The following is a 288,358-nucleotide window of genomic DNA, read 5'->3' as shown; positions in this document are numbered from 1 at the left end:
TACAACTTTAAATAAACAATTTTACTTAAATGTTAAAAACTAGAGGTGTTAATCTCAGGATCTTGTGATTTCCATATCATTTATGGAAATCAAAATCAAATTATAATATTTGATGATCAATATTTTCAAATATGATGATCTACTTGTGAAGGTCAGGCTTACTAAAATATAAAGGCAGCTATATATTTTAGTTTTTACTCATAAAGTCCTATTTATACTGTGTGAGAAAAATAAAAAATATTGTATAATATAGTGATATTATAATAACAATTTATTTTCTAAATAATCATTAGTCTAACATGATATATTATATTATATTATATTATATTATATTATATTATATTTTATTTTATTTTATTTTATTTTATTTATATATATATATATATATATATATATATATATATATATATATATATATATATATATATATATATATATATATATATATATATATATATATATATATATTATTGTATGATGATGATGATTATTCTATTTTTTATTATTTTATATTAATAATTTGAATTTCTTGCTTGAATGTGCACCCTTGTGTGACCTGGACCCTGCTTTGAAAACCCCCGACATACACTTCAAAAATAATTGAGAGGGTCTAAAGAATGTTGACTGGTGGCATTTGATTGTAGATTAATCTCTATCACCAGCTGCAGAAAAAATCATCATGACAGCAACACAGAGACAATTATTTGTTATCTAGCGCCTCATCTTTAAAGTTGAATGAATCAGCCAAGAAACCTTTGAATCAGGCAGGCCCATTATTCTGCACTTGGAGAGCACTCTTATTAAAGCTGGTGGCTGTTAAATCTCTCAAACACATCCCGACTAAAGCAATCTACAACTTTGTTCTCCTTGCCTTTGAGATATCTGAAGGTCAGGTTTGTTTGACAGATTCCGCTTGCATGGGCATTTGAGAGCCCTACATCCCCCTGTGCACCACTTTTCTGTTGGCTTTGCTAGATTGGGTCATCTGTTTGATCCTGCATTGATATTCAAAGTACCTTTTGAAAGTGAAGGAACACGAGGCCTTCTGCAGCCACCATTTTATCCCCTTAAAGGTGAGATGCTATCAGAGCTTTCATCAGCAGCAGTCGAGCGAGGTCGACTACACGCGTTCACAGGCTCTCAAGGGAACACAGCTCTCATAAAGACATTTTTATAGCATACAGTTTCAGGCTATAAAAGGTTTATGGAAAATAAATAGTCAGAGTTGAGTCTTGAACATGAGACTTGCTGGTGTTGAAAAACTGACTTGAGGAAGGTGACAGCTTAAAGTTTCCCCTTTGAATTGCCACTATCTTGGTTGCATGTTAAGTCTATTAATACAAAACCATAGCATTGATTTCTGTCCCTTTAATACAGAGCACTTATACACTGTGTTGACTGCACTGAATTGATCCTTTTGGGGGTTTCATGAGCATCAACTCATGATATTCTGTGCTAGAGTTCAACATGGTTTAGCAATGTCAAAATATACTTTTACTGAGTTTAAGAATAAACATACTGTGTGCATATATATATATATATATATATATATATATATATATATATATATATATATGTATATATATATATAAATGCATACACATAGGAATACAAATGAGGTATATTGACACATTTGCGATTTTTATATTTTTATATTTTTTTATCATTTAATACACTGCACTTAAAAAAAACAATAAAAATATTTTAGAAATAAATAAATACATAAATAATTAAACAAGCAAACAAATAAATGTTCTATCTATTATTTATTATATGCATTGCTTTAAGCTAAAAAAAAACAATTCAACAGGATGTAAAAGTGCTGTATAGAGACAGAAATCAGTGCTATGACTTTCTGTTAATGAACTTAACATGCAAACAAGATTGACAGCTTGACTGCAAAAAGGGTTGTATTTGATAGGCTTAAGTTCAGTGATATGGAAATAAAACAAGCAATATATTGATTACAATATAGAGTAAGAGAGAACAAAAATAGTACACCAATTAACAACAAAAAAACCTACTTTAATATTTGGGGTGTAACATCAATAATGAAACATTACTTCACTAAATTACCCAGCCAAAGCACCCCCACCCCCCCTAACCCCCCACGTACAGACGTCTGGGTTGACAGCAACAGTCAGGCCACGAAAATCAAAACAAATGAGGAGAACGAGGGAGAGACTGTAAGCGGGGCTACCACACAAACGCTAAACGCTAATTAGTTCCTCTAATAGAAGAGCACAATTTAAGCAATTACCAACCAGGAGACATGCTCATGAATAATCCTGCCAGGGCGGGAGGAGGAGAGTCCTGAAGTCTTTCCTCTTGCTATTCAAAGGAGGTTTAACCTTGTAGAAACAAAAAATTGCCTCAGCTTTATGCTAATACAGTTTTCTCCAGCATTTCCTATATGCAAATATGTAAATTGCATCTATAAATTAAGCGCCTGCACAAGCACAGTAACTATATGCATTTGATGTACCTAAAGAAGATACAGAGCACATATTTTGATGCAAATCTTTTAATGGAGAGTAATGAAGAAAATCACATTTACAATTTGCAAAGATTATAGGCAATGGGAATAAAACCTGCCTTTATAACAGAATAAACACTATGATATTGTATAAACACATCCAGTAAGTGGATAATTACCGCCTCTGTAGCCTCTAACCTAACAAAAATGCTGGAGTTGTTGTTGTGAATTTTTTGTATTTGTAAATTATAGTAGGGGATGTGTTTCACGAGGTGATTATGAGCATGTATATGTTAAACAAACAGACCTCGGTTCAGTTGTTAGTGTTGGCTCCTCATTATGGGTGTAATGAAACAAAGCCTGCTAGTCTTGCTTCAGTGGCACACCAATTGGAAGAGATGTGTCCGAGCCATGTTTCTGTCTGTTGTCTCTAATTAGCGCATTCATTATATACAGGGACCAGAGATAGGCTTCAGGCTTCTATGAAGAGGAGCAATGCATCACAGTCAAAGCACAAACAATACATGTTGGTTCAGCATTTCAACCTGACTGCTTATGCAAAAGATGCAGTTTCCTTAAAATATAATGGAGCATTACTGACAATACAGCTTATATATTTCATAATTACTAATTATTTTATTTAACTTTGATTTGATTTTAAATATTATGTAAGATTAATCAATGCTGTCTGCAATTAGCAAAGTAAAGAACGTAATTAGATTTTTGGATTAGTAACCTATAAGAAGAATCATAGGCCAATGTACACACTGTAATGTTTCAGCAGTGACAACCACATTTAAATGTGGGAGTGTATGGATCCCAATGCTAGTTTTGTGTGTACAGAACAGAAATGGTGGTAACTATAGCAATGTTCAAGTGTCTCATGTGTTTGGTATCCAACAATTTTGACCACAGTAATATTACAGTAACAAAATAGTTATTATGTTCAGCAGTTTAAATGAAACCAATGTCGACCGAGGTATCTCGTTTGGGAGGCTGCTTGGGTTGCCATGTCAACTTATTATAAACGTCTTTAGACTTGGCTCCAGTGTTGAGTACTCGAGACTCGGACTCTGTCTTGGACTCGGTCTCGAGACCGTATTTTAATGGTCTCGGTCTTGTCATGGACTCGTGTGCATTTTGACTCGGTATTGACTCGGACTCGAACATATTAGCAATCGGACTTATGCCCGAGTCCACTCGAGTCCCAATCAAAATATTTCATGATTATTACTGTATGTTAATGTTTATTTAAATTGATGTATGATTGACACATCCAATGACTGGTGATTTTCTTTTGACGTGAGACGTTAGGCCAGCAACACACTGGATGCGTGGCGCAAGCGCCTCAGCTGCGTGGCGTGTCTGTTTTTAATTCGGCTCCCATGTTAATAGGTTAGATCTTGCAGACTGCCTGCGTGAGACGCGCGGAAAACCCGTTCATGTTAGAAATAGAACCGACGCCTATTTTTCACGCGACACGCGTGCATGTTGGAAGCGTTTCCAGACAAAATATACTAGGAAAATATGTTTATATGTCATTTTGTACACAAATACATATTAATTCATGACATTTTGATATTTGAAAGTCTATAGGTTGACATAAATTCAGATATAAATGTAATTTTAAAAATAAATTAATAATGATCGATTTTCAAATATTGCACCTGTCAAACATACTCTATTTTGCCGTCAATACTGTTGACGGTGTCTTATCAGTAGGTGTGTAAAAAAATAAAAAAAATAAATTTGATATTGTTGTCATGAAGACAAGAGCCTGTTTTTTCGGCGCCCTCCCTCTATGTCACCTACAGCCGCAGCAGCGCGCCAAGCGCAGCGTATAGGCACGCTTCTGGTGTGTAAAGACACAGAAAACGCGAAGCAGCCACCACGTTTCTGGCACGCAGTAGAGACGCCACGCAGCCAGTGTGTCACCGGCCTTAAGTTACCCTCCTGTCATCCGCCTGTAGTGATCCCGCTTTCCAGAAAGCCACATTGCTACATTTCTCTCAACTGTGTTATTTTTACAAAGTAGGACAAAATGGTCACAGAAAAAAAAACAAATATTGTTTAATTAAATTATATAATGAATACAGACACAGACTGACTGTCTCAACACTAAACATCTTCCCCTCAAAAACAATGTCTGACAGAATGCATTGAATTTATATGGCATTTGATCCAGCTTTCTTCCCCTGGCACATACACACTTTTGGATGAAATTTTCCTGGACAGTCAGTCGGCTCTTGTGTGTATGCCCTCCGTAACTAAAAAAAACTTCGACTAGTGTGTATTTTACCCTGCATTAAAACCCACCATCCAGGGAAATTAGCATTAGATTATCCGTTGCTGTTTATCACAGAAAGTGATAAAATGGTAACTGTTGTCAGTCCCCGCTTCCTCTGCGCCAGTAGAGAGAGTTTTTAGTTGGGGTGGATTGATCATGAGACCACATCGTGCTCGGGTAGCTGGATGGTCTCCTCACTTATTTTTTTGAAAAGTAATTATGCCCACCTGTAATCTTCACAACATCTAAAGTGCACATAAGTAAACATTCTAACTTAAGGATATTAGCAGTCATTAGTTAAGCTTCGAGGTTAAAAGTTATGTAAAAGCTGTTACAGTTGAACATTTACAGGTATAGTGGTACAGTAATGTTACTTGTACTAGAAGTGTTATGTAGAATTACAATATAGAGTCGTACAGTAATATTATGTGTACTAGAAAGGTTATATGGATGTGTATAGTGGTACAACGATGTTATGTGAAAATGAGCACTTAATATTGACAAGTAACACTTCATAATACTAATAAAATTACCTTTACACCACATACTATGTGGCCCTTTTAACCTTTATTGTTTCCACCAAACATTTGACATACTCTTGAAGATTTCTTTAGGTCTTGTCTCAGACCCAATCTCTCTGGTCTCGGTCTTGACTCGGACTCGACCCTTTCTAAACTCGGTCTTGACTCGGACTCGACCCTTTCTGAACTCGGTCTTGACTCGGACTCGACCCTCTCTGGACTCGATCTGGACTCGGACTCAAATGAGCTGGTCTCGACTACAACACTGCTTGGCTCATATAATGATCCAGTTTATGGAGTTAACAAAGCAGGCAGGAGTTTTGGCGTGTCGCTAGTGTTCAAGATAAAGTGTTTGGATATAAGTTTACTAAGGGCTTGTTCCTAAATGCAGGTTTTTTCTACCAAGATCTGGCAACACAAATGACTCAAGGCATACCTTGCTCCCTTTGATTTCTATACACCACGGATACAGGATAGAGTCACAACTTTCATATGAATCTAAATACATCATTAACATGTTCAGTTTGGTTTCATACACATTGCATAGATTTTCTTTTTTTAATGCAATTGTCACTATTTGAATGTTTTGGGAGTTAATTTGGTTTTTCAATGTGGTTGTCTACCGCCTTAACATCTGCTAATCCAGGCAGTAGCACCCTCTTCTATCTTCACTCTCACAAATCCACTGGTCCATATCATAGAATTTTCTGGTAGCATTGAGGAAGTTGTTATTTTGCTGGTTGCAGAGATTGGAAACTGTGCAGACTGCATGCCTGCTTAGGCCCTTTCCATTCACACCCCATTACTTGCATACCCACACCCCTGCCTGACCACTCTGAACTGCTGCCTGTGTCCTCACATTTGAGGGAACAAACTCACTCATCCAAATGATGGAACCTCTGTGTCCCTAGTAGTGGAACAAACTCCCAGTCTTCACTGTTTGTTAAGCTTTAAACCTCGCAGTATGTCACCACATCCTGATATCAACCAAGTCAACATGAAAAGGGCAGAAGTTAAGCATACTCTAGGGCTTTTTCAGATTGTCAACTTGAGTGAGCTCATTTCTAGAGAGTGCACTGTAGATGTAAAGTAAACATTAATGTAAACCCATTGTTGTTATTAAGGCAAGAAAAGAGACACTGCGTGGCATGCGTCAATGAGAAAACCTGATCACAGCACCATGACATCAGTAGCAGCAATAAGCCTCTGCAAATGTATCCAGACACACTGGGCCCTATCATACATCTGGCGCAATGCGACGCAAGGCAAGTGTGTTTGCTAGTTTCAGTCCAGCGAAGTTCGCATTTTCCCATCCAGCGCCACAGCTGTAATTAGCAAATGCATTTGCGCTCATTTTTGTGGCCATGGGCATGCTGGTCTAAAACAGAGGTGTGTTCAGGCGCATTGCTGTTTTAAGGAGCTGAAAATAGACTGCACCATAGACCAGCTCAAACCTGGTCTAAAGTCTGGCGCAATGTTTTTATTTTGTTATTTAAAGAGAGTACACGCTCCTTATTAAACACAGGGCACGCACAGCAGCATATGAACATGCCAGATATTAAAAATTAAAGGATTGCAATGCATAAGATTTTAACATTTTTAAAGTAGGCTAAAATATATAAAGGCCTACTGTACATGTCATAATGGATAGTCATCGCATGTATCAGAATTTGGTTATCTATTTCCTTGCACACGAGCTCTGTTTCATCTCAGAGGCGTGTTCTGTCTTTGTGCTTGCCAAATTCTGCCGTATAAATAGCAAATCCGTCATGGCACGAGCGCAACTGTCTCTTAAAGGGAATGGAAAATGAGACTCTGATTGGTTTATTGCACATTACACCCAAAAAACACCCATTACTCATTAAGAGAATAGGGACACCCGTTTAGACCATGCACCCGGTCGTGCCAACCATTTTTCTGTCATTAAAATAGCAAAAGTGGATTTGGACATGCCCTGAGTGCACCTTCGCTGGCAATTTACACTTTGCATTAAGATCGTTAAAATAGGGCCCACTATGTGATAATTTATCTTTTTGTAGTTTCAGCAAACTTAATGAGCATTTGTTCATATGGATGGAGGTGCTGTCTTGCATGGCACATTATATATATATATATATATATATATATATATATATATATATATATATATATATATATATATATATATATATATATATATATATATATATATATATATATATATATATATATATATATAAATCCAGATTTGAATCAGTGCTAATGCTTCTACTGTATTTGTGTCAGTGTGGTATGATTTATTCTGGAAATGCATAGAAATAGGGGAGACTGGGGATCATTTCAAGACTTTTGCACTACAGTATGTATCTGAAACTTTGATATTTTCCCACATTTCTCTCCAAATTAAAGTTAGTTTAAAATCAACTACTTTCTAAATGGTTAAACTGATGGTGTTATATTCATTCTTGCTCTTGCCTACCAAAGCTGTGCTATGTTTTCATATCTACTTATGCATACTAAGATATGCTCTGTGCTATATACTTAACGGCAAATTTATGAATTGCTGTAGAGTCCATTCAATATTAGTAACATGAATCATTATGCTCTGGAATAATATATATATATATATATATATATATATATATATATATATATATATATATATATCAATACAATAACATCAGTCAGAAATCATAATCTATCTCAATGTCTATGTTAACATGCTTGGCTGCACATGAATGAACTTTGAAATTCATTTTGTTCCATCACAGTTCACATTTCTCCAGTACCACTTTTCTCCCAGCCCTAAACTTTCTACTGCTCCCAACTTCAGTTCTACATTTCCATTTAAAAATGCAAGTGGCCAGTGGAGCAAGAGATAACGCATCAATCACAGGCTGGCTGGGAGTAAGCCTCCCCTTTCACCTGCCAACCAATGGAATGACAGCTTGCCATCACCCAGCGTCTCCTGAGACTCTGTCTCAGCAAACCTTTCACACAGCGCGAGCCGCCCACAGGGTGACAAATCTTGCATTCCCAGAGCCCTGTGGAGTCTGGCTGATGTACTTGCTGTACCAAAACACTCTTTCTCCCCAAAATGAGATAGATGTTGGAGGGCTGAGAATCCGTTGTAATGAAAAAATGGCGGCTGTTTTGCAATCCATGTAGTTCTGTATTAAACTATTTATGCCTGAACCAAAAATAAAAATAAAAAATAAATAAATCATAAATATAAACCAGTATTGTCACTCTTTATGAATACCTTCATAGAATTAAAAATTATTATTTTGTGTGACTTCCTCAATTACTTCAATTATTTAAAATAATATACTGACCTTTAAAATTTGTAGTAGTTTACTTCATCCATTATATAAATTATTAATATTCATTGGCTTTGCAGGGTTAGTCATTCCAAACATGCATGACTATTTCCTCTGAACAGTTTATACAGTTTATCTTCTTTTGTGTTACACAGAATAAAGAACATTGTACATGTTTGAAATAACCTGAATGTCAATAAATTATTACATTTTTGGTTGAAATGTACCTTTCTTTATTAATAAAATATAATGTACTTAAAATAAATGCATATCCTATCCTTTATTTTTCTATCTTGTGAATGGAATTTGGAAATTAGCACCTAGAAATGTTTTTTTAAGAGATTGTTTTGACAGTAAACAAATGGCAAGCTATCATGGAACAAATAATAATTGCTTGATTTTGCAGTTCTCAGAAAGCTTATTTGACCTTCATACTTGTGAACATGTCCTAACTGACTACATGATGTTATTTACATCTTAGTAAACTACTATGAATAATCATGAGTTCATTATCTAAACATTTTAGTTTTCTCTCCATTTTTAACTGCACTTTCACATTTTGACTAGGTTTTTTCCTTCTTTCTTTTTCCACAATGTGACTAATCTAGCACAACAATGCCACTCTGAGTAAATTCTGCAGAATTTGATAATGCGTTTAGAAGAATCATGACTTTCATATTGGCTTTCCTCCCACCTCTTGCACTGTTTCAGTGTGACAAAATGAAAATGGCTGATTTACATTAATGGTCCTCACAATTTTAGCGCGTGGCCTGCTGTGCGCTCAGTGGGGTTGGCCTGCATGAAAAATCCCTTTATTAAACTGTCACAATTTTTGCTAGAAAAATTATGTCCAGATAAAGACGTAAATAAATGCAAAAACCTTGGATTTATCAGATAATTAATGTGTTTCATACCACACACTGTGCATGAAAGCTCGAGGGGGCTGGTTCCCACAGAGGAAGCATTATAAACCTCGCTCCAGAGATCTGACTGTGTAAAACACAGCTACATTTATGCAAAATATGCTGTCCAAAACACGCGTCCAATTTAACATCTCTGTGACCAATTATAGACCACCTGAACCTTATAAATGCATCCTTTACTTGACCTATCTGACATTTATATGTTGTATTGGTGATTTAAAGCATGTCATCCCTGTTTTATACCATTATTGTTAACATAAGTTCCCTTCTGTCTACTCTTCCAGTGAGCTGTAAATTATCCCTTGGACTAGAATGAAGTCAGAGAAAGCTATGCTAAAGTAATGAGGCTGGCAGAAAGGGATTTGCCCAGAGCAATCGTGAAGAGGTGAGGAAGCTGAGCCCCCTAACAGAGCATCATGCCCAAAGTCTGGATACGACTGCTGAGAAGGGAGGTGAATGAGAATTAGTTTAAGGATGTGTGACTTTTTCCTCTGTCTTTGATGTTTTGTTTAGTTCCCTGTGTCTAGTTAATAAACAGAGATGTTGTGCTCTGGGTTTCGTTGCACTACATTGTGGGAACTCATCAGCAGTGGTGGGAGAGGGGGAATGCAGCGTCTCCATTCAGTTTTCTAATGGGAATTTCTGGGGTCTGAAACTAACATCATTCGTATTATTGAAAACAGCTGATTCAATACGATTAAATCACACTGTATAATATTAGATTAATGGCTGTCGAAAATCCAGATTTGCCAACACAGGAATAAATTACAGCTATATTACATTTTTAAGCAACAATGCACTAAAAACAGAGATGTTTTTCCTTTGTATTTCCTTTGTATTTGCGATCCCCATTCACATGGAATCACCAAACATTGTAAAACACCATATGTTACTGTTTCCAAGATGGCGCCACCGAATCCGGTCGCCATCCAGGTTGCCCCACTTAGAAAGTGTTTTATTTCCTTTTTACCTACTTTTGCTTTCTCTTTTTACACACATAACCTCTGCACTGATCATTTATGACAAAGAAACACTTTCAGACATTGGACACCGCTTCACTGACCTGTTTCAGGACACTTTATTCTACAACCCATCGTGGCCATCTGAGATTCTCCGGAATCGCCGAGATGAACAATGGCCACATGAATAAACACCCGAGGTAACAGATCAAGAAACACAGTGGGAAACGCACTGGGATTCGCAACAGACTGAGAAAAAGAGCTCACAGTCCTCTTCTACTGAGCATTCTGCTCACCAATGTCCAGTCTCTGTCTTCCAACAGGACATTAGGGACTGTAACATCCTTTGTTTGTTGGAAACATGGCTCACGGCCTTGGTCCCGGATGCTGTTGTAACGCCGTCTGAAAACTTCTCTGTTTTACGGATGGACAGGACAGCCGAGGCCGGCAAATCCAAAGTTGGTGGAGTGTGTTTCATGATTAAGAAGAAATGGTGTGACCCCAGGATTATCTCCACTCTGTCACACTACTGCTCGCCTCATCTGGAACATTTATCCATTATCTGCCACCCATTCTATCTCCTCCGGGAGTTTTCATCGATCATTGTTACTGCTGTTTACATCCCTCCACAAGCAGACACCGGTTTGACTTTGTCTGAGCTTCACGATGCGTTCAGCGGCTACATCAACAAACATCCTGACGCTGCTATTATCATTGCTGGGGACTTTAACAAAGCCAACCTCAAGCAAGTTATGCCTAATTTTTATCAACATTTATCCTGTCCAACCAGAGGACTGAATACACTGGATCATTGCTACTGCCTACAAAGCTCGCTCACTACCGGCTTTCTGCAAATCGGACCATGTCGCCATTTTCCTCACACTGGAATATAAACGAGGCTCGTTCAAGATCCCCCGGGGCAGAGGATGGTCCGCCCACTCTGAAGCCATGTCCACAGGTGGCTCTTGATGACGTAGACTGGGACATGTTTTAGGCAAGTTCATCTGACGTCAGCGAAATGCTGAATTCTTCACTCTACAACTGGATTCTTGATTTCCTCACTGGAAGACCTCAAGTGGTGAAAGTAGGCCAGTGCACCTCCAACTCCATCATCCTGAACGTAGCAGCCCCAAAGGGCTGTGTCCTGAGTCCCCTGCTCTACTCTCTCTACACACATGACTGCTTGTCTTCGCACAGCTCCACATCTATAATCAAATTTGCTGATAATACTGTGGTTCTGGGCCTCATTAACCACAATAATGAGACTGCATACTTGGATGAGGTAGAGAAATTAACATCATGGTGCCAGGACAACTGTCTCTCCCTGAATGTGAGAAAAGCTAAAGAACTGATTGTAGACTTCAGGAAGAGACAGCAGCAGTCCTATACTCCTCTTATGATCAGCGGGACCCCTGTGCAGAGGGTGAGCAGCTTCAAGTACCTTGGTGTAAACATCTCTGAGGACCTGACTTGGACTGCACACATTCAAACACAGGTTAATAAAGCCAGACAAAGACTGTACCATCTGCGACAGCTGAGGAAATTCAGGGTCTCACCAGTAATCCTGAAAATTTTCTATTCAGGGGCCATAGAAAGTGTATTGACTCAGTGTATCTCAGTATGGTATGGAAACCGCTCCAGTCAAGACTGCAAAGCCCTGCAGAGAGTTGTGCGCTTAGCTGAGCACATCTCTGGGTCCGATTTCCCCTCTCTGCAGGACATCTACCTCAAAAATCACCAAGGACTCTATCCACCTCAGTAACCATCTTTTCACTTTGCTGCCATCTGGTAAGCGCTTCCGTAGCCTGATGGCAAAAACAGAGAGACTCAGGAGGAGTTTCTCCCCCCAGGCCATCAAAACTCAAAACCAGCCTCTTAATATCTTCATATCGCCCCTTAATATTCACTTTATCAGTAAGATATTCATCATTCTCTACCTCACATTGACATACTGACTGTGTCAACCTGTTTGCACATTTGCCTCTTGTACATCCCTGTGTATCTAATATTTAAGACTACAGTATAATGCACATATGCACATTGTACATCCCTGTGTATCTTAATATTTAAGACTACAGTTTACTCTCATGCACATTATTTTGCGTTCTATATTTAATTCTACAGTATAAATTTTTAATATTTTATTCTTATATTTTTATTGTTTACTTTTATTTCATTCTTTCATATCTATATTTATGTATATTTTCATCTGTGTTGTATTCTTTAATAATTGCACTGTCCATGGAGCATACCTGACTCACATTTCCCTGCTGGTTATATATGCTCTATATAATTGTGTATGTGACGAATAAAAATCTTGAATCTTGAATCTTGAATATTATGCATGCCAGGTCAGTAGTAGGCGGTTAGTAGCATCACAGTTTTTACAAATTTGCCTTTATGTATTTTTGTAGATGATAATGGTTTATTTTACAAAAAACTTGCACTTTGAGACCCGTTTTCAAAAGTTTGTGTTTTCAGGCCCCCATAACATTGTTGTCATGTACTGTAAATAAATGCCCAAAATACATTAAAAAGTCATGTAAACGCCCCCTATAGAAACATTTGAAATTGTACAACTATTTCACAATTTTACTGTTTTTACTGTATTTTTTGTATTAAAAAAATTTATAGCCTTTGTATTTCTTTCTTTATATGTTTTGTTTTCATACAGATGGTTTTCGCTTCAGACAGGTTGATTCTCAATTTCAAGGAACTTTCACAAGCAAAGAAAAGATAAGAGGTGGAAAACCAAGCATTTAAGGAGTAGAAAAAAATAATACCAGCATATAATTGTATGTTGTTCATAATCCAACACCAAAATCAGCCAAAATCCTCTCCAAACACAGCAAGATTATGTGTTTGTCCTCAATACATGAGAATTGGCAGATTGTTGACAGCACGAATGGCAGATTGAACAACATCTCACTGATTTACAACGAATTGTCATCATCTGTAACAACGTTCTTTGATTGCCTTGAGTGACAAGGAAATATGCAAGCACTATGTAACTATGATGTTTGGTTAAATAAAATTGTCAGCTACAATTGGGGTCACCCAATTTACACCACAATAAACAAGCAGTAAAACCATTGAGTGCAGTGAATTTGAGAGAGCAAGTGTCTATATGAGTTGCTTTTGCTTTCAAAACACTTTGTGCACACAATAAAAACATTGTGCTATTTTAGTTTGACAGCTAGAGTTTTAGAGTTAGCCTGAATTATAAGGGCTCAACTAACAAAACTTATCTTGACTTACATATCTGATCTTGTGGTTTACAACTCAACTGCTAAGACTTAACTGAGCTAATAAAAAAAAGCTTGCAAGTGTCACATAAATGTTGAACTGCTGTGGCAGGTATGAAATAATACAATTGTAGATCAAATGTAGATCAAGCCAAGAGCTTTTAACACAGGATGTGTAGAGTAAGGGCTTGTATTAACTCTCCTGGGACGTGTGTCATCATGTTTTGAATGCTTTTAAGAAATGAACTCTTTTCACAGACAGTTTGACATGATAAAATAAACATATAGCACTGTCAGTCTAGAATGAACAATGTACTGGACTATTTTAACTCTTACAGCTCAGCTGTCAGTGTACATATACTTTCATTGTGGCTGTGGTTGGGTTTTATCAAAACGCAGTGAGAGGTCGACTGTATGATCGGTGTTATTGATTAATCTGCACTGATAGTTGATTGCTGGTACTATCAGCTATCAGCAAAAATCCTTGCCGTTGGTTTTTCTGGGTTGCATCCTTTGCCGGGGTGGCTGATATATTATCCAGTACGAGAGTGGCCTCTAGAGACAGAATCACTGATGCCTCGTGCCGTTTGTTTTGACATGTGAGATTGCACACTGCATAGAACAAGACACTTCAGATGTCGATTTATAACAGACAATGAAACTGTCTGTACTGTATGTAGTATACTATATATTGAATGTAATTTGTTTTATTTGACTTTTTTTGCGAACATTGAAAAGATTCGCTTCACATTTGGATGGAACCCCAGCAAATAACTTCACCCTAAGCTGGAGCAGATTGTGTATTGTTTTTGTTTTATCCAGCTGTATTTACTATGTGCAACTCATAACATCAAAGTAAAAGATATAATACAGGCACATCAAAAAAAAAAAAAAAAAAAAAAAAAAAAAGGAATCACTGAGGGGGAAAATGGATCCCACCTTGTGTCAGTATTTTGTTGAACCACATTTTGCTTTAATAACAGCCTTTAGTCTGTTGGAAAATGTCTACTAACTTTCCACATCTAGACTTTGCGATATCTGAACTCTTCTTTGCAGAACTGCTTAAGATCAGTTAAATTTGATGGTGAGTGTTTGTTAAGTCATTCCACAGATTTTGGGCTCCATCATGCAAGGAGATTCACCTTTTTCTCCTTCAACCACTGTGTGCTCAGTTTTGCTGTGTGCTTTGGGTTATTGTCATGTTGGAAGGTAAGCCTTCTTCCCATTAACATCTTTCTTTGAGAACATCTTTCTTTGAGAATACTTTGAAGTATTTTGCCCCATACATTTTTCCTTCTATTCTGACAAGCGCTCCAGTCCCTGCTGCAGAGAAACACCCCATAACAGGATCTTACCACCTCCATGCTTTTCCTGTAGGGATGGTGTTATTTGGGTGGTGAGCTGTATTCGATTCCTACCAGACACATCATTGCGTATTATGGCTAAATAATTAAATTTTAGTCTTATCTGCCTCAGAACCTTCAAGGTGCATTTTGGCAAAGTTCAGTCTTGACTTCATGTGGCCTTTTCTGAGGAGTGGCTTTTTTCTTACAACCCTCCCATAAAAGCAACATTTGTGGAGAGTTTGTGATTTTGACTCTTTGTCATAAATTCCTGTTACTGCTTCAGAGTTGCTCTAGGCCTCTTGGTAGCCTCTCTGACCAGCTTCCTCCTGGCTCTTTCACTAGTTTGGAGTGACGTTTTGATCCAGGGAGGGTCTGTGTTGTACCAAATACCTTCCGCTTCTTACTCATAGACTTCATTGTGCTTCTTGGCATTGATAAAGCCTCTGACATTTTTTTGTATCCATCTCCTGACTTGTGCCTGTCCACAACTTTATCCCTATAGTTGTGGACAGGCACAACTATATATAGCATAATAATTTTATATAGATTTACAGTAGTAGCAACAAATAATATTTTATTATATGATATGATTATTATCATATTCATTATTATGATGATTTCATTATAAACACAGTGGTTATCTCTAAGACTGACGCCCAACAGAATGATATTTACCATCTGACTACCATGTCATTTCAACAAATGGAAAAGTCAGCCATCTATTAATTATCGTGTTGTGCCTTTATATCTAACAGCAGGGGAGCTTTTTAGCCCAAACACCATACTTTTACATTACTGTAAAACTTATTGAAAAACTGTTGCTTTAATCATCTTGAACAAAACTGGGAATCATTAAGATGACCTTTTCTCAAAATATATTCAATCATTTTGCTACTTAAGTCTACTATATATATTTATATATATATATATATATATTAGATCAAGTACATGGAATCAGAATCAATAACATGAAAACACAACATTGCCAGGAGTTATTGCCCGAACTAAATTATTTAATTTAAATTTAATGCCTAAATTATTAAAACTAGAGGCATTTATTAACTTTAAGATTACTTTTTATCATGTAAACTACCTACATACATTATGTTATATGCATGTGTGTGTGGGACAGAGGAGAACACGGCTGTGTCACAGCAAAGTATGCTGCCCATATCATAAAACAAAGTACAACAACAACAAAAAAAAAAAAAACAACATTGTACAATGTTTTTGCTCATTTCATATTTGTTATAATTATAAGGGCATCATTTATCTTTTTTTCAGTTAAATGCACTGTTCTACCTTTACAATAAAAAAATAACGAGCTTAATCATGCTAGGGCATATTTGTAGTTATCAAACAAAACTACGAAACTGCAGAAAAATAGTACAGTATGTGACCCTTTGTCCCTTGAATAAAATCCTGCATTTCTTTTTGTTCATCTCAGAGCAATTTGCTTTCTGTCACTCAGCGGACATGCTCAGAGCTTAATGCTAAATTTTTTGTTTTGTTTTTGTTTTGTTTTTATCACAGCTTCTGAATACATTTCACAAATAACTGCATTTTTAAGCGACACATAGATTGTCATTATCATTTTTTATCTTTGGTTTTTAATTATTCAAAATATGTGTTAGAAAATTATTTTGGGACGGAGTATCTTTTTAATAAATAGAGCTCATGGGTAATAGAGTAGACTCATGTAGAGTGAATATATAAGACAACTACTTCGATTTTTAACATGTTGTGATCGCTGGAGTAAAGCTGGAGACCCGCAAGGCCCTTAAAAATGCATGAGTGTGAAAGAGATTGAAAACAGATTTTTGCTGGAGGCATAAAAAACAAGCATCTTGTCAAATGTGGGAATTCTTCATGCTGTCTGGTTTGAAGGGTGAAATTGATTGATATGTACAGACATTCAAAGCGTCTTTCTTTTCTTAGCTTTTTCCGCCTGTCTGAAACTGACTTTGCATTCATGATGCAAAATGTAGATGTGATATGCATGCATGTTGTCAATGCGAGAGAATAACCTCCAGACGTAATAGTGGACTGGACAGTAAATCTTTTTTTCTGTAAGGTATGTGTTATAAATGTCAGACTGAGCTCTAAATCTTGTTACATTAGACCCTTCTTTCACTAAACGGGTATTCTTAGATGTTATATATAAACTGGACTAACACACTTTTGACAGACAAAATATATTATATTTATGCATGTTTACAGTATATATTTGTTTACAGTAGGCTAATATTGAATATTTAATGTATTTCTATTTATTCTATTTCTATATTTATATTTGTATGTATTTGTGATTTGTAGATTGTGATTTGTCCAAGTGATATTTGTGATTTAAATCTCCCTCGAGGCCATTGTATCCATCACGCAGTGTGTGGGGTCCTGCAGAGTGCATGATTGAGCTCTCCATGGCTCGGGACAGACGGCAAGCCCAGAGCTCCTTTTGTCCCTGAACAGCACACAGGCAGGCAGGACACAGGTTAATGAAAAACACCAGCTTCATCCCTGCAGAGCACCTGCCAGATTGAGTGGGGGACTTATAACAGCACAGGGATAATCTTAAAGTAAAGAATATTTACTGTATTTGTGCTATACGTGCAGTAGACTGGAAATGGGTTAAGAAACTGTATCCAAATGCTGAAACATCCTACAGACGCCTACAGACATGGCTGCTCTTATACCAGAAATTTAAATAAATCTTCCATCAAAGTGTGTGAAATGAACAGTCACAGAGAAAGAGAAAGAGAGAGAGAAACATCTCCCTGAGATGTAATTGTTATTCTAAACAGCAGTGTCAGAAAGAGGTGAGCTCATACTGGGTGAGCGGATTGCTTTGTCTCCCTGAAGGGAGAGAGGAGCACTGGTCTTTCTGAATATCTCCGAATCAAAGTCACTTATTAACCACACAAAATGATCCTCCTCAATGCATCTTTTCAGGGACCTTATCCACTGAATCTCATTTGCAGAGATAACAGTCTTTCATCTTGCATAGCTGATAATAGTTTCTTTCCTTCTCTGGGTAAGTGAAAAAGTTTTTGGAGAAGAGTATGATATTACAAAATACATGATGAAAGAAAAAAGCTTGGAGATTTTTTATTATTATTATATTTTTAATCCCTTTGGTTGCACGAGACATTTACATGGCAGAAGTATTAGTGTTTCCTCAGATCACTATGCACTTTAGAATCTTTAGAAGGGTGATGTTTCTCCATCCTTAGTCTTTAGATGTTCATGGCAATTCGTGAACATGTCTTTTGGTGATTTTTATGATTTCATCTTTTATGCTGATCATCTAAATTAATTTTGGATTAATCTTTATTTATTATATTTTTTTAAACTGACCTTTTAGTCAATCAATTATTAAAAAATAAATGGTTAGAACTTCATTCTGAATTATTGTGAAATCATCATGTAGTATATGCTGTGAAGAGTTACATATGTATGGTATTATTTCACATTTTAATTTCTAACTATTGGCCCTAAAAGAGAATATTTTAAAGTATAATAATATCTACATTAATTAAATATCTAAATAAAAAGCACAACTAAAATGTTGTGCTTTTTAAAAAGAAAAATGGTTTTCTTTTAAATGGATGTAGATATAGGCTACTGATAATCAATAGTTAAAATGAACTTGAATTTAACAATAATAATAATAATAATAATAATAATAATAATGTTATTCAAATAAACAAAATAGAAAAACTAAAATAATAATAAAATATTATTATAAAGAAATATTATTATAAAGAAATATTATCATCCACTTTGGTGAATTTCTCATATCACAACTAAAAATTCTCAAAACTACTTCAGTGTCCACATCATGATAATTTTCTCATGTTTTAGAACAAACTGACAGATATATGGTACATTCATGCAATTGTCATAATCTGTCAAGCACATTTTCTATAACCTTTGCTAGCCAGTTTGAAAGTTTTTTGGCAGCTAGACTGTGTTTATCAATCACTTAACTTAACTGGTCAATACAACGTGGCAGTGAGTCCAAGCTAAGGAAGACTTTCTAAGTGCTGAAATGATCAGTGAAAGACGAATTGGACATACTACCATACTCTGCAAGGCTTGAATCTCCTTAATTATTCACACTGGCCACTGGGATCTGCTGTAAATGTATCATTGTCTGATGTATTGAGCCCTGGAATTGACCGGGATGTTCAAAGGGAATTTTAAAAACACCTACAGTAGCTTAACTGAGATTTGCAACACAAACAAAACAGCAAGCAAGGAAAATAACCAGCTATGAAACTCTCATTATAATGATAAAATATAAGTCTCATTTTACAAACCTTGCCTTGAATTATTAATAGTGTGTTTTAAGTTTTGCAAAGTAAAATCTTTTCACCTTAGACTGGTGAAACAAAGCGAATCCATTGAGACCTGTGTAGGGTTATTCCGAAGAGCGTTTTCCTTGCTAGCCACTGTTTCATGATCACACAACAGCCTTGTAAAGTGGAAGGACATCAAATTGCTTGATGTTCAAAGTTTTTAAATCTTGTTTATGGCTCTAGCGTGACCCTTTGGGCGTTGAAACCGATGGCATGACTCTTTGTCAAGCACACCCCTCTGAGAGATTCTTACATGTGCAATATCTCAGTTTCACTGTCTCCAGGTCAGAGATGCTCAGCCTGGTGAAGAGCGGCGATCAATGGAGGCAGATAACCTCAAATTGCCGGCAGTGTAATCCGACCCCAAGATTTATTTGCTTAATTAGTTGGATCCTCAAATCTACAAGCTCAATAAAAATGCCAAGGCTCCTTATTCTCTCTCTCCCTCTTTTTTCCCCTTTTGTTTTCTTTCACACTTAAGCACACTTAAGCACACTTTGTGCACAACTAGATCATGATAGACTTCCACACTAATTCAATTATTGCTATGTATGAACATATCCTGTAGGCAGAATTTAATAATTCATTTGAAATCAAATAAAAATAATCACAAAAATTTATTTTTCTATATTTGCCAGAAAAACACAGCATTAACTGAATTTGGTTTACTGAATTCCATCACTGATGATTTAAAAAAAAAAAAAATTAAGCACAGTTTTACTGTTATTTTATTATTCGATGGGATGTTATTTTTGATGGCTAAAGAGACGATTGTACGATAGACAGAAAGAATGATGGATGGATGGATATAATACAGTGGGCCATGAGCTTCCTATTCATGAAATGGTAACTGTCCCAGAAACAGGAGGAGTTTTAGGCGCTGGTGTGTATCTGAACCTTGATTCGTTCTGAAATGTTCTTCCATATGATTCGTCACAACTGATGCTACAGTAATTAGACACAAGTGACTGTTGCATAACCTGCTTGGAAGGAACACACTGCTTTTTGCTCATGCCCTGTTGTTAAGGCTCAGTGTGGCAAAACAAAAGAACGCCCACAGAAGCAGCATTAGAAGCTGTTTAGAGCGAGACAAGACCACTGCTGTAGAATTATAGCAGGATGTTACACTGATGGCTAAGCAGCACTGTGCCACACAGAGTGGTTAAAAAAGAACGAGCTGTATTGGCCAGGGTTGGTCTTAATCTGTGTGTTAAAGTGCCTACTGAGATAAATTATTAAGATGACTGTATAGTAAAAATGGAGGAAACATTTCCGACAAGGTCAGTTTATGGGCAGTGGTCAACTACATTAAAGCTTCCCTATGTAGGAAGTGGGGAAACATTTCAAGCAAGTAGGAGGAAAAAGAGCTTTAAAAAAAAGATGATATTCTATATATGGGGAGTATGGATGAAATATAAATGTACTGTCCTACCATACTATGTAGTATATAAGAAGGTATATTTGAATACAGGCAGTTACTGTAGAGTGCAAAATATGATCTTACATTGTCAAAAGTTCAAATGATCTGTTTTAAAATATCTCTTAGATTCACCAAGGCTGCGTTTAGTATTGCAAAATATTATTACAGTTTAAAACAGCTGAAAATGTAAATGTAATTTATTCCTGTGATGCAAAGCTGAATTCAGGGTCACATGAAACTTCAGAAAAAAAATTCTATATGCTGATTTGGTGCTCAAGAAATTTTTCTTCTTTTGCTGAAAACTGCTTCATATTTTGGTGGGAACCATGAAACCTTTTTTTTCCGTATTGTTTTATGAATAGAAAGTTCAAAAGAACAGCATTTATTTTTATAATTTTAGTAACAATGTAGATGTCTTTACTGTCACTTTTGATCAATTTAATGGATCCTTGCTGAATAAAATAAATATGTGCATAGAAAAAACATTTTAACACCAAATAAAGTAGCCAATAAATCATATTTACTTCTGCAACAACGTAAGTGACAGGACGAATTATGATGAATAAACATCTCGAGACAGCAGACTGATTGGTTAAAAGACTCTCTCCAAGCCTTCCATGTGAGCAGGCCAAATGGAGAAGCAACACAGTAAGTGTGTCCCTGAGAGACCAGCATCACTTTTCTCTTATTGTCACACTTTTAGCACAGTCACTGAGCCTGACAGCTGCTATTGATGTCAATTATGATAATTAATTAAATGCTTGAACAGACAGGAATATTCGCCACTTCTCTGTCTCCCATCCTCACTCTTGAAAGTCACTTCAACAGTCGCTTAACACACAAGCCTTAAATTAGCCTATGACAGCTCTTAGATTTTTTTTTCAGTAGTCCACAGATGGCATGACATTAAGCTATATGCATTCTATACCTACTTATTTCTGTTGTGCATAGATGATATTTGACTGTGTCAAAATATTTCAGTTTGTTTCAATTATTGTTCAATTATTGAGTTGTTTGGGATGCTGTTTGAAGAGTTAATGCCACATCAAGTGATATGATCGCTTCGCATGCTTACTTTCAAAATTTTCCCCAGGGACCAGTGTTGGGTATAGTTACTTTGGAAAGTAGTTAGTTAGGTTACAACGTTACCATCAATTAAAAGTAATCAGTTATGATACAGCGTTACCTATTCATAAAAGTAACGCGTTAGAGTACTCATGCGTTACCAAAAATTAAAAGCCGTTTGCAGCGGCTCACACACGACAGACACAGCCCCCGGCACCTTTAAATGCACCTAGATGTCGTGACTCCCGACAATCAATAACGTCAGTCATCCGACTAAATTAACACTGCAGGATAACAATAACAGGAAAGACAGTCAGCAATAGGCTATTCCACATGGCGTTTTATTTATTTATTATCTCAGAACATATTATTAATCAAAATTCGCACCTACCCAGCCCGGGTAGCCTAGGCTACTGTATATTATGAGCACCACAAGATAACTCCTGATTTTTCTTTAACTTTAAATAATGCAGTTATCAAAGTTTGCCACACAGGCAAATGACAAATCGCTTAATAGCCGAACTAATTATTATTAAAGTGTCACTCACAGTCACAAGCCTAAATTCGCTTTAACGCAGTCCTCTTACATTTACTCTTCAAAGTAGTGATTAAAACGTAGCAGAAGAAGATTTTCGAAATGTTTGTCCGACAGTCGATTTCTCCTGGGAGTAAGAACGAGACTCCCGAGGCTGAAAAAAGCCTCTCCACGGGTGCGCTGGAAGGTGGTGGGGTATTGAAGCGCAGAAACACTGTCTTGATCCTGGGGAACTTGTTTAACATATCGATCTCGACACCTGACTTATAATACTCAGACCTGCGACGGCGTCTCCGCTGCTGACGGGTGCAGGTGGCAGTTGCAATCTTGCCGAGAGTTCGAAAAAAAAAAACCCACACACACACACAGGGTCAGGCGCAGGGCACAGACGTATCACAGCCATTGACTTTACGATCACAGAGCTTCGGCTCCGCTGATACTGTACATCCGCAGGTGGCACAGTAGACCTAGGCATACTGTCTGACAAAAAGCAGGCTGCAGTCAGGATTTTCCTTTCCTTAAAATAACGGATTACTTTTTTAAAAAAAAATAACGAAGTTACTGATTACTTACGCACGAAACTAACGCGTTAAGTTACACATTTCAGGAAAAAAAGTAATTAGAGTACTCTAACGCGTTACTTTGTAACGCGTTACCCACAACACTGCCAGGGACAAACCATAATTTAAGCATTAAGTGTAATTAAACAAACTAAATTCATCTAGTCACAAAAGATGCCGTTTTTGACTCATGGTTCCATTATAGGGAGAGAGCATAGCAAATGGTTCAGCATGATAGATGCTGAATGCCATCTTGTTGCTGCAGATTATCCCGTTAAATTACATTCATAACAACTCTTTGTATATTTTTCCAGAGGGCTCAGAGACAATGTGTCCTATTATTCTATTATTGAGTCTGCAGTGCTGTAAATAGTATGTGATGAATCAAAACATGCTGGTGGATGCATCAAGAAAAAAAAAATCACACACTTCATAGCCCCTTCATGAGTTTGGCTATTTTAGTAATTTCTGCGAAGACAAAATGAATACAGTGCAATTCCAGAGAATTGTGCCACAAACTTTCTTGCAATAGTTTCTGAAAGGTACTTTCTGTTCCAGCTTAACAATTACGTGTTTGCACAAAGCAAGGTCCATGAAATAGAAAAAATGAAATAAAAATCTTGACTGACCTTCACAAAGCCTAGACCTGAACATTCAATGATCAGGGACCAACATCAGTGCCTGACCTCACTGATGCTCTTTTGTCTGAACAGGAGCAAATCCCTGCAGTCTTGTTCAAACATCTAGAAGAAAGCGTTACAAGATGAGAGCAAGCTGGGAAAGATTAATGCCCATGGATCTGAAATTATGAGTGTGGTGTTCTGGTGTTCACACACTTACAGCTGTGCTGTGCACTTCATCCATGTTAAACAAAGACAAACATGGAATAACAGCCATCCAAAATTAAATGAAATCTGACTTTGGTGTGTATTCTTACCAGGGGCATAAATTTGGGGTGGGGACAATGAACTTTTTTGAAGGGGCCACAAATAATCCAGCTAAAATTGTACTTGTAAGGATATGTGTACACAGAGGAAAGCCGTACTACTATTCGTGCATCAGGAAGACCGTGCCAAATTAGACCACGTCAAGCTGTTGTGGTCGCGCTGTGACGGCGCTTGTGTAGAAATACTACCCATCACAGTGTTGCCAAGTCCACGGTTTTCCTGTGGGATTGGACTTCTTTTTCACTGTTGCCGCAGACTGAGGCAGTTTTTCATGTCCACGCCGCGGGTTGAAGCGACCCCAATAATATGTATTTTAGTCCCCGAAGCGCGATTTTTATTCGAAAAATGGTTAGTTTGGACTAGTTTCTGTCCCTCGGGATTTACGCCTATGATTCTTACATTTAAATTTAACACTGCATATCTGCCTGGGCTGGTTAATTGATTGAGACATAATGTTATTATTTGTATACATTTGTATAAATATAATTTATAATTTGTAATAATATAATATAATTTATTTAGAAATAATTTTTGTTTATGCTTTCATCAGTTTATTTAGAAATAATTTATATTTTGTAATGTTTGTTTGTAATATTATTAATGCATTGATACATTATTTATAAATTGATTCATTTGTGCATTTATCTATGCCTGCCTTCATTATTATACTTTACTTAGAATTTTTTTTATTCACATTAAATTCTACTTATAAAATTCTAAAATATTTCTTAATAGATTTTGCACATATTTATGCTTTTGCATTAATTAATGTAATCAAAGTCACTTTGGATAAAAGCATCTAACAAATACATAAATGTAAATTCATACAGGGAATATTCAGGCTCTCTGGAATACTATTTGCAGGTTTTGAGCTGACTGGGAAAAATGCCCCAGTTAACCTAAATTCACCCAAAAATATACTTTTTGCATTGGTATTAAACAGAAACTCAGCTGCACACAGCCACTGAACCTCCTGAAAGTTAGATGGTTCCCTAAAGGTCCACCTTGTCCTCATTGTGACGACATCCGCTCCACTTGTTGAATACTGTTATTGATTTAATACTTCTCTGCCAGCCAACGAGGCTCCACCATGTGCCTGCCAACATCAATTCCATAATGAAATTACCTGTGTATTAGTAATGGCTGGTATGGGCCCATCAGTCCCATCGTTCTTGCTAAACGAATAAATGTAAAATCCCCTGAAAACCTTTAATCCTCCTGGTCTGGCTCCAAAGATAAAGAAAAATCCCTACCAGAACTGAAATTAATTAGACAACACACTATTATGGCCATTGGTTGCATTTAAGTAGACAATGTATATGTGTTCAGCTTTTTGCAGACGTAATGCTTAGAATCCAAAGACTTCTTCGTCCTTCAGTGTCTCAATCCACAGCCCTGCGCAGTTTCATCTGCAACATCGTCTAGCTCTGACATGTTACATTAATGGCCCTTTTGAACCTGACAGCATAGTCATGTTGCTTTAAGAACTTCAGTTCTGCAAAAGCATCTGTTCTGACAGCTTTAATTGAATTTTCACCCCAGTTGTCAGTTATACAAGACAACATTGTTAAAATGTCCCACACAGACTCCATTTAGATGCATTCATCGACACCAAAACGAATCGATTATGTTTTAATGATAGTTGGATGAGATTGAATGAGAAAATAAACATACATTCATTATACAGCCAGAAATATATTACACAACACTTTTAAATGCGTCCCGTCATAAAAATAATAAACTAATAATAAACTTCCACATATTGAATATTGAGCCATGAACAACAGCCATATGTGGACCGATTGGTGTTGTTCTGCAAGATTAATACACATCAATACTAATTAATCCTGATCGATGCAACATTATTTTGCCAGCTTTGCGACATGGTCTAAAGGTGATGACATTAATAGACTGCTGTGTCCAGGAGTCTTTAATGGTTTGCAGATTCAGTTCTTCTTGGCTATTCACCTTCATCAGAGGACATAGTTCAGGACTCGAAGAAAAATCAATTGAAAAAATATGAAAGTGAAAATCATTACTTGATGGTATTGTGAATAGTTGCATTGCTTCAGACTCAGACACAAACAGTCATCTGTCTTTTCCTGTCCAAATTTTCTAGTCAAAGTGAATGAGATTTGGTCCTTCCTCCGAGGTCAAACAAAAACCCTGACATGTCACACACTTCTTCTCTCATACAATCAGAAGCAGTGAGCTGAATCAAGATGACTTGCACTCAGATGAAAAGACATGCAAACACTCGACCATGTTCTGGAGTGTTCTGTTTCTCCTTTTTTTCCACAATACACACTCAAATGCACAAAACAAGTATTTCTATATACACTGAAGAGAATGTGGTGTTTGTCCCTTAAGTGACTCTTCACCCTTCAAAAATTAATCTCTATGGGGGGGAAAGGAATTCAATCCATATAAATTGACATATGGACTTCTGTGGCTTATATGTGGCAATTCACTGAACTGAATTTATTGTCAATACAGCTAAACCTTCAAAACATACAGAGCCATTAAGTGGCTAATGAAGGAAAGCTTTTTTTTTAGCTGACAGTGCATGCCATTCATCTGCTGAACAATCTCTGAATCAAGGGGAGTTTTGTTGGCCATTAAATATAAATGTTTTGCATTGTAAGTCAAAATGGAATCTCTCACAAAATGTAAGCTACTGACAATAAGTATGCTGCAGACATTTGAGGTAATGAAAGAAGATGTACTTTCAAAAGCTAAAGTAGTCAGGAATCAATAAGCAGTTGTTCCTCGGTTCTTTTGTGAAGCATTTCAAGGACAAAACTCAAGAACGATCTCAGAATTGTCACTGAACACTTTCAGGCGGAGAGCAACAGAAAACAAAAATAAATCATGGCATGACAGCATGTTTTTGGAGACATGCCTTGCGGTTTTAATATATGATTTTACTAAAAAGGTTTCTAATACAAGTGAATGAAGATAATTCATCAAAATGGCGTTCAGCGATGAGACTCATTAAACTTCCAGTGATTGATGTAAATTGCAATGGAGTGTGTTCCTAAAATGGTTAGTGTCGTTTGTGATATTTTTCCACTATAACCCATATTCTGTGCATTCTTTATGATTAAAGTTGTAGCCCGATGACTTATCCTCATGTAGTTATACCTTATTTATTTTTTGCTAACAGCAAACAAGAAACTTTAATATATGAGAAGCTTGTAGCTTTGCACAAATTCCCCAACATTGAAGTTCACCATCATAACGTGAAAGTGGCATCCATCTCCCTGAGAATCAATCTTAATTCCCTGTATCACAAGAAATGGATTCTATCTTGGGACTAGATGATTGATCGCCTCCATTAACCTCCATAAGATGTTGTTTTCTTTTTCTTTTTTGGCTTACGGCTCTTGCATATGCTCCGCAACTGAATCTTGTGTATAGTTTCCCTCTCAGCAGCTTGTCTTGTCCTGTACAATGGAGAGAAGCGTGTCTCTTCCATCTGCTTGGCTGTGTCGTGTTATCACTGCCAACACTAAAGCTGGAAGAAACCGGCACATGATTAGATCTGCTGCCTTTGTTGTAGTTTCATGCAGACACAGGCGATATGGTCCACACATCTACCACGATTCTCATGGTAAAAATATTTTTCACAATGCTTCATCTTAAGATAAAGTCTGTGAAAATACCACTACAATGAAGACATGGTTCCAAGGTAAAACTGTAAGAATATAGTGTAATACTGTTATGAATGACCTTAATAATATTTACTGGATAAAATAGCAACATGCTTTTTTATACTACCCTTTTTTGCTGAGAAATTGGACATTAGTATTGGTATCGCTGCACCCGTTTATTAGTTAGAATATTTCTAACTCAATATTTTAACTAATTGTAAAAGCTGTATAATGCCTACTGATTAATCAGTGAAATATTTGTTTATTAATCGATTCATCATTCTAATAATAATTAGATTTACACTTATCAAAATTATTTTTGCTGTCATTTGTTGCAGCCCTACTGCACATTATATGTCACTTCTGCAAAGTATCAGAAACATTTAACATGATAACCAAGAGGGCTGAGGCAATAATCAACAAACTTGTTTGTTCAGTGAATCAGTGAAAAATAAATAAATACAATTCACTGATTTACTGTATATGCAATGTGTTTTGTTAGTAGTTTATATTCTTTAAAAAAATTGCTTGATTATGGTTGAACTACATTAAATTATCGTAAAACCTGGAAAGCTAGTAGTTTTCCCAACAATCTTACCCATTAACGTAAGGGAGAATGTGTTGACAAATCAAGAAAGGCACAGTTTTAAGAAGCGAATGAAAAACCACTATGCCATCTGACAGTAGGCTTAATAAATGTCTTTTCTACTTACACTTGGGATTTCAAAGAGAACTACATTATAGGACCCGAAGCTGCAAACTCTCCAGTAATTAAATCTGGATTTGAATCATGTGCAGCCTGGAATAAACTCATACCTGAGCAGCAGATGTGTAAGCACACAGATTCACATTGACAGCTTTGCCCAAGGGGCCGCACACAGGCAATCGAGTGGGAGAGTGTTGCACTTCATGATGCCGTGTTTGCTTAACACCTTTGGAAAATATCAAGCACAGTTCTACAGACGGTCTTAACCACTTCAAAGAGTAAATACAGTAAAGAGGGGGACGTGAGGAAGAAACAAACATGAAGTTTGGTTTTCTCTGATATCTCTTAAAAACTCAATGTAATTTTACTTCTATTTGACAAGGAAGCTTAACATTCCTTCATGAGCATTAAAAAGCAGGTGTTGCCTATGAAGATACACATCTATGCTAATGTGTGATTTTATATTAAAAGCATGCCTCATACATTTTAAGAAACATCTAATATAACACTGCATTGGGCTGAGAACAAGTAAAATCATTTAGTGTATAGAACCTCTAAGTTTTTCGAGTCAAATGATATTACACAAAATTATATATACTGTATAGATATAGATAAAATTGTACTATTTTTTTTATTAATATATATTTGAAACTATTTTATGATCTGTATTAATTAAACATTACTTAAAATCAATTAAAGGTCATTAAAGTGGTAAAACTGTGACATTTAAGGGACCAATATACACAAAATGTATACAGGTTATACAGGTAACATATCCAATACAGGTGCTGATCACATAATAATAATAAAAAGTTGATTTATATAACTATGTTGTATATTATATTAATTCATTACACACAGACTGATGTATTTCAAATGTTTATTTCTTTTAATTTTGATGATTATAACTGACAACTAAGGAAAATCCCAAATTCAGTGTCCCAGAAAATTAGAATATTGTGAAAAGGTTCAATATTGAAGACACCTGGTGCCACACTCTAATCAGCTAATTAATTTAAAACACCTGCAAAGGCCTTTAAATGGTCTCTCAGTCTAGTTCTGTGGGCCACACAATCATGGGGAATACATGCACATGGAGGGCAAGACACAAAAGGTCATTGCAAAAGAGGCTGGCTGTTCACAGAGCTCTTTGTTCAAGCACTTTAATAGAGAGGTGAAGGGAAGGAAAAGATGTGGTAGAAAAAAGTGTACAAGCAATAAGGATAACCGCACCCTGGAAAGGATTGTGAAACAAAACCCATTGAAAAACGGGTTCAACACAGCTTTTAGAGCACTTCATGCTTCCTGCTGCTGACCAACTTTATGGAGATGCAGATTTCATTTCTCAACGGGAATTGGCACCTGCACACAGTGCCAAAGCTACCAGTACCTGGTTTAAGGACCATGGTATCCCAGTTCTTAATTGGCCAGCAAACTCGCTTGACCTTATGCAGTATGCCAGACCCAACAATGCAGAAGAGCTGAAGGTCACTATCAGAGCAACCTGGGCTCTCATAACACCTGAACCATGCCACAGACTGATCGACTCCATGCCATGCTGCATTGCTGCAGTAATTCAGGCAAAAATAGCCACAACTATGTATTAAGTGCTGTACATGCTCATACTTTTCATGTTCATACTTTTCAGTTGGCCATGATTTCTAAAAATCCTTTCTTTGTATTGGTCTTAAGTTGTATTCAAAAAAAAAAAAAAAAAAAAAAAAAAGAGATACTGAATTTGGGATTTTCCTTAGTTGTCAGTTATAATCATCAAAATAAAATAAAAATAATGAAAGTTTCTATTTTTTTATGGAATTACTGAAATAAATCAACTTTTGATGATACTCGAAATATCGAAATAGGTGATAGATGCACCTGTATATCCTGATATATAAGACTGCTTTACTCCAGTTTATATAAGAAAAAAAAAGATTTATTTCTTAGCATGAAAATGTAAGCTCTGGGTAATGCAACAAGCTAGCTAACCTTGTGAATTGTTCCTCATGTATTTGTTTAGTTTTTCCCATTAGATTAGACATCCCAACCCAAATTCAAACACTGAAAACAATTTATGTGATGGTTCAAATGAACAGGACTCAAATGAAAGACACTACTTTATTTAGTTTAAATGTGTATTTAGGCACTGTACTTTAAAGCACTACCATTTAAATATGCAGAATAAAAGAATAAACTAAGAGCAACTGAGTGAAAGAGTGAAAAAAACATCCAATGATTTGCTTATGAAAAGATGCAGAGAACCAGTGAAAATGTGATTTTATCTTGTACTGTATGTGTGGGTCTAAAAGGTCAGGTTGTCCAAGCGGAGACATTTAAGTTCATTAACCAAAATGACCTATAAAACTACATGACATAACTTATTAGAATACACATGAGAAGATAATTTATAACATCACATACTGGCCATATTTTAAGCAACACATATAGGCCTACTAAATAGCAAGAAATACATTATTAATGGTAAGGACTCTTAACCCCTTGTTTATTTAGTGTTCCTAATATTTATGTCCGCCCGACACCCTCGATGAACCCTAATACCCTACAGTACCTCTGTCATAAGACTGCATGTTAACTCTTAAATCCAGTAGTGCTTTGACCAACCCACCCCACCTCAGCCCCCCTTGATTTGCCAGTGTAATTGGTTACTGGAACATTAACCCCAGGTACAAAGTGCAGATCTTTGAGGCTATTAGCAAAGGCCTTTCATAAGACTTTTGGTCTGTTAAGGTTCATATCAAATACATGATAATTGAGCAGCTCCTTTTTTATTTTGTGAAGAGTTCCCAAAGTCTCCTTTCTAAAAAAAAAGACAGCTAAAAGTAAAATTCCCAGAGAGAGTGATTTGAGACCTTTTATGAAATCAATAGCTTTCCACTTGCATCACAAAACTCATACTTCAGTGAACTGCAGGCCAAATCACCAAGGATATCCTTTATCAAAAAAGGATAATACAATGGCAGTGAAAGATAATAATGCCAACAAAGTGGCATTTTACAATGCAACCTGCCAATACTATCCAGCTGATTCACTCCAGATCAGCTCTCTTTGTCTTTGTGTAACCGGCAGAGTAATCGCTGTCTGGTTGAAGTTTGTCCCTCTGCAGCTACGGTTACCCCCTGACGTCACTCAGCTAGCCGTGAGTGGCTAAACAACTCATTTGTGTCTGGCCAGTTGCTATAAAATCGTCTGCCTGTTGAGCTTAGAGATATTCTCTGACGCACGATACGTTTTTAGTCCTGTTGCTGCTTGGGTATGTGGTTCTCCTGTGTCAAAGTGTTTTACTGATTGCCAGACGCTTCCGGGTAATCGCGCTGTGTATTGCTGAAGGTCCTGGGCAAAGCACACACCGGGTAGCTTTACCACAATTTACTAGCATCAAGAAGGTATTATTTGTGTATTTTATTGTTAACTATAATGTGGGTGTCGTTGTTGGGATATATGCTTTTTAATGCACACATTTGCACACAGGTCTGGGGCAAAGTACCCGCCGTGTAGCTGTAACGTTACTGCCAGACGCTTCCGGGTAATCGCGCTGTGTGCTTTTGAAGGTCCTAGAAGGTAAAAAGTTTGTTTATTGTGTTATGAGTAGATCCAGTGTGTTAGGACTAAAAGCTTTTGAACACATGTACAATGAGTCTGATTGTGTTGCCCTGACATATTGTATGACTGTTTTATTGTCAACTTTTAATATAAATGCATTTAATGAATATGCTGTGTGTAGGGTTGTGAAGACCAGCGCAAAGGCCTGTTTTTCCACCGTGTCAGTTCATATGTCAACATTGAGGCAGATTGCTCCTGCTGCTTTGCCTTGCCTGAATTAAGTTTTATATATTTCTTTTCTTTATTGTTTATTTTGCCGTAGCCTCCGTCTACTGCTCTGTCTGACTGATGTGGTATTGGCTGTGCTAGTAGTGTATAGCGTTACATTTCTCTATCCATTTTTCTAGTGATAACTAACTTTGTTCTTTTCCTTGTCTTCCCAGAGTATTAGCGTAGCTGCTCACAAGAGAGGTTCCTGGTTCCGTCCCCACACCCTGCACCACGTATTGTAGTGGTAAATTGCACTTCACAATCTTGTTTGAATCATTGGCTTGTGGTGGTGTGTGTGTGTGTGTGTGCGCGCGTGTGTGTGGATGCATGGGATCGTGGGCTCCAGGTTCCAGAGCACGGGTGGTGAACGTCACGCGTATCTCGGACAGGTAACCTGCCTTGCCAGCGAATCAGTATTTTCTAGTTTAATTGGTAATCATACATTGTCCCCTGTAACAGCTAATGCCAGGTCTAGTCTCTATTAGTAATGTGTCTCTAGGATGACGGTGTGGCTCTTTTAATGATACCATTGTATAATAAAGTTTTGTTACTGTTTTTCTACTGAGAACACGTCTCTGTCTAGTTCATCTTATGTGTACTTCGACGAATCTGCTCGCCTTAAATCAGGTATTTAGCAGTTCAGGTGTAAAGTATATCCTGGTGTGAGAGGCACCAGGTGGCGTAGTCCAGAACCTTTAAAATCTAGATCCGTTCAAAGCACCGAAAGGTCACAAAGTGGCGTAGTCGGCAGGGTTGTTGCACACAGAGACGTGTCTTTTTTTTTTTTTTTTTTTTTTTTTTTTTTTTTCTTTCTCTCTTTTTGTTTTATGTATATTTTGATTTTCAAGGCATAGTAGTCAGCTAAGGGCAAAGCAGCAGTGGGCACGGCGTGGGACCTAAAAGAGCAGTGGGCAGACCACTGACTACCCCACCGCCTCTCTTGTAACGTGGTGTTGGGAACTCAGAAACGAAGACCAGGAGACTCTTGGGTAATCTTCAGCAGGATTCTTTATTGAGAACGCTCTGCGTGGCGCTGCAGTCATCAAGAGGTCTAAATTGTCCTTAAGACATTGTAGATTATATACATTCAAGTGGGAGGGATCCATACAGTAGAGGTGGAGACCATTTTAACAAAGCATGCAAATGCAATCAGGAAGATACCAGACACTGGCATCTTCCCAGCCTTGATCTTATCAGCATAACAGTGTCATTTAAATACAGAGGTGCCTGACAGTATCACGGATACCTTCACATTATCATAGAGACAAAAGGCACAGCTGTGCCTTGAGCTTCAAGGAAGAACACAAAGACAAACGGTTAATGTCTCAGACACTTGATTCTCCTGATTTGAGCTTCTTGGGTGTCAACTTTATTACCCCAAAAAGTCTGCTATTATATTGGAACCTAGATTTAACATTTTCTAAATTTGTAATCCCACAGTCCTCCCGTTGAGAGTTCTAATAACTCTCACATAATACAAATTTAAACTTTCATAAGTCCATTCTATGGCCTATGTTTGTTAACACAAGCCCCATCTTCAGTCATGTAACTTGAAAAGGTTACAGGCACGTTTAACTTATTCTGTGTCTTATACTAGATTTACTTAGGTGTATTTTTAGAACCATAACTGTTGACACATATGGCATGGATGGTAACACGTTGTACAAACTACATGATGACACAGAAAAAAATCATGTAGCATAAGAGTGGAAGTCTTGAAGTCCATGGCATCCGAATAGCTGTGAAGTCTGTTTTCTGTAGTCCATTTCGCATGTTGATTCACTCAGATGACTCTTTGTCCTCATGAAGCTTGTTCATGGATGTCTGAAGTGATGCTTTACACCAGGATGTCACATATGGAAATGACTTCTCATGCACACATACCTGCAACACAAGAAAACAAAGAAACAGCAGACCAGCAGTATTCGTGCATAGACAATTTTAGACTTCTGTTGATCGTATAGTGGTTTAAAGTCTGGTGATCGTATAGGGTTTTTCTCAACCTAGTTTTAAGTAATTGGACACCTATGGACCAGTGAGGTGGGGATAAAACTATGGATAGGGGAAACCTATGAGGAAGTCTTCACCACAGGGTTGGCCCCCGAGGCCTGTTGCACTTCGGTTCTTCCCTGGGCTCCTCACTGGTCTGTGTGTGTCCTAGTCTGTCCCTGTAGTTGTTGTACAAACTTTACTGGGTGACATCTCCATCCTCTAATGAAACATCAGTCATAACAAGACATCATAACCCAAAAAGAATAGGAGTGACTGGAGTGTGCTTTAGTATAGCTTTGAAGGTAGGCTGTGAGTGTACTTAACGTTCGCTCAATGAAAGGAAGTGACAGTAAACATATTTACAAAGGATGTTTCACCTTTGTTGTACATTACTGGCGAAGTTAAGCTCTCACAGCCCTTACAGTTAACACCTGAGCAAGCTGCTCCAACAGTTAGGTGACGTGGGGAGGGGCAGATTCAGTGTGGTAAGTAGACTGAGTAGGAGCTGAGTAAAGCTGTTCATTTCTCTTAATGTCTTCTTGCTTTTTCTACACTCTTTCATCCAGTGTCCAGGTTTACCACAAAAATGACAACTACCCTCCTTCTTAGGACTTCTATGTTTCGGTCGGTTCTCTGTTTTGACCTGAAAAGATGCTGCTGCAATCTTTACTCTGGCTTTGACATCAGAGTTTCTTTCCCAAGTAGCTAAACTGTCTAGATTACTTCGGAGAGTTTTGTTAGACCAAGTTAGATCTAAGAATGGCAAAGCTTTTCTGTACTCAGCTACAAGGCCATCTGACCAGATGCGAACTAATGGTCCCTTGTCCTCTAACACACTTTCAGAATCATCAATTATTCCACTGTAAGTTACTGCTGACTGACAAAATCTTTCAGTGTATTCACTCACAGTTTCAGCCTCCTTCTGTACACAACTAGTGACCTTTGACCAATCCACTTTTGGTCCAACAATATTCTTTAACTCTCTCAGAACTCCCTCTCTCAATTCATCTTTACTGGCATGTTGTAGTTCAGAAGTAACAGCAGACTCAAAACTGTTGAATTCAGATTCAGTTAGAATTTGTGACATCAGCTGTGTGACTTCAGCTAACGACATGTCATAGAGACGCATTTTGCTGATCAATGCTCTTCTGAATTCAGTAAAATTTGTGCGTACAGAGGGTAAGCTCTGGGATAGTCTCTCTATATCTTTAGGTCTTAATGCTTTGGCAGCAGTTTTTACTTGGACAACAGAAGAGTTGGCAGGAACACTTTCAGTTCCTTCAATCCTCTGAGATCTTTTCCTCGCTCCACATACCTTTACTGAATCTACAGTTACATCAGTTACTGACTGGATGGCAACATCTGTTTCAAAGAAAGCTTGTAAATCAGGATAATTGTTATCAGTCTGACTAACTTCTTCCACATCAGTTTTTGCTGCAGCTTTGTTGCGATTCAGTTTCTTAGTCAAAGACGATACTCTAGCTCTGAGCTCTTTGTTCTGTTCCTCTAGTTCTGAGTTACGCTGAGAATGTTGCGTAGCTAGTGCTAAACCAAATTCTCTGTGGCAGCAGATAATGCCTTTCACATTGTTTTTGCGAATACATGATCCTAGTACCTTTTTACATTCTTCAATTGACCATACTTTTTCTGGATCAATACCAAATTTCTTTACCAAATCCAGTCTGACTGACTCTGTCACTATTGAGTCCATGTGCTGTCCTAACAATGATTTGAACTCAATGTCTGTCCATGAAGGAGTAGCTACTCCACCTTTCTTAGTTGTTGGAATCAGCTTAGGATTTCTTCTCAACATTTTGTAATGTCTTTCTGACACAAAAGGACACTTCTAACACAAACTATTAGCACTTAATGCTAAACTTCCCTGTCAGACACAGAGGGTAGCACAATATTAGCATGTGATGCTAATCTTCCCTGCCTAGCAGAGGATTATTTTCATCTCTAAAATATCCTTTTTAGAGGGTAACTTAACACAAACTTCTAGCACTTTACGCTAAACTTCCCTGCCAGACACAGAGGGTAGCAAAATATTAGCATGTGATGCTAATCTTCCCTGCCTAAACAGAGGATTATTTTCATCTCTAAAATATCCTTTTTAGAGGGTAACTTAGTTAACCAAACCCTACAGCTGTCTGTTAACTCTTCTCTGACGGCGCAGAGGCTAACAAATTTGTTCTGGTCTTAAATGTTCTTTTGGATAGAGGTACACTCACCAACCATTGGTTGTAAAGAAAAATTCAGTCTGGAATGAAGTCTGATATTTGTTGAGGTTGCAGTTTCAATCTGGATTCAGGTGAGAAGCTCTATCCGGGTCACGGCACCAAAAACTGTTGGGAACTCAGAAACGAAGACCAGGAGACTCTTGGGTAATCTTCAGCAGGATTCTTTATTGAGAACGCTCTGCGTGGCGCTGCAGTCATCAAGAGGTCTAAATTGTCCTTAAGACATTGTAGATTATATACATTCAAGTGGGAGGGATCCATACAGTAGAGGTGGAGACCATTTTAACAAAGCATGCAAATGCAATCAGGAAGATACCAGACACTGGCATCTTCCCAGCCTTGATCTTATCAGCATAACAGTGTCATTTAAATACAGAGGTGCCTGACAGTATCACGGATACCTTCACATTATCATAGAGACAAAAGGCACAGCTGTGCCTTGAGCTTCAAGGAAGAACACAAAGACAAACGGTTAGTGTCTCAGACACTTGATTCTCCTGATTTGAGCTTCTTGGGTGTCAACTTTATTACCCCAAAAAGTCTGCTATTATATTGGAACCTAGATTTAACATTTTCTAAATTTGTAATCCCACAGTGGGCATTACTCCGCTGCAGCAATGGACGAAGTTGAACAGCTGAGAGAACAGATCCGTCAGCTGCAGGCAGATAATGGCCGCCTGCAGCAGCAGCAACCACCGCCGCCTCAGCCGGACCATTCCGCCAACCCTGCTAACCCTGTGTCCCATGAACGGATGATGTATCTCCCTAGGGAACGGAAGTGTCCTGTATTCCGGGGTAGGGTGGGTATTGACATTGTTGAGTGGGTGGAAGAGGTGGAGGTCTGTGCGCGTACTAGACGTTTGGGTGCACTTGACAAAGCTTACTTTATGTTTGATCATCTGGATGGGGAGGCTAAAGATGAGATTCGCTATAGGCCAAGGGCAGATCGGGAAAACCCGGAAAGAATTGCAAATATTCTCAAAGAACTTTATGGGTGTTCCCAGTCTTATGTTGCCTTACAAGAAAGTTTCTTTTCTAGAAAACAATTAGACGGTGAATCTTTACAAGAATATTCACATGCTCTCTTTTCTCTGATGGATAAAGTTAAACCGGTCTCCCCTGATTCAGTACCCCAGTTTGACATGCTGCTCCGTGACCAGTTTGCAGAGCACGTTATTGACTCGGACCTCCGCAGGGAATTGAAGAGGCTTGTCCGTCAGACCCCGGGGATGTCCATGCTGGAAGTGCGTGCTGCTGCCATCCGGTGGGAGTGTGAGGGCAGGCCCAGTGACTTCAATAGGGGTAGGAGTCATTCAGTTCCCTCTATTTGCGCTATGCAGTACTCCAAGACTCAGCCAAGCAGAGCTTCATCGCCCATTAGTATGGCAAGTTCAGAAATGGCAGAGCTGCGGTCTATGTTGCTGAAGCAACAAGAACAGATCAACCACTTAACTAGTGCCTTAACTACTTTGCAAGGAGTAGCTCGCCCAGCCTATTCCAATCGTCCCTCTCTAGTTAGTCGGCCGTCAACTGTCATTTGTAGGCGATGCTTAAAACCTGGTCACTACGCTCGAGAGTGTAACAATGAGAGAGTAGTAGCTCCTAATCACATCCCCCAGGCCCAAGCTCAGGCTAATGTTGTCTCAGTTTCTCAGTCGGAAAACTAGCTCCCTTCAGCGTGCAGAGCCACACGCTGAGAGGGGATGGTAGCGGCTCTCAGAATCAGAATACTCTTAGTCACCCTGTAACCTCCCTTGTCGCTCAATCCCCGAAGGTAACTGTGAGAGTAGGGGGAGTAGTTGTCAGTTGTCTTTTGGACACAGGGTCTATGGTATCTACCTTGGTAGAGAGTTTCTTTGTGCAACATTTCAAGGATAAACTTCAACAGTGTAATTGGTTGCAGCTTCGGGCTGCAAATGGTCTAGACATACCCTATATCGGGTATGCTGAGCTAACGGTTGAAGTATTAGGGAAGGTAATCCCCCAAAGAGGTTGGCTAGTGGTTAAAGATCCCCCAGGTCAGCTCGCTCCTCCACTTGTGCCGGGTGTGCTTGGGATGAATGTTATTCGAGAATGTTACGCTGAACTGTTTGGCCAACATGGTTCTTCTTTGTTTGATCTCCCACCGGTAGTTCACGCTTCACTTCCGTGGCGGCACGCCTTGCAGCATTGTCATCGGGTCCAGCTCAGCCCTCTTCCACCCAAAATGGGTGTAGCTAAAGTTAGAGGTAGAAGGCCCATTCATATACCAGGGGGCACTGTAAAATTGGTGGCAGCCACTTGCTCTCCTCACTTTTGTGACGCTCCTGCTGTCCTGCTGGAACCGGCTAGCGGCTCTTTACCTAGTGGTCTCCTAGTTTCGCCTGCACTAGTGCACGTAGAACAAGGTACAGCTTTTATCCCTGTAGTCAATGTGGGGTTTACACGTGCTACATTATATCCCCGCCAGTCACTAGGGTCGCTTGTTCATGCAACTGTTGAGGGCCTTCCTGTGGGCATTTCTGAAGACCAACCAGAAATAGAGGCTGTTGTGGCTAGCATGCAGACTCCTGAGGGGGAAGACAGGCCTAAGTCAGTGAGGGAGCAGATACAGGCCCTTGATTTGTCAGTGCTAGGGGAGACTGAGCAAGAACAGATAAGGGCATTCTTGTTAAAACATGAGTCGGTGTTCTCAGCTTTTGAGGGTGACCTTGGCTGTACTAATCTTATATCTCATGATATACCCCTGCTAGACGACCAACCAGTTAGGCAACGTTACAGGCGTCTCCCCCCTTCTGATTATGACTCTGTTAAGGCCCATCTGCGACAGTTACTAGACAGCCAGGTCATACGAGAAAGTAGTAGCCCCTATGCTTCTCCCATTGTGATTGTGCGGAAGAAATGTGGCGGCCTACGTATGTGTGTTGACTACAGACAGCTTAACAGCAGGACCAGAAAGGATGCCTTCCCTCGCATCGAGGAGTCTTTGGATGCCCTATCGGGGGCTCAATGGTTCTCCACGCTGGATCTGGCTAGCGGATATAACCAGGTACCTGTGACCGAACAGGACCGTCCAAAGACGGCCTTTTGCACGCCGTTTGGGTTATTTGAATTTAACCGCATGGCCTTCGGACTGTGTAACGCTCCAAGCACTTTTCAACGGCTGATGGAGAGAATGTTTGGAGCACAGCATTGCCAGTCCCTGTTACTATATCTGGACGATATAATTGTTTTTTCTTCTAGTGTCGAAGATCATATACGCCGTCTGGATCTAGTGTTGAGCCGTCTGAAAGCAAAGCTGGAGAAATGCTGTTTTTTCCAGAAGGAAGTCCAGTACCTGGGCCACCTTGTATCCCGCAAAGGTGTATCCACTGACCCAGCCAAGGTGTCCGCAGTGGCTAAGTGGCCCCGTCCCACCACCGTGTCCGAATTGAGGTCTTTCCTTGGTTTTGCCGGGTATTACAGGCGATTCGTAGAGGGCTTTTCCAAGCTGGCAGCTCCTTTAAACCGCCTGGGGGCAGAGCTTGGCGGTACTAAGACCCGGAAGGGCAAAGGGCCACGGCTTGATGGAGTGTGGACAGATGTCTGTGAGAACAGCTTCCAGGCCTTGAAGCAGAGGCTGGTGAGTGCCCCCACTTTGGCGTTTGCTGATTTTAACTTGCCCTTTATTCTGGAGGTCGATGCCAGCCACATTGGTCTCGGAGCAGTGCTCTCTCAGGAGCAGCAAAGAAAGATCCGGCCAATTGCTTACGCTAGTCGTAGTCTCAGTCCAGCAGAAAAAAACTACAGTTCCATGAAGCTGGAGTTCCTTGGAATGAAGTGGGCCATGACCGACAAGTTCCGGGAGTATCTGTGGGGCCAACAGTGCACTGTTTGGACGGACAATAATCCCTTAAGCCACCTGGGGACTGCCAAGCTGGGAGCGACTGAACAGCGGTGGGAGGCCGAGCTTGCTGCTTTCAATTATACCATCCGTTATAGGCCTGGGCGTACCAACAGGAATGCAGATGCCCTCTCCCGACAACCTGTAGGACTACTGGGACAGACCACAGAGTCCTCCACACTAGGGACAGCCATACCAGTCCTTGTACAACAAACGACCAGATGTCAAGATCCACCACTGGCAATCCAGATGGCTGTTTCGGCCTTCCCCTCCCGCACCCTCGAGGAATTAAGAAGGCTACAAGCAGCGGACCCCACTATTGGAGCCTTCCTGCCGTTCTGGCTGACACAGGGACCGCCCGACCCGACGGTGCGTAGGAAATTGCCGGGCTCTACCCGTGTGCTGCTGCAACAATGGGACCGTGTTGTGGGAGCCGATGGACTGCTCTACCGCCGAACATTCCGTCCAGATGGGGGCGAAGAGGTGCGTCAGCTCTTGTTGCCTGCATGCCTAAAGGAGGAAGTCCTACAGCAGCTCCACAACGATCATGGCCACCAGGGGGTTGAACGTACCACAGAGCTGATAAGACTGCGGTGCTATTGGCCCGGAATGGGGGAAGATATAAAGCAGTGGTGTCAGAACTGTGAGCGGTGTACCCTTGCGAAGTCTTCGCAATTCCGACCCCATGCACCCATGGGGCACCTCCTGGCATCGCGTCCAAACCAGATATTGGCTGTGGATTTCACCTTCTTGGAGCCTGCGATGGATGGTAGGGAACAAGTGTTGATCATGACTGATGTTTTTACTAAATTCACACAGGCCGTGCCCACCAGGGATCAGAAGGCAACAACGGTGGCCAACGTGCTCATCCGGGAGTGGTTCTTTCGTTTTGGAGTCCCAGCTCGCCTGCACTCTGATCAGGGACGCAGCTTCGAGAATGCCATTATCTATCAATTGTGTGCCCTGTACGGGATCCAGAAGACCCGGACCACCCCTTATCATCCTCAGGGCAACGGCCAGTGTGAGCGTTTCAACCGCACGATGCACGATCTGCTCCGTACTTTGCCCATGGATTTGAAGCGCCGCTGGCCAGAGCACCTACCCCAATTAGTGTTTAGTTACAACACTGCTGCCCATCAGACAACTGGCGACTCACCATATTACCTGATGTTCGGGCAAGACCCCCAGTTACCGGTGGACTTCCTGCTTGGCAGGGTACAAGAGCCTGGACCTGGGCATGTGTGTGAATGGGTCCGAGAGCACCAGCGGCGCCTAAATGTGGCCTTCCAGAATGCCAGGGAGCGGATGCAGGCTGCTGCTTCCAAGAGAAAAGAACGGCATGACCAGAAAATCCGGAGTGAGCCACTGGCAGAAGGTCAGCATGTCTACATCAGAGACCATACAACGAGGGGCCGGTCGAAGATCCAAGATGCCTGGGGCGCCACAATACATCAGGTCATCCGTGCACCCCCACTTGGTGGGGTGGTATATTCTGTGGCTCCAGCACGGGACCTAAGCAAAGTACGACAAGTACATCGAACCATGCTAAAGCCTGTCCACTTGGACCAGGACCCACAAACATCCAACAGGCCTGTGGAACTGCAGGAGGAAACAAGCCAGCCAGCAGATGGTGACACCCCTGGCCAATGGGTTCTTGTCCGCTCTCGGAAAGAGGGTCCACCTATCCAGCTTGCCACCACTCTTCCAGTGGATGTCCCCATGCTGGCTTTGCCCGACTCCCAGCAGGTCGCCCCCATCACAGACGGGACACCAGCTGGCTCAGTGGCACCCCGGAGAACAGCTCGGACTACTGCAGGAAGACATGCCAACCCACACCATCTCCCAGTGCCAGTGGTGAGTAGGGCAGATGGGGCTACTAACTCTCAAGTACTTGGGTCTAGCAGTAAAGTGACAACCGTTTTCCGTCCTTGGTATTAGGTTACCCCCCTTGCATTTTGTTTATTCTTTTTATTAAAGGAAGGTAGAGTTATGATCTATTGAGCTTATCGGCGAGACGCCGATAACAAATCGGGGGGGTAAAGTGTAACCGGCAGAGTAATCGCTGTCTGGTTGAAGTTTGTCCCTCTGCAGCTACGGTTACCCCCTGACGTCACTCAGCTAGCCGTGAGTGGCTAAACAACTCATTTGTGTCTGGCCAGTTGCTATAAAATCGTCTGCCTGTTGAGCTTAGAGATATTCTCTGACGCACGATACGTTTTTAGTCCTGTTGCTGCTTGGGTATGTGGTTCTCCTGTGTCAAAGTGTTTTACTGATTGCCAGACGCTTCCGGGTAATCGCGCTGTGTATTGCTGAAGGTCCTGGGCAAAGCACACACCGGGTAGCTTTACCACAATTTACTAGCATCAAGAAGGTATTATTTGTGTATTTTATTGTTAACTATAATGTGGGTGTCGTTGTTGGGATATATGCTTTTTAATGCACACATTTGCACACAGGTCTGGGGCAAAGTACCCGCCGTGTAGCTGTAACGTTACTGCCAGACGCTTCCGGGTAATCGCGCTGTGTGCTTTTGAAGGTCCTAGAAGGTAAAAAGTTTGTTTATTGTGTTATGAGTAGATCCAGTGTGTTAGGACTAAAAGCTTTTGAACACATGTACAATGAGTCTGATTGTGTTGCCCTGACATATTGTATGACTGTTTTATTGTCAACTTTTAATATAAATGCATGTAATGAATATGCTGTGTGTAGGGTTGTGAAGACCAGCGCAAAGGCCTGTTTTTCCACCGTGTCAGTTCATATGTCAACATTGAGGCAGATTGCTCCTGCTGCTTTGCCTTGCCTGAATTAAGTTTTATATATTTCTTTTCTTTATTGTTTATTTTGCCGTAGCCTCCGTCTACTGCTCTGTCTGACTGATGTGGTATTGGCTGTGCTAGTAGTGTATAGCGTTACATTTCTCTATCCATTTTTCTAGTGATAACTAACTTGTTCTTTTCCTTGTCTTCCCAGAGTATTAGCGTAGCTGCTCACAAGAGAGGTTCCTGGTTCCGTCCCCACACCCTGCACCACGTATTGTAGTGGTAAATTGCACTTCACAATCTTGTTTGAATCATTGGCTTGTGGTGGTGTGTGTGTGTGTGTGTGTGTGTGTGTGCGCGCGTGTGTGTGGATGCATGGGATCGTGGGCTCCAGGTTCCAGAGCACGGGTGGTGAACGTCACGCGTATCTCGGACAGGTAACCTGCCTTGCCAGCGAATCAGTATTTTCTAGTTTAATTGGTAATCATACATTGTCCCCTGTAACAGCTAATGCCAGGTCTAGTCTCTATTAGTAATGTGTCTCTAGGATGACGGTGTGGCTCTTTTAATGATACCATTGTATAATAAAGTTTTGTTACTGTTTTTCTACTGAGAACACGTCTCTGTCTAGTTCATCTTATGTGTACTTCGACGAATCTGCTCGCCTTAAATCAGGTATTTAGCAGTTCAGGTGTAAAGTATATCCTGGTGTGAGAGGCACCAGGTGGCGTAGTCCAGAACCTTTAAAATCTAGATCCGTTCAAAGCACCGAAAGGTCACATTTGCTCACTGATAAACAACAAAACCAATAACTTACGCTTAATGTTGTGAAACTGACACATCTACTACAGCATGTTTCCCTGGGTTTTTTGTTTGTTTTTGCAGAGAGCTCACTGTGTCAGAGAGATCAAGTAACTTTTGTGGTTCACTGTCATTAGTCATTTTATGGCATTTCATTTCAATTCAAAATATTTTGCTGTAAGATAATTGCTTAATGGAAACAAATTACGGCGATTTTCTTTTAGTCAATTCACATTACAGATTCACCTGGGAATGTACTGTAGCACATGTTTAGTTGGGTTTTATTCGGCTGTAATGAAGGCAAAAGATGTACATGTGAACAGAAAGAGAGAGAAAAAAATTATATATATATATATATATATATATATATATATATATATATATATATATATATATATATATATATATATATATATATATATATACATACATGTTTCACTATGCATCTACTCAACAAATAACGCCTACCGCAAGCTTATCAAACAAGTACAACATCACACCTATCAGAACCATAAAACCATTTAACCACACAGCTGAGAGCATCACACGTCCTCAGAAAAGAGAAATAAATGTTATTGGGCTTTGATGCATAGGTATTCAAGGTTTTTGCACAGCCAAGTGTAAAAAAAGTAGGAGATGAAAAATGTATAGCACTACATCATTAAAAGGTGAAACCTTTAAAACCATTAAAACCTCCACTTTGAATGAAACCAGTTCATTTCGATGCCCCTGGTATTGCAGGGTAGCATGAATAATCCTTTTGTCTAATAGCTTGGACAATTCACATACAATTTTAATCCAGTAAGTGATAAAAAAAAATAAAACGTTTAAAGTAACAAGTAAGGTTTGAATATGGCCAGATTATTTGTCTGCAGGTCTTGTATTTTGAGCTGCAATGTTTTGATAGAGTTCTTGGAAGCAACAGACAGACTATGTCTATTCTTTATGAGATCACATCCATTATTTACTCAGGTGTGTCTTTTGAATTGAGAGCTGTATACTCTTTAGACATTCAATCATATAAAATGTCTAAAATAATATTTAATAACAGCTTCTCCTCCATAAGAATGCTTATTTCTTGCTCCAAATAATTTTATTTAATTCTGGATTTGACTGTCAAGCAAAAACCCTAGCACAGCTTTAAAAAAGATTACACGTAATAATATAATATCCCCTGATATGTTGTTGGAAAACATTGTTATATTTTTCCCTTTTAAAACTTGAGACAACAGAGTTGTTGCTAAGTGAAAGTAAAGTACCGGTAAAAAAAAGATATATTTCAGCACAGGAGAACTACTGGCATCAATTTTTCTAACTTGGATATGTTTACTTGTTCTTCTCCATCAGCACTATCCATTATCACCACCCAAACAGTAATCAATCTGTACTCAAAAGCAACAGAATCCAGTTTGGGTCAGAGTTTAAGACGTTTACTTTAGTGTACACTAGGTTCTGTTATCTATCTGCTTTATTTTTCAGTGCGGAAGTGAGCCGTTTTCTGTGAATGTGCAAGACTTCATGGTACATGGTAAACAGTAAAACTGTATGCACTACAATCCAGTGTGTTCAAAATTAGCTGGAAGCGGATGAGACCGGAAGCCAGACACATCAAATTTACAAATGGCTACATTAACTTTTTGGAGAACTGACTGACTGAAGCATTGTTTTTCAGAAAAACAAGTATGTCAACTTAGCATGTTTCTTAAATATCTGCCAACATATTATGGTATTTTTATGCTTTAGTAGAGTCAAAAACTTACATAGAGCACCTTTAAGTGAAATAAGAAACTGGTTTCCAAGCAGTGAACTTTCATGTTTTGCCTTCTGCCTCTGCTTGCTTATGAAAAATAGTATTTTATTTAGTTTTCCTCCGTACAACTTGCTAACATTAGTGATAGACAGAAATCTCAGATGACGTGCCTACTTCTCCTATCATTCTCGAGCCTTCAGTTTGACCTAACCTGGCTGTAGATTTGCGATAACAAAAGCCTCCTCACAGTTTACTAGTCATAATGATTTCAGAAGAGTTTAGGATAAATCAAATATAACAATTTATTATTAGTCAGGTAAAATTGTATCATGTCAGTTACATAAAGAAACAATTAGAATCCAATTTAGAAAGGACAGTGCAATTGTGAATCACATTGTAATCGCTTGGCAACCTTGCTCCTGCACAGACACTGTAGCCATATAGGGAACTACCAAGTGATCCACGCAGGAGACAAACAAATTTAACATAGTCACACATGTAACTATTATCCTAATTTAAGACACATGGTCTTAAATGCATAGCAAAGCACTCAGGTGTTTTAGAGAATAAACTTAACTAGACAATGTGTGCAGATAGTAGCACAAACAACTGTACAATGTGCTCTATGGGCACAATGTGTTTAACACAATTACATTTTTGAATAAATAATAGTATACCTGACTTTAGAAAGATTAAATTTATGCATTTAGCCGACGTTTTTATCCAAAGCGACTTACAGTGCATCCAGGCTATCTGTTTTTACCTATCATGTGTTCCCGGGCAATCAAACTTTTTTTTCTATACACAAAAGGCCTATTTCTCCTGGTTTTCACTGTATAGGGCAAATGGCAGACAGTGTGTATGGCGTTGAGTGATTTGTGGATCGAGTGGTCCATGGGCAGGAGTATGTTATGTACAATGAATACAAGTGTATTTTGAGAGAAATAGGCCTTTTGTGTACATAGAAAAAGTCTTAGATCTTTGAGTTCAGCTCATGAAAAACGGGAGTAAAAACAAAAGTGTTGCATTTATAATTTTGTTCAGTGTATATTAAAAATATTAACAAACCTAAAAATCCAAATTGTATTATACATTTCAAAATGGTACAAAGGTCCACTATACTAAAGATGTTTGTGAGATAAAAGATGAAAGATGAAAACAATTCTGCAAGCTTTTTTATATTTCACCCACAGGTGGCCATAGAAAGGTCAAAGTTCTGAGGTGCATCTTTTAAAATACCAGTGGATACTTTTTTATGTTATAACAGCACGCCTTTTTTTTTCAGCTGTCAGTGTCACCCTGAGTCTCGTAGATGACGCAGTCACGTGGATGGTACCTGTCCATGATTGACAAAATAAGACATGGTGTCTCAAGCAGCAAAACCTTGACTCAAAGCTAATGCGTTTTCTGGGAAGCTATTGATCTAAGCCTCCAGATGCTCCAGGAGCGCCCCGCTTGCCTGCTACTCTGACAAAAGATGCGCACCTGTGTGATTGAGCACCCCATTGAGCACATAAAACATTTAGCCTGGGCCCCGTTACATGCCGGATTCACTCCAGCATCTTCAGCCTCTTCCGCTTACTTTTCACAATTGTATACCAATAAATATCCCACTGGTGAAACTGATCAAAAGGCCTTTGATGCCTCGGTCACATTCATTCACATGCGCTTAGCCTCGAATGTTTTTTTTTTTTTTTTTTTCAAGAATTGAAGGCATATTGCTTTACCATACAATTTGAGGCAAAGTATTTCTGAATAGAAGAGCAAATGTATTTTGCAAAGTAAATTTTTTGTGCCAGCATGGCTTACCAAAGACCTGGCGTTCATGACTGCAGCACAATAAACTAATTGTGAGTTCCTTTAACTTTCCCTTTGTCCTTAAATAAAGTTTTCTGCTTTTTACTTCACTTAACGATACTCCCGTTCCCACTGAAGCCCTTTGTAAATATGTTAAACATGAGTGGCATAGCTTGATTTCTTTTTTTCATTTGTTAAACGATCACAAAGGAAATGCATTGTGTGGAACTTTCTCTCCCAATTGGCTGTGGCAAAATGGCATTTTTTTTTTTGCTCTGCTGAGCACTAATCCTACAGTAAGATAAGGCATATTATAGTAAGTACAGCTGGCCCAGTTGTGTTTGTACTCCCAAGACTTTGCCAAGGATTTATGAGAGTGGGCTTAAAAACATCGCCCTCTCTGCGAGCTGCCAGACAATAGGCTTTTAAAAAAAAAGTCCAAATTGCTAATTAATACGATATTTATGCCAAGGAATCATACATTCAGAGAACATTGCAAGTAGATGATTAGGCTAAGAACAAACACAATAAACGTACTAAGTCTCACACATTTGAATTATATATATGGATTATATAACTGCCCCTGTATATTGCAATAATGTCAATGGATAAATGTGTAGGGTCCGCTGCTCCAAGCAATATAAAAAACTGCAACTGCAATTTAAAGCAAAGAGAAAAAAAAAAGCTTTTTAAAGGTATTTGAAAAGCTAAACAACTAAATTATAAGACTGTGTACTTAAATTAATTAACAGTGATTTAGGCCAAGAACAGTTTTTTGAACAAAATGTATTTTAAATATGCTTAATATACAGTATGTTGAAAACTGTAGAGCTTAATGAAAGATAAATTGTATATATAGTGTCAAAATTACTAGTTTAACACATGCATACTTTTTTTTCAGTTTAACACGTTAAAGATATTTAACGCAAATAACGCTGGGCGGGGCTAGGGTTGGTGATCCAATGAACAACTGCTTCTTCAATCTCTTTTTTGAAGAATTGCATTTATTTAGATGCAGAACGACCACATGAAACAGTAGACTTTTCAGACAAAACTCTAACTTCGCTAGTCAAATGAGTGCGGAAAAAGGTACAGGCAACAAGGGAGCTGTGGTCAGATGAGATGTTCTCAGGCCATATTACAGTAAAAACAGGTTTCCCTGTCCTGTCAGCTGTTATACTGTGTTCACAGCATATGTCATAGTTATGAGCATGCAATGTCATAGTTATGTTGTCAGTTAAATCCTGAAGTTACCAAAAAGGTGATTTAAGCTGCCTTAAATCTGTGCATGCAAGTTTGTGAGCCACATTTAAGAACATGTCCTGGAGCACCCCAGCATTGTCTCCCTCATCGAACACACACAATTCAACTCGTCAGCTCATTAGTAGAGACTTTAAGACCTCAAGTAGATCAGAAAAGCTAAAGAGTTGTGAGAAAATATGTGTGTCAGAGTATATCAAATGCCAAGATTTATTACAAAATGTACCTCAAAGGGCAATAAAATACATATACAATCTTAAATATACTGCCATTTTTATTTATACTCTACCTAGGACGCAATTGTTACCGATGGACACCGTTTAATGACATATAGGTCCATCTCAATAAATTAGAATGTTGTGGAAAATTGTATTTATTTCAGTAATTAAACTCAAATTGTGAAACTCATGTATTAATTAAATTCAATGCACACAGACTGAAGTAGTTTAAGCCTTTGGTTCTTTTAATTGTAATGATTTTTGCTCACATAAAAAAAAAAAAAAAAAACATTCTGCATCACCTCTCCCCTCCAGAAGGAAGGCACAGAAACATCCATTAGTAAGATTGTTTTCCTGCATCACCCGCAATCCACAGAGTAGCAAGTTGCTCCAAGACTGAAGACTCGAAGGGCCTTTGCTGCACACATCAACCAGAAATTAGATTTCTTCCTTTTTCATTTCACTATAGCTTCTTTTTGTATTGTTGTTCCCTTGTCTTTCTTATTTGTTCTCAGCATTTTGCTTCCGTTTCAAGGAGACATTATGTCATTCATTTGTTAATGCTGTCACATAAGTTGCAGACGTGATGTAAAAAAAGGGACACCTGCAAGACGCTGTTATCTGGAGAGAAACCGGGCGACTTTTCAGCATATATTAACCAAAGCAGTTTTTAAATCACTTCTACCATTTGCAAAGTCCTTGGAGCATGTCATTAAATTAAAATCAGTGACAGACCTGCAACAATGGGACTCAATAATTGCGATATGAATTGAGTGATGCATTATAAATATGTATCAACTTTTGCAGCAAGCAATTATGCAAAACAGAGGTCCTACAACACAAGCAGCATCTCACACAGGTGGTCATTCCATATTGCGGGTGACCCAGGATGCCAGATCTTCAACAAGACTCTTCTTTATAGGTTGCATCTCACAAGGACCCTCTCATAATGGTGTAATTTACCCATTAATGACACATGCTGTCCCTCGTCACTGACTGCGCACTGTCATTAATAAGGACATTTGCATTTGGTGGAAGTCTGCCAGTCGTGGCTCTCCGCCATGTTTGCTGAAAGAGTCTTTTCAAATCGCAGACTGAAATACACAGCAGACTCTCGCGTACCCACATCCTGCATGTAGGAAAGTACAGCACGTAGACTGCAGATGTTCTCCACTGTGAAATGAATTGTGATACTGGATGTTTTTTTAATGAATATCGCACAATACATCATCTGTACTGGTTATTGAAAAGTCCACTATGTAGCAATGGTTTCTAAAGTGCCCAACCATCTTGACAGGCTCTATTTTACTGAATTATGCAGATTCACATTCGTCGTTTTGTTATTGTTATGTAACGACTGTACGATTTCAACCATTTCAAGAGGGAGAGTGCGTCAAGCACACAGCACTTACAGATGGCAGGTATTTAAAGAGGCACTCTCCTTTCGCAGCTCATTTACTTTGTGCTTTAATTTTCAGAAAGCTGGAAATGCACAAGACATTCAAATGAAAGCACCTCTAAGTGGAGAATAAAACAAACATGCTTTCACAGGCAATTAGCTCTGCCAAAACTTTAGCGTAATCTTATTACCAATGAAATCTACCGAGATGTCATTTTGACACATTTTCACAAAAGACGAAGGCTACTGTAATTTCCCCTCGTCAAATCACCCACACTTGCCTTGAAAGCTGTTCATTAATCAGTGTCTCTCTCTTACATATTAACGTTTGTTTAGCATACTATCAAGCACTGTTGCATTTATAGTGTTTTTAAAAGTATTTCCAGTGAAATTGGTGCGGGTTATTTTCAGTTCATTCTGGATGGAGGCTTTTTTGCGCAAAATTATTAAGTAAGAATCTATATGTGTAAAGCATTTACCACAGAATAAAAATTAGCTACTTAGTGGGTCTGTATAGGAAGATTGTTCCCAGCATACACAGAACGTTCCCTTAATTTTAGCATATGGTTCCAATTTAGCTTGTAATGGGAACCAAATAATTTTGTTCTAAAAAAGTAGGCTCTTATTTTGTAACCATAAATTAACCTTACCAAATTGTTACAGAGCTGTTCACTTTAGACGTTCTACTAACTTTTAAATTTGCATTTACATGTGAACTTACAGTCAGATATTCAACAGTATCTTTGCAACTACGTCAACAAAACCCTAACCTAACAGTCTATTAATACTCTTATGTGAATGAGTAGAATGTGGATTAAAGTGGACTATCTAAATAAATGTAATAAATGTTTATATTAGGTTTATATTACTGTATCGATACACGGACAGGGATGGAATGTAGTGATGCACTGAATTCTCGGCATGTGAAAATGATTGGCCGACAATGGCATTTTCAGTTTTCGGCCGAAAGAGAAAAACATACCAAAAATACGAGAAGAAACTATAGGCTACATTTCACAGTTTGGCACAGTTCAGATGGCACGTTTTGTTCTCCTTAACACCATTTGACGGCCCACTCAATATTTCGCTCTATGAATGTGTGTACCGCTAATGCTCACCAGAAAAGCAGTCCGCTCAAACGTGAAATGTCTATGCAGTATGCTCCGTATAAGCTCCGTATAAGCTCAGATCAATGAAGCCTACGACAATGCGGTTCCAAAAGAAATACTAAACTTGAGCTAATTGAAAGAAAGCAAGTTCAAAATTGTCAGACCAGTTGAGTCCAAGATGTGGTAATAACATAGCATAATGGGTAATTAACAAGCAAAGTCCATTAATTTTTGACCATAGCACAATACTTGAGTAATGAATGAAGTGACAATGCTAAATGATAATGAGTATAATGTACATTTGTAGTCTGGTTGGTTTTCAAACCTTACTGATGGGGCTGTGCCATACATAAGAAAGAAAAAAAAGGGTTGGAAATGCTGGTCTAGAATAACAAAAGTAAAAGCTACCTACCATTTTAATTAAATTTTTCATCACTCTTTTGATGAGATAAGGGTGTGATGTGCTAACTCTAGGAGGATTCTTACACTCCTTGAATACAAGAACCACCTCGTTAGTTTGAAAAATCAGTTCTTGTGATTTGTGTCTTATAAGTCACTTTGAACAATGAGAAACATGGAAGTATACATCTGGTGTGGAATACATTACAGAAAAGGTTCAATATAAATCTCAGGCTGATGCACACACTCTCATATCTACGATCACATTCATTCTTTGTATGAGACTTCAAATTATCATGCTGCTGCTATACTGGCTAATAAATCAGCAGTTTCTGATGTGAAGTTTAAGAATGAGTCTCCTCAGTTAAGTCTTGCTTATATTATCCTTTTTATCTTTTCTCACAGTGGTAAAAGTAGGTTATGTTATTACTGTTCACTGCAAAAGCATTAGGTATTAAGCCACTGATGGGGCCAGGGTACCACTCAGTACCATACAATTCTGTGAGCTTTACTTCTTACTAGAGAATGACAGTTAACCAAGTCTGCTAATGAGAAAGAAAAGGCAAATTTCTATCACTGTGTAGGTCTATTTATCAACAAGACCTCTAAGATGACAAGCTACTGAACCATAGCAACACAAGCATGCAGACTGCACAATATGTTTTTGTGTGTGTAGTGAAGGCCATGCTTTGAAATCCCTCTACTGTAAGGTAGTAAACCCAGCATTTTATACACAGTTATAGTTTTAACTTAATTTAGTTTAACTTAATTCTTTTTAAATATTTTGTTTTGTTATATTTGTACACTTCAATTTTTATTTCAGTTGCCAATGCAATATTTACAATTTCATTTTAATCTTATCATGTAATATTTAAAATATGATTTTTAAGCTTTTCAAATTCAACTAATGGAACTGATTGTTTATTTTTTCATTATTGTTAATTTTATTATTGAAATTGTAACAACAAAAACATGTATTTCATGATACATATATGATTTACACTGGATCATACCATGCTTGCCATTCAACCAAAGAAACTCTGTTAATTTCAATTTAATTAAATGTTATGAAAATAAAACTTTTAATCAGTAATCGCAAACTATGACCTGCAGTGACAATAAATGTTATTTAAAGAGGAAAAAAGACATTACACAGATCTGACCGAAGCTGTTTTCTGTGTTTTGAAGACAAAATAAAGACAGAACAACAACAACAATACTACTACTACTACTACTACTACTGCTACTACTAATAATAATAATAATAATGTTGTTATTTTAAATCAAACAGTTCATACAGAGATATTCATTGAGAGCTAAGAGAAATCAGCCCAGAGGACAGTTTTATTGCTTTATATTTTCTCTTTCAAACTTCAGGAGTGTTTATCAGATATGATTTATTTAAAAATCAGCTTGGCCTCGGATGTTTCCTATTAAATTTCTTTGTCAAGTGAAAAATATGAAATCATAGTTTACATACAATAAGAGTATAGTGCTATAAAATTAAAGTGGCATGCAAAGCTCAAATTTGGGAGGATTCTGATTTTGATAGCAAATTTAAGAAATCCCAGCACAGATTGAAACATTTCTGAGATATCTTCTGAACATCTGGAGATAATTGCGAGATTACTGGAGTGTGTTTATCAGGAAAATAATAGTGAGAAAAAGCATTTAATGCTTTCCCTGCTTTCTTATTAGGCACTTTTCTTTCCTATGAAAGCATGGGATTAAGATCTGTGACAGTCAAAGAATTAGTTGGTCAGAGCAATAAAGACATTTTCACAGTGAAACGCTGGATATTCCCACAGTCTTGTTTTAATAATAATTGACATAATCTACCGAGAAGTTGTGGGTCAATGATGATGTGTGATGATGAGCCACATGCAGCCTGGACCAGTGATACTGTGTGATCCTCTCTGACAGTCTAAGAGTGGCTGCAGCTGTCCTGTGTCACAGCGAGATGCAGGACCAAATCAGACCATGACTGATGGGGCTGAAATGGACTCACTGAAAGGTATCACTGAAAGGTGCCTGAAAATTGGCTGCTAGAGACAGACTTTACTCAGCTGGTGAAGAAAGTGCATCTGCCACTGTGACTTTTGGTAAATGGATGTGAAGGTCTCCATTTTTTGCTCATGGAAAATGATGGTGCCCGGAATGTTTTGATCATGCCAACAACCGGACCATTTACTTCAGGGGCGGCCAGTGGAGTACAAAGCTAAGATTTGGTAGTGTTCGAGCTGTCACCACTGCTCCCCGAACAGGTTGTGTAGCCTCTCTCCAGAACATGAACTTATTCTCAGAAATGAGACTAAACTGGTACACTTCATCAGAAAACATGATTAGTTTCACCCAAGCCCTGCAGAAAAGCATTATTTATCTGAAAAATGTAGCTTTGATATTTGTAGTTCACTTCTACTGCCAAATATTATTGCTTTATTTAGTAATCTACATCTGGCTGAACACACTGATATATATATATATATATCAGGGGTGAGCAGATTCTCCACAGCTTGCTCCAAATAGCCCAAAAAAGTTCTTAACAAATATGCTGGACGATTTTGATTTCCGAGAACAACAGATGGACCTGGCAATATGGTTAACATGGGAAACGTGGTAATATGGATTATGGAAATCTGGACATTTTCTGCAACTTTTCATTTTTGGGTGAACTATTCCTTTAAAATGCATTAAAGGGTTAGTTCACCCAAAAATGAAAATTATGTAATTAATGACTCACCCTCATGTCGTTCCAAACCCGTAAGACCTCCGTTCATCTTCGAAACACAGTTTAAGATATTTTATATTTAGTCCAAGAGATTTCTGTCCCTCCATTGAAAATGTGTGTTTGGTATAATGTCCATGTCCAGAAAGGTATGTCCGGGTCTGTTGTGAATGCGTTCACGACGCTGCTGATGTATGCCACTGCTGATGTGTTTTCTGGTGTGCCAAATATGGGTTTTGATATGATAAAACTGCAAAATCAAGAATAAGCCATATGAGATTTCATGAACATTAAATTTTGAGCAGGAAAACAGAACCTGAAGTCTGTGAAATTCTGGCTCACATTAACTTCCTGGCAACCCATGAAAAAAAAAAGACAGGTTTTTGATCCCTTGTATGATCTCTCCTGTGAGGTGAAAGCAGCCAGGCCTTTATTTGAACTGATATGAAAGAGTGCCTATCTCTGGCCATCTTTCATCCTGTTCTCTACAATCCCATGGCTGAGAGTCCCCTTATGAAAGTTTGTCAATAAAATGCAAAATCTTTCAACCTTGAGTTTTTTCCGTTTCAAAATACATTTAGGGGCCAATTCACTAAACTGTTGTCACTTTTTGGCTTTTCAGTCCAAAAACCTGCAGTATTCACTAAACGCAGGGAATTCAGTTGAACTTTTTGTCAGTGCAAACACATTGCCTATTTCTATTACGTTAAATAACACTATCGCTTTGCATATAGTTCAGTTACCTCCTTTAAGAAAAAATGGAAAGGACTATGGCCATATACGCGGTACAAGCAGCAAAGTTTTAGGAGTGACATATACCCCGCATCCATCATATAAATGTAGCATGCATAAATGCAGAGTTGAAATTGGAGTGACTGACATACTGGTGAGTGCATAATGTAATTAACTGAAAAATATTTGAATTTTTGTATCAAAATATACATATTTTTAAATATGGTTAAAATCTTGGATGGTCTGAGGGTGAGTAAATGAACAGAACATTTTTAATTTTGGGTAAACTATTCATTTAAAGAGTATTATATACTAAAAGACTTTTATTTTATTATTTTGACACACAAATATGCATTTAAGTTAGCCATTAGTCACGCTTTTGCTCATTTTAATCACCTTGTAACTTGCCAGATTAATTTAACGTTCCAAAAATGGTGTTTAGCCATCCTTGACCAAACTAAGATATAACGATGTTCTTATCAAGAGTCCCTGGGAATACTGATCTCTCAGAGTGAATATATATATATATATATATGTATATATATATATATATATATATATATATATATAATTGGTTATAGAATAAATAAAAAATTGCTATTGTTTCCATATTGTTACTGAAAATCATGACAAAAATACTGATTAAATTTTAAGGAAATAATTGTAGCAACATGAGCAATACAGGGTATGCAAAGAGCAGAATCATTCTTCCATTATCAAAGCTCAATAGTAGTATTTTTTCCTATGATGAAAAGATGAGCTTTAGGTATTGCAGCAGGTGGACTGACGGTCACATCTGTGGAGGCCAGAATCATCCTGGGAAGTATCTCACTCCTCCACTGTTTCTGATCAGCACTCCCTGTATCAGATAAGGCCCTCTGGGAGCTCACCGAGAAGCTCTATCATGCTAGAGTGCCCTGAAGCTCAAGTCTTATCTGTTGCTGGACCTGTTGAGAATTGAGTCTTTATCTTGCATCAACACTTTGAAAGATGAGAGCAGAACAGTTGTGCTGTGTATCTGGTGCTCTATGAGTCACAAGAGAGGGCTTTGGAACAGCAGAATGCTATTTTCAGAAGTGCCTGTGGTAAATGTGGACTTTTCTTTCTTTGAGAAAGCCTTCCAAAAATGTGGGCTGGGAGAGAGTCATTCTGCAAGCGGATGATATTGATGGAGCCAGTCAGATGAGCTGTCTTACATCGACTCTTTCCACCTCCAGCTTGCTCTCTTCCATGATTGCACTGTCTTGAATCCCCTTAAAGTCTGCAAAAACATGCTGGTTGGTGGCCATCTGTGGCGATTACCATGTAAACCTGCCCAATCCACTTAAAGCAGCATTGTCGCACTTCTAAGATCAAGAGCTCATTCAAAAAGCGTTCAAAAGCTGAAAATGTACTTCCATAGCCAGAAACCTCTGCTGCTCAGAAGGCCCTACATTTTTTTTTTAATCTTTCAAACCTAATCGATCATTGTAATTTATGGCGGAAGCAAATAAGCGTTCAATTCTGCCAAGTTTTGTTTTAAGATTGCCATTGGTATATCGTTCCCAGAATCACATTGAACACCAAAGTTTGGCTTTGGGGTGGATGAGATTTTTTTATTGGTAGCTTAAGGATGAAGCCAAAGCCAACTGAAATCAATTCGGGGATATTAAGGTCACTGATCAATGTGTCACACTTGATAACTAACAATGGTGTGGAGCTCACACCTGCACAGGCACCGCAGATTAACTCTGTAACGATCCACAACAATACTCTGAAAGAGCAGGAACAGACATTCGATAAGTGCCACAGCGATGTTTCCTCATTAAAAAGCTGTGAATTAAATTGTCAGGTGCAGTGAGGATTTGTCAATAGTATTAAACTAATTCATAAAGTCACGACTCCGTATATCTCCCGGATATTGTTTTCTCATGGTATGTGTGGTTTCATCTTGTGTTTGACGCAGAGGACAATCTGTAACAATAGGTTATGGTCCATGCTGTTCCTGTGACAGAATTTAATCTTTCCACACACCAAGTTCATGTCGTCGCATACTGTTTGGTTATTAAACAGCACAGTTAGCAAACCATGAATTTCTGAAACGCTGCAGGTCTGTGTCTCTCAACTGTCAACTCATTCTATATGAACAACAAAACAATGTGGGTCAAGTAAAACATGGATTTTTATTTTTTTTATTAGATTATTATTATTAGATAAACAGTATATATTATATGTGTGTGCATATATATATACATATATATATATATATATTATATATTGTCAGTTATATAAACTTAGTACAATAAAATATTCTTAATTTCTTTTGGTATAGCCAATAGCAGAAAGCATGTTGTTTTTAACATTTCATAATTTGTATTTTCCTCACCCAGTATAAATAGGGATTTATACATAAACAGTTTGTATACAGCTGTGCTTAAGAACTGGGTTGGAGGGGGATACTGATAACATACAGGGGTCCTTGGCATTATTATTATTATTTTTTAATTAAATAAGGAAGTCCCCTTGCCTTAAAGCTCGAGAACCACTCAATTAAATGAACCATAAAGCTGCTTCACAATCAACTTTACACAAACAGGGAACCCAAAGTAACACATCACAGACACGCAAACTATAAAGTACTCATGCACTCACATGATTTAAGTGTAAAATGTAAGGTTATTTAACAAGCTCTTTGATAAAAAAAAAAAAAAAAAAATTCAGTATTAAAATTATATTAACTGTCTGATCAAGCAGCCTTGTATGATCAAAGTGTTCATCTGGCGTTTTCTGATTGGACGGGTCTAATAGATCTAAGCAGGGGTCCGGTGTCCTATAATCATGAAGCTGATGGCAGGCCTGTCTCTCAGTGAGAGCATTTGGAGACCTGCTGGTAGGAAGCTGAACCCCCAGCCAATCACTGTTAACATGGGCCAGATCCAGCTAGGCAGAATGAAATCTTTATGAACAGAAATAATAGGGCTAAAATACCACAGATTTCACTCTCACTGATCAGCAGCATATGGATTTGATTTTTCTCCCCCTTCTTTTCCTCCCTCCAAAACACATTATTTTCACAAGTCAAAACCTTTCTCAAAGGCTTTCAGACGAAGACGAGATTCAGGTGGTGCTCAACTGGTGATCTACATGAATGTACCTGTAACTGTCATTCTTGCTCAAAACGAAATAAGCATCATTAGATCTGTTTTTCGCTCTGTGCTTATTTCTTAATAATTTTCATCAACTCATTAACTTACCTTTTTCAGATATCTAACATGGTATTATCTTACTCTATGAAAACCACATTTAAAACCTTCTACTTGGATGCAAAATTAAATGGCTGAAATACCAGCATCACTGTACATTGTCAAAAATGCACTTAACAAACACCAAGGATATAATCTAAATGTTTTTTTAAAAAACACAACAGATAAATTATGCAAAACAAAGTTATATAATAGGCCTATCTTAAGTGCACTATACTGCAAATAGTTCACTTAATTGCTTCACTGCTGTGATCCAGACACTTGAATTGGCTCTTTTAAAAAGCTAAAGTGTGCTTGACTACACTATGTGCATGTACATATGATTTATTGCAACTTCAACCTTTTGAGTTTACTGCTGCGATGATCAACAAACAAATATCTTTCCAATTACGTAAATAGCAATGACTTTTGTAAAGAAGTTAAGAAGAATCTATAACAGGCATGATTTGCATAGAGGTGTGTGCACTGAAAACAATGACAATGACTTAATTTAAAAGGTTGCACAATGCTAATTAAATGAATTAGCCTACTAACATGACAAATTCAGAATAGACTGCAAAATGTATATCACTCAGGAACACATGCAAAAACACTTTTATTAAAAGGAGTAATGAATTGCCATTAGTTTTTTATTTTGTACTGTTCTCTTAAAATTTTATTAACTTATCTATTTACTTATAATGTTAAAGAGTTTTACATCAAAAAATCAGAAGTAATACGCTTTCTGTCCTGTCATTTTTGGCGGACTGGCTTCAATATAAGGAGTTTTTAGACTTACGAGAGATTATTGAGTTCTGAAACTGTTAAAGAACTCTAAAAACTGATGTGTTTAAAGTACAGTAACCTCATGTGTCAAAAGATCAAGGGAATTTTGATTGATATTACAAAAGCAACCCCAATTGAGTGACATGTCAACAAATTGTCATCCTCCTATGTGAATAATATACATTATAATTTTACTTACTATACTTGTTATACTATACTTGTTATAATTTTACAATAAACAAAATGTAAGTAATTTGAGTTTTGTTTACACTTCTAGAACAAATTAATATTATTTTAAGTACTCAGTTGGAGGAAAATTTTTCCAAAACTAACATTTACCAGATAAAGAGTTTATAACTAAACATGTTTAGTAGCAATTACTTTGCACCCAAACACCTTGGCAATCCAAGAGCTGGCCTTTGAAAAATGAGGCGAGCAAAGCTGTTTGTGATGTTGCAATTCTATTATGTGTTTATCTCCTAGTGTTGGTGCTCCCAAACATTTGAAACCAGGATGATTTTATTTTGTTCTATGTGTATGTGTATTTTTTTATGTCTGTTTTACTGATATTAGTTTCTTAAGTGCCAACATAAGACTGGAATGTGTTTGTTTGGTTGGATTCGAAGATTTCAGTTGTGTGTGTCTTACATGGGGTCTACAAAGCATTAAAGCACTGAAAATATGACAGATGCCAGACAGTGAAACATCATAGTCAGCGAGGATTAGAACAAAAAAAAAAAAAAAAAAAAAAAAAAAAAAAAATATTCATAATTAAAAAACACATAACAGATCTGCTATGGTGTTTGATAACTACACAATTAGAATTGGATTATGTTGAATGAATTTCCTGCAGGAAGGTTTTCTCACTATAGATAGCCTCAGTGGGAGATCGGTATGATCACTAGCTTCAGCAAGTCGATGTTAAGCAGCAGTCAGCACAAATGCTGACATGAGGAGCGAGATTTTGAAGGTCAAAAACCAGCTAGCCTGAATTTAACACCCTGACCACTGTGGCATCAGAGGGTGATCTTCTAACTGCATTTACGGGTTGAGCAAGCAGTGTAAACATTCAACTTATGAAAGAAAGCTGTGAGTAGAATTACTCAATATACAAATACAAATGTTTGACCAATAGGTTGCATACCAAAGGAAGCTATAGACAATATTAATCAGCAGTTTTTAAATTAATGTTTGGATGTTGTATGACTACTAGACGGTGCTGTCACCAAATTGACATGGCACCATTAACATAAAACAAAACTGCCGTTTTTCCAGCAAAATTCAAAATGGCTATAGAACCAAAAAATTAAACAATCTGAAGATGGTCTCACCAAAATAGATTTGCTGACATCTGAACTCCAAAGTTGAAAGAGCAACATCTGAGCATAATATTTGCCACATAATAACTTCATTTGTGATTACAAAGACAATGCTGCAACAAATTGTTAAAATATCTGGCAAACGCAAAGTGGATAACAGTTTTATGAGAGTTTGAAAGGAGACCATTTTATCTCAAGTACTGTACACTTGTCTTTTCAATTCCAGTCATTCAGATTTCTGCTTCAATAATACACAATGTATCCCATTAGAAGTGGCCTTCTTTGCGACAGGCTGAGCTAAAAATGAATGTTTGTCCTCATCTTTATTTTTCAAGGGTTTGATGAGTGTCCACCCTCTCAAGTTGAAAATACCACAGTAAAAAGTAAATGCAGGCCCTTCCTACTGAGCCAAAGAAATCTAAGAGGTTGAACAGTTACGGATCCTTCCAAAGAGAATGAATAGAATCTTGTTTGGTGCTGGATGGCATTCACGGTCAAGCTTAAGTCCTGGGTATATCAGATAACTCCTCCCATTCTCTCTCCATGCCATTTTGCCACATCATTCTCTGCTCTCTTATCTCTGACAGAGCAGCCCCCCCACCCCACCCCTTCTCCACTATAGCTTTGACCTCCAGTCTGGGCCACAGCTCCTTGAACAGAAGAAAAAACAACAGCAACCTGTCAGACCTGGGAAAGACTAGCACTACCCTTTGTATCTTTTTTGTTTACACCAAGAGGCAAGACAAAGGAAACACTGACACAGATATATATTTAGCATATTTATGTACTCATGACCAAAAAACTAGAAAGCATGCCATCGGCAATGGTGTAGCAGGTTATAAAACACTCATTGAATCATAAATGGTTTATTTTTAGAGAAAATGCTACGAAAATGGTTATACCAACCAAAAATGGGTGATATTTATTCAGGCATTTGGTTTCAACAATACTCATTGAAAGCAGTGCTGAAACAAGACTTCAATGGACTTCATGATGAACAGACAGAACTACTTAGATTCATTTGATGGTTTATGAAAAATTCTAGTGTGACACATTGTCACGCCTAGACAGTCATCCACCTCAGAACAGTTCAGCTTTGCTCCATGATTAGATTTTGTAGATAATATGTCGGCCGAAATAAGTTTTCAGTGAAATCTGTGGTTCTCAATTTGTGGTTCTTGTATGTTTTTTTTTTTTTTTTTTAGTTAAGCATAAAAACACCATAATACATTTGCAGATATGTGAGTTCTGTCCACTGCCAGTTTACCCAATCACATTTCAAAGCCTGAGTTGCCAGTTGGTGGAGAATACAGCATACTGCAGCCAACAAACTCGGACAGAGATCGCATATTTCTACCCGATATAAAAAGCTATATAACCAGAGTCTTTTTAAAACACTGATTAATCATCTCATCAGTTTACCGTGTAATGCCTGTCCCCTTTCACTGTCAGTTGCACTTGCTCCTGTTGCGTGACAACCGGTGCGAGTGTCGAGTCTGAGGAGATGGGGGAGGGAGAAACAATATTTAGAATTTCGACTGCAGTGCCCATTTTAGCTGCTAGCTGTTTTACATATTGCACCTTTAAATGTATGGTTTAAAAATAAAGTGTTATTTTTTTTTAACATTGAATCATGTAAACATTCTGTTACATCAAATACAGAAAATAATGATCATATGACCCCTTTAACTTAAAGTTTCTTACTTTTAGAGAGCACATATCCAAACAGCATTCACTCTGTCATTTAAAGCTGTTTAAAACATGGCATATCCCTTCAGTGTAAACATGTTTGTCCGAGGCAAATTTGAAATTCGGATCCTTTTTTCCCTCTCCTCTGATGTCAGTTCCTCAACACTGAGATGAGACTAAAATGAGGTGTCTGGCTTTACTGGATTCAGCTTTAACAGATGGACATTCCTGCTTTACTGTTATGTGATCCACTGAAAAAAAAACTGTATATGAATACTCAGAGAACTTTATGCAAATTGTCAAAATTCAAAGGCAACACATGTCCTTGCATCCATGTGGAAAGCTTTCTGTTGTCCTTTAATGAAAAAGGTTTAAAACTACTCTAAAAATAGGCTATGGCTTCAACTTCCTGCTGGAATAATTTTTTTTAGCTACTAATTTCGTGATTATTATCTACTACATAATAATTGCAACACCGGGTGCTTTCATTTAAATTAAAGAATAATGGTAGAGCTTCCATATCTTACATGCTAGTAATTATGGATTGGGATTGATAAGATTTGATAAAATTGATTTAAAAATCATTCTATTAACCACTGATGCTAAAATTAGGCACATTTAAACTTGAGTACCTCAAGGGCATTATATGTGGGCAGAGAAGAATTCATATTAATAAAAGTGCAGTATTATGCTAATTAATATGTAAAAGAAAAACTTTAAAGTGTTTTGTGAGAGCACTATAAAACCGCACCAAAAATTCACCCAAGAGGCAAAAAGAACTACCCCCCCCCCCAAAAAAAAAGGTAATATATTTTGAGCAACTGTGCTATTGCTGCTACTACACAAACTAGCTGGCGACTATTTTCAGGCACTGAGTAATATCACTGCACCTGCTCCAACCATGGTACGCCAGCAAAGTTCCTTGATTATTACGTATAGCTCCTGGCCACATAAGCCTAGAAAATCTCACCGTTTCAATTTCTGTCGGTCTTAGTACACAATGTAACTACAGAAGAGTCCAGTTTTAAATAGGAAAAATATCAAACTCTTTGGTCTTTTTCAAGCGAGATGCTAATGGTCTAATCAGAATCAATGATCTATGCTAAGCTAAGCTAAAAATGCTACCGCCAGACCCGCAGATCAGAGAAACTGTAAAACTCAATTGTTTAACTCTAGGGGAGTTGGAACATGGAACATGGAATTTTTTTTATTTTTAAAAACAGTGGAGTGTTCCTTTAAGGTACTAATATGTGTGGTGTACTACAACAATGTCAAGCAAATGTTGGCCCTTTTTTTCTGTGTTGCCTGGATTAGTGTGAGATTTCCCGGCCTGAAATCGTATCACAGTCTGGCCCTTGCCACAATAGTGTTAAAAAGGTATTCACCCTTTCCGTCAGCCTTATTTTTTTAAATACAATCAATAAAAAAACCTGCTGCATGCAGGATGTCAGTCAAGGCCATAGGCAACATACCATGAATGGAAGGGCAAAAAACCTAGAACAAAATGGAAAACAAAGATGAACTTCCTGTGCACAATCATTTAATTACGTGTGAGTATAACATACATTTTCATGTCTGACCAAAATATAATTAGGTGCAGGGTGATTCAGATCTAACTCAGCTGGTATTAAACCCTAAATCAGAACAGCAACAATGGAACTCGAGACGTGACCGCTTTTTCAATGATATAGTTAGTATTTTACCATGTTATCCATTTCATAGTGCAATATCAGACTTTTTAATGACAATTACCATTTCTGACTTAAGGGACTGCAGATATGTACATTCTCTTATGCCAGAGTTTGACAGTGTTAACCATTTAGGTGTAACCTGGGATACGATTGGCTAGGTTTCAGACGAGCCTTAAGGGTTGTAACAGTTTGAGCCCTTGGAGTTGACTCATAAAAAAATTTATGTGGAAGTGATGCTTCACTTAAGTTCGAGCAAGCAGGATTTGGCCCTCTGGAAAAAATAAAAACGTAACAAAATTAGCTAGACGGACTGGCCATGGAAAAAAAAAGAGTGAACAACGAGTAACCTGATTTGATACAAAGACATATGAGTGCATGAGGAGGGTTCTATAAAGTAGAACAATAGAGTGTCTGGAGCCCTGGTATTGTTGATGGTCCCTTTCAGAATTTGCCGAGTTTGTTTTCTACTCAATGCCACCAGTCAAAGTTTGAATGATTCATTGACTGACTCACTGAATGACTCATATGTTTATGTCAAAACCCCAGAGAGCTGTGTGGGTAATTTCACCTCAAAATCACCACCAATTTTCGGTAACTATCTGTATTAACCTGTATTATAATTTTGTGCAAGCAACAATCACAAAACCCATTTGGACCCAAGCACATGCTCACAGTGAGAAAAATTAAATTAAAATAAAAACACCATGAGAGATCTGATTCTCAATCCAGCCACTGATATGTGTAGCATTTTATGAAGAGGGCATGGTTTTCAAAAAACATTCTTTTGTTTATGTATTCTTTTTCGTTTGTATTGATTGAATCACTTCAGTATTCAAATAGGGATTGTTGAGACTGACTAACTATGCTCTAGGCCAGGGATCCTCAATTCTGGACCACAAGATCGACTTTCCTGCAGAGTTTAAATCTAACCCTAGTCAAACACACCTGAGCATGCTAATCAATGTTTTTGGGATCAATAGAAAATCACAGGAAGGTGACTTTGATCAGTGTTGGAGCTAAACTCTGCAGCACATTGGCCCTCCAAATCCCTCCAAAGAGTTTGAAAAAACTTGAGCCATTTTGTAATTTTTTATATACAAATATATTTGTTATTTTATTTTTTGTTTTAAATGTTTTCCATGTAAAAATGATGAGATGTAACTGATAAGATGATAGATTTGAGTTCTAAAGACACACACGCACACACACTCACACCTATTTCCAAAAAGTATTCATGTTTACGCATGATAAAGCAGCTTACGCATAAACACATCTAAGGTTAGCATGGGCTGACCCTAAACTGGAGGAACAAGGAAGAACTTGGTGCGCAATAATGAAGGCTTCTCTAATGCTGTGCTCTGAAGTGGCTTTACCCCTAGCAGGGTGGAATGGAGGGAGATTGTGTTGCTGAATGTGGAGATGACCTTCAGCTCTCTATCTTTTTGAGGATGGATTTTATTGTGTGGGTAATGATAGCCTGGAAAACCATGAAGAAAAATATTATTTATAGGGTGCAAAAGATCAGTGCTGTTATCATGTCAAGTGTACAGGAATCAGTGCACTTTAACATGATGCTTTTTATAATAATATGGTGTTATGAACACCACATGTTGCTCTTTTCATAAAGTTGTTTAGCAGTTTGTCTCTCATGCTTTTAAAAGAATCTATGGTTGTAAACAGGATCCAAAAAGTAAGCGTAAAACCAAAAGATATGGGGAAAACTGTATTGTAACTTTATTACCATAATAAATAATGAAGTGTTAGAATAAAAAAATTTACCCCTTCTCATATAGGTGGTGATTGAAGGTCATACATATAGTTTCCAAAGTATCTTACACCATTTTTTACTGCATTTATATACATGTATGAACTATTGTTTCATCTGACCATGTGACCAGAAATTGCATTTGGAACTGTAATCAAAATAAAATTATTCTAATCTTCTGTATGATGGGCTTTTTAATTTCACTACTCTGAAATATGACATTCTCAGATGCAGACTGGTGGACAGTCAAACCTCAATGACAGGATTATGAGATTAAAGCGGGACCTGAGTGATGCTGTTATAACAATACATCCCAAGATCCCCCAGGGTGACAAGCTTAAAGCACATCTCTAATCTCAAACCCTGATGATTTAAGAGTTTGAGATTGAGGATGAGCACCACAAATCAACAAGGTGTGAATGTGTACTTGTGTGTGGGAGAATGATGAGTGTGTTTCATAAGAGGAGATACAGATTCCACTGAGGGAAAGAGAGGGGAAAACTGTGAATTGGATTACTAGGGGAAAGGAGGACTAAATAAGGAAATGAAATTAGGGAAATGAAAAGCCAGCTTCTGTTGCCAACTCGACTTCTGCCGTCACAGTCTCTGTGGACAGTCTACCAACAGCTGGAAGCTCCTGATAAGCAACAAAGCCAGAGAGAGAGAGAGAGAGAGAGAGAGAGAAACGGTAGGTGAGGAAAGTCTATATGATCATTCCAGGTACTTCTGAAGTGTGTGAAGGTAGAATGAACTGAACTTCTCATTTGTACATTGCACAATAATTGTAATCATCTTGTTAAAAAATAACCACTAGCTCATTTTTTTTCTTCTCATCGCATTTACTTTTTACCACTAAGATTATAAACAAGCATTTCCTTGCATTTTGTGTATTCTAAAGCAATATATCAGAAGAAGAAGGTCTAACATATTGAAAAATATAATGAATTATAACCCTTAATTTCCTTTTAGCATTCACCTCGAACATAGCCTTTTTTTTTAAAGTCTTCTGGTCTCCCTCTAAACATGACTTATTTGCCACCAAATTTAAGCTGGAAAGTTTATTCTTGGTTTGCTTATTGACTGTTTTGGATAATTCTTCAAGTCTTAAAAACCACATTAGGCTGATAACATTTAGCATTTTGCCACCGGCCAGAATAATCTGGTAACTCTCTTCATACAACTGGCAGAATAAATAGTAGCCAGTTAATCCTTTTTTTCACTAATAGGCAGCTTTGCAAATGTTTGATACAACTCCCGGCAAACATTTGTCTGTTCCAATGAGAAAAATGTTGGACCAGAATCCTCTGCCATCAGAACCATATTGACAGAATATCTAATGAACCATGAATGGACCTTTTCAGTAAACAAAGATGAATAATGAATAAAGAAACTAAGTAGTTAAGCATGACACTCCAAAGCTACCATCTAATCAAGTTAATTTCTTTTCAATATTAACACATAACATTAACCTGCAAAAAGAATTCAAATTCAAACAATGTAAGCTTGATCTTATTGTCTTTCATTTTACACAACTAGAAAGTAAGGATTAGCTAAATAGAATAACCTGAAGTATTAAAAAGAAAAACCACCACACAAAGGGTCAGTGAGATAATTTCCTTCATCCCTATAGACTCCTAGTTGCATGCAAGTCTTTGAAAATATCAGTCAATGCACACACACACACACACACACACACACAAACACACAAATGCTAGATGTGATTGAAATCTGACAGAAGGTTGTACAGCAGTGTGTTCTGTCTATTTTTAAGATCTGCCATGCAGTTGCGGGGATTAATTCTAACTTCCTTTGGAAATTTTCTTCGAGCACATGTTCAAATAAATCAGGTATAATTTGTTCTGAGAGCCTGACAACAGAAAAAAATTAAAATAAATTAATCTTTATTGTGCAGCATATAACTGAATTAACAATGTTTAGTCTGTTTATAGTGTATTTGAACCAACCAGCAAAGGTGAAGGTTTAATATACTGGTATGAAACAAAGATACAATTTTTATATTTTCTGAATTGCTCAGTTTTTCATTTAAGGTTCTTCTCATCTACTGAGTTATTACGTACTACATTTAAAAGATTTGTGCCCATGGCCATTTACATGTTAGACCTTTGTTCCTGTTTTGTTGTACTTTATCCCCATGTGCTCCCTGTGACCCAGTTTCCTTCTCTCATTTTATTGTCATTCCATTCACCTGTGTTCCTTTAATTTTCCTAATAAGTCTCTTACCTGGGGCATGTTCAAGTTCAAAACGGTGCGCAACGTTTTGCTACGGTTTCCGTGTTGAACGTCATGTTTCCTGGAAACGGCGTGCACCGGTGTGCAACGGGGTTTGAGATGCATTTTCTCTTGTTTGGTGGGTGTGTCAGAACTGCAGTCCAATCAGCAGCAACATGTATATAAAGCACGCGGTATTAAAGTGAACTCGCACAATGGCTTCAAGGAAAATAATGTACAAATGTGTTCGTTGCAGCTCGGTATACGCATCAACTGAGGATATTAGAAGACATGTTTGTCGTAAGTTTTATTGTAAAACTATAGGATATCAACATAATGATGTAGTTGTTTATATTTTTAGCTTCATTAAGTGTATGACATCTGGTATAGAAATAAACAATGGTAATTAAGTGCTTTTCCTAAAAATGAGAAAGAAAATACAGGGTATTAAAACCGTATGAACTACAAATAAAGTCAGTATGTGAGGCTAAATAGATGGCTCCGAAAATTCTCCACAAAGAACACAAAGAATGGCCTTCTCAGCTGCCATAGTTGCAACTCTTGCGTCATCAGAACAGTGTGTTCAACGTACCACCGTTTCTGTTTAAAAAACGTTGTGGAACGTTTTGTCGGGGCTGAACGCAGCCCAGCTCTCAGGCCGTTAGCACCATCACCTGGAGTCTAATTCCCTGCACCTGTCTCTGCCCATCAAGCTCCCTATATCCTTGCACTCTCCTTGCTGTCACATGGTTTGGTTTCAAAGTTGGCTATGGTTCCCTTAACTGTGGTTTTCCACCTGCCAGTTTGCTCCAGTGTCTCTACGTGCCACTGTTCCCCTGGTACTCCCTGGAAAGGAAATTAGACATAGTTACTCAGACAAGCCTTGCTAACTCTTGCTACTCCCTGAATTCTCACCTGGACTCTTTGCCTCGTTTTCTCCTATCTGCATGTGTTCAAATAAACCTGCCTTTGTTTACACTTACCACTGTGTCCCCTTGTACATCTGCTGATAATATGCATCTGTACTATTTATATGCTCGTATTTGAATATTTCATGGAATATAAATCAGTTTTCATTAACAAACCTTTTCATTAACATTCCTTTAACAAACGAATCATAAAAAGTTATACATGTATATAGATTGATAGATATATAGATATAGATATAATTTAATGCATGCATACCTTGAAAAAGAGGGCATGTGAACGTAAATGAAGATCCTTTACAAAACTCACATCATCACAGTTGTGATACACAGTTTTTTACTGTACTGAAAATACTCAAACAACTGTAGAACATATTCAATTTAACGCTGTGCATGCAGATGCAAGAAGTGTATGCTAAAAACACTAAATGGAACTTCAAGTGGCATCATCAATTAAAGTCCCCCTCATATTTTTCCACTCATGTGAATTTAAATTGTTTTTCAGTTTTCATGCCACAGAATTCCCAACAAGCTGTGAAAAATTCAAATCGTTATTTAAAAGCTTGCTTTACTTAAAATCACCTATTAAGCTTTTGGACAATAATTCATACCAGTATGAAACTCTTTAATTAAAACAAAGTTGCGAATTTTCTCCTGCTTTTTATCAGTGTGATCATTTCTAGCCATGCAGAACTAATGTCAAAAAGTTGTTTTCATTATAATAAGCTTTATTATTTTTTTTCTCTACCTTTTTATCTGTGCTTGAGGGCTAGATTATTAAGCACCAGTTACTTTGACTTGTGTTCTTGAATGCGTGTGCGGTTTGCGTGGGTGAGGATGTAACAAAAAGTGATTTGTTATATAGATATGGTTTAATCAGTTATATCAGTCTAATTTGTGATTACATTAATGTTATTTGCATAACACTTTAGATTAGTGAAGTAAATATCACACTGTAAATTATTAGTTTTCACAGTAATATTACTGTATTCTCAACAGTTCCCTACTGTTTAATCTTCATAGTATGTTGATGTTAATTATGTTATGTTCACAGTGTTAATATTACTGCATTCTCAGCAATTTCCTAATGTTTACAATGTTACTGTAGATTTTTAATGCATTTTGGGAAAATATTGGGGGGGGGGGGTTCTTTTCAATACCCATTGTATAACAAAATTAAAACATAAATAACAACAGTATAATGCTGCTCTATGTTTTTACAGTATGCTTAAAAGTACTGTATTTAGTTTTACAGCAATTTTACTGTGGCACAAAAAAAAAAGGCAACTGCTGGATAATTCTCACCAGTAAGTAAGTTATTGTTAATTTCACAGTAAACATTTTCACTGAGATTACAACCAAGTCTCAACTGTAAAAAAATTACAATACAAATGTTGTTCCAATATTCAGGTGGCTAGGCCTACAAAAACCCTTTTACAATAATGCCAGCTAATTAATTAATTTAATTATTTTAAATATTTCACATAAATCAAGTTGTCGATAACAGCAAATTCTCATTCTACACATTTCTTCTGATTCAATGTACTTGTCAAAGAACTTGTCGTATTGATTTTTGATATGAGATATGAGCCTAAAAGACATTAAACCATCTTCGTGAGGCAGTTTTCTATATTCATGAAGAGCCTCCCGCAATTGCTCAGTTACAGTGACATGTCCCACAGTGTTTGTTTCTGTAAATTTCATAGCCAGTGGAAAGCTACTTATGGAGAGGAGAAATCAAAGTTCAAAGCTTGTATTATTTGTTTCTACCGGAGGGAAAAGTGAAACATCTGTGCTGTGAGACAGAAGCAAGAGTGAGCTCTTATTGACTTGTTTTGTCCATCTCAAGGTCACTGTTCAGATGCACAGGCAACAATAAGGATGTTTCTTCCTGGCCCTTGAAAAGTCATACTGGTTGAATCAATGAAGTTGTTCATGAGAATGGAAAGAATGCACTATTTAATTTCCTCTTAATTTTGCTTTATATTATTGTCCATATTTTGTATTACCAAAAAAAGTTCTGTTTACCACTGACACCTTCGGGTATGTTTATGTACAGTTAAAAGTTTTTTTTTTTTTTTTTTTTTTAATACATAGCACAATGAACTCTCTATCAAAACAAAACAAAACAAGCAAAAAAAATATATATATATATAAAAAAATTAAAATTAATCGCCATTTAGTATGAGAATAAAAAATATTCTGATACTAAATCACCAAGGAGGGCACCCAGATATTAAAATAACTGGATGTTTTTTGATACACTCATAATCTCCTCTTTTCAGTAACAAAAATCTATGCTTTAGCCTGCAGCTTTTTATATTTTTGGACCTCTACAGTTTGAGAGTTTTAATTTCATGCACTGCATACTGCAGTCTCAGTTAGAGCTGCTGACAGTCAAAATGATTTGCAATTAGACCATGTACTGTACGCTGTTTTTCATTGTCTAAAGAATCTCTTGACACAACCTACTTAACAGAGGCATTATAGTCACCAGTCCTTGACCAATGCATAGCTGCTACAAATCATATAAATGGAACAAAACAGGAAGGCAAAGCTAAAGGTAACCGATTAAATTAAGTGCAACTTATATTTATATTTTTATTCTCCATAGAAAAAAAAAAGAAAGTTAATCTTGGAAAAAGCTTGGAATTACATGAAGAAGTGTAAATAATGACATGATTTGAACTAGCAATGTAAGAATACAACAATTTCTTTAAGGAATATTTTTCTAAAATAGTGGAGATATGGTGTATATCACACAACAGGCGAAATTTCCCATGATGCACCACTGGCGTAGGCCTATAGCAGGCTGAATATTTGCATGCATAACCTAATCATTTTTCAGACAACTTTTGCACTGTTAACTTCTGCTTCTTTAATGAAGTTCACAATATTCTCCCATGCAGTGACAGGGCCTCACATCACTTGGCACAGCAGACCAATTCATTCATCAGATGTGAGCGTAATGCGCTGCTACTGCTTCTTAATTAGATGTAGCTCATAAATTCTCACAATTAATTGCTCAGTGAGTTCATGGATCTTTTTATTGAGACTTCATGGGAATAAGTATATATAATGGTAATAATTGTCAATATGAATGTATATAAAAAATAGGCAAAAAGGATAGGCACAAAAGCATTTCATTATGGCATGAATGATCACATTAATTAGTGCTAACTGAAGAGACAGTTCTGTTGCACAGGTTCAGCAATGGACGTTATTACAAACAGCAGTTAAAACTGTTCAAAGGTGAACAAAGTTTAATTTAAAAGTAACATTTGCAATGTTTTTTCCTAGCTTATTCTAAAATGAATGGACATTTTCATTGAATCATAAATAATGTATATAATAACATAAACAACTTAACGATTGCTGCTGCACAAGAACTAGTAATTTTAAAAATGTAAACTCACAGCGAAAAGTCAAAATAAAAAGTAAATGTAAATGTAAAAACAAGGAAAAAGTAAATGATATTAAAAAAAAGTTACAAATAAATGTAAAAAAAAAAAAGTTCAAAAGAATGTCAACTTTGAGACATTCATAAATTTTTCACCTTTGTGGGATACAGGAGGATGAAATATTTAATGGCAGAATCAAACCTTCATTCATATTAAACAGTGTTTATTATGTGAATTAATCAAGTCTTAATCTGTCCCAAAGTCTTAGAATAGATGCTTTCTAACTGACATAAATAAGAGAGTTAATAACTTAAATATGCTAATTAAAATCAAAATGAAATGCTTTGTATTGAACAGGATCTTGCACTGCACTAAGACTAATCAAAACACATCAGTCCAACAGTTCCATTCCAGTTTCAATTCAGTCCTTAATTCTGTCATTAAATCTGGTTTGAGCAGAAAATCATTATTCCGTGCATCTGGATATTTTGCATTCTCTGGATACTTAGATTAGATCCTACTAATAAATTCTAAAGTTTGTAAGGAACTAAACTGAACAAGGGCTAAGTTAAATATAGGCAAATTAATTATTGTTTGCTGTGTTGAAAGCTGAAAAACAGCCTATCAGCTTCTTTTTATCTTTTACTTCAGCCTTTCCATGATAAAAAGAAAGTTTACTAACTCCAGAAACACACTTTTTTTGTAGAGTGTTAAGTTATGAAGCTGCTCATACAAGAAGAAGCAGAAGAAATGCCGAGATAGCTTTGAGTAAGATGATACAGAGGCACAGATGATAATAATGGGAATCACAATATACGTGACATCTTTATTAGAGTTCTCAATTTCCCTGGGGCCACAATAAATATGATTCTCAGTGGTCCCTCTTGCTTAATTTGCAGGCAGAGCACTTCGGAGTCTAAGTCACAAAGAAGCACTATAAAACAAAGATGCAGAGCTGCCTTAGGAAATGAAAGGACAATGCAGAAATCACAGAAATGTGTGCAGTATATCTGCAACTCTTTGCTTTATCCCGTAAGAAATCAAGCATTCTTTTATTCGGACATTATTGTGCATTGGAGTGTACCGCTGAAAATGAATTATCCACGACCTTAATTGTCCCCCTGCTGGATTGATATGCATATGAAACTGCTGAGCCCACTAGACGATTAAGTCCTACAAGGGCGTACATTTACCCCCTAGTGTATTTGAAAGCTTGTCAGGCAGTAATTCTATATTGCTTTGCAAATTAAAAGATCTGATTAGGTATGGAGTTTTTAATTAGAATGCCTTAAAATGCGATCATGACATTTTGGATTGGCTGCTCAAATACATAAAAGCAAAAAATACAAAAAAAAATCCTGAGGCTAGCTGGTATATTATAACTTGCAATAACTATTAAATGCTGGGCTTCCTCAATGAAAATACATTTACCAAAATGAGGGTTTTATAGGGAGCACTATTCTTGGAACCTTCTTCTTGAGTAGCCCAACTACCGACTAAAAAATAAATAAATAAAAAAATTTCAAAAACCAAATAATGGTACAGCAGTACAACCACTTTGATGATAATAAAATGTGTATAGACAGTTGCGCACCATCCAGTTTTGGTTTGACTGCATTCCTGAATTTGATTAAAAAATGTAATTGAATTAAATTGAACTTTAAGGTAAGTTAAGGTACTAAAAAAGATGCCAAACTGAAAAACAAACCAGTTTTTAAATTCTTAATTTGGCTCAACCCTGATAGACTTCGTGAACAGAATTTAGAATCAAGCACATTAAATAGTTTCTAGCATAAATGCTTTTAATATTGGCTAACAATTCATAAATATTGACTGACAATCCATCCTGCTTCCTCCATTCCAGGAAATTATTCATTTTATTTGCTTTCACAGATCAATCCCATTTGCAATATTTGTATAAATTATTGTGATATAATCCAACGCATTCTCATGACCAATTTGTATAAATCGTGCTAATTGGTACAAATTTGTGTGACCTCACTCGTACGATTTTATATGATTTGTCTAATCCCCAGTGCCGGTTAGGTTTAGGGGCGGGGTTAGTTGTAGGTCATTCTTACAAATTCATACAAGTTGTGCAACTCGTAAAATACATACGATTCGTATGAATTTGTACGAGTGTGGTAGTACGAATTAGCCACCTTGTAAAATTTGTGTGGACTGCCGTGAGATCGGGTTGTGTAATCAGGCGCACTATATCAAGTGAGCCAAAATGGAGCATTTTAATTTTTTCGAAATAGCAGTAATTTAGGTGTTACAACTTCTCTCATTTGCATAGGTTGTGTGGTGGTTACAATGGAAGGAATATTACCAAGGGCATGTGGTCCTGCAAGAAGCTTTCATTACAAGTATCGCACTCAGACAGCCGGCTGCCCATTCTTTGCATGAAAACCAGTCATTATACTCAGAAAGTGTGTTTGTGAATGTGTGTGAAAGAGAGATAGTGAGAGTGGGACCCATCAGACTCAAAGAAATTTTCATCTGTGGCCATTCTGACTGCATACTGTCCACATTTATCTGTTGATGTCAAGCGATTTTGATAACAGTGCTCCTGGATAGACCACACTAATTGAAGTGCAAACAATACAGGTAGGAGAGACTCGGGCAAGATTAGCCATTTTTTACTTATGTGGACCTCAAGACAAGGGAAAGTAATTTCAGGATGTTTCTTATTTTAAATGATCAGAATGTGTTTATGACAAAAGGATGTGAAACCATAGCTTCTTATGTTCCCATGGCTCATTGGGAAGTCGTGGCCTAATGGTTAGAGGGTTGGACTCCCAATCGAAGGGTTGTGAGTTCTAGTCTCGGGCCGGACGGAATTGTGGGTGGGGGTAGTGCATGAACAGCTCTCTCTCCACCTTCAATACCACGACTTAGGTGCCCTTGAGCAAGGCATTGAACCCCCAACTGCTCCCCGGGCGCCGCAGCATAAATGGCTGCCCACTGCTCCGGGTGTGTGTTCACAGAGTGTGTGTGTGTGTTCACTGCTCTGTGTGTGTGCATTTCGGATGGGTTAAATGCAGAGCACAAATTCTGAGTATGGGTCACCATACTTGGCTGAATGTCACTTCACTTCACTTCAATTTGCCCCAGTTTAGGGGTAAGTTGAAGAGAGTCAGTGGGTAAGATGCAGAGATGCTCACAAGTCTCTGAGCTAGAGTCCAAGTCAAGTCTCAAGTCTCTGAGCTAGAGTCCAAGTCAAGTCTCAAGTCTCTGAGCTAGAGTCCAAGTCAAGTCTCAAGTCTCTGAGCTAGAGTCCAAGTCAAGTCTCAAGTCTCTGAGCTAGAGTCCAAGTCAAGTCTCAAGTCTCTTAGCTAGAGTCCAAGTCAAGTCTCAAGTCTCTGAGCTAGAGTCCAAGTCAAGTCTCAAGTCTCTTTATTATATTAAGTCTCTGGTTATAATAAATGTTGCATCACGTACAGCGACCCATCCAAGCTGCTTAGAACACTGCATAGGTATATATAAGGAATTCAAAGTATGTAATATGTTATTATGACAACTCTATCTATTAGCATACAATATCAACTTTGATTTTGGTATATAATCAGTGTAAACAGGCTATTGCAACATGACAAAAACACCAAGAATGCTTTACTTTTAAGTTAATATCTGTATTTTGCATTTATGGATTCAGTAATGGCCTTCTGTCTGTCCTGGCTGTATAGCTGCACACCTCTTGTCTGGCTTAAGAAGGAACAAAGCTACGCTGACTTATGTTTTCATACAATACCTACTCACAAATAAACATCAAAAACAAAGCCGGCTGCAATGAATTTCTGTGCAAAACAGCTTTTACTACAAACACTTCCACACAAGAACATTGTTATCACACAAGAACATTTTGATAGAGAACCAAAAATATTTAAAGTAGATAAAATTAGAATAAATAAAATGGAAATGTCTACATACTATTACTACTGTAAACTTTGCAAATAGGACATCAGCCCCTTCAAGTCAATGAACAATAACAAAGTGGGCTGCAATGAATATCTGTGCAAAACGTCATGGCTCCGCTCCTACCCAATGACAGGCACTCAGGTTTTTTTCCACTGGAGTACTCACGTGAAGGATGCGTGCACAACTAATAACTAATATCATCACGCTATAAAGGGTTGGCCTGCGCTGGGTGCGCCCCTCCCCCTATAACTGTTCTGTCTCGCGGAGGAGCTCATTTGTGTGCATCTGTGTGAAACACGCGCTCTGAAACACGCATAGGAAAAAAGAACGACAGAAAGAACGGCTCCCCTCCAGCCATGACTCGGCTCCCATCGTTCATGTTTATGAGCCGTTCAAAAGAATCGGTTCGTTCGCGAACGTCACAACTCTAACAGCGAGCTCATCTGACGTTTACTAAAAATTAACATTGTTCACGAGTCCCGGAGCTCGAGTCCGAGTCGAGTCTGAAGTCTTTCGAGGACGAGTCTCAAGTCGAGTCTGAAGTCACTGTTTGTGCGACTTAAGTCGCACTCGAGTCCGAGTCTCAAACTCGAGTCCCCATCTCTGGTAAGATGCACCATCTGGGTGTAAAATGAAACAGGTTCAAACCCAAAGATAACTTGAACATCACAAAATGTACTATATAATGTTTACATTTCAATATTTAATTGTTTGCATTTCTGAATAAATATGATGAACAGCAAAGGTGTAACCTTCCCAAAATCAGACAGGTTTGCGGAGTAAAATTAAATAAAAACTGAATTAGAATGTCACTGAAACTACTAAACACTTTAGTCAAAATATTGTTGGCATGGTAGCTTTTTTTGCAATGTGTAACAGGCCATTAGGAACTACAGGTGGAAAAATATATATGATTGTAATGTAATAAAAGCATCTGGTTCTAATTTAGAGAAGGATTTGGTGCACTTGTACACTCTCTTTATCAAATAAACTACAAATAATATGGATGGCTCAATTTACCCAACTCTCTACATTGAATTAATTAATAGCAATGTCACACATTTTTACTGTAAGGTCACATTAAAGTTGCCAAGATACAGGGTGTGGGTCAACTTACCCCACTTCCCCCTATACTCTCTTGTCGTGCTAAGATTCACAGAGGCTATTTTAGGTGTCAGTGAGATTAGAATGCATCTAGTTGTCACTGCAGAACTCAGGTTGTTTGCATCAAGACAAATGCCAGCAATAAATAATGAAATGTCACAGCAGACAGCATTAGCAATGGGCCAAAAAAATAAAAAACCCTCATAGGAATTAACTTCTCTGTATCAGCTCCTGCATCGTCTTACACACCATTACATTAGATTGCATCACAAACAAAATCACGGTGACATCTATCCAAACCCATTGACCCATTACGGAAAATCGTGGTGCTATCACGATCCCATTAACTCCATTTGCACAAAACCACTCGATAACATCACTCAGTAGGATTCAAAATAAAGATTAGCATGGGAATTAGTCTCATTTGCTTAAAATGCTGACACACATCTGACACAGGTACAGCCGGATCTTTTGAGACAGGATGAGTAGTGAGATGGACCTAATGTGTTTATTATTATGCTAGAGGAAAGGAACTCTGGGGACAGGAAATAAATCTTCCTTTTCTCAGCTTCAGTTTCAGGGCTTTGCTTTAAAGGTCATTTTCCCTGAAGCTGATGCCGATTTATAGATTGAAGTGAGGTGGAGGTTTTATAAACTAAAGATACAGCACAGATAAAATATTAAAAACGTTGAAAGTTTGCCGCACAGCTTAGCTATCAGTTACACATAGCTTCCACCTATTCTTCCTTTTAAGTGAAAAGTGATTTACTGAAAATCTTTTCCTTGTAAAGCGACAAGGAAGTCACGCAAAGCATGGGATAGCATTACTCATGAATTCTAGGTTGAATTTTCAGTCGCAGAATAATCATGGACTGAATTGTACAGCTGGTAGCTATTTAACATATTAGGTTTTGCCTGTGTTTTGCTGAAACCTGTATTAAACTTATATAAAAGTATTAAAAGAGCTAAGCATTCAATAAACATCCCATTTCCCATCATACTAAATACAGTAGTTCTAAGCATACTGGCAACAAGACTATCATATGTTTCAATTTGACAAGAACGATGTAACGTTTTACATTTGATGAGATGTTAATTATGTTAATAATAAATCAATACTGTCCAGAATAAAGCAAAGTTTTAAGTAACAGTCTCACGTGTGCAGAGCATGCGTAGTAGTTTTGCTTTGTATGAAAATCTGGTCGAAAAGCTGGGAGGTTTTTAAAGGGAATTATACAGATAATTGAATGAATTCATTATATTAATGTATTTCTGAAGGTTTTGTCTTCAGAAAAGATTTTATGTCATTTTGTTTTCATCTTCACTATGGAATACCTAATAAAGAAATGTTTTTAATCACAATGATGCTTCGTCCACGGAGGTTACGGAAATAGCTCTAATTCTGCTGTTCCATAAGCGCCACCTAGTGTCAGATAGTGGATTTACGGAGAGCTACATTTACATTTACTCATAAATTTTGACCGGTTGATGAAAAACAAGCTCATGTGGATTCTACACAAACGATTCAGATGAGGTCTCTAGAATTATTTATGGAGCAGACAAAACACATATAATAATTTATTAATCTACTATCATTTTGACTTAACCCTTTACTTTATTTAAAGGCTGAAATGTGAGGTTTACCCTTTTATAAAACTTTTTCAAAGCTTTGTTTAAACATTTTATTTGTTGTTTGTTAATTTTAAATATAAAAGGTGATGAAATGATTTATGTGTCAGTACTTTTTGAACATGAATGCTAGTTGTTCTGTGGCTAACTTAGCGAACTGTAGACTACATTGTGACCTAGACACAAAGGTGAACTCGATGTAAAAAGCCAGCTGCTACAATGCAGAATATGTAAACATTTTACTGACTGAGACTGCTGGTTCCAGGTTTGGTTATTTTTGCAGACCAAATTACTATCCAAATTTAATATCAAAGCAGAGATGCATGCTATCGAGTACAGTATGAGGAACATTTCATACAGGATCTGCTACACAGATAAAACAAACAAACAAAAATAAAAGTCATGTTTATGATGAAGAGCAATCCTGTAGCTTAAACAGTAAGATGCTAACAAGGTCATGGCTTTGCATTAACTGATAAAATAAATACCCTGGAAACAATGTAAGACACTCTGGATAAAAGTGTCTGCCAAATGCATAGACACGTAGACATACTGTAACCCAATGTCAAATGTGTGTCCACCTCTAAAAACCTGATTCATACTGATGTAATTTTCTTCTTGTTTTAAGCATAAACCTGACCAAATAGAATCAAATATTTACAGTTATAACAGCTTCTTTTCCAAAGGATGTTGGAACATGGACGCATGGACTATTCAGACATAAGTGGGGTGAGGGAGATCATGCTCACATGATGGTGATGATGGGGTCTGACTCACAGGATCAGCTCTTCTGTAAAATCAGGCCTTTGTGCAGGCCAAACATGCTCTTCCACAAGTGTCAGTAAACAGTTTCTAGATGGACTCTGCTTTGTGCCACGGCCATGCCAGAATATGAAAGGACCCTGTGCAAAAGTTATGAGAACACAATTCTCTACAATGCAAATATGCTATAACATTAATTTTTGTCCTCACAGCCTGTTAATCTTTGGGTCAAACCTCATTAACCTTATTATTTTACCCAATTTTTCTTGCTAAAACAACTTGCTAACAAGAAGAAAATATGATTTTGCTTTCTATAATATAAGAGGTTTTCTTAAAATGAAAACAGAAAAATAATAGCCTAAATCAATTGATTAAATTAATAAATAATAGGGCTGGGTTTTGACACAAATTTAACAAGATATTAATTTAACAAAATTTAATTTAGATTTTGATTAAATTCTGATTTCAATTTGATTCAATATCATTTATTTTGGATATTTATTGGGTACAGGACGAAAAAACATTTTTCTCTCAACTAATAAATATACCTGAGAGTCAATAATATGTTTGAAATTTGTTGATTTGTGTGCAAACACTTACAGCGTTGAGTTCATCGTCACCAAATATGTTTTTCTTTGGTAAATGTGACGTTACGTGACACATTGTTTACAAACTATTGTAGATTTTGTGCTTTTGAAAAACCGATTGATCGATTACATGACACTTCTTTTAATATATCTTTGGATGTTCATTCATAGTTATTTCACGATTAACAGGTATTAAAGAGGAGGAGATGATTAGTTCAAGCTGCCTCTTATAACTGAGGCGCTACTGTCTGTTACTCCACATTAAACAGCGCCAAAACAGCATTTAATATTTGAATATTGTAGTAAAATGGACAAATTCTGCAATCTGATAGTTTTTTCATATAAAGTCATAAATAACAAAGTTTATTGCAATATATTGGATAGATGGCATGCTACGATGTTTCTATTAATCTGACAGGCTAGACTAACGAATTCTTGGGATTTAAAAATTGAAAGTGAGAATCAAATAAAATCTAGAAATCAATATTTTTTTCCCCTTAAATAATATACAATTAAATCAAACTAACAAAAAATAAATAAATAAATACATTAATATTTTTTTTAGGAATACAGTGAGTAGATTATCTAAGCTGTGTTCTACAGTGTATAGTTGGACAAAAGTTATTATAACCTACTTAGAAGGAAATAAGGAAGGAAATCTATAATGCCTGATCATCATGATTTTTGTGCCAGTCTGTGGCACAGGCTCAAGAGCAAGGGGTGTAAAAAACACAATTTTAGTGACATCAAAGGGAAGATCAGACATGTACACAGACTAAGCATCCATATATTTTCTGTACATATAACTAGAGATCATAATACATATAGAGAATTATACAGCTGATGCCTAATAAACTTCACATAAAAACGCATAAGCAATCTGTCCACTAGAGTTGGTTTTCTCTAAATTATGATAAAGACTAGTGAAGGATAAGTTGAATAGAGAGGATCTCATCTAATAGAAAGGCTGTTACAAGTTTTTGGCAATACACAGACAACATTGGTAAAAAGCCAAATAAATAAATAAAAAACATGAACCTGTGAACTTCCACATCTGCCTTCCCCAGCTCAATCACTGCACTTGAAAATGATCAAAACAACTGTGAGCAGTTTTGGAGAGAATAGTGAGAAGTCTGAAGGTTCTAAGAAGGTTGAAAGCTGTATTAAAGGTAAATGGTGGGAAAACATTTTGCAGATCATTCTCAGATACAAAGCCAAAGACCTCAACGTGAGATGAAGTTGTTACCTCACAAAAGCCTTTTTTTCCTGTGACGTCATCAGCAGTTGGTGGAACTGTCCTCCCACCTGCCCTCAACATCACAATGCACTCATCAACACCTTTGTTTCTAGAGTAGGCAAATGCAGGTGCACAGAATGCTTGACATTAATTTCAAAAGGTACATAACATTATAAACTACTCGCGTCTAGATTGGATTGCAAAACAAAAATGCACATTTCCAGAGATATGAGGAAACATTTGACGCATCACAAATGCCTTGATAACTTTTAAACTGGCTGATGTAATTCCAATCTGGCTCATTACATGGAATGGGTGTATCTGAGCATTACTGAGATTATTTTAATTTTTATATTTTCATTAGCTTCTTTAGTTGAATGATCTAATTATAGACTTGTTTTTATTTTAAGTTAACAGTAGTATATCTATTGTTGATGGTATAAACTGAACAGCTTTGGCCTGAATAGATTTATTTTATAGTCAATAAAAAAGAGCTTTTAAAATGTCAGACATAATGGCTGATTCATTACAGGGAAAATATTATAAATAAATAAATAAACATCACAAAAATGCAAGACCTTTGTGGCACCCACTTATAAGGGTCTAGCATAATAAGTAGTAATTATTTTAATTACATTTTCATTTGCCTGTTTATTTGTGTACTTGTTTGTTTTTGGGCAAGTAAAGTTCAATTTTGTAAACTTAAAGGGGGGGGGGATGCTCGTTTTCACTCAATATCCTGTTAATCTTGAGTACATATAGAGTAGTACTGCATCCTTCATAAATCCAAAAAGTCTTTAGTTTTATTATATTCATAAGAGAAAGATAGTCTGTACCGATTTTTCCCGGAAAAACACGACCGGCTGGAGGCGTGACGTGTGGGCGGAGCTAAAGAATCACAAGCGCGCTTTTGCGTTGAGAGCGTGTGGAAGCTGTGACATTACCGTGATGGAAAAACCATCATACAAAACAAACCATGGCTTACAGTCAGATTCAGCCGTTTATTTATGATCCAGAGGCTGAAACTGAACGAAAGCAGCAACGACTCGCTCCGAGCGGGGCTCGAACCTGGGTCTCTGGCATGGGAGGGGACGCACTAACAAGGAGGCAGAGATATTTGAAGCAGTTTTACTCCACACCTGCGGTTCCAACACACGATAGTGACCCTTTTTCCTTGGGATTGCATCATCCTTAAGAAATAAACAATACGCAAATCCGTCGTCAAACTGGGCCTTGTGAACAAGCATCTTCGAAATGCAGGGAACAAACACAAACACTTGCACAACTCCGTTGATGCTCTGTAAAAATAAACTCCATCTACTGGTCCCTTAATGCTGTTTTTTTTTTTGGTAATCTGTGCAGGGTTGTCTTGCCCTGGCAACCAAAAACACACTTCTTTTGTGACTTTTCGCGACGCTCTCGCTCTGATCAGTGAAATGTCTGTGCTGCTCAGCCTCGCTGTACGGGAGCGCGCGCTCTTCCGGCAGAAGTGCCTTAGGACCCATATAAGGAAATTCCGCTCCATCTAACGTCACACAGAGCCATACTCGAAAAAAACTTTCCTAAACTTGTGACAAACCGGAAGGAGTATTTTGGGAACAAAAATACTCCTTCAAACGTACAACTTATTTTTTGAAACTTTGTCCATGTTTAGCATGGGAATCCACCTCTTTAACAGTGTATAAAAAAACTCAGTATGCATGAAATAGCATTTCACCCCCCCCCCCCCCCCTTATCATTACAACAAACTAAACAGGTCTGATCTGAATTATTTTCTATAATATTTCTGAATTATATATTTATTGCCAAAAACATCCACTGAATTAGCTATCATTGAACACTAATGGATGGATGAAGCCCACAGACAAGAAGAATTCTTTACATGGAGCGTGGTGTGAAGAGAGAGCGAGAGCTCCGTTTTATTGATTATTTGGGGGTAGATGATGTGTGTGAGAGGCATGAAATGTAATAAGTGAATGAGAGGGAGACAATGAAAGCCACATTTTACGAAGAGGCGTTCATTCCACAGTCTGGCAGGGATTTGAATAGAGCTTGATGATTAGAGATGAGAGGATTTCTGATGTTTGTGAAAGCCATTATAACCCAAAGATCGAATGAGCTGAGCGCTCAATGCACGCTCAGTCCTCCTTCCATCTCTCAGGATTTTAAGCACTCCTCAGAGAACAAGCCTCTGGTATCTTCACAGCAAAGACAGGATAGGGGAGGAGGTATGGTAGAATGGCATCTGTGTGTGGGGGTGTGAGTGTGAGCGCAAGAATTCATTGGTTTTCAATGAGCGGGTGAACAGAAAAGAGCAGATAAAGAAGAGTCTGGTTCCTATTTTGTACTTGTAATCAAATAGTTATTCTCTACATGGGGTCGGGGGGGCAGCAAAGATGGATATTTACATCATCTTCCATACACACATATATGATAATACATACTTTACAAGTACATTTAAAGTTATAATTGAATATAGTTTGTTTACTAAAACACTTTAATGAATTTCGCCCACTGCATGCATTCTGTTAGCATCTGATTGACTTAAGTGAGCATGGAAATCTAGTGAGACTCCAAAAATTGTGCTGAATGCAATTTGCATGGGGCCATTTCTCATCTTGCAGTCTTATTTTTGTGAAACTGTACAGCATTAATCACTGTGATCCACACATCTGAATCAGCTCTCTAAAACACCAAAACTGCACCTGTCTACATCATTCTTTGGGATACAGGCTCAGTTACAGGTAATTTTGATTTATTACTTCCATCATGGGCGTCGGAAGCAACAAAAATGTGGGTGGGTCCAACATAGTTTAAATGCAACTGTTATTCAATGCTGCAACAAATACTGCATGATTCCTTTAAAAGCAACAGGCACAATATTCAGTTCATATCTGCAGATATGCAACAACGCTTTGTTTATCATGTGAGATTTGAAGAAGCAGCAGCGTGGAAGTCAAGGCTGTAGCTAAAATGCGGAATGGGTGCCATGATCAATAGAAAACACATTGTGTAGACAATTAATATTCAGTCATTTTAGCGATTTGACTGCATTGAGTTTTGTTTTCTACTTTATAGTAGACTCAAACTGAATAACAACACTACTGTCATAAATAAAGCTGCTTATTGCTGAATTGGTTTCATGATTATTTAACTTTCTACAGTTATAAAAAATAGAACCAACAACTGAAGCTGAATAATGACATTATTGTCTTTTTAAAGTTACTTAACAGCAGAATTAAAATTTGTCTAATTTTTGAAGTTTGCATCAATAATTCTCCTACTTTTCTGTTTAACACTGTGAAGCTGCTTTGAAACAATCTGTATGTAAGTGTTATAAAAATAAAAATAATCCTTCATTGAATTCAACCTATCTGTCCTAAATAAGAAGCTTTTGGATAATTATTTATTAATGTTTTTTTTTTTTTTTTTTAGCCAAACAGCACTCTTGGAATACCCCAAAACAAGCAATCATAGGCTTTTTACTGACTCATCTACATAACATGACTATTCTAAAAAAAAAAAGGTAGGCAGATGAAGGTAGTGGAACTTCTCCAGGAAGTACATCACTGAAAATGACAAAATTCCCTCATGCTGCAGATAAAAGCGACAGAGGGCCACAGGGATGTTGCCGCAAAACCCAGGCCCCCAACTCTCCGGGAACCGTTCTTCACGCTAGTCTTCACTAAAGGCATTATTTTCCTAGCATATGAACCAGACAAATTCAACAGCACCCAAAAAAGCTTGATGAATTTAAACAAACATGCTCAAACCTTTCTGGAGATTGAGAAGGCACATGTAGTTGTAGTTGTTACAGTTGTAACAAAGAAAAACAAAGCAATTTGATTATGTTCCACAAGTAATCAGACCACCCAAAGGGCCCCTCTTTAGAATTCAGCATTCATGCAAATGTCTGTATTTTCCCTTGGTGCTCGTATTAGAAAAAAAAACAACAACCAAAGGCAGCGCAATTACGTAACACATATTTCTGTTTGTCATCCAAACCGGGAAGCATAAACAAGAAATGTTGAAATGTACTTCTAGCAAAGGCTGTGACATGGTCATCTTAGTACATCTCTTTCATTGAGCCCTGTGAAGCATTCAACCGTGGCCTTCGGGGGCAGTTTTCATCTTTTAATGTACTTTCAGCATTGCCTTCACATACATTTTCATATTTTTCAATTTTAAGTCACCAGCGTTGGGTGACAGATGCTCCAGGTGCATTTCCATATTCATTTAGCTGTCTAATATGGTATGATATATCTTTTAACAGGCTGTTGAAGGGGTACCAGTCATACAATAAAAAATTTAACATTTGTTTTTAAATATTACAGAAAATGGATGTGAATTGATAAGTAAGTATGCTGTTCCCTAGCAGCCTACAAGTCCTCAAAGGAAGAAGCCTGAATTTGACCTTTGCAAAAGTGCTACCGTTGTTTGTTCCAAGTCTGGTAATCCATCCAGATACATTATTCAAAACTCACCTATATTCATATTAAACATACTGTATGTGCTGACAGTGTGATTTTCTCTCAGTGTGACTTCTAAGATGAAGTCTGATGATCTAGGATCCCTTCATAAGCCTATATGTATGCAAATGCCTTATGACACCTTGTCAGCACTTTTAAATGACTCGTTCCATACTGGGGATGTAACGACACTAACAGTTCAGCAATGTTATGTTTGTCTGTACCAATTTTGATACCACAGAAAAAACAAATATGCTTCTGAATACACACCTACATTTAAAAAGTTAAATATGAATATTTATATTCAACATTTTTAACAAAAATATTCAAATGATATTTAATAAATTAGCATTTTACACATTTTTATTTTATATTTCAATATTAAGCCACTGTTGAGGAGGTCACTCCTCAGCCAAAACTGATCACATTAAATCACAATAAATCACAATAAATCACAATAAAGATCACAATAAAGCCCTAATATATATATATATATATATATATATATATATATATATATATATATATATATATATATATATATATATATTCATGTTCAAAATCTGTCAGTAGGTTAGTTGTGTATAGGTGCAGTGTTTATGTGTAGCATTTGTATAGTTAGTATTTTTTAATGTATAGGTAAACATTTATACATAGTATATAAGTCCAAATCTGTCAGTAGGTTAATTTTGTATAGGTTTATACTGTTTTATTAAATTATTTTGTGTCTGTAATTATGTAGCACCGTGGTCCTGTGAGGGCCGACATTTCGTTCCACTGTATGTCCACACATGTAGCGTATGTCCACAGATGAGTTTCTGTTCGATGTTGGAAGAGCAACATTTTTAGAGTTTAACTCCACGCACGCCAAAGAGCTGCGGTATCTCGGTCTGCTCCAGAGGCCTACACCATCACTGACCCCCACTACTACGACTCACACACAGTGGAGGCACCACAAGTGGCGTGAGAAGTCTGCTGCCATCAGGGAGGAGACTGAGGAGTTTCAGGCCAGGACCAGCAGACTAAAGGACAGTTTCATTCATCAGGCTGTCAGGAAGCGGAATTTTTTATGTCTTTATTTGTACATTTATATAGTCAAATTTTTATTTTTAATCTGTACTTATCTGTATTTTATGCTCTACTGTTAATGCTATCTGTATGCACCTAGGGTCTGAGAGTAACTCAATTTCAATTCTCTGTATATATGTAGTGTAGATGTGGAAGAATTGACAATAGAGCAGACTTTGACTTTTTGACCTTATATATATACATGTGTGTGTGTGTGTGTGTGTATAATGTGTGTATGTGTGTGTGTGATAGTTTTACTAATAACAACACAATGGGCTGAAATGATGTACTGTTTACAAATATATCATTGTTGAAACATGTCCTACTTCCTGCCAAAGGAACTATGAGACTTTCAGTCTCAATCCAACAAACTAATCTGTATTGTCATTACAGTATTATGAGACATGGACTGCCCAGGATCCACGGGGAGAAAGAACAGTGCTGAAGTCTGTATTAACACCATAAATAACATCTAGGTCTGGGCATATTGTGCCACACTCCCTGGGCTCTTCTTTATTGCAGCCCCATTTTACAACTGTGAAATGTCTGAGAAAACACAAGAAAATGGTGGCAGCCTCTGGCAGGGAAAACTTAACTTCCTGTCTCCTTCTTCCCCACTGGCCTTGGGCCAGTAATCACTGTGACTGAAACATTACAGGCTGATCAACTCTGTCATTTCATTCCCAGTCTTCACGGCCCTGGGGTCCAGGGCATCAGACCAGCACCTGAAGCCTCGGAGCATCCGGGATGCTGCTGAACATTCTGTTTATCTTGGTTTGATGAAATGCACAATGCACAACCACTAACACTACAAATATAGATTGAATTGTGAAGGCTGTTTCTAGGCAACTGCTGCACTACCACCAGATATTGGAAGTAGCACTTGAATTGGTGAATGGCAGTTAAGCATGATGACTTACTGTGCTAATCATAAACAAATACAATTTGTTTTCACCCAGGCACTTAAAGGCTTTTGTCATAATTGTAACTGTTGACATGAATATGTACGAGAGAAAAAAAAAAGAGTAATTGTTCCAGGTACAGTATACAAGTTAATATCAGGCTAGTCAGCCATGTGCAAAATCTATCCACGAGGTCCTAGAACAACTAACATGGCCTGCTGTTTCCAAATGTTAATATTTCAGTCAGAGAATCTCACGCCTTGCATGACATGCCAAAGAGGGAGGAAAAGGAATAAGTATCCTTCATAACCCTTATTTATTTAGAGACTGTAAATCAGTTTCATGTGATTGGATTAGCAGATTTTGGAAGAGAAAGCTGGTTATGTAGTCTTAATGGGCTATTTCATTTTCATCCTGTTTTCTGACAACAGGGGGAAAAAAATCTATAAAATCAGTTTTGATAATTTTGCTGCATTAAAATAGCAATAGGCAATACAATTAATGGCAATGCAATTGCAAATCATCTAGCAATATTTAGTAACTTTGAGCAGACTTTAACTTTATACACAAATGATGTTCTGTTAGAGCAAGCAATGATTTGACATTCTTGCCTTTTATTCTGTTGGATGGCAGAAAATTCTTTCAATTCTGCATGCTGCTGTGGGAAACCTTCAAGCCTGATGACAGGCAGATCAGTGCTTAATTTATTTCAATACTATAAATCCTTAATCCACTCCAGCCTAAAGCCTCAAATTTAATAAAGTAGATGGACGCATTGTTCTAATTGAAAATAAAGCATGATTATTAATTAGCAGAGACATGATTTGTTACAGTACTACAATGGTAAAGATTAATGTGCTAACAGACACATCTGACATGCTGGTATATAGAAATGAATGTATCTGTATTCATTAAGATATATCTTAATGAATGTACTGCTAGAATAGATTAAACTAAACTAATTATTTGCATTCTTTCCTTTATAATTGAATCAAATTAATCTTTTTATGCATTTTAATTTCCAAACATTCATAAGATTTACTTTTGGCACAGTTTTTAAGATATAAATAATTCACTCATTTAGTCTAAATTTTGATTACCACATAAAGAAAACAAAATCATTAAAACCAGGTGAATGGGGACCTAAAGCCTTGAACTTCTAATGTGCACATCTTAGCAAAAGTTCTTATTGCCTGAACGGGGCAGTGGGGTTGGTCCAAATTCAGATCTGGTCAACCAATATTAATAGTTGAAAATAGCCACAAAAAAAAAACAAAAAAAACAACGTACAGTACAGCAAAAGATACGTTTTCTACTCATGTTAAAATACTATTTAAAACCTTCATTGGCCCATGGCCGAGCTGTCATGCACATGCTCTATGTTAAGCTGTTCACTGCATTATGCTGAAATGAACTGCATAAATGCCTTTATGCCTCATAACTCAAATAGTTCCTTCAGAGCTATTTTGATCATACCAATGAAATTAGATGATTCTGGCATTTATCTCTGAATGAATGCATTAAAGTTAATTTCCGTTTTTTTCCCCAATGATTGCAGAATCCTGGCTTTGCAAACAGCTTCACAGAGAAATAATAATAATAAAAAATGCTGCAAAGAGTTTCTTAGGTTTCTCGTTAAATTCATTTTAGGAACAGAATGTTCATTAAATATTCAAGGTTTTCAGTTGCACATGTTTAGATCTGTTTAATTACTTTGAGAAAACAGCAGCTTAACAAAAACCCTGTAATTGGTTATTATTTTATTATTGCGAATAAAAACAGTATATGGAAAGATAAAGAGACTTCTGTCACATATCATGAACTTTTAACATAACAAAATTAAACAGCACAGTGGTTTTGAAGATTATGATTTTATATATATATATATATATATATATATATATATATATATATATATATATATATATATATATATATATATATATATATATTTACTGCACTTGTTCTCCATCACTGGTCATGCTGAGTGTCTGTATGGAGTACCTTGCAGTCAGTGTGTGTAGAAAAGTCCTCTTGTGGATGCTGCTGTTTACTCTGACAGACTCAAACAGCTTTCGAGCCCCTCTTGCATCTCTCATCCCCAGTTTTTTATTTTTATTTCTCTCTCTCTCTCTCTCTCTCTCTCTATCTCCTCTCCTTAGCACCACACCATTTGACTATCTGTCAAGAGCTATACTTTATTGCCCATTACATAATCCACAGACCTTGGAGAGGCCATAAGTCAAGTTATGAGCCTAAAAATGCCTCAAATTCCTTGCACAATAGCATGGAATGGTTCATATTTATGGTAAACAGTGATGTACCATGTAGAAATAGCTGTAAATTATACTTATAGCTTTAAACTTGGTTTAGTTCTAGCATGCTCCTGTAATGAATGCACAAACAAACAGAGAGATCCAGTTGCAGTGTTTTAATAAGGGTAATCCAAAAATAAATATCCAAACAGGCAAAAGGTCAATAACAGAAAGGACATAAACCAGTGGTGAATCAGACAAAGGTTTGTGGAAAATGTAGTTCCTGCAGTGGGGTGACAATAAGGGGAAGTGAGACCACTAGTGTTTTTGAAGCAGACGAACTTACAGTTTTTGGAATCAGCAGCGGAGCCGTGGGATGAGGCGTGTAAGAAATTAGTCCTACATTCAAAACTGCTGAATGTCTTGAAATACAATATCCAAACAATGTCTAGAGGTGTAGTAACCGTAGTATAAGCGGAATAATTATTATAAAATTATAAGAATTATTACAATCTAATATACACACGAGGTGTAACAGCAACAACACATTATGTTCGAATACTTTAGAATATTATTAAAAATTCTAATTCTTCTTTGAACTTAAATATCTGAATTTGCTTTTAAATAAATGTTTGGTTTCCAAATAGCTGTGCACTTTCACATATGGTTCAGACTTAAATTAGACAGAAATATGCAGAGCTCTTTACCTGCTGGATTCATCCAATTATCTCCAAGAGAATCCCTGCTTTTGAAGTGTGGATTAAAATTGATCCATTTTCCTCTAAAGGGCATTTGCAACGTTAAAGCCAACCATCTCAGACAGCCAGCAAGGACTTTCATTATTAGCCGATGATATTATTTTTTTTCCTTGTGTATATGTTGATAATGTTCTGGGCGAATTCACCTTTTGATCGTGTCTGGGACCGTTTGGGCAGTCACAAGCAGACAGCTTTGATCCCACCACTGAGTCTAACAAAAGTAGATAAAAATAGTGCTTTCAAATTCCGCTTTTATGACTGGCTTTACAACTGCTCAGACTGATCGTAAATATCATGAGATAATATTCTTATTTAAAATACACTCATTTGTCAGAGAAAAACAGTTATTACACACAAAACAAATGACAGCAGTAAATGGCAACTGCAGTGCCTACTATGTGTTCAGAAACACAACCATTTGCCATTTGTATTTGACCAAATACAAATTCACCCATAAGTTTAGGTCAAACATCTCTAGTAGGGCTGCACAATTAATTGAATATCTAATCGCGATTAGTGCTTGTGTTATCACTCTAAAGGTGCACTAAGCAATATTTAAAAAACGCTTTTGACCACAGTGTCGGACCGAGTCCCAAAACATACAGGTACTCCCTGCCAATCACCAGTAAGGGGCGTATCCAATGTTCCCTCTAAGCAGTCACAAACATGCATAAGAATAATATGCCATGCACAGGACACATGCAAAAAAAAACTGAGTTGGGAAAGCCATTTGATTGACTTCTATTAAATGCTAAATAATTGCAATGCTCAGGCAAACCACTAGGGTTGATTTTGTTATAGAGCAGGGATCCTCAAATGTGGCCCACGAGATCCACTTTCCTGCAGAGTTTAGCTCTAACCCTAATCAAACACACCTGAGCATGCTAATCAGTGTCTTCAGGATCATTAGAAAATCACAGGTAGGTGAGTTTGATCAAGGTGAGAGCTAAACTCTGCAGTGCATTGGACCTCCAGGACAAGATTTGAGGAAACCTGCTATAGAGTAAGAAACGGTAAATGCAGTTTACAGGTTTCATAGAAAAAGAATGAAGTGCACAAAATGAGTCGCTGCAGAAATCGAGTACTTAAATGGTTGTGGACGAAATAGCTCAACACAAGAGCCAATGCAAATGTAATGACATGTAAAATAAATGTCATCATGTTTAAAAAAAGAGTGGCTTGATTTAAGTGGTGGAAATAGTGGAGGATGAGCACAGAATAGTAACAAAACTCAAGAGATATTTACAGTCAATATCTGCTTCATTCAAAATGTGCATTATTTAGTTACATCAAGCATCAAGCCAAATTAAAACACTTATTTGTGTGTGAACTGTAAAGGACTGTTATAAAGAACGTTTTGCTCAAGTGGCCGTAATTTCCGCCCAATAGAAAAATGATTTGCTCAGCAAAAAAAATTAAAAAATGTGAACATTGGACTTGTCTAGAAATGATATTTCATGCAAACCCTAATCTCTTGTGGTTGTCCATGAAAGAAGTTATTTCTCATTCATACAGGAAGGAAAGCATGCAGCTAGATCTAATCCATTTATCATGCCCATAGCCCTCATAGAAATATGGTTTCCTTCACAATATGAATAGCACTGTATAATATTCTCCTCCCTTAAAATAACACCACCAGTAACCTTACTAGTCTATAACAGACTGATTTGAGTTTAACACACTACAGTGTATGAGTTAAAAATAAAAGCAATCCAATTATTATCAAATAAGCTAACTATATATATATATATATATATATATATATATATATATATATGTATATATATGTATGTATGTATGTATGTATGTACAATTCTGTTCTTGGGACATTTAGTACATTTTTCAAATCTAAAATATCACAATTTGTCACTTTTAAGATCTTAAGTGTAGCAATATATCATCACCCATGGATGACTACTTGACAACTGCAATATCTACAAGGTTCTTCAGACTATTTTCTGTCACATTATGAATTTCCTGTCTTTCAGATTTATGGAAAGAGCCACATTTGTAAATAATTACCAATAAATGCATGGTTTTGCCTACTGATTATTGTGTAACTCTTTATGCTGTCAAGTTATAAATGGTTACAATTATTTGTCAGTGCAGACACTGAGCTACATCAGCACAGATCATGAATCATGACCTATGAATGAAACTAGAGTTCGTGAAACTGGGCAGTCATGACTTCTGCACTGCTAACAACCTTGTCTTTATGAGTTTTCAAATTACTTGGTAGGATGAGGCATATTTGGATGATGATTTGGAAAAGAAAATGTGATTAAATTTCAAAGCTCTCCTCACACAAACCTATCGCTTATGGTTTCAGAAGATTTGTGAATGTTTATGCTTTTGTCATTTTTTGTAATTGCTTTTCATTATATAAAAAGGCACAGCTTAAACATTCTGCAAAACATTTTTTTTTCCTTTTTCTTTTTAATAAAAAAAATATATATATAAATATATATATATATATATATATATATATATATATATATAGGTTTAAAATTTTATAGGAACAACATAAGGGTGAGTAAATTAGCCTTTAGTAATGCATCCTCCAAAAATGACATATTTGAATAATTGGTGTTGCATGAAAAAAGTAACTAGAATGACGTTTCCTTATGAGAGAGTGTTGATGATTCAGTTACTGTGCAACACACAGTGATGAATCACATCAGAATAATAATAAGCATTTTTCAGCAACATGCACTGAGCAGTGATCACTTATAAAGCAATAGCATTCAAACGATCACAGAGGAGCTTGTCTTCTTTGAAAACTAAAAACATGGTTCTTTCTTACAAGTTGCACATTTTTTGCAAATAAAGGGTTGATTACGACAACTCCAACCTCCAGGCATCTTTTTGTAGATGTAAAAATGAGCTAGATATGGACAGACTCACATTCAGTGCTTCACAGATAAAACCCTAGGGCAAAAATAAAAACAAAAAATATGTTAATATAAAGGGTACACGTGCAATCGGCCTCAGAGATCTTGGACATGAAGAGTAAACATAGAACATACCTGTGAAAGTGTTTTGTTCTCACTTGCACCTCTTAGTATCGGCCTGATCAGAAGCTGGAGTAGCAGGTGTGCCCGACTGATTTTAGAGTACCCAGCGGCAGAACTGACAGAGACGGATTCAGTGTGGCCCGAGCGTGGAATTGCTTTTCCATTCCCCGGAACCACTGTAGGAAATGTCTATACCAATGGCCCAATCACTTGCAGCTAAAGCCTCAGTGGCTCTTGAACCAGCACCGAAACCTGAAGAGAGAGAACGGAAATAAAAGTGTTCTTCAGATTAATAAACTCTGGCTAACTGCTAGTATAACTGAAGACTAAAAGCTCTAGTCATCAAAATGCTCTCTCCATCTCATGACGTTTCCGTATAGATTATATTATATTATTTTTCAGAACAGTGATTTCCAACAAACATTTATCTGTTTTTTGTGTGTGTGTGTGTGTGTGTGTGTGTATTCCAAGTCAGAATTTATTTTATCTTGTGAAATTTTGTTCATGATCTTTAGGTGTTATGTTACATAATCTGCCAATGTTCTGTAACCTGCAAATATGCATTATTTGAATGGTTTCTACCAAGTGACAGATGAAATTCCTGCAAAATGTAGGCTTTGAATGAATGCATAGACACAAAAGATATTGTAAGTGTTTTCTACTTTTCAAACCATATCGATTGTGCTATTATAAATGTGCATGATTATATGGTTTTAAATCATTGGGTTTTTATACTGTCTGCTCTATGTGACCCAATCAGAACAGAAATACAACCCATTATGGGCTTGTGACCTACAAGTTAAAGAAAACTGCATTAAAAAACCCTGTCCTACTCTTGCTTTCTTGGTTTTGTTTGTTTCACCTTTGTGCAGCAGCTGAGTTTATTACAAAGCTTAATTATGGCATCTAGGGGAGCCGGTGATGGGAGTTGAATCATTTATGTTGTGCGAGAGGTCACCGGGTCCAAATTTTGCACAAGTCACCAATTATTTTAAGGCTGAGTTTAAAGGCATAGAAGTAAACAAGAAAAACAACATAAAGGGTCTACCAAGTTGGTAAAAAAATAAAAAATAAGTATTTTATTTTGGATTTATTGCGCTTCTGTACTTACAAGTGTAACATGTACAGCTTAAAAACACTTACTTCATTACCGAAAACACTGTCATGACATCTGAGTACAAAGATTCTGTACCAGGTATCTTTTTCAGCAAGTAATATGGACTACATTTACACGTACAAAAAAAAAAACAACAAAAAAAAAACAACAACAACAAAAAAAAACTGTTAGCTCCTACACAATCTAGTTTGTGTTTTGATTTGACTTGATACTTTTTTTTTTTTTTTTTTTGGGTAATCTATCCATTTAAAGAAAACTGGGAAAAGAAATCAAGTTTTTCAACATACAACCCAATGTCTTCTGACATGAGAGATATTGATTAGCCAAAATGGAGGCACCCCAGAGACCCAGATGGTAGCTAAGCTATCTCGCAGATTTCATGGCATGCCTTTGCTTCATTCTTCGGTCCACATGACTGACTGCTTAATAGATGCAAAGCTGAAAATCATCCCTCTTGTCTTTTGCTTGTCTCTTCAAAGTCTCAGCTCTGTCATCCCATTTATTTCTCCAGGATTGTCTGTCAGCCTCTTCAGATGTAAGGCTTCTGATGGCTATGTGGTTCTTTTGTGTTTAAATGAAAATTTTTTTTTGACTTAAGTAATAGACAACCCCTTGACAGTGTTTCCTGTTCTCATCCACTGACTCCTACCTAAAAGTCTACAAGCCAAACCAATGTTCGGAAAGTAATGCACACCGAATCCCTTTGAACAGGTGTTTAAATTTCATATTTTAAGAAAATTATTAATGATTGGCAGCCAGAGGTAATAATGAATTCAAATCATTTTTAAAATCTAAATTAAATAAATAAATAAAATGTTAAAATCTTTTAAAATTCACTGTTTGCACTGGTATATACTGCATATTTTGGCACATGTAGAAGGTCATCCGGCTAGGAAAGATGACTGTCGCAATAATGAATATATCGAAACACATCAATTAAAAGAGCCAACATGTATGTTTTCCAACAACATTCTCATGTTAGATTATGAGCCCAGGACACTGATTTTCATTGCATGATACGGTATTACCGACTTGTCACTTTAAGGTTTGTCATTTGCTCTTGCAGGAGAGTTTTGGTGCAGAATAGCACTGATGGCGAGAGATAGAGAGGAGGATTATCACTCTTTCCACCATCCCCAACCGCTGTGAGGCCAAATCCACTTTAAATGAGGTGACCTTCCTCCTCCTACACAAGGGAGCATAGTTAGAAGGAGGTACAGGAAGAAGAGTGATGAAGTGAAGCAAAAAAAAACAAGTATAAATTATTCCTCTAATCCTGTCTGACAAGAGTCTCTGTAGGCATGTTACAAAGCAGCTCCTCTATTTAGTGAAACCTGAAAAAAATAGAATATTAAGAAGTTCATGTCAGAGAGCACCGACTCCTTATTTAGCCCATATTTCTACCCTCATACACACACACACACACCATTCCACACCAGCATCAGGCTCTGTCAGTCAACCATTTCAATCTTCAACAGGAGTTCAAACCAAAGGGAAGGACATGCTGTTCCTTGCCTCTAAAAAGGAAAGTAATGCCATAGGTCACCAGGAGGTGCTAAACCGTGTCTCCACAGGTACTGGTGCCCAACTTTGACAGGCTTGGACCAATTTGCCAGGAGTCAGTCACGCTGGCAGACAGTACAGCCAGAATTGTATTGAACATGGCGTGAAAAAGCAAAGCATTGTGGGGTAGGGAGCACCAGGAGCACTCCAGCCCTATGAGACGCTCCTTTATGTCACCCTCGGGGCTCAGCAGACCTCTTTCATTCTGTGTGAGCTAGTTAGAGGCTGGGGATGTCCTTCTGAATGGGGCTCAGTCTGAGGTCCTCAGAGAAGCTCTCAGCTGAGAGTCATTAGAAGTTTTGGTGAACTGCATTCTAACCGTAAGAGGATCTGATGACCTAAAAATGACTTTACAATACTTTACTGTGGTATTTTACCCACTGCTCAAAAAAAAGAAAAACAGAAAAAAAAACATATGATATATAATATAAACATGAAATATATAATATATAATTATTACATTATAAGATATGTAATAAAGAAAATAATTCCAATTTAAGATTGATTTTTCTGAAAATAAATCATAATATCACATGCATTTTGTTAATTACTCTTTTAATGGTTTTAATGGTGTTTAGATTCTATCGGATATATTTATATATATATATATTTTTTTTAAGTGTGAGTTTTGTATGGATGATTAACCCCTGTGATAGAAATAGAATTGTGTTTAAGGGATGAACCTTCTGCTCATTGCATATATTATCTTTATTTAATTTCTTTATTAGTGCAGAGCTTAATTTGAGTGTAAACATTGTAATGCACACATAGCAGGGTAACATAAAAGTAATCTTATTTTGCAAAAAATTAAACAGATTTCTGTTTATGATATTGGCTAACACCACCTATATTATTGGCAAGCAAGTTATATGCTTATCAGAAACAATCATTCTGTCCTATTAGCGCAGATAAATCATTTTTAAAGCTTTGCAAACCTTCTGGTCAATTTCTGGTTGAACAAAGCAACACACAAAGCATTATTTCACAGTAATGGGGGTGTTTGAATACAAGCCGGATCTGTTATGCTTTAATCAATACAGAGCAAAGACTGTATAATTTGACATTTGTTCTGTTGTTCAGCACCATCTTATTCCATATGAATTGACCTTTTTATAGACTTATCTTGGCTCATGCCCAGGGTGCAGGAAGTTCACCATGATCATTATGTTGTTGGAAAGCACTTGCTTCAGTCCATGTACATCACTGGTGATATATCTAACTAACATTAGACAATCTGCTGTGCTTCCTGATAATGACACAAAGGTCCCAGATTTTGCATTGAGTGAATTTAGAGCACATAGGAGTCTAACATCATAAACATACAAAATGTAGTAGTTATGCATGTTACATAACATTACAAAATAAGTGTGTTTGTCTTTTTTTTTTCTTAGATTGTCCTATTATGAACTAATACAATTTGTGACTCCGTTTCTCTACTGATAATTTCTTATCAGGAAGTGTATGTTGATTTTGAGTAATATCATGCTAGCACTCAATAATAAAAAAAAAAGTTCTAAATATTCTAAATAATAATAATTATTTTGATCATCAGTCATTGATATCTAGTTGGAAAACTAAACCCATGTACACTTGCAGTACATATCAGAAATATTTTAAAGATGTTTCTGAAAGAAGAAGAAACAAAATTATTGTTAAATATTCTAACTATTTATACATAATATATTATCTTAATAAATGTTACATTCTGTAATGGAACCCCCCCACCCCCCACCCCCCATTATTAGATGAAATAAACCTCTTGGTAAAAAACAATAAGAGCTAAACTTTAAATGAAACATCATAAAAGCACAAATACTTAAAGTAATAACTAAACATGAAAAAGGTAAAGAAGACTGTATTAATAAAAATGACTAAATATTCATATGGTATATTTCAGGCCATCTGGAAATATTTCCATTATTTCAGGCCATCTGGAAACATTTGCATTGTTTCAAAGGTTTTCATAAGGGATGCCCTTTAAGCACATCATCCATTCTTTCCTGAAAAAAAAAACAAGTACATTTTTGCATTAATAGTGAAAACCTCACTTGATAAACAGAGCAGCATATCTCACACAGATAAGCTGAGGAGAAACAGATGGTGTGGACCTGTGCCTCATACAGTGTGCCATCGCTCTGTAACAGGTTCTGGAGATTCGCTGGGTGGAGGGAAGACAAAGAAATGGAGGTATGGAACTCATCCGTGTGTCCACTGCACCTGGCTATCTGCCTCCAAGCTATGTGTACTCTATCCTAGGTACTGAACTGGAACAACAGGCTGCTCAGCCACCTCCAGGAAGCCTTGCATGTACAAACCAGACGAGATAAGAGGGCATATTTGGACAGCAATAGGATTTGTCAACTAGGAATGTCCAAAACCAGGCCATCTGGCTGGGGTCTCTTCTACCCACTTTACAAGGCACCGAACCGAAGCACCTAGAAGGGTCCCCCCTGCTCTACATAGTAATGGGAATAGATAATGTCTGAAAAGCCAACATTTGTTGGGAAGAGTGTGTGATATACATAGCAAACCTACAATTTGCATAGAGAAATCACACTTCAAAGCCCAGAGGAGAGCACTGGCACTTACATCTGAGAGTTTATGAACCACAACACGAAAACAGAGATGGGATAAAGATGGGAGAGACTGAGTGTCCACAGTATGACCTCTCCAAGGACAGAAGATTAGCTGATCAGAAGAATGCCTGAAGATCCTCAAAGAGGGACAAAGTTGCAAGGGAAATGAAAAGCTGAAGAATTCTTTTGGGATTGAAATTTATTTGAATGTACATGTATGTAAAAAAAAAAAAAAGGGAAAATATTGGCAAAAGAAAAGTAAAATTAACCCACTAAAGGTATTGTAAATGCTAAAACGATCATGTCCAAATGTGGGTTCATGCTTTACCCATGTGAAAACATAACATACGGGCCAAAAGGGGCAATATTTTAAATTTTAAAATGATCATGTTATTTAGTGCATAGTTTAATAAAAGCAGTATTTATCCGGTTCAAAAACAATAAAGGTTATTAATGGATGAATCTAACGTTTTTAAAGTTCAAGCGCCAGAGGTATTATAAATGCTATAAAAGCGCTAAGGGCATGTTAGAAATGCTATCTGACTCATGAATATGAATTAGGTGACATTCAGCCATATTCAGATTATCACCCACCAACTGCACTTGCATCGGTTTAATAAACTGTCAGTCAGTAGAGTGCTGCAGCGATGATTTGTAGACAAAAGCCTGGAAACAAGTTCGCATGTTAGCACTTCCGGTTCCATCGTCTTAAAAGTCAATGTTTTTTTTTTTTTAATGGGTTTTTGATTAAGTGCCTTGAATAAGGTCTGAAATAAGGTGAAATAATTTTAAAATTCATTTATGAAATGAATTAATCAATTAGTTGCAAACTAATAACTACACTTTTTAATTAAAGACTGAAAGAATTGTCGCAAGCCTAATGGTGGTGATATTGAAGTCATGCAACCATGATGTAAACATGGTGTGTTTGTTTATAGCCTACATTTAGCTATTTACTTCTGCCAACTGTATTTAGGCTTGTATTCACAAATCCCTGGCTTGTTCCTAAAAACCTACAAAGGTTTGAACTGAGTTACTGTCATGCCACTGAAAAATGTAGTTAGTTGCATTGCTACTTTTAGCTGGTCACTCCTCAACAATGGCGAGAACACACTGCAGTTCACTATATGCACAATGACAGAGGAGGTCTTGTCCTCTAATTAATCTAGCATGTCTTTAAGCTCCAACACTGGATCACTTTGCAGGCCTGTTGAATAATTCACATCTCCTCTTCGAGCAACTGTATGTCATGAAAGTATGCGGTCTGCTCCTCACATCCACGGCAGGAAATGGGGAGAATACAAAAAAGGAGTAACTGAGAGAGCTAGGGTGGGCGTGAGAGAGATTGAGTAGGCCTACAAAAATAGACATTATAGAGATAGAAAGTGATAAGAACTACCAGACTGAGAAAGCGAAAGGAGGGAAGGACAAAAAAGGCAGACATACTGTGGTCTAAAAGGGCAGCGAGAATCTAATGAATCAGCAGAGACTGCGAGTCCATCCCACAAGAGCAGATCTGGCTGACAAAGCAAAAGGATATGAAATGTCAGTCCGGTCACAGTCTTCTGTTCATGTTCCATTCAGGATGTGCCCAAGAACAATCAGAGCCCTCACTTCTCTCCCAGACTCCACATGATTATGGACTGTCTGCCTGGTAATGGGTTTTCAACAATTGCACAGTGCAGTGTACCCTGTAGCAAATGCCATGACTTCTTATAAACAGTGTTTACAATAAGCAAGGGATCATATGAAGCCAGCCGGTCATTCTCACAAAATTTACACAGATAGGTCACCAAACAAATAAAGCTGTGAACATGAAATATTGATTTGAACTGAAATCACTTTTTAATCTTACCTGTATATTATAAAACTACCACAAATAAATTGTCCATTGTAACGTACAAAATAATTGGCCATGCAACAGGAAGGAATACTGCAAATATATTCCTTTAATGTGGCTCAGTGGTAGAGCATTGTGTTAGCAGTGCAAAAGGTTGTGGGTTTGATTCCCAGGGAACACGTTAGGTTAAAAAAAAAAAGAAATGTGTAGCCTGAATGCACTGTAATTTGCTTGGATAAGCATCTGCTTATTTAATATTTCAGTCATTATTGCTACAAATGGTATGGGAGACACGAGATGGTTCCAGCTGAGTTTGTTTGTTTGAGTGGTTAAGATTAAAATATAATCATGTACAAAAGTGTTTTCTTTGATTGCAAGTTTGTTAATACTGGGCCCTGATATATAATGTTGCAATGGATGACCAATCAGAATCAAGTATCCCATAATAAAATGTTCTCAACATTGCTTAACTTAAATTAGAACTTCTTTTTAACAATATGTACTCAAAATTAACAAAAAATAAAAATGTGAAAACATCCATCCATCCATCCATCATCTTCCGCTTATCCGGGGCCGGGTCGCGGGGGCAACAGTCTAAGCAGAGACGCCCAGACTTCCCTCTCCCTAGCCACTTCCTCCAGCTCTTCCGGGGGGACCCCGAGGCGTTCCCAGGCCAGCCGGGAGACATAGTCCCTCCAGCGTGTCCTAGGTCTTCCCCGGGGCCTCCTCCCGGTGAGACGTGCCTGGAACACCTCCCTGGGAAGGCGTCCAGGAGGCATCCGAAATAGATGCCCGAGCCACCTCAGCTGGCTCCTCTCGATGTGGAGGAGCAACGGCTCTACTCTGAGCTCCTCCCGAGTGACCGAGCTTCTCACCCTATCTCTAAGGGAGCGCCCAGCCACCCGACGGAGAAAGCTCATTTCGGCCGCCTGTATCCGGGATCTTGTCCTTTCGGTCATGACCCACAGCTCATGACCATAGGTGAGAGTAGGAACGTAGATTGACCGGTAAATCGAGAGCTTTGCCTTACAGCTCAGCTCCTTCTTCACCACGACAGACCGGTACAGCGACCGCATTACTGCAGAAGCTGCACCGATCCGTCTGTCAATCTCACGTTCCATCCTTCCCTCACTCGTGAACAAGACTCCAAGATACCTGAACTCCTCCACTTGAGGCAGGAACTCTCCACCAACCTGAAGTGGGCAATCCACCCTTTTCCGACTGAGAACCATGGCCTCGGACTTGGAGGTGCTGATTCTCATCCCAGCCGATTCACACTCGGCTGCAAACCGTCCCAATGCACACTGAAGGTCCTGGTCTGAGGATGCCAACACGACAACATCATCCGCAAAAAGCAGCGACGAAATCGTATGGTCCCCAAACCGGACACTCTCCGGCCCTTGGCTGCGCCTAGAAATTCTGTCCATAAAAATTATGAACAGAACCGGTGACAAAGGGCAGACCTGCCGGAGTCCAACATGCACCGGGAACAGGTCTGACTTACTGCCGGGAATGCGAACCAAGCTCTTGCTCCGGTCGTACAGGGACCGAACAGCCCTAAGTAGGGAGCCGCCGACCCCATACTCCCGGAGCACCCTCCACAGGATGTCGCGATGTGAAAACAGAATATTGTTTAATTGGCTAACATTAGCTACTGCAGTTATCGATAATAAAAGCAGGGGAGACACCATGATCAAGAAGGCGGTTCACCCAGGGCGAAGCTTGTCCATTGCACTCCGGCCATGCTGATCCTTGCGAATTCCCCAAATGTGGGAATCTCGACTGCGTAATTTATGGTAGTAGGGGACTGCGTTCCCGCTCTCCCCTGAGATATTTTTTTTTATTTTTTTTTTATTATTATTATTTTTTTTTATTTAAGGGAAGTCGTGGCGGGAGTGCGTGTACATTGCTCTCTTCACCCTCAATACCACGACTTAGGTGCCCTTGAGCATGGCACCAAACCCCCAACTACTCCATGGGTGCTGCAGCATAAATGGCTGCCCACTGCTCTGGGTGTGTGTTCAGTGTGCGTGTGCACTTCGGATGGGTTAAATGCAGAGCACGAATTCTGAGTATGTCACTTTCACTTTTAAAACAGATTTACAGAAATTCACAGTGAATGCAGAAATTTATAGTGCATTTTAAAAGTAAATAAAAGTAATTGTATTAAACGTGAATTTTGAAGTAGAAAAATCTGATTTAGTATTTTCTTATCAAGCCATTAATTTGTTTTATCAACAACTTAATTTTTTTTTTACAGTGTAGTTAATTTTATATTCTTTACATTATTCAATATTACATACATAATACACAACTTAATATGTAGTATGTATGTAGAAATGAACATTAACAAGATTAAAAAAAAATTCTAAAAGTATGGTTCATTACGTCATGATACCCAGTGCATTTACTAACAAATTAAAGGGGTCATATGATGTTGCTAAAAATTATTTAGGTGTATTTGGTGTAATTAAATGTGTTTAAGGTAAAAAAAGAAAAAAAAGTATTTTCCAAATACTGTACATTATTGTTTCTCTGCTATGCCCTGACTTCTGAAACGCATTGATTTTTACAAGGCTCATCGGTCTGAAAAGTGAGGTGTACTCTGATTGGCCAGCTATCCAGTGCATTGTGATTGGCCAAATACCTCAAGGGTATGACAGAAATGTTACGGCCCTAAAAATATTTTGATGTCCTGTCCAGCCGGATCAATGAAACATATACCTAAAACCCATTATAAACGTGATATAAACATGATTTCTAGTCGTGTCCTCTTCTGGAAGGCCAAACAAAGTAGTTCTGCTTTCTCAGTGAAACAGCGGCACACACCGTGGCCTTGAGTGAGCATAGGCTGGAGGCCTAGAGTGAGCTGAGGCCGGCTTGAGTGAGCAGAGGCTTAAGAACCGCGTGGCCGGCAGATTCTACGAAGGAGCGTACCTTTGTCTTGCGGCAAATAAATGTAACGCCCCCGGGCTGGACACCGCTTTATCCACGGTGAAAGCCGATCCGGTGATCCACAGTGCAAAGTGGGTGTATTTCCTCAGTGAACAGCACGGATCAGCTCCAGGCAAGACAAAGTGGATATCGTCCTCTTTTGGAAGGCCAAACCATGTAGTTTCACTTTCACAGTGAAATACAAAGCATCTATATGACATGGAGGCGGCAGCAACAACAATACTACAATGAGAATAAAAGGTACGCCTTCTTTCTTTGCGTGAAAATCTGGGCGGCGTTATGCAAATCTTCCCACATAGTGACGTAGAGATGTGGGGGCATGTTTAATCTCTTTGGATTTGAGACTTTAGTCTTTGCAACTTTACAGATCTTCTTTATGCACCAAGAGCTTGTAACACCCCATAGGAAAATGAAAAATTTTAATTACATCATATGACCCCTTCAAACAATGTTGTAAAGTGTTACCTAAAAAAAAACATGAGAGGTTAAATAAACACTCCAATAGTAGTTACAGTTTTGGAACATTTTATTGTTGTCTGAACCCCCGTCCCACCCCAACCCTCAGTTCCCCAAGAGATATATGCCTCTGTGTCCTCTTCCCATCCCACAAACACATGGTCAAAAACACAGTTCTTTTTCAGTTCATTCAGTATCATACAGAAACACTCGGAAGGAAACAAATAAACAAACAAAACGCATAAAAAAACAAAATCAACAAGGACCTGGCTCAGCAGTTGACAAGATTGGCTAAAGTCCTTCCTTTCTCATAGTGACACCCTAGGGATAGTTATGCGGTATTAGCATAGGTTAGCATGGCTACCATTAGAAGCTGGCTAATGTCTTTGGAATGAGCATGAAAAGAAAAATACACAATCATTGGAGGGTTTTAAAGTGACTGAATGGGCCTTCTAAAGGGACAACTTTGGAATGGCTTATAGAGATCGTCCTCAGCAGACTGAGCATTTGTCAGATCTTTTGGCGGCATATTTAGGAAACAGGTCTTATACAGTACATTCAACTCTTTCTGTCACTTTTTAATTGTTAAATCTGGCTGAACAAACTTTGTTCACATACTATTCAAAGAACACAAATATACATCTATATGTACACATACTTTCCACTTAAAATCTGAGTGTCCAGGCATTTTCCAAGAAAGTCCAAAGGGGGATTCGGTGAAGAAAGTCACAACACTTTGTAATCTGATCAATCAGTATTTTCTCTGGCTCCCTTATAGAAACTCTTTCTCCAAAAATGAAAATTCTGTCATCATATTGTCCCAAATCTCAAAATGATTTGAAATAAAAATGTATCAGTTTGGAACAGTAAATAATGGCAGATTTCTCATTTTTGAGAGAGCGGCCCCTAACTACACTAGCTTGTTAACACCATCAGTCATCTGATGCGGTCAGTGTGGACTGAGGCGTCATTCTGCCTCAGTCTGAGATGGTTTATGCAGATTAATGTAATCAATGGGAAAATGCCTCTGTGATTTGCCAACTTGGCATCTTGCTGATATGGCAATTTCACAGTTGGGGGCCATAACAATTTGAAAGATGTGTGTTTGAGTAATACAGATGTGGATATTCTGACTATTTTATTTAGTTCTTTTAGTTTAAACTACTGTAATCAATGGTGGTAAACACAGTTTGGTATTTTTAATCACTGAACTCTTGGCTGTCAGTTCTTTCTTAAAGAAATCACTTTTTTTTCTCTTTGCAGCCAACAGCTGTAAGAAAGTTCTTTGACTTAAGAAAATGTTGAATTACACCATCAGAAAGAACATTTTACAGTAGAGTATATAAGCTGTTTTTAATTCATTTTCTATGGAACACTCTTTGGTAACTCTGTTACCAATCTTTGAGAATATTAAAGCAAGTTTAAAAGCAAGATATTTTGATGATTTGATTTTACAATGTGGCAAAAAAAAAGGCAACTGACTTCTGAGGTGTGAAAGGCCAGAGAGAAATTTGACTAGCTAACATAAAAAAAACCCATCATAGGACACCACAGTACCATATTCATGAATTGCACACTTGACAATCAGATGATAAAGCATTGTGTATCCAGGCTATTAAAATGGCAAATAAAACCCATCACGTACTGCAATGCAACAGAAATGGACTGTGAATATGTAAACATAAAGGGATGCTTTGAAAGATCTCGAGCCCAGGATTCAGCTGTACACTCAAAGCTGCACAATTATTAAACAAATCCACTGAAAGAACACGAGTCAGTCCGATAAATAGTTACAAGTGAAAAGAAGAAGATTGGCGGTGTTCCTTCTGGTCCCTTTCTCCTCACTTCTGACAGTTTGGCCTCCGTTCCCATTTCGCAGCGCCGTTGTAAAAGGACTATTAACTGCGCTCTCTCAAAACCACTGAGTGAAAGGATAAAGGTCAGGGTGTAATCCACCGCAAGCTTTAGAATGCCATCATGTCTCCCCCAATGTACTTCCTTTGCTTTAAGCACACAGGCCACTGTTAGCACTTGAGACTTCCACCTTAAGACATAAGAGATTTCCAGCAGACGTTAAGTATATATACACAAGTGAGAGGAAAAAGACGACAGTTACAGCAAGATAGGAAATCCACAATGGGGCAACGTGGCCACCCAATTCTCCTGTCAATCTCCTCTTGAGAAATATGGCACCATATATAGTAATAAACTCTGCCTCTGATGATACAAGAACCAATCCTCAGAGAAAAGTACCCATGAGGGAGACATGTATCGGTAAAAGTTGGTAAAACAGCATTTCCTTTTGCGTTGAAGAGGCATTGGCTTCTTGATAGGCGATTGATGGAAAGCTCTGCTGGTTGAATCTGTGTGTTGTGTGGATGTCAGCATTTGTGCATGCATTTGTGTGTTTGTCCTTTTAGTGCTTTTTAAGGGGCATGGCAGGTGCCCGACTCCGTTGTAAGAGCCACGGTAAAGATGCCCAACTCTCAACTCCACTGCGCTGCACATACAGAAGACTTCTCCAAGTGATGTTTATCTTTGCTCTTCAGTCCAGCCAGCCAGCCAGAGAGAAACAGGCAGGTGTAAAATAAAGCTGCCATTTTTTGAAATGGCCCACTATCTCAAGCAAAGATAAACCAAACACACCACACCAAGCCAGGCTCTGGAATCGCTCCCAGGTCTGAGGAAAAAATGCTGAAAATATCCTAAATTAAAAAACAGCCATGGCACAGAAGGGTGTAACATATTTAGGTGTTTGGGGCAAAAAGGCAGAAAACTTTACTTTGCTTCTTCCTTCGGCTTTATGATCTGGGTAAGACGACAGAAAGAAGGGAAGCAGAGGTGATTAGGGGGTGTGAGAGCGAGCCTGTCGGTGGTCCTGCTCCATGCAGTGAGGTCAGCATGATGGGAATGGGGGGGGGGGTCCGCTATCTGACCTCCAAGCAGTCCAAATAATCCAGAACCAGCTCATAACAGAAACGATACTGCTCCTGCACCACAGAAAGAGAAATGAAAGAATTAATGCAATAATTTCGATTCATTCATAAGCTTTTTCTAGATAAGCCCTGGTCTACAGTACGGATTGTAGCAAAACCGATGCTTTTGCCATTTAACTCAAAGGCAAGACTTCCTCTTGAGATTCCTCTCATTTGTTTTGCAACCAACAGTCTCTTTATTCTTTCTCTAAATAGTGTGTTCTGTTTTAGTGTGACTTCACTGGCAATCGATTTTTGTACCCACCAGTGTCTCCACCATGTTGGGCTTAGCATTACGAAGGGTTTTGACGGCATAGAAGACATCCACCATGTTCTGGTACTGGATCATCTCCATCAGGATGTTGCTGGAACAGTACATTCCGCTGCGGCCACCGCCGTTCCTAGACAGACAAGAATACAAGAAACCCGGCTGTCATGAGTAAAGAAGAGACACTGAGGATAGTGGAGAAACGGATCTGGCTGTGCTGCATACTGATATTTAGTCTACACCAGAAATCTCTCATATACAGTTAATATGAAACCAGCCTGCACCAGAGGCATAAAGAGCTTTTTGAAGATCCGCAGAGCTCTTCTGCTATGTATGCGTACGTTACGACGGCGGCAGCTAGATGAGACAATGGTGAGATAATCAATCACAGTCAGTGCTTTGGCAGCTCTGGTTTAGCACTGAGAAAGGCCTGTGCTGTTCTGTATTAAAGCATAATTGATTTCATCTCCATAATCTCTTCTCTCTGCCTGCGGTTGGTAACACTGTGTGACAGTTTTGAGTGATGTGTTTCTGGGCGGCGATGGGAAACAAATTTGTGCCTGGGGTTCCAGATGAGGTGGCTTAGTGGGCAGGAGGGGAAACGAAGCCAAACGAAGCCATGGGGGAAGTCAAGTGTGCGGTTAAAAGGATGATGACCATGTTAACACAGGGTATAAGTCCCTGTTTAGAAAATTATTTTATCTGAGAGCTATTTTGTTTGTTTAATTATTCATGTCAGAATATTGTTCATGATTTGTTTGCAAAGGTACACTGAAATATATTATGCATATATTTTCTCTTATCCGGCTCACTGGCAAACAGAGATAGGGGTCACAGCACACACAGATAAGACTGTGTGAAGACAAGGATTAATTGTGCCGTTCAAGGGCACAATGGCCATCACCCAGGCCATAGCAAGGAGCTTCAACAATATACAATGCAGGAACGTCACCTAATGGTCAACACGCATTTTGCCATTCAGTGTAACTGCTCTTTGATTAGCTAATTTATTTCTGCTCTTCAGTGTTAATACAATGCTTTTATCTTTTCCTTTTTCTCTTTGATTTGGGCTGTACTTTATTGGCTTATTATTCAGTTTTAGCTGTTTATGTAGAAGTTTATGGCAGGGTTGTGCATCATTCAAAACTGAAATATTGCCCTTTATTTAATCAAATTTAAACTACCATTCCAAAGTGTGGCGTCTGTTGGGGTCTTTGTTTGTTGTCTGTTTTTAACATGTTTTTAAGTCTCATGTTCATCAAGGTTGCATTTATTTAATCAAAAATACAGTATTATTGTGATAATATTATTGCGAAATATGATTCCAATTAATATTAGTTTTCTATTTTAATATACTTTAAAATGTCATTTATTCTGGTGGTGGAAAAGCTTTATTTTCATCAGCCATTACTACAGTCTTCAGTGTCACATGATCCTTCAGAAATCATTCTAACAGGTTGATTTATTCATATTTAGTTGGAACCTGGAATCCCTTTTTTGGGGGGGGGTTTATTCATAATTTTATTTAAAGATATTTATATATTTATTTCAAAATATTTGATATTTATTTATATCAAATATTTATCTCGAAATATGTTTTAACTATCACTTTTTTTAATCAGTTCAACATATCTTTGCTGAAAAGAAGTACTGACCTCAAAACTTTGAACAAATATCCCCACCCAAATATCTAACCCTGAATTTCTGAATAGTAGTGTAAATTCTATTAAATTCCACTTCCTGTAGTTCCAATTTGACTTATTTTCAAATATATTCTAAAATAACAAAATCTCCAATAGGAATGTGTTTGGAAACTCTTTGGACTCATGGATCTTCCAGTACTTGTATTACTGATGAATAATGCCAGTGCACCTGCTAGACCAGACATACATCTCGCCATGCAAGTATAAAAAAATGATCTGTAACTGTTTGCATCAGTTGCTTGGGGAAACATCAATCAATGACACACTGCAGAGGACACATTGTGGAAGTAAAAGATGTAGTTAAGCACAGCAGGACTGCATCATTAAGCTGATTTTTTTTAAAAATCATCTGTCTGTATCTGATTAGCAGTCCATAGAGCTTATGAAAGATTACAATATACAGTTGCAGGAGTGTATTACCATGCAGCAGAAATCAATAGAAAGAATACCAAATAATCAAACCAAAACATTAACAAAGAAAAATTAGAATACACTTAAAAAAAGCAACTGTTTGTTCAGTTTAGCTAATTAAAATCCGCTAATGCAACAACACTCTTCATCACATTATCACAACCTAATTAATTTGTGCAAATTTAATTTGCAAAATTGAAGTTTTCTTAATCTACAGTATTTGCATTAACACTATGAATCATTTTAATTGGCCATAACTGAATGTACAGATATCCAGATGTAAACCTAAACAGACACAATGGAAATTGATTCTAATAATTCTAACAATACAACTTACAGGCAGTGGACGACAGTACGACCTTCCCCACACTCCCTCTGCCACTTCTGCACGCTGGCCAGCAGGTTGAGGAAGGCCTTTTTGGAGTCAGGCACGTCACGGTACGCAGACCAGCGCAGGAACTGGAACTGGCACACGACCAGCTGACCCTCCTGCAGCTTCACATGGATGAGACAGGAAAAAGGAAAAGCCAAGATCAGTAATGCATCACCAGCTGTGCATTTGGGCTTGTTTATGAATGTGTACAGTAGCGTGGGACTGTTCTCCATGCTGAGGTCTCAGCAGTGCCAAGTCAGCAGTGTTTAGGTTGTGATGAATGAGTGTGTTGGTAAAGGGTTTCACTCGGCTGGGGAAGAAAAACTGTAAAGCTGGCCCTGATCCGCGCCTACTTTGGCTTCAAACACAGGTGGAATTAATATAGAGCCCTGAGGCACACCCTGAAACAGGGTTGGAAGTGAGCGCATTGACCATAGCTGAGCGACACAATTTAAAATGTTATTCTAATTTGTAAACAATTGATAGGACATACAGTGATGCCAGAGGTAGTTAAATTAGGTTGTAGGATGTATTATAAAGTTATATTCAAATTAAATGAATTTTAAATAAAAATGTAGCTGTTTTTACAGATAACAATGCTCAATTAATCTCATTCAGTTCAATCTAAATATGGTCATTCTGAATATGACCCATTGTGCCATCAGTTGTTGCATATGTCGTAACTGATATAAAGAATAAAGGGTGGATCTGAAATTTAAGGGGAAACTTTTCCAGTAAACAACCCTTTTTTAAAACATAATCCAGCAATTACAGAGTTTACGCACCTCACTACCAATTTTAAGTTCCCAGAATGTCCTGGAAACTTTAGTTTTTGTTTCCCAAAGAGGACAATTTAACATTCTCTGCTTATTAGCCTTTTTTTTTAATGTTTAGGTTCCAACGTTCTCGTAACCACTATATTCCAATATCCTTTAGCCTGCTGTACATCAAAAAATTTGACTACAAACCGTGTCTTGTCTTTATCCATGATTTTACCAATCATTAAAATAAGCAAAGCGCATCATCAAACATAATATGGAGGATTAAACTAATATGCCAGATTTAATTTAATTCCATTAACATGTAAGATTTCCTGGATAATCAAAACACATGAATGCCCATCTTTCTAAGCGATTAAAAAAAAACGAGTCTCTACAGAAGACATGCAACAATGCAGAAAGTAAACCATTTAAAAGCAGAAGCGTACAAAAACACTAACACTAACATTCTCCACCACACAATCTAAGCAAAAGAGATGTCACATTTGAATAACACACGCACCCACGATCACATCCACACACCCCCTTAATACCCTCTACAGCGCTGGAAATGCCTCCCCCCACTCAATCGCCTTAGTTTCTAACGTTCCACAGATCTGCTGCCTGCCAAGCATTATAACACTGTGACATCTGTCAAAAAAACATCGGGCAGAGAGTAAAATGCAGGTGTCTATTAGGCAAAGAGCACTGCTATAAAACATTCACAGAGCAAAACAGAACAAAATTAGATCTTACAATTATGACAAGCTAGGGCAAATTGAAAGTGGTAAAAATGACCTTCTGTGGCATACTCATTATGTATGCTTCATATCTGCAGGCTTATAAAAACTTATTTAGGCATCTGTCCTTGTCTGCGAAAGTGCCGCCATATGAAGTGCCATGTGCTGATGGTATGAAAATGGATATTCTGAAATAGCTTTTCCTCTGTTCTTTAATTGCTCTCGTAGCTTTGGCTGACAAATATATTGGGCTGACAAACCCTATTCCAGGGAAAGGCAACTCCGGTCCTGGAGGGCCACTATCGTGCAGAGTTTAGCTTCAGCCCTCATAAAAACTCACCTGCCTGTATCTATCTAGTAATCCCGAAAACACTGATTGCCTTGTTCAGGTGTGTTTAATTAGGGTTGGAGCTAAACTCTGCAGGATAGTGGCCCTCCAGGACCGGAGTTGCCTATCCCTGCCCTATTCATTTAACTCTTTATCTTTTAGTCTATGTAATAGGCCTAAAAATGCTTCCAAAGCTTTTCAAATATTACATAAAATTCAAATTTACTTTTGGAACTAAGCATACAGTTAAAAGGCACAACATAGTGATCACCTGGTCTCATTCAATTCTCCCAGAAAAATGACTTTGGAATCTACTTTGCATTTCTAGAAAGAACATTAAGAGGCTCATTTGCACAGCTGGATTACTTTTTACCTTAAGTGTACCTTTAGAGGCCCAACAGGATCAAGTGAGTAATCTTTATTTTTTGCTCATAAGGGGTATAAGGGTATATTTAGGGTCTGCTAGGGCTACAATGTAATAAGGTAATATGATGAAAACTCCTCATATATTTTAAATCATTGACAGAACTCACTCTTGTCACGTTTTTGACCCGGAAAAGCCGTGTGATGATGTCCTCATCTGCAGACATGGATAGAAACTCCACTTGCATAGGACCATACTGCTGAAGACCTGGTTCAGGCCAGTACTGCACACAAGGCTGGATAGACAGGAGAAAATAGAATTAGATATTATACAAAAGGAGAGAGAGAATGAATGAATGAATATACAATCTCTCTCTCTCTATTTGAATAAAAAACATAATTCAGCAGTAAATGAGTTTCAGACGTTCATGAAGGTGTTTTAACCAATTCTTCATGGAATGTTTAAAGTATCAATAGAGAAGAATAGGGAAGAAAAGGAAATTAATTCTGGAGGGAGCTAGATTCTGGAGGAAATAGGTCTAGAGGGCTCTGCAAGGGAAAAGTGTCTAGACCTGAAAATTGTCTAGACTTAAAAAAAAAAGGCTTCTGAAGAAAGTATATTTTACAGTATAGCTGCTGAACATATGATGATCAAGCAGGACAGTCAGAAGCCAACCTCCCCATTATCTAAAAACCCAAAAGGATTTCAGTCCAAGAATGTGATGTGAAATGAATGAGAGTCACCATTTTTATCATTCAATCGAATGAATATATTGACTCATCTGTATTTGGAATATGTTGCAGCCTTAGAATTCACCATCCATACATATTAAGTGCTGTAGCCTTACTAAACCGAACTGAGCTGAAATTAAACGGGTGGAGACGAAGAGAACTGGCAAGAAAGAGGAAGGACATTAATGACAGCAAAGCAAGTGAGGTGATAAATATTAATACTTATGGACTGCAGAGAGCAATCATGCGAATGAAGAAGAGGGAGAGACATTAATCCACCACAGTGAGAAAAAAGGAGCAGATCGACTGCGAGAGTGACACTGAGTAACTGCCGGCATGTTAGCGCACGTCAGGGTTTTCAGAGAACCGTGATCGAGAAGAGCACCGGAACGCAACTCCACAAACTCAAAGGGAAGCTTTATGTAAATGAGACTTGACTATATGCTTATGAATATAAAACATTTCACAGGGAGATTCACAGAAGCTGGGGACAAAACAGCTTAATCAACTTCAAAGGACATGCAATGAAGCGAATGTAAAAAGGCAAGTTATAAAGATGAAAAGAAGGAACTACCAAAGTCCTCTTGGTCGCTGCATTAAGTGGAGCTTCTAGTGGTTGTACGGATGCTTTCACCTACCCAAGCAGAGTTTGATTGGTTCAGCTGATTCAGCATGACCACAGAGGTGCAGCCGTAGTCAAACACCAGCCTCCAGAAGTCCGAGGTTGTGCCGGGCAGCGGGTGCGGGGTTACAATGAAGGCGGCAGGCCGGTGGAAACTATCCATCAGTGCCGCGTTAATGTAGTTGTTACTCTCTCCCTCAGTGGTGACCAGGAAGGCGAGGGCCCTGTCAGGTGGCAGAACATCCATGCTGCGATTCTTCTCACGGTTTCGTGGTAACAAGGCAATGCTGCACTCCTCCACGTCCAGATGAGGAGTCACAGAGTTTAGCGTCTGAGGGGAAAAAGAAATGGAGGATATGCTAAACAACTGAAATAAGCTTTGGAATTTTTTTTTTCCTTTGCTTGAGGCTTCATTGACAACTTAGATGGGGTCAGTGGGTTTATTATTATCCCTGCCAATATGTTTATTAATGTATCTCTATGACAACAAAAAGTTTTACATTTCAATAATACATTTATAATATAATATAATTACTCATTACAGTTTTTGTTAACTGAAAGAAAAGCTACACAATTAAATAAATAATAAATAATAATAATAATACATAACAAACAAATTTAACTATGACAATTAAAATAAAATAATTATATATAATTATATATATATATATATATATATATATATATATATATATATATATATATATATATATATATATATATATATATATATATATATATATATATATATATATATATATATATATATATATATCTTAAGAGATCAAATATGTTTCTTTCTTTATATATATATATATATATATATATATATATATATATATATATATATATATATATCTTAAGAGATCAAATATGTTTCTTTCTTAAAAAAATGAAAAAGCGAAAGAAAAAAAAAGAAATATGTATTGTCATACATAACGAATACTGTTGCTATAACCTCCTCAAAGTCAGGAAAAATGTTTGCAAATCATACAGACATGATACATGCACTGTTCCCCAAGGAAATCCAAAAGGTAAACAGATTTGCTGTTATTTACTACAGCCAAAGGAACTTGTATCACAACAATTCAACAGAAAGTGTCTACATAAACATCAAAAGTATGTATGTACAAAACCCATTATAATATGCTCCATCAGTATCTAATAACTATAGAAAATATACTGTACACCTTGTAATCCAAATCAGCCTTCCTGTACTTCTGTTTCAAAGACTCAGCAAAAAAAATTGCTTATAATGAATGCATTATAATTCACCTGGAAAGTAAAGTCAGGAAAATGCAATGTAGAGGTAAGTGCAGGAGAGCAAGGGTAGTTCTCCCTGCCTTCCACTGAATCGATAAAACTATTCCCAGCAACACATGTGGAGTGGTACATCTTTTATTAAATAACCTTCACCGGCCTTTCGCTCCCAGGGGATCTATTGCAAAGTGAAACACGGCTGACCACTGCTCCCAATGGACAACAAAATGTGACTGATTCTTGTGTTACACGTTTGCAGTGTATACAAATGAAATAAAGGATTCTAAGTTCTGAAAGTTCCCAACATTCTGACATTTATTACATCTCAGTATTCTCATTGTTACAGTATGTGTGTAGGGGTACAAATGCTATGGAATGGACGCGTGTTGCCGCAAGCATCGCAAAAAAAATGAAAAAACGCTCAAGCAATGAGAAAATATGCCCATATAAGTGGTTCATTTTTAACACGGACCTAAACATTTCTGTCCAACATTAGCTGCAGCATGTTTCACTTTGCAAAGACTGAGTAAGGGAACTGTCTCTAACACTAGGCGCCATGTGGAACATTTCAGGTGACAAGCAATTTGTCTGCCATCACTGAATGTGAAATTGCATCGCAATGTGACAAATCCAAAGCCAATCAGAAAATGTTTCAATGTACAATCACACAGTCATATGGGATTTTACACCAATGAGATCTCACAATCAAGACATTTGGGAGAAATTACGAAATTGTTTTGTATTGTTGACAAACACCTGGAACTCCTCTCGTAGCTGTGACGAGTTGCTCTGGGAATCCACCCTCAGCATCTCTTTGTAAGCCAGGGTGAACTCGTTTACCAGGATGGCTGTCTCCCCACACAGACACGCCTCCAGGATGGCGTCGTGAATGAATATGTACTGCTCCTATACAGAAAGAGATAGCAAAGACATAACTACATATATCCTGCTGTTGACTTCACTATTAGATTCCGTGATAATGTCTTAAAGGGTGAGCAATCTGCTCTGTTATAACTAAATCTAGTTTAACACATTCATTCGAATTTGCTGTTGTGTGCATGAGACAAAGAGATTACTGCATTAATCAGCCAATCACAGTGACAAGGAGGAACTGCTTTCAGTGATTTTTATTTTAAATAATTTTTTGTACCTTATTTTTAACCTGCATTTTTATTTATTTTGTAATATTTGCTTCCATTTACTGTAATTTTCTCAATTGTTTTTTATTTTTTGGAGAAGGCACTGTCTCCCTTACCTCCTCTGAGAAAACACTCGATAGAGTAAAAAAAGCAGAATTTGTTTAACCTCCATGTTTCGATGTAAACAAAATTTGTGGCATGTTTCAAAGTGTACTGCGAGTGAATACATTGCTCTACATAAACACTTGCGAATGGATTAAATTAAAGCATCTGGCAAAAAATGACTAAGGTTTTAAACTGTCAAATGACTGGGATTTACATAATAAAGTTTGGATATGCAAATATTGGAACATCTAAGCAAAGGCACTTGCCTCCGCAGAGCGGACAGATGCAACAGAGATTATTTATTTTTTTGGGTATTAGACACCTATCAATACACGCTTTTCACTAAATTCCAAGGCTAAACATTCTGAATATTCATAGCGACTCCTACAGAGCGTATTACTATGCAAATACAAGAGATCTCATGTAATAAGTCTATAGGGGTAAAGGGAATTATGGGGAAACATGTGAGAGTCTGCACCTCTGTCTGGATCATGTTGATACGGCGAGAGCAGAGAGTCTTCACACAGTTGTAAATGTCCACCACTCCTTCACACTCCGCCATGTCCAGCATTACATCCAGCACAATATAGCAGCCAGTCCTGCCTGCTCCCACACTGAAGAGGAAGAGCGAAAGACGAATAGCAAGATCTTACTTAAATGATAAAATTAGCTTTTTCTTTGAACTTAAGATCAAGCTCTTGAAGTTTTAAGGCAGCTGTCAAAGTCCTATTAGACATGAAAGGATGTGAACATTCAAAGTCCCATGTAACATTTGACTGTAAACACTAACAGAAAGTACCAAAAAGTAATGACATGAGTAAAGTGGTAAAACCAGATTTTTGGACACATATCATGGTCCTATCAGGTTTTTGAACATGTAAAATGATAGTCAGTCCCACTGTATTCATTAAATTACCTTGGGAGTGTAGCAAAAGCACAATTTTCAAGCAAAACATTTCACAAGAAGTTTGTTTGGTTTTACATTATACAGGTGCTGGTCATATAATTAGAATATCATCAGAAAGTTGATTCATTTCACTGATTCCATTTAAAAAGTGAAACTTGTATATTATATTCATTCATTACACACAGACTGATATATTTCAAATGTTTAATTTCTTTAATTTTGATTATTATAACAGACAACTAAGGAAAAGCCCAAATTCAGTATCACAGAAAATTTGAATATTACTTAAGTTAAGACCAATACAAAGAAATAATTTTTTGAAATCTTGGCCAACTGAAAAGTATGAACATGAAAAGTATGAGCATGTACAGCACTCAATACTTAGTTGGGGCTCCTTTTGCCTAAAGTACTGCAGCAATGCGGCGTGGCATGTAGTCTATATATATATACACACAACATTGATAATAATTGATAATAATCTTATTTGAGCAGAAAATCAGCATATTAGAATGATTTCTGAAGGAGTAATAGCTGCAAATGAAGCTTTGCCATTACAGGAATAAATTACATTTTTAAATATATTCTAATAGAAAACAGCTGTTTTAAGTTGTAGTATTATTTCACAGTATCATTGCTTTTTACAGTATTTTTGATCAAATACATTTAGCATTAGAAAGTTTTGTTCATGGACATATTTAGACATTTCTGGTTAAAAAAACATTAGCTGTTATCATATTCTGAAATGCAGCGCTCCATACCTGCAGTGGACCACCACAGGCCCTGCGTCGAGTGGAGTGGAGGATTTGACCCGCCGAATGAAGGCTAACAGACCCGTGGCGTGGTATGGGACTCCATGCTCAGGCCACGATGTAAAGTGAAACTGACACACTTCATGTTTGGCAGAGTATCCCCTCTGAAAGACAAACATGCTCCACACTTCAATTATAATTAATATGTAGCGAATTTAATATAATTTCATTTTAATTACAGGAATACTGAAATATAAGAAATTTGAACCCGAATTGTCCATACATGCATCTTGGATCAATGTGTAAGGACATACCAATAGGCCACGGCTCCAGCAAAGATACGGTTAAGATTTATAAGTAGATAAGTGGCACAATTTTTATTTAATTGTATTACTATTTTTATTTATCAAAGACAAACTGCAACTGGATTGTTTTTTAATATATATTTTTTTCTATTTGCTCAAATAATCTAAGGTACCTCGCTTCTGGAGTTTGTATTCCTCATGACTTGAGACATGAATTAGCAAAAGCGACAGCTGAATAAACACCCAGCTCTGCGGTCCCACTCAGGGGAGGCGTTTTACGTCTACTAGACAGGCCACTAAGAGACTTCCAATTACGCATCCCAATTGGTCGTCTGTTTGAATACACACTAAGAAAGCTTCAGTCGACAGTCTGTCTGATGGTTACTAGAAAAACCTTCCCCACCATTCGCCAAACACACACAAGTACATCATTCAACCCACAGCCCATGTTTGATTGACAGGGCCGTGGCAAGCACAAAACTCACATTAAAGGCTGTCGACAGAACTGTGCCTCCACAGGGCAGCAAAGAGGATGATAAGAGAAGACGGGGGTGAGGTGGAGGAGGCTAAATTGGGCTAATTTCAGCAAACACACCCACATTTAGCCCATTGTATCACAGAGAAGAAGAGATAATGAGAGAAGAGAGAAAGCGATGCTTTAGTTAATGTGCCCGCCATAAAGCGTTCTGAGATGAGGCAGCTCTAATCCTGGAACAGACAGCTCGGTGGGCCTCTGCTAGGTATCAGGCGCATCTCTCCATTTCATTTACAGGGCTGTCACTCTGAATTCTCCCTTACCACACACGCAAAATGGGTGCACGCATACACACAATTCACGTTCTACCCTAATCCTAGCAAAGAAGCAATACATATCAGCAGTGCTGGGTAGATGACTTAAAATTGTGGTTCATTACTAAATACAAATTACATTATGAAACTGTAAGTAATCCACCACATTCCACTTTTTAATTACTTTTAGTTTATCTTTGACCCAACATCATTGATTGGAATAGGATAATATTGCACCAACAACAACATTAAGTGCATTAAACATTAAATTACACCAAGATTTCACAAACTTTTAAATTTTTATGAAGGAACTGCAGGGGGTCTGTTAAAAGCTAATAATTCAATTTAAAAATGTATTTAAAAAAAATCCAAAAAACAACAACCACCAACTTAAAAGATTACACTTTTTAATAAAAAATATATTTTAATATTTTAAAATGTAATATAGTCTAAATAGAAGGATTTCATTTTTGCAATGAGATTACGTAATTCAGATTACATATAACCACTGCATATCAGCACAGCAGCACATAAGGGCAATTATTAAACAGCTGGAAATACTTGATTCTAATTCTAACGATATAAGAAAATTGATTTGACATGGCTGTGATAGTTTCCTGTCTCTCATTTCACTCCACTAGCTCTTTCTTCTTACATAACAAAATGATTTCACCTCAAATCAATAATTCATGTCCATTTATTTATTCGGTACGCAGCCGGGTAATAGGCAAGGCAATGCGGAGTAACGAGACACAAGACCTGCTGATAATGGTAATGACCTGCTGACTGTACATTACTATGTGCATAACAGATCACATCATATCAAATGGCAGAGCAAATCAGACTGCTGTGTAAGAAATAAGAGAATGTTGGAGCTGTGGCTTAGAGGCAGTGTGGTTATCATGTGGGAGATACAGTACAACCCTTCTTTTCCCCATCATTTCCTGTCCTGTCTCTAGAGGAAGAGAAATCATCTCATACCCGCTCCAGGGCAAACGTTCGCACTGTGTACTCCGCCAGCGTTTCAGTCTTCAGCAGCGTGATCTTAATGTCTCCGTACATCTCTGACTCATCTGGCCAATACTTACAGCATTTCACCTGAAAGACAAACCAAAATAAACAAACTCAGGATAGAAAGCATCAGAAGTCCACAGCAGCATGACACTAGCGCTGGGTAATAAGTGCTACAGCATATTTAAAATAATTTTGCTGGGAATATAAAATTAAACATCATGAATATTGAGAAGTTTTCAATGCACAATTTTATGTTTCCAATAAAGCATGTCATTACAATAGTTTCATGATTCTTTCTTGTATGAGTATGAAAGTGTTTTACCGATGTTTTAGCAGGTTCTCTGATTAAAACTTCAGTAACAAAAAATGGTTGATTGATTTTCCTGTAAAACTGTCTGTACATGAGCTGATTAAAAACCTTGGCCAAAAATGTACCTTCATGACATTTTTCATATATTAAAATGTTTAAAATGATGGAGAATATTGGTGCTATCGAAAGAAAAAATATTAAATATAATTATTTGAATAAATTTAATTAAATGTTTGCCTTGATTATTTGTTTCTTAAGACAGTTCAAAGCAAATACATAAATAGAAATGTATATTTCCAAAAATCTGAAAAATCAACAACAACAATAATATATATTCATTTGATATTCTATACTTATTTTTCATTTTAAACCTTCTGGTCTGTGAGTTAAAGCTTTACAGCAATCAAATTATTGAAGTGAAAGAACTCCCTCCTTGTTTACTGTAAACCGGGTTTATTTCCACACGCCTATTACAGTTACACAAACTGTTAGATTTGCTGTCAGACCTAAGCCATCATCCATTTGTCCCTGCTGTTCACAGCTTTTATCATAAAAAGGTTGCATATTTTTCATAACAGAGCCCCAGTTTCATAAGAGGGCAGGGGCGGGGGTGTTAAGAGGACTGTTGGCAGCAGACGCCGTCTCCAAACTGATGCGGGTGTGGAGAGGAAAATGAAAGAGGAAATTATGTCGGAGGAAGAAATAGAGGTGGTTTAAAAAGGCTGGAACAAGTGGGCCACAAAACAAGGGAGCAGAATGCATTACATGAGTGTGGGAATTATGATAATTCAAATCTTACTGTGTTGAGAGCAATGCAGATGTATTTATGTAATTTATTATTGTTATTTACATGATACTCCATGGTACTTTTTGTGCATATAGTAATCGCATATAAAAACATAATTTTCCAAAACTACGGAAGATGAATGGAAAATTATATAAATGTACATATTTCCAAGCACAAGTAAGTGTAACCGACCCACAAATGCACAAACATTTAGAGGCGATGAATGAATGAAATAGGCTGATTTGAATGGTGAGAGTCTTTAGTTTATGGGTTTAGTTTGCAGATGAGGAAGGATCTAGAACATACCCTGCCCACCTCCACTAGCTTGGTGATCATGACGATACTAAAGCAGTTCTCTTGCCAAACCATCCTCCAAAAATCATACACTGTCTCCTGCTTGGGCCCTGCAAACAAACAGACAAACACACACACATATATATATATAGATATAGATATACGCACACACACACACACATTGAATGAATGGCAGCCAGTGCTCCAGACAGTGGGTTTTAATTGACCAAGTGTCATAAGGCAGTTCAGTAATCCAGAGCCTCACACAGAATAATTCAACAGCACACATGTCTGGTGAATGAAACAGTTTTTAACCTCAGCAGGTTGTGGCTCTATGATAGAAAAAGCTAATTTCTCCCATCAAATGAGTCTGCCTAGAAAATCAATTAGGGAGAAATACAGACAAACCACGAACATGTAATGATTTATTTATGGGAGATCTGAAACGATGAGAGAAGAGGGTGACCTTGTTTTAGTAGAGCTGAGAAAGGGGTAGAGGGCGGTTCATGTCTGATGTGTCTCTCAAATGCAAACACACTTTCTGTTGTCATGGTGGAGACATTCCTATGACTTCTATTGTTTGGAAACTGAGGTATAGAAATCTTTTTGCATGCTGAGATTTTAAGAAATACATCATATAGTGTATTCATGAAGCCGATTTCCTAGTAAGGACAGTTGGCTGGCAGCCAAATCTAGGTGATTGAGGTTTATGATCTCTGATCTCACCGTTTTACGGTCTTCGACCACACAGACTGTGCATCATTCAATTTAGAAGACAACTACTTACAAGATAAATAAACAAATGAGCATAAAATATGGTGCCAGATTTACTAAACAGAGCAAATTAATGTGAGAGTGCAATCCCATAAAAGTGTCAATGGGAGAGGAAATGTTTGCAGCTGATCTAATGACAATGCACACACAGTCCAAAGCAATCTACCAAGTGGAGCACAAATTAGCTTCGGCTAGCAAACATGTAGAACTTTAGACTTGCTTTTTTGAGATATTAAATAATGGTGTAAATAAAGTTTTTGGGGCATTAAATAATGGTGCAAATAAAGTAAATTGACTTCCACAAACCTCAGTAAACCACCTTGAATGATTCATTTAACTCCTACAATTGCAAATGCAATAAAGTCGGCTGTAAAAATAACTGTCCAGGCTTTTTAAAAGCTAATTTTACACTGCATGTCTTTTTTTATGCCAAAAGAGGGTTTGCAAGCTGTTAGTAAATCAATCCTATTAAATTTTTCAATTCAAGGATGTCCCTGAATATTCTCACACTGAGAGACACACAATCTGTCTGAGATGAGCCAAGGTCCTGCAGTCTTTGTGCTGGTGGTTTTTGATCTCAGGTAAGAAGACAGCAGGTGGTAATCCTGACTCTGCTGCATCATTTCTATTTGCACTCCTCTGTAATTTCCGGGATCAGAACACATTAGACTCCATCTGAAGGATCTCTGTGTTCTGAAGCTTTCAATCTAACACACACAAACCAAAAGGCTCAGACTGAAGAGAGGAAAGTCTTGGACACTGCCAGACTGAAGCATATAAACACACACACACATCCATCCATCCACAAGTCCTGTCCAGACAAAGATACTCACCCTGAGTGGCAATGAAGTGGTTGGATCGATGATAACCCTAAAAAGAAAGAGAGAGAGAGGTGAAATGCTGTGTAAGCCATTTGTGTCCCATAAACATCACTTACGTGTATCTGCTCTTAATACTCTTCAGAGATCCAAGGTCTTTAGTCATATCAACTTGGTTGGTAAATTAAGTTGGTCTGTGAGTGGAACTGCTTGATAATCTGTGGGTCACTGAGATAAAATAAGGGTCATGTGATCTCATCATGCCGACCTCCACGAGAAGATCTGCTCTATTTAATATTTGTGTGTGTGTGTGTGAGAGAGAGTGTAATGTGGATGTTCATGATTTTAAATTAGGGCCATCAATTGTTCAGAATATTTCATCAATATTAATCCAATTTTTGTTGTAGATAATACGTTTAATGGGGGGAAAAATATGTTAACAGTATTAAACAGTAGCTAGATTTAGGACATTTAATTAATTTCATATGTTAACACAAAAATTTGTGAGTACACCTATAAGCTACAGTCAAGCTACCGCATTTTTTAAAAAATGAAATATTGATCAAATTATATGATAAACATTTTTAAGAGGCTCTAAATTAATATGACGCCAACTCTTGCGTCAACGGCAACTCTAAATAAATAAATAAAAAAAAAAGCAAATGTAAACAAAACCTTACATGAAACCACTAAAATGAGCCATTTAAACTGATTCACTAAAATGAATCTGACCTCCCAACACTACTTGAGAAATCGTAAAGAGAGTATTTAAAAACACACTCTCTTTACAATTACAAACTAAAAAGTAAGGCAAACTGAAAAATGTAGTCAAATCAGTAGTACAGCTAGTAATGTTTGTTAATAAGTCTGAGGCACAAAAACAAATAAACAAACAAAAAGGCACCCTGCTACGAAAGTAATACTCATTTGCCCAGACATAAAACTCATCATGGAGTACATGAGCTCCCTACAAAATTGCTCCATCAGCTCATGTTTGCAATGAACAGGGAGAAGGAAACTCTAGGAATATCTCAAAAAATGCAATTTATTCATCAAAGCTAAGCCTTTTCAAAGAACTACCTGGGGATGCTCCCAAAAACTGGATCTGTTTTCATTAAACAGACAATAGAGACATGTTCTTTATTGTTGCTGAGCATTTGCTGCTCCATTTAGAACACTGCAGACGCCCATTACACTTTTGATTGGGCCAAGCTATTTCCTGCACACTGTACAAACAAACATAGAAACATATACACTGTAGATGGAAAAAGAAATTGTGGGGGATGTTTGTTCCACACAAAGGATTCATCAGTCTATGGGAAATTGGAGAACACAGGGGTAACGGGGGAAAACGCTGGGAAGATAACTGGTCCAAAAGAGCTTTGTCCTGATGATTCAAGTAGTAGCATGATTTACTATTACTTATACCAAGGGTTTTCAAAAATTTTTAATGCCAGTGACCCTCAAAATATGATGATCCCGTTTTCACTGACTCCCTTACTAAAATATAGAGGCAGCTATTTATTTTCATGTATAAAGATTAAATTATACTGTGATAAAAAACGATATAATAAGACAACACTATATTATAAGATGATTCTGTTTTTTTCCTGCCGTGGAGTAACAAATAACAAATAATTGCTAACTTTTATATCAATTTCGCTGATTAAGCAAATTTGTATCTCACAATTATGAGAATTTTTTTTTTTTTGAGGTTTTGAGACAAATATTCGCAATTACCTTTTGTTTTACCTTATATAACTATATAAAAGGTATGTTTTTATCCCATGGTGAGAAACTTACTATATAGATCTCCAAATCTGGCTTTTATTAGTAAGGCAGCCATGGTCAAAGAGCAAAGAGCTGCTGAAGAAAGCTTCGATGGGGGAACACATCTGGTTTTAAAACATCGGGCACTTTTCAACTGGTCAGGATGGGAGACTGACCTTTTACCTGAACACCAGCTTGGACAGGATATGAGACAACAAAGACCAATCAAAGAACAAACTGATATGACATCATTTCGAAACAAAATCAGGCCGAAGCGAAGTTTGTTTCAGCAGTTCGAAACAGATCACCAAAGTGAACTTTCTGGGAGTTCGTTCTGGCTCCTAAACACCTTTGAGCTTCCATTGATCCATGGCAGTTACGCAATCGGTGGGTGTGTTCTGAAACTCCACCTTCTTTGACGTGCAATTTCTTTTTTTTCCACCATTCCACAGAGGTCAGGTGGCAGGAGAACATCTCCAAGTCACTAGCAACATAAATGCCAATATATATTTTTTCCACATCATGCTAAAGTTTTCAGACTATGAGCCATTCACACTTAAAGGACTGATTATGGAAATGGAAAGGTTCTTTTGAATTGCAAACTTGACTCTGAACTGCTGCTAATCAATATTCTTTGGTCTATAATCTGACCAATGGTACCCGTCTCATACCTTCATACATCATCATTGCATCGTTGCATCGCTGTTGTGTTTAGGGCTACACGCGAGAGTGTCATGAGTTATGTTTACATTAATCTACACCCCGCTTCCAGCAGTGCGGGGATGTCGGAATGTTCAGAAACAGTACACCGTCGCTCAGCCTTTTTGATCTCCTTTTGGCCCCCAAACGAAGAACGAAAACAAACTAAATTTAAAGTATATTGGGCCTTTAGGCTAGTTTCACCAACTATCCTACCACAAAAACTAACCTCCTGACCGTTGACCCCTGATGAAAAGGTGAAGAGAAGATTTTTTTTTACCTGAAACTGTGAAAACTACATACCGGTAAGAAATAAGAAACCAAACAGATGGAAGCTGAAATATTTATGCATCCACATTTAGGGAAGAATATAAAGAAGATCTGTGTGACAGAGTCACTTTTCTTCATGTTTAAGTAATCCAAACAGAGGAATGCCACGACACAAAAAGGAGAAGAAAAGAGAGCTATGGGGTGGGGGGATGCAGAGAGAAAGAAAGGAAAGAGCAGTGAAGTACTTACTTCCCTGTTTATCCGAATCTACAGGGTCCAAGAGTCGAAGAGGTGGGGATGGGGGATAGAAAAAGACAAGACAGACTCTAGTTAATGAGAGGCTGAAGAGAGTAAGAGGATTAACAGATCACAGACAGAAAGAGAGAGAATTAGAAGAAGAAAGAAAGAGAAAGACTTGTGTTAGCTAGTTAAGCTCTACGCCAGGGGACAAACACTTAAAATGGAGTCATATATTTTGGATGTGCAGGTGGGCAAATCTTTGCACACTAAATATAAGGTGTGAAGCGTGTAATTTTTGTGTCTTTAGCATCATCAAACAGAAAACATAATTTCTTTCAAAAAGGTTTCCGGGACACTCCTTCCTTCTGTCATTGGTTGGACAAACGGATAGCCCCGCCCCCTAACAAACTCCATTGAGTTGGTGTTGCTACGTGGGGCTGGTTCAAACAACAGAAAGTGCCTTTAAACTACTCAGGGAAATCAACAAACACATGGCTTACAGGCTAGGGAAGTATTTTAACATTGAAAAAATGACACCCTTCTATTTTAAATTACTACATTTATTCATGTGTAAGCTACCATAGTTTCTTGCAAATTCCTTTATTGGGCTGATTCAAGAGCTATTCTAAAGGAAAGGACAGTAATGAAGAGGAGTTAACACATTAAACAACAGTTGCACTCACTTTAATATGTTTCCTAATAGCCTCTACTTACTGCCAAGTTTACCAGAAACAGTACAAAGAAGCATCTTGACTGTTTTTTGCTTTTCCACTATATACTGTATATAACCTCTTTTTAAATTGGCCTATGCTCTGTTTTGCTCCTGTATATTGGTTCATACAAAAATTTCAAGGTATTTGAAGATAATTTGATATTGTGGCCAATCATGACATGTAGAGGAAAAAATAAAAAGACAAAATACTAGTGTTATGGATTTATTGCACTTTGGATTAAATACATCTTTGAAAATAAAAACCTGGATTTGAATTTTCTATGTTATTATAACCTAAATATGCTATATGACAGTTTGAAACAGAAAATAGCGGTTTTCATCTTGCCACTTTCTTGGTGAAGAAAACACTTTTTTACTCCAGATTAATCAAAATAGATCTCTTGCGTTTTGGAACCAAGCTCTTCATATGCCTTTCTCTTCCTGTTTATTTGAAATCACTCGATGCTTCACACGCTTAGAGCCGTCCATTCAAAATTAACCACATAATTCAGAAAATCACTTGCTGTGTCCAAGGCCCAAAATAGTCAAGATGAAGAAATTGCAAGATTTTAGAGTGTGCATCTAGTTTTAAAGTCTCTTTTTATGAATAGTTTATGCAAAAATGAGAATTCTGACATTTTCTAATAATCATTTTGAAAATTCAACTATGTATTTTTCACCAAAGAGAGCCATACAGGTTTGGAACGACATGGGGAGGAAATTATGACAAAGTTTGCCAGTCTTGTCTAACCGGGTGCTCACTGAGTAAGCTGTGAATAGTAGGTTTAAAGAAGGCTGACCATCTTTGCCCACCTGCCTCTTTATTAAAGGGGAAATCAGACACAAAAGGACCCAAACACACTTTGCCACACATGTCAGTAAGCTACGCTTCACATCTGACCATGCTCTAAAATCCTTTGGGAGGTCAGATCCGCCAGCACAGGAATAACAACCTAACAAATTTCACCCACCACAAAAAGGACTGCTAGTGGTCAGAAAAGTTTTCTATCAAAACGGAAATGATGATATGCCATATACAGTATAGCAAGGCTAAAGGACAGTGTCCATAAATATCAAATAAACTCCAAGGGAGCCACATAATAACAGAAACAGTGTGAATGTTTGTGAGTCTTGCTGAAGACAGCATGTGACGGCTGACTTACATCGATGTAATTGGCGTTGATATAGTCGGAGTTGGGATCACCGAGCAGCGGGTGCAATTTCACCCTGTGACGGTCATCTGAAACACCAAAACACATACAGTACATTACAGTAACATTACTTTTGTGCAATAAAAAAGTATTTTTCTATACATCTTTCTATATTTCTTATTATAGGGAATGCCTTATCTTCCACACTAATGTTGTTACTTGATTTCTGGGTGCTAAAACAGCAGAATCAGTACAGTGGGTGCAAATAAACAATGCTATCAGCTGGTGTCATTTATTGTTAATGAATTTTCCCATTTACTTTCAGGCACATGAAAGATTTAAATTATCAGACATTATGAAACTGAATTAAGTTTAAATAATCTATGTAACTGAGAATCAAGTCTAAATCATGATATTCTTTATGATCTTGATATGCATGCAAATACTGAAAAAATAAACTCACAATCCATCAAAGTGTCGTGCCTTCCCTTAGTTTTATCCTTCTTCTTATTGACATCCCAGCCATCAAAGAAGCTCTACAAACATATGATTGAATGTAGAGAGAGGGAAATGAAGAGAGAGAAAAGAGAGAACAGTATTTTTTATAATGATATATATATTTTTAATTATGATATCCTTAAACTTTGTCTGACATGCATTTCATTAAAAAAACAATTCTGACATAAATAGCATTTAGACCAGAGGTTCTGGATTACTTTGGACCCCAAAGAAATGTATTTTTATGATATTAATTAGACAAAATTTAATACAATTCCACTTTCCTTTCCAACACAAATTTTATGTGAATACATTATTTAATATCTGCAGCTGCATATATTACTCAAAACTGCTGAAATTATTAAATTACACAGCGGACACCGGGTAAAGGAAAACAGAATATTCAATATCACAGGAACAGCATCAGGTAAACCAAAAAAAAATTCTAACTGAACAGATTTGCATTTTCATCTTGTTTTAAATTCTCCCAATCCCTGACTAGCAAATCTAGCATTCACTAAAATATAAATGTGAACATAGGCAAAAAAAAAAAAAAATCAACATTAAACTAGGTCTTCAAACTGTAAGAATTTAGACTGCCAATTCAAGTGAATATATATATAAACACACACACACACACACACACACACACACACACACACACACACACACACACACACACACACACACACACACACACACACACACAAACATGAAAGATGCCACTTGATTTATTTTAAGGAAAACAAAAAACATAAAATGTATATGTATATGTCATTTAAGATAATTAATACAGAAGGCAAAAAACACATCAAAACCCCCTATTTTTGCTTATAGGACAGACACAGACTCCTTCTTTTTTTCCACTCTATCTAAACTAAAGATTCTGTCAATAAGAACTGATCAATGGACTGTACTTGGGGTCCGTTGGTATGCTTCTTTTCCGCTTATGAAGCACTAAGACACTGACCTCAAACACACACATACACACACAGTGACACCATGTCCAGGAAAGTGCGTATTGATTTTTCAGTTGAATCTGTTTCACACTTGGGGGGAGAGTTTAATGAGTCCACAAGCTGCGCTCAAGAGAGGCAGGCTAGTGGCAGAGGTCTGATTATGTGGAGGGATGTTTTGTCTCGTAGCTCTGTGGACAACAACAGACAGAGGAGAGTCAACAGTCCACATGAGTGCAGCGCCGAGAGGAGATGCTCAAGCCGCATTCTGAGGAGAGAAAATTAGCCATGGAGGAAGAGAGGGAGGGACAGAGGGAGGGAAAAGAGATTGCAGTGTAGCTCACTCTTTGTGCAGTAATGCTGAAGGGCTGTATGACCTCTACTTTCATCTCAATAACTGCTCCTCTTTAGTCCATGGGGGAGTGATGCGAACCTGTCCGTGAAGAACAGCTCAAACTAACTGCTCTCAGAGTCACAACTGTGATACACAGTGTACAATATATCAAGGTTCACTGCAAACTGCTCATTTATAACATATACTTCATCACTTTACATTATTGTTATTGTTAACTAAAACTAAAAGTGTTTTCATTTCCGGTAATTGAAATAAAGCTTAAATAAAATAAAATATTAGTTAAAAAAAAAAAAAAAAAAATCTGGTAAAAGGACACTAAAAATACTAAAACTTTTTTTATATAATAAAAATAAACCTTCATATTCAAGTATTTCTAAAGTAAAATATAAAAAGAAAAAATGAAAAGAGCACAAAAAATTACTAAACTTAAAATGAAAACTTAAAACTAATAATACAAGCTAATTCTAAATATTAATAAGTAATAATATTACTATATAACTAATAGGGGTGTAACGGTTCACAAAATTCACGGTTCGGTTCGATACGATACACTGATGTCACGGTTCGGTTCGGTTCGGTTCGATACGTTTTAGATACAGCAAAATGTAAAAACATCTCAACTTTTCAGAATGCCGCAAGCGCACCTCGGGTCATGTGACAAGAACCAACCAATCAGCTTCATCCTTTCCCGTAACAACGTTGAGAGCTCAGCCAAGATGAAGGAACAGCTGATCATAGTTGTATATGGATTGCAATTTTGAAATAAATTCAGTAGCAGAGCTACTGCAAGCGATTTTTAGAGCTGCAAATCCATTTATCCTTCGCTGAAATTTCCGCGTCTCATGGAGAGAGCACGTCATTGTTGCTTAGCAAAGACAGACGCCTCATGAGCGCTTCTGCCCGAGCGCTTTGGAAAGGAGGAGAAAGACGTGCTTAGCGTTTTCCATGCGTTTTTAGGCACGATATGTGAACGGCCCCTAAGGCGCTCGCTCACTCAGCACGCGCTGAAGGCTCGTTGCAAAATGTCTAATGCATTTAACAGACCAGAAATATAAGATCCTAAAATAACCAACAGGTCTGGTGTTTGGGTTGGATTCCCTGTAAGTAGTGTCTAAATGCTGCAGGGATAGTTTGCTGCGTGCATGTTTCTCCTTTTTTTCGTCTTTTCCCAGATAGTACTGACGCATATATCCCAGATATTCCCGCTGTTTTTTTTTATTTTTTATTTTATTCCCGCTGGTGTACCCTGTCATGTTGCAGATGCGACATACCGTTGTTTTTTTATCCACCACTCTCTTGCCATCACCATTATAGCTTAAAGGGAATCCAAAGTGCACCCAAACACCAGACCTGTTGGTTATTGGAGGATCTTCTCATTTCTAGTCTGTTAAACGCATTGGCTATTTTGCAACGAGCCTTCAGCGCGTACTGAGTGAGCGAGCGCCTGCTGAGTAGCCTAACATAAACATATAAGATGGTGTTTTTTTCTTCTTCGGGAGTGTCAGGGGCGTTGCCTGTTACGTTGTTTGGGTTATTGGGCTACCTTGTTGAACGCATATCATTATATTTCTTTCTCTCTCTCTCTTTTTTTTTTTCAAATATAATTAATTACTCCAACGAACCGTTCGGTATACATAATGCGTACCGCGTACCGAACCGAAAGCGTCGTACCGAACGGTTCAATACGAATACGCGTATCGTTACACCCCTAATAACTAATACTAAACACTGCCTAGTCAAGGACTCTGATGATAAGATAAATCTCAAATTGAGCTTAATTAGATTTTTTTTTCAGTACCATCACCAAAATTGCTGTAACTGTAAGAGTAATCTGATCTGAATACTCTTAGTGTGTTTAGAACTATTGTGGAAAAAAACAACAACCTTGACAGTAATTGCTTAAAAGTTATTATTTTTCTTTTCTACTCATATTTATTTATTTATTGTGTATTTTAGATGCCATTTGGATCTGGTTACTAACTTTCATGGCCTGATCTCTCTTGTAAAATAGATTTAAATTTCCCTTGCAACAACATGCTTAAAGACAAGTTAACTTATAATAATTAAATCCAACATAATAAACAGTAGAAGCCTTACCGAAGTGGTTTCATATTGAAAATTTTGCCTAAGCACAGCACCATGCTAGAACACTCAACTAAAACCATTTTGAGATAGTGGACGTTTTTAACTAGATCGTTGTTCTCTGGTCATTTTGCACACAAACCTTCAAATCACTTTCTTGATCTAACAAGCTATAATCTCCCAATGTTTGTAAGATAAGTGGCATAATATCTTTGAAATTGATAAAAAGTTGAAATGTGGACCAGACCTTATTTCAAATATCTATGCAAAACCAGGTTGAGTTCAAGTTGGTAGATAATTCCAAAAACCATCTTGCAGCTTTACTTCAGCGGGTCATGACAACAGTGTGAGGATGTCATATTGTTAAGAAACGATAAGAAGTTTGGAATGTGTGTCTGTGCATAAACATGCATCTTTGCATTAATGTGTTTGTGTATTGGGGATTGGATGCAGAGGTCTGTTTTGACAAGGCTTGCAGACGGTGAGTTCTGGAGGCTGGAGATCTCCAAGCCAGACATCTGTTCACACTGACAGGTCCCTCCACTAATGCAATGGCAGCTCCCAGATAGACCACACAGTAAGAAGCACTAAACCCGAAGCATATTCTGACTTCCTTAAATAAATCAGAAAATCTGCTTGAGATTTATATTATTATGACTGAAACCACTTGCTCAAGTGTTTTTTAAAGAAAAAAATAAAATGCAAATCCAGGTGTGCCAAACTGCTATTTAAGCTTTTTTTTCTATTTAAACAACAAGTGGACCTACAAAGAGCAGTTACTTCAATAACTCAGTATTGTAACTCAATGACTGTAAAGCCAACTCAGTCAGTAACTTTCCATGTCTGTAAATAAAATAAAACTAAAACCTACCTCGTACTCCTGTTTAAAGCCGTAACCTTCTGCGGTCTTCATCTGGTTGATGTGTTGCAGGAGGTCAGCCACACGCACTGCTGGGTGAAGCTGACCCGTGTGATAGGGTGATCCTTTACGGCCACACTGGCGTCTAGGCGATCCGCCCAGCAGACTGCTGGACTCATTCATAGAGCTCCGTGGATCACCTTGGTAAAAATGAACAAGCACAAATCAAATGTTTGCATGGATATAAGGATATAAAAGTATAGAAACAGCTATTCCTGAGGCAGCTTCATAACCAATAAACATGTTATAAAAATAACAAAACTCCAAACAAGTATAAGGGGGTTAAATTTGAGAATGATCATCCCCTTGTGGCACTTCATCTTCTGTGGTTATAATTGGTATTCATAAATAAGATCAGGGAGCAATTATGAATTCATGATATGTGTATTCAAATAAATTAACCGTCTGCTAGTCATTTCTCAATGGGAATAGGAAAGAAGAAACCCAGACAGTATATTCCACGCAGTAGACTCTTAAAATGTGGCAAGACAGCTCTGAGACGTGCCATTAAAACTTCATTTTGATCAAGAGATCTCTCTCTTTGAGACATCAACTATTCAGTGCCTGCAGAGTTAGATACCTTTGAAACGGATATTATTAGCATCTTTCAACTTTTATTTTGTATTTTTTTTTTTTGCATGCTCTAATTTCTTCGCGACCATGATGCCTTAAAGGATGAGCTTCTGGTGCAGATCTGAGTTCATTTGCATCTCATAAAGTGGTTATGTTTTTCGAATGTGTGTTCATAAATGCATTTTTAAGTATACTATTCACTAGTATACACACATTTTTCATGGGTTTATATTTATATTGGGATTTATAGGCTAAATTTGAAGGAGTATGAGAAAGTACTACATCAGCAGCACAACATCTTATATTTAGAGCTGCGAAAGAGTGATTACAGAAGGACTGTGGCTTTGATGAAGCTTTCATACTGACTACAAATGAGGACAAATTAATAGGGGGTGACCGAGTGAGTCCCTAAGCTTCACTTTAACTGTGTGCTCAACAAAGTCTTTATCCATTCATTTGTACTTGTTGCCGTCAGCAACTGATACTCTCACTTTTAGCACCTCTGAGTGTAAGGAAACAAATGAAAGAATTCTTAATCAGTATTGGTTTGTATCTATTTTCGGCCTTTTCTATTCAGTTTTAAATTAGAAAATGAATTAAGCTTGAGTTCAAGGGGTTTGTACGCTGGTGTTGTGTCACGTCTTACTGCGAGTGCTGCATGTATGGGTGTCCATAAATGACAAGGCCATCCTCTCGTCCTCCTGCAGAGTGCTCTGGTCAGTGAAACTGCGCTCCATGGAGCCCATCATATTACTCTTCTCCTGCCTGTACGTAATGGGGGTCTTATTCATGTTCACCGGCTTCCTACTGAGGAGACAGAGAGAAACAGGCGAGGAGAGGAGAAGGGGAGGTAGAGAAATGGAACGTGAAGGAAACGAGAGAGAGATGAGGTGAGTTAGGGGAGTTGGTTGAGAGAGAAAGAGAAGATCATCACTCCGCTGCCGCCCCCTCTCTAATAAGCGCACGAAAAAGCCATGAGAAATGATGATGCGCAATGGTGAAGAAGCCACTTACGGATAATAAGAGTATGAGTAGTAATCCCTTCTGGAGAGAGAGAGAAAAGAGAACAAGAAGAAGAAAGGGACGTGAGATGCAAGCACTGGTAGAGCTCTGATTAGAGTGAAAAATGGCAAGCCGTCAGCAGCTTGCATTTGCCACGCAAGTAATGGGACGCATGCAGAAATGCACAAAGCCTCAGCCAGAGCGGGAAATGGCGGCCTAATAAAATACTTCATCGTGTTGCTTTTAACGATTTAAACAAAGTGGCCTGCTGAGAGGGACTTTCATATTCGTGCCTTCACTGCAATTCAGCAGCACAATCTAACCCAATATCTGCTAAACTGTCCAATGAAACGCTTGGAGAACACTTCCATCTGCATTTGTATTACAAACTTCAACTCAATTTTGAGGTGCATTTGGATAAAATGGCTTACATTTTCTGTTTTACACAAAGGCCTGCTATATTTTTTTTCCATTTCAGAGGGAAGGACTCCCATCGCTAGCTAAAGTAAGCATGTTCCTATGACACTTATCGCTGGCTAAATGGCTTTTCTTTTTTTTTTTGTAGACAGAAAATGAAAGAGAGAGGCGAAAAAGGTATGTTCTGATAACTAAAATGCTCAAATGCAAACAAATTGGCCATAGTATTTCAGCTAGAAAAACAGAACCAGAACAAAGTAGCCAAAGGTGGTCAAGCTGGCTTGCTTTTGGTAACTGGTTACAAGATGGATCCCCTCCAGCGTAACCTGGTTTAGTCAATCAGATCCAACCAGGTTGATCAAGAAAGTTCACCAGGTCCTCCACTAAAACTAGCTTTGGATGTGTGATGTATTGGTATCGCAATTTTGTGGTGGAGATTTTCAAATTTTTTTTGACAAAACAGTAAAGTAAATTTTAAATTTCATGAATTTTCGAATTTCGAAATAAAGCAATTGTCATATTGGCCATCATTTTAATATCTGTGTATCCCCAAAACCAGCTACCATCAGACAAGCAGACAAAAGTCTAAAACGGTAGCCTTAAGGAATCATAATGCATGCATGAGAGGAATTCATATTCAGCTCAACAGATGGTGAATGATCTGTTGTTGAAGATGAATCTATGAGATGACCATTGCGTAGGCTCATCTTCAGCGATTGGAGCCGTTTGAGAAACGAGAGGCTTGTGTCTCTCATTTGTCATTGGATCTGATGACCTTTTGAGAACCGTGGGCTAATTATCTCTGAAAGCATACTTTTTCCATCCCAATTATTTGCTCATTTCTGGTTCATGGCGGCAGGGCCTAATTAAGTGAGTAATTGAATTGCATTTCTCTTTAATTAAATATTTCACACTCAGATAATCTCAGAAGATGAAAACCCCTGCCGATGCATGTGAGAATGCAGAGAACACCTGGGTGCATTTTGACTGAGCCGAAAAAAGTCATAAACCACAATGGGTTTAAGTTAGTCATAGTTGAACACACAACAGCCCAGTCTCTCAGGAACAGATTAATTCTCATTTAAAAATCACTTTCACAAGAAATTTTGGAAAATCTACGATAATTTCGAAGCAGTTCTTTGTTTTGAAGCACATTCAGTGACTCCAAAAAGTTTTCGGACACTTAAGTCACACGTTAAAATGCACAAATGTCACTGCACCTAATAAAATATAATAGATTAAAATATAATATAAAAATATAAATTATAATTATTATACTATACTAACAGGTGTGACATAAATGTCTAAATACATTTGCTTCACATTTATGCTTTAAAGCAAAGCATGCTTTGGCTTTCATATTTTTATTCTTACCAGAGGTACTCACCCTTTTTTAATGATTATGATAATGGCCCCCAGTAGCAATATAAGGACCACCAGCCCACCAGCACACACTCCTAGTATGAGCCCCATCTCCTCGGAGCGCTGCGTGACCTCGAGAGCCCGCTGATGGTCTTTACAGGCGGCTGAAGAAAACACAAACATACAAAACATTTGAGAACACCAGCAATTATATATAAACCTATCAACCAACATTAATTAACATATTAACCAGCAAGCAATACAAAAACACACAAATCCAAAGTACTTAGGAGAGGAAAAAGATTCAAATGAAGCCTGATGGAAAAGAAGAGTATCTGGCAACCCTGATGGCTCCTTCAACTGCTCATCATAAGCTGTTTCTCTACTGTACCAAACAGATTGCATGCCTTCTTTGTGGAGCGAGTACCAACTGCACCCGGTCAGCTATTTATCCACGGCACCTGTCTCCACTGTCAGTGTGTGGGCAGGGGTCATTTCACAATCTGAGGCTCCTGGTTATAGTATGACTCTCTGTCACACCACAAAATGAGTCTGTGTGATCCGAGAGAGAGAGAGTAAAGAGAAAGTGTGCATATCCAGTGGAGCCTGAGGCAAACTGCCCTAACCTGGACATAGCAGCTGAGCTATTTATACTCTTTCATACCCATGCTTGTACTTTTTTTTTTTTTTAAAGAGTATGTGTGAAAATCAATGAAATTCTGCTCTTTTCATCAAAACATTGGTGAAAAGGCTGCACCTCTTGGCTTAATGCTTGGAAGGCTAGTCTTCAATGATTAAAATGATAAAATAATGATTAAAAAAATAAAAATATTAAACCCTGAATTGTTCTTTTAATTGCCATTAAAGTAAAATACATGAACATAATCATAGGAACCTGAAAGAAAACGCTAATATTAGAAGAAAATTTCAGACGGCACTTTTGTATCTGAACTATTGATTGATGGATGGATGGATGGATGGATGGATGTATAGATATAATGTTTTATGCTAACATACTTTATATTAAAACTGTAGGAAAAAATTATGGAAGACACATTAAGATGCAAAGTATAATTTACAAACAAGTGGTCCATGACACATACAATCCAGCAGACATTTTCTATGAGGCAGACATTCAGCTGTTACACTATTCAATGATCTGGCAAAGGCAAGCAGGTGTGTTGTCACTCACTGAAAAAAAAAAATGTTTCATTCTTCCAATTAAAAAAATAAGGGGTAATGATTGACATCTATATTTTTTTAACTTGAGCCAATGAAACTTTCAGTGAGTGACATGGCTCCAGGAAACCAGCAAATGGCTATTTAAACTAATAACGGGTTACCTGTCAAAGATGCCATGTCTGCTAAGTCAAATCCACAATAGGAGTCCAACATCTTGTTGAAGAGGCACTAGAGTAATCTTATTCTACATAGTGTTAGCGCTTCCTTAAGGTCTCAGTGGCCTAAAAGTAACGGGGCTCTATGAAAAAAAAGAGTGTGAGCTAAGGCCTAAGGAAAAAGATCTGCTTTAGGGCTCCATGCAAGGCCAAGGCTAAAAATAAGTCATAAGCATGTGGAGGGATGTGGGGCAGCAAGAAAAAGAATTTGCATGGCGCTCTCTGCTCCCTCAACAGCCAAAGGCAATTTCAAAACTTCCCAGTCTTTGTGACAACAAATATTTATTAACAATATTAAATATATATAATTCTTTAGATGTCAACAGTGTATAGATCTGATCTAGATTTATTACATCTACAATTAAATGCTCAATAAAAACCTAATATCCAAAAATGGAGAAAGGAATTAATTTTTTGAAAAAAGCAGAAATCAAAAGCATTAAGTGAATTTCATCTTGCTACATAATTTTTTATTTTGTAAATTTTTTAAAAGGCCTGCCAATGGAAAAATGGAAAACACAAAATGCATTGCTTCTCATGTTAAATTATCTTGTTTTGAGGATGCTCCGATATTTTTTTACTGTTAAACAAAACAAAGAATGATGTATGATATTGTGTCAACATAATAGCTCTTCCGTAACATGCCAGTTACATTTTCCAAACATAAGATATGGAAGTTCATGCATAATTTTCACAATAACAGCTACATCACGAGTTCTTAATGAGGTATTCATTGCATGAAATATAGATGGGGAAACATCCATTAAAGTTGGATGCAAACCTGATCAGGTTTTTATCGTTGTGCTGAGCATCCTTTCAGAATATCAATTAAGCCCAACACAGGCATGAAATTTGTTTCAAGATTAATGTGAGCACCTGCTGAGAACACCAAAAGTGGAAATTAGCACTTGGAGTAACAGCGAAAGTCTATTGTTCTGTGAAGATTGCCAAGGGACTGTTAATTAAACTGTCACTTGTGCAATGAAATGGGAATCATGGCAGCTTAGTTTTGTAAGACTATGTAATTCGGTTGCATTCAGAGCAAATCAGGGTTTCACAGTTTGCTTCTGGACCTTGAATGTTGATACATAGGACAATTACATGGCCAATCAAAATCAACAACCTTGATTATGGATTTTTTTGACAAGCTAGATTCCAATTTATTATATAGACCCTTAATGAGGGATCCTAATACAAGAAGTAAATGTAGTGAAATAGTTTCCTTCTGTTTTGTCTGCTAATTATTTGTAATCATTTTTTTCCTGTTGAGGAAGTCGAGAGAGCTCCATTCTGTTCATCAATATGTTGGCGTGTGAGCCATTATCCGCAATGTGTGCCTGTCTGTGCCCACTGAGCAGATGGGATGACAAAACTGGCCTAAATGTCCACTGCGCCTCTTGGCTTAATGCTTGGAAGGCTAGTCGTCACCCTCATTACTCAGTTTTAAAAAATGCCAGGTCGATTTAACTTGGAGGCTGTGCTAACTAGTGGCAAACGGCGTAGACTACAATACCATCCTTCCCACACTGATCCCTGATGGTGTTTGATAGGAGGCAGTGTCTTTCTTTCTTGACAGGAATCTATGCCTCTCGAACCTTTTCATATTTCTCTGAGGGACCTGACAGGTGGTAGCATGTATTGACAAGCACAGGTGACTCCATCAGTGTTGTTTGATGTGAAGGTCTTTCTCCTGACTGGACAGGGACCCGAAAATTGATCTCCCTCTCCGCCTGCGTGCTGCTGCGTGTCTGCGCCGAGACTGCCTACCCCAGACAAATCTGCTTTGATATAGTCCACTCCCCCACCGCAAGCAACCAAAACAAACATGATGAAAGAGTGACCTGTTCTCCGTTAGTGCCCTTGTCTCCAGAAGAGAAGAAGGGAGGAGAAGGGTAAGGGGGGTGTACAAGGGGGAGAAAAATCTGTGTGTGTCTAGACACAAACTTTCACTGTAAACCAATACACCTCCCAAAGCACAATTTACTTTTACGTAACAACCTGAAAGATGGTGAGATAAACAAACAAAAAGTCTTCACCCATCCATCAAATCTTAACTAACCTCCAGAAGCTTTTATAGCAGACAGTGGAATAAACTAATGGGAGAAAACTTTCAGATGGCATGCATCTCATATCTGCGTCTTAATAAGCTGCCGAAATCACACATGAAACCTGAAACACTTTATAGACACACTTACGTAAAGCTCAGAGTGGCTCTATTGCATTGTATGAAATTATAGACTAACTGTCCAACCCAATTTCCGTTCACACACCACGGGTTTCCTGAAAATGAATGAGCTCTGAAAATGTAACAGTGTGAGTTTGGTTAGTCCTGCTAATGAATAAACACATTCTAATGTAAACAGTCAGGTGATTGGCCTTGTTATTTTAAGGCAGGGCTTCATAGTTCCTACAGCTGCTCCAATAGTTCTATCAATAAAGGCAACAGACTCGTTTAACTTCACAGCAGGACTACAGCTGCCTTGTTTAACATTACAATTTTTTACAATTCAAGTGGTCTATCTCCACCCCTTTTGATGTCTCTGATGTTAAAATCGACACTGACGCACCATCCGCCTGCAGCAAACTGTTAGTTCCTGTGGGATCTCGAGCTAGAATGCATTTCTGAGTTGTGGCCCTCAGGCATGTACATTGTGAATAAGTCAATAGCAAATAAGCTGAAAAACCTACACTTGTGCAGTCAGAATACCAACATTCATCCAATCCACTGCCATTTTTATGTTTTACTGTTTGTGGCCACTCTATCATACTTTAACTTGTTTACAACTCTTTACATTCACTTCATTTTAATGTGGTTATATCAGAATTAAGGGAAAATTAGCATAAATCTGTTGCAACTGTTTTTTTGTTTTTACTGTTTTCCATCTTTCACTGACCTCTAGAATGCAGTCTGGATGTAACCCCATTTTAAAATCCCACTCATAATTACTCATAATCATAATTACCAAATCTATTGTCTATTTTTTACATAAAATATAGTTTCATGGCTGGCAAGAAACGTTATAGTCTGTACATTTTCTAACTTTATGCAAATCCTCAGTATGCTGATTTGGACCTTGCAAAGGTCAATTCACCTCGGCTCTGTCTTTCAAAAAGCATTTTCACGCAAAACTGCATAGTGCTTTCTACAAAGAACATTCTGTAGCATCAGCATTGAATAACTCACCTTTACGGGCAATGCGGATGCAGTTTATCCTTGTTTCCTGTGAGAAAAGAGAACAGAGATGCAGTGTCACGCTGTGTGAAACAGTCAAACGGCAGAAATAAGGCTGTCTGATACCTGATGAGAAGTCAAATGGGCTCACACTGACTTTTGCTGATTCAACAACAGCATGAATGCCAGTAAAAGAGTAAAAATACATTTACAAACAGCACAGTGTCTCACTCACCTACCGAACTTGTATGTATGCGTACTTTTCCCATGTGGCGATAACATACAGGTTTTTAATGTACAGAAAATGGCAGCGGAGGACAAGAGAGACAGGGGGGATGACTTTCAACCAGGAGAGAATTATAAAAAGAAATTAATTTGTTGGAAATCATAGTTGATGTCATACTGGTGTTATGAAAACGACCTCTGTCAAATAGCGCTAATGAGATCCAAGCCCATAATCCAATTCCGGCCTGCCACCTCGACAAGAAGATGCATTATCAAATTAAGATTTACAGATGCTAATTCAGGGATTATGGAGCAATTATGCAAATCTTCCCATCCGGAAAAGGAGTGAGAGGCCTCTGCTTAAACTGTGGCTGAACTTTTTTTTTTATTGAAAATCCATTCCGAACGGCCTTGGCTCCTAAAGCCTGTCATAACCCTAAATCATTTCGAAAAGAGAGGGAAATGGGAAGAGGAAAAATGTAGAGACTGACTCACACTGATGTTTCAGGAAAGGGAAGAGGGACACACATGGATATTTTAGCCCCCCTAAAACATCCACGCTTAAAAATGTCATGTAGGCCAATCCAGGCTTTATAAGAAACTCATCTTTATCTGCTCCAGCAGCTATCATTGAGATGCAAGTGTGCCACTGCTCCCAATACACACTATCCCATGAGAGCATATCACAGGGATAAAACAAACTCTGCCTGTTTTCTCCAAGCACAGAGCCGGTCCTAGATGTCACACCATAAGTCATCGTAGCTCACCATGCGTGTAAGAAAAGACTGACCCCGAATGACAGGCGAGAGACAGCCGGTGGGCTTTGATCAGACAGACGCAGACACAAAGCTTTAAGCTTCCCTGCTCTATTTAATCAAATTTATGGCAACGGTCATGGCAGGAACTGCAAAAGGGGATCTGTCAGCGAACTTAAGCTAAGTAAATGAATTATGAGCACTATAAATATAACAGGCCTAGGGAGGCATGGTAAAGGAACTTATTAGGAAGGTCCTACTTGGTTCAGAGAACAAGGAGGCATGCAAAAAAGAAAGAAAGAGGGGGAAAGCAGGAACATAAGAATTAATGTTATTTTTCCTTCGGAAATAAAGACTCCCAAATCAATTTTGCTACTGTAATGTGAAACAAATAAATCTAGGTAAAAAATTTAGAAACATCATGTCAGTATAAGTTCTAGTGCCTTTATGAACAAAAACAACAACACCAAAACAAACGATGAATTACAGCATAAGTAAAAAATAAAATAAAAAAAATACTGTTTTAAATTAATGATAAATACCACTGAAAGTAGGAACAACAACCAAAAAAAATTGATTTATTAATAATTGATTAATCTGTTTATTAATAAATGAAAGAAATTCATATGTATTCACATACAGATAGATATAATAAATTATATATGTATTATAACATTTACATTTCTTTTTGATTTCTTTTAATTTCAGCTCAATACATTTTGGTAAGAATGATCAGTTCATGATAAAACCAGTTAGAGAGAGAAAGTCACTTTGAAAGTGTCTGGTCAGTCCTATAGGGTTCAGTGTCATAAAGAATCTCAGAGCCAAGTTTTTCTGCGTGTATGAGTGAAAGAGAGCATCTGACAGCTACAGTCTTTTTATTATGCCTCTAATGACTGTTAAGAGGAGGACATCAAAGTAAACAAAGAGCAGAGAAGAGAAAGGAAGTGTCTGTAAACAGCCGAGAATCAAAAGACCTTTTAAGAGCATCTTTATATATTTATCACTGAAAGTAATCAAACAAAGCCCTGACAGCATTCACAGCTCTCTAATGGCTAATTGTCAGAATAATGGCCAAAAATGCTGCAGAGGACTTTCTTGTGCTGCTGCCAAAAGCTTTGAAAACCGTTTACAGCCATAAAGTTGGCCATTAGACAAAGCAAAGTGTATTAGCTTTGTTTATATGCAGTCAAGATAAAACATCTAACAGAACTGTTTAAGCACTCGGTAACAGGGGAGTGCTAAATGCTGGCTCAGTCTCCTGAGCTACGCTCTCTTTAGCTTAGACTGTCAGCCGTTAAGGCAGTTATTGCAGCATAAAATAGAGCTGAATAAAAATGAATATTTAGCTAAAGGTCGGTCAAGTAAATCAGCAGTGCCCAAAGGAGACTGAGCTGTGCGATCGGTTTCCAAGATGTAAGATTTCGAGTAGAGAGAAACCTGAGGGGGAGTCATCATGGCTTGGCTGACAGGTGCATTTCAGTCTGTAAAGCGTGAGAAGCCCTACAGGGTTCGGTGGGGAGGGAGTTTGTGTCTGTACTATAGGTCAACAGAGGCATTTCCCTTAAAGGCCGCCAAAAAACCTAACTGTGTAATAGTGTAGGTAAAGTCAGTCCAAGTTTTGTGCCTCTGAATTGCTGTTCAGAAGAGTGGAAAGAGCCAAGGTGGCTCATACTTTCCTCCAGGTGCTGAGCCAATGAGATAACTTTCTTCTAACATATCTTTTTGAGTATGAGGTTTGCAAGCTGGTGTCAAATCTAAATGGGCCATTAAAAACTATTTTCATTCACACAAGCCTGAAATGAGGTTTAATAGTGCATTATTGAGTACGGCAGGTAACTAATGAGCATGAAACCATAAGGCAAAAGTCAGAGGTTTCCTGTCATGCTCAGGATGAATGTTGGTTTGTGTGAAGTAAAAATTTATGTATTCAATATCCAGGCAGCAGTTTTGGAGAAAACTAACTATAAGCATTGACACTACTAACTTAACAACAGTTTTCAAAAGAATGACAGCAGTTCAAATATTTTTCATAGAATTGCTTTGCTTTTTTTCACATCAATCAACATTCCATAGCCCATAAAGTCTAAACAAATAAGTAATTAAAAGCAGTTTAGCAGAGGGCTGCAACATGACAAAATGTGGAAAAAATGAATGTTTCTTAAGACGCTGTACATTGAAATTACAGCACAAATGAACCTGGACAAACTGATCTCCCATGGGCCTTTACAGACAGCTGGTAGCCACAATAAAACTATATTTTCGACCAATGGAAAATAATCAATCTGATTTAATCAAATGCTTTATTAATCAAGATTTACATTTTGCATCTGACAAATTCTTTTTTCCTATTTAGAAACTTATTTGGCGCCTTTCGGGATCAATTTCTGAGCGGCGAAAGATTCCCATTTCCCCGGCTGTTTTCCAGGCTCTGTTTTGCTTGTGCTGTCAAGCTCATTCTTTCTCCAAGACCCAGCAATTTCTAACAACATAAACTGCCAGCTGATCTATTTTTAATCAGCTGCACCTGTGCCCAATTATTCCTGTGAAATGGTTTATGCCAGCGAGATGTATTCCTTGTTGTTTATCCTGGACGGGGAGCACAGGGGCTGTTTTCCCAATCTGAACAAGACCTGGACACCCAAAGCTTGGTGTGTGCTATTATTAATTTCATACTGGGACTGTGACACACACTATCTTATAGGTTTCAACAGTAGGAGAAGGGGAGAAAAACATCATCCAATAAGAACAAGCAAAGATATCATGTACATCCAGTTAATTGGAGATACTAGTTGCAGGTGATTCTCACTATTTATTCTAGGTCCCTGGTTTTGCTCTTTATCTCCCTCTGTGCAGACTGCAAACAATCAATAGTAGTGTGTAAAATTACATTATTCATTCATTTATCTGACGCTTTTATCCAAAGCGACTTACATTTGCTATATATGTCAGAGGTCGCACACCTCTGGAGCAACTAGGGGATAAGTGTCTTGCTCAGGGACACACTGGTGTCTCACAGTGGATTCGAACCCATGTCTCTCACACCAAAGGCATGTGTCTTATCCACTGCGCCATCAACACCCAAAATACAGTTTCAAAACGGTGTCTAAAATCAGTCGAATTTCCATTACCAAGTTTTCCTTTATGCTTATGATGCAGAAAACCCACACAAGGGTGTCTCAGTAAGTTCCTTAAATTACTAGTAAGTGACCTGCCCCAAGAGCTGGCCATTTATTGGGCTGTCCCACTGAAATGCTCCTAAAATTACTGCTCACAATACTGATAATAATGCTAATAATAAGCAATTAAAGCAATTAAAATTGTTAAATTTAAAAATACTATTTTTTATATAATATTTTTATTCATTAATTAATGCATATTATATCTTTAATATCTAAATTCCATTATGTACATTATTTATTTTGCTTAATTAAAATATTATAAATTATTACCTCTATTTACGATGCTGTTTACGAATACAATTTGTGGTTTAATAAGAAACCTTGTAATCATATCACAAATAACTGAGTAACCAGTGTTCCTTTTTTTGATGAAAAAGGCTTAGTACCTGAATTCGTATTGAAGCCCAATGTATACTGAACTCACAGGCTGTGCATACCATTCTAATGACGAAATGTATACATTCACTTAACGTACATGTAACAACTGAAGCATACTGAGAGTGGAGTGAGACACAGTGCTAGTTTCTGACACTTACGCCTCTAAAGTTGCTCATGGCCTGGAAGTAGATGAGGTAGTTCTTCCTGGGGTCCAGAGGGCTGTTCCAGTAGCCGTTGTAGGTGTGGTTGTCTCCCACAGTAAAAGGAGTAGCCTCAGGCAGGCTGCTGGGGGGAAGTTCGGCTGTATAGTAGTGTGGAGCTCCACGGGCCTGAGCCTCACCGTGAGATGTGGGAATGGGAAAGCAGTCCTGAACACCCAGTTCTCTTTTCACCTTCCTACCAGCTTCCTCCTCCACGACCACTTGATACGTACTGTGGATACATTCACAAATTGATGTATTTAATAAAAAATGTAATAGTAAAGTACTGTTAAAGGAATATTCCAGGTCCAATACAAGATAAGCTCAAATCAACAGCAAAAATCGAGATGCATCTCCTTTACGGAAAAAAAAAATCTGTTATTACGATACAATACAGATACATTAAAGTACAACATACAAAATATTAAAATACGATTTTTAGTAGCATTGAGATACTTTTGTAGTTTCAGTTAATATTTCGAGTTTTTGTATTTCTGTTTTGAGTGTACTTTTAGTTCATATTATAAGAGAAAAGTTGAAACTCGCTGAAATAAAAGTTTCATTGTAATAGAGTTTAATAGTTTTTTTTTTAAGTGCCTCTATAATGCCATTTCTAATATTACCGTTCATGAAGTGTGTAATGTAGCTGTATGTGAATGTAAATGAAAATAAAGAATCACCTAGACGAGTCATTAGTAATTCAAATCCCACTTCCGTGACGACTACACGTCACAGGGTAATACATTTGCATAATGTGCGCCTACGTTCTAAGTTGGCTGGCCGCAAACAACTTGACCCCGCCCACAAACTGCATCTCTAATTTCGGGGAATTCAATGCAGGATTCACAAAAAACTTGCTCTTGAAAGATGGATCAGTATCCTGTTTATTTGGAACAGCTGCTCCACTGAATCACAACCTGTAAGTATGATAAATAATAAATGTTTATAATTTCTATCAAGTGTTCAAAATACGGAACTCTGATAATGGGTGTGTCGTTTCCGTCACCCCTGTACACCGTAGTAACAAAAGTTTTATTTTTATTTATTTTTAATAAAATAGTATAGCCACAGGATGTAACTAATATGTATGTTAACACGTTTTAAGTGTGAGAAAACAAAAATAAACATTAGTAGAAATTATTTGTAGTGGAAAAATTCTTTTAAGACAATAATGGCACTCTGACCTGACTGGGGCTCCTCGGCCTTGTGCTGGACGCAGCAGGACTGTGATGGTGCTTTCTGTCTCACTCAGAGGGGATGGCATGTCTCCATATTCAAACGTGGGTGCTTCAAAGAGAGACAGAACGCAAGAGCAAAAATGTAATAATAGTATCTTCCTAGAACTTTTTAAACCCACTCACTATCAAAAAATAAACTTCTCTAAAACACCGGGCAGAAAACAATGAACGAGAGCTCAGGAATTAAAGAGAAAGCATTAACTTTGTGTCATTTCAAAGTGAGTCAAAGTGAAGTTTATGCTAATTATTAACAGCCAACATAACCAGCTAAACATTTTAATTAGACAAATCTCATGAACAACGGCAACATTGTTGTTTGAAATAAGAGCACCCTAATACATGATGACAACAACCAACACTTCATATGAACTCTACTTGCTTCTCCCTCTGCATGTCTTGAACTCAGGATGTTATTAAAAGCCGTGCATATTGGACAAACAGAGAGGCAACTCATTTAGAAGGATCTGAGTCTGGACTACATCCTTCCCATGAGGTGGTCATGTTGAGCAATAACCCTTTCCTTAATATCAGCAGTCAATTAGAGCTGACAGGCAAAGGCAAACAATCTGCCAGAAATCAATGACTATGTTATTAAAAGTGGGTTTTGGCAAAACTGCAACTACTTGAGTGGACTTCAGTAAATGTGAGGCCTTGGATGGTTTGGAGTGGTTGCAGAGAGAAAATAAAACACATAAACAAAATATAATGCTGGTGTACATGCATAAGATGGACCTGAGAGCACATTTTATACAGTATGCAAGCAAGTATATAACAGGTCATATATGTACATCTATTCTAACAGCCTCTATTGATATTCTGTAACAACTCCAAAGCATCTAAGCTACAAAACTTTCTCTGAGGCTTGGTGTACATACTGAAATGCACAGAAATAAGGTTGTAATGCATCTCTCCGTTTGACTTCTGTACTATTCTCATTGAAAATTCCATTAAAAGTTATATTTTCAGCATTAAGTGAAAAAAAGTATTTTCTCAAATTGCATGAACACCACTAGGGTTTTTTTTTTGTGTGTGTAAAACGTGATGATAATATTGCAGTTAATGATGATACTAATGCAGTTAAACGGGCATATTAAAATTATTAAAACAATAAAAATAATAATGTGCATATTTAAACAATAAAAATTATAAATAATTTTCAAAGTGGTGTCAGAAATGTGGACATTACCATAAACATGGGAATTTTTTTGTTTTGTTTTGTATTACATTATCATTATTGGTGAAGAAAAAAAAAAAAAACTAAAAACTACGGTGCATTTATTTCTCCACTGACAATGTTTTGGCAGATTCAGAAACTGATACAAGGTGACAACCTCGACTGTTAATCGGCCAAGTAGACAGTGTTATCAGGCCAATGCCAATAATCTCAAAACAACCAAATATTAGCAGATTAATTGGCCTTGCTTATCAACACACTATATCCTCTTATTGGATTTTGTGTTTCCATCACAACACGGCCGCCAAAAAACAAATCATTACCATCAGAGAAAAAGCTGTCTTTAACGCACATCACTTTGCATCAGTCCAGCGCTGAGGAATCCTGATTTAGCATCAGTCGTGTCTGGCTGACAGCAGCATATGGTACTGTTTTGTAAGGTGGGCTGGTTTTCGAATGGTGAGGATGACAGTGATGTCAGTTTGTCTCTTTGAGGTGCAGGGAGACGTGTAATGTTCTTGAAGGGCCTGTTGGGTTCTGAACATCTGCTGTGATTCAGTTTCACCATCACTTCCTAAGATCCACTCGGGAATACATAATGGCTCTTAAGCGGCGATATGGGCATACTCGCACACACACACGCTTCAGAGATCAATAGTACACCTGAAGCACAGGATGATGAACCGGAAACTCTGGTGGTGCGCATTTTTCCTTTTCTGTGTTTTCGTTTCACTTTGTTCCTGACTATTGAACCACCAACGTGTATTTCTGTACCTCAGACATCTCTCTAATGATCTGAGGCATTTCAATCAACAGTTAACAGATCTCACCTGCTACATCTGAGGGTGCAAGGAAACATTCACACACATGCAGATACATGTTGCATTTTGAATAATGCAAAATAAAAGCAACTTCTGCGTTTTCAAAATTTTTCTTATGAAACATGATCAGTAAACATTTAAACACACACACACGCCATTCGGATTTGAAGTGGAAGTGCTCTGTTTAACACACAATTGCATATGCACACACTTAAACCTACAAGCCCCGTTAAATAACCTTACAAACCCCTCACCAGAGATGTTGGTGGTGATCTCAGTGAGAGCTGTTTGGCCGAAGCCTTTGGCGGTGCGCGCCCGCACAGAGATCAGGTAGGTGGTGCCAGGATGCAGGTTGGAGAACATATGGTACGTCTCGTTCCTCAGTTTGGAGACAGTGCGCCTCGGGCCTGGAACGTTGATCCCGGGATCTGATGATTCAATGCTCTGGTAGCTGATCTGTAATTGCAAACATTAAAACCATTTACATGAATCATATTTTCATTAAATCACTCTTGTTCTGGAAGCAAAAATACAATGACTCAGTGTGTGGTACTGTAGTTCAGATCAAACAATGCTTTATAAAAGTTTACTAACCCTGAGATCCTTATTCAGAGTGGGTTGAAAATGACTCATATACATATGAAATCAAACATTTATTATACAAACAATACGTGGTAGCCTAACTCACAAATACAAGCAGGAAGCTAGTGGGCATGTTTGACTATCATCTTTACAGAAAAAAGGATGGAATCATATCATAGCACTCTGTTCATGTCTGTGTTGCCTGCCGACATGCAAAGGCTAAAGCCTTCCTTATTATAGAATATCTGTATGATGTATTAAACAATTTCAAGAGTAAAGTAGAATCCACACACCCAATCACATACAGTGTAGATTTAAAGTCAGTGAAACATGACTAAGATCTAAGATCCATATTCTGAAAGGTGAAAAAAAGGAGAAATGTTTCAGCGCTTTCGGTGCCAAAATATTCCGGCTCACCATATACTCTTGATTCATTTCTTCCGTAAAATGTTTCTAGGAACTTTTCTTGGACATTTTGCCTCATACAACACTGAGCAACACGTGATTTGGTGTGAGGATTCTACTTCATACCTGATTTGATTTAGTTTGAATCAATATCAATCCAGTAATTGTTAAAGGGGGGGGGGGGGGGTGAAATGGTATTTCATGCATACTGAGTTTTTTAAACTGTTAAAGAGTTGGATTCCCATGCTAAACATTGAAAAAGTTTCAAAAATTAAGTTGTACGTTTGAAGGAACGAATTTGCATATCGTTTATTTCTTAAGGATAATGCAGGCCCAACCAAAAGGGGTCACGATCGTGTGTTGGAACCGCAGGCGGTGAGTAAAACTGCTTCAAATATCTCTGTGTTGTTAACTTAGCTATCGGCGCGTAAGCACATCAAGTAAACCTCTTGTACACCTTTAAAGAAAAAAAAAAGACGACATAAAGTGGAACTTAGTCATTTTCCAAAACCGCTAAGTGTAACGGAGGCCAGCGAGTAATGCTGTGCAGGTAAACCTCCCCGATCTCAAGATCTCAAGGTCCTTTACTATTTAGTTTGTATATTAATGATCTCCCGCAACAGTGTGAAGGGACTCAAGTACAAATGTATGATGAATCGCAGATGATACTGTGATTTTTACACATGCGAGAACAGCTGAATTAGCAGCTGAGAAGTTAAAATCTGTTATTGAAAGAGTTACACAGTGGCTGGAACAATCATGTCTTAGCTTGAATATTAGTAAAACTAAAGGAATTTTTTCACAAAAACAAAAGTTAAATCTCCTGATGTTGACATATTTATTAATGGTGAAAAGATAGAAATAGTTAATGAATTAAATTATCTTGGTTTAACATTGGACTCTAATCTTAGTTTTAAAAAACATGTAAAGAAAATGGTGAGAAATATTAAATACAACATGGCAAACTTCAGACAAATTAGACATTGTCTTTCTTTTGAGGTAGCTAAGGCTCTGATGCATGCTACAATCTTCTCTCACAAGTCTTATTGTTTGACATGTTGGGGTCAAGCTGGTGAAACTGTTATTAAACCCTTGAAATCTCTATATAAACAGACATTAAAAGTTTTAGATAAAAAACCTAACCATTTTCATTCTTGTAGGATCATAGAGACGTATAATTTTTTTAACTTCGACAATTTTAGACTTTATTCAAGCTTGTGTATGGTTCACAAAATTTTAAACGGTCTGGCTCCTTCTGTATTACGTGACTTTATTCATCCTCGCTGTGAAACGTTTGTGAGATCAACCAGACTATCGCATATGAGTAATTGTGTAGTTCCCTTTCGTCGTTCTGCATTTGGACTATCATCTTTTACAGTGAAAGCCACTAATCAGTGGAATGCCCTACCAGAGGACATAAAAGCCATTTAGCCTCCTTGTTAGAGGAGACCCAGGTTCGAGCCCCGCTCGGAGCGAGTGCGAGGAGTGTCAGAAAGGACCCGGGAGAGAGGGGTTACATAAGCAAATATATACAGTTTCAGTACATAACACATAGAGACGCTGTTGTAGTCGTTGCTGCTGCTGCTCTCGTTCAGTTTCAGCCCCGGGATCTGATTCTGGATCATAAATAAACGGCTGAATCTGACTGTTAGTGATGGTTTGTTTTGGATGATGTTTTTTTTTCCCTCAGGGTAATGTCACAACTTCCAAACGCTCTCAACGCAAAAGCCTACTCGCGCTCGTGATTCTTTAGCTCCGCCCACACGTCACGCCTCCAGCGGCTCGTGTTTTCCGAAAAAAATCGCCACAGACTATTTTTCTCTTATAAATATAATACAACTAAAGACTTTTTGGAGATAAGAAGGATGCAGTACTACTCTATAGGTACTCAAGATTAACAGGAGATTGAGTGAAAATGAGCATTTCACCCCCCCTTTAACAAAATATAATTTTACTTGTGGGATGCACAGTCTCAATTTAAATTTTAATGTAAGGAATTGTGACTCAAAGAAATGAAAATATTTTTAACTAAAAAAATCCTTACAGCAAAAATAAGACAGACAGACAGGTAGACAGACAGAGTGCAGTGCAGCATATATTAATCGAGAGCAGCGTTAGTTCAGTCAGGCCACGGAGGCAAGGCTGTGAACAGCTGATGCGGTCAGCTGTCAAATCACTCCAATCACCACCTCTCTCCTATTAGACACGGGACATATAAATACGTAGCACTACTGCTCGGTAAGTATGCTCAATGGCTCGCAACGCTCCCTCCCTCCCCATTATAACCATGAGCAAATTACTGTGCACCTTTTGGCTGTCGTCTTCTTTGTTTCAGATCACTAAGGCTTCCAAAATCTTAGCTGGTATGGACCTCACTGCTGAGAGACACCCATCTTCATAACCAGGTTACAGGATAGACGTCCCTCTGCCACATCTACATGATTATCACTGTTTGCATTAAAGACTTATTAAAAGTCTTAATTGTTATGTATTTCTAATTTCATGGTTCCAGGGGGTTAATGTTAAAGCTTTTGTATGTTCAATTATTCTGGGAGCAAGAACCCCCATGAGGAACCATACCGCCAAAGATAAATTGTGTTCAATAAACTCAAGTAAACTTGCCAAAGTGGTTCCTGTCTGAAATGTCATTTCCACTCTAAATACCGATTTAACTTCCTGTGGGGTGCTGGCCAATTCAATTTTCACTCCTACTAAATTTATCAGTAAGGACAGAAAGAACACAATAATCAGTACTCTGTTTGGCATAGAGTGTAAGGACCTGACAATCCTTCTGATCACAAGCATGCAGAGCATTAGAGCATTAGTTGGGTGTTTCAGTGCAGTGTGCTTCTGGGATTGAGGAGACATTTGTTGCACCTGTACCCAGCCTCCTTTAAGATATGAGGCAAGGCAGTACCCTGTGTGTGCTCAGAGAAAATTGGACAATGTGCTAATCTGAGTGAAACGAGAGCAAATTCTCCAAGCTCTGCCCACTCTCTTATTCTTTTTCTTTTAATCTCTGTATGCCTGAGAAGATCAGGCTTCTTGAGCCAGAAAATCTGTCCTTGCCTCCACTTTATAGGTCAAGACTGTAAATCCCCTTTAGAAAACATCCTTGAGGTGACTTTGGTAGCTATGGCCTGGGGAGAAAAAGAAACGTGTGTTATCATCGAAAGATAACTCAGTAAGTGCAAATGGTAACGGAGGGGATGCCTGATGGACACACGCGTCGATCTCGTTTCGGGCCATAGCTGATCCGTATGACAGATCCACAAACAAAACCTCCTTTTCTTCTTGAGGTGAGATGGGTGTTTTGGAGCGTGACATAAGCACCGTTCTCACAACTATTTAGTGACTGACTGAGAGCCTGAATCATGAGTGAGAAGAAAGGTGACAATGAAGCAGGCAGTGTGACCAGAGAGAGAGAGAGAGAGAGAGAGAGAGAGGGTGAGATATTCTCACCACCTTTCCATCGAGCAGGCTGAATCTTTGTGCAGTGGATGGAAGAATGAAGAAACAGTTAAAAGGCTTTTATTACACTGTTAGCTATCCTTTTTTTGGGACAAAGGCGTAAGCTTTCAGTTTGCGGTTTTTGGTGTACAAAATTAAACTGTAAAATGATTCTTAGATCCCAGAATTAAATAATAAAATTAACCAAACAGAAAGAGAGACAAAATGATAGAACCATATATAGAACAATAAAAAAACAGATAGAACAATAGATAAATAGAACAATACGGACGGACGGACGGACGGACAGATAGATAGATAGATAGATGGGCTGTATGTGACACTACCTCAGTAATAATTTCTTTCCAAAACTGTTCCAGAAGCTTCTACACCAGCAACTTTCATAAAATATGATGGTGTATTGGCTAAGGCTGAGGGCTGGAGGGTTGCTGATTCAATCCCTTCGAGAACTGAGCCATGAGCAATTATCATTGTGTCCTCGAGCAAAGCAATTAATCCCAGGTAGCTCTGGGACAATAGTCCCAGTTCATGACTATGGCTGTTCTATGGTGACATCATGGCAACTATTTAAATAAAGCAAGATTCTAAAATGTCAGAAAGTGTAGGAGACAGCATATAGAACTTCAGACAGAGACATCTTTCTGTCAGATGGCTGGTGCAGTAGGGACCAATTAGAGGCAGGCAGAGTTCCAGGTCCAAATCATGATTTCATACATACTTTCTGCCTGTCACTGACTTAAGTTGAGAAAGAATAACAACAACAACTCAGCCCTCCCGGCCCACTAGACTGAAACTTTGAATTATACAGGGGTGGAAAACATTGCTTTCCAAGGTCTTCCTAATATAGTACACTGCCAGTCAAGTCTGTGTGTACACGCATGAGGGGGATCATTTGTTAGCAGCACGTTCATAAATTATTTAAGCTCGCAGTTCAATTTTAACACACAGTGGGAAGTTTTGTCTTTCAAGGATTGTGGATCATCGATATTTCACATGGTAAAAACGCTGACTCGTCAGAGCCTACCTCGACAGATTCAGACAGCGTGAGAGAAATGGATATGAGTGTGGTAAAGAGCAAGAAAGCACATACCTCGTACTGCGTTATGAGACCATTGGGCTCCACCGGCTCCTCCCACTTCAAGAAGATCATATCCTCCAGTGGCGTGAAGGTAAGTGACTCTGGAGCAATGCCTCCGGGAACTGTGGGAAACCAAAGAAGCCACTGGTTTTGAATCAAGAAACGTAAGGATCCTACACTGTCAGACTAGTAATTTCATTAGAATTTACTCAAAGTGAGTAATTCTCCAAAGGTCAACTCAAATATCCTCATTACAGCCACTGTAATTATAGAAGTCTTAAGCAAGCCTTTTATGTTGTAAACGTATTACAGAGACTCATCCATTATAACCAATATAATTGATTCAGTACTGTTGACAGGTCAAGTGAATATGTAATTGTGATGAGTGGGGCGGGGCCGAGAGCCGTGCGAATGATTGGGAAATAACCGCACCTGCTCCACTCACCGGTCTCGAGTCCCACGGAGGAGATTGGAAGGATACAAAAGAGGAGCGAAGACAGTGAAGAAATAGAGAAAGGACCAGGCCTGGGGTTTATTTTGTGTTTTAGTTTGGTTTGTGCTGTTGTGCAGTTTTGTGTTTATTTTGTTATTAAAGTTTCATTTAAATGTCCGCCGGTTCCGCCTCCTTCTTCCCGTGATTATGAAGTTTGTACTCCGTTACAGTAATATGGAAGCAAAGAGCTAAAGAGCTGGGAACGTGCGCTCTAGTTTTGATGGAATGTTGGAAATCCTGCTAAAAAGTTTAGTATATTATGTGTTTTGAATGTTGGTTTGTTTGTGTCTCCATCAAGGCTTCCTTAAGGTATAGTCCACTCAAAATTGTATAGTCCACTCAAAAAAAAAAAAAAAGGCTGAAATAAAATAAAATATAAACTACATGAAAACACCTTAGTAACTAACTAAGATAAGTTTAAGTCATCAAATTGAAATACTAAATCTAAAAGTGAAATTAAAATAAATTAGGGTTAAATAATTATAAATATAAAAAACTAATAAAAATCTAAAATAAAACAGCTAAGATTTAAACTAAATTGAAAAGGATTAAATTAATTAAAATAATAATAAATACTATAATAGTATGCAAATAATAGAAAAATAATCAAGGGAAAAAATTTATCATAATAATATCATGAAAATGGTTTACATAACTTATGGCCTATTAGCTTACTGTGATTTGAGTCTTTATTCACAGAACCTTTTGCTGTATGTACTGTAGCTCTGAAATTATATTAGCTCATCTGCATATTCAAATTTGTGACTGGTTACAAAACCAGTGAGTGCCAATGACCTTTGACCTCTTCACACAGCATACTTGAATTAAATGTCAGAGTTACTGTATGGTATAGATTTTCAGTGCATAACAATATACAGTACTACAACTCAGTTTGTTCTGTTTCCTGGATGATGATGAGATCAGATCTCTGTGTGGAGCACTGGCTGCTGTCAGACTCCATGTGCAAACAAAAATTTCACTGGATTATTACATTTAATGGCAAAAAATTGGGGAAATATAAACTGATATTTCCTACTGACACACAACAGCAAAATGTATAAACAACTGACTTTTTTGTTGACCAAATACTAGTGGCCTAAGACTTTTGCACAGCACTGTATACTGTACGTATATATATATATATATATATATATATATATATATATATATATATATATATATATACATACATAAACACACACACACACACACACACACACAGAATAACTGGAAGAGTCATATGAACCAGGCTTGGAATGACATTAGGGAACACAATAAATGAGAACACAATTTTTATTTAACTAGCTAAACTGTATTCACCAGAAAGGCAAAGCTGCTTAATTATCAGTTTGCAAATGCGAACCGCAGAGTTGTTCTGATCAATCAACCACACCGGCATGAAACCAGCTTTGACCAGCCTGGAGCAGTGTGGAAATTCATGCTGGTCTAAGCTGGACTTCTCAGCAGGAGAACAAAGTCTGTGTGACAGATAGAAAGAGCAAAACTTGCAACTGAGGACATGGCTTTTTTTGGCTGGTTAATATTAACACGGGTTCATTAACAGACATAAACGATGGCAGAAAGAATGAGGAGGAAGTGGAAATGGTGCTAGAGAGACAGATGATGCTCTGAGCTCTCACACACTGCAGCAGTAACACATCAGCAGATGTTTTTAAAGCCATTTGTGCTCTGTCACTGAGCCATCCTTGTTAGCTGTCGGGTATGTGCACAGCGTGTATGAGCGGAGTGATAGTTGGTGAGGCAGAGATACCCGGTGGTGAAAATATCATGCTCATTCAGACTCAAAATCGCTGACTCGATCACTTTTTCTTGTGACAGGCCATGAAAGAAAAGAACTGCTGATTGAAGCTTCAGAGGTCTATTGATAATTGAGCACTTTCTCTTCTCCATCTCTTTATCTCTCACACTTCATCATACTTCCTTTCTGGGTGAAATACTAGTGTATCAAATTTTTCCCCCCGAAAAATTATTTTGTCTTTTAACCAGAATTCTTACAGCCTGTGATGACTGGATAGCGCACAGAAATGGGCATAAAAATCTTCCCTGACCTGCTCATGCTTAGCTCCCCAGAGAGAATGATTAAAAATTCATTTAAAATCCATTTGGGAAAGTCTGAGTCTTTTAGATTATGATATTGAACAGATCCAAGAGAAACATCTTTATTCAGAATACTCCACGTGTAAATACTTCAGCCCTATAGGAACAACAACTATAATTTTCTTACTGTATCTATCTGAAAATTCAGATACAGTAAGTTTACTTTAATTGGTAAATGTTTGATTATTTAATGGGAAATAGGCTGAATGATGAATAAGTGAGCTCTTAAATGGATGGGACTTAGACAATTTGGTCTATTACCATTTGTAAATTTTGAAGAAAAAAAAACTTAGTTCTGAGTTGACATTTACAGATTAATATTCATTGAAAGCTCTGCTACTCACTGTCCTCCTCAGTCTGAAACATGACCTCCTTCCCTTCCTTCTTGCCCTCGGTGTTGGTGAGTGCCAGGCGTATTTGGATGGTGTGAAAAGGAGGCAGATCTCTGAGGGTAAAGCGTGAAGTGTTATGCTCCACAGCCAGGCATTCTCTCACTGTGGTGTTGTGCCCACCGCCACCCCCTGCGGTTGTGTAGCGGTAACACAAGGAGACTGAGTACGTGTGGCAGCGGGTCAGGTTGAAGGCCGGTGTCTCCCACTGCAAGGTCAGCTGCCGGGACTGGATCTCCGAGGCTCTAAGACCACGCAGTGCCCGCATGGGCTCTATTGGAATAGAAAAACAGTGAAACATTTTGTTAACATTAGCCAAAAATGCAGGGAATCTGCACAGGGACATCACCAGGTCATAAGACTTCTCGCCTACCCCACCCACCACAGGTAGGAGGCACCACCATGGTCAAAAAGGTTGATGGACCACCTGCTAAAGAGGACAAAACTCATGCCAAATTACATTAATTAATTCCACAGACTGCTGGTTGTACTCTCTCTCCCGTCATTTGCCACCGACCCTGTCGCTAAGCAAATAGAGTATCTGCTTGCACCTCGTCCAGGGGCCACGGGTCCCATGGAAGGACATTCAGTTCTGCCAGTTACCATTAGTGCAAGGTCGTCGCGTTAGGACAACTATTTTTGGCATAACTCATATCATATCTTTCTTATTTACCAGGGGCAGAAAGATCAGCGACCACCTTTGGCGTATGTGATATAAGGAGACAGAGGAAGCTACTGTCTGTAGGGCAAACAGGAACCTTAGTGTTTCTCACAGAGGCACAAAGGCAGCAGTGAGGGTGAACCAAGGACATCCAGCACCACTATCAATGAACACATTTGTCATGGTCCATTTTTAAGACAATCAATGCAGTTTTGTTAAATATATCTCCACATAATATATTGTATTTCTTTGTTCTTTTAATGGGACCTGATGACTAATGGACCCAAGTGGGAAGGTACAATAAAGGGGATGTGAAGTGTGCACTTCCTGTGAAAAGTATGAAGTCACGGCTCAAGTTCTTTATTATTCCTCTTAAACCGATGCTCAGAAGACATGCTCTTAAGAATTACTAAAGGTAAGGTGAGGTAGCTAATGCACAAAGACCATAAGGCCAGCAGGGCTGAATTAGAGGAAGTGTATTTTGTCTTGAAGTCCTTAGAGGAGAACATGTATGGATCGCAGAATACCCATTCAGAACTTCTCCTGCAGAAATGCACTTGTTACATTAAGCTCCTTTAATCCTAAAGTATTTCATACATCAGAGGGCTTTCGCTACATCTCTCTACACATTTCCTTAAGGTCTATACTTAGATTTACATTTCGCTTCATTTGTAGATTTACATTTAGATTAACTTCCAGTGCGACTGGATTTCTTATCAAGAGAAGCACTTAGTCGACCTGAAAATGACACGAATTAAAGATATTCGTTTCCTAAAATACACACTGAATGTCAAAAGGTCCTATTTGGCTCCACAGGAAATACAACTAAAATAGAGTGTTGATCGTCTTAATGGAACTATTGATTGTTAGTTAAAAGCAAACTAATGGGATGCTGTTGGCTGGTGCTGTCTTTAAAACAATCCAAGAGTCTACACTGTGCTCTTTGAGAAGCTCAAAAGGGCCTTTTGTGTCACCCTACTTCCCTTAACCTAGTTTGAAGGCTTTGTCTGGATGCCAAGAGCAGCGCTTCGAAGCGCCCACTCCCTGGCTGCCATTTGAGATGGGACCAAACCCAGAGATAGCAGCCAGGGGCCTGGGGCAGCATGTCAATTCCTCGCGGGCAGCTGGAAGTCCAAACAAGACCAGTTTCTGTCCTATTACTCTAGATAATATTGATACATGAGGTAGTACAGAGAGAACTAAGCTCATTCCTGGTTATACAATGAACTAATGGGCGTGAAGTTCTGGTCGCTGGTCTGTAAAAGGAAAAAGGATGGGAAACATGATTCTGTGATATTTGGGGTAAAATCATTTATATTGAGATCAATGGAAGTTGACTGAATCAAATGTACACAGGAACACTCATATTTTTTTTTTATTACGGGAATAAAAATCATGAAAAAAATAAAATGTTATACAGTATGTTACTCTCATTAAAGACATTAATTAAAGGGCCAGTTTTCCCAGAAATGACTTGCATCACTTGCATAGTCTTACAATATCGTGAAATATTATAACAATAAAAAAAATAAACGTTTTTTTTTTTCTTGGAATGCAATTTAATCGCGTGATTCCTTCACTCTTCAGGTTGCTTCAGAAATAATTCTAACATGTTATGTTGGATTGGTGCTCAATAAACATTTCTAATTACGACTAATGTTGAAAACAATTGAGCTGCTCATTTTTGATAAAATCATGAATCCCCCCTCAGTATTGACAGTATTTCAATTTGACAGTATTTAACAGTAATGACAGTATTTTCAATTTAACTTAACCTAATCTTTTGAAATGTATTTTATCTAGTGACCAATGGCTGTCAAGTTGAATTTAATAAATTTGTGACCCTATTCAGCCATTCCACCCTATTTAGTCAAACTTGATGCTCTGTCTTTTAGTCTTTTGCTCACACAAAGCTCCATTCAGAAAACTTATTTGACATAAAATTATTTTATTGTGCTTCTGTCCCTTTTGGGGCTTGACTGGCACTGATCACTATCAAATTTCAACAGCAGGAAGATGGTCAAAATATCACCTTATTTCATACATGAAGATATTCATGCATACACACAGTGTGGAATGACACAAGTGTGAGCAAATGTTTAGAAAATATACATTTTTGAAATTCTTCTGCAGAACACAAAAGTTATTTTGAAGAATGTTTAACTGTTTTTGTCAATTCAATAAAAGTCAATGGGGTCCAAAACAACATTGGACCCCATCAACTTTTATTGTATGCGTTTCACAGAAGAAAGTCATACAGGTTTGGAATGACACAAGGGTGAGTAAACGGTGACACAATGTGCATCTTTGGGGGCATTGTACCTTTATGTCATTACAATCCAGAGTATAACTCACTCTGATGAACACCTAAAGAGACCCAGTAGCAGGCTGAGGTCCATCTGTGAACCAGTCTATAGCAGAAGTGCAATGCTTTTTCCATTCTTTTATCTTTTTCAACCTTCCTAACCTCGCTCTCCTCAGAGGAGTTACTTCACATCAAGTCCTTCTCCTAATCACAACAATGCCTCATCAAGAACACCTGGCTGTGTTTGGCGGAAGGTCCACCAGTTCCGGCTGTACCCACAGGACTGTGCCTGCTTTCATCATTTTTATGTAGGTCACTACCTAGAGCAGAGCACCAGAATGCAATCTTCAGCTGCAGCCAGAAACAACCTAGTCATCTCATCATTCATTTCACTTGCCTCCAGTTTTTTGGAGGATAAGTCATCCAAGGTCCTGGAAGTATCTAATGCTCTTCCAGTGAAAAAAAAACAAAAAATGAAAATGAGCTGCTAGTAGAGAGAAACCATATAAGGTAAGCCTAACTACACAACCAAATAAACTAATAAGATCTAGTTAGATGCCAGCAAGGGATATATCAACAAGGGAAGATTGTCAGCATCTGGTCTGTATACAGGAGTTAATGGCATCCCTGGATGGAGGCCATTTTGATGGAACCAGAGAAAATGATCACAGCCACCTTTGTAATGGAAGAGGTGGATTCACCTGCAGGATGAAGACAGATGAGCTGACACTACACCTATCCAAAAAGGGGGGGGGGGGGATCAGGGAGAAAACATGACTGGTTGGGGTCTGTGATATTTTGTGGTGACATATGATACCCAAGTAACCAATACTTTCATTGAATGGACCCCAAAAAACAACAACATTATTTTCTGTTTCACAGAGGAAAAAATAAGTAATTTAGGTATGGAACAACAGATTGTCTGTTTATGGATGAACTATAGATCCATCAATTTCATTGAAAGACAACATTTTGAATAAAATCTATTGCAGATTATGTTTCAAAACAAACATCTTGTCCTGCAGCAGCTAAGGCCTTACTTTTGTGACAGAGCTCTCTGGAGATTAATCTGAATATCAAGTCACATGACTGCTAACGCTAACCCCTTTCAACCGTGATTAATAAATCATCACAGCGAACATTTGAGTGTATGCGTGTGTGTGAGCAAGCGCTGTCAAACAAATCAAAACTTCATAGCCTCTGACACAACATGGCGTTCCCACTAGCACACTTCTCCAAGCACTCAATTATATCTTCGACTTCTATTCAGATGACGGCAGAATACACAGGAGATTTGAGCATGAGCGGAGTATGGAAAACCTCATTTTAGTTCCACTTCCACTGATGTGCTTCTATTGAGTCAAAATTACATCTTCAACAGTTCAGCAAATATGACATCAGCTTAAACAGCCCCAATATGCATGTGCAGTGAGGCACCACTGGGAATATGATGTAAATACCCCATTTAAAGAAGAATTTCAATCTAGACAATGTGGAAGAGGAAATGGAAACAGTGGGAAATGTTTAACGTGAGCGTCTGCTCCTCTGTTTCTCTGCCTTTCTTTTAGAGACAAAAGCTGTTAAAGACGTAAACTTGCCTCTACCTGACTCACAGATGAATCTTTCTCGCTCCGACTCTCTCGTCATATCTGCTGATGTATTTTTTTTCCATGCTATGGCATTCTTAATTCTCCTATGTTGCCATGCTCTTCCGCACTCCCTTTTTCACCTGACTACCTCTCTTCGTCTTGCTTGCTGATGAATGGTAGGTGTCTGGTCTCATGCACAATCTGGGACTGGGAATGACTGTATTTGTCATTTTTAAAGGCAGGCTGTGATTTGTGTGATAGCATGCATGTTAGGAAGAGGATGTGATGTAAAGTGGCGACCATTACCATGTAGACCAGGTCTGGGTCAAATTCTCACTCTCGTTTTCACTCAGATAAAAACAGGATCAATCTTCCTAATTACACTCTTTCCAGTACCGAAACAGTGATGCGGCGGAGACACTCATTTGCAGGTAGAACCATGCATTACTGTACCCCTCACTGTTTGTTTTGACAGGCACAAGAAGGCTCCACAGAGGAGATGCCCGCAGTATCGGGTTCAGAAAATGCAAGTTCCAATTAATCATCCACTTTTGCTAAAATTTAGTTGGATATATTAATGAACTGGCATTAAACACTTGACCAACTTCACATGCTGTTTGTTCATTCATGGTTGAAATATATAACAATCTCTTAATTGTTTCATCCTACACAACAATATCATTTCGAGTTATCCATTTTCAATGGACTGATTTCTGGTCACTTACCTGCACATTTGGTTCTGCTGATGAGGGGTGGTCCTGGTGGCCCGGTCCCACCCTCACCCGGCCGGGTGAGCAGCACACTGATATGATACTCTGTATCTGAATCCAGGTGCCAGAGCTTATAGGTAACCATGTTAACTCCAAGGATCTCCGACCAAGGTGCCTGGCTTGCCCGATATTCGATTTCCCGACGGATGATGGGGCCATCACCCAGAATGGAGTTTGTGTTTAGCTGAATGATCAAGTATGTGGAGCCCGCTCTCAACAGCTGGGGCGGAGCAATGGGAGATGGGGGAACTGTGACAGAGATAGAAAGGAGGTGATGGTAAAAATCTATTCAGGTAATGTAGAAAACGTTCATATTTTATCCTTTTCAAGCATCCCCCGGGATAAATATACGAACAACTTTAATGTATTCTAACTTGAATCTCTTTTACCCAGTTTTCAAGCTTATCTTGACATGAAGTGAAAGAACATTTGCAGTTCAAAATTGTACAACTTAAAACACTAGGTTCAATGATTAAAATGCCAATCTGACCATGCACATTACGTCTCCAATAGCTGATTCTTTCAAGACTTTGAGGGAGAGCTATAAGTAAACCAACAGATGTGTAGACTGTGGAAGAACGTTGGATACAAGGTCATGTTATTTAGTGTGAGATTTTTATATATGGCCCCGAGGAACTCAGCAGGCAGCTACACAGTAGCCACAATCACATGGAAAAAAAATCGTACATTTGATTTGCAGGGTATAAAGTTTTTTATATATATATTTAAACCCTGGCTAATGACTAGAACTTCAAAGGGTTATGAGTTATCAAACAATTAGTGAATAAAATCGATTTGGAAGGGTGGAAGCGAGGAGTCAAACGAATGAAAAGATATCAGTGCTGTTTTTTCCTATGGCTAATCTTCGGGTTCAAGGATTAAAATGCCAATCTGACCATGCACATTAAGTCTTCAATAGCTGATTCTTTCAAGTCCTCGAGGGAGAGCTATAAGTAAACCAACAGATGTGTAGACTGGGGAAGAACGTTGGATACAAGGTCATGTTATTTAGTGTGAGATTTTGATATATGGCCCCGAGGAACTCAGCAGGCAGCTACACAGTAGCCACAATAACGTGGAAAAAAGTCTTACATTTGATTTGCAGGGTATAAAGTTTTTTAGATATATATTTAAACCCTGGCTAATGACTAGAACTTCAAAGGGTTTTGAGTTATCAAACAATTAGTGAATAAAATCGATTTGGAAGGGTGGAAGCGAGGAGTGAAACGAATGAAAAGATATAAGTGCTGATTTTTTCCCCATGGCTAATCTTCGGGTCTGCTGTGTCTGCAAGCTTTCTCTCTCAGGGCCAGCTGCAGATGGCAAATATCCAGCTAGGGACAGAGAACGCCTCTTCTGGGAGGAATAAGATGACAGGGAATAATACAACTCATCTTGTCTGTCAGAGAAAGGCTCAGAGAATAATATAAAATCAACTTAGACTCCGCTTTCATATGTGTTAAAAACGGGCCATCTCTGTGATTCTCCCTCTATCCAGCGTTGGTTAAGGCAGATTATTAATTTCACCCTTAGAAAGCTTTAGAGTTCAGAGTCACTGCGAAAAACAGATCTGAACCTTACTGACTGACTGAGAACAATTCTCATTACCCCTTTGGCTCCTCTGCATTAGCCCTGTTGTTATGTAATCTATGGGCCCACTGAGGAACAGTGAGTTGTGAAATGAGTTGATCAAGCTAATTAAAGGACTGATTAGCCTCTTGTTAGTGGGGGCAAGCGTGGGAGGGCAGTTTGGGAAAGACAAGGAGAAGATCAGAGCGAAGGGAAGGGAAAACTAAGGTGAATGTAATGAGCTTGCGTCAACGCTGCCGTGCTAGCATGTGGGCCTATAGCTTTATGGACTCATCTGGTGGGGCCAATCTGCCGTGCTTAACTGAGGAGCAGTAATGCATTTTAAATAGGACCTCCTATCGAAGTAAAAGCCATCAAGAAAGCAATGCCAATAACATGCTGCTGAAGGATTGCAGCTAAAGTCTGAAATGGCTTTAAAGCTCTCTAACATAAGAGACACAGGTGCAAGCAGGTCTCATTATAAATTATGCTTCATATTGCAATGTTCCCTAGTGGATTATGCCTACGGCTTTGGTAAAAATATAATGATGAAGTTGTAATGAGTCAGTGTGACAAGTGCCACAAGAGCAAGTGCTTTGTATCGAGCACTTTCCTGCACATTTGATTAGTCAGTCCGCTAGAAACAGTGTATGTTCAAAGAATTTGATGATCTAGAGAACATTGACAGTTTTACCCTGGAATATAGTTACATTAAAAGCATTTAGCAGCATGCAAATGTGAAGGTTATTTGCTGTGAAAATAAGTGCTACCAATACAACAAGGGCGATTTTTCTTAGGAGGGGAGAGTTCCAAACTAAAAAACTAAACAAAAACCATAAAAAAATGCAATAAAAATGAAGAAAAAATGAAACTAATGAAACGAAGCAATTTTTAAGAAAACAAAAGGGATGATGCCCATCTTCTATGTTCACAACTGGTTAAAAAAAAAAAGTAAGCCTACAAGTAAACCACTTTCTGATCACGTCTGAATCTAGATGAACTTAAAAAAGACTACACAATTTTATTCTGTGATTTAGGTGTGAAGTGAGTAAAATGCTTTTCTGTAGGGGCTTCAAGGTTAAACTAACAAACAGTGTGAGGGAGTACAAATAATTGAATAACTAGAAGTTTTCTTTTAGGGTGTTCCCTGTGATTTTTCATTTCTGGTTTGACATGACAGCATTTAAAGAAAACAGTCTGAAGGTTTATAAAGCTGTGCTTCTAGGTCACATTGTAGCATACAGTAAAGCTGTATTTCTTAAACTCGCCGTAATCCGTGCTGATACATTTATCAATAGGATTAGCATGGTGCCGTCTCATAACCTCTCTCAGTATGCCATGAGGATGGATGCTGAACAACCCATGTGCCTCCATCCATGCCTATCCTTATTCCACCCGACTTTTCTTTTAGCTTAGGGGATATCAATCTGACCAGGGTTTAAAAGGTGGACACAGAAAGCTGCCACTGCAGGCTGATGAGCAGATGTCAAGTTATTTGGTTGGAATGACAAGTGGGGAGGTTTGCTTTGGACAAAAATGATGCTAAAGAACCCCCTGAATTATCATGTTTATTATGTTCAGTACTACTTAAGCCCCCCGATACTGTATATACTATAAATACATATTGGAGCTGTCAATTTAATGTGTTCATTTAATGAATTAGCCATGGAAAAACAACCCAGACCTGTATGTCATCTTATTTTTCATACAGACTGCTGACAAACATGATGCAAAACAGCAACTCACTATGTGGTATAGTCCATAAAAGAAGTCATATGCACCTAGAATTAATGGTATTGGGGTAAAAATTGTCCCGTATGAGTTTTTGTCTCATAATTATGGCATATGATATAAAAAGAGTGCTGTTTTTGTCAAGAATAGCATGAGTGCAAATGTTATTTTATATAACAGTTCAGTAAATAATGAGTTAATATTGTTATATTTTAAACACAATATTGTCTGTTGCTCAATATTGCCAACAAATAGATGACCTAAAAAGCCACAGCAGAACTGTTGTGTGTCTCTTAACAATGCAAAGTAGCGATTCATTTTTGAGTGAATCTGCATTTTGAATGAATTTTGTGAACCAATGATTCAGCAGACGATTCATAAAGAGAGCCGTTTACATAATTCCTGAATAAATCAGCAGTTTAAACGAATCAAATATATGAATGAATGACTAAAAGACTATTATTTTATTATTTCATATAAAAAACCTTAAAGGGATAGTTCGCCCAAAAATGAAAATTATTTATTCATTTTTTACTCACCCGTGTCGTTTCAAACCTGTATGACTTACTCTCTTTTGTGAAACATAAAATAAGGTATTTTAAAGACTGTTTGTTATCAAGCTGGAAAAAAAAATACTGAGACGTTTCTTGAATCATCTTCTTTTATGTTCCCTTGTGTAATAAATTTTACGTTGAATTAAATAAAATATTTATTTCTAAAGCTACTTTTTGTACTGTCTACTTCTTTTAACATTTAACACAATAATGGCTTTAAATGATTTTTTCACAGCCAAATTTAACATGCGATTAATTAGATTAATTAATCGCAAGATGGTGTAATTAATTAAATTAAACATTTCAATTAACTGACAGCCCTAATACAAATATTTAGATTCAGAGAGTGAAAATGAAAATGTTGTAATCATTTAATCCTCATGTTGTTCCAAACTTGTATGCTGTTTTGTTTTTTATTTCATGAAACACTAAACATTATATGTTTAAAGAATCTTTAGAAGGGACTTTTCAATATATTTATAGTGACCACAAGCTGTCAAGCTCCAAAAAATACTAATAAAATAAATATAATATAAAAATAAAATTTTACTGAACAAACCAAAATTAGAGCATGGAGTTTTGGAATTAGTTAAGGGGGAGTAAATAAATTGAGAATTATCCTTTTTGGGTGTACTACCCCTTTAAGCTTTCCTAAATACCAATTGCCAGCAAAAGACTGCTAGTACAACAGTCCACACATACTGGACATCCTTCTTACTAAACTGACAATTTCAGGACAAAAGAGCATACGATGTGAGAATGCAAGGCTATAATGAAAAAAATAATACAATGACACAAATTTTGCCAGAATCCCATTATGTTATGATGTGCACATTATGGGCAGTCAAACGAAGACAGAAATGAAAAAGGAAAGAAAACATGCTTTTCACCTTTGACGATGAGTTCAGCAAAGTTGGAGACGCCTGAGCATCTGGAGGACTGCGTGACGCAGCGGTAGAGGTCCTGCTCTGGCTTCTGGACGCCCTCCAGTTGAAAGGACACTGAGAAGCGGTTCCGGCCTAAGTGCTTGACAGAACCACCTGAAGACACTTCACCATTGTGCCGCTAGAAAAGAAGTCAAACATGAAAACACGCCACAGCCTAGTCACCAAGCACATGCTGCCAAGAACTGTATTCATGTATGTTTTTATAATTTTCTCTTCTGTAAAGCACAACATTGGTTTGTTATAAAAGTCCTATATAAATAAAACGAACTTGAACTTGAACTGCTAATAAACACTGAATAAACAATGGAGTTTTCTGGACAGTAGTCGCAGCGATAACAACATTTCTATATGGATAGAGAGCCATTTCTAATTAGAAGCTTAGGACACAAATACAAATTCTATATGCATTGTATGGGAAAGAGCAGCACGAACATCTCATGGGTTTGCAATAAATGGCAATATTTGCATTGAAAATCTGACTAAATAAACATTTCATATACTACTATAAATGCAGCAATGACAATTTAATTCAGATGAATGACAGTGAAAAGCTTCAGTTTATTTTGAAAGATGAGCCATAAATATTAGACACCAAAGTATGATTCATCTGAATAAGGACCAAAAATAAAGAAGTCTTGAAAGTCTTGCACACCACTATCAGGAATTGTTACGTGGAGCGTTGTGAGGAACCAGACACGTCTCTCACATAAAATCACACTTATAACAGCAACCTTTCACTGCGGCTCAGGTAATTTAAGCTAGACAGTGGTGTGAATAGCACCCATCCAAGACGTCAACGCATTCCCTTTTTCCCCTCTCTGAATACCAAAGGCACAAAATGAGCAGTGCGAGTGCACTCGAACCAACGGAAGAAGGCTGTCTGCGGCTGCTACACAACTATGTGTATTTGTTTATTATGGGGCTGCTAAATAATTTAGGCTTTCAATGTGGTTCAAGACCACACAAGCCAGACCTGAATGCAGGGGTAATGTGTGGGCAATGGCTGCAAATTTGAGGTTTGCACAAAACAAAGCCTAACATACAATCATCTGGCTTTGAGAGCCACTCTTTCTTTATTCAACCTAGCAATCACATTCAGTGAACTGCCAGACAGGCAAACACGGAGGATAAACATTAGAGAGCTGTGAACACTCTGTTTGGACTAAGAGTTAGCTAATAGCTAAACAGCTAATATTAGCTGGCCTGTTGTTAAAAATGACAGTAAATGCAATTGGGAAAAAAAGTTAAAATGCACTAAAACTATACATTTTTATTTATTTATTTTTTAAATAATACACACAGTTTGACTAGCTATGCACTTGCATTCAAAAGATTGGGGTTTCTGATAGCATTACTAGCTAACAATTTAAATATTTTATTTGAATATATCTTAAAACTTAATTACGCTGATTGCTTGTATAAGAAATATTTATTATCAATGCGGAAAACCGTATGATATTTTAGTCTAAACTGTGACCCCATTTTTTACTGACTCATTGCTTACATTTTATAATTAAAAGACTGATCAATTTAATGTATTATTGCTGAATAAAAGTATTAATTTCTTTATATAAATGAAATATATATAAATAATAATAATAATAATTTAAATTGTAAAAAATATTTTCCTGTAACACATACAAACAGACATTTAATGACAGTTATACACTGTAAAATATACGGGTCACCAAACGTCATCCTGTAATGGACCACAGCTGCCAATAAAAAAAAAATGTAAAAAGTAAAAAATATATATTTACAGAGCTTGACTGAAACTACACTGGAGCTGGTACTACAAGATGACAAAAGAAGTAAGAAAACATCCATATAAAACGGAAGTGAAGCCACAGAGTCATATATCCCCTGCTGTGTTTAGGTCGAGGAATGAGCACTTCAGAGGGTTTGAGGACATTGATTATTACAGAATCTTCTGTTGCTTTGAGTGACAGCTTGCAACCACAGGCATCTGTCCTTGACCTTGATGTGACATAATCACTCATTTGATTTAATTCCACTTTTGATGCCAGACACTTATTGATGCTTCTTCATCAAGCTTTCAAAAACAAGGCTTCTCTGATCTCATCTCTGATCTCTCATCATATCTCAATAGCTTTAAGAGAGTCAGTCTGAACAAAAATGTTCCTAAAATGTACTGCCATTTTAAAAATGAACATTCAGGTGTTTAGAGCCTGTTTGGTGTTAATTAAATGGACTTACAGCAAGTCACAACAGACGGCAACCCTCAGCCTTTAGCTAATTATTATTATATTTGACAAAACCTGATTAATCTCACAAAAACATAAAAATCAATCTATACTCACCTCCAACAAAAACTTCTCTGCTTCAGAGGGACGTCCAGATGCCACACATTGGAAAGTGGCATTTTGTCCAGCATTGACCTCCACATCTCCCAGGCGGGAAAAATGAGGGGCTTTATCTGAAAACGAAGACGTAAGTATAAAAATTTATTTTGTGATCAGATTTTTTTAAAGAAATTAATACTATAATTAATACATTGTCTAGATAATTTCCCTCCAGCATTTGTAAAACGTAATAGATTTTTGCAAGGTTCAACTAAACTGCAATATGACCTTTTGAATTTAATAGTCATATCTATGAATTTGAAGATAATTCTTTTTGTAACTGAATATATAGTCTGGATTAGACAAAAGATAAAAAGAAAAAAGGAAACAGATAAATAGAATAGTATTAGTATAGATAAATGCACATAGTATTACAAAATATACTGCATTAAGGAAACCAATTTAAGAGACTGATGATGGCAGAGGATACACCACTACTTCAAGTGCAGAAAGTCTATTAAAACAAGAAGGAGGGCATGAGCTAAAAGTTGAAAAGTAAACACAAATAAACATAGGCTCTATTCTATCTGGCTTGCTCTGGCTCTAGCTGTGGATGTATAAATTAAACTTTTCAGATGTCTTTTATATATATGCATATATATATGTGTGTGTGTGTGTGTGTGTGTGTGTGTGTGTGTAAACACAAACACACACTGAAGTTTACTGAATGGGTGTCAGAAATAAAAAAGGCCCTTAGGCAAAACAAATTGTTAACACTGTTTAGTCTCAGATAGCGAAGAGCTCCTATGGGAATTGCAGCCAGCCCTGCTCATCTGACAGTTTGACTCTTACTTAAACAGTGTATGGTTTATGTATAATATCATATTTTGAACTACTGAACATTTTCTATTTGCATAGTGATAACTACAAGCCTGACTACAAGCCCCCACCACGGAGCTGTGACAGCAACATCTCTCTGCTGAACGAGCTGAACACCTCCTTCCCTCGCTTTGAGCAACAAAACAGCACCACTGCACAGAAGACTCTATCTCCTCCTGGCGACCAGGTGATGGCGCTGTCTCCAGACAGTGTGAGGAGATCCCTCAGCAGGATCAATGCACGCAAAGCTCCGGGTCCTGACAACATCCCAGGGCGTGTACTGAGAGACTGTGCAGTGGAACTCTCTGATGTGTTCACAGACATTTTCAACATCTCACTGAGTCAGGCTGTTGTTCCCACATGTTTCAAAACTACCACCATCATTCCAGTTCCGAAGAAGCCATCTCCATCCTGCTTCAAGTGAAGTGAAGTGACATTCAGCCAAGTATGGTGACCCATACTCAGAATTTGTGCTCTGCATTTAACCCATCCGAAATGCACACACACAGAGCAGTGAACGCACACACACACACTGTGAGCACACACCCGGAGCAGTGGGCAGCCATTTATGCTGCAGCGCCCGGGGAGCAGTTGGGGGTTCGATGCCTTGCTCAAGGGCACCTAAGTCGTGGTATTGAAGGTGGAGAGAGAGCTGTTCATGCACTACCCCCACCCACAATTCCATCCGGCCCGAGACTAGAACTCACAACCCTTCGATTGGGAGTCCAACCCTCTAACCATTAGGCCACGACTTCCCCAAATGACTATTGTCCTGTTGCACTTACTCCCATCCTCATGAATTGCTTTGAACGGCTAGTCATGCACCACATCAAGTCTGCCCTCCCCCCTCCCTGGACCCCTTCCAGTTTGCATATCGGTCCAACTGGTTGACCGATGATGCAATCTCCACTGCCATCCACTCAGCACTCACACACCTGGACAAAAAGGACTCATACGTCAGAATGCTGTTCATAGACTGTTCATAGTTCAGCATTCAACACAATCATCCCTCAGCAGCTCATTTACAAACTGGTACAGCTGTGGCTTAACACTTCGCTGTGCAACTGGCTGTTGGACTTTCTGACTGGAAGACAGACCTCAGGCAGTATGGGTCGGCAACAACACATTCAGCACAATCACACTGAACACTGGGGCCCCCCAAGGATGTGTGCTGAGCCCCATCCTCTTCACTCTACTGACCTATGACTGCACACCATCACACAACTCCAACCTCTTCATAACTTATGAGGTTTCATAACAATAGCTTCCTGCTTTAAAGGGGTGTAAATAAAATCACCATAAACCACCTACCCACAACGCACAAATCTAAAATCTGTCAATCAAAGCAGATAAAATGGTTATGAGGTCTGATATAATTGAAAATGCTGTTTTGTACATCCACCCTGAGCTTGTATTTTTTATCTTCTTTGTAAAACCATGTAGAAGCACAGGCTACATTGTTTGTAGTCCACAGGTGGCCACGTTTCATGGCAATGCCACTGTGTGACGCTCAGTTCATGTTTTTATGAGCCAACATTGAATTACAAGGCAAGAAAGTATGAAAAGTGATTGTAAATCTGTTACAGCAAAAGTATTGAATAGGTATAAAATATTATGTTTGTATCCTAAAGTCTTTGAACAGTACATATTCCACCATTAGTATGAATAAAATAACTACTATAATAACTTCATGGAGTATAAAAAATAAAGAAACCACACCCTCTTGAATCGCACAGAAATCTTCTTTCTCACGCTTTTTGCTCTTTTAGCCTTCCTTTCCTTTTTGACTTGTCTTGCCAAATGGTGATTTCCGCAGTCTGGCACAATGCCACTCTTGACAATGTGTGTCCAGGTCCTGATGAGAGTTTTAATTATTTAATGTGCACAGTGGGGCTTAGATGATGCCATCTGCCGCCTGCAGGAAGTCAGGAGGGGGGCGAAGGAAGAGGGTGTTACGAGACTCCGCAGAGATGAGCTTTCATGACCACAGCATCTGTTGATTTGCTTGTTCAGAATTGCACTTTATTACCATCGTAATAGTACTTTGTCAGTTTTCTCTGTTTAAATATGTATAAATATCCCTATGGTTTTATGAAGTCTTGAAATCTTTAAGAGTTTGTGAAAAGGATTGTTAACTTTGAGCAAAGACCACATCTTTGTGGTCCCTATCGGCTGGTCACTAAAACGCATTTCAGCACATTGCTAACAATTAAAGCTGATAATTGTGCTGTCGGAGCCTTTTGAATTAGTCTTAGAAAAGGCTTGCAGCTCTCAAATAAATATACAGACATGTTATCATATGAGGCAGCTTGTTTAAATAAAAGCCAGTCAGATAAGGGAGAATTCACTAAGAATGAATTACACGCGATGCGTCATATATATACACATGCAGTCTGCATTGTTCTAGCACCCTATTCATTCAGAAATTATGCAAATTAGACACAAACTGGTCTAAAATGCAATATGCATGACAAATTCCCAATTTCGGAATTTTAGGCTGATTCTGGGTGTTTGGTTCTGGGCCAAAATCAAAAGGAAATGCACACAGACACAGTGTTTTCAAAAGACCCGGAACTTCGATACCAAGTCGGTACTAAAAATATTAAAATATTGTAAGTACTGTGGTACCGAGTACCCAGTCAATCCATTTCTTGATGCACTATCCGAAAGGTGCGCAGATGCGCTCTCTTCATAAAAGCACTGAGACATGGCGACCTCAAAAGGAGGAAACACACCAAACTAACAAAACACTTTAAGACAGACACCCAGAACAAATGAAAGCGTTCAAGCAGGTAAGTTTTATTGTGTTTCCCATACATTGATTTATTTGTTGTGGTCCACCATAATATCAAAACTAACCACCACAAATAGATTTTCCAAAAGGCTTTGACTTTGTTGAATAAACATGAACACTGCACATGTCAAATGTTTTAAATTCTGAGTATGGGTCTCCATACTTGGCTGAATGTCACATCACTTTCACTGAGCAGTGAATTTGCATATATGTGCCACCACAAATAGAGTGCAAGGCTGTGGGAATATGAATATTATTCAATATTTAAATTTGAATTTCAGATTGAAATGAATGCTGATACCAGAGGAGTTAATCGCTAGCATAAGCGCAGTCTCAGCCTCAGACGTCACACCCACGAAACGTTGGATAAACGTCTGATGCATATGGTACACAAAAGTGGAAACACTTCAGGAGTCTCGAAGTCGTCATCAGATTGGTTGAATTCTACAGGATTTCCACGAGACGTGTGTCGCATTCTTTAATTGTTCCACTGGGAAACAAAGATACCGTGGCGAACCCCCTCACGAAAAAAGAAAGCAGCCGTGTTTACAAATGTGACGACGAGCGCTCATCAGGATCAACAAAAAGATATTTTATCTTAGATATTTTTGCTGCATATGCTACAGAATAACAGCAGTTTTGCTAAAGCAGTGCCAGCCGTACTAAGTTATTAATCCAAAAATAGCAAGGTCAGTTAATTTTTTTGTAGTGGGCCGCGCAAACATATGTGTTTGGTTGTGTGGGCCGCGAGTTGAAAAAGGTTGGGAACCACTGATGTAGACAGTTTAGATTAAATTAAAGTATAGTCAATTTTTTTATTAGCATGTTTTTGTATCTGTATTTGTTTTTGTTTATGTGCTTTGGTACCAAAATCCGTATTGAGAACTGTGGATTTTCACTGGTATTGGTACCGAATACTGAAAATACTGAAAGACATATTTATTAGCTGCTTTCTGTTGTTACTTGCAGTCTTATACTCACCAAAGCTGCTTTTATTTAATCAATACAGTAAAACAGTAATATTGTTAAATATTAACACAAGTTGAAATGTTAGAGAGAGAGAGAGAGAGGGTAATACAGTATGCTAATAATGTGCTCAAACATTTATTATTATTGTCAATGTTGTCTTAAAATTTTTGTGAAAAACATGATTTTTCAGAATTCTTTGATAAATAAGGTTCTACAGAACAGCATTTATTTGAAACAAATCTTTTATAACAAATGACCATACTGTCACTTTTGAATAAAATATTTGTGTCTTTGATTAATGAAAAAGTATTAATTAAAAAAATAAAAATCTTACTTTAATAATATACAAGCTAATTTGAAAAGCTGAAAAGAATGACAATGATTTACAGCACATTAGCACCATTTTAAACTAAATTATAGGTGGCTGGTGAAGAAAGAATTATATAAATGAATCAAGTCTTTACAACATTAACTTCCAGTCTTCAGTCGGCAAATTTAATGTCTAGCTCTGCTGGATTAGGGGAGTTTAAAGGATTTCTACTCTCCCCCTCGGCAATAAAAGACATCACAGCTCTGTACACTCAGAGACTTCACTGCACTGGAGGGCCGAACACATCACACACTCCATCACAACAACTCCTCCCTACTCTGATCTGTTTGTTTTCTACCATGTCCGGCAGCTAGCAGGCTATCTCAGCATGCCAGAAGCCAGCAGGGTTCATGTTCCCACTAACTAATGCAGTACATATGCAGCATACTGATGCAAGCATAGCATATTAAAAGTTGCACAGTAGCACAGGCATCAAAATAATAACTGAACTAGCTGATATACCACAGAAAACAATATGGAGTATAAATGGAGACTTTCTTAAGTCTTTCTGCTTAGATTTTCCTCCTGAAAAAATCAGTTACATGTATCATTCAGTCTTATTTAGTTGACTAAATAGTTATTTGGCTGTTGGTTAACATTATCCAAATTACAAACTTCCTTGGAGTTTGCACTGATGAATCATTCATATTACAAAATCATGCTACAGACGCTGTATAAGCTCATAAAGTAGACTTAAAATTGAAATGAAGTGTGATGGGGTTACATAAAAAAACTTGTTTCTGAGACTTTTCACACAAGACAGAGACTAGATCTTTTCATCATCAAAGTAACAATGTAGCTGTACCCTTCTGAGCTGAAAGCCAAAAGCCAGTGTAGAGACTGAAACAAGGATGAAAGGTGAAGGTACAAAAATGTCTTTGATATCCAAATTATGTGTGCTTACAGATCCATCAGGAGAATATGTGCGGAACTGGACCTGCATAGGTAGATGAACTTGAGAAAGTTTTACTGTATATAAGAGCAATGTAAATCTTGATGTGTCACAGCTGAAAGAAGTAAGTTTCGGTTTAGAAAAGGTACTATAAACTAGTTGACTATCTGAATTTTGTCAGTGATGGATGATAATTTCTAGAATGCATGTCGGAAATATAGGCCTACATTTAATTACCATTTAATATAATTTATTATATATTATAATTTATTATGTATTAGTTCTGTCAACTGTTATACTTGATTCTGATTGGTCACTCATGAAATTCTGAGGTATGTAATAAGTGGGATAATGTGCATCCAGCAGGTCATTAACACGGAGGGCCCTATAATTCACCCGGCGCAATGCGACGCAAGTTTGTTTGCAAGTTTCAGTCCAGCGCCGTTCGCATTTTCCCGTCCAGCTCCACGTCGTTTAATTAGAAAATGCATTTGCGCTCATTTTTGCGCCCATGGGCGTGCTGGTCTAAAAAGGAGTTGTGTATATATAAATGTCCACATGTCATAATGGATAGTCATCACATGTATCAGAATTATTTGCTCGCACAAGAGCAGCTCTGTTTTATATCGGACTCACGTTCTATCTTTGTGCTTGCCAAATTCCGCCATGTAAATAGCAAATCCATCATGAAACAAACTCAGCTGGCTCTTAAAGGGAATGGAAGATGAGACTCTGATTGGTTTATTACACGTTACACCCAAAAAACATCCATTACTCATTAAGAAAATTGGGACACCCGTTTAGACCATGCGCCCGGGCGCGCCAACCGTTTTTCCGTCGTTAAAATAGCAAAAGTGGATTTGGACATGCCCTGAGTGCACCTGCGCTGTGCGCTTTACACTTTGCGTTAAGATCGTTAACATAGAGCCCAGAATAACAACCAATAGATTATTCTGCAATAGCAGTCAACTTAATGAATAAATTTTTTTCTGTAGTTAATGATTAATCATGAATTTCACCTAGGATTTTTACATTGAATATCCAAATTATCATAGGAACAGCATAAAGGCAGTATATTTTAAATATTTGAAAGCATCTTTTGACAATGAATAATGAATAAAGGCAAGTATTATAAATATCAGTACTTATAATGATGTATTTATATCAATTTATGTGAAAAAATGAGTTATTAAACAAGATATTTCATTATATATATATATATATATATATATATATATATATATATATATATATATATATATATATATATATAAAAAAAAAACAGAAAATGTGCATCATCCATTGAAAATACATCTCAATGCAAATGACACACAATGTTGTTGTTTTATATAATTTATTTATAATCAGCCAGCCAATCATTATTAATCAAAGGCAATAATAATAATAATGTTAGCAATGCTAATTTAAACTTAAGACTTGCAATAATGGTTAATGCTTAGCATATTCTCTCTTTTCTGTTTTTACTCCAGCATATCGGCTCAAAATAGCATAGACAGACACAGGGCTGGATTGGTAATCGGGCATATCGGGCATTTTCCTGGTGTGCCGAGGCACTAAGGGGCCGACAGAAGTTTTTTTTTTCTTTTTTTTTGCCGAGGACCTTCATGCAGGGACATGTATTGACAGTGTAAACATCCAATGACAATGCACTACAGACGGAGTGATGAAGTATTTTGCTCCACCAATATAAAGAGCGCATCACCCCGACTTCTTCCTCAATGGTTTTTCCCATGTTTTCACAGCAGATTTATCAAGAACAGGCTTGCTCTGCTGTGTGTGATGCAGGCCAAAGAGCCAGGCAGGAGGAGAAGAGAGTAGTTGAATTGGTAAAGTGCTTGATAGGGACTCGAAACAGAGGCAGGCATCTAACCTATCCTAATGAATGTAGAATATGTTAACACCTTTTAATACAACGTAAATTCATTCCCCGTGATTTTTTGGCCAAGTCAAGTGTGTTCATAGAGGTTTCCAAGGGCCAATGCAAATAAAGCCAGATTTAAATAAAAAAAATATACGATATTGTCAGACCTGATGTTTTACTCTTATCCAAAACATAGGCTACATATAGTCAAACATTTTTGAACAGTTAGAAAGTTCCAATAGAAATATGTGATTTTGTCTTTTGTTTCGGGGCGCTGATGACGTGTGAGCAGCATCACACCTGTGAAGTGGTGGGGAAAAGTCGAAAACACATTTCTGTGTAATCTCCCGTTGTATCATCTTGCAGGTCTGCTGTCGGTTTATTGTGGTTATGTGGCAGTCCTTTCCAACAGGAGATTAAAGTTGAGTTGCTGAGCCTGCTGTCTGGAGTCACTTTCCCCCTCTTTTCACAATATTACTTGATTTTGCTGTATTTTAATCAAATAAATGCAGGCTTGGTGAGCAGAAGATAATAAGAAAAAACATTACTGTTCAAAAGTTTTTTTTTAATTATCTTCTGCTCACCAAGCCTGCATTTATTTGATTCAAATACAGCACAAGCAATAATATCGTGAATATTTTTACCATTTAAAATAACTGTTTTCTATTTGAATGTATTTTAAAATGTAATTTTTTCCTGTGATTTCAAAGATGAATTTTTAGCATCATTACTCCAGTCATGATCCTTCAAAAATCATTCAAATATTCTGATTTGCTGCTATTTATTTATTTCTATTATCATGTTGAAAACAGCTAAGTAGATTTTTTTTTCAGATTTCTTTGATGAATAGAAAGTTTGGTAGAAAAGCATCTGAAATATATATATTTTTTGTAACATTATAAATGTCTTTATCATCACGTTTGATCAATTTAAATCATCCTTGGTAAATAAAAGTATTATTTCCTATAATATATATATATATATATATATATATATATATATAGAACAGACCAAAAGTTTGGACACTCTTTATTCTCATGAAAGGCATCACACTGAAGACATCAAGGGCTATTTGACCAAGAAGGAGAGTGATGGGGTGCTGCACCAGATGACCTGGCCTCCACAGTCACCGGACCTGAACCCAATCCAGATGGTTTAGGGGTGAGCTGGACCGCAGACAGAAGGCAAAAGGGCCAACAAGTGCCAAGCATCTCTCAGGGAACTCCTTCAAGACTGTTGGAAGACCATTTCAGGTGACTACCTCTTGAAGCTCATCAAGAGAATGCCAAGAGTGTGCAAAGAAGTAATTAAAGCAAAAGTTGGCTACTTTGAAGAACCCAGAATATGACATATTTTCAGTTGTTTCGCACTTTTTTGTTATGTATATAATTCCATATATAATTCCACATGTGCTAATTCATAGTTTTGATGCCTTCAGTGTGAAAGTGTGTCCAAACTTTTGGTCTGTACTGTATATAGAAGTGGTGGTGGGCCACCTGGACCAAAAAATGCCAGGGCCGATTTTTTTGTCCCATTCCAGCCCTGGACAGACAACAATATTAAATCCCTGAAAAGGTTAATGTGATCCCAGCATTTGTACAGTCCTTCACATTTCCATGCTGGTTAAACAAACTCTCGCATTATAATGATAGTTAAATGCTACTCACAACAGGGGTAGTTCAACAGGAGTATGTCATCAACTGCAATGTAGCCTTTTCGGTCCACAGTCGCCTCCAGCAATATCTGAAAACAAAAAGAGAGGTAAACATAACCTGCAAAAATGTATTTGGGCTTTCAATTGAGTAGCTTTAGCATTTGCATGAAGTAGTGTAATTACAATGATTGTACAGAGCAGAAAGTCTTGCAAATGGGAAAACTCTTAATTCAAGATATATTTTCTGAAGTCACATCTTGCTCAAATAGTAAATTTTCTTAATCCATTCTGCCTCAAGTAAAAACTTATATTAAGGCTATTTACATGCTAAATAAGATCAAATAAGAAAATATTGTTGCAGTCTATTTAAAATGTACAGTGTAAATATTTTTTTTTAGTTAGTGAGTGATGCCTTGTATATTCATGAGCACCAAGTGGTATTAGTTAAACTCACAAAAGTTGTTTTAATGGGCTGTCTGCTCTAGATTTTAACCACTGTCTGACATTTTCAATGTTTTTCATTAAGCTTACATTAGCAAAATAATGAAATAAAGAAATAATGAGAGAAAACTAGGCAGAACGGGACGATCCTGTCAAGCAGGGAGAAAGCATGCAAAATGCATCATTATTCGTTTTGGCATTTTGAGTTTTGACAAGAAAAAGGATGTCAAAGCAATTAAGAAGAATGATAAAAGAGAGAGAAAACAGATGCCAACTTCTCTAAGGGGCCGTGAGGCCTAAAGGAAATAATGGCTTCATCAGGAGGCCTGCATGCACTGTGACACATGGCTCTGAATCGGCATGCTGCACACATGCATACGCACCGGCTCATAATGTGAGCATAAGGTACACGAGTCCCTCGGGACCTGGAGAGAGGCTCGCCTATGAGCAAAGGACAGTCCCTCTAGTGTAATGAAATCAAATCAATATTGTGCAAACGACAGTGATGAGATCGAGAGTATGGAGGCCATGTTTGCTCTTCACAACAGTGGTCTGCTTGGCTGCCCACGCTTAAAGTTATTGCTTCAAAAAAAAAATCATAAAAGGGTTTTTCTTTAACTTCAGAAACTCTCTTTAAAGTTTTCAACTGTTCACATTATTTATTTAATTTCTAACAGTGGACATAAATGAATCGTCGCCATCATTTTTTCCTTTAAAAGTCATCTCAAATGATGCAACTGCAAATTTGGTGATGGAGCACAAACAAATACTACTCAATGTTACAAATTCAGGAACAGCATGATTTCATCGTCCTAAACCTGCCTTAACCTCCATCAGCGCCTAAATACGTCCAGATGGATGTAAAGTCTCTGACTGGGATCTAAAAACACAATGTGCTTTGCGGGAAAAGAGGAGGAAAGTGACTCCAGACAGCAGGCTCGGTAACTCAACTTTAATCTCCTGTTGGAAAGGACTGCCATATAACCACAATAAACCGACAGCAGACCTGCAAGATGATACAACGGGAGATTACACAGAAATGTGTTTTCGAATTTTCCCCACCATTTCACAGGTGTGCCGCTGCTCACACGTCATCAGCGCCCCGAAACAAAAGACAAAATCACATATTTCTATACAGAGGCGCTCTTACACTATTAAAATCCTCTACTTGTATCACGTTTTCTAATCCGTCACTTCATCCCCCTGGAGAATATACATGGAACAAATGTCTCTGATTTATGATGGACATATAAAAAAAGAGTGAGGAGTATTTCTGAGTATGGAAATGCAAGGCTTAGTTGAATCGTATGTTATAATAGCAGTGCATTACTGGTTCAAAACAGGTATATGTCAGCGTGTGCATTTGTGTTTTTCCAATTAACGAGCAATCAATGTAATAAACTTATCACTAGAGATCAACTGATTTTACTTTATCACCCTTTTTGAATGTTTACAGTGTCCAAAAATGTACAGTAATTCCTAAAGGATGACCACAATTCTTAACTCTATTATGATATACTACTTCTACTGATAATAATAATTATTGTTGTATACAGTATAAGCCCTTGTTTTTTCTGTGTTCTTTGACTGGTCTCGTTGCCTGTGGAAGTGCTGGGAGTTGTTTTCAGTTCTGCTCTGCCTGTGTTGCCTTTTGTTCCAGAATCAGATGTGTTGGATTTTTTCCTTGATGCCTGGATTCAATCTTGTTGCGATGTTTTATTAAATTTATATACTGCGCTTGAAACCTCCACCTTGTTTCTGATGCACTCACTGTTACACCTGACTTCGAACTGCAGTATTTATATAGAGTAGCTACATTCCATGGCTTATATTTATTCTAAAATCCACATTATAAGCATAAAAAATAGCTAATCAGCTAGACGCACCAGTTAAAAAAGGTCAAAATGCACAAAGTAAAATTTGGAGGTTGATGAGAAGATGACTAAGCAGCTCAAGCAGAGACACCGAGACAGACAGAGAGAGAGAGAGAGAGAGAGAGAGAGAGGGAAGGAAGATGTGAAGGACTGCAATCAAGGAGGACAGACACAAACAAACCAGGCTCTCTAACAAGGACAAGCTCTCCTCAGAATTATTCAATCCTGAACAAAGGGTTGAGGTTGGGCTGATTAGTTTGGTCCAATTAGCTTCTGCTGGTAGATGTTGTAACTACACCAACTGGATCCAAAATAATCTTTTTTCGACGGCCATTTCAAAACAGCTGTGTACGGCCATAGAACCAAGCCATCATGTGGAAAGACAAAAATACTAACAAAGTAACTTTTTGCGCTGCTTTAGAGAAGAGGAAGAGAAAACTAAAGGTGCACGTAAAAATCTAATCTTAATATATGTATTGTGATTCTGTCTTCTAACGATTCTAATGGATTCAAAATTCTTAATACTGTTCCTCGCATTGTTGTGCTCTGCATCTCTCTCTCTCTCTCAGCTCAGCTCCAACAATGAACTTTTCCAATTATACACTTATTTTCACAGCTATGAGAAGCATTAAACATGGATGCACGTACAGTCGTCCTACTGTATTAAAGCTTTAATCAGGATAAAACTGTACATTAAAAGCGAACAAAAGCTGTAGCATTTACAAATAACAGCGTATCAAAAGAATGAGACAACAACAAACAAAAAACATCGGCCTACCATTAAAAACCGTGCTTGCACTGGTTCTGCACGATCCTCTTCAATAATATCCTCTGCTTCTCAATCGGGGCTAAAACTGAGAAGCGATATTAACAACGTCGTTTTTTACAATAAAACCGGAGCACATGCTGTTGAGGTGAGGGGCCGGACATTTAGACACGCACTAGAGGCAGTTTAGCCAATCACAACACACTGGGCTAGCTAACCAATCCAGCTTCATAAATGCAGGAAATGATTATGCATTTAGCATAATGCATAATGCATTCAGGCTAACAATTTTTACCTATCATGTGTTCCTTGGGAATCGAACCCCCCACCACATTGAGGCTATCAATTTTTACCTATCGTGTTCCTGGGGAATAGAACCCCCAACCACATTGAGGCTATCAATTTTTACCTATCGTGTTCCTGGGGAATAGAACCCCCAACCACATTGAGGCTATCAATTTTTACCTATCGTGTTCCTGGGGAATAGAACCCCCAACCACATTGAGGCTATCAATTTTTACCTATCGTGTTCCTGGGGAATAGAACCCCCAACCACATTGAGGCTATCAATTTTTACCTATCGTGTTCCTGGGGAATAGAACCCCCAACCACATTGAGGCTATCAATTTTTACCTATCGTGTTCCTGGGGAATCGAACCCCCAACCTTGCACTTGATAGTGCAATGCTCTACCAATTGAGCTACAGGAACACATGATCAGTGTTGTTTTTAAAAATTTTACTCAGAAAGTGATCAGATCATTATGTAAATTATGTGAAAAATACATTTTTTTTTTATTGTTGCACCCCAATAACACAATCTAGCCTAGAAACAAACCAGTGAACCACCCCTTTAATGGATCTGACCTAATGTCTTCTTAATTCTTCCATTTCTTTCTTCTACCCACAATCAATTTTCATTATTTACACTCTTGTGCCTTTTCTTATAAAATGTGTCAGGTTCAATTACTCTTTCGTAGCTTCAGCTTTGTTGTGCAACATGGCGGAGAGAGAAATACGCAGACACAGATTTGGTGATGTGATGTGCATTTAATTGGAGGCCCGTGAGAGACAGAACTGAGCGAGAGAGAGCCGATACAGAGGGAGAGGTGCGGATGGGTTGAAGCTAGATTCTTTTTGGCAGTCCTGGCAGGCCCGATAACATCTTTAATATTTGATAACAAGTTCCCACTATCTATTACACCTTCACCAATAAAAGCAGAAATATATGAGCAAGCAAGGCATACGGGGAAGATTCAACGCAAATATTTCAAACTTTAGTTGATTCCTCCCTCTCTCCATTATTTCATAGTGTTTACTTGAACAAAAGAGCATAATTATGACAAATTCAATTTAGGCAATAAGAAGCCACTGATTTGGACAATGCAACGTCAAAATAATCAACCTGTGAGATTGTTTATTAGAAATCTATTACCCTAAAACCATTCACTACAGTTATGAGGAAAAAACATTGTTTTATATGAAACCCTTTATTAAGAGGCAAAACAAGAGTTAAACAAACAGGCTATTAGCTGATTCCAAATATGGTTTTGGCCCGGGTGTCCTTGTTATATGAATAAAGGATTTAATTTCATGAAAATAATCAGTTTAATGATTTCAGCTCAGGGGAAACACAGGGTATGGTTTCGCTGATCTCTTAGCACTCACTTCCTCCTATGAAAGCAAAGACCCCATGTTCTCAAGAGAAGTGGACCTCTTTAACTAAAGCAATCACTCATATGAGCTATGTAGACAGGATACTGATACAAACACTGGATAATATTTGAACATCATCGCTAAAAGCCACATCGTCCTTGGAGAACTAATCTTAGAAGCTTTCCAGTTAGGATTTGATTTTTATTTTATTTTCTTACTAGCTGGTCACAAAGTCACAAAGTAGCACTTAATGCACATATTTCCTCCTTTATTCCTTTATTCATATTCTTTATTAATCAATTACTTTCTGATTGTAGACAATGTTTCTTTTCCCCTATTTTGTTCAATTTGTTTTCCTGTTAATTGTGATGAGGCAATTGTTTGCCAAGTTTGACTCCCCTTTGGCTGAAAGGGTCTTAACAGACATTGCTAACATTAGTTGGTAATGTAATGCACTATAAAAGTAGTTTTAATGCATTCATTATGCTTTGTAATGCACCTTACAATGCACTGTACAATTTCAAAAATAACTGTCACACCGCAAGCTTGAGCAGTGAATTTAAAAATTTTTTGGGGTGCATTTTTCGTGTCCAGTCTGAATACTCTGACGAGTCTGCAGCTGCAGTGACGATGAAGGTATGCTGACATGAAGCTGAAGCTTCTCACTCCGGAATACAGGAAAATTCAGCTGCAGAGAGTAAACAACATTCCACAAAAGACAACACTAAAGGTCAAACTGGGGTCATGCAAAATGCCTGAGATTAAATGTTTTTTGAGTCTGAAAGCGAAGGTCTAAGAACCTCCTCAAGGTAAATTTACAGAGTTCATGGGTTTGACCAGGATGACACAGAGATGGGCACACAGCTCCATTAATTCTCGTTATGGTCTCAGACTTGGACAAGAATTTACTCTTATTTTCAAACCTGTGTGCTTTTTCTTCTGTGGAACACGAGTAGTTTCTTTTAAGTACTGCCTTAAAGCAACAGTTCACAGTGACCTGGAGATGTCAAGCTTAAAACATTTTTTTTTAAAAGCATTATATGACTAATGCACTTAATTTAAACCGAATATGACACACCATTATTATCTGCAAACTTTGGCCGGAGAGGAAAAAATAAAATGCTTATACAGTAAGTGAAAAATGCATTACATTTTGACTGCTTTCTCACACAAGCCTATTGTGTGGCTTTTGAAGACTTAAAATATAGTCATGAAGTACATTCATAATGCTTTTTTTCACTGTAGTCCATGCCTGTATTGTATAAAGCACAATATAAATAAAGGTCACTTGACTTCTGGAGCTTGATAGCCACTGCATACAGTTTTGGAAAGACATGAGGATTTGCATTTTTAGATTAAGAATTTAATTACGGCAATTGCTAAAGGGTCAAGTGTTGTTGCCATTAGAGATCGTCTGAATGGCCTCAAATATAACAGATGTTAGAACTGAGCTTAAATTATCTGTTTTAGCAAACCAGCCTTGATGTTGCACCCGCTGAGACTGTGGCACAGCTCTAGTTTCACCACTGATCAGGACAGTCTGCCATCTTCCAGGACCAAAGTGTGAATTAATATGATTACTCCCGCTGTGAGAAAACTACGCTGAAAGAGGAGCAAGTTCATCCTCTCATCAGATGCACAAACTATTATGGCAGTCATTTAGCCACTGGTTTCCAAATGCAGAGCCAATATGTCTACAACTTTCTGCATACACACTCTTTCACTGGTAATGATGAAAGACTAAAGGTCTGTGCTCTTATAGAGTTTTACAGTGTACCATTATCAATACACAAGAAGGTCTATAACACCTGGAGAAAGCTATCTCTTTGCAAATTGTCACATAACATATTATATAAAGGAAGCTAAAAATGGTCAAATTAAACACTTGATTGTTTTTCAGCCAGCTTGCAAGCTAATCATCATCATGAGCTTACTGCCTTTGATTACCTCAAGCCAATTGGCATATGGCTAGCTAATTAGCTGTTTAGCGACATACGACAGCATTGTAATCATCCAGAAGATAATCACAAAAAAAACACGAATGGCAGAGAATCTAGCAGCCATTATCCTAAGCTGTGACTTCATCTTTAAGAGCTTAAAAAGTAGGAATTATATATTTTTTAGAAAACCATTTTTGTTGTTATTGTTGTTGTTGTTGTTTTTTACCAAAACACTGAAACTGAAATTTAGGTTTTCAATTAGCCAAAGACCCTAAATGAAAATAAAGTTTGGAAATTTAATTTGGGTAACTGTGTAAGTCGTATGCAGTTCAGAGCACATAGAGTGCTAAAAACGGCAATGGTTAAAAAAAAAAAAGTACAGACAATATATTTCATAATATCAGTGAAGATGCTGTTTTAACCAGATGGTTATACCATCCAACAACAAGAGCTGACAGCCTCATGCTAACCAGGAGAATTTCTTGGTTTATGGAGAAACAACATCTTTTCTTTATGTGCACTCAGCAAAATTCAAAGCGACGCAGAATCGACCATGCAGCTGTACAAAAACACAACCAATTCACCTATTGTCATGTCCCCTCCACCTTCACATCTTGTTGACTGGTGCAAGGACTATTATTTACACATGAAGGCCACATCTACTCTCTGGCATGTGAAAGTTAATTAGGTTTGAGAGATTGACAGTTCTGGATGAAGTGAACACTACTCAACTTAATTGCTTTCTGACAGCTGCGCAGAGTTTGCAGAACGGAGAAAATTAATTTATTGATGAAGCCCACTGCGTCTGCCCACTGCCCAATGGCCCCCCAACTGAGCCAAGGTTTTTTTTCTCCATATCTGTCAGCAATAGAGTTTTGTTTCCTTGACACTGTTGCATTTGGCTTGCTTAGTAGGGGACTCAATTTCTGGTAAGACCGTTGACTTGACTGCACAGACAATATTGGAAGAGAACTGAACTGAGCTGGATGATGACATCACTGAATCAGCAATGAACTGACTTTAACTGATAAACTGACTGTTTTTATTGTCCTCTTGCATTATCAGCAAGCATTATAATTTTTTTCCTGTTTAACACTGTAAAGCTCCTTTGACACAGTCTGTATCATATAAAGCCCTATTTAAATATAGCTGACTTGACTTGATCTCGCCTCCATAGCAGAGTGTAACCCAATGGTGGACCGACCATTGACACCAATCAATCGGCATGGGAGGAGTGAATGAGCTGTCATTTCGTAAGCAGTAACTTGTCTCACACGTAATCGTACAGTAGGGAAATTAGGTCACTAGTTGAGTAAGACGTGTCAACACTATTATCTTGGTCTATATTGTGGGTTTGTCTAAGCCCTACAGCACTAACCTACATTCATGATAAGATCAATGCTAATTAAACAGTGCAAGGGGCATGACTAATAAGACAGTAGTCTCCATCACCAGTTGTGTAATGCCTCGTGGTGAGGAAAAGGGATGCCTGTGTATGCTGTGGTTGAAGGAGTTCTGAAATACTATTTTTGAGTCACAGCAACTTGAAAGTCACAGCAGTTGAAAACCAGTTTACTAAGCTTGCCACTGAGATTACAACAGTTGTCAGTCACATTGCTAATTTGTGGCATTCTTCAAGGCAAACATGAATTAATTTGCTTAGAGCAGGGGTCGGCCAAATTATGGCATGATGTGCCATTTTTAATTTTTCTGGTTAACCACTCTTTTTTTTTTTTATGTTTTACTATTTACACATCTCTCTCCCTCTCTCTCAAAATGGCCAAATTTGAGAAAATATTTAATCACTGGATATAGCTGTCAATCATTTAACATTTCTATCGTAAAACATATTAAAAGTTGACTAATATTAAATGATTTGCAGTTTCATCTAACCTCGCTCTCTTTAAGGTTAAACTGACACTTCACGCTCTGCTTCTGTGAACGGTAAACCCCACCTACTTTGATTTGATTGGCCATCTCAGTCATTTTGACATTGATGAGCACTGTTAGACTGATGAGGCTTTGATCTGAAGCCCCTGGTATGTGTAGCATTCACGCGCGCATCAGTAGACTAGCGCAGGTTAATTCTCACACTTTAATAGTATTTATAGCTCCTAACAGGCTGTGTGACTATGAGAAGTTATTGCCTAAAAATGTACGTCAGTATTAATTTTTTCCTATTGCTCGTGTGCCAGCGATTATCCCTCTGCGTGCTACTATTGACACTCCTGCCATAGGTTGCCGACCCCTGAGCTAGTCCATACTGATCAATAGCTGGTCCAAGAAAGTTATTAGTAGATTAGTCACACAGCCGTTTTTGAGAATCGATACAGTATCGCCAAACAAAATATTGCGATACTACCGTCACGTGTATCGATATTTTCTTACACCCCTACTAATAAATATATGAGACTAACCTAAAACAATTAATGACCCTACTGAAGTGGCTAATTATCAACTTAGACAAGCTAATGTTTGGCTTAGACCAGCTGGAATCTAACATGTTCTATAAAACAGCTACAAATTTCAACTGTATTTTCCAGTAGAGTTACCAGGGTACTTGACCTATACCATGGTATTGACTTGTTACTCTCTAAAACCATCATATAGTATCCAATAGCACTGTTTAATCCTTCTATTGTTAAATGAAACATTTGAACACACATGTAAATATAATGAATGTGACATCAATCAATGTCAAAAAGTAAGAATAACTCACAAACATTCTTTACGCCCAAAAACATGGTAACTAATTCAAAATGGTTTCTCACCTGATACTCATTTGGCCAGAAAGTGCTTATTGCCAGTTCCACCTGGTGCCACTGTCGTCCATGTGAGCCAGAGACGTTCCACACGGGAATGCCGAGCGGCCCACCATTGACCCGCACATAAACCTGCAGCGCCCCCGGGCTGTGGCCGTCTCTGCTGTACAGGAAGTAGCTGAACTGCACGCAGTGCGTGTCGTTTTCACTTAGTGTCTGCAGCAGAAGCTGTGCCCTCTGCCCCGCTGCATGCTGGGAGGAGTTGACCATCATGTAGGAGCCTTGCGGAAGAAGACAACACAGCAAGAGGGAAGAATCAGCCAAAGGCCAGTGCCATTACATACAAAGATACATTCTCAAATATCAACTAATTAAAGCAAAGTCTTAAATTTCAATCACATATAAATTTCAGAATATTGCACACAGGTCATATGAAGCATTTTTATGATACTTTTATGGTGCTTGTTTTGTCTTTTGTCCTGGAAGTGAACAGTCACTGTATGTTCCCGTTGTATGGGAAGCAATGCCGTTCAAAATGCTTCTTTTGTGTTAAGTCTGAAAAAAGAAAGTCATACAAGTTTGGACTGACATGGGGTAAATCAGGGGCGTCGCTAGGCCCTTTTTCAGGGGGCATAGCCCCCCTAAACTTATGCCCAGCCCCCCTAAAAAATTATTTGATTAATTAATTAGTGATCGCTTCAGTCCCCTTTAAAAACTCATTTGAAACGGTGGCAAGCTGCATCAAGTTCCGACTCCTCCCCTGATCTGAGTCTGCATGGATTCAGCGCGTTTTTCAATCCACAGGGGCGCCGAGCAGAGCGAACATCAGAGAGTACAAGGTGTGTGTGCGTGTGTGTGTGCGTGTGTGTGTGTTCTCGCATCCAATACCAATACATCTTCGCTGCGTTCACCTTCAGCCTTTATCACGGTGTGACGGTTGTTTTTTCTTCCAACAAAAATGAAGCGATTAACACCCATGAAAACATACTTTAGAAAACGATCATGATTTATTTTAATTTACTTTTCAAAATTCAAAACATATTATTGTGTATTTCGGCATTACATTATGCAGCCATTCACAGAAATGATTAAAGACACACATCATTGTCTGAAAGTACTAAATGGCACAGAGAGAGAAACATCATGTGGAGTTATTTTGTTTTGTATTATTAAATATGGTTTTGTATTAAGTAATAATGAATCATTAGTGTATCATGATACATATATTAGAGTAAGAGTAAAGGGATCTGTGATTTTTTTATTTTTATTTTTTTTTTTTTAAGTAATTGATTTATAGAAGTGGCAAATTGATAATGGTGTTATTTTTAATAAATAGAAATAAATATAGAACAGATTAAACATATTGCCAATAGACAATTACATTAATACATGTTTTGTCTATATTCTTAATGAATATTAGCTGGTTAGTTAAATGATTTGAAATGAAATAAATTTCCAGGGGCTGACTTGATGTATAACCAACCGTATTGTTGATTATAAAGGCTAAAAAGCTAAAAATTAATAATAATAATAATAATAAAATATAATAATTTATTTTTCATTGTAGATGAAAACATTTTTTTGTCGTGCGGGAGTAGGTCTGCAAATGAGCAACAGTCAGGTGAGAATAGAACAGACAGCCTCACACACACAATACCACTGTGTTCCCAAGATTCATTGCAGTCATTGAATCCTTATGTTGTTTTAATTTTCTGCCAATTTCCACGTACATTTCATAAGAAAAAGCTGTGGTATCATCAAAGGATAAACATGAATGTCCTAATACTGAATCAGGAAGTCTTTATTGTAAAAATCTACATTCCCAATTCAAAATTTTCCAGTGACTGGTCACATCTAAAAAACTGTATTAGTTTTTTTTTTACAGTGTTGTATATGGCTCAGTCAGTACTCCTACTCCCATATATGAAATACAGGGAATACAATGGAAAAGTGGATTGCAATAAGGTTAGTAGTATACAACCCTACCCTAATAGTCAAATAGAATTTTTTAATCATACCCTTATTGGGGGCTGAGCCCCCCTAAAATGAAAATCTTAGAATCGCCCCTGGGGTAAATGATGTCAAAATTTTAATTTCTGTCACTCTGACTTAATTCGTTCATTAAATATAGTATAAAACCGACAACTGAACATGAAATATTTCTCAGAAAAAAGAAAAAAAAAATCTCATCTTTGCGTGGCTATAAACATTTGTGGAGAGCTTTAGTTCATATTATAGTGTGACTGCTTAAGGAAACAGGCACATACACACTAAGCTCAGAGAGAATAATAGAGACTGAGGGGGAAATAAATATCCAGCTTCTCTGCGGAGCATATCTGCTGTATTACAGCCTCCTCAGAAACTTCTGTGTAGTTTTCCCGTGCCTACTTTTCAAAAGCCCTTGTTTGTCTATTTGTCTCTTTCCACAGAGTATCTCTCCCTTCAGTGAGTTCACAAAGGATGACAATTTTGGCATTACTCTCTCAATACAGAGCACAGAGAGAGAGAGAGACAACACACAGCGCGGAATACTAAAATGTCTTTCATGCTCTTTTTAGCCTCGAGGCTCTCTGTCTCTGCGCAGTGTGACAATTGCAAAATTTCTCTGTAAAAAGACAGAAATCTGTGAGGTGTTGGTATAGCAACAGGCACAAATACTCAAAACAGGCATATACATGGGTGATTCTTCAATTAGAGGCATTTTCTATTCCCTATTTTAAAGGAAATAAATATTCTAGATATTCTAAAGATGAAAATAAAAACAATAAATGTTTTTATTTTTCTAACAATCGTTCTACTTTTCAATTATATACAATAATATATCATAGTTTTTAAATTCTCTCACTTTGAGTATTTTTTTCCATTTAGGTCACAGATATTTTAACTTTATCTACATATTAATTGTGTCCAAAGGAAAATTCAATATGTGGAATAATTCCGAATCTCTCTCTCTCATATATATATTTATATGTCTGTGTGTGTGTGTATACAGTATATATATATATATATATATATATATATATATATATATATATATATATATATATATATATATATATATATATATATATATATATATACTGTATACACACACACACGCATATAAATATATATGTGAGAGAGAGAGATTTGGGATTATTCCACATACTGAATTTTCCTTTTTCCATTTTTTTTTTTTGTTTTTTTTTTTTGGATTAATGCATTAATGATTAAACTGATTAAATAAAAGTGACAATCAAGCCATTTAAAATATTACAAAAGATTTATATTTCAAATAATTGCGTAATTCTTTTTTTCAAAGATTTTTTTACAACTACCAGTATTCCATCACACTAAACATTCTAGAAAGAATCACTGCCTATTTACAAATATTGGAATATTACAGAAATGTGGACTGATGAGTGAACACATGGGCAATCTGAAGATCAGAAACATTGTTTACATTTTTTATATCATGTTCGACAAGAAGCTTCAAGCATCTTTTGAGTACAATGTTTATTCAGTGTTCCACAAAAAGTGAAAAATGTCATTACCGTGATAAACACTAGCAAAAATCCACACTATTCAAAAACATAGTCATTTACAAGTCAATTAACAGAACATGTAATAATGATTTAAATGAAAAGAGAAACATAATTTCTCAAGATCATATATAGTCAAACATGCCTGTAATTGAAAGATCTCTCATAGAAGTACACAAGGGACCATTCGGTTTGCTTGTTATTAATCAGCATGACGAGCCGTTTACACACAGAGGGCGGTGGGACAGTAGGGTTAGGGGCTCCTTCTGCAAGGTGACGCTGAATGAATAATTACAGCTGAAGCATTAATACACACACACACACAAGAGAAGGAACCTTTAACCATGGTTTTTCTGTCCTCCCTAATCAGGACATGCCAACCTAAACATCCTTCAAGTGCTTATCTGCTTAGCGAACAAACAAACGCCGCCTTGTGTAGCTGCATCTACAAGACAACCATCACTCTATCCCAAGGTCTTTGCAATGAATCGCTTGAAAAATACGAGACAGGACCAGACTGTCCTTGTTGCCTTGGTATCAAAGGTGCTTTTACTGTGTATGGGCTGACAGAGCTCATAGAGAAGGGAAAAAAAAAAACCTTTGTGAAAAATAAATATATATATTTTCCTAAGATGAAGGTTAACAGCTATGAATTACAGTACCTAGCAAAAAAAAAAAAAAAAAAAAAAAAAAGATTCTGACACGTAGAAATCAGCTAGTCAGTGCAAAAAAGCTGGCATTGTGAAGACCTGTATGGCCCTTGATTCTAACCTCATTACTCTTTCATCTATTATGTACTGAATGATAACAGCTTATTAAATATATACTAGCCACAAAAAGTGTTTGACCATGTAAGCAGCATTAAATACGCATATATGTATCCATCAAATCCGATGCTTTTATTTAAAATGATGCAAGCATATATTTCAAGCAAAATTTGCCACAGAAAAATACATTTGTTTTATCTAATTTCACGTGCACACAAACATTAAGAAACTTGGAGAACTAATAGCTAATGGAACCAGGCCCTCTCCAAATTACTCTATTCTTGGGACAGCCCGTGATTTAAGTATCTCTGGGTGTACATGTTTGTGTGAAAAGCCCTGCTCTCTCAAGGCATTCTGGTTAATTAGATTTCCTCAAGGCCTCTTTATATTGTACTCCAGAGACATCGAAGAGCACATCACAGAGAAGAAACGAAAGATGGAAAAGAAGGGTAGGCAGGAGTTGTTTAGAGCTGTATTAAACATGCACCTCATACCACAGAAGGGCTGTTGGGGGTCACTGTAAGCAAGGAATCATGTAGTTCATGAGGCACTGTTAATTTTCTCAAGCCCATGAAGGTAAAGCTGTTGACTTTGATGTAATGGCTAATTAAAGCCCTCAAAACTTCCGTCACTAAACTGCTGCCAGATTAATAAACTAGATCAACAGATATATGGAAAATAGATATTCAGGATGCACAATATATGAGTGGCAATAATTAGCAAATAAATAATCTGTTCAAGCCAATGCTGGAAGCAAATACTATTACAGCTTTTAGTCTAATTTGAACAGTAAATGTATTACTATTTTTATGCCTGATTTCAAAACATACAATTCTACTGTGGATTTAAATGCTTTAACTGCTGGCATCACATCTGCAATTGGTCAAATAAACAGACAGCCCCTACTCAAACTCATGTCATTGGTTGAGTTAAGTTTGCTTGTCATCAAGATAACACATAAGAGTAAAATACCACAAATGATAACTTTCCATGCACTGAAGAATGTGTTTCTTTCCTGACATTTGCTGACAATAGAATGCTGTTTTCCTTAATGTACCAATCACACAGAATGTGCTTTTGGATTTTTAAGTTACAATAAGCATGGTTTAGAGTCACATTATTTTATAAGTTGAACTTGAGTGCCACTTCTGTAAATTGGTGCAATTTGCTCCAAAAGACTTGAGACACGAGTGGTCAAACATGTCTGACTATTTGCACTGAGAAAAATGTGACAACCTGTAAGATGTTTGAGAGATAATCCACAAAAAAACCACGCCTATGTCTAACGTGTCATAGTTTTGTTCCTGACTGAATCAGAGTTTTTGAAAGTTGTTTCAACGAATTATTCAATGACTCATTTACAAACAATATTATAAGGCAGCATATCTAGGCTGCCGGTACATCACAATGTTTTGTTAAAGAATTTTTTTTTTTCTGCATTTGTCATTTGGCCTGTTTTGAAGGATGCATCAGATGTATTTCCATCCTTCAATCGCCCACAATCCTTTGAAAATGAATCGCCACTGAGCTTGTTCAATTTCATTATGTTATGCTAGACAAAAATATATTTTTGCGATACAGCATTATATTTGATGTAAACCACAGGCAGTTGTCATTACCTTTACTGCATTAATAGAAAGTCAGTTAATACCAAAATGTTCAAAAAAAATTATTTTTCCAATTATAATTTTTAATAGTAGTTTCATGCTATGACCGCAGAGACGGAAACATTTATGACATAGCCATGTGCATTTATTAGACTTTCTCCTTCTAGCATTTAATGCATTCACTGGGATGCATCCTTCCATTTAAAGCATCCAGTGTTCTGAACAAGTCTTTTGATTGAATGATTCAACGATTCCGTCAGTAGGACAGTCACTTAATTTGTTCTCGAATTAATCGTTTGAATGAATGATTCAATGACTAACTAATAAGAGATTGTGTAATAAACTGACATATGTACTGACTGAACCAGACAGACAGATATGTATTCACAGACTATTATTGCAGTGCAACCAGCATTTCCGAAAAAGCTGCGACGAAAATGGTGCAAAACACATGTTGACATTTGAGAGCCCACTACAGAACTCTCTCAAGGAGACCCTGATTGAATTCAAAGTGGAGAGCCTGCGCTTCATCGTATCATCTGAACCCAAACAACAGAGCTGACCATATATCTCATCCAGTGGTCCGAGAACCCATCTGAGTACACTTGCACCCTGTCCCTCTCTTTCTTACAGGTGGACGTGGAGGAAAGAACATGATACATTGGCGCTGACATTTTACTTCTCGCTATCTTTTTCTCCTGCCTCAGATCAGAATCCAATCTCCAAGAGCCAGCGTGAAACCTCCGAAAGCCTCGGCAGCTGCTACAATTTCTCCCAGAGGACTAGACTGTACAATATTTAATTTCCCTTAAACCATGAGCATTAAGGGAATATTTCAGGATAATCAACAGCGTCTGGGGCACAGAGAAAAACATTTGGACATGATCAGGTTTTTGTCCCCACTTTGAGTTTATTACTAAGTTCCCTCGACCTAAAACCCACAAACTAGATCCTGTTTACTGTCGATCCCAGGAATTAAAATAAAGACGTCAGCTGAAAACATGAGAAAATCTAATTCACGCTGAGATAATTTGATTTATAAAATGATCTCTGTGAGAAATGTTAAATGTAGCTGTAATTGAGTTAACCAATCATGTCTTATCGCTCCAAAAGAAGATGTTTCTGGTAATTGTACAAAGGTTAATTACGTTACAAATCTACTCTCAAGAGCAGTCGATAAAATACTCTTGTAAAGATGCTTCCACAGTTCACAGTCATTTGTGGTATTCATAAAACATTCCTACAGTGTTTCAACTAAGTCCAGGGGAATGGATCAAGCTCCTCGTTTTATTAGACATAGACAACATACATCATTCTGTGCATTAGTGATCATACATATTCAATGATATCCTTGAAAATGACCCAAAGTTTTATTACCTAGCACAGCTCTAGGTTAGCAATTCTTCTGTATAAAACAGAGACATCCTAATCACTGTCAGTCCACGTCAAGTCCAAGAGAGCCTGTCCTCTGTCTCTGTTATGAATGATGAACTTCTAACCTTCAATGTCTATTTTTCTCCCTCAACCATTTTTTCAAATAGGTTGCGTGAACTGCATCCGCACTGGAACGATAACAATGTCAGACATATAAAAACAACACACAAGGGAAATACACTGTATAAAATAAACTCAGGCTGAAATGGCACTAAAGTGCTGTACCAAAACAAGAGTATTTTGTATTATCATATAATTTTAAATGCAAACTTGTCCAAGAAGAGCAAATAACCTTCTACTGAACAGTTCAATAAGGTCAGACGTCCCTCTTGCCTTTTTGATATTTACACTACGAGTCTTCACTGTCTAACCTTTGACTAGTCACCTCATCGTAAAGCCACCGTTACATACCCACACAGGTATCCTGTTCACATAAACCAGAGATATCAAACATAAGGTGACCTTTGGTGAATTATGCCTCCAAGTCTGCTATAATCTGATAAATTCCCATCTATTCGCCTCTAACCCTCCCAAGGGCACAGGAACATACATAACGAGATTTGGAGTGATTGAGCCCATCGCCATTCACACGGTGCACTGCAGGAAAACAGCCACTCGTCAGCTAACAGAGATGCTATCGCCGAGAAAATAGAAGGAGAGAAGGGAGAGAGTGAGTCAAGAAAGGACCAAGGACAATGCTGAGATGGACGAGAGAAAGGCTGAAAGATGCAATCACAAAAAGTTACCGTGGGCTCGAATGTTGTGGCCTGAAACAGTCAGAGGAATGAGAGAAAAAAATAGGAAGGCACGGCAGATAAACAAAAAGAAACAGAAAAGAGGAACTACAAATTCGGAGAAGCAGGAACAGACCTGGGGTAAAGGCTCTTGTTACTTTGCATGAATAAGGTAGATATACAAATAGTCAGTCTAATGAATTCAAAACCTCAACATTTTGTCACACCCAGGAGGTCAAACTAAATATTATATGTTTTATTGTCTATGAATTTTTTTATATCGGCTTTGCAATTTTTAGCAAACCACTTGATTTGTAACCCAAAATTTGGGACAAACATTCATGTCTAAATAGAGTTTAAAGGCTTATTTGTGTTGATTGTTTGGAATTTAATATGAAAAAAAGAAAAAAAAAATGTTATTTTATATATATATATATATATATATATATATATATATATATATATATATATATATATATATATATATATATATATATATATATATATATATAAAAAGACTAACAAGTTGGGGATCACATTTGTGTACATTTTCCTGGAATTACACACAAAAAACACAAAAAAGTACCACAATAAAAAACACTAAGAAAAAACACAAAGACGACACAAAGCTGCCAATTGAGCAGTATCCTAAGATACAAAAGCTAAAAGGTATCTCTTTGTACCTTATTTACCCATAAACGGAACATATTAGCATCTACTGCAAATATACATATCCTGAAAGGGTCATTAAACACATCCGTGTATGGGTAGACACACAGTTAATGCTTAAAACTAGCTGCTTTTCATGCTAAGATAATTTATTATTAGAGTTTATGCATTTAAAGACTTTTAAAAGTCATGGGACACTAAAGTGCAGCATATTCACAGAATGTGGCACAGTCCATTTTTTCCCTTTTCCTTTGTTTTCCTGTTTCTTCTCAGAACTTTTAAGAGCATTTTTTTTTTTCCATTTGACCCCATCAGTGGGGCTTTGTTCGCCTCTGACATCAAGAGGCTTCAAAGGTGTGTTTGAGAATAAAAAGAAAGGTTGTGGGGGTGGGGGGGCAGAGCTGAATATAGGCGAATCAATAGGCCCTCTTCCCACTTCAATTTTAGAAGCAGTCATGCTCACATCTCGCTTCCTAAAATTGTTTAAGGCCCCTCCTGTCCTTATAGCCTGGATTCTCATTTCTTCCCATGTCTCCCAGCCTTTCTCAAAAGGTCAGCTGCGATTTAAGGCATTCTGTCTTGGATTTCTATTTTTCCATTACCCACATAAAAGTGAGAATGCTTTTGGAACACAGACTGCAAAGGAAGGCCAAGTTATGCTGTCTGACATCATACCTCTTGCCTCAACCTATGACATAAAGTATATACAAGGTGTACAAATAGATAAACCACTGAATCAAGGTATATTCTCTACAGTGAAGAACGTGCATTCTTTTGAATTTCCCAACACCTAAACCACAATTTCCTGACCCTTTTTCTACTGTATTTTTGAATAAAAGTGAAACAAGGATATTACTATTACAGAACTGAAATACTTCATCGTCCATATTCTGTTCCTAAAGAAAGTCATGATGATTACGTCTCATGTCATTTCCATGCAGCTGACATTCACTGATGTCTTTCCCCCTAAAGACACAATTACTGTGTATGAATGTGCGCTGGAATTAACACACAAATGAATATTTCATCTCAAATGAATATTTTAAACCCTGTTATGTAATCACATTCCTTCATCATTTCAAACAGGTTTTAAAAAAACAGCTAGTGGTGACTATTAGCAAACTCTAATATTTGTTTAATAGATTTATAACTAGAAAAGCAAAAAGACAACTATTCAAACTGAAACGTATTATTTTTTGTGAATGGTTAAAATTAAATATGAATTAAAATATGCACATTTCATATTCACAACTCAACAGTCCATCTCATTTATAGCTTTCAAAAACAGTTCAAGCTAAACACTATAAATTGCTTTAAAATCACGTGCACCAAAATGTATAATTGACCACATTGCAAGTAACCCCACTAATATGTTCAATCATACATTTCATTAATTGACACCTTTCTGTCATCAAACTGAATGTCTCATTAGTTCAGTAGGGATACATTTCATTAGCATTCATTAATCGGCTAAGTTTTCACATCTAAATGCAGTTACCACAGGTCCCTCTTAATGTAGTGGTACACCGAGCATGAAAATATGAGAAAGCCATTTCTTGGAATGACCCCAACAGACCAAATAGGGAATCTATTAATCACTACCGATACAATTCCAGACGATTTGTGTCATGCACAATTTGTAACAAACTCCGTCTTCACGCCAAACCTCAATTCCCTGCTCTCATGGACTTGTAAAAACATGTAAAATTAAATCTGTCACCTAAGGCTGTTTCCGGCTATTTCAAGGGAAAACGCAGGCGGTTACACAGAAGCCAATCCTAAATGCTTTTATTAATATTATCAAACGATATCTGTTTCAAAAGCAGAGCATGTGTTTGGCATTAAACTGCCTCGAGTGTGTAAAAGGCAGAAACGCACACAGCATGTAGTAATAAAGAAAGATCTAAAAGCTGCTGTTAACGGTGTGAAACCTTCTCAGTTGCAAAAATCAATTTCTCTCTCTACCGTGAAAGTCAGCGTATCGCCCAACATCAGGATTTTTACTCTGGGGTGTGACATCACCTAAAGTGTGACCTAATGTTTACTTTCACTTCCCATCACTCCCTCTCTCTCTCTCTTCTCAGTTCTTTAGATCACTTCATCTCTACACAACATCTCACACTGCTGTGCTCCAGTTTGTTAATAAATACATTTCTTGTCATTTTGTCTCGTTTCTGTCAGCTTGTCTTGTCTCCTGTCACTGTTCCTTTTGTATTTAATAACATTTGGATGAAGGTTTTGGAGGAGTTTCATTTAATTCCACCAGTCTCGATTCAAAACATAAATGAGCTGTTATATACTGTTAGCAATTTACATTAATTCTATAAAAATTCTTCTGAGATCCCTCCACCAACCCAGTTATCAATAACTAGTTTAATGGGTGGGTAGAGATGAAAAGGCTGTGGGCTGCCAACATTAACACACTACTAATGAGATTAATGAAATGTGTTTAATGCCATTAAACGTCTTTAACGCTGGAAAGGCATTTAACTAATTGCCATTACAATATTTACATAAACAATAATTACGGTATCTCCTGTTGTGTCTGCCATTTGAATGATCAAAATGATCAAAACCAGGATACTGTATCTTTAATTGTTCTTCATTCCACCTACAAGTGGACAATATACTTGTAAATAAGGAACTTGTTTTTAATAAACTTGTATAGTCAAATAAAAGTAAAATAACAGATGACAGTTTATAACTGTAACTGATAAATAATATATATACACAAAATAAATAAATAGTGGATAGTAACCTTTAAATAAGGATCTTGTTCTTAAGTGACTTGCCGGCCAAATCAAGATAAAAAAATATATATATATATATATTTTATATTCGATAGCTATATTATATTTTATATTAACTAAATAAATAAATAGTGGACATTATCCTTGTAAATAAAGACCTTGTGATTGCATCATATAATAACTGCTTTTAATAGTGTTCATTGTCTGGTTGACTACATCTTATATTACTTTTTTCTGAAAATTTCTGTCATACAGTATGCCCATAAACTGGCAGTCACGACTGATAAGCTAATAAATATTCTAGAAACATAATTTTCTGTAAAGTTGCTTTGCAATGATTTGTATCGTAAAAAGTGCTATACAAATAAACTTGAATTAAAATGAATTTAATCGTTATCCTGCTGTAAATTAATTGCTCATTTAATTTATCCTATTATATAACCAGGCAAACATCTTGGAGCAAATTTGAAAAGTGTTTGACACTGTTTTCCTTTATTAAACTGTTAGCAGTGTCACCACAAAGGAAGTCAACTGAAATCTGTATTCCCAATTCAGCCCCTCGGTTCCTTTCGGGACAAACAAAACCTCCTTAACCAAACAACACGCTGCTTTACAGGTGAAGCCACTGGCAGAGCTCCAGCTCTTTAACTGGCAATGAAAGGGGTGGGACGCAATTACCCCGGCCTCTCAGGGGACGAGAAAACACATACAGACCTCCAGGTGGGGTGAAGAAAGAGAGAGAAACTTCCCTGAAAGGCTATAGGAGAAAGAAACAGAGTGAGGGAAGACAAAACGAAATAACATCCATGATTAGGAGTAAATAACAGCTGAAGCGTGGCTGGACGGGGTGTAGCCAGTGGCCTCTGGAGCTGAGAGGAGATAAGCCTGTATCAGAAGCCGCTGCCTCTAAAGTAGCTGTCACCAAAGGCGCTGGGGAAAAACGTGCTTCACCGAAACGGTCTCTACATGCTGACCTTTCAAAACGTCCTCCAGCCAATCTGGGTTCGAGGGGAGGGGGGTAGATGCGAGGCTGTTTTCTACGACCCACAGTCCATGCCCTGCACATAAGTGTTCTAGTACGTCCCCAGTACCTGTATTCAATAACCAAAAGACCTCCTTCATCAGAGCCAATGAAAGAAGCAGAGAGCTGAACAACAACCAGTTTAATAAGCAGATACATTTTTACAACATTTCAAGAAGTTAATATGGAATATTACTACTACTGGTACTGCAGAAAGTTTAACTATTTTCCAACTCCCCTAGAGTTTAACAGTTGTGTTTTACTGTTTTTGAATCCATTCAGTCGTTCTGACTGATCTCGCTCAAAAATGACCAAAGAGTTTCAATACTTTTCCTATTTAAAACTTGACTCTTCTGTAGTTACATTGTGTATAAGACCGAAGGGAAAATGAAAATGATCCATGCTAAGCTAAGCTAAACGTGTTACGGCCAGACCCGGATATCGCCTGATTGGGTTCAAAAACGGTAAAGCACAACTGTTTAACTCTAGGGGAGTTGGAAAATGAGCCTATTTTCAAAAATAGTGGAGTGTTCCTTTAAACAACAGCTCAGATGGACTCGTTTTGCTGCTGCATAGGTGAGGGAGAGATTTGAAAAGCGCTGCAGCTTTGTTTCTGTTTGCAAATTTAGGGCAACCGTTCATTCGGACCCATGAGGGAAACAGCACTGCAGGGAGAGTGTCAGAACTAAGTACAACTGGATGGGAACTTTGTTTTTGCTGACCCTCTCACATCCGTGCTCCGATAGTGGTCTCCCAAGTGCACCTTTCCCAGAACTCTTGGGGCCCGGGAAGCAAAAGGATGGTGGAAATCTGGGCTAACATCAACAGCACCGCTGACACCCCAGGTGCTAAATATAAGCACCGGGTCCTGAAGTCATGAGACATGTTTCACTGCGCCTAACAATGTTAAACCAGTGGCCAACACTTTTTTGCCCTTTCAGGCCTGTGAATGCACACTGGGCATTATTTAGTGAAGGGAAAAACACAAATTTACAAGTCATCTGCAGTCTTGAGGGACTCGGCAATGCAGTATTTTAATTATGTAGCTTGAGGCAACTACTGGCGGAATTCAAATCGATAGTGATAAATCAGCGTTATAAGGCATTCAACAACAAGCAGCTGGCTGCTGTTTCCTCTCTTGTCTATGCCCCTGAGAGAGAAAACAAAATGACAAAGGATGGAGGCACACATCATTTAAAAGTAGTTTTAGTGCACTTGCTGTTTCTGTCTCCCTAGTTTTCAGTCAGCAATTAAAACCAGACCTCTTCAACCATCGAGCCCACAACAATAATCCTTCCAAGATTCAGAAAAGAATTCCAGCATAAGGTAGGTGGCATTTTAGGGGTTTAAAAGTGTCCTGCAGAAAAGGAACTGTTGAATGCAGTGCTTTATTTTCTATTTTTGGCACATTTGATAATAGCGACCCAAAGGAGCGACTGAAGGCTTTTAAAGTGTGGGTGTGTATGCTAGATGCAAAGCCGGCATGTCTGTTTCTGGCACTGACGTAGTTTGAGCGTGCGGGCTGGTATCCAAAACGCCACCGGAGGGGCTTTTATACCCTGATGGATGGATGCCAGGAACAAGCTGTCACGAAGATTACATAAATCTCGTGCAGATCGCGGCACGCCGTGGAGCGTGGGGCGTGAGGTGAGCAGGAGAAACGAGTCGACGCAGAAAGAGGCGTTCTTGGTGTGCTGAAGAGTTTAACATGACTGTGATTAACTGTCAATCCCTCAGCTCAGCCAGCAGTGCTCCGTCTCAATTAGACACACTCATCATTCTGACAAGCTGCGTACTCTCAGCCTTGAGCCCGGGCTGGAGACCAGACAAACAGGTTGAGACCACAACTCACGCCTCACGCCTCACTACATCAATTTAAAAGTTGTGAACAAATAGATAATCACTCCTGTATGTTAAAGAGTAATATATGTGGACCGGAAGTCAACTAAATTTCAAAAATTAAAGCTATTGGCTTCCTTAATACAAATACATGGCATGTTATTCCAAATGATAAAAAAAAAAAAAAATCTTCATCTTTCCATGTACCAAGAATGATAACTATATTGATAACTACAGTATTTTGGCAGTACTATCAGTTTATTATAAGCACACGGTGTAGTTATGTCATTGCTTAAGACAAGCAGATTCAAATGAGCTGTCAATGTTTTTATCATTTATCAGCTGGAAAAATAATTACAATTCTGAAAGTAATTTCAGCAATATTGTTCATCATCATTACAGTTGCAGACTTCCCTATTCTCAAACAATTTGAAAGATTATTAAAATTGTGTACTTACAGTAAGCATTATAGTTAACATACTTGGCGTGAATTGACATTTAAACTGGAAAAGAGAGTATTGTTGTCTTTATTTACTATTAAAAAACAACATGCAGCAAATTCAATTTATTTTAGAAGAAAAATTGTATGAAGATTTAAGGCTTGTTTTCAGAGAATTATATCTTGAGTAAATGTATTTTTCTTATCCCACTGGCAAACAGATTGTTGCTTGTTTTATACATAAATCTGAATAAATGTATTGATGTTTAGGCTTAACACAAGGGGTAAAACAATGCCAAAGGGGTAAGAAATATACCTCAAGATAAATTATCTGAAAACAAGTCTTACATCTTCACAACAGCTTTTCAGGTAAATGCATGTTATTTTGGGGATGCTGAAACAAGACAAAAATACTGATTATTGATTACAGATTTTTTTTTTACTGCCGTAGATGCTGTGCAGGTATTTCTGTATGTACTGTAAGCACAGTCAAATATTTGTGGTTTTACAGATCTTTCTAGCGATGGGCTCTACATGCTGCCAAGAGATCAAGCTAAAAATAAGCCTAACTTTGCATGTAAACTTTACCAAAAAAAATGAATATCCTGTTATAATTTGCTCAGCCTCATGATATGACTTAATTTCTCCTGTGAAAACTTTATTATTTGTGTTCCACAGGAATAAATAAAGTCATACAGGTTTGCACCAACATGACAAGTGAGTAAATGATGTGATTATTTACATTTTTGGATAAACTGCCACTTTTTAATTCTTCACTTCCGGTTCGCTTTAACACACTTAGAAAAGTAATTACGTTTTTTTCGGACTATAAGTCACACCTGAGTATAAGTCGCATCAGTCCAAAAATACGTCATGATGAGGAAAAAAACATATATAAGTCGCACTGGACTACAAGTCGCATTTATTTAGAACCAAGAGAAAACATTACCGTCTACAGCCGCGAGAGGGCGCTCTATATCTTCTGTCTGCGCTACAGGAAAATGAGCAGCATAGAGCGCCCTCTCACGGCTGTAAACGGTAATGTTTTCTATTCTGCTCACCACTACTGCCGGGGTACATGGAAGAAGCCTCATGGGAATTAATTAGAGAAGTCTGGGCATAGTGGGCTACACAAAGCTCTCTATGAAAAGCATCTTCCTCTGTTGAGGTGTCAAATGGCAAAACACTGCAACACAAAGCATGATACACCAACAGTAACCTCTCCATCATTGCTGAAAGAATGAGATCAAAGTTAGCTGAACACAAAACAGGCATTGTTGTAAACGCTAGAGATTCAGGTCTCCTTTAAGATGCTGCATTATTAAAAGTTCTACACAAATCAAACTCTATCACCTACCAGAATGTTCCATTTAATATTTTGAGGACCACACTACACATTGCACAGTATTAAATGACCTAGAATGCAAGGTAAATGGTAAAATGATATTCCATTTGTCTTTAATGCAAAAACTGAAAATGTCAAATGGAATTGAAACATGAATTTACATTGAGCAGAAAACCCCCAAAAGCATAGAGGGGACACTGGAATTTAGCTGAGGTTTAAGAGAGTCTGGACAATGGCTTAAGCCTTGATATACAGCCTCCCAGAGAGAAGGCCTCTGGGGGGAAAACTACAGCAGTGTTCAGTCCATAAGTAATCCACCGCTGTCAGCAAAACCATACACAAGCACCTTCACTTATCATTATGAAGGAACAATAAATCAACAGAACATCACTTCTGCTGTGAACCGCTTTACCCTGACACCATTTTGCTTCCTGTGTGCAAGCTTTGAAATAATCAATAACATTTCATTTGTTTTAGTGTGGATTTTTTCCTCATAATATGTGAATGCAAACATAGCACTTCATCGAAGCCTGTAAAAAAAAGGCAGAAATATGGAGAGATTATTTAGGATTCTGTGACATATGCAGACATATGAGTAAATCCTGGTCACCATATAGACTACCTTTCAAAAGAAGCCTCTTATGTTCAACTGTAACTCAAGACTGCATTTAATCAAATATACAGTAAAAATAAAAATAAAAAATCTATATTAGTAGAATATTAGAATTTTCTATTTTAATATATTCCAAAATGTATTTTTTTCCTGTGATGGGAATGTTAATATTAAGTAAATATTAAGTACCAAAACGTTTTTCAACATTGATATAAGAAATGTCTCTTATACTTGATCTATGAAGAATAACTGAACATTTGGATTAATAAATTAGGTGCTTAAAAATGTCAGCAACATTACTCAAGTCTTTAATGTCACATTATTCTTCATAGATAAAGTTCAAGAGACATGTCTTATACCAATGTTGAAAAATGTTTTGGTGATTAATATTTTTGGGAAACTGGAATTTTCTAGAATTCTTCAGTGAATAGAGTTCAATTTATTTGAAATCATTTATTTGATTTTTTTTTTAAAACATTTATAAGAATGCAAAACTGATTATTTTAATGAATCCTTAAAATATTTGTAAAATATTTTCTTTCTTATAATTTTTTTTTTCATCGCTGTATGGTATTTTTTTCCAATAAAAAAAGACATAAAACAAGACAAACTTAGCCAAGAGGCAAAAAAAATAAATAAAAAAAAATTCAGAAAATACATACTGATTTGTGTTTATTTTTACTACCCCATTTTCTCTCTCTCTCTCTCTCTCTCTCTGCTTAACCAGCAATATGTCCTTTGTCACCCAGCTTCACAAACAAATGCCATGCTGGTCCACTATCTAGACCAGTACCAAACACTGTTAACCAACAAAAACCAGTCTGGAAATTCATTATGGTGGTCTAAACTGGTCACTTTTAGCAGGGGCTGGGCAGATTGTGCCTCACAGGAGACTTTCTGGAGCTCAGGACTTTTCTGTTCCCTCTTCTGCCACAAAAGATGATAAAGACCCAGATGGGGGACAGAAAGAGAGGCAATAAGATGGAGGAAAGACAGACGGAGAGAGATCAAGGGAGAGAGGGAGTGAGAGCAATACTGGCAAAAAGGAGAGAGAAGGAGGGGGCGAAGGAAGAGAGAAAGAGTGAGGAAAAGCAGAGCATATCCTCTCAGACCAGGTCTTGGACTAGATAAGAAGCTGGCTAATATTGAAGCAGGAAATAACTTGAGCAGATGATTAGATGCAGGTTTCATTTTCCAATGGAGCTAGACTCTCATACATATTCTATTAGAAAAGTGTGGGTTTATGCAAAATGTACTGGAATGTGATTTATGGATTTTTTTCTCCTCATGGTTTGCATGAGCATATAATATTGAGTTACTTTGGCACCCACAGTGCTACAAAATAATTGGGTCACTGAAATCCCATTCAGTGTGATGCTACTGAGTCTCACAGCTCATATAACGCCCAACATCACCATAAACAACTCTTCTCTGGTGACATGCATTCCGTCACTTTTCAAATACAAGTGCATGATGGGATTTGTCTGTGTTTTAACTAGATTCTACCTCTACTGAAACATGAACCGGGAGACCTCAGTTCTTGCAAAAGCAAACAAAAGCAATGGAGCACAAAGCACCTAAGCTTCACACTTCTGCCGTTCAAACTGCAAACGTACCGTCTAGTCAAAACAGCAAGAAGATTTATTTCTGTAGCTGTGGTTAAGCGGCTCATTTCAAGGACATGCCAGAGGTGGGTGTTATTGTGGTCTTGTGTCTGAAAACCTTGACATATACCTGACTACCATCCTGCTCTCCAATGAAAATGTGACAAAAGGGAAAATCACTTACGTTACCAAAGAATTGTGGAATTCTGGGTCTTGAAATGCTATTATGTTGGGATGTCAATCAGCAACTAACTACATCTGAAAGTTGTAGTTTTAACACACTTCAACACACCACTACATATTGCAAGGGAACAATATATTTTATTATATATAATAACCTTACAATTAACTTAATGTTTGCAATCAGATTTTGCATTTATCTGGCACAAAGCAATGAGGATCTTAATTAGATTGGTAACATTACATAGACTGATAGATATCTAGAGATGCAAATGTAGAACACATTTACACACAAAGATCTCATCTTTGGAAGGCTTCTCCCATTTAAAGCGTCCCTCTCTCACTGTATCAAACCAAGATTTCAGCTCATTGTTTCTGTTTGATGACAGAACGCAAGCGAGTGCTTTCATACTCCCTTGTTACGGCAGATCAAATGTCTGAACCTGCAGAGATAGAAAACCAAGCATATTACGATATGATGAAGGTGTTTGTTCCTCTAAAAGGTTTAGCTCAGAACAGCCAACATTCATAATGTCACAATAACATTTAATGGAAGCTAGAGTTCACTTGACAGGCCACAAACAGGCCGATGATCACTTCAGTGCTCCCAAAGGTTTGAGATGGAGCTGTTTAATTTGAACTCCATATGTGAAAGCGTGATTGTGTCCTTTACTGCTCTTCTGCATGGATATGGTAATAGAGTCATTGAAGAGCCTGCATGTAAGTGAGTCATTCCGAAGAAACTCAAGTATTTCCCACAATCCATCAAGCATAATGTTTCTTCCCTTCCTACGCCCCACTTTATGCTACAAAGTGCCAAGAATGTTTTTCGTCATGTAGCCTTTAGCGGGATAAGCTTCCTGTTTTTAACACAATTTGGGGATGTGTTTTATTAGCTTATCATGATATGAATCTTGCTAAGAGAGCAGGCTTTTGACGGGGAGCATCTAACCATACGCTAGCAGCCAGCAGAACATTTTGAACTTAGCTTTACTTTTGAAATATGCTTCTTGCTCCTCATTATTGCTGAAGCAGAACAATGGAATTCTAATAATTAGGAAAATTAAGATGAAAATGAAGCTAAACTATTTGAAGGTGAAACCGCATTTGCAAACAATAAACAGACGAAATTAATGACAAAAAAAAGAAAGAAATTCATACTTTTATTAAGAAGCATGATCTTAAGTGATATTAAATACATATGTAATGTTATTTTTTATAATGTTATAAAACAAGTATGAAATCCAACAAGAAAACTGAATGAAACGGCTATTATAAAATCAGATTTCTTTGTTTTCGTTTTGTTCCATAATTTTTCTCTGAAACTTTTCCAAGTTTAAAAACCACTATTCTAGGTTACTGCACGAATGAACTTATTAAGAGACTGCGTGCTAAATACAAAACAGGAATACCATATCAAATCATTGGCTTTCCTGCAGTCTAAATGGCCCGACAGGATGGGAACAGGTTATTGCCTTCACGTCTGCAGCCTGTGTGTACGGCGTCCTCTCACGAATAATAAGTGACCTGTGCTTTCAATGTATATACTCATGTAACAGCCCATACAAACTAGCATTTACTGCTATTCTTTTTGAAAGATGCAGATGGTTACAGAGAACAACAGAACAGAAGTAAAAAGTAGTGAGTGTGAATACGCCTGTGTGAGGGAGAAAGGAAAACAGCAGCAGGAAAACAGGCAGACGACAAAGTCATTGAACCGGTGAGCCTGTTAAGCCTCACTCTTAAAACCAACACAAACTGCTGTCTGCAGCTTAGTGTCACTGTGGCACACAAGAGCTTGTGTGTATCCCCATCAATGTCCCAGTCTCGCCATCTTTTCCTCACTTCATTTCACCAAAAACGCACAATATATGTAGGAAATTCCTTAAGCTGGAATTCACTTTGAAGGATGGTTGCTGGTTTGGGTGGTGGTGGTGGCAGCGGTGGGGGATGGGGTTGGCGAGACCCAATTATAGCCTGTGGAAAAAGGATTACCACAGTTCTTGTCTAGTAATGAACTGTTATCCTTATTGGGCCAATAAATCCTTGTTATCTCGCAGTCTAATTGTCACCAGATATAACAAAGCCACTCTATAACACCTCTAAAGTCAAAAATAGGCTGGGGCAGATGAAATCAGCAATGCAATGTAATGAGGAATATGTTCTCATATCTTCTGTTGATCTATGGCTAATTCAATTACAGCTGAAAAATCAGCATATTTTATTGTATTAGCTGAGGGTGGGATATCCGAGCTTACGCTGCATATATATATATATATATATATATATATATATATATATATATATATATAATTTTCTCAATCAGCATTTGTCTTGTTCTGTATTGAAAACTTCCAAACATCCTAAAACTGACTTTTTTTAAATGTATGTATAGTTATATATATAGAATTTTTTTTTTTTGCAAAGCACTTTGAATTGCCACCGTATATGAAACGTGGTTTTCCTGATTACATAAAAAAAAGTTAAAACATATTTTTTAAAAAGGAATAAAAAAAAACAATATGGAGATATACAATAATAAAAAGTCACACTGTGAGATATAAAATCACAATTACGCCAAAAAATAAAATAAATAAATAAACCTTTTTATCTGTCAAAAATTTTTAATCATGATTATTTAATGTGTTTATAAGGAGTCTCGTGCTCATTTCCCTTTTGATATTATCAAATACTGTCAAATATTATTACAATTTAAACTGATTTATATTTCAATATATTTTTTCCAAATGTAATTTATTATTTTGTTTGCAAAGCTGAATTTCCAGCAGTCATTGCTCCAGTCTTCAGTGTTGCATGTTCTTTCAGAAATCATATCAGCTTATATACTGATAAGCTTTTATATTGTATACATATTTATCTCTTATTCTTTTGATGGTGTTAAGATATTTTTCCACAAAATTAAGTAAAAAATATTTATTTAGATTGATTTGGATACTAATTTGGGAGAGGTAATCACCTTAACACTACATTGCATCAGGTCAGCCCATAGTGGCACGTGTCTGGTCAGAGGTCATCACTTAAATCTTCTCCTCCGGTCACTTTAAGGGCCACAAGTGCGGCAGACAACTGTCCCAAAGAGGCCCCAAGAGATCCTCTAATGAGGGTTGAGACTGGGTTTAGGTCAAAGGGAAAATGACCCTGGATTTTGACAGGGGCCACTGAGGCTTCATCCTCTCTAGAGGGGTGTGTGGGAGCACAAAGGGGACAGAACTGTTTGTTATAAAGCTGAATCCAGCACTGTGTGTCTCTGAGCCATGTCTAGCATGGTGTGTATGGCCGGACATGATGACCCCAACTAGTTCAAGGGTAAACCTTGCCAGGTCACTTCAATGTCCATCCAGATAGAGGGGAAGAAAGAGAGAGTGGACTAGACATGATTGACTGGGTCATCTCTGTTATTCAGTGAGCCCAAAGGGAAGTTGAAGTAATGTCCTGCTTCCAGAGGCCATCTGCAAATTAGCAAGCGACATGAAAATGATGGCACTCCCCCAAAGGCTATTAACAACCAAGCTAGTTGTACATAGAAACTTATACATAAACTTATATTTTTTTGCTGATGGATTGAAATGAGATGGAAAATGTATCAAATAAAATTATAATAATAAATAGATATGGATGAGAAAATAATCAACAGTATAAAAATAAACCCAAGTATATATATATATATATATATATATATATATATATATATATATATATATATATATATATATATATATATATAAAAAAATAGATTAAGGTGTTAAGCACTCCTTTTAAATAAAATAAAAACACTTTTAATATTGACACTAAGTCTTCATTCCCTGTAGCTCATTACGTTCGCATTGCAAGATATATATATTAATTTAATAAAGTACAAATAAAAGTAAAAATATTATTTTAATAGTTGCAAAAAAAAGAATGAAATAAATATATATATATATTTGAATAAAAGGTCAATATGTCATTATATGCATATAAAAATACTATAGCATTGGCTGCTTGAGTTTAAAGCAATAGTTCACCCAAAAATTACAATTCTGTCATCATTAACTCATCCACTTGATCCAAACCTGTACGAGTTTGTTTCTTCAACCAAAGACAGAAGATGTTTTGAACATGTTCAAACAGCTGACTGTTGCCAATGACTTCTATATTATTTTTTCTGTACTATGGAAGTCATCGGCAACAGTCAACAGTTGCCAGTGTTGACATAAACATCACATAAACTGATGAAATATCAAATAACATTGAACAAAAAAAAACAAATGTAAAATAAAGTCTCTATAAATCCCCATCCCATAAGAAAACGCTGTCATTTTTTATACATAGACAGAAAGTCCCAGCACGATGACTACGTGCAACTGCTCTCTTTGTAAAACTACATTTTAGAATGGAAAGCATTGCAATGGATATATAAAGCTCATAAATCTCTGTCTGGCACTGGTGAAGGCCCACAGTATTTGCGTGTGCGAGCGTAAACACGGGAGCATACTTCCGTGAACATGTCTCTCATTATTCCGTGCAAATGTCTCGCTACTGTCAGTCTGGAACTGTACGCATGGCATTATTACAATTCCACACTCGAGTTCACGTGCACTCACGTTAGTGGCGCTTCAGCCTGAGCAGATCACTTTAGACAGCTCCTGCTGGAGGATTCCCAGAAGTCATTTGTAGTGGCAGTCGGCAGAGTTTGAGAGAGATTCCACTGAGAATCCTGCTGTTCGGCTCCACCACAAACAGCACTCGGCTTCTGGAGGGAGTACTGGCAGTAAAGCTGGACTTTGAGACTAGCTTAAAGCTATGGTCAACTAAAGTTTCTGCAGTTTTTTTCTTCACTTATTTTCCCACAAGGCCTCGGCATGCTCAGAACTCTGTGGAAATCTGCTAAGAATAACTCAAATAAAAAGTCTAAAGGCCCGTTCACACCAAGAACGATAACTATAAAGATAACTATAAAGATAACGATATTAGCGTCCACACCAGCGAACGATATTGTTTGTGTATACTAAGCGGACGCGTGTCTGCTGCTTTAAATTCTCAAGCTCATTACAGCAGGATTGATTCTGATTGGTTGGCAATGTTTTTATCGTTCATCAGAAAAAAAAATCGTTCTGAAAGTGATTCCAACGATATCGTTTCTCTGTGCCTTTATCGTTATAGTTGTGGTGTGGACTCTGCTATTCTTTAATATTGAGAATGATTTTTAGAACTATATCTTTATCGTTATCTTTATAGTTATTGTGTTTGGTGTGAACGGGCCTTAAGAATAACCGTCATTCATAATGTGCTGCACATCACCTGTCACCAGCATGTTTGTTTAACCATTTTGGCTAATTTGATTGTTTTTAGCCAAAAAGAATTGCAAAATTCGGAATTTAAGCTAAGATTGGGGAAATGTAAAGCATTCTTGGAAATTAAGTGTTTTTCCATCATGGTCCATAAAAAGAAGGATAATTTATTAGATATAATTACTTTTTAAAATAATTTTTAATAAAAAAGTAAAATATTACATTTAGACAAAATAAATACAATAAATAATAAATATGTATTATTTAATAAACGGTTTAGTTTTGAATAATATTTAGACATTTTCAGTCTGAATTACTCAGGTTATCATTTATTATTTTCATATATTTACATTAATTTTGCTGCTTTATAGCATAGTTTATAACAACAAAAATAATCAAATGAAAACATCAATAACGATATTATAAAAAGTGATGTATATATTAATTAAATTCATGGATTGGGATTTTATTTCATTTTAATTCTACTTCCTAAAATCGAAATAAAATCTCAGCTTCATTTAACATATTTGCATTTGTTTAAATTAATTCCAATTCCCCCCGCAAAATACGCACAGAAAATTTTATTAATAAATAATCACACACACAAAAAAAGAAAGGATTTTCTGAACATGAATTCATCAGTTATTCTCTAACTCAACCAGTTGCCACTAAGTTTCACCACAAAAAAATAAATGAAAAAATAACTAAATAAAAGAAATCTCACAAGACACCTTTTTGGGGACATATACTTATAATGAAAGCATTTCTATGTGTAAGCACAAACACAAGATCTCAACCTAAAAAAAAAAAACATTTTTATCTAACCTTTCAACGCAATCACCATGTAATCTTGACGTAAAAGGCTGTGTTTGTCATATTTGTGAATAACAGAAGAAAATATTCACTTTAAAGTCTTCATTGCGGCTCATATTTTAGATTTAACTTTGAGCTTAGTCTTAGCTTTCCTTCTCCTAATCCCTCAGAGAGCTCCGTCTCTCTCTCTACATGCTCAGCAGTGTTATCGCTCCTCTCTGCTTTTTTTGTTTTGTAGTTCCGCATCTTCCTCACTGCTCATCATCCTCTGTTCCTCCTAGGAGTCGTATCTACAGACTTCCTCTAATCTTCCTTCTCACTCTCCCGTGCTGGTCAACCCTGGTATACTTCTTATCTCCTTGACTCTTTTTTTTTCTAGGACCTTCCATTTTATTTATTTCCTTCACTTTCTCTCTCTTTTTACAGTCTGTCTCTAATTCTCATTTATGTTCTCTCTCTGTGTAAGGTTAATTGTAGTCGGTTGTGCTCTTGCATCCATTCGTGCGACTCCAGCACATCTTTGTTGTTTTTTGGGAGAATGGAGGTACTGAGAGAAGATTTGGGTTGACTGTGTTCCTGTGGCTCAGTGGTAGACCACTGTGTAGCAGCACAAAAAGTTGTGGGTTCGATTGCCAGGGGAACACATGTTAGGTAAAAAAATAAATACCCTGAATGCACTCTAAGTCACTTTGGATAAAAGTGCCTGCTAAATGCATAAAATGTAAAGGACTAAAGAGTTCTGGATTGATAGAAGGTGGAGGAGAGAAGCTCAGTTGTTCAACATAACCTGCTCATTTCTTTGTCTTTTCTAGAAATGTATGCCATGTAAGGACAATATAAAACAATAATAAACTACAGTACAGTACCATTCAAAGGTTTGGGTCAGTAAGATTAGTATTTATTAATGTATTTTTTTTTTAATTAATACTTCTATTCAGCAAGGATGCATTAAATTAATCAAAGGTGACAGTAACAAACACTGACAGTGACAGACAAATGTTTTTTTACTATATTTTTGTTGATCAAAATAAATGCAGCCTTGGTGGGCATAATAGACTTGGGAAAAAATCCAGGCACCAAAGTTTTGAACTGTAGTGTAATATACATTTAATATTGTTTTTCTCATGCAATCTTAATAAAAAATGTATCTTGTATGGATAAAAATGGGAAATTTCTGTATTGATTTTTTTTTAGATGTATTTTGTTGTGTTGTGTTTTAGGGTTAAAGGAAATGTCCTTAAACTTAAATGTTTTTCTACAGATGTACAGTGTAAAAGTTCTAGTGGCAAGTTGTTGTTGTTAGTTGGTAGTTTTTTGTCCTTAAAATGATGTTTTAGACCCCGCTGTCCTTATTTGTATAGATAAAAACTGTTTTTAAAAATATCATCTGTCATTTTCTGCAGAAAAAAAAAACAAGTCATAGTTTTGGAGTGACACAAGGGTGACTGACTTTTTGGGTGCCGTAAAGCAGAATATTTTATGGTAATCAACTGTATCAGTAATCAACTGTAATTCAGCAGAGATGGGATTTGTAAGCACAGAGGGTTTTTTTTTTTTACTTCCTCAGGCTGTTTTTCTGCAGTGGAGTGTTTTTGAGCTCTCAGCTTGTTGGTGCTGCCAGTTAACAGAAACTGAGGCTAACTGGAGGTCAGCTGTATGAAGTGTGTGTTCAAGTAACAAATGAACTTAAGTTCGAGAGTTGCCAGAGAGCTGGAAGACTGCATTACAAACCTATTCTGGGTTCAGTCTCTAATCTGTTCTCTCCGTACCACCTTGTCCCTTTTAGCAACCCCTCAGACACCAGAGGGGGAAAATGTGTGCAATGAACTTTAAAAGAGATAGTTTGACCAAAACAAATGTACATTCTGGCATCGTTTACTGACCCTCATGCCATTCAAAACCTGTCTAAGCTTCTTTCCCCTGTGGAACAAGATTATCCCCTTATGTTTTGACAGAATTTATAAAAATAAAAAGCCAGAACTGATATACAATGTGTGTCCTAAAATATTTAATTACTTGTTAGTTATAGGTTGTTTTTTGTTTGAATTCTGTGGGAAACCTGCACCAGTAAGTTACAAACTGCACCTAATTAACTCTAAATGTATGAGTAAACATTTAATTGCCGGCAGTCTTGATATGCAAGTGTGTAAGCAAACATTTTAGGTTTAGGTTAGATTTTTCTCTAAAGCAATAACAACCCCTTATCTTTCTTACAAACTGCACTACACCAGTCCAATGTGCGTTTACCAGCCAGTCACATGAATAAAATAACAAACTCCAGGTGTCTACAAGGACACGGGACACAACTCACTCAAGAGAGATCTGGGGGAACAAGGCCGAGTAATTAAGGTTACGAGAAAACATGTACAAACATGAAGCATACTGCTTATATAAGTGAGGTGGACCATGTTAAGTCTACATGCCAAAAGACTCTCTCTTCCTGGGTTAATATATTATTTATTGAGTATTAATCCAATAGCCATCCATCTCCGGAGAGACTTTCTGCTTGCATCAGGCCCATGACATTCATTATCATATCAGTTAAAGTGATTATATGCAAATGGCTCCGCCCAGCAACCGCGTCTAGATATCTATTACAATGACAGCCAGTCTCGCGTGATGTGTGTTATTATGGTAATCCGTCCCAAAATAGATTGCACCTGAGAAGCACATAGCAAAAGAATAGGAGAAAAAGAGAGCACACCAGGTGATAAAAGACAGATTCTACTTGAACTTTTTACTGAAAAAGAAGGCTTAGTGTACCAGTACGAGCTAACCATTTCCAACTTAGAATGCCTTACTTCTTATAGCAAACACCTTCCCGTGAGATAGAAATAACCAAACAACCATGAGATTAATTATTCTGTTTTATTGATGTTCCGCCTGCCTATGAACCCAGTTTAAGTTGGTAGTGCACTTTGGAACATGATAACTGGATTCTACATGGTCTTAACTAACTAGTCAATGGCTAATCGAAATTGGTTCAAAATGGTAAGGTGTTTTTAACTGATCATTAGCCGTCTAAACTGGCCATTGGCTAGTCTACAATGACAATTACAGTAGCTAGTCTAATATTATCATTAGCCAGCTTAGGCTGATTGTTAGCTAGTCCAAGATGGTTTTTGTTTTTTAAAAACCCTTAGCTAGTCTGATTATTAGTTGGTTATAAACAAGTAAAAAATTATCACTGATTGGTCCTTATGTAGTGGATGTTCATTATCTAGTCTAAGAGGATCATTAACTATGGTAGATGGCCATTACCTAATCATAGCTAATGACCATCTTTGACCATTACAGGAGCTATTCAAAGATTATCATTAGCTAGGCCAATATGATTAGTAGTTTATCAAAAATTATCATTAGTCATAAACTAGTACAAAATAGTCACTGATTGGTCCAAGATGGTCATTAGCTTGTCCAATATGCATCAGACATGCATAGGTGTGATGTCTGAGGACTAGACTAGTCATTAGTTATTCAAAAATTATAATTATATATAACTAGTCCGGGATGGTCTTGAACTACAACATAGTCATTAGCTAGTCCAAGATGACCACTAGCTAGTCCAAGATGATGATTATCTAGTAAAAAATTATCACTAACTAATCTAAGATGGTCATGAGTTGCAAAATAGCCATTAGTTGGTTCAAGTTGGTCATTGACTGGTGCAAGCTAGTAGACCATCTTGGCAAAGCATGCAGCTAACCAGCTAATGAACTGCTAGAAATGTGCTACCAAATTCTAGGATCACACTTTCACTTTACCTGAATTTTCAAACAGGGGGTGCCACAACTATGACACCACATACAACATTGTTGGAGCTCAGGGAGAAAATGAGGTTTGTAATCTTAACCAATGTATTTACTTTTACCTTGAGTAATTACTAATTACTATCTAATATTTCTATGGTGGAACAATTTGTCATGCTCGTGAGATACTAAATGTCAGATTTGTTTGTGCACAATCTGCACATACCCTTAGACAGATAAGTTCATACACTTTATGTGCTGCCTTCAAGCCTAATGATGTGGCCAGTGAGCCAAGACACAGTATAACTGGCTTTGAATATATTAGGTAGCATCTACACCACACTCAGCCACAAATGGTTCCAGCACCCTAAGGCACTCTCCTCAACCCCTGATTAAAAACCAACCTCTGAGCAGTAAAACACCATCATTTCCACAGCTGAAAAAGAAGCCAAGTCAGCAGGTCTCATAATATATGCCCAATACTCAACACCTGCAGCAAAAATAAACCCAAACTGCTTATGGAGGCCTTGTGTATATTGCATTTTTCTACAGCCAAATAAATAATCTAAGATTGTGGCTTGGCCACTGTATATGATATGACACTGTAAGAAGCAGCAGTCAAGACCAGGTTTAGTGCTATAAAGAGAACTGCCGACATTTCCTACGAAGGAGATCACGACTGACAATGAATAAGATAATCAGTTTAACAATTTCAAACACTGTACTTTTTATATTAGATTCACACTGCGTGTCGTCTCACAGGCTAATTCGTGTCACTCAACTAGAGTGTAACTGGCCCGGAAAGATGCGGGCAGCCTTTTACGTGACTAGCTTTTCACAGTGCTAGCCTTATGTCACATTTGAAATGGCTTTAAGTGCAGCTCTGAATTACCGTGAAAGATAACATGTCAGTGACATAGAAAGAGAGAGCGGGCGAAAGGGTACAAAGAGAGCAAACACAAGCACCATCAGGGGGTTGTCCCAGAGCCCCATGCTGCTTAGCATGACAGCTAAGCAAGCATGACAACATAAACACAACCAGCCGTTTTGCCTGCGGGTTAAGCTCAGCACTGGAGCAGAACCCTTAGACACATTATGCCGTTATTCCATCTTCTTTTCTACATCCTCCATCTTAATGTCACAGTCCTATTTCTTCAACAAGACATCAAAAGATAAGCTGCTTCCAAGTTGCTATTGCTTGACATGGTCAAGGTGACCACCACCACTGGCTATTTGAAGGTTACGGTCGTAACTTCACTCTCCATTATGCTGTTAAACAGACCTCTTTACTCTGCAAGGTCTCGCCTGCTAGCTGCAAGACAACGTTAATTACAGGGAGGCTGTCGCTAGAGGAGGGCTAACATTAGCATAGTACATGCGCGGATATGCAGTCGCCTCGCTTAATGTCAAGTCCCTGCGGGTGTTTTCTGCTGTAACTTCAAACAAAGAAAAACTAATCCCATTCTTTAGGATGGATTAATTTTTCTTTGTTTGAAGTTACAGCAGAAAATGGCCTTCAAAATGGTCGTCTGATGCATGAGAATGAAAAATTAATTAAGTAATTAAAATAAGGCTGAAATAATTATATACATATATGAATGTTGGATGATAACATTTTATTAAAATGTTGCCTTGGCCAGTTTAAATTGTAAATGTACTAAAATTACTAAAACTAAACTAATAAGGACAGAAATCAGAAATTAATTCACCCATTAATGAAAATTCTGTCATTAATGACTCACCCTCATGTCGTTCCAAACCCATAAGACCTTCATTCATCTTCGGAACACAAACTAAGATATTTTTGATGCATTCTGAGAGCTCTTTTACCCTCACATAGACAGCAACGGTACTACCACGATCAAGGTCCAGAAAGATAGTAAGGACATCAGTAAAATAGTCTGCTGTGGCTTGCCTCCATTTTGGAGAGTATCACGATGCAAGATGAATGAAGCACTTACGGTTTTGGTATAACTTGAGGGTGAGTAATTAATTGACAGAATTTTCATTTTTGGGTGAACTATCCCTTTAAATTAAAATTGAATCAAATCAATTCAAATTCAACACACATTGGTTTGCGATCCCACTAAAGATTCAATTGGGACTATGTGCAGCAACAAACCCTGTTTATAAGACTGTGACCTTATTCATCTAACGAAAAATGGGCGCCCTCATTCATAGTAAGAAAACATCATTAATGATATTTATTCACAAAACGCTAGCTCTGAATTTATATTTCAGCATGCTGAGGCAGATAATACAGCTTGCTAGATTGTTTTTTATTTATTTATTGCTTTATAGTCTTCTAATTAGACAAATTTCAGACAATTTGTTATATTGTAATAATCTAAATTACATTTTAATGGTTGCTTCAGAAGGAAGAGGCCCTCAAGACTAAGTGGTTTAATATATAAATCATGTCATATAGCGCTTCCAGACTTTCCAAATACTTTCTGCATGGAACAGTATTTCACCCAATCAAAATATCATGTCAAAAAATAATAAATTTTTTGCATGAAAAATTGCAGCACAAATATAAGAAACGTTTGCCTGTATTACCATTACAAATTTTGGAGTCTGTAAATAAACATAAAAATTGACAGAGAAAGAGGTGCAATTAATATCACATGACAAATAACTTAAACATACAACAACACAACTGCGCTTACCACATTAAACAACAGTAGTTTACAAAATTAATTCATGCCACAGTGCATGCTGGGAATTGTAGTTGTCTCAAGTACTGCAGTCATCAATACAGCCTTGTTACAAGTTACTGTACAGGTAATTGTGCAGCTATATATTAGGCTAAGGAAATAGTATTATACTTTTCGACATCCTGTAAATATGTAAAAAGCTGAATTTGGAGCATAAAGCTACCCACTTTTACAGTGGGTGGATCTAAAACACAGACATTTCATTTTATGAGCTTGTCACAGGGGATCTTTAAAGTCTTAATGTCACCTTATTTGACACAGGCTCTTCCGAAAATAAATAGCATCTCAACAGCGATACGATGCGAAAATGCCTTTATTTTATCCTCTTGTTAAACGATACATCTGGCTATTTATTTATTGTGCGTGATTGTAAATATGAACTCTTGTGAATGAGTAGTGGTCCGAGCCTGGCTTTGTAATATATGCTATCGGCCTCCTATTACAATTGGATTTAGTCTGCCCTGATAGATTTACACAGCAATTCATTTCCCCATTTCACCTTCCATCCCAGTGGTGTGTCTGAAAATGTATACACGCATCATTTTTATTCCGTTCTGCCAAATAGCTCATAGGACAAAATAAATATATAAACAATTTTTACTCCTAACCATGAAGTAAATCAGCAGCTCAGAAATAATAATCAGCAAACTTTTCATCCTTCGCATACAGCATCCATTTCATCCACTGTGCTTAAGCTAGACACAATAAAGTATTTACAGCACTGGAATGAAGGTAAAGTGTTATAGTATATAGTAATAGTGTCATAGTAATTTAAATTTTTTTGGGCTGGTTTCTAAGGTACTTAAATCTAAATAAATATACAAAATAAATAAACTTTTTATACAATACTGAAAAATGTTAATAAAAATAGGTCTATGACAAGACCGTATTAAATAAGCCAGTATTTAAATGGAATTATATTCGACCAGCCTTCATCAATCTAATACGGTCACATATCTATTTTACTTCCATACTCATCATGCTTTGATCTCACCTGCGATGGAATTTCAATCAGGTTTGTGTTTGGGACCTTCGTCAAGAGCTGATTCCATTACAAGGTGCTAAATGTATAACTTGAGACTCTGGGCTCAAGACACTTACAAAGGAGAGACACTTCTCAGATCAGATGAAAGTTCAAAGAGAAGTGGAGGATCATTGTATAAATCCAAGAGTTTCTGAAAAATTGAACACGAGAGAGGCATGATTAATCAATTCTTTTCGCTGAGTTGAGTGCTACGGGTGAGTCTGATTTCAAATGAGATGGTACCTATATATACACCCCCAGCTCTGCCGAATACTTTCATGCTTTCTTTCTATGCAAGTGTTCTGAAAATGTTCTCTTTTGCTTTTCAGAGACTTTTTTCTTCCTTTTCATATTCCACTGACATTGAGGTATAATGAGATGTTATGTATGAATGTATGAATTTAAGTATGTATGCATTTATTTATTTAATTGACAGTTTGCGAATTGCAAATTGATCAAAAGTAAAAAATATTACAAAATATTTCTATTTCAAATAAATGTTGAACATTCTACTCATCAAAGAATCCTGGAAAATAAATCACAGTTTACAGAAAATATTAAGGAGCGGTCTTCAACATTTACAATAAAAAGAAATATACTTTGAGCACCAAATCAGGATATCAGATTGATTTCTAAAGAATCGTGTGATAGTGAAAATTCAGCTTTGCAATCACAGGGACAAATATACACACACACACACACACACACACAGACATGCACAGACACGCACACATACACACACACACACACACACACACACACACACACATATATATATATATATATATATATATATATATATATAGTAATATAATTTCACAATATTACTGTTTTACTGTATTTTTTTATAAAATAAATGCAGCCTTGGTGAGCAAAAGACACTTTCAAAAATATTTAAAAGGCTTTAACAACCCAAACTTTCAAAAGGTAGTGTTCTTCTAATTTCCTGCACACTACAAACTCCATTCCATCCATGTGTCAAGAGGCAGTTTCAAGAGTCCCAGAGCAGAAGTCAGTGATTGAGAGACGGCGGATGGAGGCAGGCAGCTCAGGGCTTCAGGAAACTTTATTAGATCATTGAGGGAAGCCAGCCAGGTCTGATAATGACCCTACAACTCCACCAGATGTGTCTCTCCCCACCAACTTCCTCTGTCAGGGGCCCCTGTGGTCTCTCATATCAGTGATGAATAAGGCCTGGGCATCAGAGTGTGGATAATGTGCAGATGGGACACAAGCCTGCTGTTTGAGAAAGGTGAAGGGCGGCTGGTAATAAAGACCTACAGGTCTCTGATCAGCAACGTGTGCCTCGTGCCTCTCTGACTAAGGAGGGACGTAATAAGATACAGCATGACTAGAGAATTGGCAGGATTTAGTGCTAATATCTGTGGGAACCTGCTTCTGGTGAGGAGATTACAGTAGATCTCTGCCGGACCCAGAAGTCTAGCATAAGATGAGAAAGGCCCAATTAGGTTATCTGAAGGGCTGCAGGTTTTTCTGCCTCCCACATTGACCAAGAGGTCTGTCTGTTTCTAACCGACCGGTTTCACCTCACAACCATTTTGCATGGATAGACAGTGGACAGCAGTGTGATTGACTTCCCACTAACACTAAGTAATCTTCTTGCAAATGAATGCTAACAGCTTGACCTCAGAAGAACTTGCCTCGACTCTGCTTTGCCTCTCTAGAATGAATACTTGCCAAATTTGACTAAAAATTTGTTTGGTGAGTAAAAACAAAAAACAAAAAACAGAACTGAAACATAACATATGGTTTAAGTCAAACTGTAGAAATGAAAGTCTAAACCCAAATTTAAATGCAGTCTATCTGGTAAAATTTGGTACAAATCTGGTCAAATTTGGCACAAATTTAATACATTTGCTATTCTGGTGTTCCATAAGTTTACTAGGGTTTTCATTACTCCAGGACTCCATATGAAAAAACATATTTATGCACTTGGCAGACCCTTTTATTTCAAGCAATTAGGGAACATATTTGAAATATAAGAGAAAAAACATAATTTCACCGTTTTGTGACAGATGCGAGTAAGGCTGCAAGATTCTGGGAAAGAAATCTGTTATTTTTTTAAATGCATTTTTTTTTTATTAGAATAAAATTTGCAACTCAGATTTAAACTGTGATTCCAAAAAATTGAAAACAAGTTTTGAGGATATATTTCAATATGACTATAAAATAATAATACATTATTATTATTATTATTATTATTATTATTATTATTATTATAGCATATTAAACATTTCACTGTAAAATAAAAAAAGAAAAGTGTTAATAATACTTTTTTTTTTACAATCATTTATTTAATTTTTTTCATTTTCACATTATACATAAAACCATGGAGCGTTTTATTTTGACGGAAAACCACAAGGAAAACTTTAAAGCCTTTCTTGAACAGCTGAGTTTATTTATTTATTTAAATTGCCGCCTTTGTGATTTAACAATAAAAGTCATTTAGCTTTTTTGTTTACTTATAATAATCATAAATAATATATATAGCATCTGTTTTTGTATATTTAATATTTTAATATATATATATATATATATATTTTTTTTTTTTTTTTTTTTTTTGTGCATATTTTAGTGTCACTCCTACCTGTCACAATAATGTCAATGTGAAAGTATAATTTTGTTCCCTGTAGGTATCCAAACCCTGGCATACCCATCCTAAACCTCTTGCTCAGATATAAAAATCTGTATTGGTCTCCTGACAGAGAGAACTTCATCACTTTATCCCCAGGTAGGGACCAGACTTACACCCGTTCCCTTGTAAATAGTCTTCCAAGCAAAAGTTAGCTCAGCGCTGTGCTGTGAATTAAGATGGGTGACGGTGACAGGACCTCTGCGACATGAAGAACTGAGAAAAAACAACTGGGCCTTGTTTAGGAGAGCGCCATGTTTGCATATCGAGACAGAAACAGCATGAAAAGATCCATTTTGCCTCTCAGTTCAATGCAGTTTCTGACCTAGTTTCCCAAAGCCAATGTTAAAATGATCCAAATCGGTCTTGTCCGTGTGGGGTCCTCCATTTAAAAATACATGGTAAACTCCCACTGCAGGGAGAAGGTGTGATATGTTTCCAAGGTGTGACATCATTCTCACCTACTTAAACTTTGCATGCCTAGACTCATCTGTTGCCCTCAGAAAAGAGTGAATGTCACTCGACAGACAGTCCGCTGTAATTAAACCCAGAGGGAAATGTATTAATTACTGCACAGCGCCTGTGACTGTGGGTGAGGTGTCCTGGGTCTGCATATGATTAGAATGCTGATTATGATGTACTGTGGAGGATTCCATCATATTCGACTGTCCTAATGACTGAAAAAAAAGTTACGATCAATTTAGCAATTTTCATTTTCACCATTTAATTCCACAACAAATTATGCAAAATCTAATTATATTATAAAAAAATGTAATTACAAAAAAAATCAAATATATAATTAAAATATATAAACATAATATATAAACAAATATATAAATAAAAAAATATAATATTTATATTATTAATAAATTATATATTATTATTTTTTAAATATAATATTATGTAATATTATATTATAAATGTACACTGGTGCACGGCTTTATTTGTCTCTGTAAATTCCTACTCCTCTGGTAGTCTTTGACCTTCCATTCAGAGAGTATAGTGCTTGGCTCACATTCCCTGTGAGATATGCTTTTCACAAGCCTCTCTATCCAGGTCCCCTGAGTTTTACTCTATCGCTGAGAACCTTAGCAAGTTTTTATCTGTTTCATTGCGTCATCGGCATCCTATCTCTCCTTGCATCGAAGTCCTTGTGGTCCATCTGTCTCTTTCACTGACTTACCACCGTTGTCTGCCTAATCCAATTACTAGTTCTGCACTTTCCTCCCTCCCTCTGCTTGTTTTGATCTAGTTTCAGCAATGGCTCTCAATAAAAGCCCCTTCCCAGCAGGCCGTGCACATCTCTCTGACACTTCCCATTCGGGCTGGGCTACATTTCAAAGAACTCATTGATTGTCGGGATTGATTTGTTTCAGGCGGGGCCAAACTCCTAATCACTTCTGTTTCGCCGGTTGACATGGACAGAATAAGACATTGAGAGGCGAGAGCTGCTGATGCACTCTTATAGATCAGACGCTTTAACTTTTTTCATATTGCACCTGCTTGTTTTGACTGAATAAAGTTGATTTGCACGTGACCACACATAGTGATTGCATCCGTGCCAGGAGAATACTATTTCCTGCAACAATAAATATTGATAAAATTTGAATATTAGCTACATTTATCACATGAAATGTTATTAAAATTTGAATAAAACTACAAATAAAAAAGAAAGAGCATGCTCCGACGGGGGCTGTCATTCCAGCTGTCAGTAGGAAGACATCTGAGATGGACAGGTGTATTATGGGTGATTATTATTATTGTCATTATTAATCTAAATTAATAATATAAAATTCTAAAATATTGAAAAAACAATGAATTTAAATAACAAAAGCCTCATTTATTCAATAAATAATATAACAATAATATTAACAAGGCGTTCAGAAGATGTTGCGATATTAATTGCCAAAGTGTGCACAGTTTACAGTTATAATAATAATTTAAAAAAACTAAATATGGGATTTTAAAAACAATACAAATATTCTATACATAAAAAGTAAATATAAAATAAACCTAATATTTAAAAACGAAGCAAAATACATAATATTTAAATATTTTTTATATAAATAATCCACTTTTGATTATCCTTGTGGAGTTTTGTGAAAGTTTTTCTAAGTTTTGAACATGTAAAATAAATTATTGTAATAAAAAATATAATTATTGTTACTACTATTATTATTCATAATAAATATAGACAAATAATAGCATATTAGCATTTTTTATGATAATGCCAAGGTTGTCGGTAGATTTGATGAAATGCGAACACATGAGCTGATATCACACATCTTACAGTTTTCCCTCAGTTTATTTTACAAAACTACAAATAAAACAAGAAGAAGAAAAAAAAAACAGCATGCTGCGATGAGGGCCATCCTTCCTTCTGTCACTGATGAGGCCAGTAGGAGGCCATCTGGGATGGACAGGTCCACGGTGTGACACAGTGTGAAATAAACTTGCAGAATAAGATGCTGGGCAATGCTGGGCAGACTTACCACGCAGGAGATCAGAGGTGGAGTGTGGCGAGGCATGAGCCCGGAACAGCTGCCAATCAAAGTCATCCTCCTCCCCTTGGCTGAACTCGCATAGACTGGGGTCCGAGTCCTCATCAAAAGTGCAGCCCGCTGCCGAGAGAAGAGAGAAGCAAAACATGTTATCAGTCTTGATGCAAGTCCGTCACTTCCTCTCGTTAAAAACCTTAAACGACTAGAATACGTGCTTCCTGCTTAACCTGACAAGTCTCTGTACATGAATTATTAAAAGCGTCTGGCTGTATATTTAAATGCCTCCAGGGCAATAACATTTAATTTGGACAACATTTGATCCACAATTTGTTGACACTAAAAAGTGCATTACAATACGACGACTCAATCCTCTGGAGTGGTTTATATGGTTGCAGACGTACGTTCTAGGACCCCCGGCCCGACAGCCTAATTAAGCAGCCGTGTGTTATTTGAGCCTCTGTTTCATCATGCAAACCTCTGTGATCTGATTTCTGTTTGTGCAGAGTGAGAGGTGCCAGACTCCACACCCACATACATTTCCAACACCGGCTCTTCAGCCAGACAGCCATTCACCAAAGCAATCATGTCTCCATTCAAAAACACACCGCTCTTACGCACAACATGTCCAAGGACACACACATACCAATCAATACTGACTGCAGGTTTACAACACAAGCACTGAGATAGACCAATTTATCTGCAAGGAACAGTTACACTGTGTATTACAGTGAAAACACTGCCAGCCTTGTCAGTATTATTTATTATTACCGTATTTTTCGGACTATAAGTCGCACCTGAGTATAAGTCGCATCAGTCCAAAAATACGTCATGATGAGGAAAAAAACATATAAGTCGCATTTATTTAAAACCAAGAACCAAGAGAAAACATTACCGTCTCCAGCCGCGAGAGGGCGCTCTATGTTTTCAGTGTAGACTACAGGAGCACTGAGCAGCATAGAGCGCCCTCTCGCGGCTATAGACGGTAATGTTTTCTCTTGGTTCATTTCTCTCGGTTCATGTCAAATTAATTTTGATAAATAAGTCGCACCTGACTATAAGTCGCAGGACCAGCCAAACTATGAAAAAAAAAGTGTGACTTATAGTATAAAATACGTTAAATATATTACTGTAATAAAAATATTTATTCATTAATTCACTAACATACTAGTACATAAACTGATATATTATTAAATAATAATACATCAAAAAATATATGAAAATTATTTAAATTTATGTTTATTATTTATTTACCAGTGACCACCCTGCTCTTTAAAAATCACCACTGGTTGGAAAAACATGTAAATTACTAAACGAGTCACGTTCACAAAATGTTCACCTAACAGTTCACAAACTTCCTGTTATGACCTGAATAAAGGGTCAACTAATACTATAAGCTTTCTGTAACGATTCCAAACTATTATTCTAATCCATCAGGGACATCTTAAACTTCTCAGCCCGCAACAAATTTTAGTTCCACGTTATTACATTTAACACGCAGCGCATTCGCGACCTCAGGGCAGCGGCTTAATGTGGCACATCCTGAGCACCTCGCCACATCTGCTGTGGTCCCTCACATTAGCCGTGTAGGGTGAGAAAGAGCGGGCAGCGGTGGGCAGTCCACAAATCCCAGTCACGTGCTGCTGACTTGAGCCAAGTCAAAGCAGATGGGGCAGAGGGGAGAGAAACCATGCAGGCAATAGCTTTAACAATAACTATGACATCAAGGTGACCCTCATAGCTGACTGCCTCATTACTGCCACCTCTGGGGCTGCCCCACAACGGACAAATGAGGACAGTTTTACATAGGGTTAGTAGAACAAATTGGTTTCTCTGTGCTTGTTATTAACTACTGTGAATGCATATATATATATATATATATATATTATACATATTGTAAAATTATATTCATATGACACCTCTGAAGTGCACATAAATTTAATTCAATATTAACACACACATTTGTGATGTCACCTAGCAATTGTAAACAACCTAGAAGAGTCAAAACAAAATCCTTCCCATTAATCAATCCATAATCAAAATGACTCCCACTTACTGAACAACAAGTACCAAAAATGTTTAGCATATTGTAAGGGCTAATTACAGCCATCTCACCACTCAAAAACACTAAAATGATTCATAAATTCATTAGTATTGCATCAGTTTTGAGTGGAATCTGAATCCGAACCAGAATCATTACATTTTGTTTTGCAAATCTGATCCCTATTACTCATGTGAGCCAGTATATCTGAGAGAACAAAAGGAGAGTTCAACTTCTCAGAGCTTCTGTCCCAATAGGTTTAATTCACGCCATTCACTAACAACTCAGGGATCGGTTTCTGTAAGAGTGGGAAAAGATACCAAAGGTGACAAACTGAGACCTTATTTAGGCAATTACTCCTCTCCTACCAAAGCCAAAGACATTTGAGACATTCTGAGAAGATCCTTAGAGAAACGTGGAATGCCCAGTTTTTCTTTTTTCATCAGTACCATCATTTTGAAGGCAAGCACAAACGATTTACCATCATGACTGAACAACAACAATCAAGTCCTCCTCTCTGCTCCCCCGGCCCCTTGCCTCAGCCTCATCAAAACTGCCTCCAATAAGTAATTACAATATAATTTGGCACAGCAACACAACACAGAGAAAACATCAGGCTTGAGCCACTGCCAGGGTTGAAAGCCCCTTGGCTAGAGAGCACAGAGGCTTTTGTGTGTGCAGGCTCATCTGCTTGTTTTGTTTATTAATGTGAACAAGTTCCCTTTGGAGAGTTAGGAGGTTATTAGCCTTTATTAAAAAATTGAAGAATTGGCTCATCTGAGCCCTCTAAGAACATTCCAGTGAATCCTGATGAATTCTGGCTATCAATAGCTTAAAACCTCCAGATAAAGAATCAGATTCATTTTAATCCCTTTCTTTCTTTTTGTTATGCAATTTACAGTGTTATTGTGTTTTGCTTTGGGAACACCAAAAACTTTTTTGCTAAAGATGTAACTACACCTCATCTGAAACCCAGAAGCAATGATACAGATCAAAGTACTAAATCTGACACCATAGATCTGCTGTAAACACTACAGATTTAATCTGCTGCACCACAAAATGTTGTGTCATTAGAGGTTGTAAGGATCTGCTTGCTAGCTAGCTGGGGTTCTACTACCGAGAAAATAGCAGGGACAAGACAAATAGGATGTTGTCAGAGGATCAGGGGAATGTCTCAGATTTATCTACAGCAGTAATGTTAGAGAAAGGCAATTTGTTTAACAATGCTTCCAGGTTAGCACTACCTTGACAAGGGATATTTAAAGTGTGTCCCACTTTGAAATGTGCATCCTATCTGAACCTCAACTCACCTTCTGAGTTTTATTTTTTCATAAATTAGATTCTTCTCCTCAGATATTTTCTCATGACCTTTGTGACATCCTTCACCACCTCGTCCTTAAATTTAGTTTGCGTGCCATACTTTGAGGCTTTAGCATTAGCAGCAAATTCTTGAAATGTAAAATAAATCAATACATCAACAAAACAAAATTGCAGTAATTTCCTTTCAGTATTTTTCCAGTTAAAAGGTTTCATCTACATTGATTATACTTATATATTTGATTTGATAAGATGATCTGACCTATTTTCAGAGAATATGTTCATTCTCTGTTGTGTGACATTTTAGCATGACATGAAAATTCAACAAATGCAGTAAAGTCATACTGCATGTCAGTAAACCAAAAAACAAACCGACTGCATCCCAAAAACAGTTTAGCACATCATCCACATCGTTTTATACACACACACAGCTGCAGGCATCCTCAGTGTGACTGTGAAACATTTTTGTTTGGTCCGTTGTCACTTGCCACCAATGGTTAACACAATACCAACTGCAGTATGTGGTACTAAAAGGTTTGTTTTCCCTGAAAAGTTTTCTTGTTAAAACAACTCTTTGTAGCTGAAAAATTATTTGTTGTCATTAACAGCCCAACATGATGGACATTTTGCTGAGCGAACTCATTTTTAACCAAGGCTAAGTAATTTATAGGATTTAAAAATAAGTAGTTTCTTTGCTTCGCTCTTTAAAGAGCACCAGCTCTTTGATTTTAATCTCGTGAGTACTGAGAGAAGACGCCACTCCAAACGAACTAGCTTTTAGCTTACCCCGTGCTAATCAGACATTCGCTTACTGCTTAGGCACGTGGCTGAAATGTGCTGCGGCTGTCTGGGCCACAGCCTAGCTCCTCCGCTAGCCTATTAGCATCCCGGCGCACAGCCCCAAACCAAGCATCAAGACAAAGACAAACCATGTTTGTGTTGAGCAGGGAAGTCTCTCGCCACTTTACTGCAAGGCCATTCATCCTTTCTTAGAACTCACAATGAATGTATTTCATTTCTTACCCCTGGATTTAATGAGGGAGTCCAAACTCACACAGTAGCAGCCATACAGAGTGGAGGAAATATCACAGATTCTTTCCATAATGCATGTAACATTGAGCCAAAGATAAATGTGCTACTGAAGACTAGCACTTTGTGAAAAATACAATGACCTTATTATCATAGTGCCACCGATGTGCAAACAACCGTAATGTCTGATGCGCTGAATGCCGAACATAGTTCACGGTTGGCTGCAACGCAACACGTAACTAAAGAGGAGCAATGAAATATAAAAAATATACATAAAAAAAACACTAATTAAGCTCATTCAATCGATTATTCCAAGTTTGTTATCATCTAAAACTACAGCAAAACTGATTAGAAAATGTATAATTTCAGTCATTCAAAGCTGAAATAAATACAATAAAATAATCAAATATGAATAAAGTACAATAGTAAAATCTAAATAATATATGGGAAAATGCTGTCTTGGCAACTAACTGAATTAAACTAAGTTTAAGAACTAAAATTACTAAGACTAAATAGAAATTAATGAAAACTAATGAACATGACAAGAAAAAAATCAACTCATTTAAACTTGAAAAATGTAAATCTAAAATCGAATTTAAAATATTGATAATTATTATAATAGTATATAAATAGTATATATAAATAATAGTACAAATACATAGATTCATTTATTTACTGATTCAACCAATACATTTCCTTGAACAACATGAGTTCTATTACTTCGGTGATGCATATGTGGAGTTTCTGTGCGAGGGCACCCTCGGGTTTTCAGTATGAATGAAACAGACATCACATGTGTTTATAGCGCTCAATAATGGCCAATCCATCCTTTTTTGTGTTAATATAGGAAAAGTAATACTTATCTTAAAAGAAATTTGAAATAGACATATTATAATCCTTGGTTTTCTCTAGTGTACAGGAGTTTTTATTTATTTGTTTTTATTGTTGAACCGAACCAAAAACCAAGGTTACGGTATATTTTTAACAGTGAGGTAACTGTATTGTTGCATTCCTACCAAGATTACCAATTACTTTGCTCTTTGCGTAGCTGTAACTGACTGTTTATTTATTGTTAAATTATTGTAGTTGGGTTAGGTGGCTTAAGTTTTATTGTGAATTTGTTTTGTAAATGTGTTGTGTTGTGAATTTGCTTATATTTATGTATTTTTGTATGCTTTAAACTTATTTTTTAAGATAATAAAGCCATTGGTTTATGTTATAAATTAGGTTTAAAAGTATAAATTTGGCACCGGTATCATAAAAAAACCTAAACGACATAACACACAACCCCAATCAAAATACACTGAACATGCTATGATTTTTTACAAAAAAAACTGGACCCCCAAAAAAGCTATTGTTCTGCAATCTTACCCTATTTGTTGTGCTGCATGAATTTGATTTACTAAAAAAGAAACATCTTAAAAAGAGTCATTCATTCAGCAATCTAAATCCACTGATTGCGACCTACAATATGATATAAAAAAAATGTTTTAAGTATCTCAGAGGATTCATTTATTTGCCAGTTTGATTCCACTGGTTTCACTGATTATGATTTGCAAAAAGAACCAGCTCAAAAGAATCGCTCAATCGAGAATAAGACTATAGTGGCAGTGTTGCATGACTATGCACCTGTCATGATGAGGGTTACACAAAAAACACGTATGAAGTCGTCAACTTGCCTGTAGCAAAAACAGAATAAGTTCAATTAATAACCAGAGAGCCAAAAGGGCATGTTACCTCATAACCTCAACTACTGTAATGTTTAATGACAAGGATAAACTTTAAATGTACACATTTTTAGGGTCACCATTTAAAAAGTTTAGCTGAAAAATTCCAGACTCCTGTTACTGTATGTATTTGCTTGACTCAATAAGTTTGAGAAACATGTTAGCACCTGAGGCTAAGTGGAAGAAGGCACTCCTGAGACAGCCATCACCAAATCCAAATGAGAAGTCTGTCAGGCACACATGAACAGACTTTACAGATCCAGACCAACTGTCGGAATACAAAATAAGAAGATGCGTCATTGGGATCTCATGGGCTGGAGCCCAGATTGGGCAGAGCTCATCCTTGCACCTGCAGGACGTCCTGTGTCAGTACAGCTACTGCAGGTCAATAGCTGTGGATTGAAACCTACTGAACTTCTCAGTCACAGGAAGTGGCTGCAAGCTGTAATATTCTGAGCAAGAACTGCCAGTTTAGAACTTTGCCAGAAGTATAGCTCATAGACAGAAAGCATGTCTGGAGGTTAATAGACATTTTCAAAAAGCTGTTTTGTTCCATTTTCATATCAGTGGGGTTACTGGAGTTATAGTGCATTCTCAGCTTGCAAGTGCACCTGTACTCTAATTTATTTGAAGTTTCTTTGGAAAGACTTCTCTTAAAGGCTAATTTGTCAAGTGTGACAGTCATTTTGCGCTTAAAGCACTCTTTCTAATAGGCATCTGCAGGTATCTGGACTGGTGTGAAATTATGCTCATGTCATACAGTGACTAGTGTATTTATTATTTCACATCCCCTACTATGCTAATCTTTTGTCTCTGATATTGAACTCCACCTAGGAGCACAGCGAAAAATGACAATATATTATTTAAAAACAGCATAATGCAGGAAGCCAAGGATATCAATGTGCCGTCAAAATGTTAAATATATAGATTTTAAAAAATGTGGTGAACACTTTACAACAGTGTTTCTCAATCCCATTTTTTGGGGACCTCCAACAACACTGCACATTTTAGGATTTCTCCTTTATTCAGCACATGACACGATTAGAATTTCCCATTATAGGTTTCTACATGATCTGGATGTGGGCTTTCAGATTAGTTAGTCCCCTAAAATGTACAGTGATGGAAGGCTGCTAGGAGCAGAATTGCAAAAACCTGTCATAGAATGGTCTGTAAAATGCTCCAGTCAATGGGATAAGGGCTGGGCGATATATATCGAAAATTTTGACGACGATGTAAAATTAGAAAATATTGGGAATATCGAATATTTCAAATTCAAGCATACTTTCCCAAAAAACGTGCCGAACATCAAAAAAACAACATGTAACTGTGGACTGCTATACGCGCCTCTACTATGAGAGCTTTCATGAGAGCGGTTGCCAGATAACAAGAGTTTAAATCCCCGTATCTGAGCTTTGCTGTTACAAGGATAAATTTTCTTCCTGGTGTTTGCTTATTTTACGCAATTTGGCAACCATGCGCACGTGCTGTTTGAACAGAGAAACATGAATTATCGCTATTTGGAATTACTAATAGGGAATTTCACTGTTATATTTAACAGTTTTCATAATATAGACAGAGTGCAAAAGTCTCTGGTATTCATTTATACATAAAAATAGCTGTGTGCTTCAGCAACTAGCTGCCTATCTAAGAGGGTTTTTAGTGTCAGTGGGAACATAGTTTCATGCCACAGAGCTTCTTGTGTTCTTAGCTAAAAAACATACTTATTTTAGTTTAAATTGTGAATTGCATGCACTAAAAAGTTGACAGAATGCACTATCTGTACTTGTTTTGCACTGCTTCAGTTACATATTTATTTCATTTAATAAAAAGCAGTAAGGGATCACTTCGTCTAGATTTTTTTTTAAACAGTTTAAATTAGCTGTTTAATCTAAATGTTTTTTGTTTGTTTGTTTGTCTGTTTGTTTTGTTTTTTGTTTTTAAATGGATAAAAGAATATCATGTTTTTTTTATTATTTAAATGCAAATGCAAACATATCGAGATATATATCGAATATCGTAAACATTTTGACAAGATATTTTTCAAAATTTCGCCCAGCCCTAAATGGGATACCAATCAGATGAGCAATTGAGGATTCGCTCCTGTGAAACAAACACAAACTTTAGCTGGTAACATCTCAGAGCATGCAATGCACCACACATGCTGACGAAAAAGGGGATCTGTGAATTCTATGATGCACAAAGGGGGTAAAAACTAAAGTATATGGTCAGGCAGAAATGGATGAAATACAACGCCACTATTGCTTCCTAAAAAAGTAAACAAACTGATTTTGCTCAGAGAATAATTTAATAATGCTATCAAAAGACCAATGTTTTTCAAACATTCAGCTTGTTATTTTGTTCTTTATATTCAAAGAACATTATTACTGTTTCCACAAAAAAAAAAAAAATATTAAAGAGCGCAACTGTTTCCAACATTAGCCGTGTTTCCACTATCGAGCTAGGACCGGGCGTGCTAGTGCGTGCCAGGGCCAGTCGCGTTTCCACTGTCACTTCCGGGGCTTGATCGTGCCTCGCCGGGGCTTCCTCGGGGCCAACGGCCAGGGTTTTTCGGCCCGACGAAATCCTTGGGCCAAAGCGGGCCAGCTGGGGCTAGAGGAGGGGTTACGAACAAAGGCGGAGTTTCTCCGTGTCTGGAGAGCGTCAGCGCGGATCATTTCAGAAAGAAAACAACTTTAACACCAGCATTAAAGACTTTTTAAAATCAGTTGAGCTCAAAACTCACTCTTAGTCAGCAGCGAGTGATTGAAATAACTTGATCCGATGTGGATTACAATCACTAAACAAGGCAGAAATATTTATAAGCGATGTAAAAGACTGCACGATAAACATTAACATTACCATGGTAAATATGACCGCTTGGAGAAATCAGACGTCACAATTGTGTATTTATTAAATAACATTTTATCTGTCGTCTTGTTTCGTGAGTTTAGCTCCACGTTGCATATCATCAAAATATAATAATGATATTTGTTCGGGAGCTTTTATAAAAATAGAGAGTCTGCGCTGTGGATCATTTCAGAAAGATAGCCGCTATAACGCCAGCATTAAACGCTTTATTTAAATAAGTTGAGCTCAAAACTCACTTTCAGTCAGCAGCGTGTGTTTGAAATAACTTGATCCAATGTGGATTATAATCACCATACAGGGCAGAAATATTTATAAGCGATGTAAAAGACTATGCACGCTGGGCATTAACATTAAACATGGAAAATATGACCGCTTGAAGAAATCAGACGTCAGCTTCTTATTCTCTATCACAATCGTGTATTTACTAACTTATATTATCTATCACAAGCCTCGTCTCGAGAGTTTAGCTCATGTTGCCTATTATAAAAATATAATAATGTTTTTGTTCGGGATCCTTTATAAAAATAAAGATATCATTCATTCTTAATGTGACGTACAGGCCACTGTGACTACAAATAAACAGAAACAGACTCTACTGAATAAGCAGGCTATTTTCATAAGCGTTAAAAATAAATAAATAAAATATAAAGTGTATTTATGTGCGATTAATTTTGAGTCTTGATAAATTAAATCATTATGATCAATGTATCACTTATTCTATAGTTAAAACATCCATGCTTTTGAATTTGAATAACAAAGCATGCAAACAAACTGCCGCTTTTATCATGTTCGTTTTGTGATCGCGCATGTTCCAGTGACTTATTTCTTAGTTTTCTGATAACTTCTCTTTGTTAGTGAAATAATGAGGTTGCATGACGTTGTTCTGAGAGGCGTGTAAAGGGCGTGTTTTAGTGACGAGCAGCGGAGCTTCAAGCTCCCCTGTGGAAACCCTGCGCTACTCTGGCCTCGGTGCTACTGGCCCGAGGCTATGAGCCCCGCCCGGCCCGCTTTAAGCCCTGGCTCGCACTGGCCCGACAGTGGAAATGCGGCTATTGACAATAATGGGAAATGTTTCTTGAGCACCAAATCAGCATATTAGAATGATTTCTGAAGGATCATTAGACAATGAAGACTGCTGAAAATCCAGCTTCACATCAGGTATAAATTACATTTTAAAATCTCCAAATAGAAAGCTGTTATTAAAAACTGTAATAATATTTCCCAATATTACTGTTTTCTATTTTCACAAAATAATTGCAGACTTTGTGAGCATAAGAGACTCAGATCATAAAAGAAAAATAACTGACACCACACTTTTGTACAGCAGTACATTACAGAAGTTTAATTATTTAAAACTGATTTCTTATATCATTTATACTTGCATGTATTCATATGTCCACATATTTACGTATCTACTTTATTATTCTGGTACCTGCTAATAACAAGTTAGTTTTATAGTAATAACTATCTGTGTGGTTGGTTTCCATGTTAAATTTCAGTATAAAGGAAAAACATATATTTTATGATAAATTCTGTTGTGTGACAATATCAAGGGAAATAATCAACATTTATGTAATTGTACAGCCCTAGTTCTGCATAATGGTAACTAGAAGTCAGATAAACAAGAAGTATTTTTTTAAAGAGACATTCAGAGTGTTTGTAAGTGTCAGTTTGAAAACCTGAGAGATGACGTCCCTCTGAGTACGTGTGTTACAGTAGCTACAGTAGATCACAGCAATCTTCAAGTCAGTGGGGGCCACAGCATTCAATCTATCAGTTTCTACCCAGAAAACAAGTGAAAGGTGTCTCGGTGGAAAATTAAACTAATTCAAAACAGAGAAAGGGAAAGAGAAGTGGAGAGAAATGTCTGCCTTCTGAGAAGCCAGAGAAACAATTTTGGATAAAACTGTGAGTGATGTTTGACTTCATCTGATGTTGGGCAAAATTGGCCAAATCGATGCCAGAGTGGGATATTCTATGTTCTGAGGGGTATTCAGAAAAGTGTCAGGATGTTTTTCTGTGGTTACTAGTCAAAATATCCATTCTTAAAGTCTCCAAACTCGGTGCTGGAGGGCAATGTCCTGCAGAGTTTAGCTCCAACCCTAACTAAACACACCTGAGCCAGCTAATTAAGGTCTTACCAGTAGGCATACTAGAAACTTCCAGGCTGGTGTGTTGAGGCAAGTTGGAGCTAAACTCAGACCCTCAAGGAATGAGCTTGGAGTCCCCTGGACTATGCAATTTTTTAAATAATCTTTTATCCATTTTATCATAAGTTATAAAAAAAATACCACTGCTCAACAAAATGGACTTGTATTGACATTCTCACAAAGGCCTGTCAATTTGAAAAGTCTATTTTGGTCTCAAAACCTAAATGACTTGAACTCAAGTCACACTCCAAGGCCCCCCAGTCATCTTTCCTTGAGTCATTGGTGGGTGGATGCAAACGAGACAGTATTTTAATTTGAATACATTTTTTACATATTTTTATGCATGCATTCACACAGAACACCCACAGAAATGCACATCGCTAGCAACGCTCTCAAGGATCCAAACAGAACCATGGAGTTGGACAGATGGAGATATGTGAACAGGCAGTCTGAAGTCACACATATCTATTTACATATGCTGGCTCGCTAGAGAATCAGTCACAGCGAAACCAAATAAGCAGCTGCTAGACACACACACAAACACACACACACACATACATATATCCCAGAGCAACGATGCGTTCTCTTCTTTTCACACATATACACACACCTAGTCTCTGTTCGCACAGTAGTAAGGCATCTCCACACAACTGTTATCATGCAAGTCTAAAGGAGTGGTGTTATTGTTTGCAGTTGCAGAAAGACTAATTGTATGTCACTAACAAAATGTTAAATCACACTTTGAAGTGAGAAAAATTACATTTTATGATGCTGAAGACAACAATGGTGAGGTGAGAGGAGATGGAAGAAATAAAAAAGAACAGGGGAACAGAGTTACTATAACATATGCCAGTTTTGTCGGTGGTTATGGTTAGCATGATCCAGTTAGCCACTGCTATAGATACTGTTACTGCAGTCTTTTTTCATTTATGGCCACTCAAAAGAAACCATCTGTATTCTGTATTGTCATTTTTTTGCAATTAAAAAAATCTGAAATCATATTATTATAGATTTTACATGTAACAATAAAAAAAGCATTACTATGATTTTAAAACAAATTAACATTGCTTTCACTCTACTAGAAAAAAATTGAGTCATTAAGATGTTTTAAATAAAATGTCTGTGGTCGGTAAGACGTTTTAAATGTTTTTTAATGTAAATAATTCTATAATGCTAACCGAGGCTATGTTTATTTATAAAAAAAAAAACACACAGTACAGTCATATTGAGTTCTATTATTACTTTTTGTAAAATGTATTATTATTACTGTTTATTTGGATATATTTCCAAGTGCAAATTATTCCAGATGATAACCGCCATTACTCTAGTTTTCAGTGTCACATGATCCTTCAGAAATCATTCTGATATACTGATTTGCTGCTCAAGATTAAGTATTTTATTTTTATTTTTATTGTATTAATTTCTTTTTAAAAAAGAATCAGATTGACAAGCTAACCTTATTCTGCAGAAAGAAAAAAAAAAGACCTGAACATGGCGGCTGAAACAACAAATGCAACTGTGTTCACAAGATTTTGTCCACTAAGCATGACCCTCTCGAGGCCTCATCAGGTCAGTGTCGTGACAGCCATGCTAGTAAATCTGAGGAGAACAGAGCAAAATGTAGTGCATGATTATACAGCTGACTAGACTTAACTAAAGGACACATTTTGCATGATATGCTCCTTCTGCAGACACAATATTTTAAAATATTACTCCAACAGCAATGTACAGATTATGCTTTGCTCAACTGAGAAATGTTTTCTGTTATGTTTTATAGAACATTTCACCTTTGACTGGATAAATGCCAGCTGGCCATGAATGTTATGTGAAAATGTTGCGTTAAGAGCACAATGTTGCTGCTGAGGATACTGTTAGCAAGCCTTTATATCAGTCCGTTCACACCTCTCAAAACACTGAAAGCATTGCACTTTATCTAACTATAATTGAATCCCACCAGGTCTTTTCAACCAAATAATAAATACATTTACAATAAATAGATACAAGCCCTGTGATGACATACAGTAGCCCAACAGAAGTTGTATATAAATTATTGCATGATTACTAACAACTTTGACAATTAAGCCATAATTCTTAACAAAAAAGGCCAAAATCAATAAAAACTGTGGGACATTGAATAAAGCTGTTAATTTTTTGGACTTTAAATACAGAAAACAAGAGAAATGCTGACATGCAGAAAAAATACAGACCTCAAGAAAACTAGGGCCTGAAAGTTTGTAAAAGTCTGTACCTCTATTGATGTCAAAATGCTTTTTCCCCCATCCGAACTTAATTACTATAAATCTGTAGGTCAATTTAACTGAAAGCGTTAACACTGATGTCTTGAAAACATTGCTATCTGTTTGAGTATTCCACCTGGCAACACTAGCTCAACCAATGGGGTGAGTTTGGGGTGGGGCTACCTGTTTGGCTGACCAATTGAAACCGAGGGACTGTCCCGAAAAACTGTTTGAAAAAAATTACTTTTACAATTCTGCTTGGTGACAAAAAAAAAAATCACAGTTTTCACACTTGGTCAATTTAGTAGCAGGGTTAGCATCACTTTTTTACCTGGAGTTATTAAACTCTTCTGGTCCAGAAAAGGTTTAGTACCCCTTTTGTGGTGTCAAAGGTGTACAGTATGAAACAATGTGGTGTTAGACTGTTACGGGAAAAACTTGGTCATATAAACAGCTGTTTTAGCATTGAGGGGATATGTCAAATGGTGATGAAAATTTTGAATTGGAGTGAAGAAGAGTCTTTATTCTTTTCCTTTAAAATACTTTATATTATAATAAGCAAAGTAATCCAGGATTCCAGTTACCTAGGGTTTAGAATGACCTAGGGTTAACTATTTCAACTGTGAAAAGCTCTAAAGGATAGAGTGAGAACGCAAAATATGAAATCGGAAGACTCGTTGAACCCAACCATCTATAAAACCTCGGCAGTAGAAAACAGATGGAAACTCATCAGATGCAAGAGTAAAAATACAAGCAAAAACATTCATGGAGGAATGTCAGCTGGCAGCAGGGGGCAGTGTTTTAGGTCTATGGCACCTGCAGAGCAGTGCGGCGGGTGAGCCCACCATGACTCGCTGTTAAGAAGCTAATTAAAAGCACCACTAAGGTGAGGGTCGAGACACAGGCCTCAACTCGCTCCAGGACATGTATCTCAACTTCAAAGCTGCCATGTTAAAAAGTCTACTCTCCACTGAGGATGACAAGCAGGACCAAAAAGCAATTCCCAAAATCCCGCCCCTGCACTTTTCATTTTCAGCTCCCCCACTACTGCTCTCCATTATCTCACAGCTCATGGTTGTTGTTGAAAATACCACTGGATCACAGCGAGATTTCACCAGGCAAACCAAACAGGACAACTTGTGTGCCGAATCCGACATAGTGTCAGAAGCAGTGTTGCTTTAGTCAATGAAAATTATGACTAAATATCGTCGTCAACGAACCTTTATCACATGACGAAAACGAGACGAGACGCAACTTAAATGCTGGTCACGTGACAATGACTATAATTACATGTATAATGCAACATTGTTGACGAATAAAAATGAGACTAAATGTGATTTACAAAATAAAAACTATGCTAAAATGTCTACTCCTACTGTTTTTCATTTTTGTTGACCCAAATGAGACGAAACAATATGTCATCATGTTATTTCGTCTCGTTTAGTCGCGTTATTATTATTATTTTGCAGTATTTCTGTTTCCTGTGTTTCAGTTCAGGGGCTGCATCAGGTCAAACTGCGCAGACGCATCTAGCATGTTTGGTTGGTAAAAAAAATCAGAGCTTCTTCCGTGTCTGGAATGGATGTATTGTAGTCTATAAGGTTACAATAATATAATAAGATAACCTTGTTTGAAATGGGTTTGGCTAAAAGACAATTTTGGTTTCGTCTATACTACTAGCTACTATATTGACTGGGTTAAATAGAATTTCACTACTAAAAAGAGACTAAAATACAATTTTAATTGACTTAAACTAGACTAAATATCATCCGTTTTTGTTTCCTAAAACTAGATGAAAAAAGTAATGGATAATTCTGACTAAAATAAGACTAAATTGTTCAGACTTTTAGATGACTGAAACTTGACTAGATTTAAGAGTATGAACGTGACTAAAAATAATAAAAACTAAAATGACAGCTTCACACGAAGACTAGACTAAAATTAAAATTAAAACAGGCCGCCAAAAACAACACTAGTCTGAAGCACAGAGCTGACAAAATGGAAGAAATTCAAACATCAATAGCCTGGCATTTCTAGGGTTGTATTTCTAGGGTTTATTTGCTAATTCGAGTTGGAGTAGTGGCCATATGCTCCATGTGATGTCAGTGGATCTGCTACAGAACCTTGACAAGGAAACAGGTGAAAGAGAACAGACTCACTTGTCGAATGCATTTCATGCCATCTGGTCCTTGTTGTAAATAAAATGACTCATACATGACTTTAGCTGGGACAAATTTCACATTGCAAAGCACAACACACATTAGAGTGAAGCTCAATACATATTAAACCTAGATAAGCTAATACTGTCTTCAAGTCACAGAGTGATTATAATTACACACAAGAACACCATAAAAAAGACATAATAACCATTGGGAATTGTCCAAGTTGGAGGCATGTCGATTAAAGATGGATGCTTTCGAAGCACTGCCTCATGACACTTCAAAACCCTTGTGATTCTTTTGTTTTGAACCAGTGGTTTGGATCATGTCTTAAAATGCCAAAGGCACATGATTTCAATAAATAAGATTTTGTTGCATCACAACATATTCAAAACATTTCAAAATATCAGTGGCTTACCGTAAGGGATGAACTCGGTGTAACCATAAACCAGTGTCTACATGATCTTAGAACAGTTTTATAATGTAGATGCTTTTAATGCCACAAAACAACAGACTAGTTAATTGTCTGATGAAATGACTGAATGAAATCAGTATTAATCATAACTGTGAATCCTGGATGTACAGGGTTTTTCTTTTTTCTTTTAGTGGACTGTTGCAGAAGAATAGTGATAAAGCTTTCAATACATACCCATTTTACCAAAAAAAAAAAAAAGCTCAATAATTTGTTTTTGTTCAGCCAAAACATCACAATATGTTAAAAATATATTGTGATGTTTTGGCAGAAAAAAAATATGCATTGACCATTTTTTGTATTTGTGCTCAAGTAAATTTGTATTTATTAAGAACAGCTCTATTGCTACATTTAATGTAGCAATAGAAGATGCCAGCATTTTGCAAAACTATTAGCAGCTTTTATAATTATTATGAATTGTGGACTAATAGAATTTTACATTCTTAAAAGTAAATATTTATCATTATTTCGGCACCATGTTCAACCAAGTCATATTAACATGGATGATTTCATGAGTTTCCAAACTGGTCAACATCAAGTGACATTCAACTGCACTTTTGCAAGTAAGTGGTTTGAAACAGAAACATATTATGAGTTGAATATAACATAGTATGGGAGTAGGAACTTCCCAGCATGACTTGAAGCCAGCAGCTGAAACCAGTTTGCAATCCATGTCTACTTTTACCCAGATGGCAATCAGTCTAGCATTCTAGACTGAAAATATAAGGCTTGTTAGTGCCAATCAATGCCTCAACTCTTGGGTAGCAAGCCATTCTAGATGCTACAGAGCTAGATGCAGGGTTTACAAACAGCAAGAGATTTAGTAGCCTAGCCAATCAAGGACACTATCCCAAGTTTCTGCAACCCTTCCAACTGAAACTTTCCAGCAAGGACACAGCTAATAACCTCAACTCACCACTTTTCACTTTTCATCTGAAGCCAGACTTTCTCTTCAGCTGCTAATCTGGATTTGTGTGGTGGAGTTGTGTCTCTTCTTGTATGATAAAGAAGGGGGATTTATACAATGACTTTAAAAGAGCTGAACCTCTCTGGCCTATTTTTCACTACATTGTGCTCCGAGGAAAAGAGAGCTGGTGACTTCAGATTGTAGTAAGTGCTACCAAAGAGGGTGAAAAGATTACATGTTTCCTTTCTTCCTAAATCCCAAGATAATTAGTCTTTGCCGGTTCTTTTTTTATGTCTGATGTACTGCTGTGGGGGGTTTGCATGACTTTTAAAAACAAGCACGAATAGATGATGATCCACAGCAATGGCCTGCCATGGAGATAATGAGAAAGTCACTTCCTATTGCAAGCTGTGAAAAAGATAGTTTAATTACGTTGCCATTTTTAATTGAACATGAATTATTTAAAATCTGAGCATTAATGAAGTGGCACAAATATCATCGTGTAGACGAAAACCCCTGTCATTTGACATGACTGCACAATATCATCTCACAGTCTCCAAAAAATAATTTCTTAGAAGATATTTTGCATGCTTAGATGCAGTTATTTTACTTGATAACAATAATAATAATAATTGTGAATCTTTTTCTGTAAAACTGCTGGTGGCACTTTACAACAGTGTCCTATTCATTAATGTCAGTTAATGCAATATCTAACATTAAATAATTCATAACTGAACAACATTTATACATTTTCATTCATGTTAATTCTACATAAAGTAATAAACTAAACATTGTATAAGTTATCAATACATTGTATAAATAAAATCTAAATTCATAAATAACGTGCATATACAGTACACACACACATATACACACACACATTGATAAATATTTAATTTTTCAAATTGTAAAACTAGAAATTGTTAAGTGTAAATATACAATGTCAACATTTATTTTAAAAATATAAATAAATACACAAAATTATTAAATGTAGTAAAAAAAAATTACAAAAAAAATATCATGGTACCAGAGGCATTAAGTAATGCTTCCTATATAAGAAAGAGTATTCTCTACAAACAATACCGATACAACACCTTACAAAATAATTTTGAGATTCGGACACAGAGAGATAAACCACAGCAAGCAGCATAGTCAAAATGATTCCCTGAACAGACTCTTTTAAGTAATTTCTGTGTAGTGTATCAAAGAATGATTAGACTGATCTGTTGTTATATGATGTGTAGTTAAAGCAGGGCTGCACAATTAATCACATTTCTAATCACGATTACAATTATGGATGCCACAATTATGTAATCGTCCAAAATGGCAAATAATTGTTCAAAGTCAACTTATGTTATTCTGCGTGCTTAAGATGCATTTTTTCTTTCTTTATACATGATATCTTAAGAGTTTTTGCATCAAACGATGGTATAAACTTCAATCAATGTAAACTGTGATAATCATAATTAATAATCGCAATTACAATTTCAAGGGAATAATTGACAATTATGATTTCTGTCATAATCGTGCAGCCCTAAGTTAACGATAAATATTTGTACAGAATTTTTTCAATGATTCTTACAAGTTTCAGAAAGATTTTGTGACTATATTACATAATAAAGAGGGTTAAACTACTTATATGGGAATTTCTCCCAGAAAAGCGTGCCCACGCACACGCATCGACCAGCGAGAGAAAGAGCGTGCCTGTCAATGTACTGAAAGATGGAGCGGTCCCAGTTATAAAAGATCCTGGTCATGATTTGGTACTGCAAACAATATCTCTGTTTTATTCACAATCAGTACTCGTCACTCTTTAGCTCCGCCCACTGCTTAGCTATTTGGCTATTTTCGGAGAGATTCGGAAAGCTGTATTTTTCTTTTATAAATATAATAAAAATAAAGACTATTTGGAGATATGAAGGATGCAATACCCTAGTCAGGAAGTCTAGACTTAAACTACTGAGCAAAAATAATCAAAAACAGCTTCACCAGCAACAAATTCCACATAATGCATCCGTTCCTATTCTGAATAAATCAAGTAGTCATTTGTAAATCAGATGTAAACCACATACAAAAGTAAATCCCAGAACTTTGTGTACTTTATTATGCTCTTTAAGCATACACATCTAAGGAGGAACATTATCATTCTAAACATGTGAAAAAATACAAAAATAATAGCGCGATTTGCAAGCAGAAAAGTTTCTCATCAAAGCGCTACTCAAGATCCACAGACAGCAAGTGCACAAGCTCACCAACTGGACTAAACCTCAAACAGCATGTAAGACGAAGTGGAATTAAAGCAGCTGCTGAGTTGAGAGACTGGATTGACAGACATGTATTTAGCCTCTGGCTGTTTCTCAAATGCTTCTTTGCATACTTTAAAAGGTCTCTTAATAAATAATCCCCACAAGGAGGTGCCCCCTGCCTCTACGCTAACTATTTCACAGTCTTAACTAAACCACAAATACATTTGGTCATTTAAAACAACTCTTTCGTGTCAATCACTCTCTGCAGGGAGGTAACTTTCCTTTTAATAGTAGCTATTTTTTCTTTATAGGCGGACAGTTTATGCTGAAATCCTCAGCAGGCGCTCAAGCTTTGACAATTTCACATGTCCAACTGCTTTTTTTTATGCAGAAATCAACTGACTAAAGAAACAACATGGGCATTTCCACACCTGCAGAGATGATTTTTGTATTAGAAAAAAAAAACTGAAATAAATAAATAAACCTCCATCAGAATTTTTGATGCCAACAGTTGGGATTTTGTCAGTGAAAACTAATGTAACACTGGCATAAGCTGGCCACTCACATTTTGCTGTCAAACTAAGCTGATTACCTGTCATAACAGTGTAGAAAGAGCCTGGCCTGACAACCTGCTTATAAAACAACCGTGTGGAGTGGCTGGAAGCTCTTCCATCCAGGCAAACCTGAGACAGCAAGTGAGACAGCACATTTAACTGTTATTAAAGACCATTAGACAGCAAATTGTATGGAAAATCGGCATACACAACTAAATATCAAGATTTCTCATGCATGTCCACCTAATCAATAATTTGTCAGATTGTCCATCCACTGAGAGAGTGTGTACGAGTTGGCCAATCTGGTTCCTTCCATTAAAGTTAGCATTTTCAGTAAAGGGAATCTTTGTGCCTCTACCTAAGCTCCGCCCATAAAAAAGTCACAGTGTTGAATGATTTAAAGTATCATTCAGGTCTGCAGAACTAATGGTGCAGGACAAATAGTTGGGAGGTTCTGAAGCCTAAAAATAAACAATATCAACAGTGATGCTTGACTTGGCAAACACCACTAATAAAAGTCTTCTTGCCCTGTGCGATTCAGTGATGCAACTGTTTTAAACCATTAGGTCAGGAACTGATTATCCACAAATGATTGCCAGAGAAAAAAAAACAGGTGTACAGACTTGTCTGGTAGGAAGCAGAAATATCCACATCATCCCCAAAACTGGCAAAACAAGGGAAAGAAAGGACAAAAGTTGCCTAACTAATCATGAGCTCGAGCCGACACTTAATCTGACAAGGGACGGGGCTGATTTCACTAATGGTGCCGGGGAGGAAATGTCTAGTGGCACAGCCACGGTGCTTCACTGGGATTCAAAGTATCTCCTTGATTTGGTCAGACATCGTAATTATGCCTTGTGGTTCTCATCACGCCGGCCATGTCCAGGGATGCAGAAGGTTGGTGTTAGGATGGGGGTTGGGGGGTTAGTGATGAACAGTGTAACTGAGGCATGCTGGGTAAGGGGTAGAGCCTTGGTGTCCCTTCAGATTACATTACCATCAGAGCAAGAGCATCGGCCATGAGCACACATCCACACAAACATAAGGTGGAAAAAATTTGCTGCAACACAAAGATAAGAGACAAACATTTACATAAAACAAAAATCATCAGACATCATGTCATCTAGAATGATCTGATACATGCTTGTGCAAGAAGCAACCTGCTTAGCGACATAAACCCAACTTCCCCTAGAAGACATGCCCAGTGATAGCCAAGTTGAGGACTCAAGATGACAGCACTCGTATGAGTCCTCAGGCTTTCCTCGTCCAATGAGCGAGTTGCGAGGGAACGGGAGATTACGAGCCTCTGAGTGGATGTGGCACCTGCAAGAGCTGGAAGACAGGCAGATTTAAGCGAAATGATGTCTGCTCTGCAAGGTATTCCACAGTAGGGGAAAGCAGCTTATGTAAACTCAATCCAGCATTGATTATGTAAATGGCAGCAGCCACTTCCACTTCGAAGGGAGGTGTCAAAGAGGAGAGACACTCAAGGGTACTCGCGCATTGATGGGGAGATGAAAGGCTGTGACACAAGACAAAGTGTGCCGCCACACCAGAAAATGGCATCTGAAAGGAAGCAGTCGGCCAGTTTCACACAGTTTACAAGCATGTGATGCAGTTTTGTCATCTGTCACTTTAAATTCTTGAGCTTTTTAAAACTCGGGTGTATTCTGATTGGCTGTCGATGTTTTCATCATTCATCAGCTGCGGTGACTATTTTCATGGAATTAGAATGATTACTAAAATGTTGTATCTAAAGTTATAGTCATAATTATCATAATGTGCATTACTTTTCTGTTTTCTTATGAATTAATTTACTTACAAATAAAATTATGTTGCAACTATGAATGTAGACTGTGATGTTTTGGCCATTTATCTGCCACTTGTTTTTCAGACATCTGTGCATACATATACTGTAGCCAAAACCAAGCTGAAACACTCAAAACCACTTTTTTATAAGCCTGGGTTTATATTTGTATTAAATGAATTAATATTTGTTAAAAAAAAAATTTGTACAGATATATTAAGTATTACTAATGGCAATACATTGATCTCAAAACCAGTGTTGGGGTAATTACTCAAAAAAAAATAATTAGTAACTAGTTACTTCTGTAAATTGTAATGAGATTACTTTTCTAGTTACTGCATTTGAGAAGTAACTTCACTACTTATTACTTTACTTTACTTTTTTAGGGCCCTGTGAAATCCGTTTTATTTTTTCCCAAATTCCATTTTATTTTTTTCCAAATTCCGTTTCTCCGTTTTAATTTTTCTGGATTCCATTTTTTTCTGTAAAATTTTTTCTCAACTACTCTTTAATGGTTAAATGTAATTGTATTAATCAAATACTTGTCTTTTAAATAAACCGGACTCTTATTTTGACGTGTTAACGTGAATAACTTTACAGTTCCGTGTATGTGACGTGACGCTAGTTTTACCAGAGCCCGTCATTCTCTGGTTTTACTCAAATCAAACAGTCAAATGCTCATGAAGTGAATGCAGCATGACTCTCAGTGCAGTTCTGGAGGGTAGAAAACATTTCATAAGGCTATTTTAAGAAATAATTGAATTAAGTTGTTTTTATGTATGTAAATATGTCAATGACTTGTTGAATTGCATGAAAACCAGCTATGTGTGTATTAGACCAGAAATAGAGTCTCTCTCTCTCTCTCTCTCTCTCTCCACTGTATAAAATGCACATTATATATTATTATGTAAAGTATAATATTATACACTATAATATAATATAGTATTGTATTACAGTCAATAAAGGAGCGTGTACTACAATTACGAGTAATTCTATAATGTGACATTTCAGCACTTGACAAACGGACAGCGACTCCTCTAAGCAGCACTTAAAGCACAGCTACGTGATTGTTGGGAAACACATGTGAAACAATAACGAACAATCGTAAAATTACTCGTATAACACGCTCTTAAGTGCTAAGATCAATCGTTATCGGAAAACCCGGCCCAGAACTTTACACACAGGCAAACACAGCTTGTGTAACGCAGGAAAGCACGTTCCTATAGTCTAGTAAAGTAGTGTAGTTACCAATATTATTAGAGTAATGCGTTACTTTACTTCGTTACCCAAAAAAGTAATATAGTTACTTCGTAATCCGTTAATTTGTAATCCGTTACTTTGTAACCCGTTACTTTGTAACTCGTTACCCCCAACACTGCTCAAAACATCTTTAACACAGTTGTCACCCTCTGAACAGAGCATATGGAAACAACATGTGGATTATCTGCATTTATGGAAAGTTACTTCCATTTTCAACATCATATTCCACAGCTGGTCGTCATTATGTATGATTTTCTCACAGACAGCGCTGAGTGTCTAAATGTACAAGATGCCACTGACTCAGCAACTTGCTGACGCAAGCGTCCGTCCTTCTGTTTCCTTGTAGAACGGGAGCAGAGTGCTGCTTGTGATGTGACAGGAGCCAATTCTAGGAGCCCTTTAGAGAACGAGAGAGCGAGCGTACGTCTCACCTCCTACGGGCTAATTACCCTGAATGATCCATCTGTCTATCTCTCACAGGTCAGCTTCCTGTTTGGAGGCGTTTGCAACAAGAGTGAGGCAGGTGGGGTGCATCTGCACGTGACTCCTCGAATCCCAGAGACCATTTATCACACTTTGCCCTCTCCCCCAGCTTTTCACGAGGAATCATGACAGCAACACAACTAGCAATGATTAATACTTAATGTTGCATTTAAGAGTAAGATTTATGCCATCTGTTAGCACATGACACACCGCAGCAGTCCATCTCCAGGTTTGTGGGGTGACTCTCTGTCTGGACAGATTAAGGAAATTATTCATAACTTAATCTAGAGCTATGAGGTCACCTCTACAAACAAAGAGACTTTGGCCAGCTTCGCAAAAGAGGAACAGTAGAAGTGGGATCAGCGGGGTGGACTGGAGACAGGCGGCACAACAAGGATAACACTGGTCTGGAAAAGAATGGACGGTTTTCAACAACCCAGGTGTGCCTGGCACCACAACACCATAGTCTACAACAGATACAACCCTGAACGACAGATGGTGGGAGACTCTGTGGAGCCAAAAAGAAAAGAACCGGTATAAAGATGTGGGAAAATAAACATACACATAGATGATCAGGATCATGGGTAAATATTGTCATAAAGGGTGTTGAAAAACAGGAAACAGCCATGTGGATTAGCTCTATTTACATCAGGTATGAAAAGTCAATTGTGCAATGTTATAGATGAACAGTTTTGACATACTTTACTCTAAAAATCTGCGGTTGAGTGGACATTTCTGGTCTTATAATTAAAACTGAAAAAAACATCAAATGTTTAATTTACATTCAATATTACTATATTCAATATTAAGTTGTGACCATTATTGTTTGCTATATAATGAATATTTCAAGAATTGTAATGGAGAGAGAGAAATAGAGTGACTGACAGAAAAATATACGGACAGGCAGAAAGAATGAACAAAACGAATGAACATTGAATGAATGGATGGATGGACTCAAATCATTATTTTAAATCATTTTACAATATACTTGTATAAAATAAGTAACATTTCTCCAAAAAATACAGATTAAACACAATTAGGATATTAAAGATATTTTAGAGCAAATACATAAATAGTAAAATTTCATAATGTTGAATATCATTATATGGCTACAAGTTTTTAGTTTAGATTTTTTTATGCGTATACATTTTTTTTTTTTTTTTTTTTGCAATAATTGACAAATCCCTAAAATATTCTGGCAAAACAACAAAAAAACTAATGATTTTCTCTTGAACAAAGCCCCTTGTTGAGACCTTATCTCATTAACAACCCATTTTTAATGGCAATAACGTCATTTTTGCTGTTGCTGCATCTAGTTTCTAAATGTCACTTCCTCTTGAGTGAGCAGCCATTGATGTCCCAAGGGATGTGTGAACATTTCTCCAACTGAAAACTGCAAAGTCTGATATTCCATTTGTGACAGTGCAGCAGAAACATTTTACTGCCATTCTTTGAGCCTCCTTATTATAAATAACCAGTTTTCAAACAACACATCTTGTTCTGCACTTTCCACCATCTGCATAATCAGGCAAAATGTCAAAAGACTCGAAATAATCTATTTGTTATTCTATCTTTGTTGCATGAAGAGTAAAGCTTTTTTACCGAGGACATGCTAAGGTGAATTCAAGGTTTTAATGTGTTGCCTAATAGAAAACGTGCACCATGTTTTATGCACACATCTGTCCGACCTAAAAAAAAACAACATTATTAAAACTTACAAATGCAAGATGTCTGTTCACTTATTACAATATTAATCCTCTTAGTTCTTAAGTTGTTCTTAAGATGCTTGCCATCTGCTTCAAATCAGTTGAATAAAAACATAAGCAGTTGGAAAATATGAGCAGAGAGGCATTACCTTGAACATGAAACACATGAAAGATGCTTGGGACAGTTGACAGTTTTCTCACTTGCCCGATCGGGCCACTGGTGTGTCGTCACAAAAAGGTTTAGCATTTGCATCTATTTTACCTTACTAATTTTTTTTTTTAAATCAAGCATTTTAAAAGCATTCCAGCAAGGTGTGAAAAAAAACTCCATTCAGTCCTTGTGTGCTGTGCTCCATGTAAACAGGCCGTGTCTTTTTTGGCATTTGAACATACAATACATACAATAAAGTGTCAAAACACCCATCTTGGCAAATAACTTTTTAGCTTTAACAATGATTAATTTACATCTAATTTATACAGTGGAGTAGAGATGCACCGATCGACTGTTATTTTTTATTTTATTTCAGACTATATCTGTTCTCTTACATACAAAATGCATCACAATATTTTTTTTTCAAAATGTAATTTGTGTGGAAACATTATTTTATTATTATTATATTTAGTATGTAAATGGCCGTTAACTGAGGCCAGCGACGATGAAGATGAATGCAAAGAGGAGAAAATACAGTAGTAGGCAGAGCAGCTCAGTTCACGATGCACAAAATATAAGAAGAAAATCCTGAATATTGAATTTTATATGAATGTGTTTCTGCTGTTTTGGCTGAAATTGAAATGGAGAATTGTAAAATTTCATACGTATCTAAATTATTGGTGTCACATAATCTTATCTATTAGAATTCAAGATAGCATAGATCAAAAACAATGATAAAGGCAACCCTTTTATTTTATTTTTCTTTTTTTGTGTGTAGGGCCAGTGAAAATGTTGGCAGGGCACGTAATAATTTGAACCAGAAAAGATCCTTAGTGTTGACTCCTATTATTAATGTTGAAAAGATCTGAGAATTTTTGGGATAAATTGAAAGAGCACCATTGTTTGTTACATATGTTACATTTAGATTTATTTGTTACATTTATATTATTTGCATCAAGCTTTTGAATGGTATAGTAGTGTATATTGTTATTGAAACTTCATAATGTTTCACCTGATTATACATTTAGTCAGGAATTATAGTTTGGAAAAAGTCTAACTAGTAAAATGTTTACACGTTATGTGAAACCTAAAACAAGTATATAAATAAATAAAAAGAGGCTTACTCGTGTTTATGATCTCTGCTGAATAAAGCGCTTCATTCTGTTTTCCGGAGGAAATCTAAATCTTAAATCCTGAGGTAATCCACATCACGTCTTTTTGGGGTGAATTATGTTTTATTCCTCTCATCGCGAAACAAAAAGTAAAAGAAAAAAAATGTAAGAAAAGTCTCGCGCTTCAGAGAAACATTAGAATCGGAATAGCGCGTTCAGCGTTGGGGCGTGGTCACAAGAAGATAATGAAGGGAGACGTGAAAAACGGACATCGCGTTGTTTTCATATGGATTACTTTATCACAGAATATTTGTTTTCGGCAGCACTTGTTTAGTTTAAAAGTAGACATGTCAGGCTTTATACAGATATATCTCTCATGTCTCTTCATTGAGTATACACTGAGTTACAGTTCATCTAAATGAAGATCAGCGCAGACAAAGGCTGCAGACAGCACACCATGTTAGTTATCTTTATTTTATAAATGCACAAAGTTTTGCTGTTATTATATCTGTATACAAAAAAGTAGACCCTTTACAGATTCGATTGATGTATTGCTCTTATCTGTACGATCAAAACTGAAAGTGTTATTTAAGTTATTTCCGATGTTATCAGGAGAAAATGCCTCATAACACGTATACGCATTAATCGACTCCAGAGGGTTAAAGAGCTGTACAACAATATTTATTGTTTGAATTTCTAAAATTACAAAATTTGACAGCTAAGACTTTGCTTTATATGTAAAGTACCCTGTTCTGTTCTGTCACGTTGTCAGTTTCCTCTTTGCAACATTATGTATTTTTCGCATGCGCACATGATGTGTGGCCTGAGAGTGCCCTGACTTGTCGGCTATAGCAACAGTATCTAAGGGGGTCTTTGCAAAGGGTCAATTGTAAGACATAAAGTCATATTTTGAGATATAAAGTCAATTTCCAGATGCAAAGTCAGATTAGTAAGATATAAATACTTATTGTGTATTTGTGTATTGTGTATGTATTGTGTACATATTGTGAACTATTTTCCCCAAATATAGACATTTTAATAAATGGAAAGAACCTTTTTTTACTATAAAGAACATTTGGAACAATGAAAATGATCCATGGATGTTAAAGGCTCTTCATGGAACCATAGATGCCAGTGAAGGACCTCCATTATTAAGAGTGTAGTGAAAAATAAAGAAATATTGTGAGATATAAAGTTGCAATAGTGAGACATAAAGACACACTGTGCAATATAACATCATATTACTGTATATGACTTTTTTTGGCCACATCTGAATTACCGGCCATATGGGGGCGCTAGTGCATTTGAGACTTGCTGTGATTCCTTGGAGAAGTGAGAGCCGGTAAAGTGAGAAATTGACAAGAGAAACAAAACTTTTACTGAGATTTAGCAAGTCTGTGTGTTGGAGAATTTGGGTTGCATGGTAAACCTGCGATTACAGACCAAATAAGCAGCTAATCTCTCATTGCGCTCAAAACCTACATAAATCTGAGTGCAGCTTTGCCCTACTTAAACTATGATTTACATTAATCTACAGTTCATGTTTACAACTTTCTTTATTATGTCAAAGCTCGGGTTTCACCAATATTGACACCCATGTCGAACTGATCCTTTGGGAATGGCCTCGCAGGCATAACAGTTGCAGTGCAGGTGTTTATTTTCAGTCTGAGGCAGGTAGATACCTGTCTAAGAGGAAGGGATGAGTCTGACAGGGGCTGAGGGACTGGTGACGGAAGACTTGTCTAGACTTGCCCTCTCTGTCAACCCTTACCTTAAATCCGAGGAGTAATGACAACTTGTAACGTATGCCTTGTCAGCATAAAAAAAAAAAGCTATGGTACATTTGCTCCATGTGCTGTTAATGAGGCAACGAAAGTACCAAGCAAGGAGTCAGATGATTGATCAAAGTCTAGCATTCCCTAGAGCTCAGTTGAATCGAGTCATTCTGAACAATTTTGACTTTAATCCTGAGAGCAAATCCCATCAAGAATGTGCACAACAAATATATGCTGATCCCCTAATGAGAGACGGGCTATACATAGTTTCTAATGAGAGAGCAGCACACCAATGCACACCAAGAATACATGAAATTGAAAGATGTTTACACATATTCAGACTTCATATGTTGTGCTTTGGAGTTAAAATGAAAAAAAAAAAAGTTGAATACACCACTGTTCAAGTGTATGGGGATTTTTTAGATGTTTTTAAAAGTAGTTTCTTATCCTCACAAAGGCCACAGTAACATTGTAAAATATGACCAAAAAAAATAAAAAATCAAGTTAAATCTAAACTTAAAATGCTATTTGTTTCTGTGATGCCAAAGCTGAATTTTCAGCAGCCAGTACTGTAGTCTTCAGTGTCACATTTCTTATTATCAATGTTGAAAACAGTTATGCTGCTTAACATAGCAATGTCCAGAATAAGTTCTGATCTCTAATTCAGTTATTTGTTTGCATTTGTTAGGTACATGAAATCCTTAAAATGTTTAGTAAAAACTATGCATTTTTATTTAGGTTGATACAATTAAAATAGCTGAATTCTTTACTTCAGAAAATGTCCTGCTAATTGTATTTATTCTTGTATTAAACACTTTAAATCTGAATCTTTAGCTGCAATAATGGTTTAACTGATTAAAGGGGGGGGGTGAAATGCTATTTCATGCATACTGAGTTTTTTGAGTTTGAGTTTTTTTCACTGTTAAAGAGTTGGATTCCCATGCTAAACATGGACAAAGTTTCAAAAATTAAGTTGCACGTTTGAAGGAGTATTTTTGTTCCAAAAAAACCTCTTCCGGTTTGTCACAAGTTTCGGAAAGTTTTTTTCGAGTATGGCTCTGTGTGATGTTAGATGGAGCGGAATTTCCTTATATGGGTCCTAAGTGTGCGTTCTTCTGCCGGAAGAGCGCGCGCTCCCGTATAGCACAGCACAGCCTGATCAGAGCGAGAGCGTCGCGAAAAGTCACAAAAGAAGTGTGTTTTTGGTTGCCAGGGCAAGACAACCCTGCACAGATTACCAAAAGAGAAACAGCATTAAGGGACCAGTGGATGGAGTTTATTTTTACAGAGCATCAACGGAGTTGTGCAAGTGTTTTTGTTTGTTCCCTGCATTTCGGATTGCACATCGCTTATTTCTTAAGGATAATGCAGTCCCAACGGAAAAGGGTCACGATTGTGTGTTGGAACCACAGGCGGTGAGTAAAACCGCTTCAAATATCTCTGTGTTGTTAACTTAGCTATCAGCGCGTAAGCACATCAAGTAAACAACATGCAATGTTGTCATCAAACTGCACTTTCCACATGTACAGCTTAAAAAAAAAAAAAAAAAAAAGGACGACATAAAGTGGAACTTAGTCTTTTTTCAAAACCGCTAAGCAAATATATACAGTTTCAGTACATACCACATAGCATACCGCCTTTGCTGACGCTGCTCTTGTTAAATTTCAGCCTCTGGACCTGTGTCACATCTTCCACATGCTCTCAACTCAAAAGCCTACTGGCGCTCGTGATTCTTTAGCTCCGCCCACACGTCACGCCTCTAGGCGCTCGTGTTTTTCCGGGAAAAATCGGTACAGACTATCTTTCTCTTTTAAATATAATAAAAATAAAGACTTTTTGGAGTTATGAAGGATGCAGTACTACTCTATAGGTACTCAAGATTAACAGGATATTGAGTGAAAACGAGCATTTCACCCCCCCTTTAAGAAAGCCATTTCAAAGAAAATACACAAATATCAAGACAAATATCAATAGCCTGAAAACCATCAAAAATGTTTATTTTTGCTGTTTAAACCATACACAGTATGTCATGTGTAAATGTGAGACTATGAATGCAGTCTGATGTACCTTAATGAAAAAAAAAATACATTTAAATAATCATTTCTACTATAAAATCGTCCACAAAACATATGAAAAGCATCTCATAAGGAACAAATTGAAGGTTACGTGGCCCATCCCACTGCTCTTGAGCTGCAGTGAAGAAAATAACCTCAAATTGCTGTCACACATCGAGGTTGCATTAGCTGAGTGGTATGACGAGTGGTATGAGTTTCCTGATTAAAATTACAGACCATTAATCTGCTTTGTTATGCTGTGTGTGAAGCTGTGTCCAGCATAATGAGACAAAAATTGCAGGTTGCAAGGGAACCGAAAAGCCAGTCCATGTTTATTCAAGCTGTCTTTCACTGACACAGACCGTGGACAAGAACAAAGAGCCCAAGAAATTGAACTACCCTTGTAGTGTTTCCTGAATAAAAAGAGTGAAGACATAAAGATGTTTGTGTGACCGGCGCAACAAGTTGGAACAAGCACAACAAAATGTTTGAATCCGCCCACCTTGTGCTAAAACTGAGGTTAATGAACATTAAATGTTAACATGCTAACAAGTTTCTCAAAGTCAAAGTAATTACAAGACCCACTTATCGGTGTCATCTATTTTTAAATGAATCACAAAGCTGCATTGAATTCTTTAGCAGTGGGAAATTGGTGGAAAGTAATAACAACAAAATGCTTAATATATGCACACCCATTTTATACTGGCCCGCTGTGTCCGCTTGCAGCCCTGGGTTCTCTCCCCTCAGATGTGAGCTAATTAGCATAGCATCTGGGCTCAGCCATGCAGGGAAATGGTAGCACGTAATGAGTCAAACAGGCCCTGGCAATCATATTAAGCCTGCCGGTGATTGAAGAGTAAACAACACACACTTTCAGTGACGCCCACCAACAGTGGGAGTTTTCTGTACCATACGAGGCAGTTATTTAACTTCCAACAGCACAATTAAGAGATGCTACAAATTGTAGTTTCTAAAAATACTATTAAAACTAAAGCACATTAGCACCAAATGATTTCCATGATTCAGAAAACATGAATGGAATTGAGGGAATCCAGCCATTAAATGTAATTTACTTTATAACACAGATATTGACCAAATTTGAATGAATAAATCAAAAGGATCACTGCAATCCTCAAATTGTTATAATGACTAGTGTCTGTAGATATTAAACCGCAAAACAAGTAAATATAATGTCTGTATATTCTGTGTGTCTGTGAATGAGTGACACAGTTTTGTCTACTTCACATTACTCAAGCACGCTTGACACCCTAGGTGTTTTCAAAGTCCACTGTCTCAGATGAGATCATATATGAGCTGCTCTGAGAATTCATTTCACCATTTCATTCGATACAACTAGTGTCAGATACTCTACAACTTGCCAAAAAAGGTTTTAGAAATGATATTACTATTTAACAGAAATACATTACTATTGTACAGTTGAATGTACTGTTCCATGTAATCTCAACAAACTTAATAATTCAGCTTAACATCGTTTTGAAATAATAATTTTCCTTCATGTTCAATTTGAACTGATTGCCAAAAAATAAAAGAACTGCTCAAATTTCATTTGATTTACACTGAGAAAAAAATGTAAATAATAAATTTGCTAAATATTTTGATAGCCATCAAATTAAAAAAATAATAAATAAATAAATACATATATTTAATTAAAAAAAAACAGGGTTTCTGGAAAAAAAAAATACAACATTTACTAGGGCACTATTATTGTTACAATTGTAATAAATTAAATTGTTCAACATTTTTATTAATCCAAATGATTAGACATCATTAGACCTTTCTGATTATTAAAATGTAATTAAACCATTAAAACAGAATCCAGGAAAATTGAAAGAGCCCTAGCACATGCTGATTTAAATAAAATCAGTACAACTGGTGCTAAGTTAATATTAATTAACCTTGCAGCAAATGTAGATGCCCTTTAGGGCTGTCAACTTTAGTCGTTTAGTCGACTAATCGGTCGATGACGTCTTGGTCGACTGACATTTATACTGGTCGACTTGTTGCATTATTTTTATTTATTTTTTTTCCACCAATGAAGAAATTTTTACTGATTTACTCCTTGATATTTATTCCTTTATTACCAGTTATATATTACTGCATTCTAAATATAATTAGCCTATGTTTTATCCCAAACTTTAAATGCTTTAATTTATACATAACAGCGCCAGAGTTTAGTGCACCACGTGAACACTCGGGAACCATACCTGTGGCTGGCTGCACTGCTGCTTCATGCTCAGTAGGGAATATAGGTAGTTTTGCTGTATTCATTCAGTTAGAACGCTACTTGTTTTGGCTTTAGTCCACAAAATGTCCAAGGAATCTTAATCTTTTGTCTGGCTGCATAAAAAAAAAAAAAAAAAAAACGACAAGACCGTTACTCCAATTCTCAGAGGCTGTAGGTATTGCATCTGATTTGTGATCTTCTCTTAGAATGGAGGCATACATGACAGTTACGGCCCATTTTATCGATGCGGACTGTAGAATGAATAGCGTTGTGTTAGAAACAAAGCAGATGGATGAAGCGCACACGGGAGAAAATGTCACTCAAGTTGCGGACGCTTACCACATTCCACCAGAGAAGCGGGTGTCAGTGCTAACGGACAACGCTGTCAACATGCTCTCGGTGGAATAACTGAAGGGATCCGGTCAGTGCCCAGACGTGAGCTCCTCACTTTGCAGTTAAAAAAATCACTTAATTTTCAAAGAATTGTATTATTATAGTTTTATGTATTATTTATGTTTTTTCGTTGTTGTTTTATAAATACTCTATGACAATTGTTTAATAAATGTTAAATCAAATTTTTTTTTTTTTTTTTTAGTCGACTGATCGTTGCAGGACAGGACTTTGGTCGACTAAGCATTTCTTTGGTTGACTACAGCCCTAATGCCCTTCCTGATCTTATACAGTACATGTACATTTGGGATCAAAGATTGAAAGATTTCAGAATTTAGCATAAACATTTATTAAAGATATGGAAAACGTGTAGGCTGCTTATATCCTGTCTAGGCAGCTTATAAATGACCCAGTAACAACGTTTGACCATAGTTTAGAATGATTTCTGCAAAATTGCATTTGAAACTATTCTTACACACAGAACCTCATTACACTGTAAAAAATAATTCAGTGGCTTAGTAAATTTCACAAAAATAAAGAGCTATATTAACTTAATAAAATCTTTTGAAATCATTTAAGTGATATTTTGAGTGGGTCAGATTAAAAAGAATAATTAAAAATCCAACAAATAATTTCTCTAAAATTTACATATATTATTTAAGTTTATGTAATGAAAATAAATAAGTATTTAACTAACTAATTATATTTTTAATATACCTTCAATATTTCTGGTGAATTCTAATAGAAATATTTGATAATTATTTACTTGTACTGATCTGTTTTAGAAACTAAAATTATTAAGTATTTCCAACCAATTTTCCTAAATAAAGTTCCAGCTTAATAAATGACAGTTTAAATAAATTGAGTAAATTTCGCGGCTAAAGTGATCACGTGTGCAGCTCCGCAGGAAAAAAAAATCTGCTTTCCTCAGCAGCGACGTCGACTAGCCATACCTCACAGCTCCTGGTAAGTAACGTTAGTCAGCTAATCCTACTTACGTTTGTAACACTTTATTAAAAAGTTAATAATTATTAAGCATTTTCTAACAATTGTCTTTGTATTTTACGTCATATTCAACAAGTTTCGTAGCTTAATCGAAGTCACCTGAAGGACGGCTTTCCTCAGCAACGGCAAGACCCGCACTCCTCTCATAATCGTGGTACGTTATGTTATTTAGCCAGCTAATACTAATTATGTTTGTAATGTTTAATTCAGAAGTTAATTATTAAGGATTTCCTAACAATTGTGTTTGTATTTTGTCGTTATCTTAAGAAGTTTAACAAGTTTCGCGGCTCAAACAAGAGGCACCTGTCACTGAAGGACTGCTTTTCTCAGCAACGACGTGAACAGCATTACTCGAATTTCCTGTAAGTAACGTAGTCCTTTTATAACTATGTATATTTGCAAAAATGTTTTCAAAAGTTGATTAAACATTGACCGTGTGTACGTGTACATAACAGTGTAGTTTTCGAAGTTAGTTAGTGGGGCAGCCATATGTATGTTAGTTTTTTTTTTTTTTTTTTTTGGAGTGGGTTAACGTTGGTACTATTTGGATCACCGTTTATTTCAACCGCCTTTTGAAAGTCTAACGATAAGTGTACCGTGGTCCAGCAACTATAACTATACATGCCCAATGGAAAACGATTTTGTACAGGTTCCCCATTGGGGTCAGTGGCTTGTCAAAAGGGAACACATCATTTATGAACTTTCAAATGACAACATTCTTTCTTGTAAAAAGCTGTCACGTTGTTGTAAAACGTCATAATTACTACACGAACTCAAGTATGAGCTCTTAAATCACCACTACAAATACGCCATGCAAAAGTATTTAAAATGGCGTGGACATAACATAGACTGGTGCGTTTTAATCAGCTCCCACTATAGGGAGTCGGACAGTTTAAGGCCTGCTCCATTGTAAAATCATTCTAGTGCACTGAAACCTAGATCACATACAATATCGGTCAAAAGTTTGAAAACCGTAAGCTTTTTAATGTAACAAATCCAGACCTGGTGGGTATTGAAGGACAGCGGAGGCTGGGGGAGGGGTACGTTGTTTTAATTGAGTAAACTTACTAAATATCTTAAGAGTGTGTTTAAATATATTCATTTTGATTTGAAATTATTTGTAATATTTTTGTTCCCTGAAACAGATCAGTTTAATTTTCCATCCTTAAATAAATTGATAGATATTTCACAAATATATTATGTGTATTATAAATAAACAATTTGTTAGTCTAATACTAAATTGTTTTAGTGGAAAAAATAAAATATAACTGTACATTTTAGATAAAATAAACTGTTGTATTTTTAGTCCATTAATGTTTACATTTATGCATTTGGCAGACACTTTTATCAAAAGTAACTTACATTGCATTTCAAGGTACACATTTACAATTTAATCAATTTTTGCTAGCGCCGACTCTCTACTGTTTGAGCTACAGGAAAGCCATCTTTTGTATAATCAAGTGAACTATATTCAGAGATTTTATTAAGTTAATAAAATTAAATATTACTGTAATATTTACTAAGCCACAGAATTATTTAGAGGGTTAAGGGTTGAGTGTGAGGGTTAATGCAATGCATATTTTTTTCAAGTAGTGCAATTAAACAAGCTTTTTTGTTTCAAAACCATTAGTCATTTTACTTAAATATTAAACATGTTTATAAAGAAATTGGTTGAAATAATGCAGACCTCAATAAAAGCCTATAGCATTGATTTACAGCATAGAAGCTCGCAGTTGGTCTCTCTTCGTTTTTCTTTTAGGTTTATTGTTAAAAATAAATGTCCCTATGTAGAAAATTAACCTGTCCTCTTGTTAAGAAGAATGCTGTTAATTTTTGCAACTCCTCCCCCTCGTAAACTTTGGTTGAGATTTTACCTATCATATGGTCCTACAGAATGTTTGCTTCTTCAGGTGCTATTTGTTTTGTGTATTTGTCACTTTCTTGTAACATTCAGTTTTGAATGTTAGCTCTAACCAGTTATCTTTAATTTGCCTGTAGGGTTCAGCTGATCTACCCGTCTTCGTACAAGCAGATTTGGCAGAGGAGGTCATAAAAATCTACATCCTTCGGAACAATAATGGGGCAGTCAGCGACGTAATCTTGGGAATCTCAGCAGAGCCTGCTGCCATCTTTCAGGAGTCACATTGGATTTGAGATATCCCAAGACCCACAAATACAGGTCCTTCTCCAAAAATTAGCATATTGTGATAAAGTTCATTATTTTCCATAATGTAATGATAAAAATTAAACTTTCATATATTTTAGATTCATTGCACACCAACTGAAATATTTCAGGTCTTTTATTGTTTAAATACTGATGCTTTTGGCATACAGCTCATGAAAACCATAAATTCCTATCTCAAAAAAAATAGCTTATTTCATCTGACCAATAAAAGAAAAGTGTTTTTAATACAAAAAAGTCAACCTTCAAATAATTGTTCAGTTATGCACTCAATACTTGGTGGGGAATCCTTTTGCAGAAATGACTGCTTCAATGCGGCGTGGCATGGAGGCAATCAGCCTGTGGCGCTGCTTTGATAGCGGCCTTAAGCTCATCCAGAGTGTTTTGTCTTGCGTCTCTTAACTTTCTCTTCACAATATCCCACAGATTCTCTATGGGGTTCAGGTCAGGAGAGTTGGTAGGCCAATTGAGCACAGTAATACCATGGTCAGTAAACCATTTACCAGTGTGAGCAGGTGCCAGGTCGTGCTGAAAAGCGAAATCTTCATTTCCATAAAGCTTTTCAACAGATGGAAACATGAAGTGCTCCCAAATCTCCTGATAACTAGCTGCATTGACCCTGCCCTTGATAAAACACAGTGGACCAACACCAGCAGCTGACATGGCACCCCAGACCATCACTGACTGTGGGTACTTGATACTGGACTTCAGGCATTTTGGCATTTCCTTCTCCCCAGTCTTCCTCCAGACTCTGGCACCTTGATTTCCAAATGACATGCAAAATTAGCTTTCATCCGAAAAAAGTACTTTGGACCACTGATCAACAGTCCAGTGCTGCTTCTCTGTAGCCCATTTCCTGCACATGCCTGTGCACGGTGGCTCTGGATGTTTCTACTCCAGACTCAGTCCACAATCTTCCTCGGGGTCCGGTCACCTCTTCTCGTTGTGAAGCGTTTTTTGCCACACTTTTTCCTTCCCACAGACTTCCCACTGAGGTGCCTTGATACAGCACTCTGGGAACAGCCTATTCGTTCAGAAATTTCTCTCTGTGTCTTACCCTCTCGCTTGAGGGTGTCAATGATGGCCTTCTGGACAGCAGTCAGGTCGGCAGTCTTACCCATGATTGCGGTTTTGAGTAATGAACCAGGCTGGGAGTTTTTAAAAGCCTCAGGAATCTTTTGCAGGTGTTTAGAGTTAATTAGTTGATTCAGATGATTAGGTTAATAGCTCGTTTAGAGAACCTTTTCATGATATGCTAATTTTTTGAGATCGGAATTTTGGGTTTTCATGAGCTGTATGCCAAAATCATCAGTATTAAAACAATAAAAGACCTGAAATATTTCAGTTGGTGTGCAATGAATCTAGAATATATGAAAGTTAAATTTTTATCATTACATTACGGAAAATAATGAACTTCATCACAATATGCTAATATTTTGAGAAGGACCCTGTACTCACTTGAGTTGTTCCAAAAACTGTTTCTTGAGCTGGATCCTCCAAAACTCTGTTGATGTTCAGAGGTTAAAAAATTATCTTCTTGCATAGTAGTGGTTCATGGTCATCCCACAGAATGGGTATTCCTGATGGAAGTGTTTCTGTTATCTGATTAATTCTGTTGAAGACATAGTTCACCCCAAAAGATGATGTTGTCATAATGTACTCTCCCTCAATTTGTCCCAAACCTGTACGAGTTTCTTTCTTCTGTTGAACACAAAAGATATTTTAAGTGAAGTGACGTGACATTCAGCCAAGTATTAAAGAGTGTTGGTTAACGCAGTTAAAGGTTGCCATTGACTTTGCATAGTATACCTTTTTTTTTTTTTTTCCTATCATGGAAGTCAATGGCAACTTTCAACTATCTGTTAACCAACATTCATTAAAATATATTTTGTGTTCAACAGAAGAAAGAAATTCGTACAGATTTGGGACAACCCGGGGTGGCGAGTACATTATGACAACATCAGCTTTTTGGGTGAACTATCCCTTTAATATTGATGTAAGTGTTGCTTTTATATTTTTTTATGGTTTAATGTTGAGTGTGACTGCAAATGGCTGGTATGCACCAGGAACAAAGATGTCATTTCTCTTACGGCTATCGTATTTTACATGTAATCTACTTGAATACTAAGATGGATGAAATGTTTCATAAGGTTTAATCATTTCCCTTATGGCTACTTTACAGTTTTTAATTTTTGCAATCTACTGGAATATTAAAATGGATACAATGTTTCAAAGGTTGATTTTAGACTTTGTCTTATGTTTAATTGACAAATAAATTTTCAATAAAAAATGTGTTTCTTTCTTTATTTGGTTTTATTATATTAATTATAAAGGGTAAATGGTGTAAAAAAAAAAAAGTGAATGCTGCATTTTGATAATTTATAGTCCAATATTAAGTTAAATTCACTTTTACATGTAGTAAACGTAGCACTTTTTTTGGTAAAATTTCATCCAATATTTCAATTATATCTACTCAATATTTTTTGTTTATTTTACATAGAATTACAGTTGTGGTGTTTTATAATTTTGATTATATCCAATTAATTTTATTTCTCATATAAAGTAATTCAGTTACTCAGATTTACTTAATTTTTTTACTGACAATTACTCAATTTAAACAGTATATTTCATTGATTTCACAGCTTTAAAATTTACTCAATTTTTTTGAGTGAAAAATGTTTCACCAAAAAAATTGAGTAAATAATAGTTAAACTTTTTACAGTGTATATGCTTAAATTAGAAAAGAACAAAGAGCCTTTCTCAAAAATTGCAGTCACAACTGCTTAAGTAAGATTAAGTAAGGAACGTTTTTAACATTCTTAACAAAAAGCCAATTACTTCATGGCATCTGGGTGGTTAACGGTCTAGGCACACTGACACTAGAGATAAAAATGAGTAGTTTGTTTAAATATTTAGTTAGTTTCCTAACTGCAGACACAAAGCTGTGAGCATGCAGAGTACGATAACTCATAAGAGTCTGAGTCAAGAGTGCAACCGACTGTTTGCAAAGCCTCTTGCCACAAGAGGCTCATACCTGCCCGGGCAACCCATGATAGATGTGTTGCCGGCTGCTGACTGGACACCCCGAGGGGACCCATAGGCCAGAAGCTGGAGTTAAGGGCTGATCATAACCCGCCTCAGAGGAAAAAGATGATCCATGATATTCTGCTGTCTATGGGTTGTGTCCTTCCCTAAATGTGTCTAAGGGAAGTTTACCTCTTGTTTTATCCTTCACCAGCAGGAAATCATAAGTAAAGTTATTTAGAAATATAATAACAAACTTCCTCATGCTGCACGATTTGAGGCATTACTAAACAGTGCAGGACAAGTTTCACCCCTAAGTTAGAAGATGAGCCTCTCAGATCCATTAAAAATAAAAGTACACATCCATATGTGAAGTACGAGCACAAAACACTGCCAAATATCTTATGAGATTGGCATTCATCTGTATACTTTGACCTTAAAAAAACAGCAAAGACAAAACCCAGTGAATTTTCTAAAAATGATGGCAGCTTTTTAGACGCCACATCTAAGGAAAGGCCAAAGCAGGAAATGAAGGATGAGGATGAGAAGACAAAAGCAAAGGGGGATGTGAGAACATTCTGGAGAATGGATAACCATCGAGGACAGTTATTGAAATGTGGTAGAAAACAAATGAGGCTGCATGGAGGCAAAAAAACACTGAAGACTGGAATAATGGCTGAATAATGGCTGCTTCAGCTTTGCCAAGAATGAATTACATTTGAAAATATAGTAAAATAGAATAAAAACAGCTAATCTGATAAAATTTCTAATACATTTTTTTAAATATTACTGTTTTTACTCAAACTTCTTCAAAAACACTGGAAAATCTTAACAACCGTAAACCTTTGAATAGTAGTGTATCTTCTTCTGTGGTCTTCTTTTTCTGAGTAAATGAGGAGAGTTGTCATTTTTGGTAAACTTTCCATTTAACTGTTATGAAAGTTTAAGGTTTTTAGAGTGAGAACACAGAATGTGGAGACCAAATGGAATAAATCGGTCATATCATCCCCATTTTGGAATTTCGTTTGAAGTTTTGCCTTATTTCCTGTTTCCGTGTGCCAGTGCCATGTGTCCTAATTTTTTTGGCATAGTTCTTTGTCTGATATTATCTTTGAATTAATTGTTGTCATCCCCAGTTGTCCTGTGGTCCATTTTTCCTAGATGTTCAGCTCTATTGTGTGTTTTTTTTTTTTTTTTGTGGTTGTTAATAAATATTTTTCTGCTATTTGATCCTGTACTTCTTCATTGCGGAGTTCACCACAATGTTACAGGAACGACCACACAAACAATAGTTTTAGATATTTTTAGGGGAAGTCGTGGCCTAATGGTTAGAGAGTTTGACTTGCAGTCGAAGGGTGGGGAGTTCGAGTCTCGGGCTGGCAGGATTTGTGGGTGGGGGGAGTGCATGTACAGTTCTCTCTCCACCTTCAATACCACGACTGAGGTGCCCTTGAGCAAGGCACCGCACCCCAACTGGTCCCCGGGCGCCGCGGCATAAATGGCTGCCCACTGCTCCGTGTGTGTGTTCACGGTGTGTGTGTGTGTGTTCACTGCTGTGTGTGTGCACTTTGGATGGGTTAAAAGCAGAGCGCGAATTCCGAGTATGGGTCACCATACTTGGCTGTATGCCACGTCCCTTTCACTTTCACTTTTTTTTAAATCCTTTGTTACAGAGGGTAGCCCTCCGTTTGAAGTTTTCACTGTGCAGTTCAACATCTAATGAGATTTCACTCAATTAAAGCTGCCATAAGCGATTTCTGCACCAACACAACATAAAACAAAAAATAAAAATATATCGTTTTTAATGTTCTAGTTTGTGCAGGCTGTAGTCAGATGCAAAAGCACTGCTGTATAAGAGACATGTTTGTCTACAGCGTTTATCTTTGTGAATGAGGGAAGCATGCTGTGTATGTGTGATCTTTTCTATAAAGAAGATTTGACACATGAGCACCACAAAACCGCATCGGTCAGAGCAGACAACACCATTCTCATGCTAAAGAGGGTGTAGGTCAGTGGTTTTGTTTATGTGTTTCTCCTCCAGGACCATTTCTGACTGGCTAGGTCAACCACAGACCTGAGGTATTCCACCCAGATGTCTCGCCTGACTGGCCAGGAGACCGCTTCTTCAGGCAAACCACACCAACACAGTCCAAATCCTTCCTCACAAAAAAAAAAAAAAAAAATTTCAGCGTTTAGGTCACTTGCATGTCCCTGATAAAACTCTATCTCCCCTGAGAACATTTTATTACATTACAGAAGCTTTCCAGTTCATGAAGCAGCATTTTAGAGCCGTGTCTGACCTCGTGCTAAAATGGTAGTATCCTTTACTTGGGAGGAAGACAAAGTGCAGAGAGATGTACTTGTGACACAAGGCAAACATGAGGTCAAGGTCTACACACATTTCAAATGTAAAAGTGACCTTTTGATCAGAATCGACCAGGACAATTTTGATTTAATGAGCACTTTAAAACACCTACATGGTGTTAATTTTTTTTTGTAATGCAAGTATCAAACGGATATAATAATCCACCAAAGATGAATAAAATGAATGCAAGAACTCTATCATAAAAAAACATACCTCCACACTACCTCTCATCTCTAAATACCAAAATAAAAGTCATCCAAATCTCACTAAATCTGTCAAACATGGTCCAGGTCACAAATCACTATATAAACCAAAAAGAAGAAAATCATATTTTACATAAAGAAAAAGTAAGATTTGGCATTGCAACATTGTTTTCTAGAAATTCAAGCAAAATTTTACCTCAATGTTTTCCATAATTCATCCACCATTGACTTGAATCTCACTACTTTAACAGTAATTTTTGTACAATATATTACATTTCAATCAATGAAAATAATAACACTTAATTCAAAATAATAAAGAGTGATATGTTTTTTTATTATTGTTGTCATATAAAAATGTCTATATGTGTGCTGCTGTGAATCTAACTGGTGGAGATTTGTTCACAGAAACAAGATCCTCAATTTAAGTCAATAATTAACAACATGTCTGAAGGGGGTCATGAAATCAAAAATCCATTGATCTTTCGACAGATAAGAGGTAACTGTATAAAAACATCCTGTAAGTTTCAGAACTAAAAACAGCTTAAATTGAAGCCAGTCTGCCAAAACTACAGGTTGTGGAAGGTGCCATTCTGTGACGTAATAGGGTGGCTGAACCCCGCCTCCAATGAAGAAGATCAATGCCTGCTTGCCTTCTAATCACTGCGTGTTTAGCTCCGCCCACCGATTCGCACAAGTAGTGTAAATAATGAGAGAGGCAAACGCAGGTCTATGCAGAAACCAAACGATAAAGTTGCTCTGAAAACAAGAAGCTGTTCAGTGCCAAGTTTTGGAAACACACAGTCTTTGCATCGCCTTCCTTCTGATCCCAACAATATGCAACTTTTTCCGTGTTCAGAATTTGCTAAATGTATATAATGAGCGAGTACATCATAAATTAATCTACCAAACCAACTTTTTGTCTTATCCCAAACCACTATGGTACATTTATAATAAGTGATTATTATTAACCTATTGTAGCCTGTTTGGGTCATCACCGCTGCGGAGTAACACATACCTGCGTGAATTGCCATAGACATAAACTAGTAGCTCCGGTTAGAATTTTCTTCTGCTGGGATGCGTGCAGTTCTGTTTATTAACTGCTATAGAACAAAAATTTATATAGTGCTGCTTTAAGACAGATTAAGAATGGATTAAATGAATTTTTTATAAAGTTCCAGACCATGTCAGTAAGAACTTGGTCCTTTGATCACTTCATTTTACCGTGGCACAAGGATTTTCAGAAAGATTGAAACTAAAAAAGACGACTGTTGTGCCGAATATTTTGGATCTGAGAGTAATGTCGCAACTCACAAGACTAAGTAAGTGTTATCATGTGGTCATTATTGCTTTCTCTGTTATTACTGATCGTTTAATATGTAGCGAGTATTTATGCATTTTTAACCTAAATCACTGCAGTGTCCATCTATGAAAGATGTAGGCTGTCAAACATACGTACACAACTGTTAGCCAATCATAACAGTGAATGTTAACTTCCATGTCTACAATCCGCGATGACTATTCAAACAGAGGGTTCCTATGAGGAGGGTCAAAACAGGACAGAAGATTTTGATGTGAAAATCTTGATGACATTATCAGTGGACCTGTGAGAACGGTACAAAATAAAAAACAAAGACAATTCGCTACCTCTTTAATGTCAGCACAGACCCCCATGAAGACATGCTGAAGAGACGTCACACTTCAAGATAGTTGCCAGGCAACTTGCACAGGCATTTATTATTTATTATCATAGTTATTTTATGCAAAAGAGGAGGAGTCTAACCAAATTTAACCAAGACTCTGGCCACAATCGACCCTTCATTCTTTTGTCCTCAACACTACCTCGGTTCTCCTCTCACCTGACCTGAAGGAGAGGCTGGTGGCATTGAAGATGAGAGACGTTTTGTAGATCAGGGATGCCACCTCATTTACAGTCTAGCAAGTGTGCGAGGACACGTCTCGTTAAGGGCCAAAGGGTTCACTCATGCATGCTGCATAAGAAGATTCTGCCAGACTGGTGAGCTTGCAAAGACGAGGAGAAAAAAAATACCCAAGAACCTTAGAGGACATATTCAACAGGCAGGAGAGGTGCTGATGTGAATTAAAATCCAAACCAGAATGAAATGATCTGGAGAAAAGGGCTAAGGTGCGATGGATCGTTCTCGACTGCGTATTAATAATTGATACACGTCACATTTATCCAGTCATCCATTACTGAAATATATTCTATCTTGATTCGTATTTTGAAACATAAAAAGGAAGAGGAACTAAAAATGAAAGTCATCATTTACTCACCTTCATATTGTTCCAAACCTGAATGACTTTTTTTCAAAAGAAGATGCTTAGGCAAACGTTCATGCAGCATCAACATTCTGCTAAACTTTTTGCATTCTACAGCAAAATAATATTGGTGAAGTCATATATAAATAAATTCCCAGTGTCCCATTGTCACCAGCTGAATAAGTTAGTTACTGTAATCAAGTTAATGTGTGGATTGAGCTGGCTAATGAAGTTATACCGAGTGCCTGCTCTAGGGAGCAAGGTGATATTTTCATCAGACATTGAAGCTTTTTACTCCCCCGGGGCAAAAGAAAACACAACACTATTTGTTATCTGGGGCACTAATGACCACCCTGGGAACCTGTCTGCTGTGGGCTTATAAACATAAACACACACACACACACACAAACACCCTTAAAGCTGCCCAGGAGCAAAGGTGAGCAGCTTGATGAGTTGAAGACTTTCACTGCTGAGGGCAAAGCCGCAAACATTACTGACTGGAAAGTCAGTCTTCTGAACACTGGTCTTCCAGTCTTCAGGTCTGAGTTGATTCAAGAACTGCTTGGACCTTTCAGTCCAAATCTTGAACCAGTTCAATTGAATGGAAAAAAGCAGACTATATGGATCAGTGAGTTGCTGACTCCAGATCTGCTTAGACTGCTTTAGTCTCATTTGTGAATGAACCATTCTGACTGGGTTTTGAGAACCAGTTCAACTCATTACCTGAAAAGATCAGATTCAAAAGAAAGATTTGTTCACTGCTAAGGTTCAGAAACAGGCCCTTCCATGCAGTCAAAAGACATAAAATGCAGCTCTTCATCTGAAGATCTGTGAGCAAATCTCTTCCTTTAGACGCAGTCTCAAATAAATATTTATGAGTTAATAATGAAGAGATTAAGTGCTGCTCTGCTCGCTCAGTGTCTGTTCCGGGATTTGGTCTCTGGAATACCGCTTGAAATCCCTGGGCAGAACCTCTGGCGCCACTCAGGCTCAGTGGACCAGAACAAATCCACAGCACCACAGTCATGCCGTTATGTAGCATCCGAATTCTACGATGTGGGTTCAGGCATTAATTCATCACCGACGGTGCAAGGGTTTATAATGGTAAAGCTATTTAATACTGCAGTAGAAAACAGCCTTAGCTAATATATCCTCAATAAAAGAAATCTAAAACCTTGCAGGACCAGAGGAACCTGGTCCTTTGCTTCTGGCAAAAATTGAACGTTTTAACTCAACACACAGAAAAGCTTGCACCAAACCTCTTAAGTTTGGTTACATTTATATGTCCTGAGGTCAGACTTATTGACTGGCCTTTGTTATAGGATTATGACAACGTTTGGAGGGGGCAAAGAGAGGTGGATAAGACCACATTCTTTAAAAGATGCCAGAAAACCAGAACACAGCTGCCGCTGGTTAACCTTGAGTGAACCTGGTCCAACTGTGCTCGATGCACCATGATAAAACACAAGGAAGTTACTGAACCTGAGACATACTTCAACGCTAATTAAGAATTGAGAAATGAGGCAATATGCAGAGTTGCAGACTAAACAAAGCAAACTTGGGACCTTTAATACTACAATCTATTGAGCTCAAAGTTTCATAGTTAGCCAGGTTAGTGGTATCAAAATGTTCCTTAATTCTTTTGAACGGGCAGAAATTTGAATCACATGTTCCACTATTTTTCGAGTGTAATCTGCACAATTGTTCTTGTAAACATTCACCCATGAGCTTGTGTTCTTACGTAGGACCTGTATTCACAGCGTCTTGTTTTCAAGAGGAATACAGACATATGTTTCGTAGTACTCTCGTGAACAGCAGTGGACATTGAACAATGGTTGAATAAAGTCCTTATTTTTGTTTTCTTTGCACACAAAAAGTATTCCCGTAGCTTCATTACATTACGGTTGGACCACTGATGTCACATGGACGATTCGAACAACATCCTTTCTCCGTTTCTGGGCTTTGGACGTGGTAGTTCCCTTGCTGTCTATGCAGGGTTAGAAAGCTCTTGGATTTGATTCTGAAACCGTTAATGCTGTGTGTCTCAGTGAATGTGAGCTCCCTTGAAGTCACTGAGGCCACTGTCGGCAGAGCTTTGTTCTGTTTCTACTCAGTGTCACATTAGCCACTCATCTCTTTCCAAAGCCTTCTCCCTTCGCCTCCCTCATCCACCTACATCTCATGCCGGTTTAATCCCTGCTTAAACCCATTCCCAATTAGCTAGTCTGACCAGCTAATGGATGCAGGGAGAAACAAAAGTGGTTCATGATGCCAGAGAAACAAGAGATATCACAGCCTGGTTTGATGCAATATAGTGCAATATATCAGCAAGAAAAAAATGTGTTGCATTGTTTACAACATTGTATTCTACCCATGTTAAACTGTTTCAGGGAAATCTAAAACCACAGGACATAGTAGTTATACTTTGCAATGAAATAGTGTATATTGCATTTAGTATATACAATAAAATAGTGTTATAAAACAATTCAAATAGTGTCTTTAATAAAAAAACAAGCACTATGGAACCAGTTCAATTCACCTGAAGTTTAAATATGAACATTTCAGGTACAATATCAGTGCCAAAAACACCACCAAAAAAGGAAGAGAAGCAACACAGCTGCTTCATCTCCAAGGATAATGGCTGTCACTGCACTGATAGGAAACATCCTGAATGCCACTCTCATGCAGGTCTTCTTTTCACTCCTCCACTTGTAAGTAAAAAAACAAAAAAAAAAAAAAAACATGAAATTTGCTGCTGTGTTAAGTGTTTGTTCTTGTTCCTACAAGAACTCAAAAAATGTCCATAACCCAAAATTCTCTTGCTCTATGTGTACTGTGATAAAACGAGTAAAAACACACCAGTCTTAGTACTTACTACTTAAGACACCAAAGCTTTAAATCCATTGGTCTACAATAATTGTAGAATTGCTGCAGACAAGAACTATACTGTTTCACATGCCAAATGGAGCTAAAGGGTAGGTCCAACTAGCTCTGAGCTAGCTGTGTTAAGATAAATCAAGAATAAAGTAACAAATTCTCCCTGTCAGACAGTCTTCATTCCTGATTAGTATCTGGAAGCTGAGAGGCTGAGTATTTCAGGGATAATCAGGAACTGAAAGAACTGAAAGGAGACAAGAGGCACTGAACATCTTGAAGGCCCACAATAACCCTGAGACAAAGACCCCATCTACAAGTAGTGATGTTTGTACAGTAAACAAAATTATTAACAAGAACAACGAAAATCAATCTGACCAAGACTTTACATATAATAAGTGAGAAACATGTAGCACTAATCTTAATGAATAATATAAACAAAAACATGATTTATAATAATAATTATTATTAAAATATTATTTAATTAGCAGTAGTAGTAACACATACATTTATGATCATTTTAAGCACAATGTTTTTATGATCATTTTAAGCACAATGTTGGTCAATTGGCAAAAAATGATAAAAATGTAGAGGTCTGATTGGGAATCCAGAATTTATTAACAAAGACTCAAGATCCGTCCCACATCTAATTCTCATAGCAAAGAGTGAAGTCCTTCAGGATTCCATGCGAGACATACACCGTCCCACAAGACAGAACACAAACTCCTGCAAACTCATGCTAGCGCATGCATATGCATTATGGATGTCAACCAAGGGCTGCATGCTGATTTCTGCAGAGACTGAGAATATGAAGGGCAATGTGAGAGAGAGAACCAGAGGGACAGGATAGACAGACAGGGCAAGAGAGACTGTGCAAGAGAGATAGAGAGTAGATGAGAAAGTGCCGAGAGGAAGAAACACTTCATCTGAGGTGATCTGATCATGAACTGGGAATAAAGTCCAGAGACCCGCGGGAGACAACTGGGAGAAGAACTCTAAAAGGAAGCGATAAGCTTTTTCTGGCGGTCGGTAGTAGATCAATAATCCTTCACTCTCAGGTCTCCAGCAAACACCGGAGTCTGAACAGCTCACCTATCATGTGGGCCCTTCATTCATTCAATTATCCTCATGCTGCATTTATATAATTCATAACCATATGACAGACCATATCGAACATCATATAAATTGCTAAACATCTACTTTGGCGTGCCAAGCTGGTGCTGGCGAAGCTTCCACTGAGGTCTCAACACTATTTGAAGGGCATGTGGGAGAAAATCATTCTGTACGCCACACGATTTTAGGAGCATGTAGGTGTAGAATCTGTAGCTACCCTATAGGAAATCATAAAAAATGGACAGTGGACATCTGTGCTTACTTTCGAACCTTCTTCAGAGGTTAGCGAAAACCGCCAGTCTCCCTTTTTTGCAGAATGTGATATAATCCTCTCAACCAATCACAGCGCACCATTCCACACACTGTAAACAGTAACAACCAATCACAGCGCACCATTCCACGCACTCTAGACAGTAATGGCGGTGCTCTGGATACACCCAACATCCTAATTTGTGATCAACAAACAAGGGCTGCAAGATAAATAAATCTGTTCTATAAATCTGGTTCTGTGATTAATAGTACCGAAATCTCCATCACGTGCTTTCAGATTGAAATTATTCAGATGCATTTAATACACAGAGCTGTAGATCACTGACAAGCAATGCTATATCGCCGTTCATTTGATGAATCGCATTCGATTATGAACGCTATATTGTGCAGCTTGTCAGTGTTTTTATTGATGCCATTTATGTTTTTGGTAATACAGCACATAGCACTATTCAACTAAATGAATGTAACATGGCAAAAATGAATGCACTTTTGGAAGCTGAATGTAAGGGAAATGTCATTTTGGAATTTCTAATGTGATATTGTTTTTCATGTTCTTGTTCATGATGACATTTTATTTGATTGCTGTAATTAATTTATAGCATTAACGTGATGACTAGAGGTGCTCCGATCACGATCGGCCGATCGTTAATGCGCATCTCGTCAGTAAAGCCGGTTCTCTAATCAGCGGTTAATTCCATCAGGTGCGTGATTTCACATAGAGCAGCTGTTACTACACAGAGCCGTTGTTAACTGAGAAGATGCGCCAAAAAACGTTGAAAATTAACGTGATTTGCGCATCTTCTCTATTAACAACGGCTCTGTGTAGTAACAGCTGCTCTATGTGAAAATCAGTGATGTGAAATCAGTGATGACCCGTTGAATTCATTTTTGAAGCGATTGCTGATGAATGTATTTTTGTCCAGTGACTGTATACTGTATGAGATTAGTACTGACCAAGTTCAGAGGCTGTCATATATGTGGATCAACTTACTGTTTTGTGTATTTTCATCAGTTTCAATATGAAAAATAACTTTCAAGTTGATTCAATGGCTTTATTGCATTTTGGGGGGAAAAATATATTAAAAAAATTATAATAAATCTTTGATAATAAAAACATGGATTGGAATTTTTTATGTTATTATAACCTAAAGATGCTATGTATAAATTTGAAACAGACAATAGTGGTTTTCATCTCGCCACTTTCTTGGTAAAGAAAACTTTTTACTTCAAATGATTTACTTCTATCAAATTTTACTTCAAATTAATCAAAATGGATTTATTGTGTTTTGGAACCAAACTCTTCATTTATTTGTTTTCCTTATTACATTTGAGTCACAATTAACAGTGTATCGCATTAGAATTTAATCTCTGTAATTAACCAGTGAACCAATAAATAAAAATAAACACAAATCTATTTATCAAGGACTATTCCCAAGGGAAATATATTTCCAAATCAGAGTATTTTCATTTGGATGGATCAATTAATTAATTATTTTAACAAACAACAGAGCCCCTGAGTTTCCCAAAAATAGTAAGTAATTAGCATTTTTCAACTGAAGCCATAATAGAGCTTTGTATCCAAAAAAAAAAAGTGTCTATCTACCCATCTAATCTAATTAAACTGATACTATTTTTCCCAAAAAATTTGCATACCATGTATTTTTATGCTTACTTGAAAGCTTAGCCTAGCAATATGCTACCACCAAACTCCAGAAATCAGTTGTAAGTACAGTCTTCCTTGCATTTTTTGTGAGCAATGCTATCTGTCGACACACATGTGAGCCACAACCTTCCCAAAGCGAATCAAAATCAATCACTAATTAGGTTCCATTTCATTTCAGATGCTGCCTTAGAAGTCTGATATAGGCAGGAGATGGCAAGGCGGCGGTTTTAGGAAAAGCTCTAATGTGTTTCCACCATTACATTAGCTATAGACCCCTCAGCCTTGGGGGGATGTCCTTAGTCATTACAGACTGCTTGTGAACATAAATTAACATGACATATGAGTGTAAGCAAATGTGACAAAGTGAAAACTGTGTCTGGAAGCGTGATCTGGAAGCCCATGGAGCTCAGGTAGAACAGACAGGTGTGAAAGAGAAGTGTACTGAGGCGACAGTGATGCAGTCCCTGCTGACACCGGTCACACTCATGCCATAACCTGCCAAGAACAGCTGTCACACCGGGGAGAAGTCACCCACAGAAACAGAAAGAGCACTTCCTATTCAAATAACATCCACACTGCCGTGACATGGCAGGTGTCACCGAAAGCTGTAAAATAGAAGAAACTGGCAATTTGAGGCTTGATGTTATCAGTCTGGATGTGTGAATGTGTGTGTTTAAATCAAGCTGACAACACAGTCGCCATAATTCTCTTTTCAAGACAAAAGAGCTCACATCCCGCTCTTTCATTCTGGCTGTAATGACTTAATGGTGAAGATGTGATTACGGGCCACCCATGTGATGCAGCCCAGCTCGCCTGAAGGATCCCCATGAGAATGCTCCTGTTCACTGCAAACAGTTGCTGAAAAATCATTTTTGGACATATTTATAGAAGTGGAACAGGATGAGTTAGACTGTCTATGTGCTTAAAAAATAAATAAAAAATATTCAGGCAGAAATGATAAGGGTTGCACAATATATCATGATCATGACTACATCGGTATTAGTCATTATATAAAATAAAATAAAAATAGACACAGGTGCATCTAAATAAATTAGAACATTGTGGAAAAGTTAATTTATTTCAGAAATTCAACTAAAATTGTGAAACTTGTGTATTAAATAAATTCAATGCACACAGACTGAAGTAGTTTAAGTCGTATTTTGCTCTTAAAGGGAATGGGAGATGACACTCTGATTGGTGTATTGAACATTACGACCATTATTATTAAAGGGATAGTTCACTCAAAAATCTAATTTATTGAGATAGACCCTGTATAGCTTTTCATTAATAAAAAATACATATTGTATGTTTTTTTTTTTTTTTGCTTTTTTTTTAAATACATTTTTCAATCAAAATATGAATACATATGTAAAATACATACATAGACAAACAGGACTGTCACTGTAATATATAGCTTTTGTTAAATACTTGCTTTTTCAATACATTTTTTGCTCAAAATATGAATAGGCTCTACATGGGGGGGGGGGTAATTTTAAGGTTTCTAATAAATACATAAATGCAGTGGCTTTATCAATTAATTTTTAGATCAAAATATGAATACAGTCAAACCAAAATTTATTCAGACAACTTCAACATTTCATTCATTATCACAGTTTATATGTTTAGAAAATGGTAATAAAATATGACAACAGCTCAAAGTTAAACTGTCTCAGAATAAATTCATCTCGATAATGTTAAATAACACCCAATCTTTTACTGGTAGTCCACTGTATGAAGAATTTTTGGGTATAATGTGTCACAGTTTATTTTATTTTGCAATCCTCACTTACATAAATGAACTAGTATCCTGCACCAACTAGTAAAAACATTGGCTTGACTTTATATCTCAAATAAAAACAGACTGAGAACCTGTTATGCAGGCTTATAACTTTCTATAGAGTAACAGGAAACTTCATTGGAAAGGACTGTTGCTCATTTGCTGGTTTCGTATTACATAGTGTTAACTAAACAGCGAAACTAAAGACTGCAAATGGTGTGCAACTTAACAATGGCTGACTGTAGCTGGGCAACAAGACAATTTTTTTGGAAATCAAGAAAGATGACGTGTTCTGCAGCTAAAGCCGTGTGCGTGCCAGAGAAGGAAATAGCCGAAAGGTTTGGCGCACATCCACTCCTGACCCCGCGTCATATGATGAGAGTAGAACAAATCAGGTGGATTTCTGAAATTCAAACTAAATCTACTCCTAGACTGATGCCTGAGACTATGTAACTCGACACTTTCCCATAGGATCTTGGGGGGAGTGACAAAGGCTGCAGACTGTGCCCAGACGCACGCACAGCAACTTCCTGGTAGGGTGTCACGACGCGTGTGGGAATGAGAAAGAGCAAGAGAAAGAAATCGACCAGATGGGTATGTTTATGATGAGATCTAACAAGTATGACAGACTGCATCTGTGATCTTGTGCTCGTGCTTACTGCCAATAATTGCTGAAAAGAACCAGAGTTTCTAGAAGTTGGAATCACTTTTTGGAGATATTTATAGAGATGAATTAAGATGCATTAGTCTGTCTGTTTGCTTCCGAATTCAGTCAAAAATGACAAGGAATGCACAATATATCATGATTATATCGGAAATGGTTATTATTAGCATTTTGTAAAATGATTCAAATAAGATAAATTAAACCAATACTGAAAGCAGACATAACAGCTTTTAAAAATATATATTTGTAATTAAAATGAATGAATAAATAAATCAATAAATAAATAGCAGCTAAATATTTAGTAAATATTTAAGATAAAGCAGCGTTTTGCACTAAATAAATAAATAAAATAATATATCAGATTTTTTAATAAATATATTAAAGATTTAGCCTGGGTTTTTTATAACTTAATATTTTAAATAAATAATTTATTTCACATATTGCTGCTTTCTCAAATATTTAGTTGCAACGTTTTCAATAAAAAAATAAGTAAATCGCCATAACCTGCTTTCAAATAGAGTGGCATTTAATAGACAGAGCCATAGATCACTGACAAGCTACGCAATATCACGTTCAATTTGCAGATGAATCTCCTTCGATAATGAACGCGATTTTGCATAGCCTGTCAGTGATCTACGACTCTGTCTATGTAATGTAATTAATATTAATATTAATAACTATGTAATTAATATCTTACCCTCATGTTTTTTCAAACCCGTAAATCCTCAGTTTATCTTTGGAACACAGTTTAAGATATTTTAGATTTAGTCAGAGAGCTCTCAGTCCCTCCATTGAAGCTGTGTGTATGATATACTGTCCATGTCCAGAAAGGTAAGAAAAAAATCATCAAAGTAGTCCATGTGACATCAGAGGGTCGGTTAGAATTTTTTGAAGCATCGAAAATACATTTTGGTCCAAAAATAGCAAAAACTATGACTTTATTCAGCATTGTCTTCACTTCCGTGTCTGTTGTGAGAAAGAGTTCAAATCAAAGCAGTCTGGATATCCGGTTCGCGAACAAATCATTCAGTTCACCAAATCGAACTGAATCGTTTTAAATGGTTCGCATCTCTAATACGCATTAATCCACAAATGACTTAAGCTGTTGACTTTTTTAATGTGGCTGACACTCCCTCGGCGTTCAAACAAACCAATATCCCGGAGTAATGCATGCACTCAAACAGAACAAAAAATTCTAACTGACCCTCTGATGTCACATGGACTACTTTGATGATGTTTTTCTTACCTTTCTGGACATGGACAGTATATCGTACACACAGCTTCAATGGAGGGACTGAGAGCTCTCGGACTAAATCTAAAATATCTTAAACTGTGTTCCAAAGATAAACGGAGGTCTTAAGTGTTTGAAACAACATGAGGGTAATTTATTAATTACATAAATTTGCTATCTGGGTGAACTAACCCTTTAAGGGCCGCTCCATTTGAAAGCAGGTGATGGAGATTTAACACTAATCATGGAACCAGATAATCAAAATGAACACATTTCCCTCAATACAATTATAGGGAATACAAAGAAATCCAAACATATTTGAAATCCTTCCATGAGGATTCCACAACACGACGAGTAAGATATTTTAAGATCACATTACATTCATATGAGTCCAGCTATGAGTCTGGATGGCTTTCACCTACTATATTTCATGTCTCTATATCAGAAACACATGGTTCATAAAGGGGCTCCTTGTTTGATGGAGTCTTAGTGAAATGGACTTTCCTGGGCTCATGGATCAATAGGACTTTAATCTCTGATGGACGGGGCCACCAAGAGACCGAGTATGGAGAATAAGGGCAAGGCCGGTGTAAATCTCTCCAGTCTGTCAGTGCAGCACTAGGGCCAAGATGAAATTCAGAAACCTCCAGAGCTCCACCACAAACCTCATCAGTACATCCCTGAGAGTTATGTGACAGCTGTGTGTAGCTGCGCATAGTCATAACACAAAAGCCAATATAAACAGACTAAATGCTAATCAGGGAGAACACAATACATGATATTTCAATCTAAAACTCAACCTAAATGGTCAGGGAAATGGGTAGTTTTGTCATAAGCAGTTTTATCATCACCATTTTGTATACAGTCTGGGAAATACTGCATTAAGAGAGAAGGAAATAACAAAAGAGGGAGAGGTTTGAAAGAAATGAATGAATGAATGAAAAATGAGTCATGCGATCACAAAAGGTCTGTTCTACTGAGAGGACATTTGCATCCACAGATCATTGCACTGGCCAGGAACTGGCAAATCGAATAAATTATTCTGACAAGAGCTCACCCCATTTGTTTAAAGAAAAGGTACAAAGGAAATGCCACCAGACCACATAGATTATAAGATAGCACTGGAACAAGCAGAGACCTTCAAAACAGGTCATGGAGACAAAAGACCAGCACAAAGATTTGCTGAGGACTGCATCGTAAGTGTCACTACATAAGAGAGATGTTCAGAAAAAAACAATAATCTCTGAAGATCTCTTAATAGTTATTGTAGATTACAAATTTATTAATTTTATACTAACAGAACACAAAGCACATGTAACTATAGTTCAAATCTTAAAACATTAAATTGATAACAAACAGTATTGAGAACATTAAATCCATCCATTTATGTTACAATTTTTCCATTTATGTTACAATACAAAAAAGTGAAGGGAAAATTAATCAGAGAAGGTTCAAAGCGTTATGCACTTTCATGTTCCTCACCTTCTTTGTAAAGCAAGGATGAATGGATGGAAGTCTCCAAGCATCTTAAAAGTAATTGAGTTTCTTGTGGCAAATTGCTTCTCTACATCCTAAATCATTGAATGTTTCTATTGAACATTACCTCAGTGACCTTAATTAGCTGTCCATAGAGGATATCTTGTGTTTTTTTTTTTTTAATGCTCCATGCAATTATGTCCTTGGCTGTTGTGCCATCTCACAGAGCAGATCTTTCAGAAGCTGAGAGGGACTCATGAGTGACTGGTAGCTGGCTTTTATAATGACCTGATTAAAAATCACCTGAAAAAGCAAAGTTGGCCAGAACAGCAGAAAGTACTCAACTCAGAAGGCCTAACCACCATCACAGACCAACCACTGTTCCTCAAAAAAATACACCTAAGAGCCATCAGACAATAATGATGCCATAAGGTTATCGACAATCAGCACCTTCGAAGTTTGAAATAACATCCAACATGTAAAAATAAGGCTTTCTACTAGGCTTTCTTACCAGCCAATTTTTAGCTGCATTTTACAAGTGTATATGGCACACAAAAGACAGAAATTCTATACAAAATAAATATATAAAAAGTTTTTTTTTTTTTAAAGACAGTTACATATTTATCCAGCAAGGATAGATTAAACTGATGAGTAAAGGCAAGCGAAATATCGTTGTCAAACTTAGAAGTTAAGACTTTATCTCTAAAATGACTACTATTTAACAATCACATGAATGAATTAAATTATATTTTAGCTGTAATAATATTTCACGAGATTACTTTACTGTATTTTTTTTATCAAATAAATTCAGCTATGGTGAGAATAAATGACTTCTTTCAACAACATAAATGTATATTGACATGCTCGGTGAAATCTGACCCAATTGCTTATTTTGCAAACGGAAATATGCTCCTAAATTTCAATTCATTACAACATGAGAAAATTTGACTTGCAATTGGCACATGGCAGGTGTTCATTTTGTGCCCTGCGGGGGTATAATTCAGATAGCCGTTGCAGAGGCGCCCTTTGGTCTCAATCATTGTTTACCATCACCGCTGAAATTACTGTACTTAAAAATAAAGCATATTCACCACCCACACAATGTAAACACCTGCAGTCCTCTGATATGTGGTGCAGCTCAACAGACGCTAAACAAAGTTGAGGCAAAAAAGCTTCCTGAAAATGAAAATGAAAGAAATGTAGCCTCGGGCATTACTGCTTGTAAGGAGGAGAACAAAATCATAGAGCACACTGTCAAGATGAATTCAAAAAAGCTGCACCTGGGTAGGCAGGATTTAACGTGGGAGATTCTAACCGAGGTGAGCACTTCCTAGAGTAAAACTCACAAAACTTGAGGGCAAGCCGAGGCTTCTAAGTGCCCTCCTGTTCTGGAGTCTGTCATTTTCACATCTAAACACCAGTCTCGGATCCTCTCGGAGCCAAATTTCCATCAGGGGCCCCTTAACTGTTTTTTTTTTTTTCTTAATCCGTAGATAAATCACTGAGGAACTGAGCAGCCTTCCAAAAACAACAAAAGGAAAAGCCAGCACCGCTTCGCTCTGTTGTCGTATGCTCGTTTCCCATCAGATGTTGACTGTACAGCTCTGGCGTTTGAAGAGGAGGAGGAGAGAGCCCTCTGGCAGTCCCCCTTTCCCAAAACCCTCTCCCGTCCCAGCCTCATACCTCTTATAAGTCCAGAGCAGTTTGACAGGCGAGTCCAAAGAAAACATTTCTCGACAAGAGACGGACTGCCTCTGATGCTGGGGGAATGAGCGCTCTCAGCTGTTGCTTTTCACATTTCTTCATTATTTCAGTGGCACTAAACAGTCAGGACTGAAAAGAAAAAAAAAGGTCCTTTGAGATTCCACTGCAGATGGAAGTGCAAAAAAAATAAATAAATGAAAGGCGCTATGCAATTTCCTTAATTACAAAGGACATACAATTGTGGTCGCCAAGGTCCTCGCCGCCTCCTGTTTTACAGGTACTCTGCAATTAGCTTAGGTCAAAGAATTTGGATGTCAGGTTGATTCTGATTAATTAAACTGTTTGATGCATAATATCTGAGTGCCCAAGACATCCAGGCCCTCCTATCAGGTCTCCCGCCTACACCTGGGCACCAGGGCGGCCTCATTGATGTTCTGTGCTGCATTATCTCGTAATCAGTGTGGAAAAACATCTGAAACTTCATTTGCACTTTCATAACTTCACAGCAAACCATCCTTTATGAGCCACCTTAAAGAACTAGTTCACCTAAAAATGAAAATTTCCTCATTATTCACTCACCCCCAGGCCATCAAAGATCATTTTTCTGCCAAAGAGAAATTAAGGTTTTGAAGGAAAAGCTGCAAATGAATGAGACTCAACATAGACCATTTTTGAAGGTCCAAAACCATATTTAGGATGCTTAAATGAAACTCCAAGGCAAGATGCAGAGCCAAGAGTCCTCAAGAACCCAAGCTTGTGCCAGGCTTTCGGCCTAGTCTTTCCACTTCAAGATCCTCTGACTCAAACTGGTTCTTTTTCATCAACCAACTTCAGCAAAGATCAACTTGAGCCTTCAGATTCCATCAGGACTCACTTTCAGACAGACAAGAATCCAGTTTAGTCTCGATACAATAAGTATCATTTGCACCTTTTTAAAAAGGTGTGTTTGAACTAAGAAACTGACTTTTCCTTAAACAGGAAAGATTTGTGTCAAAATACATTTTCTTAACAGAGTTGTCCATTGACTAAATATGCCATTCAAGGGGTTATCTCCCCTAAAATGTAAACGCTGAGCCTCCCAGGCACTAACAAAATATTTAGAGCGGTCTGCTCAGATCCATCAATCACTTTAGCTAAACTAATAGTGATAGTTTGGGGAGTGGTGACTGTAGCAGGCTGAGCCAGTGGGTGTTTAGTCTGTGTGGATACATGGCTGATGCATAACAGGGGGTGGGGGCGGGGGGGGTGTTCTGATATGGTTACAGAAGCGTAAGCCAAAATTCAAAGACTTGCCAAAATACACATAGACAGACAATGGCATATACAAAAGTAAGTGTTTTAAAACAAGATGGAGATAAAATAGTAAGATACTGTAAGGATAAGAATGATAAAAATGCATTAAAAGGGCGTGATGAGTGTAAAGAGGATTTACAAATATGCTTTATATTTACAATTCCACTAGGTCACATTGTAGCACAGAAATCGGATGCTTTACCTTTAAAAAACACCTTTGCAAGCAAACAAAGAAGGTTTCATGTCCTGCGGTAATTTGCATCATGACCACGATTGTGGCATTATGAAAGATAGCTGCTTTCCATGCTCTGGACTCACCCAGCTACTGCAGTGCTGCTGCAGTGGATCCCTGAAAATGGAAAGTGCCTTGATGCACATGCCATGCTCTGTACTACAAGAAACTGTTGCAGTCTAAGCTATAACCAAGCTACAAGACTGACAGTCCAGCACACCTGAGAAAGCCAATTAGGCACAAGAGAAGGACAGAAACTCATCCTTTCCAAACATGGTTAAAAACATACCATGGTTAAATAACAATAACCTTGTGGAAAAGAGTTACCCTTCTAAGTGACAGTCCGATATCGGAGCCAAGTCTATTTATCAAGCCTGCACTTCGCCAATGAACAAAAGTTGCAATTTTCACAAATATCCTGTAAAATTAATAGAGATGAACCCATATGGACATTTTGGCTGGTATTTATAATAACAATTTATAATACTTTAAAGATGATAACTGAAATATTGGTGGGAGGAAATAAGCACAACTGCTTATATCTGCCTATTTAAGTTTCATTACTCCATTTCTATGGTATAGGCCACATTAAAAAGTCACATTCAGCAGCTGTATTGTGTAAGTTGTGTTTACTTTATTTTTAAAAAAAAACACACACATTTTATCTCAATATTGTAATCAACAAGACCTACATTATGTCAACTCGTTCTAAACCAGCAACACTTAGTAATAAATACAATATTATGTTAGATTATATCTATTGACATAAACTGACCAATTATTCCAGATGTCAGTAAATAAGAATAGAGCATAGCTGCACATCCCAACAAAGAGACTCCCATCACTAGGCAGCAAGAGTAGAGCTGCCCCATAAAATAAATGTAGGTATTTTTTAAAATAAATAAATAGACCTCCTAAAAAATACTTTTATATGAATGTTGATATAATCAGTGCTTATAAAGTTCATCCATTCATTACTATCATATTACAAATTCAAAATAACGATACACAACTCATAAAAGAAAAGCATGTAGCTTGACAGGGAATGTGTGAAGAGATAAAAATGTAGGAGTAGACACTTGGTTACAATGCCTGTATTCATCACACATAGGGTCAGTCATCGCTGCCTTCTGTCAACCAGGCCATGGCAAAACAAAAGCGGAAAAAACTATGGCGGAAACAGCAGTCAAACACAATAAGGGTGGATTACACTGTGTAAATCAGGCCAAAAACCAACAGAAACGAAGATTCGACTGCAGCTGAAGAACAGAGGGAATGCAAGACCACAGCGGTAGTTACAGAATCCTACAGCTACCTGACAGCTTGCTAAATGGAAGTCATTTAGTAAACTGAAAATCAATAGCTTCCTCAAACGGATCATGATTGTTTGAAAAGTTTCTTGGCCGAATCATGTGACATGTTTCCTACAGCCTGGCTCAGAGGGAGTGGTCCATTATGAGCAAGCACACGCGGCACCCTTCAGTTTCCCTGTATCTGCTCTGTCTTCATGCAGCCCACTGACAGTGTGGAGGAGGAAGCTGCTCATAATCTCGGTGTGTGTGTGTGTGTGTGTGTGTGTGTGTGGATCGGGTTATGCCTACAAGGACAGTAAATCCTGAAATCAAAAACTGTGGAGAACAGCCAACACTCCTCATGAGGAAAACAGCTTAAAAAAACACAGATAACTAAATAATGGAAAATAATGTAAATGTAGAAAATGCACGTTTTGGTTTGGACCGAGGTTTGCTGGTCTCCATGTCTGGTCAGGTTTGGGTCTATTGTTTGGTTTTGGAGGTGTTAAAGGCCTTCTAGCTAAACCAGTTGAGTGTGCTGCATGACCAGACTGGGAGACCAGCCTGAACCAGTTAAAACCAGCACACCACCAGCAGCTGTTTTACAGGAGGGAAAAACACTATTAGATGGTAAATATGATACCTTTCAATGTGCACAATTTGCATGTGTATATTTTCTTAATTAAAATGTACATTTAGCCCAATCTTCACATTACATTGCAAATAAGTAAATAAGTGAATAACCTTTTTGCTTAACTGGTCAGTAGGCTGGTTTTGTGCTCTCACAGCTAAACCAGATTAACATAAGCTTTGTCAGACCCTCTTAAACTAGACAAGACCAGTAAACCAACTATTTATTCCCCCATCTCCTATACAGTATTTTTGTTATCATTATTATTATTATTGAAAGAGGAGTGGCGCCAAACTCAAGATGGGCGTTAAAAAGAGAGATTAGTTATTAAACAGATTAAAAAACATGATTTGAACAAGAGATAATAGACTCTTTCCTACAGTGCGTGAACAACTCATAAACAAGCTGTGATCATTCATAAGCATAACCGGATATGCGAGCGCTTTTATCAGCAATAAAGAGCGCAGTAGGTTACTGTACTTTGTACTACTCTGCACATATACTTCACTGTGAGGCAATAAAAACATATTCTGGTGAAACGTGTGTGATGTTTCTTTCGTAGTCAAACAAATAATTAGTTTAGGCGACGAAAACCCACCAGATGATTTGAATAGATTATTCAGTAAAAAATAATAAAAAATAATAATAATAACTTAAATGCTGCCTGGTGGTTAATTCACTTTAAAATTAAACTCACGGTAAAACCTTCTGACATGAATTTGATATTAAAAACACACATTTATGAGCCACCCCACTGCATTTATAACACGTCTGATGCAGCCACAAACGATTCATTAATTCAACCAAGTGATTTAAAGCTTCACAGATGAGACTACACTTGTTTACTTTATACCGAACAACTTCTTCCAGGCGTGTTTTCGATGAAAAATACTATAACAAAAATTCAAAGATAGAAACTATGAATTACGTCAATCTGGACAACTGATGGAATTTATAAGCAGAAATAAATAATACAGCCCGAGACACCCATTCATTTTAAGCTTCAGGTGTAATCTTGACTGTTTTTATGACAACCGAGGCCAAATTTCTCCGTTATCAGAAAAGTTTATCGGCTTCAAAGTACAACTCAGCCGCCTTCTGCTGTCAAGACAACAATCTTATGTTTTTCATATCCTCAAAACACGCACAAGTTTGAAAGTGCGTAGCCTCTGTAATTTAAACAAACGGCACTTTACCTGTTGGTCCCTCTACGCTGTCGGCGTGAATCTGAACGGCCAGGATCAAGAGAAATGCGCAGGTATTCATTTTATGTTGTTAGTCCAGTTAGGGAAACAAGCCGAGATCATTTCAGTGGCTCCAGTATTTTGGATTGTGAAGTTGTGGACTCACTCCCGTTCATCGATTCCCAAAATCCACCCGAAGCTCGGTTCAGAGTCGCGCGAAGTGATACGGGGGCAGTGCGAGCTGTTCAAACTGACGTCAGGATAAACAGTTCGAAGCGGTGTTTCTTTCTCTCCGAGCGCACTTTCTGGCGCTCGAGAATGCGTAGTGAACTTGAATGTGTGCGAACCACGCCCCCATGCGGGACATTGGAGAAGTTGAGCTCGAATCATGGTGTTTACGGGCTACAACAGTACATTATGATTCATCATTATCTCTTTAGCCTGGCTACTAAAGACAAGTAGCTTCCATAATAAAGAGGGGAATTAATTATGTGATTTCTATTGGTTGATAAATTAAGGGAAAAGGTATGCATTCTCTAAAACATACTGACCTGTGTTTGTGCATGTGTGTTTACAGCATACTTGGAATAGTTAAAAAAAATTAAACCTAAATACAGTCTAAGCAAGAGCCAGAGGGGCAAATGCTATGATTTATAGGTTGTAGGCATTTTATCTTGTTTTTTTTTTTTTTTTTTTTTTGTATTTCAGTTATGTTTAAGATAGTTCTAATGTAACTTTGTAAACACACACACAAACACACACACATACATACATATATATATATATATTTAAAATAACATCGCATACAATTACAATATAAATAAAATATAATTATTTTTTATATTTTGGTCAATTTGGAAGTTTGTTGAGGCCCCCTGATAACAGCCATATGTGTAGGCTTCATATGTGTAAAACTGTAATTTAAATAAACTATGTTAAAAACTAAGCAGACTTCCGTGCTGTAGATTTCCAGTCTTCTAACAATAGCCATTATGAAGCCAATGAGATGGAGCATCTTATCTTTGCAGTCACACAGGTTGGATGGATTTGTGTTCATCTGTTTAGGCTCCACAAATGGAAGGACTACCTATTGAGCCATGAATGGAAGTAACAGAGCCAAGTTGGACCTCGACTGTCAGAGGTCCAGCCATGTCCCACAGCCAGCAGGGATGGCAGGTGAAGACAGCCACATACTGATCCATTAACATTTCTCATACCAATTTAATTTCACACAGCAAAGAACAGTGCAACCACTTTTTCTTTCTATCGCAATCAGTCTACCTAATACATATTCACAGCAGGGGAGTCTGACTCCAGAGATGTACATCAAGCAATAGGATGGTCGGCTATTAAGAAAATTCAAATTAATTATACCAGAGAGTAAGTTACACCAAACATGCATATGTTTTAATCAGAATGTGGTGCTTTGGACCCCCAAAAGTATCGTATTTTGTGTTCTGTAGAAGAAAGTCAACGTGATCAAAAAATGGCATAAAACAAAAAAAAATTTTAAGTGAAAAACACCTGTAAAGGAATAAATCAAAACAAATGTACAATTTCCTCAGGCCATAAGATGTAGATGAGTTTGTTTCTTCATCAGAACAGATGAAGAATT

The 288,358-nt window shown here is 37.3% G+C and overlaps 2 protein-coding genes, 1 long non-coding RNA gene and 1 other non-coding gene across 16 annotated transcripts; 2 read left to right on the top strand and 2 right to left on the bottom strand.

Moving 5' to 3' along the window:
- Positions 1–33,118: 33,118 nt before the first annotated feature.
- On the bottom strand, positions 33,119–36,851 carry LOC128031168 (uncharacterized). The gene is made up of 2 exons (XM_052619409.1): positions 36,202–36,851; positions 33,119–36,056 (listed from the first exon to the last, which is right to left on the bottom strand). The coding sequence occupies exon 2, from the start codon at positions 35,931–35,933 to the stop codon at positions 34,545–34,547; it is 1,389 nt and encodes a 462-aa protein (XP_052475369.1). The 5' UTR covers positions 35,934–36,056; positions 36,202–36,851; the 3' UTR covers positions 33,119–34,544.
- Positions 36,852–102,666: 65,815 nt separating this feature from the next.
- On the top strand, positions 102,667–102,828 carry LOC128031233 (U1 spliceosomal RNA). The gene has a single exon (XR_008188071.1). It is a non-coding gene; the product is annotated as a U1 spliceosomal RNA (small nuclear RNA).
- A 2,919-nt stretch (positions 102,829–105,747) lies between these two features.
- Positions 105,748–287,038, bottom strand: LOC128030519 (receptor-type tyrosine-protein phosphatase U). Of its 11 annotated transcripts, none has more exons than XM_052618210.1 (31): positions 286,756–287,038; positions 225,588–225,716; positions 188,335–188,606; positions 178,902–178,977; positions 169,467–169,582; positions 167,089–167,263; positions 162,300–162,593; positions 156,975–157,292; positions 154,032–154,141; positions 148,738–148,939; positions 146,435–146,537; positions 145,209–145,482; positions 140,523–140,559; positions 135,967–136,105; positions 134,175–134,204; positions 133,807–133,967; positions 132,540–132,727; positions 128,241–128,313; positions 127,790–127,866; positions 125,924–125,941; positions 122,951–122,987; positions 121,356–121,453; positions 119,920–120,036; positions 117,854–118,008; positions 116,667–116,802; positions 115,701–115,850; positions 113,701–114,015; positions 112,501–112,626; positions 110,106–110,263; positions 107,652–107,787; positions 105,748–107,401 (listed from the first exon to the last, which is right to left on the bottom strand). In XM_052618210.1, the coding sequence occupies exons 1-31, from the start codon at positions 286,823–286,825 to the stop codon at positions 107,339–107,341; spliced, it is 4,353 nt and encodes a 1,450-aa protein (XP_052474170.1). In that variant the 5' UTR covers positions 286,826–287,038; the 3' UTR covers positions 105,748–107,338. The 11 variants fall into 11 exon arrangements, with proteins under 11 accessions (XP_052474170.1, XP_052474172.1, XP_052474171.1 ...); XM_052618212.1 differs by having other exon boundaries at positions 121,365–121,453; XM_052618211.1 differs by having other exon boundaries at positions 133,807–133,964.
- Positions 258,778–263,708, top strand: LOC128030521 (uncharacterized). Of its 3 annotated transcripts, none has more exons than XR_008187921.1 (4): positions 258,778–259,249; positions 259,365–259,442; positions 259,556–259,650; positions 261,287–263,708. It is a non-coding gene; the product is annotated as an uncharacterized LOC128030521 (long non-coding RNA). The 3 variants fall into 3 exon arrangements; XR_008187922.1 differs by having other exon boundaries at positions 258,778–259,442; positions 261,287–263,126; positions 263,309–263,708; XR_008187920.1 differs by having other exon boundaries at positions 258,778–259,442.
- Positions 287,039–288,358: the final 1,320 nt, after the last annotated feature.

This window comes from Carassius gibelio, chromosome A16, assembly GCF_023724105.1.
Source record: "Carassius gibelio isolate Cgi1373 ecotype wild population from Czech Republic chromosome A16, carGib1.2-hapl.c, whole genome shotgun sequence".
In the NCBI taxonomy this organism is placed as follows: domain Eukaryota; kingdom Metazoa; phylum Chordata; class Actinopteri; order Cypriniformes; family Cyprinidae; genus Carassius; species Carassius gibelio.
Note: the sequence above shows the minus strand (reverse complement) of the source record. Positions and strands in the feature narration are given on the sequence as shown.

What these genes read in the sequence shown, in the direction of transcription:
- LOC128031168 (XM_052619409.1), bottom strand. Translation starts at nt 35,933, where the DNA reads ATGTTGAGAAGAAATCCTAAGCTGATTCCAACAACTAAGAAAGGTGGA.
- LOC128030519 (XM_052618210.1), bottom strand. Translation starts at nt 286,825, where the DNA reads ATGAATACCTGCGCATTTCTCTTGATCCTGGCCGTTCAGATTCACGCC. An exon ending in CCACTTCATTGCCACTCAGG is followed by an intron (nt 121,454 to 122,950) that starts GTGAGTATCTTT and finishes GTTTGTTTGCAG; the next exon opens with GGCCCAAGCAGGAGACAGTG. An exon ending in CGTACTGTCGTCCACTGCCT is followed by an intron (nt 107,788 to 110,105) that starts GTAAGTTGTATT and finishes TTGTCTGTCTAG; the next exon opens with GAACGGCGGTGGCCGCAGCG.